Source organism: Tamandua tetradactyla, chromosome 7, assembly GCF_023851605.1.
Source record: "Tamandua tetradactyla isolate mTamTet1 chromosome 7, mTamTet1.pri, whole genome shotgun sequence".
NCBI classification, from domain to species: Eukaryota; Metazoa; Chordata; class Mammalia; order Pilosa; family Myrmecophagidae; genus Tamandua; species Tamandua tetradactyla.
The window spans coordinates 137,017,828-137,278,873 of record NC_135333.1 but is presented as its reverse complement, the minus strand read 5'-3'; the positions used below and the strand labels follow the sequence as shown (position 1 = coordinate 137,278,873).

Sequence of the window (261,046 nt, the reverse complement as noted above, 5' to 3'; positions counted from 1 at the left end):
TTTGGAGCGAAGTGTGAGTGGCTGTCCTGATCACCAACCCCATGCCCATGCCATTTAGGCTCCTACAGTAACCAGATCCTTTGGTTTCTGGCTCTCAACCTGCCCCTCGAGCTAGTGGGGTCCTGTGTGAATGGTCAAAGAAGGATATTATGCTTTCTCCTGTCATTTTCCTCACCCATGCTCCCATACCCCTCTTCCAATGATGGGCACAAAATTCTTCTCCTGCTCAAAGAAGACATGCCTTCAAACATTTCCTTCTGCAAGTAAATACCTGAAGGAGCTGCCAGCCTGCAAACAGCTCCTGTCTGAATAGAGTTTGGGCTCAGGTGGTACACCCTACAACAAACTAATTTATACAGGGCAGTCATTCTCATCCCTGACTTGTTCCCAGCTCATCTGTTTCTGAGAAGCAGGAAGTAAGGGACCATTATTTAAAACAACCTGATTTTCCATCACTTTAAACTGAGTCACTTGAGTCTTTAATTGTTCTTCGTTAAGATTCTGTCATTATTGCTGCTTTGCTTTTGTGAGTAAAACGAACTCCCCCATACACACAAAATCTTAAGCCAGTTTTTGAGTGATATTTTGACTGTTGCTTGTTATAATTTCAGTGCAATTATTTTATTATTAAGTATTCTGTGAAAAAATTGAAAGTTAGACTCCAGGCAAAGAGAACCACAGAATTATTTAAGGATTATAGACTTCCTTCCAAAGCAGTTATGCTAATTTACGAAGGTGCATCCCCAGGAAGACAATGAGAGTTTTTCTAGAAAAGGCTAGTTCCAGGTTTGGGTAAGCTGAGAATTCATGTCTTCTTGCCCTCTGGTGAATTTAAGACACACACGCACTAAAACACTATTCTATTTATTAATAGTCAGGTAATTTTTTTTTTAAGTTCCAAGGGCAAATTATAAATTTCCCGCTTCAAACCCAGATGATTAACTAATGGAAGATGGTATATCTGGTCCTGGAGAGGAGGACATCAGAGTTGCCGACAGGGCATGCTGGGACGTCACCCAGCCTAAGAATTACTTGGCAGCTTTTTTTGTTTTGTTTTGTTTTTAACTCAGCCTGGGAGGCTCATTCCTGTGCCTGTGCCAATCAGACATGCTTCAGTGCTTGCTTTTGGATCACTCGCTAGTATCGCTCATGGTACCACACATACCTAGTAATAACTTGAGTAAGGTTTCTGTCCCAATGTCCAAGAGACCCAGTAAAATTGGAAATTCTCCAGAGGCATGGGTGTGGCAGGATGTGGACTTATAAATTCGCCTCTCTTTAACTAAATACGTAATTTAGAAATCCCATATCAGATATGTTACTTCAGATGCTGCAGCCAAAAAAAATAACAATATCAGTTGTATTAAAATAACAGACCCTTTATCATGAATCTTGCCTCCCTTTTTCACGTTTGTCTTCCACTTGTATAACACATTTGTAGGCAAATGAATCTTCTCAAGGGAGTGTGAAAAATAGAAACTTTTGTTTTATAAAGTCAAGCCACACTTTAGCAGCTGATAATAACAGCTACTCTTTTATTAAGTGCCTGCATATTAGGTGATAGGCTCTAGGCCAGGTGTTTACATACTTTATCGCATTTCAGCTTGGAGCCACCCTTGAGATAATTGAGAAATGCTATTTCTCCTATTTCACAGATGAGGAGTCCAAGGCTCAGGAAGGTTAAGCAGATGGCAAAGTCACCCAGCAGTAAAGTGTGAATAGCGCACCCAGGCAAAGTTGTGTAAGTCGCTCACTCAACACAAAAGCACTTGGCCAAATGGGTAAATAGAGGCTGAAATCCACTTGTATTCCACTTACCAAGCCACTGCATCCTCCCGGAGGGGGGGCCCTTTGCTGATGTGAACTAAGGTACTGTATTGGCTAGTGGTCGTCCTGACACTAGACCCTGGAGTCAAGCCCCGTTGAGCTGGTTCCAGATTTGGTGTGCTTAACCTAGGCCATCCTGCCAGCCTCCTTTTCCTGCCTCCAAGCATCCCATATGGGTCACCAACAATTCTATTTTTTCCCTCCAAAGGCTGTCTTTGGAGGTGAGCACAGGGGAAAGGATAAGTCTACCCCAGAGAAGGTGTAGATAGGTGTCCACTTCGGGTGTCGTCAGGTTTTCTGTTTTAACGAGGGAGGGGTGGTGGTGTTTGAGAGCAGCACAAACCATTGTCCTGAAAATTGCTGGCAGCCTGACCCCTTGGAACTTTTCCTGGCCTGCTCTATGGAAGTCACCCACCTGTGGGAGTCAAGGGAGCGCTGGGTGAATGGCTGTAAAACGCCGTGGTGAGAGAGATCGCGTCAGCACGGTAAGCCCGGTAGACTGGAATTCTCTGGCTGGCTCTGCCACAGGCTGGTGTTTTGACCTTTGGCCAGTCACTTCACCTCAGTGTTGCTCCAACTCTCCATCTGAAAATGTGGACAGTGATGGTAGGTGTCCTTAAGTCCTTCAGGCAACAGCACTCAGAAGTAATTCTAGGAAGTGCTTCAAAATGGACAAATTTATCTTTTGTGTGTAAAGTCATTTGTGCAGCTTTTTCTTCTTGATTTCTCTTTTCCCTCAACATCCTTCTTTCCTAACTTTTCCATCGGGGACTAGGAAATGTGCACATAAAAACCAGTTAGCGCTATAGATGTTAGGGCTTAAAAACATTGGCTTTCCCCCAAACTCTTGTTTATTCCAAAGAAAAGGCAAAGCGTGCATAGAGGAGTGAATAACTATTGGGTGAATTTTAGGAGCAAATGAGGGTTTAAACTCTTCCCAGAGCCCTGTAAATCACAAAGATAAAAGCTAAGGATTGAACTGTCCTGGAAAAGCTTTGCAAATGACGGTTTAAAAAAGTCACATGTATATATCTACTTAGCAGAACGTTACATGGTCATTATAAATGTTTTTATTTGCAGCACCAGGGATAACTCCCAGATGGAATGTGATATGCAAAAAGCAAGGCCCAAAAACATATCAGCTACAATACAACTACATAAAAATTACATATATATACACAAAGCCTGGAAACTAATATAGAAAAATGAAAACAAATAGTTGGTTGAAGTGGTGGGATAGTAATCTTTAAATTTTTAGTTAACATCATAACAGTTTGAACTAGATTTAGAAATAATGAAAAGAAGAAATTTCATCATTTTTAAAGCATCTATACAAAATTGGCAACATGGATAATTAATATTCTTATTGCCATAATTTCAGGAGGGTAATATCTTTTACTTGGGAAAAGATGTTTTAAATTTTAACCTTTCAATAAAGCTCTTAATTTTTTTATATGCCAATATAAACACACTGTATCATCAAGCAAATGCTTGAGAATCTTTAGTTGAGATGTTATGACTATATTAGGAGAATTTACCAAAGTACATTAAAAATAATATAACAAATATAAAATAAAGTAAAATTATATATATATTTTCCTTGGAACCTATATATATTTTCCTTGAAACTTTTCCTTGGAACAAATCACAGTATGTTTCATATGTTCACCAAATAGATGAATCAGTCCTTTCTCAGAAATGTTCAGCTGTATCTAAAATCACCTTTAGTTTAATTGCCACCCTAAGGGTTTCTGAATGAACACTCACAAGGAACTTTTAGGAAGAGAATTATAAGTCATTCCCATTTCCCAAATAAGGGACAGGGCTTTTCCTTTAAATGTAATTTGGGCTCTAAGCTAAAATAAATAATGGACCAGCAATTTAAGACTTTGCTACCAGCTTTCTCTTTGATGGGCTTTAACGATTCATTCATATACACGTTGGGGAGCCTCTGATCGTCTCAAGCCTCCCGCCAGAAAGTTTGTTTTAAGGTTCAGTTCTACCTATCAGAGTGTTGGGCTCTGTTTAGGTTCACCAAAATTTAGAGCTCACTCCCTTCTCTGATCGACTTTGATTACTTTAATCACAAGGTCACAGAAGTCTCAGACAGAAGGAGGAGGTGGACATTTCAGATTGGAAAAGACAGAGCCCGGTCAAAGAGTTTTTCTTGTCCCTTTATTTCCTATTCAAGACAGAACTAAGCACATTCAGACACTTCCTCTGCTGCTGTCTGCCAAGACGAATTAATCTGGGAGTCTGGGCAGCAGAGGACTTCAGAGCTGACGCTGTTCACTTAATAAAAAAAAAAAAGACAAAGAAAGTTTTGTCCACAAATCAAAGCCAAGCTCAGTCATGGGGCCATAACCTATTCTGAGCCCTTCTGTTACCTCCCCTGGGTTAGAAACAGTGAACTAAGGGGATGTCCAATCATAGCCCCTTTCCTCTTTTGAGGCAGGCTCAATACCAACTTTTCTCATTTAAGATGTTCTCTATTCTTTATTAAAAACATTAAATAGCAAGCAAGCAAATTTTCTGGAAAGGAAAGAACTTCCCACAGGAATCCACAAAAATTGCATGTATTTTTTCCCCTATTTTTCAAATATTTAAATATTTTATGTACCCTCAGGGAAAGGGATTAACAGATCCTAATGTAACATGCTTAATTCTCTCTTCTTCTGGAGAAGGAATAATAACGGCTAACACTTATATAGCACCTACCATGTGCCGGCGGTGTAGTAAATACTCTATGTCTATTTGCTCACTTTATCCTTGTAATAACCTGCCGGCTTAGGTATTATTACTACCTCCATTATACAGATGAAGAAATTGAGGCACAGAGAAGGAAAGTACTTTACAGCTAGTACCTGGCAGAGCTAAGAACACAGCTTGGCTCTAGAGACCAAGCACTGAAGCAGGATGCCACAGGTTTCTGCCTTCTGCTGCAGTCTGACTGAGCTCTCCTCTAAGAGGCCCTTTATTTTTCATTAACAACAGACTAGACATTCTTGGATGGAAAAAGTCATCCTAAATTGTTTCAGTGGCTCCTGAATTATCTAAAGATAATGAATTTAATGGATTTTCAATTTAATGGATTTTTCTGCCTTATTCCCTTACTGTCCTTTTAATGCAATTTCATCTATTTACTACTGTTTCTGCCCTTGTCTGGATGTGATTTTAAGTTCTCTCACCTGTTATTTAGAAACCTATGAAATCAGTGTGGCTTAAAGTGGCTCAATCCCTTTTCTTGCCTCTCAGCCAGTTTTCAGATTGGCAATGGTTACTCTATATTTTAATTGCAGGTATGTTTAATTATGGCTGTGACAATGGGTAGGTGTGACATCCAGGAGAAAATAAATAAAATTGACTCAGTAAACATATTTCTACACCTACAGAAGGTATTTCCATAACTGGGGTAGACAAAATAAAGACTTTTGCTTAGAAGCTTAAGGGAAACAGGGGACAGAACAATAAATACATGGTGTGGTTGGTCAGCTTGTATCAAGGTTATTTACGGGGATTTCTCATTTGTTTGCATGTCCTTCCTCTAAGGCACACAGAGCTCTCTTTTGCAAGAGTATTGAGACTTGGAGATGTGACATGACCTGATTCAAGTGGGTCTGCCATGAGGAAGAGCTGGCTGTGCAACAAAGCTCCCAACTGCTAGGCCAGAGGAGTTTGCAATCTGGTTCTTTTTCTTTAAGTGTCATAAGGTTTCACCTAGTAATCCAGATTAGAAGATAAATATCTTCTTCCTATGGGAAGGAAATCTTTCTCATCACCTATGACAGTGCTGAGGAATGGGACACAATTCCTTTAAGAAGCAACAATCAGCTTGAGAAGAAAAATCATCTGCCTTACCTATGCTTATCAGTGACATCTGATAGGAATTTCAGGTACTGAGGAAGTGAAAGATAAATCTCAACTGGGTCCTATGTTGCAAATCTTTGCAGTCCCTCAAATATGCAATTTACGGAGTGCTTTCACATGAATACCTAATCTGTCTGGAAGGCCCCTCAGTTATATTTTATCATTTTTTACAGAACATTCTGTCTCTTGCTCACTCTCTATGTCCTCTCTCTTTCACTCTCTCTCCACACATACTCATCTATGCATATATATATATACACATATACTATACACACACACATAGACATACATATATTCATGTAATCATGTCTTTCTTACTGTAATTTTTCTTTTACTTTTGTACTTGGTTCACCCATTCTCCTCTCTTCTTGCAGGAGTCACCCTCCAAATATAATCGCATCATTTCCATGTCTGTATCCTTCCATAGTTTTAGCAATGCTCACATAATCCTTTATAAGTAAGGTCACAAATACACAAACATGATTGTACACGTACATTTTACATAGGAGCATGTCATTCTTTTTACAAAGATGGGCTCATATTGCATGCACTCTTTTGCATCTTGCCTTCTTCATCCAGCATTTCCTTGTAGAAATCCCTTTAAGTCAACTTGCTGTGTGTCATTCCATGTTTTTAGTTATTTGTAATATTTCATTGTGTAAACTGTACTATATTTTACTCAGCCATTCCCTCTTGATAGACATTTACATTGTTTCCATATTTTTGGTACCAAGAACAATGTTGCAACAAACATCCTTTTATTTATATTCTTATGCACTTTTGCTTTCATTTCTATAGGTTAGATTCCTAGAGGTGGGATTGTGGATCAAAGAGTACAGACATTTTTGGTAGATGTTACCTGATTGCTTTCTAAAGAGTCTTCACTGAGTCAATTTAAAATAAATCTTTGTATAAAATACTGTTGATAATAACTTTTACATTGGTTGCTTTAAAACGTTTTTCTAGATATTGTATTTGTCTATCAGTTTTGTCCATTACTTCTTAGAGCTTTTAATGTAATATAAACAAATGTCAGTATTTTCTGTTATAAAGTCTTGATTTTCCTCTTTCCTTCCCTCTCTGGCCTAATCCTTTTAACACTTACTGAACCTCCTAGAACTAGTTCACACTCAGAATTCATCTCCTGTGTGTCACCTTTCCTGACCCACCCTTCAACCTGTTCATCCCAGGCAGAGGTCATTCTCCCTTGCCTGTACAAACCTGCTTAGCACATCATATTGCATTTGTCTGAGTTTGTCCGCTGTATTGAACTGTGAGCTTCTAGAAACCGATTCTGTATGTTATTCACCTTTATTAAATTCAGTGCCAAGAACAGTGTTTTAATACCTAGCCACCCAACAAATATTTAGTCAATAAATCACATATTTAAGTGTTTTTATATAAATGCTTACCTTACACCTAGTTTGTAAAAATAGTGCTTCTAAAAATAAACTGAAACAAAAATATTAGGTTAATTCAATATTCCCGAATGAGATGGCAACAATTCTTATTTTGTGACGCTTAACAGATATTTTAGAAAAAGAGAGTACTATTTCATCCCACCACAAACTCTGGATTGTTACACAGAGGAAGATAAGTCAGATACTAAGTGTCTTTTTTTAGATATTAAGTCCTAAGCAAAACTGAAATGCCTGACTGTGTGATGTGCACAGATTTCACAATATAGAATGGTTGATACTAATAAAGTTCTTAGATAGCCACCACCTTCCAGATTACACTGGAAATTTTGCTACTTTATATTCAAAAAAGCATTATATTGGATAAAACTTCCTAGAGTATGTGTATAATGCGGGAATTGGTATGTTATCAGAACTTCTTACTTTCTTATTTTCACCTTTTGTCTGTTTCAATGATTATTAAGTTTAAGAATATAGATATTTTAAAAAGAATATAGATATTCAAAATCCAAGACTTGGCTTGCATAATTCTTTATCAAAAGCTTCTTTTTTCTTAACAGAACAAGAAAACTTAGAAACTTCTTAAATAAAAATATTAAAGAGGTGATTATCTTGAAGCCCAGTGTTGGGTCATGTTCCTATATTATTTACTGTTTGGATGACAACAGTAAAATTAAATTTATCTTAAGCTTTAAATTTATCTTAAATCAGCGTGTAATTCCTTACAATGATAGGTGCTCAATGAATATTTATTGGATGAGTAACTGATGAATTGTGGTAATTGACAACCTCATTTATAACTTTGCTACCTCATATATTTATAGTTATTATAATATACCCACGTAGGGATGAATCATGTTCCCCACCAAAGGTGTATTCAGGTCCCAACTCCTGATTCTGTGGGTGTGAACTCATTTGTAAATAGAACCCTTAAAGATGTTATTAGTTAAGGTGTGCCCAAAGCGAATGAGGGTGGGCCTTAATTCATTAAGACTGAAGTCCTTAAAGCAAAGGAAATTGGACACAGAAAGAGGAGCCATGAGAGAAGCAAGTAACTCTTAATCAATGAAACCTGGAAGAGAAAACAGAAGATGCTGCCATGTGCATTTCCATGAGATAAAAAAGCCAAGGAACCCCATAGATTGCATGCCAGCCAGAAGATACCAACCCTGGGAAGAAGCAAGCTTTCTACCCTCTGAAACCAGGAGTCAATAATTCCCATTATTAAGCTAACCCATTGTCCGATATTTGTTTTAGCAGCCAGGAAACTAGAGCAACCCATAATCCAACATTTTCTGGTTGATGACTAAAAGAAAAGAAAAAAATTAGTAATCCCTAAACTAATATTGCTGAAGGACTTTAAAAGGAAACCCATTTTTGATCACCTTCTTCTTGGCATATTAGCACAAAAACAGCTTCTAGTGATAAGCTTATGGCAGTATTTATTGTAAGCATTCATGTTAAATTTTTGTGGTGTTGTAAACATCTAAAGCATTTACGACATCTAAAGCATTTACAATCTAAGCATTTGTAAACAATCTAAAAAGTAGACTTGTCTCTAAAATCTGAATCAAGAATATGTGCCTCAGTCTACATGTTATAGGGTAAATGAGGAGCATACCAAGGAAGATGTGAAGTTTGCTACGGGCAGCAATTCTAAAAAACACAAAGTAATTTAGATCTTGTGGCACCACTAAAGGTATTTGGTGGCAAATACATTCAAGGTATTTGGAAGGCAAATTAGAGACTAGAATTCATTTATAGAGTCTTTTAAAACACTGTATCAATTTTTTAGCAATAAATTAAAATATAAAGTATTGCACAGTATTCCCTTAGGCCGACAGTCCACTCTCCAGCATCTGGGAAATTGGACACAGGAGGAAGCAGACTACTTCTAATTACGCTGTGGCTGTCAAAGACTGTTCAAATTCTCAAGGTATGAGGTGGAACAAGGGAGGATATTAAACCTAGTTAATTGTCTTCATGAAGCGCTCACAGATATTTAGCTTGAAAAATAAATGAAAACAGTTCCAGCTTTCTTCTTTTGCTCTTGGCATCGTTTTCCAAATACTTGGCCCTGATGGGAAATTGTTTTGTTGACAACCCTCCCTTCAGGGTTCTGTGACTCCTTCTTGAGTTCTAGAGAAAGAAAGAGATCCTACTGGTCTACCCTACAGTCAGGTCCCTCAACCACAGACATGGGCGTGAGGATGGAGAGAAGACAATCTGGTCCGAAGAGGCATCAGATCGATATGACATTTGATACAATGAATTTATAGGCAGTGGGAGTGCAAAGATTAATGCAGGAAGAGACAACCTTCTAGAACTCTCTCTTTACCTTCCAGGGTCTGTTCTCCATTCTCTTGAATCAGGGGCTTGCCTTTATTAAAACAAGATGGTCACACTAGCCTGCCACTCAAAGTCTTAACAGTTTTCAGAACGGTGAATTCAGAACATACCAAATTTGTTTCTTTTTGAGCGAGGAAACTCCAAGTTGGCTTATGAGCCTCCAAAAGACTTCCTAGTCTGGGGAAACTGTACCTCTTTCAAGGTCACCCTGAGGCAGCTTACCATAACTTAGTGGATGGAACAGGTGAAACAGCAAAACAGTCACTTGGACCAGTCAGTTTCCCTGATGCATGGTGATTATAATCTGCAGTGGGAACAGCATAACTCCAGAATCATTTAACCCATATTTAATCCTGAAAAGGTGAATCTAACCGGATCAAACTCTAGGAACCTTGCCTCATATTCAGCCATTCACAGGACTCACACGTACAGTCAGCACACATTTATTGAGCACCTATTTTGTGCCAGACTTCGTACAAAGATGTGAGAGGACAAACATGAGCAAAACATATGCTTTTTTTTTTTTTTTTTTTGCCTTCAGAGACCTCACAGCCTAAATGATGGAAGTAGGTATATACAACAGTGCATGCATAAGTGCTATGTGCCAGGGGATCACATAAGAGGGATATGCAGGAAGAGCTCAGCACCTTTCAGTGTGTCCTACCCATCCCCATTTCCCTGTTTCTTTCAGAGGATGTGCTTTTGTGATTGGACAATATTAGCATCCCTGCCTGTGAACCCAGGAAGCTGGCAAATAAGAAGTGCTGATCAATATTATTCCATGTTTTCCACATTTTGAGGAGCTTTAGCCTTTGTTGAAGTATCAGAAGTTTCCACGTTGGGAAAGTAAACAGGCCTTGTGCAAAAGGCTGAGAGAAGACAAACATATATAGCAAAACATATATGTTTTTTTGCCCTCTGAGTCAAATGTAACTCAACAAACCAAGGACGGCACCCACCATAGTGGCAGATGTTCATATTTGAAGAATTGGGCAGTCAAAAGGCCAGGAGATGAAGCCAAATGTGATGCTGTACTAACGTTAGACTCACAAAGTCCTCAGTCCTCACTTGTGCAGTTATCTAGCTTGTGCAGTTTCAACTCTGGCTTGCTTTTGATCACAAGTGAAAAAAGAGCCTCATGGGAATGTCAACTATCCATAGATGAGATCTTCCACTGGTTTTAGTCTTCATGAGTAATGATTAAAAGTAATGATTAAATATTGCTTAGTGGTCTGCTGTGTTCCACATAATGTCTTAGGTTGAGTTTCCTAGAAGCAGACCCTGAGATGAGAATTCAGGTGCAACTGATGGATTCAGAAAGTGTCCCCCGGACGAGGCCATGTAAGAGAGTAAGAGAAGCAAGACAGGGAGGGGAATAGTCCAAGTAAAGGATCATTTCAGGCCTGGGCCCAGCCTCTGCCTGATCCTGCAGGAGAAGAGCTCGGGAATGTAAATCAGACCTCAGTGTTTGCCTAACGAGAAGACAGGCTTTCATATGCCCACACCAGTCAGTCACTGGTGGGGGTTGGAGGCATGGAAAGTTTTCAGGGAGTTGGGGCTGGAGAATGGCTCCAATACCCAATAGCAAGCCTCAAAAAGAATTTTAGGTGCAGGCCATTTGGAAGTAAAAGCACTTGGAAGCCAAAGAAAAGGTGCACAGAACCCATACAGAGTCCAAGGGGGTCTGGACAGAGCACTGACAGTGTTGCTCCAAGTTCAATGTGCTGCATAGTCTTTCTCTCAGTAAGTGCCGCTTCTGATTGGCAGAAAGAAATGAAAAGAAACATATTAACATGTTTTTTAGTGGTATAAACCAAACATGTAATACCTTTTAGTGATAAACAGGTTCTTTAAGAAAAGAGGATTACAGTTTATTTTATTGAGCCACTGTAGCAGATTAGGTAAGAGGAAATTCAGTCTCCTAGTTCTGTTTATATCACTCATTGGCTGTGCAACCTTTGACAATATACATCAATGCTCTCTTATAAAGAATTTTACATAGCCAGTCAAGGAGGAAGGATCATAAAGAGTTCTGGAGCCAAAAACATACAGATAATATTGTGGGTAAGCTCCTGACTGCCCCAGAACAAAAGAATTTGGAGCTATGTGGTCAGGAAAATTAAAGGCAATTGCTGCCCCAACTTTGTTTACAGGATCTTATAATAAGGAAAATGGAGAGGGCTTCCAATTTCTGCTCCAATATGTAACGAGCTTGGAAGTCATCACTCATGTCCTCCCAATAAAAAAGCTGAACAAACTGAAAAACTACAAATTTCCAATCCATGAGAGAATTGAGTTCACAGGGGCAAGCCACCACCCTGGAAATAGGAGAGAGAGGTAGGTGCAGAGAATCACAGCTTACCTGGAACAGAAGACTGTTCTGTTCCTTTCAGGACTGGTAGGAGCTTACATTGTGATCGATGATGACCAGAGTTCTGTGTGGGCTACCTCGAGAGTTAAAAGCTCATTTAGGCTCAATCTTAGGGAGGCCCCACATTTTTGTGAATTTTACTCTCCCTTTCATGCATTTAGCACAGGTTATCGTTGTGAAAATTGAAGGAAAATTCCACCATGTCTCCAGCATGGGGAGGGGAACAGTAACCATTTTGAAATAGGCCCTGAATGTTCTATTCTCTCTAATAAAGGTCTGCCCTCACAGGAAATTATTTTATTAGAGTCTATCCAAAGTGGGTTTTTCCAGAGCCTAATCAATGGAGGGGAAAGGGGAATACCCAACTCCAGCCTCCTCGAGCCTTACGTAAGAGGGGAGGAGAGCCTTGAGATGCACTCATGCTAGTCACAGCCCAGGGCACAGACAGGCTTAGAAGACTGAGACCTAATCAGAGCCTTATAGGACATATCTCCTCCCTGACACCTTACCACTACATCGATAGGGTTCCTGCATAATAATAGAGTAAAAATTGGAAGAGCTATAAGGCTCAGACTTTATTTAAGAGGTCTCTAGGAACCCCAAAGACAACAGAGAGGACAGAAACGAGGACACCAGAGGAAATTTTAGCCTCTGATTTCTATGGCAAACAGGAAACACTATAAGACTATAGCCTAACTCTTAGTCAGATAACATAAAACCTTGCACGAAAAGACTATTTACCTCAGTTCTTTTTACCCAGTACATCATGTTTGGATTTCAGTAAAAAATTATAAGGCATACAAAAAGGCAAAAACAAGTCTGAAGAGATAAAGCAAACATCAGAACCAGACTCAGATATGGCAGAGATTTTTAAATTATCAGACCAAGAATTAAAACTAGCTATATTAATAGGGGGGGGGGTCTAATGGAAAAGAGTGGATAATGTGCAAAAAACAGGGATAATATATGCAGAGAAATGGAAACTCTAAGAAATAATCAAAAGGAAGTCCAGAAAGCAAAAACATGGCAACAGAAATGAAAAATGCCTTTGATGTGCCCGTTAGTAGATTGGATATGGCTGAGGAAAGAATTAGTGGACTTGAAGCTATATCAGTAGAAATGGAAAATGAAATGGAGAAAAGAATTTAAAAAATAGGACAGAATATCCAAGAATGTAGGACAATTGCAAAAGGTGTAACTTATACATAATGGGAATATAAGAGGAAAAGAAAGAGAGAAAGCAACAGAAGAAATATTTGAGTAATAATGGCTGAGAATTTTCCAAAATTAATGGTACATACCAAACTACAGATCCAGGAATATCAGAGAACATTGAGCAGAATAAAGTTTGTCAAGAGCTGCACTGAACTGCCAAGTGTTGAAGGTACCCGATTAAAACAACAATCAAGCCAGAATGAACGTAACAGTTAAGTCTTTAATCACTGAATGTGGTGGTATAAGCAAGAGGTTAATCTGGAGAAAAGTGTAGGCTCCCCCTGTTTCATTTTCCCCTATGGAATGGCACCACTGGGTAAGGGGCAGCTGGATCAGCGCAGACATGGTCCCGGCTCACTGCTGAAAGAGCCCCAAACCAAAGGGTCCTGCAGTTTTGTGGACCTGGAAGCTGGGGATGGGGGCATGAAGCTAGGAGTGGAAAAAGCACTAAGTACTAGGTCAGAGTAGAAAAGAGTCTTTGAGTTCTCCCTTTCCTTCTTTCCATAAGGAGGGCTCAGTAGAGACAACTGAGAAAGCCTTGGGTTAGGAATATAGGTATGGGTAAGAGTGTGATCTGCCAGGGAGCCTGAGTCCTTGACTGCAACTCCCTTCAGATACTGCAGTGCACTGACTGTATACCCAGTCTTTGTGGAGTGGACAGCTTTTCCCTTTGAGGCCTGACAGGTAAATCTTTGTAATTGCCTATGGTTGAAAAATCACACATAAGATCTGAGCCAAGAGTCAATTCCTCAAATATTAAAAAAAAAACTAAAACTAGTCATATCATATTCAAACTGCAAAAATTCAAAGACAAAGAGAAAATCTTGAAAGAAGCCAGAGTAAAGAAATAAAGAAAAAGGAAAGAAGAAGAACAAAAAATCTCAAAGGAAATTATTCAGGAGTAACATAACCCGTACACAGTTAATGCTCACTAAATGTTTATTGATTAAAGTTGGTGCCTAGAAATGCTGACACACATGCTATCACTAAAAAAGAAGGAGGAGGAGGAGGAGGAGAAAAAGAAGGAGGAGGAGGAGGAGGAGGAGGAGGTGGTGGAGGAGGAGGAGGAATAGAAAATGGCCAAAGAATAATTGATTGGGAATCCTGCAGTTGTTTGTGGATATTTGGTGATGGTGAGAAGGTGTTTGGTGGAAAACTCCATCAAATTGTCCATGAACCTGGCTATGCCCATAGCCTCCATCTCATGAACGTGAATATAAGTAGTTCATTCTGCATATATTGACCATGCCTTCTGCCATAGAATTCTCTACTCTAGTCCCAAATGGTTGCACCAGGGATCAGTTCTTGAGTAGGAGGCAAAGGGAAGTTAGGTCAGGTACCTGGAAAATAGCATTGTGTGAAACTCTGTCCATTGAAATTCTCCATATTGAATGATGACAAACTGAGCCTATCAGATGCAAGATGCACATAGAAGAGATTGGGAAGCAATGGATGGACAATTCTAAGGGGAGACAGGGTGCCTGGGACAACTAGAGCCACTATCATGTCCTAAACAATGAGAAACCTCTGGCTCAGTTTCCCTTAAGCCTGCTTCACATTCAAATGCTGGAGTTCTAAAGGATCATATGCCTCCTCAATTGGTTTCATATGCCTCCTTAATTCCAAGTGTTTTCTTAGAATAAATCCATGTCACCAAGAGATATCTCTTCAGGTCTCATCCTTGCAACCTTAAAGAGACAATCTATTACAAAATTCAATTGTAAGTATGTATTATGTGTGAAACTGAAAAACAGGAACCCATCAATGTAATAAATCAACTTTAAAAATATTGAAGGCAAGGGGTAAGGGATATGATAGGTATAATCTTTTTTTTCTTTCCTGTGTTCGTTTCATTTCTTTTTCAATTGTTTTTTTTTTCTTTTTCTGAATTAATGCAAATGTTCTAAGAAATGATGAATATGCAACTAGGTGATGATATTGTGAATTACTGATTATGTATGTTTTATTTGTTTCTTATTTTTTTAATAAATAAATAATTAATTAAAAAATATATATTATTATTCCTTCTACAAACCTTCCCTGTAGTTGAGTTCCTCCCTATCTCTTACATAAAATCTAGGACAGGACTCATAATTTTTATGGCCATTTTTAGGTAATAAAAGTTTCATCAGAAACAGTCTCTGCTTGGTAGTTTAATATTGCCAGGTCAGTGTGCTCAAAACAGACAAATAAAACCCCCCAAACTTCATTTAAAGTCAAAGGCTCTTCTTTTCCCTAGTAAGGCCTGTGGCAGGCAGGAAGCATGAAATGGAAACAGGGGTCAGTGTCTTCTCTCTTTACTCTCAAACTCCATCCTGCCCTTTAGCCAGATATGGGTTCTGACATCTCCATGGAAGGAAGGAAATAGGGCTGGAAAGGTCTGACTTGATGCTGGTTTCTCCAGCTTTGGAAGGTATTTAAAGCTGACTCTCTTGTGGTACTTTCATGGGTTCTTCAGAAACTCTCCTCCACCTCCAACAACCAGAGCAATGTATTTGCCAGCTGGCCACAAATGATTCCTCCCTCAGCCCAGGAGTATGGGGTGTACAACTTCAGCATCTCTCTGCTAAGGCCTTGTCAGATAACAGCTCCCTGTCTACCCACTGGTCCACTAGATACCCTGTTCCTGGGAGTAGTCACTTCCTACAGCATAGAACCTACTCTACCTCTAGAGGCTACTTGAGTGAGCCTATTGCTCTTTATATTCAGCAGGCATGGATCAGCCTCTGGTCATTACTCCCCCCAACTTTCAGGGGAGGTATGTCAATCTCTCCTTGAAGTCCTCCCTCTGGCCTTCCTAGGTGGGAGAAAAGCACTCCCAGGAAGAGCTCTAAGACTCATATCTACTTTTCTCTCTAAAAGAATCCTCCTTCTAATATCCAGGCTTCTGGCCACTTCAACCCTTTTATACCCAATTCTAAGGCACTTCCTTTGCAAATCCTGTATGAGTAGTCTGGAGTCTCACTTTGAAATGGAAGGATATTTGATATCTATTATCTTAAGACCTCAGCTAAAAATGAACCTGAAATAACTGAGAAATTGGGATTTAAGGTATGATGTTGATTACTGAATTATTGTCTAGATGTTCCATTTTGACTCTTAGTATATTAGAGCAGACAGAGGGAAATATCTGAAATCTTTGCATTGTAATCCAGCTGCCTTGGTCTCTGATAGTGATCATATAGCCTTTTATCTTGTGCCCTTGTGATTGTAGAAACCTTGTATCTAACTTTCGCTTGTACCTATTTATCCAATTTTTCAAATTTAGAGTCTTGTAATCACTAAAGACAGCCCCTAATATTTATTAATGAAGGATCTTGGTCAGCCCCCAGAACCACCCCAATTCCAAAGTTATCTTGATAACAAATAGGATCTAACCAAAATGAGCCCACCTGATGTGTGCAATAGCTTAGATTTCAACCTGTAAGTCTACGTCTCCTATACCTCATTATAATACTAAAAATAACACCTATAAGCATATATATTAAAGCACCATTTTCTTACATATGTTCTGTGATTAAGCATGCAATCAATTTACATATGCTCAATAATTGAATCACCTCTAATCGCATCATCTGGGGTTATCATGCTCATTATCCTAAAATTTGCCCATCTTTAATGCTGTAAAACTATCAGGATTACTGCAGTTTGGGAAGACAGATTTTTCAATAGGCCATCTAATCCCCTGCTTTGCCATTTTCTGTCTTTGAAACCTTGACCCAGGAATTGGTTATTTGAATGTACAGGCAAGAATCTACCACCTCCATCTGGTAACAATTTGGTAACACAGATGGGACAAAGGTCCAAAGAAACAAGGAGGACATCTGCCCAAGGCCCTGGGCCCTGGTAGAACTCAGAACCATGGAAATCAAGCCTTTTATGGCCACTAATGTTCTTTAGCCTAGTGGCTCAGCAACCCAGCTTCTCTCTTCTACTGGCACTCTACACCCTTTTGTTACCAGACAAAGGCCATAGATTCTTTTGCCCAACACAGTCAATAACCAATTTTTGAGACACTGGGGTTCAAAGAAAGAAAAAGTTATCACAAAGTATGTAGTAGGATAGCAATGCTGTCAGTCCAAAATCTGTCTCCCCAAACTGTAGTAATTCTGATAGTTTTATTAAAGAAAAAGATGGGCACAGTTTAGGGTAATGAGCACAGTGGCCCAGATGATGTAATTAGAGGATCTAATTATTGAGCATGTACAGACTGATTACATGCTTAGTCAGAGAAGGTATGTAAGAAAATGACAGAATGAGGTACAGGTGAATTGTAGGTTAAAATCTAAGCTACTGTGCATGTCAGACAGGCCCACTTTGGTTAACTCTAATCTTAGTTATCAAGATAACTTTGGACTTGGGGTGGGTTATTCCTGGCCTGACCCAAGACCCTTCATTAATAAACATTAAGAGCTGTCTTTGGTGATTACAAGACTCTGAAGTCAAAAAACTGGATAACTGGGTACAAATGAAGATTAGTCACAGGTTTTCACAATCACAGGGACAGAAGATAAGGGCTATACAATCATTATCAGAGATCAAGGCAGCTGGATTACAATTTAGAGATTTTGAGAATTTCCCTCTGTCTATCCTAATATACCAGAAATCCAAAAGGAATATCTATATAATAATTCAGTAATCATAATCATCCCTTAAATCCTGATTTCTTGGTTACACTTTGTCACCTTTCAAAGAGAGAAACTGTTTCATGTTTCAAGTGCAGACATCTGACTGGGTGAGTGGTACATCAAGGTAAAAGTGGATTGGGGAATTAATATGGTGGTTTAAGTCCCTTTGAATTTGGCTTTGAGGCCCATTCCTGTTTCCAGAATAATCCCCTTTACTCTGACTACTACACCTTTCTATTTTCTGGTTATCGTGCTATATGGCGTTTGAAGTCCTGATTTAAATTTATCTGTTGAGTATACTCCTGGAAAGTGAGTAATCCTATAATTAATTGGTATTTAATGAAATTAAGTAAGCCTGTTTAAGTGCTAGCTGGTGTGTTGCTTAGGTATAATAAGTGTTTAATTCCTGTTTAACCATTAATCGGTGTGTTACACATTTAATGTCTGTTTAATTGTTAGTTGGTGTGTTCAGTCTACATATTAACTGGTGTGTTATTTAAATCTAGTAAGTGTTAAGTGTTTGCTTAAATTTGTTAGTTGGTGTCTTACTGCTTTTGTATTTGTCAATTGTTCCTAATTGGTTACTATTTATGAAAAAGATAAACTTTGGCCTGTATTGAAAATTGGAAAGATTTTAGTTATTAGTCTATAAGAAAAAAAATTTATTTCTGTAACATAATCTGAGAAATGCCTGAAATGGCTCTATGGAAAGATACTACCATTACGGTTAAAGTTAAAAATAAATTTGTTCTTCAAAAAGGCAAAAATGGGATAGATCATGTATATTCTATCCTTTATTCATCCCGCTCAAAAGTATTTCTGTGTTTCCGTGTACTAACTTTCATTCGTCTGTCTGCCTGTTCAACGCATAGTCTCATAACTCTGGATGGTAATAAATTAACAAATCATTCTTACAGAATTTTATTTGAACTGCTCATAAGTAAATAAGCACCTTTGTATAAATATATGAATTAGTACTTCTGAAGAAAAAGAGAAAACTCTGAGCAGCAAGATTCAAAGCTTTTGTTTGTAATTAATGTAAACAAACCTGGACATTAGAAAGAAACTGCCTAGGAATTTCCCTAAAACCACAGAAAACAATTCCTCAAAGATTGCCTTTAGGAAAGGCAAAGACCTTTTCCAAATATCTTGGCACAGCTTTTAGTGAAATAAATTTAATAATTGGAAATATTTAAAAGAAGGGCATAGGAACTCTCAAAATTACACGGCCCTCACCTAAAACTTTCAACAAGCCAGGCTTCATTCTTTCTGTCCAGCCTATTCCTGCCCCCAGGCTAAGCACTGAAGGCAGCCATGAAAAAGATAGGGGTGTGGTTTAGAATTCTTCTGTGGGCAAATGGTGGTGTAGTCAGGTGTGGCATTTAGTTCATCCTCCCAGGCAGCTAGGACATAACCAGGAACTGTATGGAACAACTGTTGGGGACGTCAGTGACTGGACACATTGTACACTAGTCTAGATTGGGTGGAATGGCCAAGATCCCACACACAACTGTCTCCCCCAACCTGGAGGCCATGCCTCTTCCTGCAGCAGACTGGTTCCTGAGGGAAAAAGAAACAGAATCTACCAGGGCCAAGGAAGATAGCTCAACCAAGCTCCAACTGTAGAATTAACAAACTCAGACTGCTGAAAACAGTCCTTGAGCACAAATAAACCTGGAGTAAGCACTGAAGGAACCAGAATTTTCACTCTGGCAGAGAGGGTGAGGCGATGGAAAAACAACAGAGGCTTTTTGAATTGGACTACACAAAACACTGGAAAAGGCGACCCCAAGAAAAGGGGCACATAGAGTCAAGGGACACAAAGAGCCAGGTACCAACACTGGCTCTGACTGGCAAACATGGGGTGGCTGGGAAAAACTCTGAAAAGCTTTTCTCCCCCCCCCCCACCCCCTTTTTTTAACCTCTTAACAGCCCATTAGACAACTGTGGGCTTTCTCACTCAGCACTGCCCAGGCAAGGTGAATTTAGGCATGTCTGAGACAAAGTAACTAGTCAGTGAATGGGAAAATTCCCTAAAGGGCACATTTCCTACCACTGTAAGGGAAGTAGCTCAGCCAGGCTCCAATTATGTTTTAAACCCTGCAGAGAGGAGGCAGGGCTGACAGAAAAAAATAAAGTGAAATAGAATAAAAAGGGAGGATTTTGAAGTCAGTTGTGCTCAGAATAGTGGAATCTTGGGGGACTGACTCTGAAAAGGGATTTCTTTTAAAACTATTCTAAGTAGCTCAGTAGAAAAAACTTCAAGCACTCTCAATTGCCAGTGGGACCCAGGCAAGGGCTGAGTTAAGATAAGTCTGAGAGACAAACTAATAGTCAAGTGGGGGAGATAATTCCCTAAAGGGCATATCTTCCCCAAGAAAAAGGGGGTGAGGCCCAGCTCAAGTGATGGCCTTCCTTCAAGAAACTCAAGTCCCAGGGGCTGGAAAACAGAAGCAACCTAAATCCTCCTTCCACTTTAGCCTCTGTCTCAACCATGCCCCTGGCAGGGAGAGGCTGCTGAGAATTAAAAACACCACATCGCTTTATGCTTATGAGAAGCTCTGGGCTAACAAGTGCCACCTTGTGAGCTGGATAGTAAAAGCACAGAATCTAGAGGCTTCATAGAAAAGTCTGACAACCTGCTGGGTCTCACCCTCAGTGACACTTGATACTAATTACACCCTCCTCCTGAGACCTGGGCCAACCTGATCTGGGAAAATCTGACTGGGGTTGATCATATCTGAGGAGACCTTCTTTGAAAAACAAAGATTCCATATGGGCAAGATAAGAGCCAGAAAAATAAGAGCTGAAAAATTCTGATCAGTTAAACAGGAGCTTTACTAGAGGTCTAGAATAAGTTGAACAGAATGCTGAAGAATAGATAGAGAACAAAGCCAACCAATAAGAAAACCCTAGCTAAAAAAGTGAAAACAACCCCAGAATAAACTAATTAAGGAAATCAAATGCACAGACACCAGCAAAAAATAATGAGCCATACTAGGAAAATAGACAATATGATCCAGTCAAAGAAAAAAACCAACGTCTCAAATGAGATACAGGAGTTGAAACAACCAATTAAGGATGTTTGATCAGACATGCCAAATCACATCAAAGTTGCAAAGTTCTCTTGGGGGCCTGGAGAGAAAGAGGAAATATTCAACATCTCCATCTGAGGAATTCCTGATATTCTCGTTAGTAGTGGGGACAACCAATTCAATAGGCTGAGCCCTTGATCGTGGGGTTTGCCCCTATGAAACTTATTCCTACAAAGGAGAAACTAAGTCTACTTATAATTATGCCTAGGAGTTATCCCCAGAGAACCTCTTTTGTTGCTCAGATGTGGCCTCTCTCTCTAAGCCAACCTGGCAGGTGAACTCACTGTCCTCCCCCCTACAGGGAACATGACTCCCAGGGGTGTAAATCTCCCTCGTAACATGGGACAGAAATCTTTGGATGAGCTGGGACCTGGCCTCAAGGGATTAAGAAAGCCTTTTTGACCAAAAGGGGAGAAAGAGAAATTAAACAAACTAAGGTCTCAGTGGCTGAGAGATTTCAAACAGTTGAGAGGCTATCCTGGAGGTTATTCTTATGCATTATATAGATATCCCTCTTTAGTTTGTGGTGTATTGGAGTGGCTGGAGGGAAGTACCTGAAGCTGTTGAACTATATTCTAGTAGCCTTGATTCTTGAAGACAATTGTATAACTATATAGATTTTTACAATGTGACTGTGTGATTGTGAAAACCTTGTGTCTGATGCTCCTTTTATCCAGGTATGGACAGGTGAATAAAAAACAAGGATAAACAATAAATAAATAGTAGGGGGGATAAAGGATAAAAAAATTAAGCAGATTGAAATACTGGGGGTGGGCAATGCGAGGCAGGGGTAACTGGCATGGGATATATGAGTTTTTGCTTTTTCTTTCTTTTTCTGGAGTGATACAGATATTCTTAAAACAATCATTGTGATAAAAACACAACTATGTGATGATATTGTGAGCCACTGATTGTATAATGTGTATGTATGTGTGTGAAGATTTTGCAATAAAAATATTTTTTTTAAAAGAAGTTAATGCTGGGTGTTGTTTATAGGCAATTATCTATAAATACAGAAAAATTCTATTTTCTGTATCAAACTGCATTATTTTATTTGTTTAAAATGAAAAAGAAAAGAAAAAATCACATAAAATTTCAAATCAATGAGTTGAGGGAAGACATGGCAAAAGAAATGAAGGCTATAAAGAAAACATTGGCAAGCATAAAGAACTTGAATGTCGGAAAAAACAAATGGCAGAACTTATGGAAATGAAAGGCACAACAGAAGAGATGAAGAAAAAAACGGAGACCTATAACAGCAGATTGAAGAGGCAGAAGAAAGGATTAGTAAACTAGAAGACAGGACATCTGAAATCCTATACACAATAGAATTCTTTTTATTGGGCCTGTAGATTAGAGGTGGTAGGAATAGAAGAAATGCTGCAGAATAAGCAATGTTTGTTGTTCTAGTTTGCTAGCTGCCAGAATGCAACATACCAGAAATGGAATGGCTCTTCAAAAGGGGAATTTAATAAGTTGGTAGTTTACAGTTCTAAGGCCCTGAAAATGTTCCAATTAAAGCAAATCTATAAAAATGTCCAAATTAAGAAACCAACAAGAGATTACCTTCACTCAAGAAAAGTTGATGAAGTTCAGGGTTTCTCTCTCAACTGGAAGGCACATGGCACATGGCACACATGGCAATGTCTGCTAGCTTTCTCACCAGGCTTCTCATGTCATGATACTCTCTCAGGGGCAGTCTCTTTCCTCTCCAAAGGTCTCTGGCTGTGTGGGCTCTTGCAGTTCTTGTGACTCTCTCATCATTCTCTCCCAAATGCTTCCTCTTTTAAAGGATTCCAGTAAAGCAATCAAAACCCACCTGGAATGTGTTGTCACATCTTCCTCTAATCCAAGATTAATACCAACAATTGGGAGAGTCACATCTCCATAGAAATAATCTAATTAAATTTCCAACCTATAGCCCTGAATACGGATTAAAAGAAATATTGCTCCCACAAGATTTGATCAGGATTAAAGCATGGCTTTTCTAGGGTACATAAATCCTTTAAAACCAGCACATTTTTAAAAAAAAATTTCCAATAATACATTTGCAATGGTAACCATAGTAATCAAATCACTATTAAAATATGAATAGACTTGGATAGGATTCTAATTACCAAATTTCAGTAAGTAAAATGAAAGGTCTTTGAAAAATATGGAAAAGTTTTCCTGGGTTTAGGCTTGGGACAAATTAAAAATTGCAGTATGTTTTCCAGAACTTGATAGTCAATGTGCTTTTAAAATTCTAATTTTTTTTCCAAAGGAATATCCATTATTGACATTTTCTTTCACAGCATTTCCTTTAACATTAAAAAAACTGAAATCATATACATATGTAGGCTTGTATTCTTTCTCTGTTAACATTTTTTAAGAAGCAAATGTCCAATTTATTTAATGCATTTTTTCACAATTGACTTTTTTTTCTTTTTTGTGAAAAATAAAATATATTCAAAAAAGCAATAAATTTCAAAGCATACCACAACAATTAGTTGGAGGACAGATTTCAGAGTTTGTTGTAGGTCACAATTCCACAATTTTAGGTTTTTGCTACTTGCTGCTCCAAGGCACTGGAAACTAAAAGAAATATCAATATAATGATTCAGCAACCATACTCATTTGTTAAACCCTATCTTCTCTATATAACTCCACCATCACCTTTGATCTTTCTCTCACTCTTTAGGGATATTTGGGCTATGCCCATTCTAACTTTTTCCTGTTGGAAGAGGCTGTCGATAATATCAGATGGGGGATGTAACTTGTTGATGTTCTGGAGAGGCTGGCCCCTCTGCATTTCAAGACCTATCTGGATTAGGAACCCATCTAGAGGTTGTAGGATTCTGGAAAGTAATCCTAGGATCCTACAGATTAGGATCTAATATTACAAAGGAACCTTTGTAGAATCTCATATAAAGTCTTAAATGTTCTTTAGCACTGACAGGAATGGTTTTGGTTGGGGCTTGGCAAACTATGAGAGGTAGTAGTGTCTAGCTGATGCTTGCATAAGAATAACTTCCAGAATAGCCTCTCAACTCTATTTGAACTCTCTCAGCCACTGATACCTTATTTGTTACACTTCTTTCCCCCCCTTTGGTCAGGATGGAATTGTTGCTCCCATGATGCCAGGGTCAGACTCATCCCTGGAAGTCATATCCCACATTTCCAGGGAGACTTTTACCTCTGGATGCCATGACCCACATAAGTGGGAGAGTCACGATTTCAATTACAGAGTTAAGCTTAGAGAGAGGCCATGTATGAGAAATGAAAGAGGTCCTCTGGAAGTAACTCAGTCAAATCTACAGGCAGCCTTAACTTCTCCACTACATACATAAACTTCACAAGAGCAAACCTCAAGATCAGGGTTTGGCCTATTGCCTTGGCAGTCCCTAATATTTGACACAGTATCAGGGGGTTGGTTCCCTGGTGGTAAAACTTAATAGTTCCATATTTTTTTTCTCCCATCCCTCAAGGGGCCTTGCCAATAGTTTTTTATTATCTGCTTAACATACTCTGGATGTATCCAGGCATTATATTAAGCTCTACAGGATTACAGGTCCTCATTCCCATTCTGGACTTGCTGTGTTTGGGTTGTTTAAATGATCTATCCAGACAGCTTCTGGGTTATGTGCTCCAGAAAATTTAGGTTCTGAACAAAACAAGTCTTTCTTCCTTTGGTCTCGTAGAGTAGGTGAAGTTCTAAAATACAGACAATGTCTTCCTTCCCCTGTATTCTGAATTACCTTAACCCTGACCTGACCAGCTTCATTCTAATCTCCAAATAGCAGGTTATACACATATAGGACAGACTGTCAAAATTTAGAAATAACAATTACTCTTCCATATTCCACTGTGCCTAGTCTCCAGAATAAATGTGACTGTTATAAGAGCTTACATTCTAGGCCCCAATTTTCTTATAAGTATTTTCTAAATGAGACCATACAATATTTTCTCTTTTATTTCTACCTTATTTTGCCCCACAAAATGTCCCACAGGTTCATTCACAATGTTGCATGCTTCACAACTTCATTCCTTTCTGTGGCAGCACAATATTCAATCATATGTATATACCAATATTCACCGTTCTACTTCTCAATCAGTTCATCCTTCAGCCACCTCCATACATTGGGCATCATGTATAATGTCCAAAATCAAAAGTCCATTGACACTCTCAATTTTAGGCAATTTCATTGTTCCCAAGATAAAAATAACTGATAAACACATCCTCACCAAATAGAAAATCCAAAGCTCCCTATGCCAGTTTTAATCTATTATGTACCCCAGAAAAGCCATGTTTAATCATGATCATTTAATCCTGATCAAATCTTATGGGAGCAGCCATTTCCTTTAATCCTAATTTAATATTGTATGGCAAAAATTTTTGATTAAGTTATCTCCACAGAGATGAGACATGCCCAATTGCTGGTGTGGCCTTTTTACTAGATGGAGATATAACTCTGCCCATTCAGAGTGGGTCTTGATTAGTTTATTGGAACCCTTTAAAGGAGGAAACATTTTGGAGGAACCTCAGAATATTCAGAGCTGACAGAAATGACAGAGCCAACAGAGAGAGAGATGACAGAAACTTCAAAGCCAACCTGACACAGATACTGACACTTGGAGAACACAGACATAGATGTTTGGAGATTCTTGGAGCCCAGCAGATAGTACCATGAGATGTTAAGAAAGCCAGAACCTGGAGAGAACCAAGGGAAGCCAAGAGATGAAGGTCAGCCCTGGAGAAGCAAAGTGAGAAGCTCCCACAGGACCAGAGATGGAAAGCAGTGGAGCCCAGGAGCAAGGGACCAGCCTGTGCCAGTCATGTGACTTCCCCTAGACATGTGACTTCCCAGCTGCCAGAGGTGTTTCAGATCCATTGGCCTTCATTGAATTAAGGTATCGTTCACTGGATGCTTTAGTTTGGACATTTTTTGTAGGCTTAGAACTGTAAATTGTAACTTATTAAATTCCCTTTTTAAGAGCCATTCCATTTGTGGTATATCACATTCCAGCAACTTACAAACTAAAATACCTCCCCTTAACAATTGTCCCCCCCCCCATTATTTACCCCTGGTATTACTGTGGTACTGTTGATAATTTGTTGTTAAACATAGCCCATAGCATGCAATAGCAGTTTTCCCCCTGTATTATACACTCTTGAACAAGATTCATACCTTTGAAGTAGTTCATGAAAGAACTAATTTATATTGTAGTGTTAATCAATGGGATATATAGGTCTATACAACCCTTTCACTCAGGTTCACTTTCAATATGGCAATATTACTTACAGATCCACTAATGAAATGCCTTCACTTCTATCTATTTCCTTACATTTAAGTTGAACCTCATTAGCTAAACCTTCACCCATCTCTAGCTTCTGCGTATCTCTAGGTTCCTTATATTCTGTATTATAAGCCACTGACTTTACCTTTACCATGGTCATAAAAGTAAAATCATATAGGATCTATCCTTTTGTGTCTGGCTAATTTCACTCAGCATTATGTCCTCAAGGCTCATCCATTTTTTTCATGTGCTTCAGGACATCATTTCATCTTACTACTGCATAATATTCCATCATATGTATATACCACATTTTGTTAACCCACTCATCTATTTATGGGCATTTGGTTTGTTTCCATTTTTGGGGGGTTGTGAATAATGCTGGTATGAACATCAGTGTGCAAATGTATCTGTGTCACTGTTTTCAGGTCTTCTGGGTGTATACTGAGTATTGGTATTTCCAGGCCATAGGGCAACTCAATATTTAGTTTTTGAAGAACTTCTAGACCATCTACCACAGCAGCTGCACCATTATACATTCTCACCAGCAGTGCATAAGTATTCCAATTTCTCCACATCCTCTCCATCTCTTGTAGCTTCCTGTTTGTTTAATAGCAGCCATTCTTAGAGGTGTGAGGTGGTATCTCATTGTAGTCTTGATCTGCATTACCCGTGTAGATAATGAGCATCTCTTCATGTGCTTTTCCACCATCTGTATTTGCTCTTTGGAAAAATGTCTATTCATATCTTTAGCTCATTTTATAATTTGGTTGTTTGTTCTTTTGTTGTTGAGTTGTATGATTTCTTTATGTATATAGGATATCAAACCTTTATCCAATGTGTGATTTCCAAATATTTTCTCCCACCGAGTTAGCTGCCTCTTCACCTTTTTGACAAAGTCTTTTGAGGCACAAAAGCATTTGATTTGAGGCGCTCCTATTTACCTATTTTTTCTTTTGTTACTTGAGTTTTGGGTGTAAAGTTTAAAAAGCTACCTCTTACTACTAGGTCTTAAAGACATTTCCTTATATTTTATTCTAGGAGTTTTATGGAACTGGTTCTTATATTTAGGTGTTTGATCCACTTTGAGTTAATTTTTGTATAGGGTATAAGGTAAGGGTCCCTTTTCATTCTTTTGACTATTGATATCCAATTCTCCCATGCCCATTTATTGAAAAGACTATTTTGTCTCAGTTCAGAGGGTTTAGAGACCTTGTCGAAGATGAGTTGACTATAGATTTGGTGGTCTATTTCTGTACTTTCAATTCAATTCCACTAGTCAATACTTGTATCTTTGTGCCAGTACCGTGTTGTTTTGACCACTGTGACTTTATAGTAAGCTTTGAAATCAGATGGTTAATTCTCCCACTTCGTTCTTCTTTTTATTTTTAGATATTTGTGATCTCTTTCTCTTCCAAATGAATTTGGTAACAAGCTTTTCCAAGTCTTCAAAATAGGTAGTTGGAATTTTAACTGATACTGCATTGACTCTGTAGAACAATTTGGGTAGAATTGACATCTTAACTACATTGATCATTTCCATCCATGAGCATGGAATGTCTTTCCACCTATTTAGATCATCTTTGATTTCTTTTAGCAATGTATGTAATTTTCTGTGTACAGGTCCTTTATGAAATAGTTAAGTTCATTCAATCAACCTACTTGATTCTTTTAGTTGGTATGGAAATTTTTTTCTTGTCTCCTCAGTTAGGTAATTATTTGTATATAGAAACATTATTGATTTTTTCACATTGATCTTGTATCCCATTTCTTTGTTGAAATTTTTAACTCAAGTAGCTTTGTTGCAGATTTCTCAGAATTTTTGCATGGTGGTTCAACCCCACCTGGTCATGGTGTAAATTTCTTTTAATATGCCATTGGATTGGATTTGTAAGTCTTTTTTTTGAGAATTTTTTCACCTATATTCATTAGGGAGATTGGCCTGTAGTTTTCATTTCCTGTTGTATCTTTATCTGCTTTTGGCATTAGAGTGATGTTAGCTTCACAAAATGAGTTAGCTAATGTTCCTTTTTCCTCAGTTTTTGGAAGAGTTTGAGCAGGAACAGTGTTAGTTCTTTTTGGAATGTTTGGTAAAATTCCCTTGTGAAGCTATCTGGCCCTGGGCTTTTCTTTGTAGGAAGCTTTTTGATGACTGATTGAATCTCTTTATTTGTAATTGGTTTGTTGAGGTCTTCTTTTTCTTCTCAAGTCAATGTAGGCTGTTTGTGTGTTTCTAGGAATTTGTACATTTCATCTAAATTGTCTAGTCTGTTGGTGTATAGTTGTTCATAGTATCCTCCTATAATTTATTTTTTATATCTTCATGATAATGATCCCCTTCTTATTGTTCATTTTATTTATTGACAGTCTCTCTCTTTTTTGCCTTGTCAGCATTGCTAGGGGTGCATCAATTTTATTGATTTTCTCTGAGAACCAACTGTTCTAGTTTGCTAACTGCCAGAATGCAATATACCAGAAACAGAATAGCTTTTAAAAAGGGGAATTTAACAAGTTACTAGTTTACAGTTCTAAGGCCAAGAAAATGTCCCAATTAAAACAAGTCTATAGAAATGTCCAATCTAAGACATCCAGGGAAAGATACCTTGGTTTAAGAAGGCCGATAAAATTTAGAGTTTCTCTCCCGAGTGGAAGACACATGGCGAACACAGTCAGAGTTCCTCTCTCATCTGGAAGGGCACATGGCAAACATGGCATTATCTGCTAGCTTCTTCTCCTGGCTTCCTGTTTCATGAAGCTCCCCAGGAGGCATTTTCCTTCTTCATCTCCAAAGGGCGCTGGCTGGTGGACTCTGCTTCTCGTGGCTATGTCATTCTGCTCTGCTCTCTCTGAATTGCCTCATTCTCCAAAATGTTTCCTCTTTTATAAGACTCCAAAAACTAATCAAGACCTACCCAAATGGGTGGAGACACATTTCCTCCAATCCAGTTTAACAACCACGCTTAATTGGGTTACATCTCCAGGGAGATGATCTAATTACAATGTCAAGCATACAGTATTGAAAAAGGATTATTCTGCCTTTATGAAATGGGATTTTGATTAAAACATGGCTTTTCTAGGGTCCATACATACACCCTTTCAAACCAGCACATCAAATTTTAGTTTTATTGATTCTTTCTATTGTACTTTTGTTCTCCCATTCATTTAACTCTGCATTAATCTTTATTATTTCTCTTCTGTTTGCTTTGGGTGTTAGTTTGCTGTTCTTTCTCTAGTTCCTCCAAGTGAACAGTTAAGTCCTCAATTTTTGCTCTTTCTTCTTTTTTAACATAGGCATTTAGCACAATAAATTCCCCTCTCAGCACTGCCTTTGTCATATTCCATAAGTTCTGATCTGTCATATTTTCATTTGTCTTCAAAAAGTTACCAATTCCTCTAGCTATTTCTTCTTTGACCCACTGGTTGTTTAAAAGTGCATTATTTAATCTCCATATGTTTGTGAAAGTTCTCATTTTTTAGAGATTATTGATTTTCAGCTTAATTCCATTGTGATCAGAGAAAGTGCTCTGAATAATTTCAATCTTTTTAAATTTATAAAGACCTGGTTTGTACCCCAGCATATGATCTATCCTGGAGAATGTTCCATGTGCACTAGATTAAGAAGGTGTAACACCCTATAGATGCCTGTTACATCTAATTCATTTATCAAATTACTTAACTTCCCTATTTCCATGTTGATCTTCTGTCTGGTTATTCTATCTATAGAAGAGAGTGCTGTATTGAAGTCTCCTACTATTATTGTTAAGACATCTATCATTCCCTTCAGTTTTGCCAATGTTTGCCTCAAGTACATTGGAGCTCCTTAATTGGGAGCATAAGCACTTACGATTTGGTGAATTGTCCTTTTTATTAATATGTATTGTCTTTCTTTGTCTCTTATGATGTTCTTAGATTTAAAGTCTGTTTTGTCTGATATTAGTATAGCTACTCCTACTTTCTTTGGCTACAGCTTGCATGAAACATCTTTTTCCATCCTTTCACTTTCAATCTGCTTATATCTAAGATGCTTGGGTCTAAGATGAGTCTCTTGTAAGTAGCATATAACCAGATCCTATTTCTTAATCCATTCTGCCAGTCTGTAACTTTTAGTTGGTAAGTTTAGTCCATTAACATTCAAAATTATTACCATAAAGGCATTTCTTGACTCCCCTATCTTATCCCTTGGATTTTATTTGTCAGATATATATATATTCTTTCCCTTTTCATCCTTTAAGTTACTGTTCCTGGTACTCTTCAATTCTGTGCCCTCCTCCTAACCTCCCTCTCCTGTCTTTTTTTTTTTTTTTTAAAGCTGAAAGAATACCCTTTAGTATTTCTTTTAGGACCAGTCTCTTGTGGCAAATTTTCTCAACATTTATTTGTCTGTGAAAATTTTAATTTCTCCTTCACTTTTTTTTTTTTTTTTGCATGGGCAGGCTCTGGAAATTGAACCCAGGTCTCAGGCATGGCAGCTGAGAATTCTGCCACCGAGCCACCATTGCACCACCCTCTCCTTCACTTTCGAAGCACAATTTGGCTGGGTATAGAATTCTTGGCTGGAAATCTTTCTCTTTCAGGATCTTAAATATATCATACTGCTGCCTTCTTGCCTCCACAGTGCCTGTTGACTAGACTGAACTTAGTCTTATGTGGTTTCCCTTCTATGTAGTGGATCATTTTTCTCCTGCTGCTTTCAGGATTTTCTGCTTCTGTTCAACATTTGACTGGCTGTTTAGTATGTGTCTTGGAGCAGCCTTATTTTGATTTATTTTATTTGGAGTTCATTGTGCTTCTTTGACTTGTATATTTATGTCCTTTATAATGGTTGGGAAGTTTTCACCCATCATATCTTCAGCTAATCTTCCTAGCTCTTTATCTTCTCTTCTTTTTTCTGGGACACCAATGATTCTTTTATCTGTGTGCTTTATTTCATCCATCATTTTCCTAAGATCCAGTTCAAACATTTTCACCTTTTTTTTCCATTTGCTTTTTTGTGTGCTTGAAATCAATTGTCCTGTCCTCTAGTCCTTTCTTCTGCCTCTTCTCATCTACTGTTGTATGTCTCCAGGATTTGGTCTATGGCATCTTTAATCTCTGTGATATCTGCTATTTTTCTATTGATTTTTAAAATTCCTCTTTATATACTCTTCTAGTATCTTCATTTTTTTTTTTTTTTTTAACATGGGAAGGCACCGGGAATTGAACCGGGGTCCTCTGGCATGGCAGGCAAGCATTCTTGCCTGCTGAGCCACCGTGGCCCGTCCTTCTAGTGTCTTCTTGATCTCCTTTATGTCATTAGCCAACCCATTGATTTTATTTAGTAGAGTTGTATGAACATCTTTGATTAGTTGTTCCAAAATCTGTGTCTCTTCCAGGGTTTTAATTTTGTCATTAGGCTGGGCTGTGTCTGTCTGCATCTTCATATGCTTTGTGATTTTCTGTTGCATTCAAGATGTAATTATCTTGATAGGGTTACTTTGGAGGTTGATTTCCTTCAGTACTCTAAAGTTTGTATTTGTGGGATGGATGTGGGGCAAGATGTGAGGTGTGGGGCAGGGCACAGTAGTGAAGTGACAGGTTGAGGCACAGGGATTGGTGTGGGTCAAGCATGCTGCACTGATGCCAGGAGCATGGGGTGTGTGGTGTGAGGGAGTGGAGGTGGTGTCCGTGCAGTGTACAGCTCAGGAAAGCCTTACAGCACAGGAGCAAGGTATGGTGTGGAGAACACAGAGACAGGGTGCAGCAGGAGGTGGATCCAGAGGGGGCTGTGCAGATGTGTGGGGGCTGGTGTGCAGACAGGTTGAAGGTGGGCACATGGAGCTCAGAGGTCATGGGTATCAGGGTGCAGTGTTGGGGGTACAGAGGTCAGGGTGCAGGGTGGGTGGGGTGTGGGTGCATGTTTGTGCAGGGGGCGGGTTCCAGGGTGCCAGGATGCGGATGCATGCATGCCAGGGACGGGGTGCATGTCGTGGGGTGGGCAGGACTGAGAGGGGTGGTTCACAGTGTGTGAGCTGTGAGGGAGCCTGGACAAGGGTGTGCGCATGCACAGGATGGGAGCTGTGTGAAACAGATGCTCACGTGACCACCTGCTGGGTAGGGGGGGCGCATAGTGCTTTTGTGGGTGCCAGGGCAAAGGTGTACATATATGTGCAGGGTGGGTGGTGTGCGGAGGTCAAGGGGTCAAGTGTGAATGTGTGGGTGTCGGTTTGGGCAGGACATGGGTGTGCACGTGTGCAACTGGGTGGATGGGGCACTGGTGAGCACATCCACAGAGCTGGGAGATTAGGGCAGGGGTGCGCACACGTGTGGGGAGGGAGTTCAGGGTGCAGGGATCGAGAGGGAGGGACAGGGATGCATGCATGCCAGGGTGGGCAGGATGCAGGTGTGTGTGTGGGTGCACAGAGTTCGGGAGGGTATGGGGGTTTAAGTGTTGCATGCGCTTGGATCAGGTGAGGACCGAACGTGCGGGTAAGCAGTTGCACAGAGCTGGGGGTCATGGTGGGGGTTCACGCATGCACCGGGTGAGGTGGTGGAGTGCAGGGGTTGAGGGGGTGGGGGGTGGGTGCATGGGTGCCAGGGCAGGTAGCATGTGGTATGTATGTGGGTGGGTCTGGGGAGTGGGGCACATGTGTGCGTGAGTGCAGAGATCAGTGGAGGATAGGAGGGCTGCACAACTACGTGAGTTGGGGTGGGCATGGCATGCATGTACAGGTGAGTGCCTGCAGGGGAGGGGGAGGTTGGGGATAAGGGGCTGGCCATGGATGTGTGGGTCCTGGAGGTGCAGGGCAAGAATAAGCATTTGTATGGGAGAGGTGGACAGGGCTATGGGAGGCATGACACCTGCAGGGTGGGGCAGTGGGGATGCGCTGGTGGGTGGGTTCTGGGGCAGGTGCTTGGAGTGCCCGCAGCGGGGCTTTGGTGAGTGGGGCTCGGTAGTGGGGCAGGATCAAGTGTGTGGGGCATGGGCACTAGGGTGAGCAGCTGTTCAAGTTGGTGTGGCCTGTTCAAGAAACAGGGCTTGGCTTACTTCCCTAATAGCTAGTGAAGATGAACATCTTCTCATGTGACTTTTTTAGTCATTTGTTTTTCTTCTTTGGAAAAATGTCTACTCACGCTTTTTTGCCCTTATTTTTTACTTTATAATGAATTTATTTCTTGGTATGGTTTCCATTCTAAAGGATAGTTTTACAAGGATAAATACTTACAGTGTAATTGAAATTTATTTTAATGATGTAAATTTCCAGCATCATCTTTAAACATTTTTATTTGGAAATATAACATATATACAGAAAAGTGATAAATTTCAAAATCCAGTTTAACAAGTAGTTATGGAGCAAATTTCAAGGTATGGTGTGAGTTAGAGTTCCAGGTATTTCAAGTATTGCCTTCTAGTTGTTCTAATACACTAGAGACTAACAAGAAATATCAATATAATGATTCAGTAATCACAATCATTTGTTAAATCTTATCTTCTCTGTTACAACTCCTCCCCCTCATTTGATCCCTCTCCCAATCTTCAGAGATATTTGTTTTGGCCATTTTTTAATTGGGTTTTTTGTATTTTTATTATTGAGTTATAAGATTTCTTTGTATAATCTGGATATCAAACCCTTGTCAAGTACGTGATTTCCAAATATTTGCTCCCCTTCACTGTCTACTTTTGCACAGTAGTTTCAATTAAAGTTCTCCCTTATTGGGCAGCTTGCAACATATGTTGATAAGCCACTTAAAAATTTCAAAATGTGCAGTGATTCCAATCAATACTGGCCAGATCTAAACTCCAAGATAGACTTAACACAACTATTCAGAAAGTTAGACACCTAAGAAGCTAGCAGGAGAACAAGTTCCCAAGGCCTTCCATGCTGACTTAGGAAGATGCATCATCTTAAGGGTTAATTAGCCTCAAAACAAATCTGCAATGGGCCCATGTAGCATACATCACATAGAATAATCTGGTGACAGTTCATTTGTAACACCTATTACAGTGGCAACAACTCTGCCAACAACTAAAAGAAATTCCTGACCCAGATGCCAGATGTACCGAGTCAACTGGAATTCCCTGCCCCCTACATCTGCCACTGCAGGCTGCACAAACATGTACCTGTGGTTTCAGGTGGTGATTGAAATAATTTATACTGAGGGATGATTTGCACCAAATGCAGAAAAAATCCATCAGCCCATATAAAGTTGGCCATATAATTCTTCTGCCTTGGGAACAAAAAGGATTTTGTCTGTTTGTTGATCTATTCTTTACCTGATAGTGAAGGACATAATAGAAACTGGTTAAACTCTGTACTGCTTGCCTTTCAGATTACTTTTAGCAGATAATCTTGTCTTAGCTGGATGAAACATGACAGTAATGTGCAATTTTAGACTAAACACACACATGGTTAGAAACACAGGAAAAAGTCTGAAATTTCCAGTTGGAGTCTGACTGCAGTAAAGTTTGCAAAATACCAAACGCTCTGTTTTGTGGGATGTTCTGGGCTTCTCCAATTAAAAGCAGCTAATACCCATGTCTTGCCACATTTTCTACCCTTTTGCATCCTTCTCTACTGTCTATAGGGTAAAACTCCAAACTCCTTAGCCTCAGATACAAAGACCTTGAAATTCACTTTCCAGCTTCCTCTCCCATCCCATCCTCCCTAAAATCTATTATCCAATTTCATAGGATCATATGCCATTCACATTCTTTCCTACCTCCATACTATTAATGGGATATTTCTTCTATCCAGGATGCTCTTCCTACTTTTGCAATCTGTCAAATCCCAGTTTAAAGGTCAACTCTTAAGAAAGACTTAAACAAGGGTTGCTCCCTCCTCTGTGCTCCTTAGCACTTAATTTTTGTATATTATTTTGTCATATTGTATGGTGATTATTTGTTTACTCATCTGTTTCCTCTATTAGACTTGAGCTCATTCAGGGCAAAGACAAAATCTCATTCTTTATACTCACCCAGGCCCTAATAATGCCTGGAACATAGAATGTACTCAACAAATATATACTCACCAGTGTTGGTCGTTGAGGATCAACAATTTGCTGAGCAACCCTCCCTTTTCTGTCCCTCCCTTTTCTGTTTGCAAAGCAACCAGCACCAGACCTGGCTGGGTTTTGAGACCAATCGTGTTCTTACCCAGGAGGAGATGAAGATAGCCCTACTCAGGTAACACAGAATCAAATGGACCTTGATGTTCAATCTACTCTGACTTTATGCCCCAGTTATAGAACTTGAGCTTTAGCCTTTTCCCTGTAATCATATTCCCAAATCATCATTAGGTTCACATTTTACTCTTATGTCCAATTTTCTGTTTGGATAACATGTTCCATATATGCCAAAATGAGGTTCCTCTCTTTTCTAGGAAAAAGTACACTTTGATGATTCCCTATTAAGCACAATGCTATGAGCACCCATCCCTGCATTGCTTCTAGCCCTTGCCCTAAAGATGACACTGTTCAAGTGTCTGAACCATTCTGGGCATGGCTCATTTAGCAATGAGGGCTGACAACAGAGGCTTTGCCTGGAATCATAGGTAAAGGGAAATAATGTAGGATGCTTGTGATGGTTACAAATCAATTGCTGCAAATTTTTTTGACAGTCTTCCCATATAGAAGTGGGGTATAAGTCCACTCGCCTTGAATCTGGGTGGACTTGTGACTGAATGACTGCTTTGACCAACAGAGTATGTTGGAAGTGATGCTGTTTGATATCTGATGCTAGGTCAAAAAAAAAGCCATGCAACTTCTACCTTGATCACTGGAAGACTGTGCTTGGAGTCCTGAGCCACCATGTAAGAAGTTCCATTACCTTGTGGCTACTATGCTTGGGAGACCAAGTGTAGGCACTCCAGGTAACAGCCCAGCCTTCCAGTCTTCCCTGCCAAGGTGCCATTTTGGGCCCTCTAGACCAAACCATCTGTCAGCTAAACATCAACACGCGACCTCCATCAGTGTCATCTGAAACAGAAAAATCCCTCACCCAAGCCCTGTCAAAATTCCTGACCCATATAATCATGATATGATATAAAATGATTGCTGGTTTGAGCCACTAAGTTTTAGTGTTATTTGTCATGCAGCAATAGATAACAGGATAAGAACGGACATTGAAATGTCCTGATCCCTTTTATTGTTTGCCTCAGGAAAGATATTGAATTTCTATAGCATTATTTAGGGCATTGATGAATATATTTTTCTCTGATGTTTTTAGTGGAAACTTAAAAAGCAAACAAATATGATTTTTAAACTCAAAAGGGACTGTTGCCAGGGGATTTGTAAGTAGAAAAGTGTTCTCTTTCCTCATTGCTAACTTGCAGCCCATCTCTGGGAATGGGCACATAGATCTTAGCATGGCTTGCTTAAATACAACAGACAATAGTAACAGTATCTGTTAATCTCATCTGCGTCTTCAGAAAAGGAAAGACTATTATATGGCAGTGCCAGGAGGTGTCAGATGCCCCTAATCTCCCATAATATAAGCCCAATATCTAGTTTGTCTGAGGTTTTCATAGCACCTGATCTGCTTGTCCCTTTCTATTTTGCATTTTAGATATTTATCTCTCTAGTTAAGGTTTAATTATAAAGACCAATTATAGTTTAAGCAGGAAGAAATCTTTTTGTAGAATATTAAATAACTTACCAAATTGTTAGAAGGACTAAAGAAATAGAATCTAGGTTGAACCATACAGCAGAGCCATGACACCAAGGGATCTGATGCCTTTTCCATGATCAAAATGCCACTGGTTCTTGAATCACATCACCACTGCTGTAACTGAGAAGCCACCACAGTCAGGAAGTCTCTACAATCTGTTGACTGGCCCAGCTCTAGGATCATACCATCTTGACTGCAATTTGCACCAGAAGAATGGATGCCCTGGTTCCACCTCTGAACACCCACAGCCAGAGGTTCAAGGTTGCCAGCAGAAATGGGAGAAGAAGATGGTATGGCCTCTGACTTGCTTCCATTTTAAAATTTCCTGAAATTGTATATGATTTGTTGCATTTAAGTCACATCTAGAACCCAGCTATAATAGAAACCGGGAGCCTAGATGGGTGGGGGTTTTAGTTCCGGAGTCAGGTTTTGGTTTTAGCTTTCCAGCTGCTATGGTATACAGGGGCACACTAGAAAGAAAGTGGAATGAATGTTAAGTGCAAACTATTGCATTGTTACAATGTCTCTTTTCTCAACCATGAGCGATTTGGATTCACCTTAATATCTCATCCCCCAAATCATCTAGCAATTTACAGTTAATCAATTGTTTGGGATAAAGAAGGGGATGAGTGGGAAGAAGAAAAGAAAAGGGGGGAAGAATTCTCAAGTTCAGAATGTCTCTGGCAAGTTCCTACCAGGAAATGATGTCTTCAAGGGCAGGATGACGTCTTCTTAGTCTTAAAACTGCTTCTGTCCTAAATATTCTCCATTTGTCCTCCTGTTTCAAGATCTCTCTTCCCTTATCTCCACCCTGATTTGTCCCCCAGCAGCTGAATGCTATAGATGGCTTCTCCTGAATTCTTGTGCCCTCTGTCTTCTGGTTGGGCTTAGCCAGTGGGAGATACAGCAAAGAATAGATGGCAAGGAGAAGGGGGTCAGGTTATTAATTCCTACATTCCCTCTGTACCAGGCCATGGTTTGGCTGTTACCTTCCTCTGCCTAATGTCAGCACCCACATCAGGGCACCCATCAGATGGCCCCAATCTGCCAGCCACAGTTCTCAGTGGGTTCTGATAACTCTCTCTTGCCTCTTCAGGACAGGGAACTTAATAGCTTTTCATTGATGCTAGTTACAGAGTGCATGACCATTCTTTGTAAGTTCCTTGACCCTTGGTAAAGATGCCGGTTAATGAGTGTGCCATTGGTTTGCTGCCAGGACACAGACTTCAGTGTGATTGCCAAAGACAATCACCCCACATGCTCTACCACTTCTTGCACACCATCATACCTTGCAGATCCCATGCTCCACCTGTCTGGCCAAACTTTCTTCCTTTACCTGCAACTGGAGCTACCTGCTCAGGTCTGGTGCCCATGGTATTCAGAGCAACGGTGGCTCCACATAAAGTGTCTTGAGATCAAGAGAGCGGGATTTGGGAGAACAATTACCGCTGGATGTGAGGTTCTGGAAATTTAACTGCTTTGTTTCAGTTTTCTCACCTGCAAAAGAGAGTAACAACCACCTTTCAGGACTGGTGCAAAGATTAAATAAGGCTCTGTTTGTAAAATGGCTGAGTAAACTGTGGAGGGTTTTACAGATATTATCTACGACATAAGCATTTCTGAAGCATGGCACATTTTCCATTTGTCTTTACTAGTACATTTTCCCCTTCTGTTAATTAAGTTCATTATCATTAGCAAATTGATATCTCAACTAGTACTACAAATCCAGGTGATCTAAATCTTTGCTCCAGAGAAAAAAAGGCAAGGCAGAAGTGGCATGTAAAAAGTCATTTGCACTTCCAAATAGAAAACACTTCCCCAGGGGCCCTAAACTGCTTTCTCATTTATTAACTTGGGATGGAGAATTGGCAGAAAAAGTCACTACTGTAGTGACAATCAGCAGAGATTTTGGCCTTGGGTTGAAATAGACAGTTTAGAGTACTTGTAGGACAATGAAACCAGAGTGTGGTCAATCCACTGATTTCCACGGCATTTTGTGTCCCAGTTGTTCCACATCTCCCTCATATCTTGGACAGCTTTTAGGATTTCAGCTCAAAGAGTGGCCAGGACAGCTGAACAGCCTTATAGAGTTTTAATAGGTTTTGAATCCTGACTTTCCATTTTACCAGACAAAAGAAGCTTTTAAAATATTTCGGGGGCTCTAATTACAAGCAATAATGAAAGGCCTTCTAAAGAAAGAAAGCTTCATATAATTATAAAAGATTAAAGTTTTAAAGGAATGCACAGGACTAGAGAAAATGATTTAATTGTGTTGGAAAGGTTAAGACTTAATTATAAGATCCAGGTAAAATCCACCAAAATTCTCCAGGAGTCTGTTTGAAAAGAGAAGATCTACATGATGAGTTACTCCAACATATTTAAATATCCCGAATCTAAACTACATCATAGTTAAGTCCCAAATCAAGGCACATCTGAACTGGAAATTATTATACTAACAATTCTATAATGATAAGAAATTTCACCCTAGTGCCTAAGCAGAAATAGACTTAAGAGGCAAATAGAAAAGGTATCTGACCCCTGACACAGCTATTTAGGATACACACACATACATAACATGATAGTTAACACTATTTAATAACAGGTTGGGCACAAGCACCAACCCAGTAGAGCAGGCTTCACCGTGATCTACCATTAGAGTTGAACCAGAGCTTCCCCCTTGAGTACGGCTCTGCCTACATTCCATACAACAGCTGCCTGCTCACCATCTGAAGAACTTCTCAGCCCACAGCAAAAGAGTTCACTCTCCAGGGCATTCTACATTTTCCAAAAATAAAATCCAAATTCTTTTGTGTGTGTGTGTGTGTGTGTGTTTCTAAGAATGATGAATAAAATTAATAAATAATAAAATTAATAAATAAAATAAAATCGAGTACTTCCAATATATTAAGCATTATTCTAAGCTGTTTTGGAGATATGAACTTATTTAACAATCCTCAAATCAGGTCTATTATACTATTGTCATCTCCAGTTTAGAGTTAAAAGTGAAGCACAGGTAATTTAGGTAAATCTTTAAGGACCAAATGGTATGGAAGCTTATACTCTTAGCACATTTAAAAGTGAAAGAAGTTAAAAGTAGATAGACACTTATAAAGAAACATTTACCCAGGACCATACCTTAAGAGATTTCAATAAACATTACAGGAAACTCGTCTCTGACATGATCATATAACTTAAAAAACCTTGACCTAGCTTTGGCAGTGAAGGAAAGAATGTCTACACCTGACATAAAATGCTATGTCTTCATCTCATTATATTTTCTATCTTACTGTATTTTACATACTTAGAACAAATTAAGTAACCTCATGATTAACCTCACTCATACAAATTGCAATAAACGAATACTATATTAACTTGTATCTGTCAATTATTTTCTAATTTGATTAGAAAATCAAATACCTTCAAATATCTGGCAATAAATATGGGTGATTGCACTAGGGAGAATTTTTCTAGTCTTCACTAAAAATATGTTCACCTTAATCCTGAAGTTTAAACCAAGTTGACCCATAAATATATTACTTGGCCAGGACAAATAGAAACATTGCAGGCTACACATTCCAAATCTGTAGGCAATGGTTTTGTGTCCTCTTTGCCCCTGCTTTTGTTTTCTTTCTTTTTTTTCACTTCTTTTATTGTTAATATAACATATATATACAAAGCAAAGAAAGAAAAAAAGCAATAATTTTCAAAACACTCTTCAAAAAGTAGTTACAGGACAGATCCCAGAGTTTGTCATGGGCCACCAAACGATCCTCTCAGATTTTTCTTTCTAACTGCTCCAGAATATAGGAGGCTAAAAGGAATAAATATTTTTTTTATATCACAATTGACTTTTCTTCTTTTTTGTGAAAAATAATATATATACAAAAAAGCAGTAAATTTCAAAGCACAACACAACATTTAGTCATAGAACAGATTTCAGAGTTTGGTATGAGTTACAATTCCACAATTTTAGGTTTTTACTTCTAGATTCTCTAAGATATAGGAGACTAAACGAAATATCAATTGAATGATTTAACAATCCTATTTATCTGTTAAATACTACCTTTTCTGTAAAAATTCACCATTACCTTTGATCCTTCTATCCCACTCTTTAGGGGTATTTGGGTTATGGTCATTCCAACTTTTTCATGTTGGCAAGGGCTATCAATAATATGGGGTAGGGAGATGGACTTAGCTGATGCTCTGGAGAGGCTGGGCCTTCTAGGTTTTAGGACTTATCTGGTCTAGGAGGGTGAAGGGTGTGGGTTTCTGGAAAGTTACCTTAGTGCATGGAACCTTTGTAGAATCTTATATATTGCCCTAGGTGTTCTTTGTGATTGGCTGGAAGCTTACATAAGTGAGACATCCAGAGTATCCTCTTGATGTTATTTGAACTCTCCCAGCCACTAATACTTTATTAGATGTACTTCTTTTCCCCCTTTTGGTCAGGATGGGATTGTTAATCCCATGGTGCCAGTGCTGGACTCATCTTTGAGAGTCATCTCCCATGTCTCTAGGAAGACTTTCACCCCTGGATGTCATGTCCCATGTAGGGGTGGAGTGCAATGACTTCACTTGCAGAGTTGGGCTTAGAGAGACTGAGGCCACATCTGAGCAGCAAAAGAGAGCCTCCAGATGTAACTCTTAGGTATACCTATAGGTAGTCTAAGCTTCTCTGCTACCTACCTTAGCATCACAAGAACAAGCCTCAAGATCAAGGGCTTCGCCTATTGATTTGGGTGTCCTAATGTTTGACACAGGATCAGGGGATTCCCTGATGGTTAAGTTTAATGGTTCCATATTTTTTCTCCCATCCCTCAAGGGACTTTGCCAATACTTTTTGATTATCTGCTTAATATAGTCTAGGATTGTGTTAGTTACATTCAGTTGTCAACTTGGCCAGGTGAACATACCTAGTCTTGTCGCTGCGGACATAAGCCAATGGTACGTGAATCTCATCTGTTGCTAATTACATCTGCAGTCGGCTAGGAGGCAAGTCTGCTGCAATGAGTGATGTTTGACTTAATTGGTTGGTGCTTAAATGAGAGATCGCAATGTAGCACAGCCTAAGCAGCTCGGCATTCCTCATCTCAGCACTTGCAGCTCAGCCCAGGCCTTTGGAGATGCAGAAAGAAGTCACCCCAGGGAAAGTTGTTGGAACCCAGGGGCCTGGAGAGAAGACCAGCAGAGACCATCCTGTGCCTTCCACGTAAGAAAGACCCTCAGTGGAAAGTTAGCTGCCTTTCCTCTGAAGAACCAACAAAATAAATCCCCTTTTATTAAAAGCCAATCCGTCTCTGGTGTGTTGCATTCTGGCAGCTAGCAAACTAGAACAAGGATATATCCAGGCATTACATTAAGCTGTACAGGATTAAAGCCCTCATTCTTATTCTGGAGTCCCTGTATTTCAATAGTTCAATGAGTTCTCCAGACAGGTTGAGTTAGATTATTTGTTACAGAAAATTTAGGTTCCAGGCAAAACAAACCTTTTTTCCTTTGATCTCAAAGAATAGGTGCAGTCTAAAATATAGATACTGTCTTCCTTATCCCTGGTTCTAAATTACTTTAGTCCCGACCTGATCAGCTTCATTCTTATCTCTAAATACCAGGTTTTAGATATATAAAACAGCCTCTCAAAATCCAGAAATAATAATCACCCCTTTGGAATAAATGTGTCTGCTATAAGAGCTAACACTCTAGGTCCCCGTTTTCTTTTAAGCACACAATAATTGTTCGTTTGTTTCTGGCTTACTTTGCCTCACCAAATGTACCACATCATTGCATCCCTTATGACTTTGTTCCTTTTCGTAGCAGCACAATATTCTATCATATGTATACAACATCATTCACCAATCTACTTCTCAGTCAGTGCATCCTTCAGTCACCTGCATTCATTAGACAGCATGTATAATGCCAAAAGTCCACAATCCATCAACACTCTCAATTTTAGATAATTTCATTGTTCCCAAGGGAAAGATAACCAATAAAAAATCCAAATTCTTTAGGATCATTTTACTCTTTGCTATCTATCTTCTCCATTTCTTTATCAATGACAACTTTGCAGGATCTTCTTGGCAACTTGTAAGAAGGTGAACCTCTAAGCAAAAGGAGCATAGCTCCACATGAGAGATGCTGTCTTGAAGGAGGTAGCTGGCTACAGGGAGTCATGGCACCCATCTCTCGAGGTATGTGACTATCTCCGCCTTTGAAAGGGCAGTGGGGGGGGTGTGGGCCATCAGGCCTGTTGAGACAGTTCTTACCACCACAAGCCTGGTCCTGCTGGCCTCAATCCAGACCAGCCCAACAGAAATTCAAAAACAGAGCAGTACAGTCACTGAAGAGCCAGCGAATATGGCAGTGGGTAAGGGTTTTGGTATTGTTTTCACTTGAGTGGCTCTTCCATTGTGCCCTCATTCCACCTTTCATAGACCTGCAGCTGTAGTAACCAAACTGGATTGAAGTTATCCATCTCCTTACATGTCTATGTCCTTTTTAGGACAGGGACTTTGTCTCATTCTTTCCTATATCCCAAACACCTAATCTAGTGCCAGACACATGCTAGGTACTCAAAAAGGTTCATTGAGCCAAACAAAACTAGTCTTAGAGTGAAGTAAAGAAAAATATCATACTGTGATAAAACAGCACTCTTTCTGGATCCACTTTGTAATTTATGCATCAGAAGGGAATGGTTATTAATTAATTAAATTACAATGAATGTTTTACAATTAGACATTTCCAGTTGGAAAATGAACTTGGTTCCATGGACTAATGCTTTCAAAGCCTACTTTTGACATTTTATATAAGTATGAACCAAAATCAAGCCAGTGTTAAGCAAGTATCATTTAATTGCCTAGCATCTTGCTGTTGTCTTTAAAAACAGCAAAATAATCAATTTAGAGATTTTTTTGAAAAGTGATCCTGGAATAAAGTTTTCCACAAACAAAAGTTATACCTATTAATATAGTTTTAAATAGCAATGGCAATTATAGAAAACAAGTAATGCTCCCTTTACTTTAAAAAATAATTTTATTGATTTCATTTTTTACTATAAAAGAAATATTCATTGATACTAAAAATATATAGAAAAAGGTTAAGATCTGCCAATCCTAAAGAACACCCAGGACATTGTATAAAATTCTACAAAAGTACCATGCAGTAGGGTCACTTTGCAGAAACCTACAACCTTCAGATGGATCCAGATAAGTCCTGAAATACAGAGGGGCCAGCCTCTCCAGAACATCAGCTAGATCCATCCCTCATCCCATCTTACTGACAGCCCCTTCCAACACAAAAAAGTTGGAATGGGCATAGCCCAAATACTTCTAAAGAATAGGAGAAAGATGAAAGATGATGGTGGAGTTATGCAGAGAAGGTAGGGTTTAACAAATGAGTATGATTGCTGAATCATTATATTGTTATTTCTTTTGGTTTCCAGTACCTTAGAGCAGCTAGAAGTAAAAACCTGAAACTGTGGAATTGTAACCCATACCAAACTGAAATCTGTTCTAAAACTAATTGTTGTGATGTACTTTGAAATTTATTACTTTTTTGCATATAAGTTATTTTTCACACACAAAAAAGAAGGAATATAACAGAGAAGATAGAATTTAACAAATGAGTATGACTGCTGAATCATTATATTGATACTTCTTTTGAGCTCCAGTGTCTTGGAGTAGCTAGAAGAAAAACAAAAAATCATGGAACTGTAATCCATACCAAACTTTAAAATCTGTTCTATAACTACTTGTTAAAATGTACTTGGAAATTTTTTGAGTTTTTTGTATATATGTTGTATTTCACAATTTAAAAAAACATTAAATGAAAGAAAAAATACATAATCCTACAATCTATAAATAATCATTATAAGCAATTGGCTATTTCTTTAGTCTAATTTCTATGTACCTATATGTTTTTTGCATAGTTGAGATTCTATTATTTATTTAACTTCATATCTGGCTCTTTTTTTTTTTTTTTTACTAAGGGTGAGAACTTAATCTCATTAAAAAAATAACATAGTGATAGTGATACTCCTTTGGTCATGAGTACTTCTGGGCTTACCTTTTCTTATTGGTAAGTACCAAGTTGAATTTCTCATCCTTGTCACCAGTGTCATGCCATGGATAGAGATTGGCTGGGGTTAGCCTTATATCTAAATGGGCTTTATTTTTTATTATTCTGGCTTTCTCTCAAAAACACCCAACCAACCTTGGACTTTACAAAAGGGAAGAGGAAGACTCAGAGGAAAGCAACAGAAGTGATAAAAGGTACATCTGATGAAGGAAAGAACTAGAGTTGCTTTCCCTGAAAGCAGAGGAGATTAGTGAGCAAGGGTATCCTAGCAGACCCAGGAAATTATGTTTCGTTTGCCCTCCAGTACTCCGCTGGGTATCTTCAGCTGCTCCTGCTCCCATCCCCACTCCTCTCCAACGGTTCTGTTGGATAGGCCTGTGCGCACTATTCCACCAGCTCTCTTGCCCTCCGGCTTCCAGTTAAGTTTGGCGAATGGGGAGCCCTGATGGGAAATTGGTGAAAAGGAAGAGAAGGATGTTGGAGTATTTACTCTCCAGGTTCACCCTTGTGGAGTCACTGCAGGCTGGCTATGTCCTCACTGAAGGCCACAGCTGCTGTCAAGTGACACTTTTACAGGACTGCTCTCTGTCTCAGGCTTCTGATAACCACTCCCTCCCTTCATCCCTTCAGCCCAGGAACCCACGTGTGGAAGGCTGACAGTGCTCTACCATTACTAGTTCTGAGGTAATGCTACACTTTGCTCATCTCTTAAATGGTCCTCTTATGAAACGCTTGTCAAATTACCCGGCTTGAGGTGGCCTTCTGTTTCCTGCCATGACTGATAGAAATATTAAAAACATATATCCCTCTCCTAAGGCTAGAGTACATTATTCAATCTTCAACATCAAACTATTACCTATTTCCTTAGTAAGATTATTTGGGGATAATAAATGTATAAATAACTTATCTCCAGTTCCAGCAAATGACTACTGATGAGATGATGATGATGGTGGTGGTGGTGGTGGTGATAGCGATGGCGATGGTGGTGATGGTGATGGTGATAGTAAATACAGCAATAATCACTACCACATTCCTAGGCAATGCTAGGGCTAGTTGCTCTGTTCACATTGGGTTTGATCCTCAGCAAGGCGGCAGTTAGTATTCCCATTTTACTGAATCTATGCAAATCTGGAAATTTAGGTAACTTTTTCCAAGTACATATAACTCATACATGGATGCCCATTACCTCACGTTCTTTAAGTTGTAACTCAAATGAAACTTTCTCAGTCAGGCTTTTCCTGGCTACCCTAATCTTAACATTTCTTATCCCCTTTCCCTTCTTTATTTTTTTCTTCAGTACTTATCACCAGCTAGCATACTATATGTTTTTTCTCATTTGTCTTGCCTAATGTCCATCTCACTTTATTTGTGTGTAAGCTCCAGGAGGGGAGGGAGCTATGTTTTATCCTGCTTTATATCAGCACTTAAAACAATTCCTGGCACATAGTAGCTCAATAAGTATTTTGAATAAATGAATGGTAAAACTAGAATTCAGAGCAAGGTCAGTCTGACTGGAAGGTCTTTGATTTTTTTACAAACCCTGCTGGGTCTCCTTAGCAAGTCATAATCAGAGTAAATGGATAATAGCTTCAAAGAGTAAAGACAATAGTATCATCTTTGTACTAGACACACCCATTACGCAACCTGCTTTGCCTGCAATATAAGACAGCTAATGAAAGAAAACAAAATGTGTACACATATTTGCTTTCAAAAATATTTTTACTATCAAGACACCCAGACATACAGTAAAAACCATGTGGGTTCTGATAGAAATGAGTTGATATTCGAAATGCCAAAGAGAAGAACATTGAGCGATGGATTTCAGTGCTGACAGCAACTGCCCATGGTTTCACTGCAGACTCAGTGTAAGGGTTCATCAAGGGAAGGTAGAGACTGCACACATCAAGCTGAGCAAGCATGGCCAACCAGGGGGAGCCTGGGTCTGGAAGGGGCAGACATTCTGGAGTTTAATCTTGAATGCTGCTTTTTCCTTGCTCTTCAGGTGCTTTATTTCCTGTGACATTTATTTAGGAAAGGGGGAAGGAAATAGCAGTTGCTGAACAGATTGGTGGTAAGAAATAGTTGCAGCAGAAAAGCTGGAAAGCCCATGTTGTCCACCTATATACATACAAGGGAGATCAGTTTTACCAGTGACTAGGACATGGGCTGTAGCCTCAGACATACATGGATTCACGTTCCTGCTCCAACCTCACCACGGGTAAGTTGCTTTGCCTTTCTCAGCCTTTGTTTCCCCAGTGGTAAATAATACCACAATGGTATATACTTCATTGTTGTAAGGATTACAGGAGATAATCCTTGTTCCAGGCACATAAGAAGTACCCAATAGCTAAGTGCTCAAAACCAAAGTTACACTAGACTAATGGCTGGATACTACTTTTCCCCAGCACTAGATCCTTCATCATTACAGGGAAGGGCAATTTTGATAGAGGACCTCAGGAATGCCCCTGCATTGGCCCAGAGACCTCTGACATCTCCAGGTAGCAATTTTTCCTTCTGAAGGAAAGCAGGTAGAATTAAGAGATTGGGACTATTGCTTCTAGTTCTTAAGCATAGCACACTATAATTCTCTTGGTGTCCATTCCCCTAGGCTCTGTGTTGTTCAAAGTCTTCTTGGTTAGTTTTAACTGCCTGCTGTTTTACATTTCAGTTAGAAATAGGTTGAAACTTGCCCTTCAGTATTCCAAATGAAATAGGACAATTTTGAGCGACTGTCATGTCCTTGAAAGAGAATAATTTAGTCCTTGAAAGAGGATAATACAATGGATCACCTCCTGAGGAAATGTAGCCTGCCAGGCCCACTGGGCTTATTTGCCCAGCATGAGCACCACCTGTTTTTGTCTACCGCCAATAAGCTAGACTAGCCATATGAGGCTATTTACATTTAAATGTAAGTAAGTTAAACAAAATTAAAAAGTTCCTCAGTTGCATGAGCCACATTTCCAGTGCTCAGTAGCCACATGCAGCTATCAGATACCAGATTGGGCAGTGCAGAGATGGCATGGTTGAAGCAGTGAGGGTAAGACCTGAATACTGTTCAGTCTTGAATTTTGTGGCAAAATTAAGAGACCCTAAAATCCTTTTGGCTGGATTCTTAGTGTCCTCAAACTTCTATGTCATTGTAATGAAGAAAAACAAAGTATGATCTAGCCCATGGATGACGGCAAACACACCTGCAAGTTGCCAGATATTAAGACAAATGTTTCAAATCTCCTCCCCTCCCCCTCCGCAAATGTTGTTTCAGTGTTGAGCAGTCAGTCCAACACACACTCAGAATCCAAAAGAATGTTCACTCAGTTCCTTACTCCAGGTTCACACTTTATGTTCCAACAAAGCTGGAGGAGGTACTGGAGCGGCTTCTCCCTCCATAAGAACAGGGCAATGGTTCAAGAGGCTGGGACTACATCACATGACTTAGATCACCGCATAGTATCCTGGGACCCTCACCCTGACACTGCCCTGACCGCAAGCACAGTCCCTTAGTCATCTTTAACCCTTTCCATATCACTGCCTGTCTTGCCTCCTTTTACATTCAGCCTCCAACTTGCGTGGTCAGTCATTCTCAGCTACTTCTGTCTCTTCCGATGGATAGGGAATAAGGTAGAAGAGGCTGGAAGGTTCTTAATATCTTTCAGCTGGGAGCAGGGTGCTATCAGAGACCTGGAGGTAGTCTGACCACAGGGGCACAGGACAAAACCATTAAAAATCAATCAGAGGGTGGGCCACTGTGGCTCAGTAGGCAGAGTTTCACACCTGCCATGCTGGAGACAGGGTTCGATTCCTGGTGTCTGCCCATGTGAAAAAAAGAAAGAAAAACCAGTCAGAACTTATGCACTGAAGAAAAAAAAACAGAAATAAAACCTTCTGCTAGCATTTGCCAGTATCTTATTATGCTAAGAATTTCTGTCTCCTTTTCATGCTTGAGTTAAATTTTTAATAGCTCCCTTTTATTACTTTAGCCTCAGTAGTCATTGACCTTTAGTAAAGGAGGTAGGGGAGGCTTAAAAAGGCTTGTTCTACCACTTTAGCAGCCCTAACAAACCATAGGTTAACACGGGAGGGCTGCCTCCTTGGTACCAAATAAAATGAGTTTTCTGAATATAAGCATGGGAAAGTCTTAAAGTTTCCAGGCAAGCAAGAACTATCCCATTTCCAAATGAAATTTTCAAAGCAGGGTGATACTATTTTATTTTACTGTGATAAAATACACATAACATAATTTACAGCTTTAACCATTTTTTTAAATCATCACAATTGACTTTTTTATTCTTTTTTATGAAAAGTAACATATATACATAAAAGCAATAAATTTAAAAGCACAGTACCACAATTAGTTGTCGAACATGTTTCAGAGTTTGACATGGGTTACAATTCCACAATTGTAGGTTTTTACTTCTAGCTGCTCTAAGTTACTGGAGACTAAAAGAGATCAATTTAATGATTCAAAGCATTCATATTCATTTGTTAAATACTATCTATATTGTATAAAAGTTAGAATGGTCATAACTCCACCATCACATCTGATCTTTCCATCCCTCTCTTTAGGGGTGCTTGAGCTATGGCCATTCTAACTTTTTCATATTGGAAGTGTCTGCCACTAATATGGGGTAGGGAGATGGAACTATCTGATGTTCTGGAGAGCCTAGGCCCTCTAGGTTTCATGACTTAACCAGACCAGGGACCCATCTGGAGGTTGTAGGTTTCTGAAAAGTTACTCTAGTGCACAGAACCTTTGTGGAATCTTATATATTGCCCTAGGTATTCTGTAGGATTGGCTGGAACGGTCCTGGCTGGGGTTTGGCAGGTTGTGATAGGTAGCAAGGTCTAACTGAAACTTGCATAAGAGCAACTTCCAGAGTAGCTTCTCGACTCTATTTGAACTCTCTCAGCCGCTGATGCTTTAATTAGTTACACTTCTTTTCCCCCTTTTGGTCAGGATGGGATTGTTAATCCCACGGTGCCAGGGCCAGATTCATCCCTGGGAGTCATCTCCCACGTCACCAGGGAGTCTTTCACCCCTGGATGTCATGTCCCACGTAGAGGGGAGGGCAATGATTTCACTTCCAGAATTGGGCTTAGAGAGAGTGAGGCCACATCTGAACAACTAAAGTGGTTCTCCAAAAGTAACTCTTAGGCATATATAGGTATGGCTAAGCTTCCCTGTACCTACACGATCTTCACAAGAGTAAACCTCAGGATCGAGGGCATGGCCTATTGATTTTTATCAGGCGATTCCCTGATGGTAAAGTTTAATAGTTCCATATTCTTTCTCCCATCCCTCAAGGGACTTTGCCAATACTTTTTGGCTATTGACTTAATATATTCTAGGATGTATTCAGGCATTACAATAATCTATACAGGATTAAAGGACCTCTTTCTTATCCTGTGCTCCCTGTGTTTCAATTGATCAAATGAGCTATATGGATAGGTTGAGTTAGATTATGTGCTACACAAAATTTCAGTTCCACAAAATGTTAAAATAAATTGGGTAGAGGGAAATACTAGTGGTCAAGGAGAGGTAGGGGTAAGAGGTATGGTATGTATGAGTATTTTCCTTTTTCTTTTTATTTCTTTTTCTGGAGTGATGTTAATGTTCTGAGAAATGATCATGGTGATGAATATACAACTATGTGATGATATTATGAGCCACTGATTGCACACCAAGTAATGGAATGTTCGTATGTTAAGAATGTTCATTTATATGTTTATTGGTTTTATTAATGAAAATTTAAAAAAAGAAAAGAACAAAAAAAATTTCAGTTCCAGACCAAATAAACTTTTCTTCCTTTGGTCTCAAAGAGTATGTGTGGTTCTAAATTATAGACACTGTCTTTCTTAGCCCTGTGGTCTAAATTACTTTAGCCCAATCCTGATCAATTTCATTCTTATCTCTAAATATCAAGTTATATATATATATATAAAATAGCCTCTCAAAATCCAAGAATAATAATCATCACTCCAGATTTAATGTGTCTGCTATAAAAGCTTACAATCTAGGCCTCTGTTTTCTTATAAGCATTCCCTAAAGGAGACCATACCACTTTTGTTCTTTTGTTTCTGGTATGTTTTGCCTCATCAAATGTCCCACATGTTCATTCACATTGCTGCAAGCCTCACGAACTTTGTTCCTTTTTTGTAGCAGCACAGCCTTCATTCATAAGTATACACCATTGTTCACCAATCTACTTTTCAGTCAGTGCATCCTTCAGCCACCTGCATTTATCAGACATCATGTAGAGGGCCCAAAGTCCACAGTCCATCAAACATTCTCAATTTTAGATAATTTCATTGTTTCCAAGAGAAAGCAAACCAATAAACACAGCTTCACCAAATAGGAAATCTAAACCTCTTCTTAACTCTTGTCCCTCGCCATGTTATTTACCTCTGCTGTTGCTGGGGTAGTGCTGATGTTTTCCTTTTGAACATAGCCCATAGCATGCAATAGCAGTTTTCACCCTGTACCCAGGACTTAAACACTCTTTGTACACGAATCATATCTTTGAAGTAATTCTTACAAAAACTAATTCATATTTCTAGCGTTAATCAGTGGGACACGTAGATCTATACAACCCTTTTCAATCTTGTTCATCCTCAATATGGTAATATTACTTATAGACCCACTAGAGAACCACCTTCACTTCTATCTGTTCCCTTACACTGGAGTTCAATCTCACTAGCTAACCATTCACCCATCTCTGGCTGCCATGTATCTCTAAGTTTCCTATATTCTGTATTATAAGCCTCTGATTATACCTTCATGCTGGTCATAAAAGTGGAATCATGCAGCATCTATCCTTTTGTGTCTAGCTTATTTCACTCAGCATTATGTCCTCAAGGCTCATCCATCTTATCATCATTTTGTCTTACTGCTGCATAATCCATCGTATGTACATACCACATTTTGTTGAGCCACTCGTCTGTTGATGGGCATTTGGTTTGTTTCCATCTTTTGGCAATTGTGAATAATGCTACTATGAACATCAGTGTGCAAAAGTCTGTTAGTGTCATTGCTTTCAGCTCTTCTGAGTATATACCAAGTAGTGCTATTGCTGGGTCATAGAGCAACTCGATATTTAGTTTTCTAAGGAACCGCCAAATAGTCTTCCATAGTGGCTGCACCATTATACATTCCCACCAGCAGTGCATAAGTATCCCAATTTCTCCACATCCCCTCCAACAATTATAGTTTCCTGTTTGTTTACTAGGAATCATTCTTACAGGTGTGAGGTGGTATCTCATTGTAGTCTTGACCTGCATTTCCCTCATAGTCAATGAAAATGAGCCTCTCTTCATGTGCTTTTGAGCCATCTGTATTTTCTCTTCAGAAAAATGCCTATTCATGTCTTTAGCCCATATTATAATTGGGTTGTTTGTTCTTTTATTGTTGCTTTCTTTGTATATACAGGATATCAAACCTTTGTTCAATATGTGATTTCCAAATATTTTCTCTCATTGAGTTGGCTGCCTCTTCACCTTTTTGACAAAGTCTTTTGAGATGCAGAAGCATCTGATTTTGAGGAGTTCCCATTTATCTAATCTTTCTTTTGTTGCTTGTGCTTTGGGTGTAAAGTTTAGGAAGCTACCTCCTATTATTACGTCTTGAAGGTGTTTCCTTACATTTTCTTCCAGAAGCCTATGGTGCTAGTTCTTATATTTAAATGTATGATCCACTTTGAGTTAATTTTTGTGTAGTGTGTAAGATAGAGGTCCTTTTTCATTCTTTGGCTATTGATATCCAGTTCTTCCATGCCCAATTATTGAAAAGAGTATTTTGTCCCATTTCAGAGGACTTGGGGGCCTTGTCAAAAATGACTTGACCATAGATTTGGTTGTCTATTTCTGCATTCTCAATTTGATTCCATTGGTCAGTGCTTCAATTTTTGTGCCAGTGCCATGCTGTGGCTTTATAATAGATTTTAAAGTCAGGGAGTATTAATCCTCCCACTTCGTCCTGTTTTTCAGGATGCTTTTAGCTATTTGGGGTCTCTTTCCCTTCCAGATGAATTTGGTAATTAGCTTTGCCAAGTCTTCAAAGTAGGTTGCTGGATTTTTTATTGGTACTGTGTTGAATCTATAGATATGGCTCAGTGGTTTTTAAAGAATGCAAAAGCTTCTCTCCAAATGATGTCTTATCAGAAGCCCAGGATATAAAACAGATGAGATGGTGCTGTCCCTCTGCAGGTTGTGTGGTGGTTTTACAGGAAGCTAGGGATGGGGTTGCCACATGATCCTGCAACTTTCCTCAGTATATACCTTAAGGAATTTAATGTGGGGTTATGAATGGACATTTGCATACTGGTATTTATGGCAGCAGTATTTATGATTTGCAATAGATGGTAGTAGCCTAAGGGTACATCTACTGAGGAATGAAAGGGGGACCTGTGGGGTAAGCATACAATGGACTACTGAGCAGACTCAAGAATGAAGCTGTGAGGCATGCAACTAGGTGAATGAACCTTAAGGACAGTAAATTGAATAAAATGTCAGAAATAAAATGACAAATATTATCATGCCTCACTCATGTGGACTAACTATAATATACAAACTTGGGGAACTGAAGTCGAGAGCATGGGATATCAGGTTGGGGCCTACTATAAAGATTCCTAGATTGGAAGCTCTTATGGCAGTCACATCTATTCTGGAGTTGTAACTTTATTTTTAAATTCTGAGATGCTGAGCTATTTGTGTATAACCTAGTCATTCCCTGGAACTTCGGGTATTTGTGTGACACCTGACTCAGAGTTTGAGCTCTGAAGTTGTGAATGTCAGCATTACCTCTATAGCAACTCTTTAAAAAGTTGAAAAAGTGATCAGACTTCAAGTAGAGATATGAATTAAGCTGATCTGGATAGGACTAAGGTAAATCAGAATAAGCATAAAGAATGATACTGACTATTTTAAAACTTCAACTTCTGTGTGAGACCAAAGGAAGGAGTGTTTATTTGGTGCAGAATTTATATTTCGGGTAGCACGCTATCTAATTCAACTTGTGTGGTCAGTTTATTTGAACACCATAATTACATGGAATCTTGAATAAGACGTGAGATCTTGTTGGTTTGTCCAGGTTAGTGTGATGCCCTGTTACATCCCAGAGTAATTTGGGCAGAGAATGCAAAAGTATTTGCAAAGTCTCCTTGGGACTTTGGGGAGAAAAGAGGAAATATTCAATTTCCCCATCTGCAGGGTGGGACCCTTCAGGGCTAGACTCACTAATACCATCGTTAAAGACTTTGTTACGATCATTGACAAACTGGAAGAGGACATCAGCAGCACATGCCCAATAGCACAGCTGCCAGTAGACCCCAGGTCACTCTGAGGCTGGTGGTCCCTGCTAGTCAGTGTGGCTCTCTCATTGGGAGAGGTGGTTGCAAGAGCAAGGAAATGCGAAAGAGTACAGGGGCTCAGGTCCAGATGGCAAGGGATATGCTCCCCACACTCAACTGAGCAGGCCATCACTGTTACAGGCATTTCACAATCCAACATTAAGAGCGTATCAAACAGATCTGCATGGTCATGTTGGAGACTCTTTCCCAGTCTCCCCCAAACAGCGTGACCATCCTATGCCTGCCTGAACTGCCCAGTTCTCTGGTCACCTTTGCTGGTGATCGGGACAGGTATACAGCACAGGAAGTGGCAGTGTGAGCTTTCCCCGCCCATGTGCCTCAACCCTGACCCAGGGGGTCCACCTCTAGAGGCCTGTACCATTCAAGGACACTAGGCCATTCCACAGCCAGGTTTGGCCAAGTGCACCAGTTCGGCGAAGCGACAGTCTCATTTTCATATGACGCATGGCATTGAATCCAGATGTCCAGAGGTGAAAGGCTATTGGGCAGGTTTGGATGCATCTGCTCAGACTATTCTCATGAATTCATCACTGCAAATGATTTGATTGGCTGCACAATTGGGCATCAGGGCACCAACATCATTAAGATCCATTGATGTCTGGGGCACAGATCGAAACTGTGGACTCAGTGGAAGGATCTGTGATAGGCAGGTTACCATCACTGGATCTGCTGCCAGCATTAACTTGGCTCAATATCTAATCAATGCCAGGCTTTCCTCAGAGATGGGTGCCAGGGGGAGCAGCTAGAACAGTGCAGGTTCATCCATAATCCCTTTCTGGGGTTCACCACCACTCATGATCCATCTGTGCAGTTTCTGAACAGTCAGCGATTCCAGGTTTTAAATACTTTGTAAATTGTCAGTTTCTATACACTTTATCATCCACACATGATTTTTTAAATTAAAATGTTTTAATTCCTTTCTCTGTTTAGCTGTTAAAGCTGAGAAACATATTTAATTTTATAATCTTCTCCCTGTTTGTTTTGCTTTGTTTTGTTTTTTTGGCTCATGAATTTTTTTCTGTTTGTCATGGAAGTGTAAGAGTGGAATATTAATACATTTCAGTTTAGTCCTGCAATGCCAGGAAGTTTTTTTAAAAAATTAAAATATGGACTGGAAAAACAAACAAAAAACAACCAGATATGAATGAAGCTGCTCAGGCTGAAAAGGGGAAGGAAGGCCAGCTGGTCCCCCTGGATTCTCTTCCAGCACATGGTCTCAGCTTCACCACTCCAGATGGCCTCACTAGAAACCTCATATTGGACATTTCTGTGTCAAGGTAGTTTGTGTGTCTTTGGAGAGATTATGATATGTCACCTGCAAAAGTAGTTAACATTTTATTTTTAAATACATAGTATTTTAGTGAGAGGAGAAGAAAGTCAAAAGCAGCTACAGACCAACAGGGAAGAACAAGTAAGAAGAAAAATGTTCTTGAGAACTTTTTGATGTTCTTGGGGGGGTGACTCATATGCCTTAGAAAGATTGTTCAAGGGCTTTTCTGCTTTTCTTTATGTTTTAAATTACAACTGTAAAAACTCATTTCTTCCTTTGGCTTTCATTTTACAAATATTATTTCATTTAAAACTCTAGAAGAGTTCTATAATCACTTTTAATAGAGTTTTTACAACTTAAATATTCTCTTAAGCATTTAAAATTTTGTTTATAATTTTAACATATTTAATTTTTTAGTGCTTCAGTTTTCTGGTAACAAACCTTATGATCTATTTACATAATTCTTTTAAATATAATTATTTTTAAAAATTGTCCCCTAATGCTTATAATCTGAGTATAAGTATATCATTTCTCTGCAGTCTAAATCAATGAACTCAATTACTTTTTCTAAGTTGTAATCACAACTTGCCTGATACCTTAATATGCCAATTCTTAACACTGCAAAGACTTGAAACACTAAATATACACAGATTATTCTAAATTTAACATAAAAGTATAAATACTTTGGGTTTTGTTTACTTCATCATTTCTACATTTAATTATAACTCTTCCCATGGAGGAAACAATGATGTCAGTCCAACCCATAGTTGATGTTTCTGTCCCCATGCACTGAGGTTTCCCGCTGGACAGGGAGAGCTTCTGCCAGATCACAGGACTTGATCCTGTCACTTAATCCTAGTGGGACATGTGGAACCTGACCCCTATTAATAGTCATAACAGGATTCTATGACTTTCCAAAGGGGTGGGTCTCCTAGTCCCTGCCCCTGACTTTAAATCGCATCATTACTTAATTCCCTCTATTCCTAGATATCTGCAACTCCGCTAAAATTGCAAGTAACTCTTGCATTTCTTTGACTCATCTAAGATATTTAAATGTCATCTCATTTATTCTGCTGTTCTTGAGGTTAGTTTAACTGGTCCTAAATAAAATCATGGCTAACAAGTAAAGTAGAGTTTTAGGGACTGAAAATAATGAAACTTCAAGTGCTGTCAGTGCAACTGTGGAATTAAATATAATTGTATGGTAATTCCCTGAGCCCAAATACTTTCAGGGACATAACGCAATCACAGATGAAGGAAATAACTTAAAGGCTGGGTAACAGGCACTACTTAAGAGCGTTTAAATTTGGATGCATCATCAAGTAAAATTGTAAACTTAGACCTAAAGGGTAAGGAAAAACAATGTTTAATTCTGGATACACCATCAATTACCAGAAACTCAGTTTGTCAACACTGCTAAATATTTAACCACATAAATTTATAACTCTGTCATCTGAACCTGATTAAATTCAAACAGGAAAGTCCTCTGGGTTGTTATTAGTTAGAAAATTTGGATCACTATTTAGAGTGCAGAACATTCTGGTTTTTGCCATAAACGGATTTCATTTAAAAGAGCACATCTTATGTATTTAATTGTATCATTCATTTTCTTCATCTACTTATTTATATATTTTAGTGATATGAAATATCACTGCTGTAACCACACCCTTCCCCCCCAAAAAAATCAGTGGTTTAGCACAGTATAAATTTAATTTGCACTCATGTCACAGAATAGTCCAATGTAGGTTAAGAAGAGATGGGGTTTTCTTTCACACAGTCATTAAGGGATCCAGCTTTCTTACATCCAGTGTCCTCTACTGAATCCTCTGTGTTTTAGCCAGGAAACGGAAAGTGAGAGAGAAAATGGGGACCTTGGAAGGGATTTCCTGGGCTCTGCCTAGCAGCTGTCTTGCAGGCTTTCACTGGCATCCTATTGTCAAGAACTCAGTGCATGGCCCCACTGTGCCAGTTTGAAAGGATTAATGTGCCCTAGAAAGGCCATGTTTTAGTGCTAATCAATCTTGTGGGAGCAACCTATTAGAAGAAATAAGATTTCTTCTAATCCCTATTCAGTGCTATAGGTTGGAAATTTTGATTAGGTTATCTCCACGGAGATCTGACACACCTGATTGTGGGTATTACCTTTTGAATGGAGGGAGATGTGAAGCCACCCAAAACAGGTGGGTCTTGATTACTTTACTGGAATCCTTTCAAAGAGGAAGCATTTTGGAAAAGGCTTGAGAATCTAGAGAGCAGAGAATGATGACACAATGATGACAGCCATTAAGCAGAGAGCCCATGCCACCGGAGACCTTTGGAGTTGAAGAAAGAATACGTCCCCAGGGGAGCATCGTGAAATAAAAAGCCTGGAGAGAAAGCTAGCAGACCTCACCATGATGTGCCTTTCAGTTGAAAAAGAAACCCTGGACTTCATTGGCCTTTCTTGAGGGAAGGTCACCTCTTGTTGGTGCCTTAATTTGGATATTTTTATAGACTTGTTTTAGTTGGGACATTTTTTCAGCCTCAGATCTGTAAACTGGCAACTTATTAAATTCCCTTTTTTGCAAGCCATTCCATTTCTGTTATATTGCATTCTGGCAGCTCGCAAACTAGAACACTTCACCTACCTGATAGAGCACTTACTGGGCCCAGGAGGAAAACAGGAACAGTTTGGTGAACAACTAGCTAGTTTCTGTGCCACATCATATCATAGCTATAGCTTAATATTTTGTGTTTTGTTCAGTAATAGTTAAATCATATAGGCAAAATTATAATTGAAACACAAATTGGTGTGGGTGAAGAAAGGTTGACATAATTCTACCAAGCAGGAAGATCACATCACAGCAAGGAAAGTAAAGATGACAATATTTCCGTATCACTTACCTTCTGATGCACCACATTTTCAAAACTTTTTACAAGCTGGGTCTATCTACAATATGGAAGCACATGCTTGTCAGAGTAAACCGGCTTTTTTTTTTCTTGAGCTGATCTTGGTCTGATTTCTAAATAGAAATTGCTAGATTGCAGTGACTACTTGATAAGAGCTTATCTTTATATAATGCTCCACTTTATGAATTAGGAGCTTATTAAGCAGGGAAATAATTTAGTATGACTTGTGGTTTTAGGAATAACATCCTTGTAGCAGTGTGAAGACTAAGGAAGTGAGAGAGCTGAAGAAATGGAGGCTACTGTAGTAGTCCAGGCAAGAGACCCTGCAGCAACCCTGCAGGTTTGAATGGAGCCAAGGCGTGGGAACAAGGGAGTTGGGGAAGGTCGGTGGAGATCTTCAGGCATGGTGGAGAAGCCATTTTAAGGTTTCTAGGACACCATCACCATTCATTGAAATGGGGAGCCCTGGGGCAGAACCAGGTTGAAGGGATAAGATTTAGTTTTAAGCATGTTGATTTTCAGGTGTCAGTAGAATAGAGATTAGCTATGATAAACATAGTTTGGGGCCAGTAAGTACTGGTTTTGAGTCCCTGATGCACCACTTGCTACCTATGAGACTTTGGAAAAATTAACCTCTTTAAGCTTCAATTGCCTACCTCAAAGGAATGTTAGGAGAACCAAATATCTATTTCTTTCACTAGATTTTAACATTGATCAGGCTAAAAACCTCTATCTTACTCATTGTCATATTTCTGACATAAGGTAAATTCCCAATACAAGGTAGTTTTAATGACAGTTTAATAATAGCTGGCTATTATTATTATCATTATCCATATAATATGCTCAGCATGGAGCTAAAAATGAAAGCTTAGAATTTAGGGGTGATATTGCCCTTAAACCCAGGCAAGAAGGCCCACTGGGGTTTACAAAGCATGCTGTTCCTGATGTGGGCCAAGAACCTGTCAGTCTACAAACGGTTGACTATTGGACCAAACAAGATATGTACAGAAACTGAGAATAACCATTTAGAAATGTTTGTACCAATTTGAGTTTGGGGCATTATCTCATTCAACAGGGTTATTAACCAGTGAGTGTATGGATGAAAATGAGTGGTGAGTCACATGTGGTATAGACTGCACACTAGTTTTGGGCAATAGGATCACATTTCGAAGTGTGATATAATCCCAAAGTAAGCAAAATAAAACTAAATGAAAGCATTTATTTATTTTTGTAACTTGTTATTTCTATTATTTTAAATTTTGATCAAGACTGTTAGTAGTTTTTTAAATCTAAAATTTTAACCTTATCGCACATTTATTTTTTAACTCTAAATTACTGATGGTGAAACAAACTTCATAGGACTTCTTTTTCAAAAGACACACATTTCAAAATGTAAACTAAGTGATGACAACGAAAGTGATTCTGAAGAAATAGAGACCAAAAGCGTTCCTACTAATTTTACTCAAACGTATAATCCCTCATGTACTGAGTTCAATTTTGCAGCTATAATTGATGGTGAAGTGCTAATCCTACAGTGTGATCTTTGTAGTAATGTGTGCTGGTTAATGAAGCAATAAAACCATCGAAACTTAAGTAGCACTTACCTTCCAAATATAAAGATATAAGTGCAAAATCAAAAGGATTCTTGGAAAGAAAGAGTATTGAATTAAAACCTGACTGAAACAGATGTTCAATAATTCACATATAAGCAGTTTTCAGGCTTCTTTGGGGTTGCTAAGACCAAGGTGTATATCTCAATGCAATTGCTGAGAAATTAATGCAAAACTGCATCAAAGATGTTGGCTTAGAAATGTTGGATGATGGTGTGGCAAAGGAGGTAGCCCAAATGTCACTTTACAGTGGAAATATTGCTCAACATATCCAGGAACTGGCCATACATAGAAGAAATGCAACTAAAAAGTATTTTTCATTGCAGTCAGATGAATGCACAGGTATTGTTCATATGACCATTTGTTTAGTATATGCATTATTTAAACATGATCCTGATAGGAAGAAATCATTCTTTACTTTCAGCTTTATGGTCAATAAACACCACTAGCTGTGAGCTGTATAAATCTATGAAGGATTACATTGTCTATAACTGTGTTTGGAGTTTAGGATTTTGATAGCCCAGCCTCTGCAACTGGAAAACATTCTGGATTAGTTATCCAGTTTAAGTAACTTCTGCCAGAAATTAAATCTACGTATTGCTTCTTTCATCAAGGAAGTTTTGTTATAAAAGAAAAATCAGCTGGACTGGACTGTGTGCCTAGAAAAAACTGTGGAATCCATAAAGGTTAACACATTAAAATAAAAATTATTCTTATTATATGATAATGTGGAAATGGATTGCAAACAACTATCAATGATTACTGACCAAATGTGGTTATGGAGGGGAAATTTCCTATGGAAATTTCATTGCTTGTGCAAGAAAAGAAACAGTTTTGTTCCAATTCTTTAAAGATGTGAATTAGGTTCATGGGTATTGGTGATGGTAGCACAATACTTTGAATGTAATTAATATCACTGAATTCTATAGCTGAAGTGGGTCAAATGGGAATTTTGAGTTGTATATATGTTACCACAATAAAAAGTTAAAAAAAAAAAAAAAGAATATTCTGAGCTTATTGAAATGGTGCTGAAATAGCTTCTTCTATTCTGTCAACAAACTCCTGTGAGCCTGGTTTCTCTACTGTGAGTGCTATTAAAACAAAGCCTGGGACAGTTTAGATATACATTGTTCCCCGCAAGCAGAGTGTTATCCTCAATTCAACCGAGATTGAAGAGTTAACAAGCAAGCTCATTTGTCACATTAAAAAGTTTAAATGTTTCTATGAAGGGTGTTTGTTCAGAGTAGGTATGTAAGCATCTGAAACAGAGAATCTATTTCACTCATAAGTTTTTGTTTAGAGTTGACAATGGAACAACCACAAGGTATGAAAGAATTAGTGACTCTATATTAGTCGCCTAGATGCATACTTTAAGGACAATGTGTTCATTTTTGTGATTTTTTCTTCTTCCTTTTATGTTTGTTCTGATTATATTTATTGAAATGTGATTTTATATCTGCTGAGTCTAATAAAAAAATGTGCACATGTATTTTGTCCTTGTTTTTACTTAATTTTTTTACTAATCTTTTTTACTGTATTTAGCAGAAGTATTTATCAGTAACAGGCTGGAAAGGAAAAAAGAAAAATGTCTTTCACCCTTATAGTCTGAGAAGCACTACTTTAAAACATCAAAGCTGGTACAAGACATCCATGGGACCAAGGGCACATGCTAACCCGAGGCTTGTAGCCCTCCCCTTGAGTATAAATCTCATACTCAAGGTAGCCCAGCTCAAAAGATCCTAAGCATCCTTCCAGGGTCCATGCAAGCTTCTTTCTTGGAACCTCACTGCCAAGGATGGCCAGTGCTACCAGTGTGTAAAGACCTAGGTCTAGAGCATTTGTGGGGTTGTGGAGAGAGCTCCTATGTGAGCTCAAATGCATAGGCCCTTCACAGCGTGTGGTGGGGCTAGAGGTAAAAAAGAAGGAGGCAGGCCAGGGGCTAAAGGCCAGATCTCACGGATATCTCACCGTGTCCCAGCATGAACACCATGAGTTTAAGAATTCTAAATTTAAGTTAAGCCTCCAGACTGTTAAGGAGATATATTTATCAAGACCGGCCAGTAGAAACGATTTTATTTAACAGTTGACAGCTTCATTTATAAGTTAGTTTTAGAAATTTGGAACATGGGCCTCCATTTTGTTCTTTCACCCAGACCCACAAATGTTAGGGAAGGACATCTCTATGGGATATGTCAAAATTAGAGTCATAGACTTGGCAGTCAGCAGGGAGGTGATATTTGAGGCTGAGGGAGAGTCAGTAGCATGTAAAGAGGTCAAGTCCTGTAGTCAGACTGCCTGGTTTGTATCCCAGATCAGTTTTTACTAGCTGTCAAACTTTGAGCTGTTTCTCTGTACCTCAGTTTTCTTATCTGTGAAGTGGGGATATTTAATAGCACCTTCTTCATGGAACTATCACAAAATGAATCAATCCATGTAAGACCCTTAGAACTGGCTTGACACAGAGTAAGATCTCATTAAACCTTCAGTATTGGCCAAAGGAATGTCTGGTTGCTTTGGTTTGTTAATGCTGCCAGATATGGAATATACCAGAAATGCATTGGCTTTTATAAAGGGAATTTATTAAGTCACAAGTTTATAGTTCTAAGGCCATAAAAATATCCAAACTGACGGATCCAGAAAAAGATACCTTGACTCAGGAAAGGGCCAATGACGTTCAGGGTTTCTCTGTCAGCTGGGAAGGCACATGGCAATGTTTGCTAGATTTCTTTCCTGGCTTTTATTTCAAAATGGCTTCCTGCATCTCCAAATGTCTCTCTGTGTCAGCTCTGAAGCTTTTTTCCAAAATGATTCCCTCTTAAATGACTCCAGTAAGCAACCCGTCGTGAATGGGTGGAGACACATCTCCATGGAAACCACCTGATCCAAAGGTCCCACCATAAACAAAACTGAATCAAGAGTAAAGAACATTTTCAAACCAGCACACTGGTTTACTTTCCTAGGCTGCTTAAAGCAAATACCATAAAGTCCTTCGGCTTGAGCAATGGAAATTTATTAGCTTACAGCTTTGGGGCTGAGGAAATGCCCAAGTAAAGACATCAAGGGTAAGGCTTCCTTCTTAAAGAGTGCATACCAACAATCCTTAGCTCCTCTGCCACTTGGCAAGGCACATGACTGGTGTCTGCTGGTCTCTCCCTTCTCTTCTGGGTTTTGCTGATTTCAGCTTTTCCTACTGTGGCTTTCTCTCTCTTTGTCTGAATTTCATTTTCTTATAAAGGACTCCAGTGAAAGGATTAAGACTCATCCTGATTGAGGTGGGTCACACGTTAACTGAAGCAGCCTCATCAAAAGATTCTACCTACGATGGTTTCACACCCACAGGAACAGATTAAATTTAGGAGCACGTGTATTCTGGGATGCATACAGTTCAATCCACAGCAATGGCTAAATTATGTAGGGAAGGAATACAGAGCAAGAATAAGAGAGGCTGAGGGGATCCTTGGTAAGACAGTCCAGAGGTGCAGAGAGAGTAGAGAAAGTGTCCCCAGCACCTAGCATAGTGCCTGGCAGGTGGCAAGTGCTCAGTAAATGCAGATGGATACGAAAAGAGCCCTGGAAAGGAGACTGAGAAGGAGTGCCTAATACACTGCATGCAGCAGAAAGGTCAAACAGGCAGAGTACTTTTAAGAGGCCATTGGATTATTCATAGTCAGGAAATACCTAAAAGGAAGTTTCGATCTGGCAGGAAGTTAGATTCCAGTAAATTAGGGAAGAATGAATAGAGACTACTCTTTTTTTACTTTAGCTTACTAACTTTAGTAGAAACTACTCTTTTTCATGTAAGGAATGAGAGATAAAATAGTGATTTGAGGGGGGTGTAAGGTTGAAAGAAAGTTCTTTTATGTTAGAGAAGACATGGGTAGATTTGCTGAAAGAAAGAAACCCGTAGAGGGAAAGGAATGGTTAATGGAGCAAATACCCAGAAGGATGGGGGGAGAATCAAAAGAAAAGAACACAAGGGACAATCTCACAAAGAAGCACTTCACCTGAGGTGAAAGAAAAGAGGATAAAAGTGGATAAAAATAGAAATTTTGAGAAAGTTAAATTGAAGAAGTCCTTGAAATTCATGCAGATGACTTGGATTTGTAGAACAGCGATTAAGCATAGCTGACTAGTAGGGAACAAAGCATTTTGCCCATTGTGGCAGATACTGTAAATTGACTCACTGCACACTTATTCTAGCCCCTGTGTAATCTTGTCTTCCTAAGCTGTCGAGCAGTGGTTATAGCAAACTGCGGCCCATGGGCCAGATTCAGCCCACTGCCTATTTTTGTAAGGTCCATCAGCCAGGAATGGCTGAAAAAAAATCAAAGGGCAAATACCAGTTCATAACACATAAAGATTTCATGAAGGTCTGATTTCATTGTCCAGAAAAAAATGATTTATTGGAACACAGCCACACTCATTCTTTTATATATCATATGTGGCTGCTTTTGAGTAGTCGTGAGAAAGAACATGTTCCTACAAATGGTACAATATTTACTATCTGGTCCTTTACAGAAAATGTTTGCCGACTCATGCTACAGATAGAGGATGAAAAATTCTAAAACGCGTTTCTCATTATTCTGTTACAGTTAGGAAACAGGCAAGAGATCCAGTTTCTACAAATCAGATTTTAAAAAAAATTTATTTATTAATTTTGAAAAAGTAACAACAAACGAACTAAAACATTAACATGTGATCATTCCGTTCTACATATATAACCAGTAATTCACAATGTCATCACTTAGTTGCACATTCATCGTTTCTTAGAACATACAAATCAGATTTCATTCACACAGATTTGGGTGTGGAAATGACCTGCAAGAAGCAGCCACACCCCCAAGGGGATCAGATTTTCTGTGAGTAAACTGGTAAGACATCCGGCTCTTCCCAGGAAATGTTGGAGAGTCCCTGCGTCTGATTCCTAACGTCATAACTGCCAAATGGATGAAGATAACTGCAATGGTGCCCTACTAGAAAGGTTGTTTGGCAAGTTGGGGCATTTTTCTGACTGTATTTTTCCTGGCCTCATTGTTTCTGGTTGTATAGCATCCAAGCTTAGATCTGTGTCTGCCCTGTAGATTTCTAATACCTTTGATAAGTCTCTTTCTGCTTTGCAAGAACCTTGTCTAGCACATTCAATAAAGGCAATTATATTATATTCTATAATATTTCCTCAAAAGGTAGAGTAATATTCTATGAGAAACTCTTGATTCCAATTGTAACATGTCTACCAAATTATATTGCCTAATCAGGTTGCTTAATGTTCCAATATCTGTAAAACTGGTTTAATGGAACTTATGTATCACAAGGGAAATATATCAAAGGAATGGACATTTTGCTCAACTTAGACACACACAAAAAAGTAAGCAATAAAATGACTCTGTGTGAGAAAACATGGCTGAAATACATTTAATTATAAGAGTTTTCCTCCCCAAACACTTTGATTTCACTACAACTGAAAGAAAAAAAAAGGAAACATTCCTGAGAAAGAGCAAAGGAAATTAAGTTACAGGAATCTAACTTTCTAGAGCAGAAATCCTAAGAGAATCTCAAAAGAAGGATAATTATTTTTCATGGAAGTGAGGAGTTAGCACATCTTGGTGCTGATAAAAATGAATGGGTGGGAAAGAGGTAATGCTGTAGACTCAGAGGTAATAATGCAGAATTTTAATCTCAGTTGTTCCATTTATATGCTAAATTACTTCATTCAGAGCTGCTCCTTTTCTTCCAGCCAATGATTATTCTCTTAAGAAAACAAAGGACTCAAATTGGAATGCCTGCTTTATTGTTATTTATGCATGCTATATTCCCACACAGCTATGTGGGTGAGTAATAGTGATATCACCACAAAAAGAAAACTCCCTACATGAACTCGCTTCAAGAATGCACATGTTTTTCAGTCCCCTGTATCCCCCCCCACCGCCATATGATTCATCTCCCCATTATTAGAGATTTTTTTTACTTTTTGTTCCTAATTTGAACATACCGTTTTATCTAAAGAAACATATTTCTCTTCCATGTTTACCTCTCCCATAAAAAAAGGGAAAAGGTTCCAGATTTACCCCATCCAAGAAAAACTGGGAGCTAGAAAGGAATTGAAATTGGAATAAAATTAAAGCACACACATCCTAAAAACGGATAAGATGCTTCTCGCAGGAGAAATGCGCACAGATGAAGGGGCAAGACAGAAAGCAGGTGAACTAGTACTAAAATAAAGGTTGGCAGGGAAGATAAAAGTACCCTCAGTGAAAAGCACACTCTTGCAGAGGTAAGAATAGCTCTTGGATGTGACTGTGTGATTGTGACAATCTTGTGTCAGATGCTTCTTTTATCTACAGTATGGACAGATGGGTAAAAAATATGGTTATAAAAATAAACAAATAATAAGGGAAACAAAGGTTAAAATAAATTGAGTAGATTGAAACACTAGTCATCAGTGAAAGGGAGTGGTAAGGGGTATGACATGCATGAGTTTTTTTCTTTTTTCTTTCTTTTGCTGGAAGTGATGCAAATGTTCAAAAAAATAATCATGGTGATGAACACACAACCATGTGATGATATTGTGAGCCATGGATTGTAACCATGTCAAGAATGTTTGTATGTCAAGAATGCCTGTGTCTGTCTGTTCATTGTTTATAATAAAAATGTTAAAAATATATATGTGTTAGTATAAGTTTTTTGCCCCTTTACTAGAAAAAATACAATAATGCAATTAAGAAATATATCCTTCATTGTTCTGTAATGCTTATTGTCTTTTTAATTTTAGCTATTTTTAAAATACAGGACTGATTATATATATATAAAGTTCAATAAAATAAAATATTCACCAAAAAAAAAGAACAGCTCTTGGAGCCCACAGCCTCTGAACTGTGTCACTGGGCCTTCACCTGCCAAAGGTGAAAAGCCACAGGTGTAATCGCTTTTGCTACAACCAGCTAATCATAGGAAACACCAGATAGCTGAGGAATAGCCAACTGCTTGCTCTTCATTTTCTGCTTACAATGAGACAATTGTGAGTGCAGTCATTTGTGTGTGTAGTTTTGCAACAACAAATAATTGTGGCTAACAAGCGACCTGCATTATGAAAGAGAGTTGTAATTGGGGGGACCCCCTTTTAATAAGCTAGGGCTTAAAGCGTAAACAAGCATATAATTTGATTAGTGGAAAAGATTCATGATTTTTTAAATTACATTTTTATATTTTAACAAGTGCTTTCCCTAGCCTATTTGTGGGCCTCACTGCAGTGTTATTGGCATAGTGCAGTCATAATTAAAGTGTAAGTAAGAAATGCCACATCACAGATGAACCAACCACTTATCTTACCAGACCTCGCAATTCTATAGCCAACACAGAGGAGGAACAAGTACAAGGCCCAGAAATTGGAGGAGAAGAGTTCTTGCATCCTGCTTGGAATATAAAGCAATCCCCACCGGCAGAGTGCCTGCTGCATGGAAGGCGCACGATTTCCCAAATCAAAACTGTGTTGAATCCTCTCCATTCATGTGCCCACAACATTTAAAACGTGTCTTTATGTGAGCTGTCAGCACTTTGTGACTTTTTGTTTATTTGCCTATCTACCCCACTGCCTTTTGGGCAGTTGGTAAATGTCCAAGTCATTTTCATCTTTTTTTCTCCCCCTTAGTTTATTTCTGTCTTTGGTGGCAGAAAACCGACTCCAATCAACCTAAGTAGAATAAAACAAATCAAAATGGGGTGGAGCTGACCTGTCAACAGAAGTAGAGATCTTAGCAGCATTGTCTTTCTTTCTTCCCTCTCTTGGGTCTGCATCCTAAGCTGAGCGGGTCCCCTTACCCCTTTAACAGGTGGTGTCCTCCGTGCGGGAGGCGGTGTAGACTGGTGGCTTTTCCGCCAGACTGCTTAGGCTTGAATCTGGCTCCACCACTTACCTAGAATAAATTACTAAACCGCTCTGAGTCTCAGTTTCCTTCTCTGTAAAATGGAGATAATAACAATGATACCTACTTTATAGGATGGTTGTGTAGATTAAATGAGATAATAAACGCAAACAACTCACAATAGCACCTGGCACAGAATGTGTGCAACAGATGCACCCCACATCCGTGGTGTTTATCATTACTAAGGCAGCGGGGAGATGGGCATGGCTGCAGTCAGTCCTAGGTTTAGATCATCCTGACTGACCGCAGAGGAAAGAGAGTATTTATCTCCCAGCATCTGTGTAAACAATCTTAGGGAGGGACTCTGATTAGCTAAGTCTTACTGAGTGTTTACCATATATACATGTCAGGCACTAATGGGCGCTTTAAATGCATTAGCTCAGGGCATTTTCACCACGATTCTGTGATGTAAATGCCATTATTAGCCTCATTTTACAGATGAGGAAACCAACACTTAGAGAAGTTTAGTATAGGGACTCCAGGGTTGGCAAGTTTGGCAAACTTTTTCTGTAAAGAACCAGATATTTTAGGCTGGCCATTACGTCTCTTGTCACAACTATTCAACTCTGCTGTTGTAAACCAGAAAGTAGCCATAGTCGATAGGCAAACAAATGATGATGGCTTTGCTCAATAAAGATTTTTTCATGGATGCTGAAATTTGGGTTTCACATAATTTTCATGTAGCACAAGATATCCTTCTTTCGATTTCTTTTTTCTTATCATTTAAAAATATAAAAGCCATTTTTAGCTTGGGAGCTGTACAAAAAAAAAGCTGTGGAATGGATTCAGCTCTTGGCCCAGAGTCTGTGGATCCCTGGTTTAGTCACCTGCCCAAGGTCACACGGCTAAAAGTGGTGGACTCCAGTTTTAGGCCCAGGAGGTATGACTCTGGTGTCTGCACACTTAGCCATATTACATCATCCTCCCATTTTGCAAGAAAGCATTATTGTTGAAGGATTGAGTCAATAATACTGCAAGGACACCTTTAACACTTTGAAATAAGCAAAAGAGACTCCTGGGAATCCTTTCAATGGAATGTTGGAGCCTCCAGGGGTTATCTGACTAGGCTATTGTACAACTCTGTAAGTTAAAGAAAACTAATAGCAGTGGAAATAATTCTTCTCTGTAGACATGTAAATAAATTCTATCCGGTGGAGGAACAACCCTCCCCTTCCCTCGGTTTGAAAAAGCCAGTTTTATATCCATTTGTAAATTCACTTCAATATTTCTGATCTGTAAATACGCTTTTTCTTCGGATTCTCCTTTGATCCAGTTACAACATATGCCCGATTCCCTCAGTAAATTTCCACTATACTTTTTTATTCTGAACGAGATTTAGACTTTTACCTTTTATGAAAATTATCCTTTAGCAGTTCAGAGGTCTTCCAGGAAGATTCATTCACCAGAAATGGTATGCCTCACATGCAGCTTAAGTATTGACATATCTTTTCTTGACTTCCAGAGGTGAATCCAAAGTGGCAAAAGAACTTTGCTAATTCCCAGTTTTTCTGATTTTAATTTCTCTTTATTAATTTTGTGTTTTGTTTTCGATTTATGGCCACTAATTTGCTCACAACTGGTGGCAGTAAGGACTGAGAATGTGTTTTATGGTCTGAGCATTTTGGGATTTCTGTGAATGGACTATAGGATTATAGAGGTCTAGTCTCTGGTAGATGGTTTGTTGGTCTTTTAAGTGTTCGTTAGTATATCTATTGGTCTATTTTGAGCTCAAGTCAATATCAGAAGTTCAAGCCTTATGTCCTGCTCCTTCCCACTCATTTTTTTGGATGGGTGGGGGGGCATATGGTCCAGGAATTGAACCCGGGTCTCCCACATGGAAGGCGAGTATTCTATCACTGAACCACACGTGCACCCTTCCTTTCTACCCTTGATGGGCTACTGCACACCCTCCTAGGTTTGCCTTGCCAATCAGTCCATCTGCTGAGCCACTCAGACCATCACCTGAGGGACATCTAAGTCTGATGGAATTCTTTCTTTTCTTAGGATTTGCCTCCCAGTATGGAGCACTCCAAGAAAAAAGAATCCCATTTTCTTGGTCTCCCATAAACACTTTCTGTGGGGTTTAAGTCATTCTGAATAGTTGCCTCTTGAGCTTATCTAGAATTTTCTGTGATTACTAAATTTCTTTTCTGGTCTATCCAGTGGTTGTAGAAGTGTGCTTCTAGACCAGCATGGTATCATGATCCGGAAATTTCTTAGAAATGCATATTCTTGGGCCTACCCCCAACCTACTAAAACAGAAACTCTTGGTGTAGAGCCCAGCAATCTGTGCTTTAACAGGCCATCCCTGTGGTTCTGAAGCACGTTCAAGTCTGTAGAACCACCGGCCCACAGCCTCTTTACTAGAAGGTGGTGAGGTCGGACTCTGCTCCATGGTGCAGTCCTGAGCTGGTCACACAGATGACCGTGGACACTCTGTGTTATGGATTCAATCATGTCCCTCACAAAGACGCGTTCAAATCCAAACCCTTAGACCTGTGGATGTGAACTCATTTGTACATAAGAACTTTGAAGCCTTGTCAAGATGAGGCCAAACTGAGTCAGGGTGGGTCTTAATCCAGTATGATTGAAGGCTTCATAAACAGAGGAAATTTGGGCACAGGAGCAGCAGACAGAAGGAGACAGATGGCCATGTGATGAAGGCAGAGACTGAGTCACCACCAGATTGCCACAGTCTTCAGAGAAAGCATGGTCCTGCCAACACCTTGATCTTGGACTTCTGGCCTCAGAATCTGTGAAATGAATTCCTGCTGTGTAAGCCCGTTCCTGTTGGTATTTGTTAGAGCAGCCCTGACAAATTAAGACACTCTGGTCGGAAAACACCATCTGAAACCTTTTAGCCTTTCACTGGCTTCTCCTCCTGGCAGATTTTCCCACTTTTCCTGTTTAAAAGCGGTATCCTGACTAGACCTAAAAAGGACCACTAGGTCCTATTTCTGGCCTGAGGATGGTCTTAGCTCTTTCGGAGCAGAGATGATGCACATATAAGTCCTTCCTGAACCAGGCCTCTAGCTCTACACACATCCTGAAAGACCTCCTGGCTGTGTCCCCTCCCCTCTCTCAACACTGCAAAGTTGGAGTCCTTCACGACTGGTATGTTAGACTCTCAGACAAAACCGATCTAAAAGAACTAGTGTTTTAGACTCTTTATACTTTTCTGTGTTTTTTGGTTTCCGTACAATGTGCATAGATTCTGCTTGTAATCAGAGAGGGAAAAAGCTATTTTTATTTTAATAAACTGGAACAAGTTATGAGACTATTCCACTTTTATTAAATATATATATGCATAAAGAAGACACTGTCAGTGATGTTATTGATAGGTGATGTTAATGATTTCATGGCCTTTTCAAAAAAAATTTCCAATTTTTGTACCAAAATAAATAAATGAAAGCTTTAAAAGTTTTTTTCCAAAATGGTTCCCTCTTAAAGTAAATGAATTTTAAAACTGAACCATTATTCATAAAGTCCTTGCATTCCCTATATTTGTTGGTGCCTCGATAGTCCATAGTAAGGAAACTATGGATGAGAAACATTCAAGTCAGATGGATTTGTCCAAGATCCAGAAACACATAAAATAATCCTAAAACCTATATTATAGTTGCAAAAATGAAGGCCTAAAGAGGCTAAGGATCTGGACCCAAAGCTAGACCATGCAGCAATAACCCCTGGCATACAGTAGTTGCTCAGTAAATGAACCAAGTATTCTGAGTGGCCTCTATTACTCAGACATTATCTTCTATTATACTAGGCATGGATTTTGCTCTTCTCCTGGTCCAGTTTTGTGGGACTGTAGATAAAAACACCTCTCCCTCTCCTCTACCATGCAGGATTTTGCACCCTAGAGAAAGCTCAGAAAGGCCCAATTCTTGAAAGGAGTGGTGGAAACTACATGCCCTTTGTGGTCAGAGAGACTTTAAATTCACCTCTCCCATTTCCAATTCAAGCCTGCTGTTTATGGAGTATCTACTAAATTAAAAAAAAAAGCACTAGGAAGAGAAAGGAGAACCGGACTTTTGTCACTTCTATTCTCACGCTTACCACCCGGCTGTGTGGCTCACAGGGCCTCCGTTTTGTCCTTGTCAAATGGATGTGGCACTGACCTGGCAATGTTGCCCAAGCATAAAATGAGACATTTGTGCATGAAGTGCCCAGATGCTTGTAAACAATATCTATGATCATTATTGCTGTTGGATTGGAATTAAAGACAAATGACTGTCTGTGAAATGCTTTCTGAAGTCTATTCCCATTCAACAGAATTTGTGAGTCTCTCTCATGTACAAGGCACTGTGCCAGGCAGAAAGTTTAGGGTTAGGAAGATATGTGCAGATCAGTACCTATGCTCTTTGGACCCATTATGCATATATTTAGAGTGGTAATCATGTTTTCCTTGGCCACACCAGCCTAGCGATAAAAATAGTCAAACTTCTGTCCAAGAGCTCTATTTCTTACTTTTGCCCCCACGCATGCACCTCTTCCCAAATTCCTCCCAAGCTCAGTGTTTCATCTTTACTGGCCAATCATCCTCTCAGCCACAGCACCAAATTCCATTCTTACTTACACTGGCAAAAACAAACCTCCTGATACAGGTGAAGTCTCTACTTCCCTCTTCTGCAGCCTAGTTCTACCCCGTCATCTCTGTTCCTCTGTCAAAAACAAACAAACAAAAAACAGTCCAGAGAATCCCCAGTTCCCAAATCAATGCCTCATTGGAATAAAGCAAGTGAGAAGGGTCCCTTCCCTTTTTTTAACTATGTCAAGGAACCAAAGTAAACTTTCCATTCTCTTTCAATGGCTTATAAAGATGCTAATAAAATCATTCTTGCTTTTACCCTCCCTCTCCTAAGGGCCTTCTCAACAGTCTTTGAGGAAAAGAGTGGGGCCAGAGAACCTGTGAGCAGTACTACCCCTGTCCCAAGTTTATGACCCTCAGCTCCCCTTTCCCTACTTGCCTTCTTTTCCCTCAGAAGCCTCCTTGTTCCTCCTCATGGAGGGGCTGACCCTCTCATGGACAGAATCCCCACCAGACCCCAGGCATGCCCTGATAGGTCTGACTCCTGAGGCAAATATAACACAGGTTCAAACGCTGGGACCCCTACTGTACAGGTAACTAAAATGTGAATAGAACATAATCCGTACTCTGTTTGCAATTACATCTCTGATGTAATAAATTGTGAAAAATGCAAACATTTGGAGCCCATTTTTATTTGTTTCTAACTTTTTTTTTCAGAAAAAGATGATTAAACAGTCAAACAGAAACAAAAATTAAATTGGGATATGTTTTAGTTATCTAAGCTGCTCAAGCAAATACCATGAAATAGGACAGGTTAAACAATGGAAATTTATTGCCTCATGAGTTCAGGCTGGGAAAATATCGAAATCAAGTCACCCCCAAGGCAATGCTTCCTCCCTGAAGACTGATGTTCTGGGACTAGCTGCTGGTGATTCTTCCTCTTAGTTGTCACATGGGAAGATACATGGTGGCATCTCCGGGTCTCTTCCATCTCTTCTGGGTTCGACTGATGTTCAGCTTCTTGCTTCCTGTGGCTCTCTCTCTTTCTCTCTCTCTCTCACTCGCTGTCTCTCTCTCTCTCCCCCCCACCTTCAGAATTTCATTCCACTTATAAAGGACTAACAATAGGATGAAAACCCACCCCGACGGAGGTGGGCCATATTATACTGAAGTAACTTTGTCGAAAGGTTCTACTCACAGTGGGTTGACACCAAAGGGCATGGACTAGATTTAAGAGCATGTTTTTCTGGGGTAAATACAGCCACAAACAACCAAAGGGTAATTAAAAATATATTATTATGGGAAACTTCTGGGGAAGGTGGTGGAGTGGGGAGCTCTGGGACTCAGTCCTCCCAACAAAACAACTATTAAACTGGCAGGAACTGTTCAAAACAACTATTTTGAAACTCCAGAGGCCAGAAGAACATTGAACAGCATCCAGGAAAGAGTGGGAGGAAGAGGCTGGTAAATTACAGTAAAGAACTGTAAATTGGTCTCTCCACACCTTGGCTACTAGCACCCATTCCCCACTCTCATTGCACACTGCAGTACTTGGCTAGCTGCTGCTGACAGAAAGGGAAATAAAAACCCTCTTCCCCACAAACAGGGGTGTGCATGTTTGATGACTGATTGCGGCTTTAAATTAATGAATTTGGATCACTGGATCCTGGCTCTGAGACAGCTATTTTTTCAACCCACCCAGGACAATGGCAGTAGTGGCCATTATCTCAACCCTCCCCAAAGAGAGGTGGAGGCAGTAAGGCTTTAAATATTCAGGGCTTCCTCAGCGCTGCAGGAAAAAATTAACTGAAGGGCTGTATTTGCCAGGCAGGCCAGAAAAGCTCAGCTTTGGGAAGCCATAGGAGGAGTTTTTAACGCTCTTTCCTGACCCTCCTCCTCACAGGGGGCACTTAGGATCTGGTTTGCACTCCTTTCATAGATCTGTGGCCCTGTTTTGCTGAGAAAAACCAGATTGGAAAAGTCCTCCCTGGGGTGAACTTCTTCCAGCATTTTCCCTCAAAAGGAGTGTAAAAATGTTTAGAGACTGATAGTTTGAACCAACTATCAGTATCTGGCTTCAGAAACCAAAGAGAGAGACTGAAAGAGTGAGAGAGAAAGAGAGAAGGGGGGGGGTTGTCCCCAGAGAAACAGACTGGACAACAAAACTCCTGTAAATGGGGGAAACTTCAGAATAAACTAGCAAGCAAAAGCCCAAGAACAAAACATGGGTCCAGCAAGAGAGGGAACACCAGGCACAGTGCATCTGCCTTGGCAGACCTTTCTTAGAGGAGGGCTGAAGCTCAAAAAAATCTCTGTCTTGTCACCAGTTGGTTGCAAAACCAGTAAAAGACACTTCAGGGAGTAGAAACAGAATTAATATGCTAATATATTAAAACATACTATGTGCAAAAAGAACACAAAACAAGCATAGAAACAGGAAATGATGGCCCATCCAAAGGAAGAAGATAAAAATACAGAAAACACCAATGAAGACGATGAGCACATGGACACACTAAACAAAGCCTTTAAAAAAGTGATCTTAAAAGTGCTTAAGGAGATGAAGGAATGTACAGACAAATAACTAAAGGAAATCAGGAAAACAATGAATGAATAATATGAGAGTGTAGATAGAGATAGAAGTTTTAACAAGGAACCAAACAGAACTACTGGAGTTGAAGACCACAATAATTGAAATGAAAAATGCCCAAATGAGTTTCAAGAGCAGATTGGAGCTGGTAGAAGAAAGAATCAGTGAACTAGAAGAGAAGACACTTGAAATGAGTCAGGCTGAGGAGCAGGGAAAAAAAAAAGGAAATATTAAAAGTTAAAATAGTCTAAGACCTCTCTGGGACCACCATCAAGTCACACCAATATACTCATTATGGGAGCCCCAGAAGGAGAGGAAAAAGAGAAGGGGGCAGAAGGAATAGCTAAAGAAATAATGACAGAGAACTTCATAAACTTAGAAAAAGACCTGAATACGTACATCCAAAAAGCTCAGAAAACACCAAACAGAACCAACACAAAGAAAATATACCTTGTCTATACTGATTGTACTATCAAATGCAAAGTTCTGAAAGTTGCAAAAGAAAAAGCAATGCATCACATACAAGTGAGTCCTAATAAGATTGAATGCTGATTTCTCATCAGAAACCATGGAGGCAAGAAGGCAATGGGTTGATGCCCTCCCCACTACATGGGACATGGCATCCAGGGATGAAAGTCTCCCTGGCAGCATGGGAGATGACTCCCAGGGGTGAGCCTGGCCCTGGAACTGTGGGACCAACAATATGTATCCTGACATAAAAGGTGAAAAGAAGTGTAACAAATAAGGTATCAGTGGCTGACAGTGTTCAAATAAAGTTGAGAGGTTACACTGGAGGTCATGCTTACACGCTTCAGTTAGACACTGCTACCTATTATAACTTGCCAACCCCCAACCAAAACCATTCCTGCCCATCCTAAGGACACCTAGGGCATTATATGAAATTCTACAAAGTTTCCATGCACTAAGGTAACTTTCCAAAACCTACAACCTCCAGATGGGTCCCTGAACCAAGTAAGTCCTGAAATGCAGAGAGGCCAGCCCTTCCAGAACATCAGCTAGTTTCATCCCCCTATCCAATATTGTCCACAGGCCTTCCAACATGAGAAAGTTAGAATGGGCATAGCTTAAATACCCCTAAAGAGTGGGAGAAAGATCAAAGGTGATGGTGGAGTTATACAGAGAAGATAAGGTTTAATGAATGAGTATGAGTGCTGAATCATTATACTAATATATTCTTTAGCCTAAACAATACCTAAAGCAGCTAGGAATAAAAACCTAAAATTGTGGAATTGTAACCCATACCAAATTCTGAAATCTGTTCTACAACTAATCATTGTGATGTACTTTGAAATTTATTGCTTTGTATATATATGTTAAAGAGAAGGAGAAGTATAACAGAGAAATAGGATTTAACAAATTAATATGACTACTGAATCATTATATTGATATTTCTGTTTGTCTCCAGTGTCTTGGAGTAGCTAGAAGAAAAAATGAAAAATAGTGGAATTGTAACCCACACTAAACTTTAAAATTTGTTCTATAACTCCTTGTTAAAATATACTTGGAAATTTATTGCTTTTTTGTATATTTGTTAATTTCACAATAAAAAAGTTATATATTTTTAAAAAAGAAGGCAATGGGTTGAAATATTTAGTGCTGAAGGAAAAAACTGCCAGCCATGAATTTTATATCCAGCAGACTCCCTTTAAAAAATGGAGAGGAAGAAGATGGCGGCTTAGTAAGATGCGCGGATCTTAATTTCTCCTCCAGGACAGCTACTAGGGGAGTAGAAACGATACAGAACAGCTCCCAAAGCCACGACAGAGATAAAAAAGACAGCGTACCCCATCTGGGAACGGCTGGCTGGCTGAGAGAACCCGCTCTGGTGAGATCGCCGAGGGGCGCGGGCTTCACTGGGCAGGGTGGCAAGCGGCCGGAGTCACTCCCTTCCCCCTTCCCGGGCCGGCTGGGAGAATTGGACAGGCGGTCCCCTTAAACCGCAGCAGCTGGCTCCCACACCACGCGCAGCCCCCCAGACCGACTGAGAGAATTGGATCGGAAATCCCCAGGACGTGGAGAACGGCGAAGGGGGGGGGCCCTTCCAAACCCGTGACTCCCCGGGAACGTGCACTCTCCCGGGCGGGCCGCTGCGGCTGGCGCCCTCCCCCCACCAGGCCGACTAGGAAATTCGGACGGGCGCTTTCCCGGGCTGCGGCGGCAGCGATCCTCCCCGCGTTTGGACCCCGGGCCGGTTGGCACTCTTCCAAGCCGCTTCAGCTAGCGAACCTCCTGGACGGCGAGAGTTTTCCAAAGTTAAAGGACCCACAGCACCTTTTACTTGTGGGACACGCAGACAAATGTGTGCCACGGGCGCCACCTACTGGGCAGGATGAGAAAAACAGAACCCAGAGATTTCACAGAAAAATCTTACAACCTTGTTGGGTCTGACACCCAGGGAAATCTGACTAAATGCCCAGACACCAGCAGCAGAAGATAACTGTCCACGCTCAGAAGCTTGAGAATATGGCCCAGTCAAAGGAACAAACCAATAGTTCAAATGAGATACAAGAGCTGAGACAACTAATGCTGAATATACGAACAGAAATGGAAAACCTCTTCAAAAATGAAATCGATAAATTGAGGGAGGACATGAAGAAGACATGGGCTGAACAAAAAGAAGAAATAGAAAAACTGAAAAAACAAATCACAGAACTTATGGAAGTGAAGGATAAAGTAGAAAAGATGGAAAAAACAATGGATACCTACAATGATAGATTTAAAGAGACAGAAGATAGAATTAGTGATTTGGAGGATGGAACATCTGAATTCCAAAAACAAACAGAAACTATAGGGAAAAGAATGGAAAAATTTGAACAGGGTATCAGGGAACTCAAGGACAATATGAACCGCACAAATATATGTGTTGTGGGTGTCCCAGAAGGAGAAGAGAAGGGAAAAGGAGGAGAAAAACTAATGGAAGAAATTATCACTGAAAATTTCCCAACTCTTATGAAAGACCTAAAATTACAGATCCAAGAAGTGCAACACACCCCAAAGAGATTAGACCCAAATAGGCATTCTCCAAGACACTTACTGGTTAGAATGTCAGAGGTCAAAGAAAAAGAGAGGATCTTGAAAGCAGCAAGAGGAAAACAATCCATCACATACAAGGGAAACCCAATAAGACGATGTATAGATTTCTCAGCAGAAACCATGGACGCTAGAAGACAGTGGGATGATATATTTAAATTACTAAAAGAGAAGAACTGCCAACCAAGACTCCTATATCCAGCAAAATTATCCTTCAAAAATGAGGGAGAAATTAAAACATTCTCAGACAAAAAGTCACTGAGAGAATTTGTGACCAAGAGACCAGCTCTGCAAGAAATACTAAAGGGAGCACTAGAGTCAGATACAAAAAGACAGAAGAGAGAGGTATGGAGAAGAGTGTAGAAAGAAGGAAAATCAGATATGATATATATTATACAAAAGGCAAAACGGTAGAGGAAAATATTATCCAAACAGTAATAACACTAAATTTAATGGACTGAATTCCCCAATCAAAAGACATAGACTGGCAGAATGGATTAAAAAACAGGATCCTTCTATATGCCGTCTACAGGAAACACATCTTAGACCCAAAGATAAACATAGGTTGAAAGTGAAAGGTTGGGAAAAGATATTTCATGCAAATAACAACCAGAAAAGAGCAGGAGTGGCTACACTAATATCCAACAAATTAGACTTCAAATGTAAAGCAGTTAAAAGAGACAAAGAAGGACACTATATACTAATAAAAGGAACAATTCAACAAGAAGACATAACAATCATAAATATCTACGCACCGAACCAGAATGCCCCAAAATACGTGAGGAATACACTGCAATTACTGAAAAGGGAAATAGACACATATACCATAATAGTTGGAGACTTCAATTCGCCACTCTCATCAATGGACAGAACATCTAGACAGAGGATCAATAAAGAAATAGAGAATCTGAATATTACTATAAATGAGCTAGACTTAACAGACATTTATAGGACATTACATCTCACAACAGCAGGATACACCTTTTTCTCAAGTGCTCATGGATCATTCTCAAAGATAGACCATATGCTGGGTCACAAAGCAAGTCTTAACAAATTTAAAAAGATTGAAATCATACACAACACTTTCTCGGATCATAAAGGAATGAAGTTGGAAATCAATAATAGGTGGAGTGCCAGAAAATTCACAAATACGTGGAGGCTCAACAATACACTCCTAAACAGCGAGTGGGTCAAAGAAGAAATTGCAAGAGAAATTAGCAAATACCTCGAGGCGAATGAAAATGAAAACACAACATATCAAAACTTATGGGAAGCAGCAAAGGCAGTGCTAAGAGGGAAATTTATTGCCCTAAATGCCTATATCAGAAAAGAAGAAAAGGCAAAAATTCAGGAATTAACTATCCATTTGGAAGAACTGGAGAAAGAACAGCAAACTAATCCCAAAGCAGGCAAAAGGAAAGAAATAACAAAGATTAGAGCAGAAATAAATGAAATTGAAAACATGAAAACAATAGAGAAAATCAATAAGACCAGAAGTTGGTTCTATGAGAAAATCAATAAGATTGATGGGCCCTTATCAAGATTGACAAAAAGAAGAAGAGAGAGGATGCAAATAAATAGGATCAGAAATGGAAGAGGAGACATAACTACTGACCTCACAGAAATAAAGGAGGTAATAACAGGATACTATGAACAACTTTACGCTAATAAATACAACAATTTAGAGGAAATGGATGGGTTCCTGGAAAGACATGAACAGCCAACTTTGACTCAAGAAGACATAGATGACCTCAACAAACCAATCACAAGTAAAGAAATTGAATCAGTCATTCAAAAGCTTCCTAAAAAGAAAAGTCCAGGACCAGACGGCTTCACATGTGAATTCTATCAAACATTCCAGAAAGAATTAGTACCAACTCTCCTCAAACTCTTCAAAAAAATCGAAGCGGAGGGAAAACTACCTAATTCATTCTATGAAGCCAACATCACCCTCATACCAAAACCAGGCAAAGATATTACAAAAAAAGAAAACTACAGACCAATCTCTCTAATGAATATAGATGCAAAAATCCTCAATAAAATTCTAGCAAATCGTATCCAACAACACATTAAAAGAATTATACATCATGCCAAGTAGGATTCATCCCAGGTATGCAAGGATGGTTCAACATAAGAAAATCAATTAATGTAATACACCATATCAACAAATCAAAGCAGAAAAATCACATGATCATCTCAATTGATGCAGAGAAGGCATTTGACAAGATTCAACATCCTTTCCTGTTGAAAACACTTCAAAGGATAGGAATACAAGGGAACTTCCTTAAAATGATAGAGGGAATATATGAAAAACCCACAGCTAATATCATCCTCAATGGGGAAAAATTGAAAACTTTCCCCCTAAGATCAGGAACAAGACAAGGATGTCCACTATCACCACTATTATTCAACATTGTGTTGGAGGTTCTAGCCAGAGCAATTAGACAAGAAAAAGAAATACAAGGCATCAAAATAGGAAAGGAAGAAGTAAAACTATCACTGTTTGCAGACGATATGATACTGTATGTCGAAAACCCGGAAAAATCCACAACAAAACTACTACAGCTAATAAATGAGTACAGCAAAGTAGCAGGTTACAAGATCAACATTCAAAAATCTGTAGCATTTCTATACACTAGCAATGAACAAGCTGAGGGGGAAATCAAGAAACGAATCCCATTTACAATTGCAACTAAAAGAATAAAATACCTAGGAATAAATTTAACTAAAGAGACAAAAAAACCTATATAAAGAAAACTACAAAAAACTGTTAAGAGAAATCACAGAAGACCTAAATAGATGGAAGGGCATACCGTGTTCATGGATTGGAAGACTAAATATAGTTAAGATGTCAATCCTACCTAAATTGATTTACAGATTCAATGCAATACCAATCAAAATCCCAACAACTTATTTTTCAGAAACAGAAAAACCAATAAGCAAATTTATCTGGAAGGGCAGGGTGCCCCGAATTGCTAAAAACATCTTGAGGAAAAAAAACGAAGCTGGAGGTCTCGCGCTGCCTGACTTTAAGGCATATTATGAAGCCACAGTCGTCAAAACAGCATGGTATTGGCATAAAGATAGATATATCAACCAATGGAATCGAATAGAGTGCTCAGATATAGACCCTCTCATCTATGGACATTTGATCTTTGATAAGGCAGTCAAGCCAACTCACCTGGGACAGAACAGTCTCTTCAATAAATGGTGCCTAGAGATCTGGATATCCATATGCAAAAGAATGAAAGAAGACCCATGTCTCACACCCTATACAAAAGTTAACTCAAAATGGATCAAAGATCTAAACATTAGGTCTAAGACCATAAAACAGTTAGAGGAAAATGTAGGGAGATATCTTATGAATCTTACAATTGGAGGTGGTTTTATGGACCTTAAACCTAAAGCAAGAGCACTGAAGAAGGAAATAAATAAATGGGAGCTCCTCAAAATTAAACACTTTTGTGCATCAAAGAACTTCATCAAGAAAGTAGAAAGACAGCCTACACAATGGGAGACAATATTTGGAAATGACATATCAGATAAAGGTCTAGTATCCAGAATTTATAAAGAGATTGTTCAACTCAACAACAAAAAGACAGCCAACCCAATTACAAAATGGGAAAAAGACTTGAACAGACACCTATCAGAAGAGGAAATACAAATGGCCAAAAGGCACATGAAGAGATGCTCAATGTCCCTGGCCATTAGAGAAATGCAAATCAAAACCACAATGAGATATCATCTCACACCCACCAGAATGGCCATTATCAACAAAACAGAAAATGACAAGTGCTGGAGAGGATGTGGAGAAAGAGGCACACTTATCCACTGTTGGTGGGAATGTCAAATGGTGCAACCACTGTGGAAGGCAGTTTGGTGGTTCCTCAAAAACCTGAATATAGAATTGCCATACGACCCAGCAATACCATTGCTGGGAATCTACTCAAAAGACTTAAGGGCAAAGACACAAACGGACATTTGCACACCAATGTTTATAGCAGCATTATTTACAAGTGCAAAGAGATGGAAACAGCCAAAATTTCCATCAACAGAAGAGTGGCTAAACAAACTGTGGTATATACATACGATGGAATATTATGCAGCTTTAAGACAGGATAAACTTATGAAGCATGTAATAACATGGATGGACCTAGAGAACATTATGCTGAGTGAATCTAGCCAAAAACTAAAGGACAAATACTGTATGGTCCCACTGATGTGAACGGACATTCGAGAATAAATTTGGAATATGTCATTGGTAACAGAGTCCAGCAGGAGGTAGAAACAGGGTAAGATGATGGGCAATTGGAGCTGAAGAGATACAGACTGTGCAACAGGACTAGCTACAAAAACTCAAAAATGGACAGCACAATAATACCTAATTGTAAAGTAATCATGTTAAAACACTGAATGAAGCTGCATCTGAGCTATAGGTTTTTGTTTTGTTTTGTTTTGTTTTTACTATTATTACTTTTATTTTTTTCTCTATATTAACATTCTATATCTTTTTCGGTTGTGTTGCTAGTTCTTCTAAACCGATGCAAATATACTAAGAAACGATGATCATGCATCTATGTGATGATGTTAAGAATTACTGATTGCATATGTAGAATGGTATGATTTCTAAATGTTGGGTTAATTTCATTTTTTCCGTTAATTAAAAAAAAAAAAAGAGAAGAGGTAATTGGAGCTGAAGGGATACAGACTGTGCAACAGGACTGGATATAAAAACTCAGAAATGGACAGCACAATACTACCTAATTGTAATGCAATTATGTTAAAACATTGAATGAAGCTGCATGTGAGGTATAGGTTTTTTTTTTCTCTCTATTATCGTTTTAATTCTTATTCTGTTGTCTTTTTATTTCTTTTTCTAAATCGATGCAAATGTACTAAGAAATGATGAATATGCAACTATGTGATGATATTAAGAATTACTGATTGTACATGTAGAATGGAATGATTTCTAAATGTTTTGTTAATTTTTTTTAATTAATAAAAAAATTTAAAGAAAAGAAACAAAACAAAACAAAACAAACAAAAAAAATGGAGAAATTAAGACTTGCTCAGATAAATAAGAGCTGAGGGAATTCATTACCACTACTCCTGCCCTACAAACAGTGGTAATGGGAGCTCTTCACGCTGAAAGGAAAGGCCTCTGGACAGTGGTTCCATGCAGCATACAGAAATACAAAGCTGTACTAAAGGTAATCATTTGGGTAATTATAAATGCCGGTGTTATTAGTATTGTCAGCATTTTTGTATTGTTTGGTATGTAGCTCCACTTCTTACTTCCTTATGGTGCTAAAATGCAATTGCGTAAAAAGTAATGAAAAATCTAGGTTTTTGGGCATACAGTGTTCAAGGATATAAGTGGTAACAAGTACAAAAAGTGGTGGGTTGGGTGGACAGAGGAGTATAAAAAAAGTATATGTACATACTACTGAAGATAAGTTGGTATCAAACAAAACATAATTGTTATATATTTAGGAAGTTAAATTTTTTTTTCACAGTCACATTGCAAAAGCTGTATCATTATACTATCATCTTCAAGAAACATGGCTATTGGAACACAGCTCTACATTTTCAGGCAGTTCCCTTCAGCCTCTCCATTATATCTTAACTAACAAGGTAATTTAGGATGTTAAATTTTAACCCTACAGAAACAACAAGGAAAACAGAAGAAAAAAATATCCATATGGAAATGAGAAGGCACTAAATATGGTACAACACAAGAACACAAATAAATGTAAAAATAGGCTTTAATGGAAGTGATGATAAAAAGGTATAAGGCTTACAAAGGCTAACCAGCAAAATGTAAGAAAGATATTGTCAGTACTGACTATTAATGTAAATGACTTCAACTCTCCATTCAAAAGGCGAGATTGGCAGAATGGATTTAAAAAACATGACAAAACTGTATGCAGTCTCTTAGATACTCACTTTAAAGTCAAAGATATTAGTAGGATGAGGGTGAAAGGATGGAAAAAATATTCCATAAAAGTAGTAATCAAAAGAGAGCTTAAAAAAAAGGAGAGCTGAAGTGGCAATACTAATATCAGATAAAATACACTTTAAGTCAAAATCGTTTATGAGGACATTATATACTGATAGGGTATAATTTAACAGGAAGATGTAACAATTATAAATATATATATGCACCTAACAGTACAGACCTTAAATATATGAAGTAAATACTGACAGATTTGTAGGGGGAATTTGACAGTTCTATATTAATAACCACTCTCAATAATGGGTAGAACGTCTAGTCAGAAGACGAATAAGGAAGTACAGGACTTGAATGATACACTAAACCAAGAAGACCTAGAAGACATGTATAGAACCCTGCACACAGGGAAAACAGAGTACGTATTCTTGCCAAGTGCACATGGATTATTCTCTTGGATAGACCATATGTTGGTCTATCCTGGAGAATATACACTGTATGATTTCAATTGATATATTGAAATCATGCAATGTATATTCTCCAACTACAATGGAATGAAAATATAAATAAGAGAAGGAGAAATGGAAAATTCACAAATATGTGGAAATTAAACAACATAATCTAAAACCCCCAATGGATTAAAGGGGAAATCAGAAGCAAAAGTAAGAAATATCTTGAGGTGAATGAGAATGAAAATATAACAACCCAAAACATACAGGATGCAGTGAAGGCAATGCTGAAAGGGAAACTTATAGCTCTAAATGTTTACATTAAAAAAAGAAGAAAGACTTCAAATTGGAGGCCTAACCTCAAAACTGGAAGAACTAGAAAAAGAACAAACTAAACCTAAAGCAAGCAGAAGGAAGGAAATTACAAAGACCAAAGAAGAGATAAATGAAACAGAAAACAAAAAAGCAATAGAGAGAATAAAAAAAGAGTTGATTCTTTGAAAACATTAAGAAAATTGACAAATCTTTAGCTAGACTGACAAAGAGAAAAAGGGAGAGGATACAAATAACAAAAATCAGAAATGAAATCAGGGACATTACTACGGACCTCTATGAAACAAAAAGGACTATAAGTGGATCCTATGAAAACCGGCATGCTAATAAATTAGATAACCTAGATTAAATGGACAAATTCTTTGAAGCACACAGACTACCTACATTGTCTGAAGAAGAAATAGAAGATCTCAACAAACCAATTACTAGTAAAGAGAATGAATCAGTAATGAAAAAACCTCCCGACAAAGAAAAGTTCAGGCTAGACGGCTTCACAGTGGAATTCTATCAAACATTCCAAGAAGACTTCAATTCTGCACAAACTTGTCCAAAACACTGAAGAGGAGGAAATACTATCTAACTCATTTATGAGGTCAACATCACCCTAATAACAAGCCAGATTAAAGATACTGCAAGAAAAGAAAACCGCAGAACAATATCTCTTATTAACATAGATGAAGAAAATCCTCAACAAAGTACTAGCAAACCAAATCCAACAGCATTTTAAAAGAATTATATACCATGATCAAGTAGGATGCATCCCTTGTAGGCAGGGTTGGATCAACATAAGGAAACCAATTAATGTAATACACCACCTTAACAGAATGAATGGAAAAAACAAATGATCATCTCAGTATCAAATGCAGAAAAGGCATTTGACAAAATCCAGCAACCTTTCTTGATAAAAACACTTAGAGCACTAAGAGTAGAAGAAAACTTCATCAACATGATAAAGGGCATATATGAAAAGTCAACAGCTAACATTCTATTTAATGGTGAAAGACTGAAAGTTTCCCTCTAAGACCAGGAACGAGACAAGGATGCCCACTGTCACCACTGATATTCAACATTGTACTGGAAGTTCTTGCTGGAGCAATTCAGGAAGAAAAAGAAATAAAGGGCACCCAAATTGGAAAGGATGTAAAATTTTCTCTGTTTGCAGAAGGTTTGATCCTACATACAGAAAACCCTGTAAATGTACAACAAAGTTCTGAGAGCTAGGAAATGAATTCAGCAATACAGCAGGATACAAGATCAATATCCCAAAGCAGTAGTGTTTGTATACACAAGCAATGAACAATCAGAACAAGAAATTAGGAAAAAAAATTCCATTCACAAGAGCAACTGAAAGATATTTATTCAAATATCTAGGAATAAATCTAACTGAGGATATAAAAGGACCTGTACACAAAACTACAAACTATTGCTGAAAGTAATTAAAGAAAACTTAAATAAATGGAAGGATATTCCATGTTCATGGATTGAAAGACTAAATATCATTAAGATGTCAATACTACCCAAAACAATAAATTTATAAATTTATAAATTCAATGCTATCTTAATTAAACTTCCAACTTTCTTTGCAGAAGTGGAAAAGCCAATCATCAAATTTATATAGAAGGGCAAGGGGCCCCAAATAGCTAAAGCCATCTTGAAAAAGAAGAAGTAATTTTGAGAACTCCAACTTCCTGATCTTAAAACTTATTATAAAGACACAGTAATCTAAACAGCATGGTACTGGTACAGGACAGACATTCAGACCAATGGAATAGAATTGAGAGCTCATAAATCAACCCTCACATTTACGGCCAACTGACTTTTGCCAAGACCACTCAATTGGGAAAGAATAGTATTTTCAACAGACAGTACCAGGAAAACTGGATCTCCACTAGCAAAAAGAGAAAAAGGGGTAGCATCCCTATCCCACACCATATACAAAAATCAACTCAAAATGGATCAAAGACCTACAACAAAAGCCTAGAAGAAAACACAGGGAAGTATCTTCAGGACCTTGAATTAGGTAATGGTTTCTTAGATTTTACACCCAAAGCACAAGCAACCAAAGCAAAAATAGATGGATGGGACCCTCATTGTCCTAGCTTGCTAGCTGCCAGAATACAATATACCAGAAATGGAATGGCTTTGAAAAAGGGGAATTTAATAAGTTGCTAGTTTACAGTTTTAAGGCCAAGAAAATGTCCAAATTAAAACAAGTATATAGAAATGTCCAATCAAAGGCATCTAGGGAAAGAGACCTTGGTTCAAGGGCATATGAAGATCAGGGTTTCTCTCTCAAGTGAGAAGGCACATGGCGAACACAGTCAGGGCTTCTTTCTCATCTGGAAGGGCACATGGTGAACCTGACGTCATCTGCTAACTTTCTCTCCTGGCTTCCGTTTCATGAAGCTCCCCAGGAAGCATTTTCCTTCTTTAGGTCGCTGGCTGGTGGACTCTCTGCTTCTTGTGGCTATGTCATTCTACTCTCTCAGACTCTCTCGCATTCTCCAAAATGCTTCCTCTTCTATAGGATTCCAGTAGACTAATCAAGACCTACCCAAATGGGTAGAGACGTCTCCACCTAATCTATCTTAACAATGACTCTTGATTGAGTCACATCCCCAGGGAGATGATCTAATTACAGTTTCAAGCGTACAATGCGGATTAGGGATTAGAAGAAGCAGCTGCCTTTACAAAATGGGATTAGGATTAAAACATGGCTTTTCTAGGATATATACATCCTTTCAAACCAGCACACTCATGAAAACTTAAAACTTTTGTTTTAACCTCCCCATTGGGAGGTTTCAAGAAACCAGGGATAAAAGGGGCAAAGAGTATCTATCACAGCAGGCAGTGGAGCAAGTGGGGGGCTCTGGACAAATTCTAGAGATGGTGTTTAGCTATCACGATAGTCTCTCCTTCCCCTCAGGAAGAGAAAGTAGGTTGTATCCCATGTGTGAGCTCTGATGGATCAGTAGCTTCTTGATACACTAATTTGAGAAGGCTTCTAAGGCTGTATTTAAACTCAACAGGAAATTGAAACCTGCCTGTATCGTGGGACAGAAGTGGGGGGTGGCCTAAATGTCATTTATTACTAACGCTATCGTGATCCAGCCATAGAGTGTTCCCACCTCAAGATCAGCTGGCATTTCTTAAGCACTCTTGCTTCATGCCCCTTGATTTCTAAAAACCTGCATACTCATCTTTGTTATAGGCTTTATTTTATATACTTTAAATCTTCTCATGCTCTTATACATATTTATTTATTGGACAACTTGTTAAAAAGGTTCTCTAACTTTCTCCATTTATGGCACCCTTATTATCTTGTTAATTTTTTCAGTATCCTTGGGCTAAAAGGAAATACCTAACACTTCCATTTATTAAGAATTAGGTCCAACCAAGTTAATAAATATTTGTGTCCTAACAACTTAGTAACCATTTTTATGCATAAATAGAAAGAAAAGCAATAATTTTATTTCATTTTTAAATAACCGCAATGGCTTATTAAGGACTGGACGGGAAGGTCAAGGAATGGAGTTTGTCAATTACATAATGTTTTCCCCTGAGTCTACCATTGAGATCAGGTAGAAGATGCTCTACCTGGATTCTGTAAGTACCGGGGGCCTAGAGACAAGGAGAAGGCTATCTAAAGTTTAGTCAAGCTAAAGAGAAGTTAAGGCCATCTTGGGAAGTAACAACAGGTGAGAGATTTTATAACCTAGGCTGTTTTCCAGGATCACACAATGCAGGTGAAATTCAACATTGTTGATATCATCGAAAGGAATGTAGCACAATCTAATGCTGATACTACAAACTACTCAAGGTAAAAGTTTGCACAGCATTTAGCAGATGTCATGAACTGCTGTGTTTCCCTTAAAAATTTAAACTCTTCCAAGGCATCCCCATGAGTTTGCTATGGCACCCCACGGCATCCTGGAACACAGTTAGGGAACTATGGTCCATAAGCACAGCTCCCATTTCCTACTAATATCTGCATTCTCTTTTTAAAAGCTTGGAAAGCTCTTTTCCTATATTCTTATTTAAACATTTACTGACCATAGTCTCTCCATTAGTGGAGTGTGTTTGATGGGATGAGCACGAGAAGACATTTTGCCCATTTTAAGAACATTTCAATGAAAATTATTTTAAAAAGTGAAGAAAATGAGCTCAGGAAGTCTTATGAAATTAGACAAGAACCATGATCTTCCTAAGTCACCCAACATATGTCGAATTGTGTCAGAAAAAAAATTTCCTTTTAAATTATGGCCAACTTCTGTTGGTTGGCTTTTACTGGCATCTGGGATAGAATGGAACAGTAGAATGTTGGTGAACTACACTCTCAGGGTAAAGCTAAAGTTTTTTGTGCTTCTGTTTTTTTCTTAATCTTTGAAAACCAGGGAAGAAAGGAAAGACAGGACAAAGAGAAGACATAAAGAAAGATCACCATTCCCCTCACATACTCAGCTGTTTTTAAAAATTATGCATTTAGCATATATCTCATTCCCGTTGGCCAGAGGCAATAGTAAGGGTTCCATCAAATATTTTCTTGCAGGATGTTAAAGAATCAATGGGCTGGTCCGAGCCCAGGCTGAGAAGGATTGGGGATCTCTGGGCTTGTACTGAGCGCCTTCCCTCTGTCTAATTCTGCTCCAGCCTTGGTTAGGTGGTATTGTCCAGGCCTGCTCAAGTGTTTTCTTTCTTCTATTTTAAGGATCTTTATGTCCCAGGGTTTGGGTCCATCAGGATCAGAAGGTGAAGCAGAACGAGGGACTGCTCCAGTTGGGTGGAGTGCTTATGGCCTCGTCATTCAGCACACAGGGGGACTGCTGAACTTAACTCAGGAGGAACCTTCATTATCCAGGGGAATGGGGCCCCCATGGGTGGTTCCTTAACGACTCCGTGAATCATACAATCAGAAAAAGAAAAAACAAACAAGGAAGCAGTTCATGAAGTCTGCAAGTAATAGAGCACAGTTTCAGAAGCAGAAGTACATTTTTCCATTTGTCTCCAGATTCCTCAACTTAAGTTTCATTATATAGAAATCTGAGCTGGTGGTAAAAGGGGCAAAAATGAATTTATTGCAAGTTCTTGTTTCATAATCGGCATTTTCTTGGAAGCAGGGGTGAGATTTTGTTCTCCCCTGATGAAGCAGCTGTGCTGACACTTCAAGCAGCTGGCACTAGTGTCAGCATTCACGTCTAACACTGACGATTTCACAAGCTCAGTTAAACACCCTAAGCTCGCTCATGACATGGCAAAGAGGGAAGCACTCTGGAAGACAAACAGCCAGTGAAAAGAAGCAGCCCTTTGGCATACAGAAGAGAAAGCTTCCCTTTTTATAAACGCTATAAAAGGGAAGAAAAGAAAGGCATCATATTTTAAATCACTAATTAGCTATTTCATACTGCAGCCCAGCACTTTCTGCTGGACTGAGAACATATCAACACAATGGCTTTGTTTAATGATGTTTGGGAAGTTAAAAGCCCATAATGTGAAAAAATTGGACTCATCAGCACCATCATTAATGAATTAGAGCTGTGGTATTTAAACATTGAATGTGGTATTGTTACACGTTAAAGAAGCATCCTTTGGAACATTTCCCCAGAGCCCAGGCTGCCTCCAGATTTTGGGAATCAGGGGATTATTGAAGACGTGGAAATCAAAACAGCTGCACAAAACTGTCTCCTTTTACTTAAGAAAGCTGTCAATTTCCAAAGCCAAACTGTCAATTTCCAAAGCCAAACTGCCTTTTAAGGGCAGGTGAGAGGAATTGCTCGCTCTGAACCATCATTAAACCAGCCCAGCAATGAGGCACTTGGAAGGATCACAGCAATATTATTAGAGAAAGGAGAGAGGCAGACCTGAGGCAGAAAATGGAGTCTAGTTTAGACTTGTGTAAAAAAAAGTTAGTTTAGGAACAAGAGAAAACAGAAAAATATAGGTTCCATGCCTTTGAATTCCACCAAAGAAGAGAAGCAAGAAAGGCATGTATAGTACAACTATTATCTAACCCTACAGAACCATTTCTGATAGCTTGTGGAGGAAGCGGGAGGCCACAGCGGTTTCCATCCAGGCCAAATGGAAAGTGACACTGAACAGTTGCAACTGTTATAAGTGGGGTTGCATTCCAATCCGCTAGCTGTTTTCCCAGTAAGTGTATCATTATTAAATCTGGCAGGTCACCTACTAGTAATCAATTTCTACCCTGGTACAAATTATATTCATTAAACTGAAGCTTCTTTCAGCTTCAGCACTACTGGTTGCAAAAGCGCTAGCTATCATTTTAGGTTTATGTGCAGTTACAAGAATTAGAGCATTAACCAACAGCCCATCCGGGTCAGTGTGAGTCCTGTGCCTCCCCAGCTTGGATGCAAGGAAGTTCTATGAGAGGAGAAAGGGTACATGGCCCATAGTAGACTTCAGTTGAGAATTTGTTGAATGAAGGAAGCACATGATGAGCTAAATGGAATAATGCCCAGGAGAGAGCCCAGAGCTCATCCTCAAACAGCTCCACAAGGTCAGTGGTGCTATTCTCTCCATTTCACAAATGAGGAAACCCAGGCTTCAGGAGGTGAAGTAACTTGTCCACAACTCTCAATAACCAACATCAGTGAGGATCTAGAGTTAAAGCCTATGGGAGCTGGACTGCGATATGACCCTGGACAAATCATTAATTTCTCTTTATCTTGGTGTCCTCATTTGTAAAACCACACTTTCCAATTTTCTCTGCAAATATAATACTCTATTCATGGAGTGAGTTGTGTTACACAGGGCATCATGACAGCACAAATTCAGGGCACAACAGAAACTTTCAGCAAACAACCACTTTATTATCAACACAGAGTAAAGGGTCCAAAAGAGCAGGGGAAGAAATCTCACTGCGGCTGGTCCCTCAGGGAAGAAGTGCTTTGGGTAAGGATCTGAGGATGGCAGTTTCACATGTCCCACTTCACAGCAAAAAGGAGAGACAAATCTATATTGTGTGAGTGCAGTATTTATCCATCCTGGGGGAAGGAGGACCTGCCACTGAGAACTCCTGCTTTGATCAGCATCTAGAGCTGCTTGTCCCTGGTTTCTGGGTTTCAGTCTGGGTGGGCCATTTCATTAGACTTAAGATCTTCCCCAGGTTGTGGAAAGGAAAGCGGTGGAAACATTGTTGCACAACAGTAGGTGGGGGGGCCAGGTCTAGGAGATGGCCACTGAGTGTAGAATGTGCCCATGACCTCCCCAGCACTATAGAAAGTTATGAAATTTTCCACTGGGTTGCAGGACAGAGAATAAATCATGAGAAAAAAGTAGTTCAAGATTCCTAAAGCTCCAAAATAGAAGAATCTGCTGCATGTCTCTTGTCCCCTGGTTCAGGGAAACAATGAGTGAAAACCCTTGTCCCACGCATTAAAGCACTGATAGAACGAATCATCAGCAGTATCTGTATGTAGGTTTGATTTTCTTTCTTTCTTTTTGAGTGGTGAAGGATACCACATTAAGTTCACTGACGTAAGAGGGGATTTTACTACGTGGTTCTCATCCTAACTGCAAATCACATGCCTATCTAATCCCACCCTAGACCTAATAATCAGAACCTTCAAGTACATGGCCTGGGAATCTACATTTTAAAAGCTTCCTGTATTACTGATATGTAGCCTGGATGGAGAGCTCATCAGGATTGAGACAACTTTTAGGTGCCTTTATGTGAGTTTTTGTGCACAAAAAAAGGATAATTATGAAGTTTTATTGTTGTTGATTGTTTTTAAATTGTTTAATTTCTCAAAGCTACTAAATCATAACTTTAGTTATTTCTCAAGCTTTTAAGTTAAGCTCATACGTCTTATTTGTGTGCAGCTTATCCATCTCTCTTAACTATTACTATAAATTTGAATAATGTTTGAGTCAATTTACAAACTTGCTAACACATTTCCTATATTGTACGTCAGTATAATAGGTCCACATTTACTAACTTAAACTATTCCATCACCATTTTAAATACTTCAATTGTTGGCTTAAAATCTTCTCAAATTCTAAATAATTATCTTTAAAACATAAGTTAAAAGTATAAGTATACGCTTGACCTTGAGGCTTGCTCTTGTGAAGCTTATTTTTGCAGGAGAGAAGCTTAGCCTACCTATAAGTGTGTCTAAGAGTCACCTCTGGAGGACCTCTTTTGTTACTCAGATGTGACCTTTATCTCTCTAAGTCCAACTCTGAAAGTGAGACATTTGCCCTCCCCCCAGGCAGGACATGACATCCAGGGATGGAAGTTTCCCTGTCGGTGTGGGAGATGACCCCCAGGGATGAGCCTGGCCCTGCCACTGTGGGATCAACAATGCCATCCTGACCAAAAGGAGGAAAAGAAGTGTAATAAATAAGGTACCAGTGGCTGAGAGAGTTTAAATAGAGTCAAGAGGATACAAATGGATACATTTTTACATATGCTTCAGTTAGATATTACTGCCTACCATAACTTGCCAACCCCCAACCAAAACCATTCCAGCCAATCCTAAAGAATGTCTAGAGCATCATATAAGATTCTACAATGGTTGCATGCACTAGAGTAACTTTCCAAAACCTACAACCTCCAGATGAGTGCCTGGACCAGATAAGTTCTGAAATGCAGAGGGGCCAGCCCCTCCAAAACATCAGTTAGTTCCATGCCTCTATCCCATATTATCGACAGCCTCTTCCAACCTGAAAAAGTTAGAATGAACATAGCCCAAATATTCCTAAAGAGTGGGAGAAAGATCATAGGTGATGGTGGTGTTATACAGAGAAGGTCAGGTTTAACAAATGAGCATGAGTGCTGAATTGTTATGCTGAGATTTCTTTTAGCCTCCAGTACTTAAAGCAGCTAGGAATAAAAGCCTAAAATTGTGGAGTTGTAACCCATACCAAACTCTGAAATCTGTTCTACAATTAATTGCTGTGATGTACTTTGAAATTTATTGCTTTTATGTATATATGTTATTTAAAGAGAAGGGGGCGTATAACAGAGAAGATAGGATTTATTTAACAAATGAGTATGACTGCTGAATCATTTTATTGATATTTCCATTGGTCTCCAGTGCCTTGGAGCAGCTAGAAGAAGAAATGAAAAATTGTGGAACTGTAACCCATACCAAACTTTAAAATCTATTCTATAACTACTTGTTAAAATGTACTTGGAAATTTATTGATTTTTTTTTGGTATATATGTTATATTTCACAATTTAAGAAAAAACATTTAAAAAATGAAACAAGACAACAAAAAGTATAAGTACAGTGAAGCTTAAATTCTCTCAGATACATAAACTTTGTAAGATTTCAACTTGAAATCACAGGTCTAAATCAATTACTCTTATAGATCAAATTGTTACATATTTTATCAAAATCCTTCCTTAGCACAGAACACACTAATATCTTGGTTTTGATTCTTTTAAATTCCTCTATATCTAATTCTTAGTCTTCCTGGGATGGAAGGATTGGGTAGAGTGCGATGATCCTGGTCGACTGAAATTGGCCAGCTACTGAGGATGGCAATTACCACCCTAATTATTTGAGGTTTGTAATGATCCAGAGATTTTAACCAAACATAAGACCTGGAAATGCAGCATCCAGTGCAATTCTTTATAATCTTAGACTGTCTTTTTATAGACTTTGTGTCATGGATTTCAACATTGAAATAGTTCTGGTTTCCAAACTCAGGTTACTTAATTCTGCCTACTTAGAAGTCTGCAACTCCCACCCAGGCTATTCATGTGACTGGATGTTGCATTTCTTTCACTTGCAAAATATGTAGATGTTTTGGGGGTTGGATCTTATATTCCTTCATAGGAATAGAACCTTCATAGCTTTAGTACCTTACAACTTCTAGAGCTATTTAAGGATATCTCACATATCTTTGTCTTACAGTCAGAACTCAGGTCATTCTTCTGATAGCCTGGTTTGAGTGGACAAGTGTTGGATAACATGCCATAAGTGTACACTATATATTTGGAGTCTGCTCTGAGATCTCTACTTGGTAACTCCCATAATCCCTCTAGAAATTCAACAGCACAGTTCAGTGACTACTTACTATAAATCAATTCTAAGATAATCATTTTTTTTCACATTTTAACATTTCTGAAATCAGAATCGGTTTATGATCTCTGGCAGGGTCATAGTTTAATTTCAACATTTGTTTCCTTTTTGGTGGGACATAAAGTGATGATGTAATTATAGTTAGTGGTATCTTCGTTTCAGTGAAATATGGTATTGAGTACTTACCGTGTGCAGCATCTGGAATATAAAGAATAGTAATAGCAAGGAGAGGCAGCTACCTTCACAGTCTCTTAGGAGAGACAGATAAACAATAAACTTGAGGGTAGTGATCTCACAGTTTTCTTCAATCATAAGTCTTAAATGGGTCCTGTACTTAGGGTCTCACAAGATTGCCATCAAGGTGCTATATGGAAGCTGAACTGGGGAGAGATCCCCTTCCAAAATGCAGCAACTGCAAAATAGAATATAGTCTTCAAACTGATTGGGAGGAGTTGAATTCTGTGTCCTCCAAAAGAGATATGTGCAAGTCCTACTAGCCTGTCCTTGAATGTGAACTTATTTGGAAATAGTCATTTCAGATGGAATTACTTATATTAAAATGACGTCATACTGAGCAGGGGGGGCCCTTAATCCAGTATGCCCAGTGCCCTTATAAGAAGGGGCAAAGAGAAACCGCAGGGGGTTAGCTGGCCATGTAGCGACCGAGGCAGAGATTGGAGTGATGCATCTGTGAGCCAAGGGAAGCCGAGCACTGCCAGCAAACCACAAGGAACTGGGAACAGGCAGGGGGAGCACGGCCCAGCCGAACCCTTGAGCTTGGTCTTTTAGCCTCAATAACTGTGAGACAATGCCTTTCTGCTGTTTTAAGCCACTTAGTTGATGACAGCCCTAGGACACTGACCAAATCTGAAATTCTAAGGGAAAAAGCAAGAAAAGAAGGATCAGAAGATCAAGAAAGAGAAAGGAGGATGAAGGCAGGGATAAAGAGAGAGGGCGGGGGAGACAGCAGAGAGCAGCAGTAGGAGGCTGGCAGGGTTATTCCTCCAGGGCCATCCGCAGCGGAAGCTGGGCTGAGGCGGCACCCTCAGGTGATAAGCGCCACTGCAGTGAACCACAGCCAAGAGGAAATGCATCACTTCTCTGTTTCCCAACACCAGCTGGCAACAACCACTCTTGTCCTCTTCTTTGAGAAGCTTGGACAGAAGTATTACAGCCTTCTATGGAGAGTTCGACTTTCTTGATTATGATTTGATTTTGCGCTATTCCATAATGGTCTTGTACAGCTCATCACAACCCCACAGCCCCACAACCCCACAACCATAAAGTACTCTGTGCACGTACCTCGCTCTCCTCTTCTGTAAGAAGGTGGTCATTACTCAATCAAATGAAAACTTTCTAAAACAAAACTGAAAAATATTAGACAGTTTGGGGTTGGGAGTCATGGACTAGCAGTTGGGGTAGAGAGGGTTAGGAGTGAATCTATAGACTTTGGAAATACATTGCCAGAATTATGAGACTATCTTGTTGGGCCTTGATGGAGGGCAGGCACGTGGACGAAAGGCAATGACTCCTTGTCCGTTGCCCTGGACAATAGGTCAGTTGGAAAGGAGGGAAGGGAGACCGACAGGGACAAGAGGGATAGTTTCCTTGTTCTGGGTCTGGCCAACGCTCAGCCCAGGCTCAGTGCCGTGGGATTGCCTGGAGCGTTTCCGGGGGCAGGGCTCAGGCTGCTCCTGCTCCCAGGGAGGCAGTATGCAGGGAGGCAGGGAGCGCGCCCAGGAAATGGCCTCAGGATGGGTCCCCAGCCCTGCAGTAACTGTGAGTCATTACCTATTTCATCATCCGTACAGCCTGCTGTGCCCCAGATCAGGGAGGGGCCACGCACACACCTGGATCGGAATGGTGCTGAGAATGCAGGCTGCCCTTCCCTGAGGTCAGATGGCGGTATCAGCAGAGGACAACTCAGCTCAGTAGCAGCTGTGACGCTGCCTAACAGCCCCCTTAGCAAGGTACTTAGCTCGCAGGGTCTCAATCCCCCCGTGTCTAATATCCACCTCTCAATCATGTGCAAAGTGACAAGAATTTATATATTCATTCAATGTTTATTCATCTCTTCCCATGTTATTGTAACCACTCTGTGCCAAGCACAAAGCAATAGGGATATGGCAGCGAGCGAAACAGATCCTGCTCCTGCTACATTCTGTTGAGGAGAGGGGCAGACCGTAAACAAACCCTGTCAGCGCCCAAGATGGGGATTTAGGTGCACAAGATTTATTGAAGGAGAGCTCTTCAAGAAAAACCTGCAAGAGGGAACCTGGATGGGCAAGGGGGGCGGGGGGCGGGGGGAGCCAAGAAAGAATGTGCATCCCGTTTTGGCCTGACTATGGGGGCTCCAGTGCCCCTCACCCTTGCAGAGCTGTGCTTTGAGGCAAGAGGCTGAAGCTTTTATGGCCACTCCAAGGGAAGCGCTCTCAGCCAAGGGCAGTCTCTGGAGAAGGTGACAGGTGTAAAGAGGTTGTTGGCCCTGCCACAAAAGGTGGGGATGGGTTCACTGACTGGTAAAGGGGGTCTGGGCTGAGCATCAACTCCAGCTACCGCACATAGTTATAAGGAGAAAAAAAATCAGATAGCGATAAGCAAGTACTACAGCCCCGAATGAAAATTCAGACATCTGCGAGGAAGACTGAGTGATGAGTTTAGAGTCGGTGGTCAGGCAACAGGTACGAATTCCGATTTTGTGGAACATGAAGTTTATATAATTTGGGGAGCAGTTTTTAAGTAAAAGAATTTAAAAATCACAAATATAAAACTAGTACAATCTGAAAATTTATTCAAAATGGGACAAGAAATCAATAAATAACAATTTATAAGAGCTAAACTATACCTCAAACATCACAAAATCCAGAAAAAATAACACAATATTTTTATTAATTAACTCCCTGACACACTTCTATCTATATCTACATATTTTGACTACATACTTCTTATTTACTTCCTCATATAATAATGGTTAAGTAGTATACTTTTTTTTGTATGCTGTATGGCACGGTCACATTTCATTCTTTTTCCATGTGAGTAGCCCATTATTGTAGCACCATTTGTTGAATTTTATTTGTTTTTGTTGGTTTCTTTGTTTGTTTGAGAAGTCCATGGGCCCGGAATCGAACCTGGGTCTCCAGCATGGCAGGTGAGAATTCTATCACTGAATGATCCTCACCCGCCCCCCCAGTAATATACTTTTTTTTTAAAATTTTTTTATTAATCAAAAAAAAGAAAAGAAATTAACACAACATTTAGAAATCATTCCATTCTACACATGCACTCAGTAATTCTTAGTTTCATCACATAGATGTATGATCATCATTTCTTAGTACATTTGCATCGATTTAGGAAAAGAACTAGCAAAACAGCAGAAAAAGATATAGAATGTTAATATAGAGAAGAGAATTAAAATAATAATACTAATAAAAAAATATATATATAAAGGAAAAAGAAAAAAACAAAAACAAAAGATACAAACACACAAACAAACAAACAAAAAACCATATTTCAGGTGCAGCTTCATTCAGTGTTCCAACATAGTTACATTACACTTAGGTATTATTGTGCTGTCCATTTTTGAGTTTTAATGTACTTTTTATTAAAATAATTAAAACATGCTTCATTATTTCCCATAGAATGGTAAACCAAAACATAATAATAATTATTATTTTTGTTATTGACTTTTTCAAAAGTTTCTTTTAGCTTCACAATTTATTTGGTAAAATCCTGTAAATTTTCCAAATTATTGTCAAAGTTGGAAATGCCTTTCTCAAGTTTCTTTCATATAGGAGCTATAAGCTTTGAAAAACTGTTCCACAGACTAGCTTCTGCTCTATGCATTTCAAACCTACTCTCTTCCCATATTGACCACATCTTTTGGGACTGGGTGTCTTGTAGCTATGTGTGTATTGAGATGTTTTCATGTTGCAATAAGTGGTCAGCAGTAAATGATAAGAGTATTCCAGCAAACTAAGATTGCATCAGGATGTCTAGCAATTCACCATAACAAGGAAGTGACACAAACCACTTAAATATTTCCCTTAAACTCAAACAAAGTGAGCTCTAAATCAGTTTCCCTTAGCCAGGTACCAAAAATGCCTATAGCCACCCCAAAGCCACCTGACATGAGGGAAAGCATGACAGAGGGAGAATCAGAGTTAAAACAGAGAGTAGCCTTCAGTATTAACTGATTGTTATTAAAATGTTTTACTTTTTGCAACACTGATAGAAACCTATGGGCATGGAAATAAATCAGTAGGGTCCCTACCAGGACTTGGAAGGAGCTCATGCAAGCAAGGGACTCTTCACTAGTTTTACCTCTGTCATTGAGCGAGTCTCTAAGGTGATATATGAGCTGAAGACACTTAGTTGACAGTCAATAAATTATTATTATTAGAGTGAATCTACTGTAGTCTTTGAAGACAGAGATAACTGGCTCCATTGTGAGACTCAGACCAACTGATAAAAGGTCAAAGGAATACAGCAAATCCCCAGGAAAGCCTCTCTTAAAATACAAGTTGCCAGCATCAGAGAGCATCCTTAAATCACCCCATTTATGGTCTTTGGCCACCCCTGCATCCAGGCAATGAATGGTAACTGAGTGTGCAGTGTTAGCTGGACTCCACAAAGTACATTGTTTGGCTGGGACCTGCATCCTCCCTGGGAAAGGGAGCCTTTGTGCCTGCCAGGTGTTCTTAATCAGAGCTCTAGTCTCCTGCTATTGTAATTATTTGTTTACCTGCCTGTCTCCCTTACAAAAATGAGTGGCGCCAGGGCAGAGGCCCTGTCTTTTTTATGTCTGTATTCCCAGTGGTTAGCACACAGCCCAGCACACAGAGGCCCTCAATCCCAGTCTGTGAGATGAATACATAATTGCCCATCCAGGAATGTATGAAAATCATTCTACCAGTTCTTTACTTTACCTCAAATTCCCAAGGACAGGTAAGTTAATACTTGGCTCAATTTGGTCAGTAGTGTAATGCTTGAGCCTGAACAACTTAAAAATATTTCTGTTTTTTAGGTAATTTGCAGTAAGCATGAGTTAGTTTACATAAATAATTTTCACTGTTTGATAGAAAGCATTTGCAAAATAAAGGAGAAATAACACAATATGCAGCTTTTATTCTGGTTACTTTGCACTGAAATATGGAACACATTCTCTTTCTTATTTTTTGAGAAGACAAGTGAGCTGCTTGTCTAGAATCACTGTTGCCTTTGTTAATAAATAAAAGGTCCTTGTGTTTGCAAGGATTTCACATGATGCACTACTAAAAAAAAAAAGGCGTGCAAAGTTTTCCATAGCAAGTGTGCTCACCAAATTTGCCCAAACCACTTAATTATAGAGAATTCAGAAGGATAAACCACAGTTCTGTTCAGTGCTAATAGAAAGGCTGCAGGGTGTCTGGGTGTTTTCTGCTTTGGGTTTCCACTTTCCTCTCCAGCTTTCACAGATCCCGGAAAAAAAAACATTTTTAATTAAAGCTGAAAATTTGAAGCAGATTTCAAGGGACTAATAACATCAAACATCAGAGCTGAATTAATAACAGGGAGAAGATTTTGTCCTGTATTGAAACTACCAACAGTGTTTAACAAAAGCATTTTAAATCCTTTATAACATCTCTGAGATTCTCAAACACTGGGCTAAGTATAAGCCTCCCTAACTCCAAAGATTTCAAAGGAATTAAACAATACAAATGTATATTTTAAAAAACTAAAATCTTGAGAGATCCCGAAACTAGTAAATGGAGATTTGCTCTGGATGTTTGAAAAAGTTCTGCATCTATCAAATATCCATGTTTGTAAAGCAAGAAAAGCCTCGGTTTCATTTATGGATAAATCACAGGAGCTGAAAAACGGAATTTTATTAACTAAGAGTAATCCATGTGGCTTCAGATGATAGCATTTTAATATGTTACCCTATTGCTAAGGGTAATTTTGAGTGATAATAAAGGTTTTTGCCTAACTTTGTTCAAACATTTCTGCCCACTGTTCTTTATGTATGTGAAAATCCTGGCATCAGTTTCATTACTGGGCACAATTAAAGTGCAAATAAGCTATCAATCATTAACACCTTAGTGTGAATTGCCACATGAGCTATCAGGGATGTGAGGGAATGTAGGTGAGCTGGCTGCAGGGGGTCAGGAAAGATCAACACATGTAAAATGATATTCTAACTATGGCCAAGGCGACTGTCCTGGGAGACAGAGGTCCTCTCCCTGGGAAGAACCTGTGGGAAGAGACCACAACCTGCATCAGGCTCAAGTCACCCAAGTCATGCCATCTCTGAAGGCTTTTCAGGAGACGGCAGGTGACCTTCTCCAGGGCCCCTGTTCGCTTCTCTCTCACTGTTGCATAATGCCATGGTCTGACTCTGCATCCAGACAGTGGTCCAGTCCCCGATTATACATTTTAGCTGTACGACCTTAAGCAAGATAAATTTTGTGTTTGTGCATGTCTGCCCCATTAGAATGAAAACTTCCTGAGGCTGGGGATTTCATTTAGTTCACAGCCACATGAACAGGTCAGCATATTGTAGGGGTTCAATACTAATTTATTGAATGAATAAGTGAGTAGTGAAGTAGGTAACCTCTCTGGGCCTAGTTTTCTGTCTGTAAAAGGAAGATAATAATAGCATTCAGTATGGTATGTACACAGGTAGCAACCAGTGTCAGAATGCAGGAACAGTTTACCTGAAGGGATCCTTTATGTTCTTCCTATTTAGGGACAATAAGGTTGCAGGATGTGTAGTTGCTGACAAAAGGGCGAAAGATGAAGCGCAGGTGAGTCCTGTTATGTGTTGTTTAATCATGTTTACTTGGAAATTCACTCTTCTTTTTCAAGAAGATTTGGTCATGCAGATGTTCTTAGGTTATGCTTTGATTTTTGTTTTCATGGGCCAGTCATTTATATTTAATGAAATGAAAATCAGTTAAATAAAATGTAATAGAGGAAGGAAGAGGGATGCCAGCAAAACTTTTCAGCTACATTTTATAGTTTGCGTTCTCATTCTCATAACACCATTTGGAGAGGAAAATATTTTTAGAATTCAGTATGCTCAGTTTCAAAATGAGTATACAAACACTAGTATTTTTCTTATATACAGCCGTGATTAGTTGGGGGAAAATATTGGAAATATTTTCACTATAGCAAAATTAAATATTAAACAACAATGAAAAAACTTTATAAGAAATATAGAAAGCCTATAGGAAAAATCCTCTACAACTTTTCTCAGAGAAACAAAAGAAAATGATTCGATGAAGAGACAATTTATCTCTTAATTAGAATATTCATTATTGAGAAAAGATGTCAATTATCAGATTAATTTATAAATTTAACATTAAAAATTCCATATCATTTCCTTTCACTTATTCAAAATAACTTTAAACACTATCTGAAAGACTAAACTTATAAGAACAGCCAATATAATTTAGAAAACAGAAGAATATGGGTAGGAAAGCATTTGCCTTATCAATTGTTCAATACGACATTTGCTAAGACTACAATACTTAAAGTGCAATAAGAATGCCAGTAGTAACCCCCTAAATTTATTTTACAGCCTACTAAAGGTCACAATCTGCAGCCCGAAAAACACTGGTTCATAAATATCCCAAAATGAGAAATTGGCTTAAATATATTACAGTATAGTCGTAATGCAGGAAATATGCAACTATTAAAAATAATGTGATAGAACTCTATTTATTGGCGTGAAGAGTTGTTGGCAATATATTGGTAACTTAAAAAACTTACTAGAATCACTGCATTTTAAAAGAATAAAAAAATACATGCTTATATTTGCAGAAAAAAAATAGAATAATAAGTGCTAATATATTAACAATGGTTACTGCCTATCTGTACCTAGCTGCTGGGTTTATGGATGAGTGAAATCTAGTTTTCACTTACCTATAATGAATATGTATTATGTAATTCAAATAATACAAACTTTAAGCATTTTAAACTGCTGCATGATGCTTAAATTCCTTTCATTTCTATTTTCAGTCTAATTTTCAGAAAAACTAGATTTGGCCCTTAATCCATAATTATTTAATATTCATCACATGATCTTTTATCAAAAAAATTAAATACTTTTGCATTATCCCCGATTTTCTTTAGCATACACATTTGGAACAGTAGGCAATTCTCAACCAAAATAATTATATTTTCAGTTGCAAAATAGGAACCACTTCTTCCAATTCCTGCCACAGAACTTTTCTTTAAGAATAAAATAGCCTCTTATCTTTGCCTTTAGAGGTGAAATGATCATCATGAACTGCTGTGTTGTCTGCAAGTTTGAGTCTAGTTTCCCTGGTTGCTATTGTGCAGCACTCATGCCTCTTGTCATCTACATACTTGCCAGGCTGAGTGGTCCCAGCTATGATGCGGCTGGTAGATCTGGAAGTTTATTTATATCAGGGTCTGTTGAATAAGACAATCACTCATGAGGACATTTTCATGCCAGTACAAGCATACCAAGGACAACCTTTAAGGAGGAATGTCACAAACAGACAGCTTAAAGCCTGGAGTTGTGTGTTTTTGTTGGGAGGAGAGACACTAGTGAGATAAGATGATGCTTGCAGATTTCTGACATACTTTGTGGCCATGCCTGGTTAAGTTACCTAAGTCATCAGTTTTCTAGCCCCTAGATGCTGACCTGTATTATTTCCCATTTGTCTGCTTTTCAGAATTTAGTGTTCAAAATAATACCGTATTTCCCCAAAACACTTGCCTCAACTTCAACATATTCTAGAAAAGAATTGTTTGGTGAGTGTGAGGCCACTTTCATGCTGCCTTAAAATAATGACATTTCCAGGGGGTAAAAGTAGATTCTTGAATGAATTTCATAGCTCATGCCTCTTTTTCTAGACCTTTAAATCAAGAAATGTCACAATGTCGCTGTTTTCAGAATTCAGCTAGAAAACAAATTTTATATATCTACAAGTTGAAAGAACTACATGAGATTATTGTTTAAACATTATTATAAATACTATTATTTCTAACTTTATGAAGGAAAACATTTTCCAAATCTCAGAGTTTTGTCCTTCAGAAAGATTCACAGAAGTGGAATTACCAGTTAAAGAGAATAAACATTTTTAAGGCTACATTGTAAAGCTATTTTCTAAAAAGGCTGTGTCAATTTTCATTTCTACCAGCAATGTATGAATGGATATGTCTCTGTATTCTCATTTTCACTAGGCATCTCATTTAAAAAAAAAAAAAAGATAGATGTAAAAAATTTAATCTTTGCTATCCTAATGGATTAAAAAACGTTTTATTGTTGTTTTAATTTCTATTTCCAGTAAGGTTAAACACTTTTCCATATGTCTGTTAGGTATTTGTATTTCCTCTTTTGTGTATTGTTGCATATGCCTTTTGTCTGGACCATTTCCTTTTGAGTATTAATGAATATTACCTACCATGATGATTACTATAACACAATCTATTTTCACTCCTAGGGAATAAATTATTATATAATCTTGTATAAAAATTCAGAGTCTAAAATCTTCTCCCATCCAAAGTGCTACCTTGCATAAAATGAAGAAAAATGCTAAGATATTAAAGAAACATAATGCCCCATAAATTATTATAATCATTCAAAGCCAAAGTTATTTTTTCATCTATGTTTGAGGCTTTAAATATAAACACTTTTAATTTCCTTTTCCCCCTAAATGTGCTAAAGAAATAAAATTTAATATGTTGGGTCATTACTTTCAGAAATTTTATTTACACAGGATGAAATTCCTTTATGAGGAACATTGAATATACAAAATGGTTTCGAAAAAAAATTGGGTTATGTGACATCAGTGCACCCCAAAGACCTAAAAAAAAAAGTAAGCCCACTGAGCTGGAACTACTTCTTGGTCTATTTTCAGCCATCAACAGAGCTATCATGAAACATTTCAGGACATACTTGCCGTGCCAATCGTCACTTTGTTCAACAAGTCAAGTTCTTTATTAAGTAAAAGCACTTTAGATCAGGGTGCATCAGGATGGCATTTTTTAAAGGAAAATAGAATAGAAGTGAAGAAGAAAGGGAAAGATAAGAAAAGAGCATTGCATGTGTTAAAGGTAAGTGTTACATCATACGGATGTGCCAGGTCACTAGGTAAAATGCATCCCAACTATGAACTGTGGTCAAATACATTGAAATGAGTTTAAAAACCACTGGACTTCAAATAACAGCCAGTACTCTGTGCATTAGAAACAAAAACAAAATCAAACAAAAAAGCTTCTAAGTTAACTCTACTCTCACCCCAACAATTACTCTCTGTTTATATTACCCCTTAATAAATAAATTTATTTAAGGAGGATGATTCATCTGCTGCCACCATGTGCTAAACATCATTCTAGGCACGGAGGATTCAATGGTAATAAACAGATCTTTGCTCACATGGAGCTTCCTTTCTAGTGCAGAAAGATGGATGAAGTTGATATAGAATGTGAAGTGGTTCTCTAAGTGTCACCAAAAGAAGCGTAAAGGGAGGGCAATTGACTCAAGGTACGGTTTTAGATAGGCTGATAGTCAGAGAAGGCATCACTGAGATGTTATTTGAGCAGAAGTTCACTACTGAATCTTGTAAATGAACATAATTAATAATTACTGAGATTAAAAATATATAAACTATTTAATTCCCTATCATGATGCTTATCTTTTCATTCATTTGCATATTTAGTCATTTATGCAACAAATATTTATTTTGTGTCTATACCCTGGAGATTAAGCTAAAAAACAAGGCGAACTTAGTTCCTGCTCTAGAGAAGTACCCAATTACTGGGGGGACAGGTGGGGGGGGCACAAAAAAAAAGAAAGAAAGAAATGGCCAACTTTAATGTGATAATGATGGGGGGGATACAAGTTGTAATTCCCTTCTTGCAGGATTACAGAGGGCTGGAGGAAATGATGACTAAACTGAGTCATAGAGGGTGAAATTGAATTACTTAAGTTCCTGATTTTTTTTTACTCATCCTGTTTTACATTGTAGTGGAGACCATAGGCTATTTGTATGGTGTTTAATGAGAAACTCGAGTTATGACAGAAGTTCTTTTAAGTTCGCAAAGCACTAGTTTGGTTGTTACTCTTTGTTTAAAAAAATTAAAGGAGGTTAGAGAATATTTATATTCTTAAATATTTATTCACTAAATTTAAGTTAAATTTATAATTCTGTATCTTGAAATCATAAAATTCATGTTTTATGTCTTTCAGTAAGATAATAGGACACAGAGTATTCCTGTAATGTTCAGAGGTGTGTTTTTATAGTTCCAAGCTGTTGATTTAGACCTGGAGACTTGAACATCTGTACTGGGGAACTACTTTATTTAGAATGTCATTGTAGGGAATTGTGTTTGCTCAGTTGAAGTTATAAATTGTGTTTGTTATACAAGGTTAAACTTGGTGATAATTAACCAGGAAGATCTCACTAATGTTGTTTTAAATGAACTCAGTCAGTATAAAAGACTAGATTTCCTTGGCACAAGAAAAATATTTAAAGCTTTTTCCTCCTCATATAGTTTATATATAAATAAAAATATTTATGCTTTTTATAATAAAATAAAATAAAAATTTTAATTTTTTAAAATATTAAATAAAAATAGGTGAGGCTAAACTAATTAACCCTGACCCCAAACCTCATTCTTTCACAGATATCAGTACATAACGTAGAGCAGAAGAGTCTCGTGTTTCAGATCAAGGAACCCAAATAAAACAAAGGCCTAGAGACCAGAACAGCCAAGTTCACCTGAAGAACTGAAAGTAGTCCAGTGTGTGAAGCTTCTGGGTAAAGATGGCAGCATAAACTGATGTGTGTAATTTCACTTTCACCTCTGAACGTAACTCACTACTGCAATACCCTCCCCAACTTGCATTTAATAACCATCACCACCCAGTGTTTATTGAAAGCATTTATATTTCACTCATTTATTTGGTTTCTTTTCTGTCTCCACCATTAAAATGTATGCTCATCACGTTCAGTAATTTTGTTTATTTTCTTCACTAATGTCCTTGATTAAGAGTGGGCGACTCTTATTAACTTTAATCTTCACTTTAGGTCCAGGGTGAAATGGATGGGCCATTTGTTGACTCTCCTTCCCCCACAGTAGCATGTGTATTTGCCTATGGGTTGGTGAGAAATTTCCCAGAGAAGTCTTCCAATCTCCTGCCTGGAGGTGAAGGTCTGGGCAAACTGTCAGATTCTGGGAACTGAATGAGGAGAGAGGTCTGGGAGTTTTCACGTCACTGGCATTCAGTATGCAAATGCCATTCCTTCAACTGTTGCTACCTCTCAATTCAGAGATCTTTTTTTTTCTAACCGTCTCCGGTCTTCAAAGGGCTATAGCAGCAGCCACCCAGCTCTCTGGAGTAGGAAAGGGGATCGTTTGAAACACATACAGGTTAACAGAGCTCAGAACTCCAAAACACAAGAGGCTGACTGTCTGCCTGCCTGCCAGGAAGGGTGAAAAGGAAAATCACCTTTTCTGTCTGTCATTCGTAAATTTGATCCAACAGGAAATCAATGTAGAGTGTATTTTTATTTTAAATGATTAACATACACTCCACCACATTAACTAAAGCCAGTGAAACCCAGGGAAGCACACTGATTTAAGATCCATTAAGAGAGAAGAGGCGGGAGACGCTCTGCCAACCCAGGTGGGTACTTCTGATCTCTTGTCCCCGCTGCGTTGCCCTGTCGCCTGCACTGGCCACGGAGTGGAAATAGACTCAGTGACCTCTGAGGTTGTGACTGTGAACTTCACCCTGGAGGAGTGGGCTTTGCTAGATTCTTCTCAAAGGAAACTCCATAGATGTGATGCTGGAAAACTTCGGGAAATTTGCCTCAATGAGGAGGTTCAATTTCAAGTCAATGGTTCAGTTCCTTATGAGGATATTTTTAAGCAAAAGACATGCAAGGAGGAGATGATGGCAAAATTCACAAGAACTCATTCTAGTGCCTGTGCTTTACGAAAATATTTGGCAGACCGTAACATCGAAAATCGGCACAAAACCCTGGGAGACATTAACAAAGTCATATGGGGGACAGAGTCTGTAAAAATAATGAAAGTTATCAATGTGGAGAAACCTTGAGCCAGACACTAAATCTGCATCTGCAAAAGAAAACTCCTTCTGGAGTAGGTCTCTATGAATGCAGTGAGTGTGGAAATGCTTTCATACATCATTTCTCTCCAGCAGCACATCAAGTCTCTTACTGGACACAAACCAGATGGTTGTAAGGAAAGCGGGCCAGCTTGTATTTTCCTACCTAAGAACATACATGAGAACTCACCACAGAAAGAAAACCTACTTATATAAATGCTGTGGGAAAATCTTTCGTTATCACTATTGGTTCAGTCTTTAGAACATGTCAGGACTCACACTTCAGAAAAACTTACAAATCCCAGCAATCTGGGAATGTCGTCATTGAGTTCTCAAGTTTTACTAGACATGTGAGAACTTACAGTGGAGAGAAGACAGCTAAATGCAAGGAATGTGGGAAAGAGTTCACTTATCTGAGATCCTATAGAAAACACATGATTACACACGCCCAAGAGAATCGCTATGAATGTAAACTGTGCTAAAGCCTTCACTTCTGCCTCCTTTCAAAGACATGACAGGGTTCACACGAGGCAGAAATGCTATCATTGTAACAATGTGTAAAAACTTCAAGTATTCCCAATCTTTTCTAAAAAATGGGAAAATTCACACTGGAGAAAAACCTTTACATGTCAGTATTGTGGGAAAGCCTTCAGTTCACATGAGTCCATTAAAGGACATGAGAGAATGCATGCTGGAGAGAAAATTTATGAACGTAAACAGTGTGATAAGGCCTTCAGTTGTATCAGGTCAGTTCAAAAACACGAATGAATTCACACTGGAAAGAAGCACTATAAATGTAAGTATTGTGGGAAAGCCTGCCGGTCACTTGCAGGCTCAACAGTACATGTGAGAATGCACACTGGAGAGAATCCTTATGAATGCAAACAATGTGGCAAAGCCTTCTGATGTCACAAGTCATTAAAAGGACACTTGATGATTTACAATGGGTATAATGGGAAAAGCCTTCCATTTGCTCAGATACTTAAAAAAAAAAACACATGAGAATGCACACTGGAGACAAACACTATCAATATAAACAGTGTGGCAGGGTTTCACTTTTCCAGAATCCTTTGTAAGACATAGAAAGATTCACACTAGAGAGATGACTTATGAATGTAAGTATTGTGGCAAAGTCTTCCGTTGTTCTGAATCCTTTCAAGGACATGTTAGAACACATATGGGAGAAAAGCAGTGTAAATGTGAAAAATTGGGAAAGCTTTTAGCCAGTCTTCATCCTTTAAAAGCATGTGAGAATGCACAGGGAAGAGAAACCCTGAGAATGATGCAATATTAGGTGGCTCTTACCTGCACAAAAAAACAAGGATGTACAAACTGACTAGAAACCCTATAATGTGAAAAGTATGGAAAAGCCATCACTTTGTCCTCATCCTTACAAAACCATGTGGAAGATCACACTGAAGGGAGGTCCTGTAAATAATCTGACAATTACCCCATGCTAATTAACTCATGTGGAATCTTCAAAATAATTCACACCATATTTTCCTTACTAATAAGTGATTGTTGTGTATTTGTAAATAGTTTATCAAAGAGCATATTCTTATGTGAATCATTTTTCATATTTTCCTCTTTGACCCTTTGTTCTTGCTTCGGACTGGGATTTGGATGCTAGAGTTTGAATTAAGAAGTGAGACCTGTGGTATGACCATAAAGTCTAGAGTTAAAGAGGGCTCTTCTGGATTGTACTGCATCAACACAGATAATGTTGGGAAGTTCATTTTCCAGAATTCAGTTTTGTTTTGGATGCATGATAAACCACTCTAATTGTATGAGATTTAGACACAGTAGTTAGAAGGCCATTACTGAGGTTTTGGAACCACCAAACAGACAAGGCATGCATAGGTATGATGGTTAGATTCTGGTGTCGACTTGGCCAAGTGATGATGCCCAGTTGTTTGGGCAGGCAAGTATTGACTTGACCATTGCTGCAAGGATATTTCATGGCTGGTTGATAAACCAGAAGGCTGGTGTATTAAATCATCAATCAGTTGATTGCATCCATGGCTGATTACATCTACTATCAACTAAGGCATGTGTCCCACCAATCCAATCAGTTGAAGACCTTTAAGGAAGATGAGAGATTTTTAAATCTCTTTTTTAGCCAGTTTGCCTCTCCTGTGGAGTTTGTCCAGACGCTTCATCAGAGCACCAGCTTCACAGCCTGCCCTACAGATTTTGAACTCTTCCATTGCCAGTTTACACGAGACACCTTTAATAAATCTCATTTTTCCAGTTATCTCCTGCTGGTTCTGTTTCTCTAGAGAACCCTGACTAATATAGTAGGTAAATTGTGGACCAGCTCCCTGCCCATTTTCCTTGTTCTTTCCTGATTCTTGACCCCTCCTTTAAGAACATGCTCATAACAGCACCATCTTCTTGACTTCCATTTTCTGAGAGGTGTGGTATTCCACAGACATCTCCACATGCTCAATGTCAATGCTACATTTGAAGATTGCATGTTCCTGCGTGCCCCAGTGTGTCCATTGGGCCACTAATTCCAACTGTCATGTTTGAGAATGTTATCTAAATTTCGAGCACCTTTCTACTTGGAATGTATTTATGTCAGTCTAATTTGCACAGCAAGGACCAGGGTCTATTACTACTGCTAGCGGCTTTATCTTCTTAATTATACCATACCAGCCATAGTGGTGCAGTCAGAAAAATAAACCAGATGGGAATTCAATCCCCGTTTGTGTTGTGTGGTGACCATGCTGGCCCAGTCCTTCCATGGAAGGATAACACCCTCTGACAACTGGGGTGATTGTATGCAGTTCTTGTACCTTAAATAGAATGGAATCCCCCAGTATGTGTTCGATCATTATGTTTGATCTTATGTGATTAAAATCAATGCCCTTTTCTTAAAATAAAAAAAAAAGAGAGAGAAAAGAGCTCCAGCTGCTTTCATAAACATCTGTCCTATTTTTTAATGTACTTTTTAAGGCATACAAAATAAGAGGCCCATGGTAAGACATAAAGCATTTATCTAAAGCCTTAATCCATATTCACAATGGGAGAAGGGTTTTGGTTTAAAAGTTTGACATGTTACATTTGTACAACATTTTTGTAGCACTTCAATTATTATAGTAGTTACATGTCTGATGGCATTATGAAAAATTAGCATTGTTTGCATTTAGGGAAATATTTGTGAATTTGAGAAGGGTAGCCCATCATGCTTACTAACCCAAATTTCCCATACTTTTCTGGGGAGGAGAAAGGAATTCAAAAATAAACCCATTAACCTGAGGATTTGCTGGGGATGTTTCTCACACTTCTAACCTTTTCTCAGGCCTTGGTCCTAAAATCTCATTTGAAAAGATCCCATTTGGACTAGAAGTCTACCAGGTTACTTAGTCTGCTTCTTTCACTACTTAAAACCACAAGATCTTGGCTAAGGACACTTGCTATAAGGTGAAAGTATCCACAACTCAGCTGGTGAAAAGGACACAATGTCTTCTGGGAAAGCTCTTGAAAAACAGTAGATCTTAATGTTGCTGAGTTTCCCATCAGAGTAAGAGTTTGCATGATCCTCTACCCCCTGCACCACCCACTACACACCCAGGGAAGCAGAAGAGCTCAGAATATTTCTTATTAGCATTCCAGGTATTTGTTGTCAACTTCCCCATACTGGGAGTAAATTTGCATCCAAGTTAGCTCATCTCAAGATGTGGAAGTGGAAAGCTGATTACTTGTCCTATACCTTTCCATTTTGTGCTTCCAATTTCTGCCAGTTCCCTTCAACATGCAGTCTGGCTGGTCTCTCTTGGTTTCCATATATCAACTGGAAATTTAAGATACCTGTATTCAGTTATCTTAAGTCTGATACCTGTGTGCCTGATGTGAACCATTCCCTCTCATTCTTTCATGTCCTTCTACCCCAAATGAACACACTTTCTCTTCCTAAGGACAGGGCTTATTTATTTCCTTTGCACAAAGAAATCAAAGGCCTCGCACAATGACGGAGGTTACATGTATTTCTGATCAAAGAGGATGAGGTGGAGGAAAAGGGAAGCCGGAGAACTGATTGGAAAGCTGGGAGCTCTATAGCATAGCATATTCAGGATGTTTATGGAAGGTCCATGGATTTCCTCAGCTCTACCATGTGTGTATAATCATGCAAAACACATATGAGTTTATGTAAACTTGATCTAAAACAAAATGGAGCATTTCTCCATAAAGTCATATTAACAAGAAAAATGGTCTTCAACTCAAGCCCTTCTTTGCTGAACTTTACATTAGTCCTCCAGATTCTAAGCTACCATGCTACCAGTGAGTTGCAAAGAAAGGTCAAGATCACTTTTTCACCAACATTTCCCAATGGGGAACCTGGAACTCCCAGAGAGATGATGACATATTTCTCAAACAATAACATAGCACTTCCCTAAATGTCCTTTGTCTAAAGTTTACAGGAGTCTGTGGTACTGAGTAGTATAAATAAAGAAGGTGTTGTTTGGCTTGACTTGCTTTTGTTAACCCAGCAGCAAAACACAAATTTACTGTGGTGACATTGGAGAAATTTTATTCGGTAGAATTCCTTTTGAGGACAGCACTGCACTTGTTTGGTAGGATTGTCTTGAGAAGTCCTTTTGTGAGTACAAAACAAAAAAACTACATGCATTTTCATTCTTTTTCTCCTGTCTCTTCCTCTCCTTTTGGCACTTTTGTACCCCAACCATCCTTACCACATCCCCTGCATGTTCTACTTGGGAATGTCTAAATCAACCCAATAAGTTGACATTGGCAAACTTCCCTATTTTTACTAAAGTTCCTGGTATTGAGTTGTAGACTTTCTTAAATACCATTCACCTACCTGACTGAGTAGAGTAAAAAAATCAAGATAATAGGCAAGAAAGACGATGTTTTATTTGTTGATTTTTCTATACACTTTCTCACTGGGAACCTGAGCTCAGGAGATTCTGATTCCAAAAGTCTGCAGTCCAGGAGGCTGTAGCTTTTAAATGTTCCCCAGATATTTATGATGAGCAGTCAGGCATGGAAACTGCTAGACTAGAGGGGAAACATTACAATATTTGCTTGGACTAGTAAATATTTGGAGATATTTGGGACTAATATTCTGAAGGAGTTCTGAAACTCTTACCAAAAGAGTTTCCAGTCTAAATCAGAAGATTCTTGTCAGCAGGAACTTTTACACTAGAAAATTGTTGTAAATTTTTATTTTTTCTAATTTGAAGAACACAATAAATGTCTTGATTTTCTTTCTCATGCACTATAGGTAATCAGAACGCTGATAATTGAAAATATATGAATTTTTTAGCTTTTCTGTAGGTAGACAAAGGTAGGTTTAGAATGGTTAATTCACTTGAATAAGTCATACTAAGAGGATCTAAAAGGAGGACCTAGTTGGACCAGCTTCCTGGGCTTAAGACTTACGTAGTCACACAAGCTCACACTCTTGTTCTGATCCTCTGCTGTTGTAATCCTGAAATTCTTAATTTTTTAGCAAGGAGCTCCACATTTTCATTTTACACCAAGTCCCACAAATTATCTTTCTGGTCCAGGACTTAGGTCACTGATTCCAAAACATGGTGCTCTAGACTCTGCAGGCAGAAGGGTCACAGGAGTAAAGAAGAAGTATTGTCCTTTTTATTAAGTACTCAATGTGGCTATTTTATACAAAACGTTCATACTGATTTTGCCATGCCACACTGCAATACTAACAGTAGAATCTATAATCTAGAGATAAGCTGGAGTGTATCATATACACCCAAGCTTCAAGGAGAGATCCTCACAAAGATGCATATAATGTTCTCATAAATATTTACTAGTTTCAAATTATTGGATGTTGGTCATTCCATTTATCTTGGTGTTTCCTTGTGAATGAAGTCCATCCAGTGCCCACATCTTATTGAGAAAAATTTGTGAAGCTAATTCAGAAAGAAGAGTTAAGAATGCCAGAAATAAATGTTCCATCCTGAGCCAAAGAATGAGTCACTTGTGCATTCATACGTTATAGAAAATGTGGTTCCTTTTTCCAGTTTTACAAGGCCAACACCTATCAGAAATACTAATTCCTAATTTTACTGACTTAAACTAGGTCTCAAAAGCCATAAAAAGGCTGTTCATAGGAATGAACAAAGAATGTGTTTGTATCTTTATCTAAGAATTTTTGCTAGAATCCATTCCAAACCAACAGAGTAACATTTGCTTTTACATTTGTATGTTTTCATGAATTTTATAAACCCCGAAGCTAACTCACTTTTGCTTGTAGAGACATAAAATGATATTGGAAGAGAGGACTAGGGATATGGCAGAGCTGAAATGTTTGTGCCTTGTTTATTAAACATGTGCATCCTTTCTCACTGGAAATTGCCACAGTCTTTTTTTCTCAGTAGATACTGAGGCCCAGAGTCTGCGTTTCACTTCTTGCTTATCCCTTAAGGCATCTAGCACAATGCAAGCACAAGGAACATAACCCAGCAAATTCTCTTCAATTCTGGCTTCTCAGGGAATGATCCCCATTCCCTGCAAATTTCACCTCTATCCATCCTCATTGGTTAGTGCCTCCATGGAGCCAACTTTTCATGTTATCTCTTCCATATTTCCATGAAAACTTACATGTCCTGGGTCCCATTCTGATTTCCAAGATGAAAATCACTAAGCCAGGCTCATATTTTGATGAATTCATGTATTAAGGAGACCATGAGACCTCTCTCTATTTTCTTTTAAGTAATATTTTTTACAATAACCACAACATTTCAAGACAATGGCTAATGGAGAGACACAAAAGGTTAAAATTTTGGTAGGCAATTGGGACATAGAAATCCCTCTGAATCTTACAATTTAGGTCACTGCCTATGGACAGGACTGGCTCTTTCTAAAGGATATTCATTTATATTCCATCAGTAACCATATACGGAGCACTTACCCTGTGCCAGGGACTGCTACAAAGGCTGAGATATAATACTGACCAAGACCAGGTCCCTGTTACACTCTTGTGGGGGAGGAGGCATCGATAAACTAAAAATAAGAAACTATCCAATAATAATAAGTACCAAGTTGAAAATAAGACATGGTGATGTGAAAAGAAGTGACTTCATTGGCTGGGCCTACAGCCTAGAAGTCAAAGAAGGCCTGTCTAAGGAGGTGACATTGTAGTTGAAATCTGAATAATAAGAAGGAACTAGGCATGGGAAAATCTAGAAAAGAGCACATTAGGCACAGGGAACAGCTAAAGCAAAGGCCCTAAAGTGAAATGTAGCTCCATATGTTCAAGGGTATTGTGGCTAGATAGAGTATTTCCAAGACAGATGAGACCAAGAGGTAGCTGTGGGCCAGTTCATGAGAGGGTCTCAGAAGCCAGGAAGAGACTTTAAGTTTGAGTCTAAGCATGACTAGAAGCCACTGAAGTGTTTTAAGCAGGAGAATCAGATGGCTTGCATATTTTAAAACAAAACTCTAGCATCTGAGTTATGACTAGACTCTAAGTAGTTAGAGAGGAAGCAGGGAAGGCATAGTTTAGAGATGATGGTGGCAACGGTGGAGATGTCAGCAGCAGACAGAGTTCAGGATATTCTGGAGATAGAGTTAACAGAATTTATTGACTTGCATATGGGGTGGGAGGAGTGAGGAAAGAAAAGGGTCAAGAAAGACTCCTTGGTTTTGGTTTGAGTAACTGAATGCGTGGTGGTGCCATTTCTTGAGATGGAAAAGCTCTGGGTGAGATCGGGAGAAGAACAAATTTTGAGGAGAAAATCAAGAGTTCTATTTTTAAAAACTGTTAAGTTTGTGAGACATCTAAGTAGAAATGTCAAGTTGGGCATTTAGATATTAAGCCTGGAGGACAGAGGAGAAATCAGGGATAGAAATATAATTGTGAGTATAACTGCACAGATGGAATTAAAAACTATGAGGCTGCATGAGGTATCTAAAGAGAGAGGGGTCCCATCATTTAGAGGAGAAACAGAATAGGTAGCAAAGGAGATTGTGAAGACAGATCCATTGAGAAAGTGGAAAATCCAGACTGTATTTTAGACGCCATGAAAGGGAAACACTTTAAGAAGAGGGAGCATGAACTGTGCTGGATGCTGTTGAAAGGGTGCATAGGATGCAGACAAAAGTCCATGGCCATTGGCAGTCATTGGCACTCTTGACAGGGCAAGTTCAGAGGAGCGATGCGAATGAAGTGAGGGGATTGAAGAGATATATATCATAATCTTCCAGGCTGGGAAATACCCCCAAAGCTATGTCAGATTAGGAACAGACAATGCTCTTACAGGTTCTTTTATTTTTTCTAAACAGTGTGGCACGCAGAAAATACACAATGCAAAAAATGCTATGAAGTTTTCATTACCACCTACATAGCTCATAAACCTTGAAATACCATGAAAGAGATCTTAAATAAGCAGTATTAATAATTTTATATGTAGCTCTCCACGACATCATGAAAGAACAACTAATAAAAGCAATTGTAAAAATGCCTAACAAAAATAGAAAACCTGCCTGGGAATAATAACTCATGCTTGGTGAATTTCTATGTTGCAATCCTAACAAAGCTATCATACACATGGTATTGACTTCTGTGGTTAAGGCATCCATGGTATGATAAATCCCACAACTAGCAAATCAGTTGTCTAGAATTGTGACAAGGTATTGTTTCACTGTCACAAAACACTAAAGAAACTATCACATTCCATTTCATTCAATAAATGTTTTTTAATTGAGCAGCAAGTACACAGAGGGGGACTGTGTTTGCTGCTAAAGGAGACACAAAGATGAGTCACATGGGGTCCCTGCTTGGAAAAAGCCAAGACATTGGAGACCAAAAGAAATATCAATAAAGTGATTCAGTAGTCATACTCATTTGTTAAATCCTATCTTCTCTTTAAATAACATATATACATTAAAACAATAAATTTCAAAGTACATCACAACAATTAATTTTAGAACATTTCAGAGTTTGGTATGGGTTACAGCTCCACAATTTTAGGTTTTTATTTCTAGCTGCTCTAAGGTACTGGAGGCTAAAATAAACATCAATATAATGATTCAGCACTCACACTCATTTGTTAAACCCAACTTTCTCTGTATAACTCCACCATCACCTTTGATCTTTCTCCCACTCTTTAGGGGTATTTGGGCTATGCCCATTCTAACTTTTTCATGTTGGAAGGGGCTGTTGAAATATAGAATAGGGGGATGGAATTAATCGATGTTCTGGAAGGGCTGACCCCTCTGCATTTCAGGACTTATCTGAAATTCAGGACTTATCTGGTCCAGGGACCAATCTGGAGGTTGTAGGTTTCTGGAAAGTTACCCTAGTGCACAGAATATTTGTAGAATCTTATATAATGCCTTAGATATTCTTTAGGATTAAGCCAGTATTTCTTTCATATTTTACTTTTTTATTAATTTTTAAATTTAAAAAATATATATAACAACAAACAAACACAAACATTCTTAACATATGATCATTCTATTCTACACATATAATCAGTAATTCACAATATCATCACATAGTTGCATATTCATCATCATGATCATTTCTTGGAACATTTGCATTAATTCAGAAAAAGAAATAAAAAGAAAACAGAAAAAAAATTCATACATACCATACCCCTTAACCCTCCCTTTCATTGATCACTAGCATTTTAATTTAAATTTATTTTAACATTTGTCCTATTATTTATTTTTATTCCATATGTTTTACTCATCTGTTGATAAGGTAGATAAAAGGAGCATCAGACACAAGGTTTTCATAATCACACAGTCATATTGTGAAAGCTATAGCATTTTACCATCATCTTCAAGAAACATGGCTACTGGAACACAGCTCTACATTTTCAGGCAGTTCCCTCTAGCCTCTCCATTACTATCTATTTAATGTATAAGAATAACCTCCAGGATAACCTCTTCACTCTGGAATCTCTCAACCATTGACACTTTATTTTGTCCCATTTCACTTTCCCCCATTTGGTTGAGAAAGTTTTCTTAATCCCTTGATGCTGAGTCTCAGCTCATTCTAGGATTTCTGTCCCACATTGCCAGGAAGGTCCACATCCCTGGGAGTCATGTCCCATGTAGAGAGGGGGAGGGCAGTGAGTTTGCTTGTGGTGTTGGCTGGAGAGAGAGGCCACATCTGAGCAACAAAAGAGGTTCTCTTGGAGGTGACTCTTAGGCCTAATTTTATGTAGTAAGCCAGTGTTTCTTGAACTTATCTTCCCAAGTACTCCCAATGTCAGAACTGAGGGACCTCAGCCTCACTTATCTGGTTCTGAGGAAAGAGCAGTAAGCAAATGTCCTCAGCTGTGCCATTTCTTTGAAGGCTCATGTTTTATCTTAAAAAAACAAAAACAAAAACAATATGTGGTATTTGCATTCTGTTCTATATCTGTTGGATAAAATTTTAAAATAAGGTAGGTTTCTACCCCAGAAAACAATCCTTAAATAAGATTAATGCTCCAAGGAGATACACTCTGTTTATTGCTTGGATATGAAGCCCTCTGGCCCCCTGAGTAACTCGTGTGCAATGAGAGATACAGGCCCAGAAGAGGGGAAGTGAAACTCAGATTCAGCAAATATCACTCAGAGGACTCCAGCTTCCTCTCTCTCCTCACATGCTCCCCTCATTGGCCTTCCTAGGGGTATTCTATTACTCATGGCATCTGGCTCCTTTTTAAACTGCCCTTTTCCTTTTCCTCTTAAAAAGAAAGTCATATTTCCTTACAAAACTGCAGTGTTAATAGCTTTATATTTTGACTCTCAGTCTAGGAGTGCCCTCACAGCCTCAGTTAGGCCTCCCAACTCAGGCTGTGCTCAGCCCTCCTAGCTCTGCCCACGTTCCAGTCTCCATCCCTCCTCCCTATTCTAAATATAAGATCCACTGGCTGTCCGTGGCCAGCCTTTGGCATATGCAATATGAACTTTGCGCTAAGAATCAGCAGGCTCTCCCATACCTCTCAGGATTTGCATACATGGTATCCTCTCCCTAGAAGGCTGGATGACTCCTATCTGTCCTCAGGTCTCAGTTTAGATGCCACATCCTCTTGGAATCCTTCCTTGACTTACCCCACCTCACCACATGCTCACCACCAAGACTAAGTCAGTGCTCCCATCCTACTCTTTTCTCTCCCTATACAAATATTTAGTACACTGCACTTGCCACACTGTTGTAACTTGCCTGTACCTTTACCACTAGGAGTGATAAATGGTAAGGAATTTATTTTGAGGATTGAAACCAGTTAAATAATCTATGTAAGACTCCTGCTTCTGCAGCTGGTGCTGTGCAGGCTAGCAGTAGGAAGGAAAAATGGGCATGTAGTAGGGGAGAGAAAGGATAAATGGGAACCTGTGAGGACAAGCCAGAACTTTCCAGGACAGACTGGCACCCACACTGGTATCTCCCAACCTTCAAGCTTCCAACTTCCACGATGTGGACTTCTAGAAGCTCCCGGCACCGTTGTCAGGGGTGAACACACACCTGGCCCAGGGATCTCAGAAGCTACAGGAGGAGATGGGGCATCTGGAGAAGTCACAGGCCCAGCTACTTCTCCATGCCAACCAGGAGAGCCAACTTCAACGTGCAGCAGCTGCAACAGCTCTGGTACCCCCATTAACCTTCTGAGTATAAAAAAGAATATGACCTCTTCCTGGACCATGCACCTCCCCCACCCCCACCCTAAAAAAAGAATATGACCTCCATCCCATGCTTCCTTCCAAATATTAAGCAAAGCATCTCCTGTGGCCCAGTACTATGCAAGGAGAGGACTTCTTGGAAACATAGTCCCAGCTGTGTAAAATCAACACAATGTAAATCTACTGCACTACCTCTACTAGTTGGTTTACTGTTGCAAGTTACAAACTAAGATTTCTTAAAATCCAATGTTTACAACATCAATATAATATACAACATATATTATAAGAATATCCTCAATAACTATTTTTTTTGCCAACTATTTCCCATAGTTCAGAAGAGTGCAGGGGCTGTCTTATCCTATGTCCGTTTTTTCTGGGAAACCCTCCCCCCAAAAATTGCACTTTGAGTGGCTGCCCCTACTGAATTGACTCTCCCAAAGCTGTTCTGTGTCTTCCAGAACCAAATATGTTAGTTCTTGATTTAATCAGAGGAACATGACCTCACAGTGTTGCAAGTAGGAAACTGAATTATGAAAATCTAGAAGATTGTTAGGGGCACCCATCTCTTTCTATCCAATAGTTATTCACCTTCTTTGGTGTCTGCACCTCAGTTTCCCTCTGGGGAACAAGTCCTTTCTTTACTCCTAGTCCACCTGGTTTATGAGCTGCTGGTCCTGCCCTCGATCTTGGAGTGAGCCCACCAAAGAGGCTAAGCCAATGAGTTCTTTGCATTCCCTGGCTGCCCCAGCTGGTTCAGGGATAGGCATGTGATCATCCTGAAGCCAATCCAAGCCAACAAAATCCAACTCGGAATAAGGACTTGACTTATAGGGGAAGCAGACTCTTTCTTTCAGATCTTAAACTTGGAGAAGGGAGCCTATCTGAGAATAGATCTAAGATGGTAAAGGCAAAGTCAGGACATGAAATAAGAACAACAACAAAAAAAACAGGTCCTGTTGCCATCCTTTGAGCCCTTCGGCATGCCCCTCCTGAAGCCATCCTCCCCAAGGGCTTTTCAGTGGCTTTTCCCCAACTATTTCCTCCTGTGTGTGCACCAGCAAGGCTTCAATAATTCAATTTATTATGCTTTTCTTGAGCACATACTGCACAATCTCTACAATATTAGCAGCATTTACTGAATACCAGGTACTCTGTTGAGTGCTTTACATAGAAAATCTTATGTAACCCTCACAAGATCCTTATCAGATAGATGTTATTAGTTGTCCTCCTTTTCTAAAGGAGAAGACTGAAACTTAGAGGTGTTAAGGTCAGGTCCAAGACTCAGTCATACAGGCCGTAAGCAGTAAATACCCAAATAGAGGTCTAAACAACAAAGCCGTCATTGGTACGGCCAGCTCTTCATTTATTTGACTCCAGAGCCTACACTCTTAACCACCAGCGTGGCTCCTACTCTGTGCAAGATACTGTTAAATCATCAGGAGAATATAGAAAGTAATAAAGTTTATTTTCCACCCAGGGGGGAGTTACCATTTAGTGGAGGAAATCTATATACCCTGAAACAACTGGGGGGCAGCAAGTAAGGGGCCCTTTTACCTCTACCTCCATCCTGACCCTGGCTTCTGAGCAATGACCCCAAGATCAGGGCATTATATTTAACCAAAATACACATGCACACCGAAGACTTACTGGATTGTGGGGCAGCAATCAATGCTCCCTGAACCAAGGACATGGAATTCTAGCAAGATCTTTTTACTTCTGGAGCAATTCCAGGTTTCCCAGTCCTCAATGAATGACCCTTCCTAGCAATTCCACTTCCTACCAAGATGACCGGAACTTTACTGAGATATTTGTTCCCAACTCTGTTGCTAAACACAGTGAAACCAAACTTCAGTCAGGTTGGGATTGCCCTTCCTCAAATTTCAAACCCAATTCTGGAGTTCAAGAGAGAGGGTGAACAGGGTAGAATGACTTACTTTCTCCAAACACCAAGCCTGCCCAACTCCTTACATATGCTAAAAAGACAGCCATTAGAAATTAAATAATAGGTAATCTGGTAGGCTTGGTCAATAATCTATTGGCTTTTTATCTTGAATATCTTGGGCCCCATTTTTGTGTCAGTCTCTCACATAAAAATTCTCACTTCTTTTCAGGACCCCTAAATTAACCCATCAGGCACAAAAGTTTCACACTTTCAATGACTACTTCAAAAAATAAGTGATTATTAGTCTTTATCTGGTCCTATGTTCCAGCAATTATAGGCAGATAATAGCATCCAAGGTGTTTGGGACACAGATCAAGGGAACAATTTTAAAACTTAAGTTTCAATGTTTCTGTTGATTCTGGAAATATAATACTGAACTAACTCATCTGTTGTCTGAAGATGATTCCCAGTAGGAGTTAAAGGCCAGGCTCAGAAAGGCTAGGCTTTTGTTTGTGAGATTCTCCTTGGAGCATTCAGAGTTTACTTTGGGATAGGCAAAGAGCTATTTGGTTAACTGGAGAGTGAAGGTGCTAGAAATGAAAGAAAATATGACATTAATATAAATATATTAAAAAATGAAACCACTCATAATTTCAATGTTGTTTCTAATGTATATGTGTAAATGCAATAAAAACTATGTGAAAATGTAAAATAAAACATACTGTTCTCTCTGCTTGAACTATTTCTCCATCCCTCAGACTTCTGTTTAAACAGGCATATATCTTCAGGAAGCCTGCTCTGACCTCCACTCATGCCCACCCCCACGTGACTAGCATCTTGTTAGTCTATCATATATCTTGTAAGTCCCTTTTAATAATGCAAATCAAAATGGTGACTGAATGTTGTTTATCTTCATGGTTTCCCCAATAGAATATGAATGTCATTAGAGTGAGGACTGTGCCTTGCTTTTTCACTATGGTATTCACAGTGCTTAGCATATTATTAGATGTTCAATAAATAAGTATTGACAGGCTGGATGAATGAATTAATCAATCGTTCTAGTTTGCTAGCTGCCAGAATGCAATATACCAGAAACAGAGTGACTTTTAAAAGGGGGAATTTAATACATTGCTAGTTTACAGTTCTAAGGCCGAGAAAATATCCCAATTAAAATAAGTCTATAGAATTGTCCAATCAAAGGTATCTGGGGAAAGATACCTTGGTTCAAGAAGGCTGATGAAGTTCGGGGTTTCTCTCTCAAGTGAGAAGGCACATGGCAAACACAGTCACAGTTTCTGTCTTGGCTGGAAGGGCACATGGAGAGCAAGGCATCATCTGCTAGCTTTCTCTCCTGGCTTCCTATTTCATGAAGCTCCCCAGGAGGTGTTTTCTTTCTCCATCTCCAAGGTCGCTGACTGGTAGACTCTGCTTCTTGTGGCTATGTCGTTCTGCTCTGCTCTCTCTGAATCTCTTTCATTCTCCAAAATGTTTCCTCTTTTATAGGACTCCAGAAACTTATCAAGACCCACCCAAATGGGTGGAGACATGTTGTCACCTAATCCGGTTTAACAACCACTCTTGATTAAATCACATCTCCAGAGAGATGATCTGATTACAGTTTCAAACATGCAGTATTGAATAGGAATTATTCTGCCTTTATGAAATGGGATTTAGATTAAAACATGGCTTTTCTAGGGGACATACATCATTTCAAACCAGCACAATTATCAATTGATTTATTTTGGAGATGAGTATTTACTTGCGGTGTTGTCTGAGTGTTTTTATAATTTTATTTAATCTGAGTGTATTTATAATCTGATGTTTTGGAGGTCATTGTTGAATGGAAATGTTTTAGGCTGTTTTCAAAGGGAAAAGCAAATGACTGGTGGGGGGTGCAAGGGTAGTTCAGTGGTAGAATTCTCGCCTGCTATGCGGGACACCTGGGTTTGATTCCCCACCCATCACTTCCCAAAAACAAAGAAGCAAGGAAACAAATGAAAAACCAAACCAAACAATAAAAAATTCAACAAAGGGTGCTGCAACAAGGGAATACTCACACTGAAAAAGAATGAATGTGACCCCTGCGATACAGCATACAAAAATAAAAGGAAATGACTAATGAATTTATGAGTATTAGCTATCCTCTGACAGTACTTTTTTGTCATTACACTATATGTATATATATATACCTTTTTCTTTTTTCCTCTTCCCCCATGCTTTTCACTGCAGGTGTGGCATATAAACAAAGGTGGTGCGCCCTTTCTCAAATATACAGGTTTAAAACATTAGCCAAAAGGATAGTTAATTTTACATATTTAAAACAAAGCTAGAGAAGAAAATGAAATTCAATGATTGCACCATTTTCTAAAGAGATAAGAATGCAGTTTTCATAAACATATACGTCAGATGGTTTGATACCTACATAATCTAATGACTTGATAAATGCTGCTAAGTATTACTATCTTGGCTTTGGAAATTTGCCTTATTAGTCCCAGGAAGTTTTCTTGGAAATCTTATCATATCAATAAAGTATAGTAGGAAAAGTGAATATTATTTTTGTTCTCAAACACCATGCTTTTAGTAGAAAAGTTGCTGTTCTAATAATTGCACCCTAACAGTAAATTATCACTATTGATTCCACTATTGGGAGTACGTTGGAAGGAGCTGGGGTGTAAAAGACTGGAGACAGAAACTTAGACCATACATTGTATCCATTCCCTTTTGGTTCATTTTCACTAGGTGGCAATAATAATAACAATGAATTATTTGAGGGTGTGTGTGAGAGAGAGAAAGTATATATATGTGTGTTTGAGGCTTATGAGACATTGACTGTGTGCAAGACATTGTTCTACAATCTTTGGATACATTAACTGATTTAATATATGCAACACTATAAGATCCCTACACCTTATTAGATGAATACCATAATTAGCCCCATTTTACAGATAATGAAATAAAAGCACAGAATTTACAAAGTAAGTAACAGACCTGGGGTTTAAACTCAGGCAATCTGACTTCACAGACTTTGCTTTCGGCAATCTATTATACTGCTTATATCCTTCCTATAGTAATACTTATTGATTGGCAAGCAAATATTGACCTAGGAGGAGTGGGAGAAACAAAAACTATAGCATGTGTTAGTTGGGGTATCTTCCTAAACTAAATAAAATTTCATATTTGCTTAGATTTTTCCTGACAGTGATTCTCAAATGGTGTGTTACGGAATACTGGAGTATCCAATCAAACTTTAATACGAAAAAAAAAGTTGTTTTGCTTTTTCTTCACTGTCAGTAGACAAAATATTGAGCTATACATGGAATGTGGTACAAATTTCTGAAGATAAGACATGAGGCAGAAGTAAATGCAAAGTCAGATTCCAAGAAAAATCGTAGGATTTTAGAACACAGGATTCTCAAGTGGAGAATTTTGACTCCTCTGGAATATTAAGCACCTGAGGGCAGGGATTTGGCAAGTCTTACAGTGGTGTTTCCTAGGACCCACCATAGTGTCTGGTACAGGGTAAGCCATATATACTTGATGAATGAATGAGTGAATGAATGAATGAAAACAAGACTGTGGGGTCAGGTAGCAAATAGGTTTACTTCTACAGTGACACAGTACTGAAGAAGATCAAGGAAAGAATGAATGTTCTTAAAGTCATTCTGATATATTGCAATGCTGCATGTTCTTGATGATTTGAATAGCATTTTTTAGTCCTTTTATTTTTTTCTGTGTCATCAAAAATTCTAGGATTCAGAAGTTTATTGTGAACACAAATGTGTACACAATTCTTTGTGAATCTCCCAAAGGAATGCAACACATTTACAGCTGTATATCCTAGATGAGAGAAACACTCTGCTTGGTTTTTGATAGAGTTTGCCTAATAGAGAAGATAATCCCAATTCCCATGAAAATGCTTATGAAAAAGATGTACAACTAAAAACATAAAGTCTGTTAATTTAAAAAAAGGAACAATTAAAAAAAAAAAAAGATGTACAGGACAGCCCATAGAGCTTTTGTTTTAACATTGAGTGGTTGGCTTGAGCTGTGTTCTTTAAATCTCTAGGAACCCCACTGTTAAGGTATCACTCCACTGTAGTCTAGGGAAATGATAGAACCTTGGACCTTAATGAAACCCATTTTACTTTTCACTAACATTCTTTTCCTTGACTAAAAATCAAAATCTTTCCATCCAACAATATTGTGAAACCACTTTCTTCTTTTATTGTTATCAAGAATTAACAAATCCAGTTTGGTGAAGAAATAGATCTGATTTCCAGGCGCTGGTTTAGAGGAGGTAGTAAACCCAAGTGTAGTGCTGAGGGAAGAACCAGTAGAGTCAGGATTAAAATCAGACACCAGACCATCTCAGATATATGGCAAGCAGCGGGCAATGGAAAAATCATTGACCAGCATTAGCACAAGGCATCGTATTCTATGTGCAAAATTTCAAAAAAAATTTATTTTAAAAGAAAAAGAAAAAATAACTTTAAAAAAGATTCATATCTTATCAAGTGAGTTATTCCTGAGCTAAGAATAGAGCAAGCTAAGGGAGGCAGTCTGACATATAGTGAAGTAACAGGATTTAAGGTTGGGCAAGCCTAAATTTCATCCTACTGCAACTTTTTCTAGCTGTGTGACTATGGGCAAGTTATTTAATCTCTCTGAGTCCCATTTTCCTCATCTGTAAAAAGTGAAGCAATAATCTTTACCTTTTAGGGTTGTTAAAAGGATTACATGAGATATATATGTAAACCACTTTACACAGTCTGGTAGTTCGAAGCTGCTATGTACCCCCAGAAAATGCAATGTTCTTTTAATCCATTCCTGTGGGTGCAGACCTATTGTAGAGTTGGCCTTTGATTAGGTTATCTCCATTGAGACGTGACCCACCCCATTCAAGGAGGGTCTTAATCCCTTTACTGTTGTCATTTATAAGAGGATAAAGGACACATAGGAAAAGTCCAGAGAGCTCAGAGAAGCTCAACAGAAGCTGAGAGACCAGGACACACCCAGAGAAGGTGAGAGAGGAAGCCACTGCAGCCTGAAGTTGAAAGCAATAAAATCCAGGGGAGAAGGACCAGCAGACATTACCATGTGTCCTCCCATGTGACAGAGGTGTCCCGAATGCCAGCAACCTGTCTTCGGAGTCCAGGTATCATCCTGTTGATGCCTTGAGTTGGATGTTTTCACTGCCTAAAACTATAAATGTAAGTAATAATTCCCCACTGTAAAAGTCAACCCATTTCTGGTATATTGCGTTCTGGCAGGTTTAATAAAAGGAAGCACACAGCATCCGGTATATTCATTCGACAAGTATTTCTTAAGCAACTGCTAACATCAAATAATCTGGTCTGCCCTCAGCATACAAGGGTGAGGAAGACTGATAAGTTCTTGATCTTGTAGAGCGTGGAATCTAGTGTGGTACACTAGTAAGTAAACAGGCTACTTCTTTGTCAGGGCTGAGATTTTACCCTATTTGTAAGCCAATATGTTAGCCTGTTAATATTTCATGAATACTAGCAGAAGACATGAGACTCCAGGGTCAGAGACAGAGTCTTCATTCCTCATTGCCCAGCAGGCAGCATGAGCTTCATGTTTACACTGGTTCCCCTTGCTCCTCAAGTCCCATGGAGGCGACAGGAGGGGGACCAGGTGGATGCTGCAAATGTAATGGTTGTGCAGCTTAGCCAAGAAACATGGAGCTTAGGAATTCACCACTATATATAGCAAGCCTATTCTTCATCCTGGAGGAAGATGTTACCCCATCTCAAGGTATTCACTGTGAACAGAATGCTGAGAAATGGCTCAAGTAAAGAATGTTAGGGCTTCTGCTTTCTTGGCAGCTATGCCAAGAATATGCATGGACAGTCAGGGCCCATCATGAATTGCCTGTCCCAATAGTCTTCATCTGTAAAACAGATAATAATAATATCTAACCCTAAGGATGTTGTGAGGAGTAATTGAGATAATCTATACCAAACTTGGAAACTGAGGCTTTTAAAGAAGTTAGTAATACCTGGCACTGAAAGTGAGCACTAAGTGGTACACGGGTGATTCAGTAGTGGAATGCTCACTTTCCACGCAGGAGACCTGGGTTCGATTTCCAGACCATGCACCCCCAAAAAAGTGAGTAATAAGTATAAACTATTGTTATTGATAGTAGTAGCAGTAGAAGTAGTAAAAGGAATAGGCATTGAATAAACATTTGATGAATTGACAAGGTGGTGTGCAAGCAAAATAAGAAAAATACAATAATAGGTAACACTAAGATCTTACTGTGTGAGATACTATTTTAAGCACTTTTCCACATATTACTTAATAAATGTCTGAAGTAGGTACTGTGATTTTCTGGGTTTTATAGATGAGAAAACTGAAGCGCAAAGGGTTTTTTTTGCCCAAGGTCATACAATGATGGAACTGGGATTTGAACCTTGTGTAACTGTATCTGATATCAAGTACTCATTACATTGTCTCCCTCTAGGAGATGGATCTTTAGTAGGAAGACAAATGTCCTTTCCCCTTATTTTTTTTAGTGGACTGTCCTTGAGGTTCAGCCTTTCTTAACATTAGAGTGGGAAGCTCTGTTAAGGTTTCTCCTTTGCTGAAAAGAGTCAGAGGGCCACCTGACTGGCTTTCAGTAAGGTTTCATTTCTTTTAAAGACTAGGCCAATGGTTCCCTGATGTTGGAGTGATACAGGCAAGGAAAACTGCTACCCCACCCACTCAGTCCTCAAAATGGGAAAGAAACATCTGTTTTGCCAAAATTTAATCAAACCCAAACTTTACAAAACTACAACCATAACAGTCATTAAAACTCCCCACCCCTCTCATATACATACACATACACATTAACAATACCAAAAAGATAGGAAAGTCATGAACAGAATAAGGCACAGCCTCTTTTTTTAAGGACTATTGGGAACCTGGTTCCAATATACAGAAATATTAAATTGTTCTCTTCTTATTTCAATAACTGCTAAAAGCCTCAGTGCCTTGAAGCCTCTTACCTAAGTGAAAGGAGACCTCAGAGTGCCAAGTGTTCCAGCCCAGCCCCTTGGGGTTCCACTCTGGAGTTTGGAGGCCAATGCCCCAGCTAGGAATAAGGAGGATGTATTGCCTGGCCTGGTGCTTGGCATGTACACCTTCCAGGTGAACCTGTAATGGAATCCTGGGTTCCAGTGGAATAATATCTACACACAAATAGCACAGCTACATGAAAATAAACTTCAAAAGATTAAAAATACAAATGTAAAAAAAAAATCAAGAAACTAGAAAGAAAATAAAGACAAACAAATGTACAATTTAAAAGTAATGAACTTTATAAAAATACCTCAAAAAACTATGAATCAAGAAGGAAAAGACTAATAGACCACTGGAAAAATGAGCAAAAAATATGAACAGATCAATTTTCGAAAGAGGGACAACAGTCTAACATATACATGAAAAAAGTGTTCAATCACACTGATAATGAAGGCTATGCAAATTAAAATTATGAGTTCCCATTTTTCATCGATGAAATTTGAAAAGATTAAATAAAGAGAGCATAGCAATGGTAAGGAGTGAGAAAGGCATTCTCATTTATTGTTAACAAGGATTGTAAATTGGGATGACCTTTGGTAGGAAAAATTATCCAAAATTTGGGAGGCAAAAATATGATGGTATAACCTTCGCTTTCATGCTTAGATGACCTTAGATCTAAGGTCATCTAAGGATCAACTGACCCAAGGTCAATTGAACTTTGACTTACTAATTATTACAGATCAGCACATTTTACAACTCCGTAAATTTAGATTTTAACTTGGAGAAATTGATAAAATGCTAATATCTGTGTCTAAGGAAGATACAAGTAATTCTTGTCCTGTAAAAATGAAAATTATTTCTGCTCTGGAAAGAAGATAGTACCAAAGGTTATGGTTTATTGTCCTGTAGTATATTAATCCAGTTTATATCTAATGTAGAAAAAAAAATTTTCCCCACTAATATATACATTATTTCTCATATCTTTTTTTGAACCAGCTTTGTTCTACTGCTAGTTTTCTTAATGAATTAAATTTAAAAACTTGACCTGCATTTACTATCTATTTATAGGAAAATTATTTCTTAAAATTTTGAAAATTATATTTTTTATAGTTTATAGGAGTATAATTTGGTCATATATGTTAAAAGTCTTAAAAATGTATATGCTCTTTTACCAAGCAATTGCATGCCTAAAAATTTATCCTAAGGAGATATGAATGTTTATGGAAGAGCTATGTATAATACTGAAATATCAGAAACAATCAAAATGTGCAACATTAGGGAAATGATTACTACCTAAATGTGTTTCAAGAATAATTGTTTCTAGGTTAAGTAGAGTTTGTAAGTTTTAAAATGTTCTTCAATCCTGTACCTGTTTTTTTGTATCACTTTTGAAAGAAGAAAGAAAATTTGAAGGTCATGACGTATAGTTATACTGTTTCTGATTGCTGAGGTCGTTAACCCCAGGATGTAATATCCCCTCTGCTCCAGTCCCTGCTACTACCTCAGGGACTTTCAGAGTCCTTGAGCAAGACTAATCCAATACTCTAGCTTTTCACTTCCTTTATATTTCAGCTACCTCTTCTTCACTTATGTAATTCATTCCAAACCGTCTTCGTCCATCTCTGAAACATCTGTTTTTCTTCTTTGTTTTGCCTTTAGATTAAAATGCTTTTACCGTTTTTCTGATTTATAAAAAGTAACATATGCTTACTGAAAAAATTTTCAGAAAATATATAAAGATTAAGAAAATTAAAATATTGCAATCCAGGAATTACGACTCAGCATTTTTGTAAGTAATCTTTAAAACTTTTTTGCTATGAATATGCAGTTTTCTGTTTGTTTCCTTTACCAAAATGAGGGCCAACTATTTATTTTATTTTTATAATCTGCTTTTTGCCACTCAACAATTTATCTTTAAAAATCAATAAATACAGATCTACAGCATTATTTTAATGGCTGCAAAACAATTCATTGTATGGCTATAACATTCTTTATCTAGCCCAGAATGTCTCAACCTTGGCACCATGACATTTTGAACCAGATAATTCTTTGTTGAGGGAGGCTCAGTTGTACATTCTAGGATGCTTAGTAGTACCCTGTCTTCTACCCACTAAATGCCAATCGTGATCATGGAAAATGTCTCCTGAGAGCAATATTGCCCCTGGTTGAGAACCACTGATCTAAATAATCTGCTGTTGTGGGAATACTTAAATTTTATCTACTTTATCACCATTAAAAGCAATGGTACAGGGCGGGCCACAGTGGCTCAGCAGGCAGAGTTCTTGCCTGCCATGCTGGAGACCCGGGTTTGATTCCTGGTGCCTGCTCATGCAAAAAAAAAAAAAAAAAAAAACAATGGTGTATTCAAAGATATATATAACCTCAGCATAAATTGCGCACGTCTTCAAACTACATCCATAGCATAGACTTCCTGAATGGAAGACTGCATTTAAACTTTTCAAGGTCTATTCTCAGATTGCCTTTCAGAAAAGAAAAGTTGTGTCAATTTATACTGCCATTAAAATAGCAGGAATGTCATTTCACCACATCCTGCCCAATTCCGGTTACTGTCAATCATTTCAATCTTTCTCAACATAAGCAAAACAAAATATTAGTCCTTTTAATTTGAAATTTTTTTATTGCTAACCACATTGATAACTTTTAATATGTTTATTGGCCATCTGTACTACTGCTTTTGTGAACTGCTTATTAATGTCCATTGCCCATTCTTGATTTTGTAAGTTATTCATTCTTTCTTCCAGCTTGTCATCTTTCTGGTAACCTTTACACTGTTTTTGCCTGTTCAGAAGGTACACATTTTTATGTTGTCAACTCATCAGTTTTTTTATTATGGTTATACCTTTAGTGGTGTCATGTTTAGAATGATCACCTCTGAAATCATCTAACGCCTTACTCTCTTAAACCAGCCTTTTATCTTTCCATTATCTTCCACACTAATATTCACTAAATCATTTGACCTCTAGACCAATGCATCTCAAACTTGAATGTATACACAGATCAGCAGGTTTGGAGTGGGACCTGAGATTCTGAGTTTCAACAAGCTCCCAGGTCATGCTGATGCTGTCCCTGGACCACACTGTCACCAGGTCCTTGACCTTCAGACCCTCGATCCTTTGTACTAGATGCCTCCATTCTCTTACTGCTCTCTTCTGAATTTGCTTCCCTTCCTACCTAGGTGAACCACAAGGGCAACTATTTCAACTGTATCTCACAAGTACCCATCTCTCTGTTTTTCAGTAATAACAACCCTGAAAATCCCCACCCCAGTACTGATGAAGCCACCCATTTTCTCCAGTCACAGCACCACTAAAGGAAATCATCTAACTGCCACTTGCTTTTATTACAAATGTATGATTTCTAAAGTAAAATCAGCAAACCTTCAATTAGTTTCTAGTCAATTACTTTTCCCATTCTTTACAGTAATTTTGCCCAAATTTAACTATCTTCTCATGCCCCATTCTCCCTCTTCAGAGATCATTCGTCAGTGGGCAATGAATGGAGAAATGCTACAAAACCATCTTGTAGAAGTCACATCTAGGATAGTAACTGCTGTACACTTTTAAAAATCCCACAATCGAAACAAGTTACATTGGGTTCTACGACCCTGGCTCAGTGGCAGAATTCTCTCCTGCCATGCCCGAGACCCGGGTTTGATTCCGATGCCTGCCCACGCAAAAAAAAAAAAAAAAAAGATTTTTTTCTAAGTCTTAGTAAATTCTGCTTAAAGTCTTATGAATTAAACTAGATTTATTGATTCATTCATTTATTTAACAAACACCTGATACAGTTCTTACTATGTGCCTGCTAACTTTACTTGGGTACGTAACTATTATTTCCATTTTACACACTAGGAAACTAAGGCACAGCCAGTTGATAACAGCCACTAAATGTCCAAGTGAGGATTAGAAACCCAGGTCCACTGGCGCCCTGCTCTGCAGCCTCGGAGTTATAGATAGGCCTCAGGGATTCTTAAAAAATCAATTCTAGGAATGGTGTCGGGTATCTGTAATAAACTGGGGGCGAACGATCACTTTAACTCTTGAAGGTACGTTAGATTCGCTCAAGGTAGTTTTTTTTTTGTTTGTTTTGTTTTTTAATACTCTTTCCTGGACTTCACACAAAATTCTGTTCAGTGAATCTGGAGTGCCCCCCCGGGCATCAGGATGTCTAATCTGTTCATCGGGAATGTTCTCTCACATCAGTGGTTTTCAAATTTTTTGCATTCACCAGACCTTTGCGGAGACCTGACCGGGCCGCTAAAAAACATCGGCTGGTGTTTGTCAGTGCGTGTGTGTGCGTGTGTGCGGCGGGTGTCTTAGAGCGCGGTGGCCGTGCCACAGCCTGTCTCTCAGTGAAGTCCCTGTCCCGCCTGTGCAGACACAGTCCACCCCATTCTTCCGGCGGGAGAAAAGAGCGAGAGAGAACTGAAACTGGCCTAGGGAGTACTGGAGCGCAGCGTCAGAAGTACCTTACTCCGCTTTCTCCACGCGGTTTCCTATTTTAAATTTAACTCCGACGTACTTAAGTATCTTCCATCATAAAACAGCTGCCGGAAATTTTCCTTGGCTCTACCTTGACGGCATTTAAAATTTACACGCGCGCGCACACACGCTTTCTTCTTTCTTCAGCCCCACGCAACCGCAGAGGCGGCTGCGGCGCTGGTGCCCGGGCGCGCGGCTCCCGCGCGGGGCGCACCTGGGTGAGTCCGCGCCTGGCTCAGGGCGCCCGGGATTCGCGCCGCGCCCCGGGGCTCCGCGTGAGTCGGAGCACGCACGCCGGCACCGCCCAGACGGGAATTCGGTCAAGCCCTAAACGTCCCCAAACTCGCAGGAGCCGAAGACATCCCAAAAGAGCGTGTGCCCCCTCGGCGGAGCGCCCTGGCCTCCCTCAGCGCCCGCAGCGGTGGTCGAGGAGAGGACACACTTCCAACCTGGGACGTTGGCGACACCGAGACCGCGACCGACAGCTCGGACTTCCGGCCGCTCTCCGCTGCTCGCCCCCACAGGCCGCCGCGCCTCCGGGAACCCAGCTCCGCGCTGGCCACCGCTCACCTAGGTGCGAAGGAGGCGGAGACACCGGAGTTCGGTGGTTCGGCCCCGCCCGGCAGGGACCGGCGCGCGGCGCCTGAGTGGGCCGGTGCGACGTCAGTCAGGCTCCAGGGGTGGGGCCGGCGCGCGTCCGCCCCTTGGCCGGGCTATAACATGGGGCCCAGCGGGGCGGCCACTGGCGGGTTTGGATGCGCGCCGGGGCCGGGGTAAGGTTGAGGGCGCGCAAGGCGGGGCGCAGCTGCTGCAGCTGCTGCAGCTGCCGGGTGGCGGCGGGTGGCGGAGACGCTGGTCGGAAGAGAGGTGGGGCGGGATGTAGGGACCTTAGGCTGCGGGTCGCCGTTTGCATTGCTAACTCCCGAAGGTGTTGCTTCCAACTTTTACTACTTTAGGAATCTGGGAGCTTAAGTCTTATGGAGAATCTGACGCTCTAGTCCTTAGCCGGGCTCTCCCTCTACCCGTAACATCTCTCATCTCTTGTCAGCTTTATTATTCTTTCTATTCATATCTAGAGCATGGACTTCGCGCACCTCTGGCTAGGGCTGATGCTGCCCTTGGTAGCTGCGGTGGATTTCAGTTACCACCACCAGGAAGAAATGGAAGATTTTTTGAAGAATGTTGCCCAAAACTACAGTTCTATCACTCACTTACACAGTATTGGGAAATCTGTGAAAGGTAGGGTCCGTCTCCTCACACTTTCCAAAACCCCAGTCCTCCCCTCCATTCATTAAATATACCCCAGCTTCATGTCCTGTCTCCATGAAGGTACTCTGAGGGTCTCCAAGATGCTAAACCATCGTTGCCTTGCGTTGGGGTTGTTTTCTGCTTCTGTTTATTGTTTTGTTGTAATTCGTTCTGTTTAGTCGGGGGAGTAATAGGAAACCTGAATTTTACGAAATGTCTCCATTGTAATTCGCTGTCCTTGAGCCCTTTGCATTATTGGAGCTCTGTTGTCTTTGGGGATCCTGGATATATTCGTTAATTTGGAGTCTCTATTTTAGTTCCTTTTTAAGATAAACATCTCCCAAGGAAGTCCGCGTATCCGTCTCACGTTTCCCTTTTTGTTGGCTTCTTTAAGTATAACTGGACAGTTAATATCACTTCTTTCAAGTTTCCTAAAACTAATAAAGTGCAATTCTGTTGGTAATATTTCTATGCCATGTATAATTAGCTCTATGGCTTAAAGTTATGCAAAATTATCATTCCTACAAATTCCTTTTAATCTTAAATAATGCAATTCTATTGGTAAGATTTTTCATGTTTAGCCCTATTGCTTAAAGTTGTGTAAAAAAAAAAGAGGGCTCTAATACTGATTAAAGTCTGCTTTAAAAATGTAAAGATCACCAAATGTTGAGTTCTATCGCTAGGATTGGAACCCAGGTCACTTTGTTTCCAGGCTTAGAAGTTTTGGGGACAAGCCAAAATAATTTTATCAGTTATTTTTATTTCTTAATCCACTTTGATAATATTGACATCCCAAAGAGATTACCAGAAAACTTAATGCTTAAATAAAAAAATTTTGTAAAGTATGCAGTTTGCATCTCAATTCTTTTAAAGATGTGTTCAAACTCTACCTGGATTTTAGCTCTGAGCTTTTAAGCAAATTGGGAGTCTCTTAATTACCATATTTTTAAACACTTTCCAAAAAAATATTAAGGTATGAGTTTTTATATTCCAGAAAAAGTATTATATAAATATACTCGTGCAATTCAAACTAAAAATCCTGGCCACGTGTGTAATGGTACCTTTGCTTTTAATCAACACTTAAGAGTTAGTACCAGAATTACTCTATATTGCTCTATAATCCAAAATTATGGAGGCTGGACATATGAGAAATCATATCCTGAATCAGTATATGTATTCTTACTTTTGAAATCATTTTCGCCTGGGGCTAGAGTAGAGCAATTAAGAAAGATCTAAGAATACTTAATTATATTAATAAAGGAAACATAGAACACAACTATCTTGAGTTATTGTTCAGTCATGATTTAAACCACAAGATGATGATGTTGTTAATTTTAAGTACTAAATAATTTGGTGAGTTTTTATGTTTTCAAGCATAAGGCGTTTGTGAGAGAAAGCTGGGGACTCTCTTTCCTAATGTGAACCTGCTATTCTGATCTATCTAGCATGTTATCAAGCCACACTACATAATGAAAGCCAGCAGGTTTAATGGTTTTTTGCTTTGTATGCACTCTTGTGGTTGGTTAAAGGATTGAAGAGTTATCATGTAAAAATAAAAGTTAACACTAGTGGTCAAATATTTGTGTTGCATATGTTGCTCTGAATAGTTACTTGGATTAAGAAAAATTCCAAATCTGCCACTAGATTGCACACGGTATGTTAACCTGTAGTCACTAGTATCTCTGTGTGACTAGTGATGGTGTTTCTTTGTTGATCCTGTTTTTCACTATGTAGGCAATTCATCCTTCCCTCTGATTTGGTTAGCAACAAAGGATTTACCATATGTGTTATTTATTTTTCCTTTTTTATTATTAGCATGGGTTGCCTTACCCAAAAGGTAAGCAATATTTCATTTTGTAAATGCATATCACATACATTTTCATTGTTGTAATCAGGAATTATATACTGATATAATAGGCCATCATATGTTTTATATGATAGTAAAAGATGTATTTTCTTTTTCCATGTATATTCATTATATATTTCCATTAATTGACAAAGTCAACAGATGTGTTTGTATGTTATCTTCTGGATTATGTCATTTTGCTCTCCTTGGAGCATCTGTATAGTTTCTGATTATCTGTTATCAGCAGTGATGCTATAAAACCATTGATAAATGCCATAATTACCTTCTATTAAAATTGGCGAATTTTTTCAACTTTTATTTTTCAAATTTTGAAACCCACACAAAAATTGAACACATGTATACTTCTCACCTAGATTCAGCAATTGCAGGTTGACCATATATCACTTGAAGCTTTTGGAGGAAAATGCCATTACCTAGTGTCTTAAAGAAAATTGTAGATGGAAAAAAAAGAACCAATTTAAAAAAACAGAAGGATTGACAGCTGAGTTGAGAAAAATCAGAAAAAGCGCACTGTTTATTCATTCATTCATTCCTCTACTAGTTAAGGGAGTATTTTCCTTTTTTGCTCCTAATACCTTTGTCTAGTAGGATGCCTGGAACATAATCGATCATCTGTATCTGTTTATTGAATTGATTGAACATTTGCTGAGTGAAAGCCATGTGGAGGCAAGCAAAGCTATTTGTTCCATCAGGGAGTCTCCTTTCCAAAAATGAATGTGTTTATTGTGGATTTCCAAGGCTTGGCTTTCCTTCTCACCCACCCATTCCATCAAAAAAAAAATTAATGAAGTTTCTGCCATCTCTGTTTTAAGAATCTTTTCCTTCTCTCTCTGCTAAGTGTAGCTTTCGTTTTATCTGGAAAAGAAAAGAGGTAGATAAGAATAGTAAATAATATCTGTTTTCAAATACTTTCCATTTATTAGATACTTTAATAGATTATTTTAATCTCAACTCAAAGTAGGCACCATCCTCATTAACAGAATAGATTTAATGAGGCATAAAGAGGTTAATTACCTCACAGATCATACAGGTAGTAAGTTTTAGAAGAAGGATTTAAACTCAGGTCTGCTCATCTCCCAGAGGCTTACATGGAGATTGGAATCCTTAGTGAAGGATTTTAGAGTCATAGTTTGGATACATTTGATCTGAAATTTAGCTCTGCCAAAGATCTAAAGCAGCGCTGTCCAATACAGTTGCCAGTAGCTACATATGACTTATTAAGCTTTTGAAATGTGACTACTCCAAACTGAAATGTGCTAAAGGTGACTTTAAAGACTTAATACCAAAAAAAACAAAAACAAAAACTAAAATATATCATTAATAATGTTTCAATATCTATTAGATGTTGAAATAATATTTTTTATATACTGGGTTAAATAAAATATATTTTTAAATTAATTTCAACTGTTTCTTTTTACTTTTGTAATGTAGCTACTAGAACATTTGAAATTGTGCATTTGATTTGCATTATATTTTTATTGGGCTGTGTTGATCTAGAGACCAGTTTGTTTTTAGTAAGTTTTTCTGAGCACAAAAGGAATTCAAAGTCATTTAGAAAATTTGGAAGATAAAACAAAGCACCAAGAAAATTAAAATCTCACCACCCAAATGAAACATTTAGTAGATTGTAATTATACTATGTACACTGTTTTATGCCTTTCTCCCATACTGAGCCAAATATATATTTGCTGATGCAAACATGATATTTCTAAAACTTGATTTGTAATGTCTGCTTTATGTTCTATTAATGAATGAACCATTGTTTATTTGACCTATACTCCCACTGATGGCTCTTCAGTTTGTTTCTAAACTTTTCCTATTGCAAACAATGCTACAGTGAACATCCTGGTACCTAAGACAGCAAAGTTGTTACAATACAGGTTTTTGAACCATAGTGCCCAAATTCTTGGTTATTAGAAGGATGCCTGACATGTAATTAAGTGCTACTGTTACTATTATTATTAGGGATACCTTTCCAAAAAGGAAAGTACTAAGTTGAGCAGTTTTAAATATTTGATACATATGGCCAAATCGCCTTCCAAAAAGAGTGTACTGATTTATAATCCTACAAGAAATGTATGCTTAACAACAAAGAAACAAAACATCTCTTCTACTAAAAGCATATACAAGTCAAGAAGCAATATTGGGATTACTGGCTTGAAAAGTTACTATGGTAACTATTTCTCATTCTCATTTTTAAAGTATTAGAAAGACTTTCTTTCTCTAAGAACTGTCACCTTCACATTCATTAAACAGATATTTGTTGAATTCCTCTGCCAGGAGTCTTCATACTGTTTCAGATGCTCAGAAGTCTCTCTAGGGGCTTAGGCGTATTCACGTACTGTATTCACGTGCACAGGTCTACTGCACTTGACCGGGTAGATGTTAGCTAGTGATTTACTTTCAGAAAAGTACCTTGTAAATACAATTTTGCCACAAAACTTGTTTTTCTATCACATTCTGCTTATTTCCTAATAATCAGAAAGCCAGTTTGTTTGAGATGTATAAAATGCTCATTGTAATGCAAATATTTATATATTGAGGACTAAATATTAAGAAATATTTAGCAAACTTTTCCCCTCTTTAACTTGAATGCAAAGTCCTTTTCTGAGACATCTAATATCAACCTTGTTTTATAACTATTCATATTTTCTTAAATACACTGCATCCTGTATCATCCAAGAAAAGGTCTGTATTAAGTGCTTTTCATATACTGAAGGATCTATGGAATTTCTTGGAAACTTTTTGCATTCACAGTTTCATCTAAAGCAGTTGGAATTCTATCTTTTGGTGTAGTGTTAGAATGTTTTGTTTCTATGTCATAAGTCTTTGGTTATGAGGCAAAAGGAGACAGCTGAGATTGGTTTGCACAATTATAAGGTACCCACCTACCAAGCCACTGATTTCTGAGAGGTGTAAACAGTGGTTCTCATCTAAAGCAGTACCGCCCCCTAGGGGGAATTTTGAAAATATTGGGGGGAAAGTTTAGAACATAACATAATAGTCATTGGGAGGAGGAGCTACAGCCATTTAGTGGGCTTGGGTCAAGAATGCTACCTGTGAGCAATGCACTGAATAGTCATACACAATGAAGAATTGGCCTCCACAATTTTCTAATGTCCTCCATGGATGAAAGACCAGCTGATAATGATCTGAGCCTAAAATCAAACTCTGCTTTATTTGCAAATACAAAATACTTTTTCCCGCCGTTTTAATATATACTGAAACTTCCAGGATTGCAATTATGTGGAAATTGAGGGAAAATTACATTTTATTTTGCTATAAACTTAATCAAGAGAGGTATGATATATAGAAAGTCTTAATACCAGTGACCACATACCTGAATCAGTCTGCATTTATAAATTATGTGTTCAAGGTGGCTCTTGAGAATAGATATGAGCATCTGACTTCTTTCTTAAGACGTTTACTGGAGTGGTGCCCAAGTTTTACATATTGAAACCATATTTTATTAGAAATATTTTCCTCTATTTCTCCTTTATATATAGTTTATGGATATTTTTTAAATTGTGTATGTACGTCTATTTTCTATGAATTTTCTGCCAGCATAGTAAAGGAGAAGTTACAAATTTTTGGACATGTAAAAAGCAGCATAGTATGAAAGGATTGTGAATATTGGTCTAAAATCATGGACTTGGAGAGCTGATAAGGCCCCACTCCAGGTTTACATAGCCAGCATCCAAAAGGTGCTTAGTTTCTTTCTTAATCAGTGAACATGTGTGTCCAGAGATAACACTGGTGACAGCAGTATCTAGAGTTAAAAAATACCTTCCATCAGCCCTGTTTCTTCCTTTCATGTGTATATACTTAGCGTGCTCCTTTTTCTAAGACTACAGAGTAAGAAAGTAAGATAAAAAGAATCTCAAAGTGAAATTAAAAAAAATTATATCAAACACCAACATGTGTTTGGGTTAGGGAAAGGAGAACAAATCTAATCTTTCTGTCTAGTGATTTTAGACACTCGACATTCCTCCTAGCTCCCTAGCAATTAAGTGTAATAGAGTAGTTTGCTGAGAGGTGAGTAACTCCTAATTTGAGTTTGTATTAAAATAAAACTAACCCAAGTTGCAAATAAAAATGTTTTCTCATCTCTGTTTCCTGAGGACCATTGCAGGTCCTACGTTTTAAAAGTAAAAACATTCTGCTCTGTGACCCTTCACAGATTTGCCTTCCTCAAACTCCACTGGAGGGCTCAGTTTCCACTGCATGAAAAAGATGTCGCTGTTTCAGACAAATTGCTTACAGGCTTGGCTCCACAGACTTAGTGCCGGCTTTACCCAACGCTGAACGTAAAGGCCTTGGTGGTGGTAGTGCTTACGCACATGAAAGGTTAACCTGTCTTCCACCGAAAAGAATTCAGTAGAAGAAACCAATTACATAACCCTCTGTTTGTTTCAACTAGTTGCTTAGACAGTTTTTTTATTTGTCTGATAGGAATCTCCATGAAGATGCTAGAACCACACTTAAAAGATCCAGTCACAGCTGAGGCAATAACCAAAGTCATAACCAAGACTCCTTTCCAACAAAGTGCACAGGGATGTATGTACGAGTATGGACAGGAGGAATTTAGCATCGCATTGCATTTTTAGAGCAGGAACAGATGTCGGAGAGCATTTGATCATTTTTTTGGTTAATTGAGACAGTTCAAGACGTTCCCTCCTCCAGGAAGCCTTTTTTCTGCTATCCTTGGCAGGGTTAGACTCTCCATGCACTCTTCTTCTGAGCACCTACTTTGTTGCACCTGGAGGGAAGGGCAAGGCTTTGTTCACCTTTGTATCTTAGACCTTAATATGTGCTATTACTTGACAAGAGCTTTTCCATGCTTAATAAATAAAACATATGAATGTAAATATACTTTGACATAATGTATAGTATATTATAATATAAAGTATAGGATGTAAGTATATAGTATGTATATTTTTATATAGCTACATTATATTTTATGTATGTAATTCGGTCTCTCAAAAATGATACTATTTTCCTACAATAACCTTTTTTGCTAAATAGTTTTAAAGTAGGTAATACAAAAACTTGGAGAGGTAGAATTGGAGGACTTTGTTATACCACAGCTCAAGATAAGTCACTGGAATATAGGAGGAAGCTTTGGAGAATTTAGTACCTGTCAGGCATAAAGAGCATAACTGACCAAACACGTGTTAACGGAAGAGAAAGTACATATAGGTGATGCCCCTGCCTCATCTCCAGCTGCCTCTCCACCCCCATCCCTCTCGTTAAGAAATTAAGAATTCTAAGTAAATATCCTTGTTTATACATAAAGGGTCTAGGAACAATTCAAGTGTCTAGTCAGAAAATATTTTAAAAAAAGAGAAAAGATCATGTAAAAAGGACTTTTTCCCCCCACAAGTTAAGCAGAGGGTCAAAATCCCCAAAGGATAGAAATGAGACTAGTGTGGGTGAAGCATATGAGCAGGCTAAAGTTGTATTTCATGAAGTTGGGGAGCTGTGTGGTGGACAAATCATAGAGGGTCTTAAAAGCCAGCTCAGACATGGAGAGATTGAATCATGTTCTAAGAATAATGGCAAACTGTTGAAGGGTTTTAAGCCAAGGAAGAATGTAATCTGATGTACGTTTGAAGATCACCTTGGTTGATGAGTAGAGAATTAATTAGAAAGAGGCAAGAATGAAAGCAGGAAGGATAGACCAATAATAATAATCTAGGCAAACAACAGTGGTGACTTGGATTAAGATGCTATATTAGAAGTGGAGGGAAATGGAAGGATTAGAGATTTATTTTGGAAATAGAACCCATCGTACTTGCTAATGGATTGGGGTTGCACGAGGATGAAGAAAAAAGAAGAATCATGGTTCTTAAGTTTTATGCTTGGATAACTGAGTATGTGGGATGTCATTGATGAAGATGGGGAAACTGGAAGAGGACAGGTTTATATAATGTTTGTTTTATTTGAAATTGAAATACTTAGTAGACATCCATTGAGGATGTCAAGAAGGCAGTAGGCAGTAGGTCAGGTGAGAGGTCTGCCAGTAGAAATAAACTTGGGAGTCATCAACATATGGAAACTCATGGGACTAATAACATAATCTAATGAGAAAATAGAGATAAAGGAGGCCTGAACAGAGTTATAGGACACCTTAACATTTAGAGGCTAGTAGGATAGAGAAGCCAACAACATGGATGGAAAGAATATGAGATAGGAGGAAGATCAGGAGTGGAGTTCCAGAAACAAGAAAGGGGAGTGGCTCGAGGAGGGCGTGGTTTCTGGGAACCACAACCACCATCTAGTGATTCACTGGATGGACTCATGACTCAACATAAAGTTATACTCACAGCTGAGACTTATTGCAGCAAAGGAAGGCGTGCAGAAAGAGCAGGATAAAGGTGTGCATAGACGAAGGCTGGAGAGGTCAGAAGACTTGCCTGTCCTTCCTCCACAGTGATTGTGTGAATGCATGTTTCTTTCCATCTGTGAATTGCAAATAAAAGTTCTTATACCAGGAGCTGGTCACGTAAGTATGTGATCAGCCATGGAGTGGACCCCAAAGTCACGTAACTATGTAATAAGCCACGGAGTGGACCCCAAACTGCATACCTGGTGCACATCAGGAATCTTCACGTTAACGTTAAACAGTGCTGACAGGGGCTTGGTACATCCTGACTCACTGCCTCCAGGAACAAAATAACATGACCAATTAGTGAACATTTCAGGAGTTTAGAGCTCAGAGGCTCAGGGTTTGGTCAAGGTCACTGTCATAACTGCAGGTGTTCCTAGATATAATCAAGAAGTGAGTGAAACAGCCAGTCTGCGTTAACTCTTTCCTCACAGAGCTGTGGTTAGCTGCATCAAATTCTGTTCTAAGTCAACACTGAGCACCATAAAGTTAAGTAAGATGTGAAATTCTATCTCTGGACAGAGTCATTCAATTTATTCAGCAAGCATTTATTGCATGTCTGATACAGTTTGTGACACGTGCTAGCACTAGGAATATAGAGGTAAAGAAGTTGGACATGACCTTTGCCCTTATGGAATTGACAGTCTGAGGGGTGAGTGTGGGAGGAAAAAGACTTCCAGTTAATACAGATGTGATTAACTCTCTGAGAATCCATGGCAGAGGGTCTTACTGTAGCTGAGTCCTGAAGATAAACAGGAATCAGCCAGGGAAAGGGGGGAAGACAAGGCAATAAATTGCATGCTCAGGTGCCTGGAGAAGGGGCATTTTGACCGTAAGGAGCACTGTAGCTGCAGAGGAGAGTGAAGGGGAGAGATGAAGAGGTCAGGTGGACAGGGTCAGCACAGGGAGAGCCTTGAACATCATGTTAAAGACTTTGCTGTATGTAAGGGGAGCCAGGATCTTCCTAAGGCTTCATGCTTGATAGGAAAATGACAAATGTTCAAGAAGAATTATTTTCCTGATTGGAGAATTTGTGGTAATTTTACAACTCATTTGCATTATAATAGAAATTCCCTTAAAGAAAGAAATATGGCAGAACAGCCATCCCTGGAAATTAAAAAAAAAAAAGTGAGAAAATACAAATACACAAGTTCGTAAATCAGAACACCGACAAAATGTAATATTAAATGTGTAAAAATAATAGTTCCTAAGAATGTTCAGTGTGAAGAGTTTTTATTTAAATGCCATAATTGGCTCAACTTGTTCACTTAATATTGAAGATCATTTAATTTTACATATAGAACTTATTAGAAATGCTGCATTAGTGTAATACACATAGTCTCTACTCTTTTGTCTGCACAAATCATACAAGAAGGAATGTTTTTTTCATCAGCAATTTTGGAGACCAATTCTGTGAATGCCAAACTTACACAAAAATGCATAAACATTAATTATTCAAAATTTCAAGAGAAATGCCCGAGTATCTAGGAATGGGTATTTTAGATTTAAAATTAATTTTTGAATATTATTGTTATTATGGATTATAACCATTTATATTTGGAGGCAACATGTAGCAGCACTGAGAAGCAACCCAGTCCTGGTCTCATTTTCTAGGTAAGCCCTTCAAGATGAGCAGAGAGGATGGGAAAAAGAAAAAAGCAACTGTTGTTTATTGAGTGCATCATATGTGCCAGAACTATGCTAGGCTCTTAGGCTATATAAGGACTCTGAGATAAATTATTTCTACATTCCCGTTTTATAGACAAGAGCAAATAGACTTTACAGATGAAGGCATTGATGGCCCAAAATTATATCCTGGTAACTGATAGGGTTGGGACATTAATCCAAAATTCTCAACAAATATGTATAGAGCTCCTACTGTACACCACAACCTATGTGCCAGAATATAAAGAAAACCTCCACCTTCCCCTTAGGAACTAGGACTGGGCTTCACACCCAATCACCACAGGTGATGCTATCATATGATGCTACCATAGCATTGTAAAAATGCTATTTACAAATAGCATTTATCCCACTATTGAGATGTATTCAAAGGCCTGGCCTTGAGGGTGCCTGGTGAGGTTGAGAAAGACTTATTAGGGGAGCTGATGCCTGCACAAAGCTTCCAATGTTATCAGGCAGACAGGTGAAGGGATAGGAATTCCAGCTAGAATGAACCTTATGCCGAGACAATATGGGAAAGTACAGGACTTGCTAATGTAGCAGGAGCACTCAAGTGAACTAAGGTGCGTGATGGGATTGTGTTGTAAGGAGTAGTTGGGAGTCTCGTATGCTAAGGAGGAGGGGTTTTCCTTGTATATCTGATCAAGGATAAAGACTTAACACTATTTCTAAGGCATTTTACATTGAAGTTCTTAGTCTGGACTTCCTGGAAAATCCGAAGTTTTAGAAGGCTGTCATTGTGTTTAAAAAAAAAAAAAGATTATTCAAAGAACAGTGATAAATAGGGAAAATATTTTGACTCACGTAACTTTTCACTAAAATTGGCAATATTTGTAGCCCACATGGGAACTCTGTTTCCATGGGACATTCTGTTCTCTGTCATTGGGAAACTATGTAAAAAAGGAAGAAGAAAAAAGGGTATTTTGGGATGAATAACAAACGTTGTATTAATTATTGAATGCTTACTGAGTATCAGCTGGTTTTCTGTATTACTTTAAATCCTTCACATCAGTCCTGTTTTACAGACGGGGAAACTGAGGCTCAGGGAAAAAGTGACTTGCCCAAGACAGCTTAGCTAGTAAGTGGCAGAGCTGAGAATTCAAACCCAGATTTGTAAGGATTCAAGTCCCAGTTCTTCCAGTTTTCAAATAGGTCTCCAGAGCCTGGAGGGTTCTAAGGGGATGACTTGGGCTTCTTCAGTTGATGAGCAGACAGGCGATAGCTTGGGGCCTCATTTCTTAGAGCAGCTCAGCCTTAACTTTTTTACGTTGGGTTTTCACATGAGCTTTTATTGGAATAAAGGTTCCACTACCAGGAATGGGTAGCATGAGAAACACCGCATTGCCCATGATGCCTTTACAAATATAAATTAGGATACGCCATAAACAAAGCAGTGCGTTAGACTCTCTGGAGGAGTGCCAGGGGGCACTGTCCTTGGCAGCGTGTGTACACATGAAAACTGATCAAGATAACTGTATCAGAAAATACTGAATATATTCTCTATATCACACTAAATGCCAGGAGCTAGTATATATAACAGGGCATCTTGGCTGGTCATTTGTGTATTGCTTTAGACAAAAGATACCCCCCACCCCCCACCCCACATCCTTAATATGCTCTGGGGCAGAGTTTTCCTAAATATCTCAATGCTCAGAAACATTTAACCGTCTCTAGTGCTTTGCCTGGGCTCAGGAGCCTCCCTCTCAACTGAAATTCAGACTTAGGCAGATTTCACTGATGGACCAGGTGGAATGAGAATAAGATGCATAGGGGCTAGAGTCTGGCCATCTGGATGGAATGTAGGAGCCCTGGGGCATGAGTATGCAAAAGACAAAAAGAAATCTGATGGTAGGCCAGAGCCTACTCCGCACCCTGCGTGTAGGGGAGAAGATGACGGTATAGGAGGGGGAGCACTCGCGCCTGCCTGGACCTCAGCTCCTCCTGCACATATTGGGAAGGAGATGGCTGCACCGTACACAGAACTATACCGTTTTAGGTCCAATCTCACCATTGAGGTCCTACTTGCTAGCAAGGAAAAGCTTTTCACTGCGTGCGAGAGCTGGAGAGAGAAGTGAGTTAAGGAAGGAAAACAAAACAACGCTTTAATTGGGTAAATTAACAGACTCCAAGCTGGCCAAAACACTGAGCAATCCAAGCTATATTTCCTGTAAGGGACACATTATGAGATTGTCTAAAGGTACATATGATCTAGTGAGAAACCATTCAATTTTGAGCTGGAAACTCTATAGAATTAGTGTAAGCTTGTGGAGTGGAGAGCTGCCTGGTATGAGAAGGTAATTACAATCAAGGTTTAATAATGTCTTTTCTTACAGCTTCTTTCTCTCTCTTTTTTTTTTTCCTCTGATCAAAAACCTGCTACAGAACAATCACACATAAAATACAGGATTCCCATATACCACTCTATTATTAACATCTTGCATTGGTATGCTACAGTTGTTACAACTAATGAAAGCACATTTTAGTACTCATACCATTAACTATGGGTTCACTGCTTAACTTTGGGTTCACTGTTTGTATTGTGTGCAGTTCCATGGATATTTTTTTTTTTTAGATTTTAATTCTAATGCCATATATATACAATCTAACATTTCCCCCTTTTAACCACATTCAAATATATGGCCCTTCTTTTATATAATGTTTATAACAAATATACATATATAAAATTTGGCATTCATTTTTAAATAAGTTTTTAAATTAGGCAGCAGGATTAAAATAGAATGTTTAGCAAAGTAATCTTAATTTTTAAGGATTTGGTAAGAAAGAGATCTTGGTATTGAAGTAGGAGAACTATCAGCATAGGAAAAAATACCCTATGTATGCTCACACACAGAAAGGCACTGATATTTGTTAACAATGATAGAACAGTTTAATGGTGGTTAAGAGCACAGATTGCTAGGTTCAAATCCGGGTTCTGCTGTTTGTTGTGAATTTGAGTGGTTTCTTACCCTCTCTGTGCCTGTGTCCTCTTTTGTAAATTGGAAATAACAGTATACATCTCATAGGTTGTTGATAGGGTTAAATAAATTAATAGTTGTATATTAATGTATATGCTATTGTTATTGCTATTATTTAAATTGTATTTGGCAAATTTTAAGCAGGGCATTGACACACTTTGGTGTTTAATACTCGAAGTTGCCATTTGTCCAGGGGATCTTTGATGTCAGACAAAGGCTAGGCAGTATTTGTGCTTTATCTCAGTTAATCCTTACAACACCCTATGGGGTAATTACCAGTTTACAGCTTTTGAGACTGTCTTGTGAGTGATAAAGTAAGTTGCCCAGGGCAACAAAGCAAATTCACTGTAGATTCAAGATTATGATAGATGATGATAGATTCTACAAGTTCAGACTGGCCTTGTACCTGCCCTCGAATGCCAGCATACCTGTGACCTGGGCTGTAAAGTTGTATCATCCAGACCAAACCTCCATTCTATAGAAGAAGAACCCAAGGCTGTAAAATTGAGTGAATTGCCAGCGATCACCCCTAATCAGGCTGTGGAGTCCAAATGAAACAACCAGGTCTAATACTGAGGCTGTGTTTTCTGCTATTCCACAATGTCTCTCTCTATAGGATCCAGCTGCTTGTGGTATGATTGACAAAAAAGACTCAGGATAAGGTGTCAATTATCAGATTACTGATTCAATTGGGATCTGGTATATGTATGCATATGCTCAGACACTGGTAACATCATCCTTTGCTTTAATGTCTTATGATTATATGGTTGGCATTGTAAATGGACATAGAAAAGTAAAACTTGGTTTTGTTTTTTCACTTAGCATTTATTTTGAAAATCTTCAACCCCTTTGCATGGTTTAAAATTCATGTTTAATAATAGTACAATTTGAAAATGGACAAAAGATATGAACAGACATTTTTCAGAAGAGGAAATACAAATGGCTACAAGGCATATATGAAAAGATGTTCAACTTCACTGGCTATTAGGGGAATGCAAATCAAAACCACAATGAGATATCATCTCACACCCACTAGAATGGCCAATATCAGAAAAAAAACAACAACAACAGGAAGCTACAAGTGCTGGAGAGGATGTGGAGAAAGAGGCACACTTACTCACTGTTGGTGGGAATGTAAAATGGTGCAACCGCTCTGGAAGACAGTTTGACAGTTCCTCAAGAAGCTAAGTATAGAATTGCCATATGATCCAGCAATCCTATTACTATGTGTATATTTAGAGGAACTGAAGGCAAAGATACAAATGAACACTTGCACACATTCCTATCCTATATAAATGTTTGCAGAGAATATATATATGAAGGTATAGGTTTTCAGCATTACTTATAATAATAAGAACTTAAACTGTCTCACCCTGCCTGCTTTCTGTAAAGTTGAAGAGTGGATTGCTGCCCTGAACTAGTGTTTGGTGCTTTATTTTCCAGATTCTGAGGACTGCCTAACCTAAGAAGGAGTTCCTTTACAATTTGGAACTATATCATTTAAAGATAAATTTCACTCAAATACGCTGTATATATTCCAAACCCATTAGAAATAAATTGAAGCCAGCGTCTAACATAATGCCTTACACATGGTAGGTGCTCAATAAATATTTGTTGAGTGAAAAAAAAAAAACAAACTTAAACTGATACATTCATCTACAGGGAATTGATTAGATTATGCTATGACAATTCAGTGGAACATTATGCAACCTTTATAAAAGAATGAGGTTGATTTGTATGCTTTGGCATATAGAGATGTCCAGAATATATTGTGAAGTAAAAAAAAGAAAGTATATGTCCAAACTTTTTTCTATACATTTACGTATTTGTACATATGTGTTTACAGTTTTGTTTTATGAGTTATCAGTTCATGCGTATTGATGCAAAGACTTGCCCTTTTCACATATGCATGTTGAAGAATGGGACATACCTCTTTGTTTCTAATTGCTTCATAGTAATTCTGTGGTGTCTTAGTTTGCCCGTCTGCTGTGACAAATACCACACTGTGGGTTGGCTTAAACAACATGAAATTAGAGTTTGGCAGAACTTGCTTTCTCTGAGCAGCTGTAGTGTTCTGATGCTGGTTGCCAGCAATGCTTGGAGCTCTCTGGTTTGTATGTCCATCTCCCATCACATGATGACGTCCTCTCCTTTCTTTCTTCTGCAACTTCTGGATTCACTTTAGAAGGCCTCCAGTACTATAGATTAATACCCATTCTGATTTAGTCGGCCCCACCTCAACTAAAAATAACATCCTCAAAAGCTCCTATTTATAATGGGTTTACACCCACAGGAGCACAGATTAGGATTAATCACATGTTTATTGGGGTTCATAATACAACCTACCACACGACATGATTTTTTTTATCGTTTATTTAATCACTTCCATACTGGTGGGTATTTAGGTCATTTGCAGTTTTTAGATATTTCAAACAATGTTGCAATTTACCCTTGAATAGCACAATAATTTCCCAAGGCGGGAGTTGCTAAATCAAAAGGTATGTGAATTTTAGCACTTGGGTAGATATTGATTAATTACCCTCCAATAAGTATCATTTATACTCCCAACACCACATGAGTACACATTTCCCCACATCTTAACCAACACTTCAAAATTTTTCCCATCCAATGGGTAAAAAAAAAATCTCCATTTTAAATGGCATTTCCTGGTTGCTAATCAGAATGAGCATGTTTTCATATATATTCAAAATGGAGGTACTGTTCTTGATGGTGAAGACAGCAATGAACAAACAAAAATCCCTGCCCCATGAAACATTCAAAGCTCACTGGCCTTTTATATTTCCTCGTGCCTTTTGCCAGCTTTTCTGCTTATTTGTAGGCCTTCCTAGATAAATATTCTGGATATTCTTTGTTACATATTGTTCTAGTTTGCTAGTTGCTGGAATGCAATATACCAGAAATGGAATGGCTTTTAAAAAGGGGAATTTAATAAGTTGCTAGTTTACAGTTCTAAGGCCGAGAAAACGTCCCAATTAAAACAAGTCTATAGAAATGTCCAATCAAAGGTATCCATCCAGGGAAAGATACCTTGGGTCAAGAAGGCCAATAAAGTTCAGGGCTGCTCTCTAGTGAGAAGGCACATGGTGAACACAGTCACAGTTTTTCTCTCATCTGGAAAGGCACATGGTGAACGCAGTCAGGGTCCTCTCTCATATGAGAAGGGCACATGGTGAACCTGGCATCATCTGGTAGCTTTCCCTCCTGGCTTCCTTTTACATGGAGCTCCCCAGGAGGTGTTTTCCTTCTTCATCTCCAAAGGTCGCTGGCTGATGGACTCTGCTTCTTGTGGCTATGTCGTTCTGCTCTCTCAGAATCTCTCATTCTCCAAAATGTTTCCTCTTTTATAGGACTTCAGAAAACCAATCAAGACCCACCCAAATGGGTGGAGACACATCTCCCTTAATCCAGTTTAACAACCACTCTTGATTGAGTTACATCTTCAGGGAGATGATCTAATTATATACAGTATTGCATAAGGATTATTCTAGCCTTTATGAAATGGGATTTAGATTAAAATATGGCTTTTCTAGGGGACATAGTTCCTTTCAAACCAGCATACAATTGTAGCAAATATTTTTACCTGTTCTATGGCTCATCATTTCAACTTTGTTTATAGTTTAAAATTTTTATGAGGTTATAGTCATGAATCTTTTTCTTTATGCTTTTGTGTTTATGTTTTGTTTAAAAAGGCCTTTACCCCAAGGTCATAAATATAGTCTATGCTTTTTTCAATATTTTTTATAGTTTTGGTTTTTACATTTAACACCTAAATCCATCTGGAATTTATTTTTTGAATAAGGTGGTGTGTGGATAGATTTCATTTTATGTAGCATTTTTTTTTCTTACAGTATATATTTTTGGGTATTTAAAATTCAGAAAGTATGTAGGGCTGGGTTCCTGGCCCATGCACTTACCAAACATACAAACAAGCAAGCAAATAAATCAACAAAAAGAACCAAACAACCAAAAAATTCAACAAATAGTGCTGCAATAAGGGGATACTCACATGGAAAAAGAATGAAATATGACCCCCGCCATTCAGCATATAAAAAAAATTTTTTTAAGTATGTATAATATTTGTAAGCAGAAAGAGCCGTGAATATTTTAGAAAACACACTCAGAAGTGGATGTCCAGGGGAGAAAAGGAAAATTGAAAGGGAAAGGTGACTGTGGTCAGTGGAATAACAGATCCAGTCCTAAAAGGTCAAGATAGAGCCTGAGAGGCCTACTAAAATGTGTAGGCACGTTAATCAAGACTTTAGATTCAAAAAAGAAAATGTAGTGTCGGTAGCAGATGTATGGGGAACAGATGAACAAGCCCTCAGTAAATAATTCTCGAAAGGGGGTAAGAGTAGGAACTACAGCAGGCTAAGCCACCCCAAATCACTGCAGTATCATTCTCCTTTGACATTAGACCCATATGATCCTTTTTATGTTACACTGATGAGTTTAGAAATACCAATTCATCTATCAGACACATGTGGTGCTTGCTATGTTCTGGACCCTATTCTAAGTGCTTATCACGACCTCCTTTTTATAGCCCCAGGTGAGAAAACTGGGACTCCAAAGAATTAAGTCAGGTGCCCATAGTTACACAGGAAGTGTCAGAGTTGTGGTTTGGACCCAGGTAGTCTGGCTTCAGATTCCAGGCTCTTAACCTCTATGCTAATGTTGCCTCTAAATTTGCTATTTCAGCACATGGAGCAGTTAGGAAAGATTTAGACTCTGATTTAGCTCTGCTCATGAGGCAGAGCTGAAAAATCTGTTGGGAAAAGATACTTAAAATGCTGATACGATTATCAGACCACCTCCAAAGGACTCTTTTTAAAGTTGGAAAATAAATTTGCTGCTCCAGCCCCTGCACTCTAGACCTGCCCTTGACTTCAGTTACATTGTGAGTTCAGTAGTTCCTGGAAAGTTTAGCCTGTGGCAAAAGAGTACCTTGAGATGTGTTGTGGCATATCCATGAGGGGACAAGCTCTGCTTCTGCTCCTTTCCGGAAGGCAGTGGTCCTCAATTTAGCATACATCACACAATGGAGAGTGCACAGTACTGAGAATGGATCATCTATGTTGACAGCAGTATGGGTGAATCCTCCATAGGGGACAGTGCCTGGAAGTGAGCACAAAGGGCATTGTAGGGTGCTGGCTACACAAGTGTGTGTTCAGTTTATAAAAATCCACAGTGAGCTGTATAGTGTGCAATTTTCTGTATGCTTATTATATTTCACTGAAGTTGGTTTTTTTAATGATGTGTATTAATGTCACCTGAGGTATTTATGAAAAGTGCAAATTCCTGAACTCATACCTGGATGTTCCTGTTCTGGGGTGTGGCCAGGAATTTACAATTTTAGCAAATACCCCAGGTGCTTCCACTGCAGGTAGTCCTGAGACTATACTTATAAGATTACAGTGATGCTGCCAGCCTGGTCTGCTGTTGATCTGTTTAACTCTGGACATCAGTAGGACTATATAAGCAGAGCAAAAGGGATTTTTTGAGAATGACTGCACTCGCATTATAGAATGTATCTTACATGCATCACTCATGAAAAAAAATCACAAAAATGTAGAAACACTATATAAAATGTGACAAAATTTCTCGGGTTCCCTTTCATGCCTGACAAGAGAGCAGTTTTCACAACTTTCCTGTATTTTAGTGCAAAGAGGATAAATTCCAGATGGGGCTCTATTGTATCAAAGTTTATCTCTATTAGAGAGCAGCCATCTACCTCTGACAGTGTCACCATCCATGTCCTCTACCCCTTTTTCTTCTGCTCGGCAGAAGCTGCTGGTTAAAACTGCTCCCCAGCTCTCCCACTGAGCCTTATCATACCACTTCATTCAGTCTTACACGAGTGTTAAGTGGAGAGGGTGCCTTGAACAATATACTGTCCTTGGTCTTTAAGAGCTCACCTAATTCTGAGTGATGGTTGGGCATGTCTTGAACTATTGCCCTGTTTGTAATTTTGTTGCTGAGCAGGGCTGACTTGTTGAGCAATGAGGAAACCCTGGCAAACTTGTTGTTTGCCCTCCTCTAAGAATCTACCTCATTCTTTCGGCTCAACCACTGATTAAAAGTGGTAAAGTGAAGTAGGTGATAGCTTGAATAAGGTACCTATCTACAGATTCTTAAACTCAATTAAGGTAAATAGAGGCACATTGTCAGATAGGATGTACTGCAAGTGATGAGTGCAGAGCTGTGATTGTTCCAGCAGATACGATATGAACTGGGGCTACATTGACCCACTGTGAGAAAGAATCCAATATAGTCAAAAAGGATTCTCTGTCATGGTTCCTTACTGTTATTTGGACTTTACATTAAGCTTTCTGTGCCACAGCCCAGGGAAACGTGGTGTCTTGCAAGAGGCCTGATGTGTATCATACTCTTCTGTGCATCAAATTAATTCTCGAACTTTGGACATGGCTTCCAGCCAATTTTTTCTTAAGAATAGTTTGCCAGTGAGCAAATGTGCTATATGATGAAACCACCTCATGTCCTTTTTTTAAATTTCCAGTGCATAAATGGTTAATTAAATATATACAGACTAACAAAGATCAAGCTAAGAGCTGTTTAATGGGCGGGTAACCATGGCGGCTTATTAACAGCTGCATTTCCTCATGTTCCTACTGAAATGGGCATTTCTCAATCCACATCATAAGGTAGGAGCTCATCTGAGATACAAGGTAATTATATAATTTGACACAGCTGAAGAGTTGGACCTGGGAAACTTTCTTATCTTTAAAATGTCCTATGAAGGTGGCCTGTGGAATCTTGAGTCTGCTTGGGCAGATAGCTCAGAACCTGAATGGCCCATGTTGCTTCTTTAGACATAATGAGCAAAAAGGTATGGGTATGAGGTAGCATTATAAGGCTACAGTCTTCAGATTGGGAAGGTCTTCCAAACGGACTTTTGAGCAGCCAATTATAAATGGTTATCATATAGCTTCTTAAACTTCTTCATGACAAATATCTGCCATCAATTTGTTAAAGGATACATTGAAAGGAACCTTGAAGGCTACACACGTATGGTCCTGCACTGATGGCTCACTGGATAGAGTCAGGGCTTCTCCTGAGTCCGGGTTCACAGACCGGTGGACTTTCAGTCTCTTCTTTCTTATGAGAACACCTCCTAAGAATGACATCCTCCTGCCTAACCAGAACACACCATTATTAAACTGAGAAAAAGAATAACTCCATAACATTGTAACCAAGTTAAAAATTAACAAATGATTATGATTACTAAATCGTTACAGAGATGCTTTCTTTACTTTCTAGTATGTTAAAGAATAGCCAAAAGTCATTACCTAACATTACTGAAACTCACTGAACTCAGCCCGTGTTTATACTTACTGTTGTGATGGTTATTCTAGCCTAGTCTTGGCCCTTGTTTGCTATTATAATAACTATTCCAGTTTCCCTTGTTTGAATCCATGAAACCCTCAAACCCCTTAGACTCAGGGAGACAGATGGGTAAGGCTGCTAGGCCATCTGATCTCCTGATTTGCACTTAGCAATAAACTCTTTCTCTCTTTGAAACCCCCGTGTCTCAGGAATTGGTTGAGTGCATCGGGCAGAGAACCCCACACTTTTGTTTGGTAACAATTTAAAACAATATACTCCGTATTTGAAGTTCTCCAGAAATCCCAAGAATGTCTTTTGTGAGTTTTCTTTCCTCTCCTAGATCCCAGTCAAGGGTTACACAGTGCATTTGCTGTTATATGTAATTTCTTAACCTGGAATAATCCCCCTGCCTTTTGTTGATGTTGACTGATTCACATTGAACCAATTTTTGGTCATTGATTGTTTCCTAATGAACCAACTCCCCAAGCTCTTGGGTTGCCCTCTTACAATGAGAAAGAATCTCTTCATGGCAGAACCAGACTGGTAATTCTTAACATAGTTTCCAGCCTCATTAGCCTTGAGATCCTTGAGAACTGTGTGATGCCTCAATTGCTTTGGCAGCAGGCCTTGGGAGAAATTATTGTGAAAGACGTGTTAATGGTTAATGGTTCAATACAACTAGCATGGGTGACTTGCTTCCTGCACTGCTCTCATGGCAACGGGCATGTGCTGATTCTAAGCTCAGTACTGTCCTCAGGCATTTTATCCTGAGACTTCTGAGTGAGAATCAGTCCTTGAACTTAGTCATTAAACTCACCTGATAAATGTTTGTGACAGTTTTATGCTAATGGATTTTGAAGGACATGTTCTCACAGGATAGCCCTTCCACTTTCTGAATCCAAATTCAGAAACTTAAAACTTATTCTTTAAAACTTAAATGAGTATTAGTCTACTGAACTGGTCTGCAGACCTTTGAGAATATACATTTCTGTTGACTGTTGGCATAAGGTCTCTACCCATATGTCATGGACAGTGTTTATGTTAGAATTTTTTCCGTAATTGCTCTGATACTCTGCCATCTGCTATGACCTGTGGCCTGTCATCAGAAAATTCCACACCTGAGACCCTCAAACAAATGTGTGCTTCTCTTGTCCCTGACACTATTTTTAAAAGCTTATGAGGATTAAATGAGATAGTGCTGCAACCCCATGACATGTAAGTACCATTAACCCTATAACATAGATGAGAAAACTGATTCACTCAGAGAGATTAAGCAACTTGCCCAATATCACAGGGCTGGTAAGTGGCAGAGCTGGGTTTCAAACCCTTATTACAGAACTTGCATGTCTCATTGTTATATAAGGCGAAACTAAAGGAATACTGCATATCATCTAAGAAATCTCAAAATGCTATTTTGAGGCCAATGGTGTGCCACTCATATATTAGTCTTGTTTTTCCTCCTAAGCCCTTGACCCCTTTGAGAAATTTAAACCTCAGAACAGTGTTACTATGAGAAGTCCACCTTTATTAATCCCATACATCCATCAGACGTCCCTGTTTTAGGTCAAGTTTAGTCCTTGAAGGGACCTCATTTTGGCAACTTGGGGGCTTCTCCTGCTCTCTGGAGCTCAGCCTCCTACTATCAGGCCAGATGGACTAGACTCTGACTTGCTTCACTTTAGAATGAAAGTCCTTTAGGTGCTAACTCAGAGACAAGGAAGACTGACAGAAACTATTCCCCAAGTAGCTTTTGGGGAAACTAGTAAATCAGTTGCGTTTATTCCTGCCACTAAAAGATGAGTTTTTCTTGTAGCAATCCATAGGCAAGAAACTTATCTTTTTTGACATCAAGCGGCTCTGAATTAACCTCTTCATAATTTATAGCTGTATGACACCTACAGGAACCCATAAGAAATAAAAACACCCATGGGGAAAAGAGAAGCAAAGTATCAGTCCTGAACCAGGATACCCTTGATATGCCATAAAAGGGAGACATTGAATGGACAATAAACCTGTAGTTCTATGTTTACAAATAACATTTAAAAAAAATCTCTGTAAGTATTTATTTGTACTTTTTAAGTTAATACTCATCTTAGCTATTATTATTACTGAACTGCTCTTTAAAAAGATGATCTGATTGTGTTTGGCCTCTCTCCTGAGGGGCCAAAAAGGGAAGTTCTCAGCTATTTATAGTGTGAGGCCTCTAGAGGTTTTCACTCTGGGGATTTAGAAACAACTTTCCTGTCCCTACATGAAAAAAAGAACTAAAGGAAAGCTAGAGAAATTATAATGGTTATGGCATGAGTAGAATTATGGTTGGTTTTTAAAACTCTGCTTTTAAAGCTTCTTTTAAGTTTATAATTTATAGTTTAAAAGTTAAAATTTTTAGAAGAAGAAGAACAGATTTATTAGCCTCTGACCTGGAATTAAGTGGGAAAAATAGAAAAGGTGGGGTTGTAAGAAGAGGAAGGCAGAGGAATTAATTGCCTATGGTTCTTCCTGTTTTGGTTTATGATTTGTGATTAATGAGACAAGATGCTTTGCTTCTCTGGGAATCCTATTTTGATATCAAAGGAGAAAAAGAACATTTATCCCACCACATCTTCAGATTTTTCTTTTCCTGTATTTGCTTTAAAAAGGAAATATGTCTAAGCAATCAGAAAAATTCTTGATTTAGAAAAGAAAACTTCCCTTTTCTCCTGTTCAGCAAGAAATTAAATGAAATTTAAAATCTACATTCATTGATTATCATTCCAAAACATTAGTACCATAGGGACAAACGCATATGAAAATGAAACCCCATCTCCCTTATAATGTCTCAAGACCCTACACTAAAGCCAGGTATTTGCTTTAGATCTCGGCAACCTCTTGGCTGGAGGTACTCCGAGAAGATCAGTCTACTCTGGAACTGATCTAGAAAACTGGGTCCTTTTCAGAGACCACTCAAGATGGTAGACATTATAGGCCAGCTGCATATTTTTTCTTCAATACTGGAAAACATCTTCATCTACCTTCTGGACCAGGGGTGACCCTGATGCTGGGCAAAATATGGGTATGCTGCCCAATGCACTCGGTGATCAATCCTGAGACACCAGGATTTCAAAGAGAAAAAGCATGTATTGCAATGCACAAAGCAAGAACAGAAGGTTAGAAACCTCAGATATATCTCTCCAAACTGCAGTCACTTTGAGAGTTTTATAGTATCAAACAAAGGCAGAAAGACTTAGGATAATGAGAGGAAGATGATGAAGTTAGAGATAGTCTAATTGTTGAGCACGTGCAGATTGTTTACATGCTTAGGTACAGAACATATGTAAGAGAATGGAGGCTTTAACATGACGATAGGCATGATTTTCTGTACTACAATGAGGGATAGGTCATCTGTAGTTTAAGGTTTAAGCTACTGCACATCTCAGGCAGGCCAATTCTGGTTCGTTTTGCCTAGTAAGATAGCCTAGGAATTGGAGTGGTTTAATTCTGAGCTGATTCAAGTTCCTTCCTTAGTAAACATTAAGGGGCTGTCCACATGGTTATAAGACTTCAAAGTTATAAAACAAGATGAGGTACAGGCACAGTCAGCCAGGAGGTATTTTGAGGCTTTATGGTTACAAAGTAAAGATTATACATTTACACAATAAAGCACCATCATCAAAGCAACAGTATTACAGTTCAATGGGTTATAACAGTTGCAAATATTTGCTTCTGGCTACTTCAAAAGATTAATAGCCATCAAGACTTCAGGTCAATGATTTATATTAGTTATACTTGCCCTCTGGCTACATCAAAAAGTTAACATACATCTGGATTACAGTTCAGTGAGTTTCACTCAAAGTTTGGCTATTCTACAATATACTGAAAGTAAGAAAGCATTCATATAATAATTCAGTGACTATAATAATGTTAACTCTTAATACTTGGTTATAACCCTGGATCCAACAGGACTTTTTCAGATTTGTTCATTTATCAAATCATTCATCCATTTGGGATTCATTTCTCAATCACCATCTATGTATCAGACACTATACTAGATTAGTAAGCACAGAGATACACAATCTCTTGCCAACAGGACAACCTATGATTTTAATAAGTGTTATGAGAGGGGATGGACAGGTACTGTGAAAGTTCAAAAGGGAGAGTCTAATACAAGGTGGTAAGGGATGGGGCTGAGGGAGGAGAAGGGTAAGAAAGGTTGAGCTTGAAAAGGCAAATGGGAGTTGGCCATTATGATAAAATGGGCTAAGGACTATCATACAGAAGAAGGAGCATGCATTTGAGGGGTGAAGGCAGATGACTGGCTCCTTTGGAAACTGCATGTAATTAAGAATGGCCAGAGCCTGTTGTGTGGGACTGTGGTGGGACGCTAAAGGCAGGAAGAGGCCATCACAAAAGGCCTGGATTTTATCTTGATTCCGCAGAAAGACATTGTAGAACATACAGTAGAGCAATGTGATTCAATTCACATTTTATTAATTCCCCCCAAATAAAGGAAAGTTTACCAAATATCCAGCTTCCCTTAGGACTTCATTTTTGTTGAAAGTGAGAGCAGAAATAGAAATTTAGAAATTAGTCTAAGTAGAAAATTGGAAAATTTTCTGGACAGTGTAATAAATTAGTGAGTTAAAGTTTGTACCAGGATTTAGAAATGAAACTGGCTGCCTTGGGAAGCTGCACTTAATCCAACAAGGCTTGGGGTGCAGGCCATACTGCTGGCTGTTGCTTTTCAGCTTGAGCTAAACTTGTGGTTTAGCCAAAGCCTCTGCTGTCCAGTTTGAGAGTCCTAGTGTCAGGCAGGCTTTTCCAGCAGCTGAGTGGACTACTGCTTTGTCTACAGCTGTGTTTTATGCATCCTTTAAGGATATCCTCTCCTCATTTTGCTTGAGATTGCCCACTATAGCTCACCACATGACGATTACTTAGACTTTTTTGTTGTCCTTTCTTTCCCTATTCATGTAAAACACTGCACTACTAGAATACAGAGCACTGCATGAGTTTTCGAGTCATTTCTGTGCACATTCAAATGCTATTGATGGTGCAGACAGATATAATGAGATTTTTCCCTTTTAAAAATTCCATGAGATAAGCTTTACCAGTGGAGTCTCACTCTAGTGTTCCTATTAAATACCGCTTTCAATGCACTTTAATATTGATTTATTGGCAGTCCACTATCAATTAATAGGCAGTATTAATATACATAACAGCTGCTGGTCCTAGAAAAATGAAACTGTACAGCATGTTCAGAAGCTGGTAATTTGGACTGAATGGTAAGACAAACACATAAGAACATTAACAGAAGCTAATGTATAATTTGTAGCGGAGTTGTTTTAAAGCAAAATTTTTAAACTTTCCTTAACTCTGGGTCACTTCCACAAAATCTTACGGTTCTGGGAATGTCTGCCAGAAAAAAGAAAACGCTATGTCACTAATAATTATAGTGAACATTCAGTTTAAGGAAAGATAATTTTGAACTGGGTTGGCTGTAGAGGGGACATCAGACAATGTAGGCTAGATTATGATTCAAAAATAAAAGACACTGAAAATCTCAATGGTGCTATTAGTTTAAAAATGGAAAATAACAAATGCTTGTGAGAATGTGGAGTAATAGGAGCCTTATACATTGTTGGTGGAAACAGTATCACCACTGTGAAAAACATTTTGTCATTTCCTCAAAAAGTTAAGAATAGAACTACCACGTGACCTGGCAATCCCACTTGTAGTTATATATCCAAAAGAATTAGAAGCAAGGGACTCAGACAGCTATTTGTACGCCATTGTTCATAGTAGTAGCATTATTCACAATAGCCAAAAGGTGAAAGCAACCCAAATACCTATCAGCAGATGAGTGGATAAAAATGTGGTATATACATACAACGGAATGTTATTGAATCCTAAAAAGGAATGAAATTCTGATGCATACTGCTACATGGATGAACTTGAAGACATCACACTGAGTGAAATTAGTCAGACACAATGGAGCAGACGTTGTATAATTCCATACATATAAGATAGCTATAAGATGCAAATTCATAGAGACAGGTTAAAAGTTGATGGATCATATGGAAAAGAATGAAAGATGACCCACACTGCACAGCATACAAAAAAAAGTTGGTGACTCTGAATATCTGCTTGGGGGGTATGTTGGAGTTTTCTTTATGGGTTTTGTATTATTTTTGTAATTGTCCTATAAGTTTGAAATTATTAAAAAATAAAAAGTTTTGTTTTTAATCTCAGTGGTTTTAACAATAAAATAAAAGTTTGTATCTCACTCACAGTCTGTCCAGTATCCGTTGGTTGTGACAATGTTTTCCATCATCTTCTCTCCAGAACCCAAGCTGACAGAGCAGCCTCTATCAGAACTTTGCCTGTCTCACATCAGAGAGAAAAGAGGATGAGCATGCATTGGCTCTTAAAACTTCTTTCTGGAGTGACACATGTCTTTTCTACCTTATTTCCTTGGCCAAAGCATGTCACGAGAGCAACCTGAGTTCATCAGGGCTCCGATGAACTGATCACTAGTAATACAGTCTACCATAGAGGTCTTTAACTAGGAATGTGACCTAAGCCTTGTGGATGGCTGTGATTTACCATGGTAGACACAGTAGGGGAAGAGATGAAAGAATTGACAGCTCAGGTGATGCTGACAACACCATTTGAAACCCTCAGAAAACTAGCTGAAAGGCAGGATGTTTTGTAATGGCAAAGCTTGTGATGCCCTTTTATAAAAATATTCTGAAGAGAGAGAAATCAAGGTGAGTCATATAGTCTGGGAAACCTTTTTTTTTATTTTTCCTTTATTAGCGGATTTGTGGGTTTATAGAACAATGATGTATAAAACACAGGATCCACCTGTACCACCCCATCACCAAAACCCTACATTGGAGTGAAACATTTGTTACAATTGATGGTAGCATATTTTTATAACTGAAGTATTAATTAAAATCCACGGTTTAACTGAGGGATCACTGTTTGGGTAGTGTAGATCCTCGGATATTTAAAAAAATTTTATTCTGTTTCTATAGATACAATTTAATATTTCCACTTTTGAACGTATTCAATGTTTTTAATGGCATTTACATTGTTTGGCTACCATCACCATCATTCATTACCAAAACGTTTCCATTATTCCAAATAGGAATCCTGTACATTTTAAGCCTTAACTCCCCTTTGCCTATCCCTTCCCTATCTTGGTAATCTATATTCTAGATTCTGACTGTACGAGTTTGCTCATTCTAATTGTTTCAAATCAATGAGATCATATAATATTTTTCCTTTTATGTCTGTCTTATTTCACTCAACATGATGTCTTCAAGGTTTAGCCACGTTGTTGCATGTATCAGGATTTCATTCCTTTTTTATGGGTGAATAATATTCCATTGTATGTGTATAATACCTTTTACTTATCCATTTATTGGTTGATGGACACTTGGTTTTGCTTCCATCTTTTGCAATTGAAAATAATGCACCATGAAAATATTTTTCAAGGCCCTGCTTTCAATTCTTTTGGCTTTATACCTAGATGTATCATTGCTGGGTCATTTGGTAATTCTATTTGTAATCTTTCTGATGAACTGTGAAACTGTCTTCCACAGTGGCTACACCATTTTATATTGCCAGCAACAATGCATGAGCGTTCCTAATTCCTCTGCATCCTCTCCAACACTTGTTAATGTCCATTTTTTCTTAAATAGGTGATATTCTAATAGACATGAAATGGTATCTCATTGTGGTATTGGTTTGCATTTCCCTGATGGCTAATGATATTGAGCATCTTTACGTGTCCTTTCTGTCCATTTGTATACCATCATTGGAGAGATGTCTGGTCAAGTCTTTCACCCATTTTAAATTGAGTTGTTTGCCTTTTGTTCTTAAGTTGAAGGATTTTGGTCCTTTATAGAGTATATGGTTTCTAAGTATTTTCTCCCATTGTGTAGGTTGTCTTTTTTACTTTCATGATAAAGTCCTTTGAGGAGCAGTTTTTTGTTGTTGTTGTTGAGGTCCCATTTATCCATTTCTTCACTGGTTGCTTGTGCTTTGAATGTAAAGTCTTAGAAACCATTGCCTAACAATGGTCCTGAAGATGCCTCCCTGAATATTCTTCTAGGAGTTTAATAGCTCTTGTATTTAGGTCTTTGATCCATTTTGAGTTGAATTTTGTATATGGTGTGAGGGAGACATCCTCCTTTTTTATTTTGCAAATAGAGACCCAGTTTTCCCAGCATCATTTGTTGAAGAGACTATTCTTGCCCAATTGAATGGTCTTTCCCACATTGTCAAAAACCTGTTGGCCATAAGAGTGAGGGTTGTATTCTGAGCTCTCTATACAATTCTATTGGTCCATATGTCTGTCCTTGTCCCAGTACCATGCTATTTTGATTATTGTGGCTTTGTAATAAGTTTTAAGATCAAGAAGCATGACTCCTCCAACTTCATTCTTCATATTCAAGATGGTTTTAGCCAAGAAATATTTTTTTTCTTTTTACATGGGCAGGCAGTGGGAAACGAACTTGGGTCTCCCACATAGCAGGTAAGAACTCTGCCTGCTGAGCCACTGTGGTCCGCCCTGTCCATATAAATTTGATGATTGTCTTTCCCAGTTCTGCAAAGAAGGTTGTTGAAATTTTTTTTAGAATTGCACTAAATCTCATAATTGCTTTGGATAATATTGATATCTTAAAGATATTTAGTCTTCCATAAACACAGAATATCTTTCCATTTATCTAAGTCATCTTTAGTTTCTTTTAGCAATGTTTTGTAGTGTTCTGTGTACAAATTATTTTACCTCCTTGGGTAAATTTATTCCTAGCTATTTCATTCTTTTAGTTACTATTTTGAATGAAATTTTTTTTTCTTGATTTCTTGTTCTGATTGTTCATTGCTTTGTGTGTAGGGACACTACTGATTTTGAGATATTGATCTTGTACCCCACCAGTTTGCTGAACTCATTTATTAGCTCTAGGAAATTTTTTGTGCATTTACAGGGCTTTCTGTATGTTGGATCAAACCATCTGCAAATAGAGAAAGATTTACTTCTTCATTTCCAATTTTGATGCCTTTTATTTCTTTTGCTTCACTAATTACTCTGTAAAGAACTTCTGGTACAATGTATGAATAGCAGTTGACACAATGGGCATCCTTGTCTTCTTCCCAATTTTAGAAGGAAAGCTTTCAGTCATTCACCATTGAGTATGATGTTAGCTGTGGGTTTTTCATATAATCCCTTTATCATGTTGAGGAAGTTTCCTTTTACTCCTGGTGTTTTAAGTGTTTTTATGGAGAAAAGATGCTGTAATTTGTGAAATGCCTTTTCTGCATCAATTTAGATGATCATGTGTGTGTGCTCTTTTTTCATATTATTTTTCTAATAGTAAACCATCTTGCGTACCAGCGATAAATCCCACTTGATCATGGTGTATAATTCTTTGAATATGCTGTTGGATTTGGATTTCGTTGTGGATTTCCACATCTTTATTCATGAGAGATACTGGTCTGTGGGTTTCCCTTTTTGTGGTATCTTTATCCAGCTTTGGTACGAGGGTGATGTTGGCCTTGTAGAATGAGTTAGGGTGTTCCCTCCCCTTCAGTTTTTTGGAAGTGTTTGAGCAGAAGTTAAGGCTTCTGAGAATGTTTGTTAGAATTATCCTGTGGAAGCATCTAGTTTGGGATTTTCTATGCTAGTATTTGGTTTGTTGAGATCTTCTATTTCTTCTTGAGCCAGGTTGTTTGTGTATTTCTGAGAATTTGTTTATTTCATCTAGGTTATCTTATTTATTGGCATACAGATGTTCATGGTATCCACTTATATACCCTTTTATTTCAGTGGGGTCAGTAATAACGTCCCCAATTTCATTTCTGATTCCTATTTGTATCCTCTCTCTTTTTTCTTTGTCAATCTAGCTAAAGATTTGTCAATTTTGTTGATCATTTCAAAGAACTAACTTTTGCTTTTGTTAATTCTCTCTGTTGTCTTTTTGTTTGTTTGTTTTCTATTTCACTTATCTCTATTCTAAATCTTTGTTATTTTTTTCCTTCTGCTGGGTTTGGGTTTAGTTTGCTCTTCTTTTGCTAAGTCTTCCAGTTTTCAGGTTAAGTCTCTGATTTGATGTCTTTCTGCTTTTATAAAGTAAGTATTTAGAGCTACAAATTTCCCTCTCAGCTCTGCTTTTACTGCATCCCATAAGTTTTGGTATGTTGTATTTTCATTTTCATTTGCTTCAAAATATTTCCTAATTTCAGTTGTGATTTCCTCTTTAACCCAGTGATTAAGAGTGTGCTGTTTGATTTCCACATATTCATGATTTTTCCCTTTCTTCCTCTGTTATTGATTCCTAGCTTTATTCCATTGTAGTCAGAGAATATACATTGTATGATTTCGATATTTTTGAATTTATTGAGACTTGTTTTGTGACCCAACATATGATCTATCCTGGTCAATGATCATATGCACTCAAGGAGAATGGGTATTCTGTTTTTGTTGGGTGCGGTGATTGATTTTACTGCTAGGTCTAATTGTAACAATTATAATTGTTTTATCTTCCAGTTAAATTGTACCCTTTACCGGTATAATGAACATCTTTGTCCCTCATAACTGTTTTTTAAACATTTTTTTATTGTGAAATATAACATCTATACAAAAAGCAATAAATTTCAGAGTATATTTTAACTAACAGGCATAGAACAGATTTCAAAGTTTGGTTTGGGTTACGGTTTCACAAGTTTCAGTTTTTCCTTCTAGCTGCTCCAAGACACTGGAGACTAAAAGAAATACCAATATGATGATTCAGCAGTCAAACACACTTTGTAAAATCCTATCTTCTCTGTTATAACTCCTTCTTCTCCTTTGATCCTTCTCCCAGTGTTTAGGGATATTTAGACTAAGCCCATTCTAACTTTTTCATGTTGAAAAGGGCTGTCAACAGTATGGCATAGGGAAATGTAAATAGTTGATGTTCTTGGAGAGGCTATCACCTCTGGTTTCAGGACTTATCTGGCCTAGGAACCAATGGAGGTTTTAGCTCTGGAAAGTAAACTTAATGCTTGAAACTTTTGTGATATCCAAGATAGATCCCTAGGTATTCTTTAGGGTTAACAGGAATGATTGGTTGGGGGTTGGCAATCCATGACAATTAAAAATATTTAGCTGAAGCTTGTATAAGTGTAGCCTCCAGAATAGCTTCTCAACTCTATTTAAGCTCTCTTAGCCGCTGATACTTTACTGTGTTACATTTCTTTTCCCCCTCATGGTTAGGAAGGCATTGTCTATCCCATGGTGCCAGGGCCAGGCTCATCCTTGAGAGTCATGTCCCACATTGCCAGGGAGACTTTCACCCCTGGATGTCATATGCCACGTGTATGGGGAGGGTATTGGTTTTCCTTGCAGATTTGAACCTAGAGAGAGGGAGAATATATCTGAGCAACAAAAAAGATTTTCTGGAAGTAACTCTGAGGCATAATTATAGGTAGGCTTATTTCTGCTACAGAAATAAAGTTTATAAGAGCAAGCCTCAAGATCAAATGCATGGCCTATTAACTTGGGAGTCCCTAAGTTTGAGATTGTATCAGGGCTTTTCAGATGGCAAAGTTTGCTAATTCCATATCCTCATAATTATTTTTTATTTAAAGTCTATTTTATCCAATATTAGTATAACCACCCCAGCTCTCTTTTGGCTACTATCTGCATGGTATATATTTTTCACTCCTTTCACCATTAGCCTACTTTTATTTCTGACTTTAAGGCGAGTCTCTTGCTGACAGCATATAGTTTGGTCATGCTTTTTTTTTAAATCCATTCTGCCAATCTCTGCCTTTTGACTAGAGAGTTTAATCCATTTACATTTAAAATCATGACTAAGAATACAGGTCTTTCTTCTGCCATTTTTCTAGTTAGCCTTTCTAAGTCATATACTCTTTTGTCCCTTAATTCCATTAAAGCCCACTTTTAAAATTTGCTTTCTTATGTTGTACCATGTTAAGTACCTTCTCATTTCTATCTGGATATATTTCCATCAATTTTCCTTCTGGTTACCATAGAGTTAAAATTTAATATTCCAAATATATAGCAATTATATTTGGTTTGATACCAACTTATCTTCAATAGCATGCACATATACTTTTCCTATACCCCTCTGTCTTCCCACTATTTTTTGTTCTTGTTACCACTTACATCTGTGTACCTTGTATGTCCCAAAACCTAGATTTATCATTACTTTTTATGCATTTGCATTTTAGCATCTGTAGGAAGTAAGAAGTAGTGTTACATACCAAACAATACAATAGAATAATAGTGACATTTGTAATTACCCAAATGGTTATTTTTACCACAGGTGTTTATTTCTTTATGCTGCTTTGAACCACTGTCTAGTATACTTTCATTTCAACCTGAAGAGCTCCCTTTAGCATTGCTTGTAAGGCAGGTCTAGTAATGACGTACTCCATCCTCTCTCATTTATCTGATAATATCTTAATCTCTCCCTCATTTTTGAAAGAATGTCTTGCCAGATATACAATTCTTGGCTGGCATTTGTTTTCTTTTAGCACTCTAAGTATGGAAACCCACTGCTTTCTTGCCTCCATAGTTTCTGATGAGAAATCGTCACTCAATCTTATTGGGAGCCCCTTGTAAGTAACATGCTACTTTTCTCTTTCAGCTTTTAGAACTCTCTCTTTGTATTTTGTATTTGATAATATAATCAATATATGACAGGGTTTATTTTTCTTCATGCTTGTCCCGTTTTGTGTTTTATGAGCTTCTTGAATGTGCATATTCATGCCTTTTGCTGTTTGAGAAGTTCTCTGTTATTATTTCATTGACTATTCTTTCTGCCCTTTTCTTTCTTCTCCTTCTGAGACTCCCATAACACCTTTATTGATGGACTTGATGGTGTCCCATAACTGTTATTGTTGCTTTTAATATTTATTTTTTCTTTCTACTCCTCTAGCCTGAATCATTTCAAGTGACTTGTCTTCAAGTTCATGGATGCTTTCTTCTGCCAGCTCCAATCTGCTCTTGAAACCCTTTTGGGCATGTTTCATTTCAGTTATTGTGGTCATCAACTCCAGTAGTTCTGTCTGGTTCCCTTATAAATTTCTCTCTCTTTACGTAGACTCTTACATTGTTTATTCATTGTTTTCCTGATGTCCTGTGGTTCTTCCTCTGTACTTCCCTTCATCTCTCTGAGCATTTATTAAGATCTTTTTTTTAAAGGGTTTGTTCAGTATGTCCACATTCTCGTCTTCATCACTGGTGTTTTCTTTATTTTTATCTTCCTCCTTTGCATGGGCCATCATTTCCTGTTTCCTTATTTGTCTTGCACTCTTGTTGCACATTGTACATTTTGATATTTGATCTTGTCGATAAGACAGAGGTTTTCTTGAGCTACTGCCCTCCTCTCAGGAAGGGCTGCCCAAGGTGAATGCACCAGTGCATGGTGTTCCCTTTCTTACTGAGCCTCTGTGTTGTCTTGGGCTTTTGTTTGTTAATTGTTTTGTAGTTCCCCTGTTTGCAGGAGTTTGATTCTCCCCTTGTTTCCCAGGAGACAGACCTCCCCCTCCTGGGGTATCTGAAGCTGGCAGGCCATCCAGACTGTTTACCTCTGTGGTTTTTTAAACTCCTTTCATTGTCTCATGCTGCTTTTCCCTAGAGAGAAAATTCTGGGGAGAGGCTCACCCCAAGGAGGACTTTCCCAATTTTGTCTTTCTTGTTAAAATAGGGCCAGGGTCCCACAAGGGTGGTGCAGCTCCAAAGTGCCCTGTGGAAAGGGTCAGGAAGGGCTTCAGAAACTTCTGTGGTTACTCAGAGCTGAGCTTTCCTGGCCTACCTAGCAAATGCAGCCCTTGACCTCACTGTCCTCCACAGCCCTGAGGACTTCCTGTGTCTTTAAATCTCCACTCCTTCCCCACTGCTGTCCAGGGCAGGGTTGAAGTAACGACTGCCACTGCCTTGGTTAGGGTAAATTGAAACAATATCTCCCCTCAGAACTGGGATCCAGTGATCTAAATCAAGAATCAAAAGCCATGATCAATGATCAGCTATGCGCACCCGTATTCTTGGGGAGAAGGACTTTTCTGTTCTTTCTAGCCAGGGACTGGACCCCATGGCAGCTGCGGTGAGAGTGGGAATGGGCACTGTTAGCTGCCCGCCAAGAGAACAGTTGACAGGTCTTTACTATGAGTTATCAGCTCTTCCTTCTGCCCTTCCCTGTATGTTGTACAGTGTCCTTCTGGCCTCTGGAGTTTCAGAATATCTGTTTCAGACAGTTCCTATCCAGTAATAGTTGTTTTGGTAGAAGGGCTGAGTCCTGGAGCTCTCTATTCTACCATCTTATAACCCTGGGAAAACTTTTTAGAGTTAGGTTTTTTAGAATGCATAGGCTTTTAAAAGGCAGAAAATCCAGTGAGGCCTTTTTCAGCTAAGGACAACATGAATAAAAATGGGGAGGTGGGCTTGGCAAAGGAATCCAGAAAGGAGCCTGACTGGTGGGACCAGGTGTGTTAACAGACTGTGGGAAATATGGGTGTAGGTTAGGTAGCGAAGGACCCTAAAAGTGTGCAAGAGGAATTTGGTTTTAATATGCCAGTATGTACTAAGAAAAAGTAGTCCTACAGGTAGGTGTACCAATAACTTTGGAAATGGTATAATAGATACTTAATGAGCATATCTACCATATACTCAGCACTGTTAGGTGCCAAGAATATAGCGGTAAACACAACAGGCAGTGTCCATGTGGTTACATTCTATTGAAACAAATATTGAACAAAGTAAAAAAATTAAAACATAATCTCGGCGCGAGCTTTCAAGATGGCGGTGGCTGACTACCTGAACGAGGGGCTGAGGTGAAGACCCCTACGAAGTAAAAGAGGCCAGAAATCGCCCACACCCCAATTCTAGCAGTCCCGGGAATTCAGCAGAAGTGTTGCCTTTTTTTTTTCTTTTTTTTTTTTTGATGAACAAGTAAACAATACAGATTTTAAACATGGGACGGAGATCTACGTCATCCACCAAGAGTGGAAAATTTATGAACCCCACAGACCAGGCCCGAAAGGAAGCTCGGAAGAGAGAATTAAAGAAGAACAAAAAACAGCGCATGATGGTATGAGCTGCAGTTTTGAAGATGAAGGATCCCAAACAGATTATCCGAGACATGGAGAAATTAGACGAAATGGAATTTAACCCTGTGCAACAGCCCCAGTTAAATGAGAAGGTGCTGAAAGACAAACGTAAAAAGCTGCGTGAAACCTTTGAACGTATTCTACGACTCTATGAAAAAGAGAATCCAGATATTTACGAAGAATTGAGAAAGCTAGAAGTAGAATATGAACAAAAGAGGGCTCAACTTAGTCAATATTTTGATGCTGTCAAGAATGCTCAGCACATGGAAGTTGAGAGTATTCCTTTGCCAGATATGCCTCATGCTCCTTCCAACATCTTGATCCAGGACATTCCACTTCCTGGTGCCCAGCCACCTTCTATCCTTAAAAAGACTTCAGCCTATGGACCTCCAACTCGGGCAGTTTCTATACTTCCTCTTCTTGGACATGGTGTTCCACGTTTGCCCCCTGGTAGAAAACCTCCTGGTCCTCCCCCTGGTCCACCTCCTCCTCAAGTCTTGCAGATATATGGCCGTAAAGTAGGCTTTGCCCTAGATCTTCCTCCTCGTAGGCGAGATGAAGATATGTTATATAGTCCTGAACTTGCTCAGCGAGGGCATGATGATGATATTCCCAGCACCAGTGAGGATGATGGCTACCCTGAGGACATGGATCAAGATAAACATGATGACAGCACTGATGACAGTGATACTGACAGGTCAGATGGAGAAAGTGAGGTAGATGAATTTGTGCACCAACACTGAAGAAAAAAAGTCAGGTCTGAGTGTACGATTTGCAGATATGCCTGGAAAATCAAGAAAAAAAAAGAAGAACATAAAGGAACTGACTCCTCTTCAAGCCATGATGCTTCGAATGGCAGGTCAGGAAATCCCAGAGGAGGGACGAGAAGTAGAGGAATTTTCAGAGGATGATGATGAAGATGATTCTGATGATTCTGAAACAGAAAAGCAGTCACAAAAACAGCATAAAGAAGAATCTCTTTCAGATGGTACATCTGCAGCTTCTTCACAGCAGCAGGCTCCTCCACAGTCTGTTCCTCCTTCTCAGATACAAGCACCTCCCATGCCAGGACCACCTCCTCTTGGACCACCACCAGCACCACCTTTACGGCCACCTGGACCACCTACAGGCCTTTCTCCTGGGCCACCTCCATTCCTGAGACCACCTGGAATGCCAGGACTCCGAGGGCCTTTACCCCGACTTTTACCTCCAGGACCCCCACCAGGCCGACCACCTGGCCCTCCCCCAGGCCCACCTCCAGGTTTGCCCCCCGGCCCTCCTCCTCGGGGACCTCCCCCAAGGCTACCTCCCCCTGCACCTCCAGGTATCCCTCCACCTCGTCCTGGCATGATGCGCCCACCTTTGGTGCCTCCTCTTGGACCTGCCCCACCTGGGCTTTTCCCACCAGCTCCCTTGCCAAACCCAGGGGTTTTAAGTGCCCCACCCAATTTGATTCAGCGACCCAAGGCGGATGATACAAGTGCAGCCACCATTGAGAAGAAAGTCCCAGCAGCCATCAGTGCCAAGCCACAGATCACTAACCCCAAGGTGGAGATTACTAGATCTGTGCCCACTGCACTGAGGGTATGTCGGGAGAACAAAGGGGCTACTGCTGCTCCCCAAAGAAAGTCAGAGGATGATTCTGCTGTACCTCTTGCCAAAGCAGCCCCCAAATCTGGTCCTTCTGTTCTTGTCTCAGTACAAACTAAGGATGATGTGTATGAAGCTTTCATGAAAGAAATGGAAGGGTTACTGTGACAGCTTTTCATTCTATTAACAGGTTTCTGTTCACATCAGTGGTTCATGGAGAAAGAAGCTCTTATTGATTAGGTGAAAGAGCTACTTCCACTGTCAAGGTATATTTTAATTTCAGTGCAAAGAATATCCTAAAGTTTAGCCTTGGTCAAAATTTACTGCATATACGAAGGGGTATTTCACTCAGAATATATTGATTATTGAAGCAGTGCTGCTAACATCCATTCCCTTTCATATCACCATTTCCATCCCTTTTCTTTCCCTTCTCCAATTCTTTTGAAACGTCATCAGGGGATCTCAGTTACTTAATCTGTTTTTACTCTCTTGTATGTTGTTGGCACTGGAGTAGAGATTTCTGAGGAACCAGTTTATTTCACCCCATCTTGGCTTTTGTGTTTGAGTTATTTTAAATATTTTATTGTAAATATTTTGTAATATTTTACTTGTAGTGAAATGGATCACAATGTCATTTCCTAATACAAAGCAGAATTTGTGGGAAGAAAATGTACAATTCTTTGATTAAAAATATTTCCCACTGACTTAAACATTGAGTGTTTCATGGAAAAATGAATAAATGTTCTACACCAACAACAACAAAAAAACATAATCTCAATGAATGAAAAATGTATGAAGGAAAATTGCACAAGATTAGAGAATGACCAGGGTATATATAGTAGTGGTGGTGCAGCCACAGGGGAGGGAGAGGGGTGATGACAAGATACATGTGAAGACTGATGAATGTGAGATTGTCCTGGGCAACAACCAGGCCTCACTCTCACCCTGTACTATTCAGTAGCACAGTTGGAGCTCCACTGAATAAAGCCTCCTTGCCCAAGCCCGGCCTGTGGAGAAGAAGCCATAATTTCTGAGGCAAAAGAAGAGGGCCACTGAAACCCACCTCTACAGCTAGTCTGTGGACTAGATGGAAAAACGTGCAGATGGACAAGGTTTTCAGAACCAGCACAGATTCCCATACAGAAGCTTTGAGTCCCATGGCCTCCACCCCATGATTTCATGTTTCTTTGATTTTGGTTTTCAATTGATTTTTCTTTGACTTTTCCACCTCTTAGGTGGCTAGGAATGTTTAAGAAGAGAGGTGAAAAGGCAGAGATGTTTATTTGGTTCAAGATTTATATTTTGGGCCGTATATTAACTAATTTAACTTGTATGGTCAGTTTACTTGAACACCATAATTACATGAAATCTTGAGTAGGGCGTGAGATCTTGTTGGTTTTTACAGGTTAGTGTAATGCTCCGAAATATCCCGGAGTAATTTGGGCAGAGAATAAAAGGGTATTTGCAAAGTCCCCTTGTTTGACTGGGGAGAAAGGAGGAAATATTCAACTTCCCCATCTGGGGAATTCCTGATATTCTCACAAGCAGTGGGGACAGCCAATGCAATAGGCTGAGCCCTCAATCTTAGGGTTTGCCCCTATGGAACTTATTCCTGCAAAGAAGAAGCTAAGCCTACTTATAATTGTGCCTAAGAGTCACTCCCAGAGAACTCCTTTTGTTGTTCAAATGTGGCCTCCCTATCTCTAAGCCAGCTTGGCAGGTGAAGTTGCTGCCCTTCCTGCTACGTGGTACATGACACCCAGGGGGGTAAATCTCCCTGGCAACATGGGACCCAACTCCCAGGGATGAGCTGGGACCCAGCATCATGGGAATGAGAGAGGCTTCTTGACCAAAAGGGTGAAGAGAGAAATAGGACAAAATAATGTGTCAGTGGCTGAGAGATTTAAGGGTCGAGAGGATATCTTGGAGGTTATTCTTATGCATTATATAGAAATCCCTTTTTAGTTACTGTTGTATTGAAGTGACCAGAGATAAGTACCTGAAACTGTTGAACAGTGTTCCAGTAGCCTTGATTCTTGAAGAATCTTGTGTAACTATATAGTTTTTATAGTGTGACTGTGTGAGTGTGAAAATGATGTGTCTGATGCTCCTTTTATCCAGAGTATGGACAGATAAGTAAAAAAAGAAAGAGTAAAAAGCAAATAAATAATAGGGGGAGGTAAAGGGTAAAAATTGGGTAGTTGAAATAATGTGGGTCAATGAGGGTGTAAGGTGTATGGGATGTATGAGTTCTTTTATTTTTTTTCTTTCTATTTCTTTTTCTGGAGTGATGCAAATATCCTAAAAATGATCATAGTGAAGAATACACAACTATGTGATAATATTGTGAGCCATTGATTATATAATGTGGTTGGACTGTAGGTGTGTGGATATTTCTCAATAAAAATATTTTTAACAAGAACAGAGGAAAGACTCTGGCTATACTACCTAGCTCTCTCCCTTGTTAACCTGGTTCTCAAACTTTGCTGTGGACTGGAATCACTTGGGGAGCTTATTAAAACAAATTGCTGGCTTCCACCTCTGGAGTTTCTGATTCACTACATCTGGGTGGAGCCCAAGACTGTGCATTTCTAACAAGTTCCCAGGTGATGCTGATGCTGCTGGCTCCAGGATGATATTTTGAGAACCACTGCCTTATTAGGTTACCTAAGATGCAGTTTCTTCATGTGTGAAGGGGTAATGCTAGCACCTACCATTTATGTTATTAGAGTTAAATGAATGGGTCTATGTAAAATGCTGTAGCTATGTCTGTGCATCTACAGCCAATCTGGACATGAGTGCCCTGCTTTTTTTTGTCCTTGTCATGTTTGTTGTTTTTGTTTGTTTGAGATTTATTTTGTTTTGCTTTGTTTTTGTAATGATCCACTTAATAGAAACCTCTTTTCCTCCACTTCAGATCTAGAGGGCATGTAAACTTTGGATGTTGGGTACTTAAGCTGACCTGAATAATGTGCTATTTTCAACTCTTCTAGGGACTTGTCCATTATTTAACATACAGCTTTATGTACTACATGTGATAAGCTCCATGTTGTGTGTGGTTGGGGCAATATATACAAGTGAAATTGAAAGCTTGGTATTGGATCTTTGGATAATTCTTAGGAAAGGTAGAAGGAACTCACATTGTTGAGAACCCACTATGGGTTACAACCTTACAACCACCTTGCCAAGAATGTTGTTATTCCCACTTTATGTTTGAGGAAATTGAAACTCGGTGTATTAGGGAAGTTCTTTCAAGCTTTTACTTAGCTCAAAGGTAATTGTAAGAAGGCACAGAGAAATAAAGAAGCCCAGAACCCAGCTAGCCAATCCATCTTTCTGGGTCCCAGGGCCTCATTGGATCAGCCTAGGCAACAAGCCTCTTGAAAAACTGGAATGGACTTCATCGTCACTGCAGGTCTGCTCCAGTGCCTGGGCTGCCAGTCTCTGCTTCTCTCTGGGTGTGTTCCACTGAAACTCTCCAAGTAGAGATAATCTGATAAGATTGTTATGTCACAGCCACAATGGAATGTCTCTACTGGACAGCCTTTGATGCAGCACTCCTTCCTGGGTCGGTCAGTCATAGGGGAGCGGTCTTGTTTCAGATGCAAATCATAGCAACTGGATGCTGAAAGCACAGCCTGGAACCTTTTCCTCCAGAAAGGAATAGACATTGGGCATGGCAAGGGGTAGCCTAGGGTTCTGAGAAGAGCACAGATTTGAGAATCAGAAAGGTCCAGGTTTAAATCCTGGTTCTGCCACTTAATCTTCAGTTTCCTCAACTATAAATTGTGGCTATCACCCAAGAGGCAGAGGTGTTGGGAAGGTCAAATAAAAAGTGCTTAGCGTACTGCCTGGCACACAGCATCTGGACTTAATAAATGGTAGGATTTGGTGTTGGGGAAGTTTTAACAACAACAACAACAAAAACTTAGGAAGATGGGGAAAAAATATTCAATCTTATCATCCTGTGACTTAGCCCTTAAACACTGACAATGTGCCATTTTCAACTCTTGTAAAGACTCATCCATTGTTTAATTTAGGGCTCCATAAGCAATAGAGATATCTCTTTCCATGGTATTTTTAAACGAGTGGTCTGTTTTACATGGTTGTAGTCATACAATTTTGCATTCTGATTTTTTTCACTTTATAAAATATTTAAAATAATATTGTGTACAAATTTTGTACATAATTTTAACAGGTATGATTTAGTGTCCACAAAATTTCTTATTGTTTTGAACCTAAAAGTTAGAGAATCGGTTGGATAAATGGTAGTACATTCATATAACAAAATATTAAGCAGCTATTTCAAAAGATGTAGTAGAAGTGTATTTGTTAACAGAGAAACATGTTCATGATTATATGTGAAATGAGATGGTTTTACCTAAAGATTAACTGCCTCCCAAATCTGGGTGTTTTCTGCCTCATTCTCAGCAGTTTTCAAACTTTAGTGGCCTCAGAATCACCAAGGGGGCTTGTAAAATACACTTTTCAGGCTTTACCCCTAGAGGCTGATTTAAGAGACTGGGGTCCTCAAACTGACACTTTAACATCCCAGGTGACTCTGATGCAGGAATGACATCCCAACTTTTACCTGTTGAAGCTATATTTCTTTTTCTAAGCTTCTACTACTTTCTCCTGAACCCCTTTAGTACTTTGTAGCACTTGTGCTCTGCTTTCTTGTTTCATAGATCTTTGTGAATCCTTCTAAATTGCAAAACTTTTCCTGATCTTCTAAATCCAGGTGAGCACTCATGTCAGCCCCAGGACCTGAATTTATGTCAAACTTGAAGTGAATTACTGAAAACAGATACTCAGGTATCTGAAATCCAAGTTTCATTTACTTTGTAATGAAGAGAAAGAGGCTGAGCATTCAGAAGTCTTTAACACGCCTGTTATTAGCAAGAACTTTGGGGAATAAAGATAATCTTTCCAACCTTGATAGAAAAAATATGTTTAAATTACCTTTCACTTGGCAACCAGATTGTAAAAAGTAAATAGTTTGTCCTTTGTGCATTTACTCTAGTCTAGGCCTGACACGACTAGTGTTGGGTGGGGTGGGTGGTTAAAACCCTTCCAGAGGCTTTCATTCCAGACAGATTATATGTATATCTTCTGCAGCTATCGATTGGTTTTCATTCTCAGATTTTGTGGCTTTGAGATCATGCAAGGTAAGTTTCTCATTGTACAGTAAATTTAGATGCCATTTGTCCCTAAATTGGGATTGAGTTACCCCCCAAAATGCCTCTTCACTTAGGTATTATTGCTTTGATTTTCCTCCTTCCTTAAACCAAATAATATTGAATATTCATATCGAGTTAGGTTTTTTGTTGTCTTATGCTGTCCGTTATGTAACAGATTAGCTGTTGCAGACATTGAGTTATAAATCACAATTGACAGATACTATGTTAAAAGGATATTGAATTTTTCCCTTGACTGTGAGGGTACTTGTACTATATTTTGTACAGACCTATGGTTATTCTTGTTTTAAAAGCACTAAGTTATAGAAAAGAATTCCCGAGCCTAAAGAGCCAGGTTTAACAGCTCACTCAGGAAAAGCTCTTTCCTACATCCTGTGAAAATATTAACTTTGAGGAATTGAAGCTCCTGATGAGCTGAGAATGTATACCTTCAGGAATGGAGTATTCTTTAAACAAATGGTTCTGGTGAGATGGATTATAGTTGTTCATGTGGCAAACTCGGAATCATTCTTTAGAACCCTTCATCTGTAAAGCTTTTCATAATCCCTCTTCTTGGAAGAGTTAATTTCTCCTTTTACATTACATCCACAACAGTACCTTATACACATTTCTACTATTATATATATCATACTTTAATGTAATGATTGTTTGCATGTTGTTTATTTTCACTAGGTCAGAAACTCATTGGGCATAGAGAGTGAGACTTATTGTACAGTCTGATCCCCTAGTTCAGTGTCTGGATATTGAAGGTACTCAATAACTGGATGTATGAATGAATGAAGGAGAATTCTTTAATGAACAGGTAGCATCATTCAGATAAACTGCATTTTGTGGGTTTTTTCTGATAATTCCTATAGTTGCTATCTTTAAAGCATCACCCTGTCATGGCAAGTTGCCCTAAAATATTGTTATACTAAATTATGAATAAATGTTGAAAAAGACAAGTCAGGTATATGCTTCTCCCTGGATCCCTCTTGGCACTGAGTGTTCACCAGTGTAATCACCAGGATCCTAATTTTAGAAACTAGGTCTGAAATTCTGCAGAAATCTGCACAACATTAACCCATTAGTTGCTGGTAAATTCCTTTCCTGGGCTCACAAACTCTATATAAAGCTGAGATACCACAGGTGTTTGGACTATGTTAATGTACATGATATATATCAAACATACCCAAATTCCTAATTTTAAACTATTTATTAAAAAAAAAAAAAAAAAAAAAAAAAAGAAGCCAGGCAATTTTAGAATTGAAAGGACCTCGATTTTAGGAAACCAAGTCTCAAGAAGTGGGTGGTTTTCCTTGCTGTAAGGAAGCTTGAATTAAAGTCAAATAGGTTGGGGTTGAATTCTTGTCTCTGGGGCTCAAATCATAGCCTCTTACTGGCTGTGTGATCATACAGCAGTTTACTTAGTATTTTTGGAGATTGGTTTTCTCATCTGTATGTCTTGGTTAATAATCCAACTCAGTGGGTCATGACAAGGGATTACCTGAGCTAACACAAACCAAGCTTGCAGTCTGCACATAGCGTGTCCTCAGTGAACATTAGTCTCTGCCCTTCCTTGCCAAATCAGTCTGTGTTAGAGCTAAGACTGAAGAGTTTTCCTTCTGGCATTATTAGGATGGGTTGTGGTTCTCAGTTTACTTGCCAGGGCTCACCGACCTCAAGATGGGAACAAAAGGGCACTGACACAAATGCCTTTGAATAAAGCTTCAAGGGTTATTACTTTCAAAACAACCTCCCTCTGGGCTGCATGTTTTATTGCTGTTGCTTTTATTTTCTTGCACCTTGAGTTGTGGCAACCTCTCTGTCAATCATCAACTATAACTTAACTTTGTATAAGTGTGTGAATTGGGAGGATCATTTCTATAAGGCGCTAGGATCTCATAGGAAAAATGTATAAACATTTTGGAAAAATAAGCTCTATAAAGCAGGCATCCATATAGGAAAGGAAGAAGTAAAATTTTCATTATTTGCAGATGACATGATTCTATACTTGGAAATCCCTGAGAAATCTACAACAGAGCTACTTGAGCTAATAAATTCAGCAAAGTGGCAGTATATAAGATTAATGTACAAAAATCAGGAATGTTTCCATATACAAGCAATGACTTTCTCTGAGGAGACAATTAAGGAAAAAATTCCATTCAGAATAGCGACCAAAGAATCAGATATCTAGGAATAAACCTGATCAGAGATATCAAGGATTTGCACACAGAAAACTACGAAACATTGCTAAAAGAAATAAAAAATGATCTAAATAGAAGGAAAGACATTCCATGCTCATGGATTGAATGTCATTAAGATGTGAATTCTACCCAAACTGATCTATAGATTCAATGCAATACCAATCAAAATCCCTACAACCTAGTTTGAAGACTTGGAAAAGCTAGTTATCCAATTTATTTGGAAGGGAAAGATACCCTGAATAGCTAAAGATATCATAAAAAAGAAGAACAAAGCAGACGGACTAACACTTTCTGACTTTAAAGCTTACTGTAAAGCCACAGTGGTCAAAACAGCATGGTACTGGCACAAAGATACAAGTATCAACCAATGGAATCTAATTGAGAGTGCAGAGATCAAGCACCAAATCTATGGATAATTGATCTTCTAGAAGGCCCCCAGAATCCACTGAAGTGGGATAGAATAGTCTTTTCAATAAATGGGCGTGAGAGAATAAGATATCACTAGCCAAACAAATGCAAAAGGACCCTTACCTTACCCTATACAAAAGTTAATTCAAAATGGATTAAAGACCTAAATATAAGAGCCAGTACCATAAAAACTTCTAGAAGAAAATATAGGGAAACAGCCTCAAGACCTAGTAATAGGAGGTAGATTCTTAAAACCTTACACCTAAGGCACAAGCAGCGAAAAAAAATAAATAAATAAATGGGAACTTCTTAAAATCAAAAGCTTTTTTGCCTCAAAGGACTTTATGAAGAGGCAACCAACTCAATGGGAGAAAATATTTGGAAATCACATATCAGATAAAGGCTTGATATCCTGTGTACATAAATAAATTATATAGTTCAACAACAAAAGAACAAACAACCCAATGATAAAATGGACAGAGGAGATGAATGGACATTTTTCCATACAGCAAATACAAATGGCTAAAAAGCACATGAAGACATACTCATTTTTATTAGCTTCAAGGGAAATGCAAATCAAGATGACAAAGTGATATCACTTCACACCTATAAGAATGGCTGCTATTAAACAAACAGACAACTACAAATGTTGGAGAGGATGTTGAGAAATTGGAAAACTTACTCACTGTTGGTGGGAATGTATAATGGTGCAACCACTGTGAAAAACAGTTTGGCGGCTCCTTAGTAAACTAAATATTGAGTTGCCCTATGACCCGGCAATACCAATAGGCAGTATACACCCAGCAGAGCTGAAAGCAGTGACACAACAGACATTTTAACACTGATGTTCATAGTGGCTCTATTCACAATTGTCAGAAGATGGAAACAATCCAAGTGTCCATCAACAGATGAATGGATAAACAAAATGTGATCTATACATAGGATAGAACATTATGCAGCAGTAAGATGAAATGAGGTCCCAAAGCATAAGACAATGTGGATGAATCTTGAGGACATAATGCTGAGTGAAATAAGTCAGACACAAAAGGACTGATACTGTATGATTTCATTATTATGACTCTGATAAAGGTAGTCTCAGAGGTTATACTGTAGAATATAGCAGATCTAAAGGTACACAGAAGCTAGAGACAGAGGAAAGGCTATCCAATGAGGTTGAACTTAAATGCAAGGGAATGGATACAAGGTGATGGTAACAACTTAGTGGGGTTATAAGTAACATTACCAGATTGAAGGTGAATATGATTGAAAGGGGATGTATTGTGCCATGCATCACACTGATTAATTCTACAATTATAAATAAGTTCTCACATGAACTATTTCAAAAGTTTGATGTTGGACAAAGAGTCAATAGTAGAGGGGTATAGGGAAAAAAACTAAAAATGTATGCTATGGCCAATAGTTAACAGGAAGACATCAACAGTGCCACAACACTAGCAGGGGCAACTAATTGGGGGCAAGGGACAAGTGATAATAGGTAGTTTTGATTTGATATTGGATTACACTGTATTTGTCAGTTCTTTGTCACTATGCACCAATGAAATTGTCTAAAATTGAGAGTGCTGCTTGATTGTACAACCAACTGAGGCTATTGTAAGACATGGTTTCTTTATTTTGGACATTATCCATGATGCCCAATAGATGGAGAGAGCCCAAAGGAGTACAATGATTAAGAAACAGAATGGAGAACTGTGATACATTTATATGATGGAATATGGTGCGGCTACAAAAAGGAAGGACATCGAGAGGCACATAACAAACAATAAAGTGGGGACAATATGCTGTGCAAAATAAGCCAGAGATAAAAGAATAAATATGCTAAGGTCTCTTTCAGAAAATACTTAAAAGAACATTGGAGCCTAGATTGCAAACTCTTACAGCCACCACACTTAGTCTGAAGTTGTAAGTGTATGTTTTGGTTTGTTAAGCTGCTGGAATGCAATATACCAGAAATAGAATGGCTTTTAAAAGGGGAATTTATTAGATGGTAATTAATATTTTAAAATGTCACCTTATGTGTGAGACTAAAGCAAAAAATGTTTATGTGGTACAAAATTTATATTTTGACTACTGCATTTCCTGATATAACTCATGTAGATAGTTTGATTGAATACCATAAGTACTTGGAATCTCAGGTAGGACATGAGATTTTGTTGGTTTGTCCAAAGTGATGCCCTGATGAATCCCAGAGTGATTCAATCAGTGAGTGGAAAAGTATTTGCAAAGCCCCCTTCAGGGAATGGTGAGAACGGGGAGAAATTCAACTTCCCCAAGTTGAATTCTTAATATTCTCACAAGCAGTGTGGACAACCAAAGCTATAGGCTGGACCCCCAGTCTTGGGGTTTGTTTATGTGAAATTTAACCCCACAAAGGATAGGTCAAGCCTACTTAAAATTTAGGCCTAAGAGTCACCCCCAAGAGAACCTCTTTTGTTGCTCAGATGTAGCCTCTGTCTCCAGCCAACACAACAGACAAACTCACCACCCTCCCCCTGTCTACATGGGTCATGACTCCCAGGGGTGTGGACCTTCCTGGCAATGTGGGACAGAAATCCTAGAATAAGCTGAGACTCAGCATCAAGAATTGAGAAAAACCCTAGAATGAGCTGGGACTTAGCATCAAGGGATTGAGAAAACCTTCTTGACCAAAAGGGGGAAGAGAGAAATGAGACAAAGTGTCAATGGCTGAGAGATTCCAAACAGAGTCGAGAGGTTATCCTGGAGGTTACTCGTACGCAGTAAGTAGATATCACCTTGTTATTCAAGATGTAATGGAGAGGCTGGAGGGAACTGCCTGAAAATGTAGAGCTGTGTTCCAGTAGTCATGTTTCTTGAGAATGATTGAATAATGATATAGCTTTCACAGTGTGACTGTGTGACTGTGAAAACCTTGTGTCTGATGCTCCTTTTATCTACCTTGTCAACAAACGAGTAGAACATATGGAATAAAAATAAATAATGGGGGAACAAATGCTAAAATAAATTTAGTTTGAAATGCTAGTGATCAGTGAAAGCAAGGGGTAAGGGGTATGGTAGGTATAATCTTTTCTTTTTCTTTTCTGTCTTTGTTTTATTTCTTTTTCTATTGTCTTTATTTCTTTATCTGAATTGATGCAAATGTTCTAAGAAATGATGAATAAGTGATGATATTGTGAATTAGAATGAAATGATGAATAAGTGATGATATTGTGAATTACTGATTATATATGTTAATGTTTTATTTGGTTTTTAAATTTTTTTTATTAATAAATAAATTTTTTTAAAAATAGGGAATTTATTAAGTTGCAAGTTTACAGTTCTAAGGCCATAGAAATGTCCAAACTAAAACATCCAGAGAAAGACACTTTAACTCCAGAGAAAGGGCCGATGATATTCAGGGTTTCTCTCAGCTGGGAAGGCACATAGGAATGTCTGCTAGGTCTGCTAGCTTTCTCTCCTCATTTCATAAGGCTTCCCCAGGGGCATTTTCTTTCTTTATCTCCAAAGGTCTCTGGCTGTATGGGCTCGCTTGACTCTGAAGCTTTTTCAAAATGGTTCCCTCTTAAAGGGCCCCAGTAAGCAACCCCACCTTGAAAGGGTGGATACACATCTCCATGTAAACCACCTAATTAAAAGGCACCACCCACAACTGGGTGGTTCACATCTCCACAGAAACAATCAAAAGATCTCATCCAGCAATATAGAATGAGGATTAAAGAACATGGCTTTTCTGGGGTGTACAACAGTTTAAAACCAGCACAGTGTATTTCTAGATTCTGAGACACTGAGCTATATGTGTATCAACTGGTATTTCCCTAGAACTTTGAGTAACTCTGTGATACCTAAGACCCAGAACTGGAGTGCTGCAACCCTTAAAGTTATCATAGCTATATATAATAACAGTTAAAGTACCCAAAAAAGAGACCAGTCTTCAATTAGAGATAAAAACAAAACCAATCTGGCTGGGACTAAGGGAAATCAGAATACAGGTTAAAAAACGATAGTGTATGAGCTCTAGACCGTCACCTACTATATAAGACCAAAGGCAGAAGTGTTTGTTATGTCCAGAACATAAATCTTCTGTAACACATAATCTGAATCAACCTGTCTGGATAGCTCATTTAAACAACTTAAACTCCTGGAGTCCAGAAAGGGAACAAGGCCTTGTAATTCTGTATAGCTTAATGTAATATCTGGATACATCTCAGTTTATGGTAGGCTGATAATTAAAATATATTGGTAGAGTCCCTTGAGGGTCTGAAGAAAAAAATATATATATGTGGAACTATTACATTGTTCTGTCTGGGAAACCCCAGGTACCCTCTCAACCACTGGGGACTCCCAAGATAATAGGCCAAGCCCTTGATTTTAAGGCTTGCCCTTATGAAACTTATTTCTGTAGTGGAGAAGCTAAGACTACCTATAATGAGGATTGAGTTGCTTCTGAGAACTCAGTCTGACCTTCTTTTGTTGTTCAGATGCGGCCTCTCTCTCTCTCTTTAAACCCAACTCTGCAAGGAAAATTATTACCCTCCCCCCTATGGACATGCAAGGTTGAAAGTCTCTCTGGCAATGTGGGCATGACTCCCAGGGATGAGTCTGGCCCTGGCACCATAGAGCGACAACACCTTCCTGCAAAAAGGGAGGAAAGAAGTGTACTAAAATAAGGCATCAGTGGCTAAGAGAGACCAAACAGAGTCAAGAGGCTATTCTGGAGGCTACTCTTGTGCAAGCTTCAGTTAGATAGTTTAGTTAGATAGCTTTAATTTCCGTGGTTTGCTAAGCCCCAACCAACATCACTCCTATTAGTTCTTAAAGAATACCTAGAGCTCTGAGATTGTACAGAAGTTTCATGCACTAAGTTTGCTTTCCTGGAACCTGTAATTTCCAGAGAGTTCCTAGGCCAGAAAAATCCTGAAACCCAGAGGGACCATCCTTTCCAAGATTATCAATTAATTGCATACCCCTATCCTTTAGTGTTGACACCCTTCTCAACTTGAAAAAAGTCAGCACGGCACAATTTATATTTTGACTAGTGCATTTCCTAATATAACTTATGTAGATAGCTTAATTGAACACCATAAATACATGGAACCTTGAGTAGGACATGAGATTTTGTTAGTTTGTCCAGAGTGATGCCCTGATGAATCCCAGAGTGATTTAATCAGTGAGTGGAAAAGTGTTTGCAAAGTCCGCTTTGGAGAATTGTGAGAATGGGGGGGAAATTCAACTTCCCCAAGTTGAATTCTTGAGATTCTCAAAAGCAATGTGGACAACCAAAGCTATAGGCTGAGCCCCCAGTCTTGGGGGTTGTTCATATGAAACTTAACCCCACAAAGGATAGGTCAAGCCTACTTAAAATTAGGCCTAAGAGTCACCCCCAAGAGAACCTCTTTTGTTGCTCAGATGTGGCCTCTCTCTCCAGCCAACACAACAAGCAAACTCACCACCTTCCCCCTGTCTACATGGGTCATGACTCCCAGGGGTGTGGACCTTCCTGGCAATGTGGGACAGAAATCCTAGAATGAGCTGAGACTCAGCATCAAGGGATTGAGAAAAACCCTAGAATGAGCTGGGACTTAGCATCAAGGGATTGAGAAAACCTTCTTGACCAAAAGCGGGAAGAGTGAAATGAGACAGTGTCAATGGCTGAGAGATTCCAAACAGAGTCCAGAGGTTATCCTGGAAGGTATTCTTACGCATTAAATAGATATCACCTTGTTATTCAAGATGTAATGGAGAGGCTGGAGGGAGCTGCCTGAGAATATAGAGCTGTGTTCCAGTAGCCAAGTTTCTTGAAGATGATTGTATAATGATATTGCTTTCACAATGTGACTGTGTGATTGTGAAAACCTTGTGTCTTATGCTCCTTTTATCTACCTTATCAACAGATGAGTAGAACATATGGAATAAAAATAAATAATAGGGGGAACAAATGTTAAAATAAATTTAATTTGAAATGCCAGTGTAAATGAAAGGGAGGGTTAAGGGGTATGGTATGTATAAATTTTTTTTCTGTTTTCATTTTATTTCTTTTTCTGAATAGATGCAAATGCTCCAAGAAGTGATCATGATGATGAATATGCAACTATGCGATGATATTGTGAATTGCTGATTATATATGTAGAACGAAATGATCAAAATAGGAATGTTTGCATTTGTTTGGTGTTTTTTGGTATTTAAAAAAATAAAGTAAAAAATAAAAAAAGTCAGTACAGGCATTGCCTAAGTATCCCTGTGAACTGGGAGAAGAATCGAAGGAGAAGAAGGAGTTAGTTAGAACACAGAATATAGGATTTAACAGATGAATGCGACTGCTGAATCACTATATTGGTGTTTCTTTTAGCCTCCAGTATTTGGGAGCAGCTGGAGGGGAAAATCTGAAGTAGTGGAATTATAACCCATAACAAACTCTTAAAATCTGTTCTGTAACTACATTGTGAAGTGTACTTTGAAAAGTATATCTTTTTCTTTCTTTTCTTTGTGTATACATTTCGCAATAAAAATGTCTTTTAAAAAAGATCTACATAGCATAATAAGTTTCCAATTTTTAAAAAATCTAAAATAAGTTAAATATTTGTGCTAAACTGAAAGATTTTGGCTGGCATTGAACCAAGAGCATTTTAAGCATGGAGGTGTTAGTCATAGAAACATAAGCCACCATGAAATGTTAAAGTAATCAGGTGGAAGAAATAACGTAGTTTGTTTCTGATTCTCATTTCCTAGGGTTCATTTGTCATTTTAAAAGACAACTTTTTTTTTTTTTTTATCTTTTTCTTTGCTGTAAAGGAAGAAACCTGTGGGTTCTCGTTGTGGGGCGGTTTCCAAAGGAACACAGAATTGGAATTCCGGAGTTTAAATACGTGGCAAATATGCATGGAGATGAGGTATGTATGGGACATGAATTTCTGAAATGTCACCAGAGAAAATTTTCCCTTGAGTCTTTTACACACTATGTAAATCATAAAGAGGAAGCGTGGAGAAGCCTTCCAGGATCAATTGTCGCAAAGAAGCAAGGCTCTGAAAGTGGTACTGTCCATCAACCAGTGCTGTGAGGATAACTGGAGCTTTTTTGTATGTGGTGTGGGAAGAACTGCAGTTCCCACCCTCTGAACTCCTGCTAGCAAAGTCCCTGGGCTCCCCCTGGAGGTTGAAATTTCCCACCTCCTGGTAAAGTATCATATTTTATTTTTTTATAAAAATAAAATAAAATATTATATTTGAAGTCAAACAATCATAAGATCCCAAACTGCTATCCAAACTACAAAGATCTGACTTTTAGGATGCTTTTGTCACTTTGTCTTCACCTTATACTCACTGTTTTCAATATCTAAGCTTATACAATCAAACTTAGGGTTCCCTCCTACCTACTGTTCAACACTCTTAAACTCCTTAATAGTATCTGGCCTTTTTTCAACTTTAGTAAGAATAAACTCTATTTTTATTTTATTATTTTACATTTTGAAAAATACCTTTTACCTACCTTAATTGCCCAGCCATTGTTGCTGGGCAGCAGAATACTCTATTTCTTACAGTACATCCTCAGAAATTTTATAATATGACGACTACAGTATTTTTTGTTTACCAGGATTCCATACAACTGGGTAATCAAGTGGGAAAGAAAGATAAGCTACCAGGTATCACAGTAAAGAAAATTTACATAGGGGAATGTTGAACGCCCTGTAAAACACACTTAACTTGAAGGAATGTCAAAGTAAATGCATATCTCATTAAGTGAAACCTGCTGACTTGTTAAAACACTTCTGAATTTGCAGTAGTGTGGGTGGTATGCTCTAATCAAATACTAGACTTCCTGTCCTGGCCGAACCCTCCCAGGCTCCAGAGGAGCAGGACCTGCACCATTTGATATACAAACAGCCTGCCGTTTCCAAGCATGCTGCCACAGCTGGCCTTCCAATAAAAGGTACTTCTTACAGATGGAGCTAAGAGGCAAACACTTGCTTCTAAGACAGGGGTAGGTCCTTGAACCTGATTTGTAGTCGGGTGGAGGCTCAAGCCCCCTGTGGCATTTTTTTGAGCTTACTGAGGAATGTGACCAAAGTTGTTTTTAATAAAACAACTGTTCATTACAGACAACAACCCAGGCTTTCTTTCCCTTTTGCTATCTAGTCTATTGATCAAGGCCCCTTGGAATCCATTTTTAATAAGAGACATATGGCCCTCACTGGCTTCAGTAGTTTATTTATTGAATTCCTGGCATTTCAGCATTTGCAGCCTGTGACACAGAAATTAATCCTCTGGACTGAAACTTCCAAAAATAAGCAAGAGTCCTTCCTCTCACCCACCCCAAATTTGCTTATTCCTTCCATGCACTCTCCCAAATATTTAACATCTTGCTCTCTGGGTGGCTAGTGTATCAGATCAAGTCAGGCTCTCTGGTTCACTATGACTCTTGGAGGAATTATGAGAATGGCAATTAGGCAGAAGAAGAAAAGCCCCAGTGTATTTTGGAACGGGAATCTGAGGCACTGCTATGCCCAGTGTGTCCCAGATGGTGGCGGCACCTGGGAGTCCTGTGAGGCCATTGTGAAATTTATTATTTGGAATTTGAGATCTTGGATACCTGCCCTCCTATTGCCATTGGGAGCCAGGGAAAGCGATGGCCTGACCTCGAAGCAGAGAAGTCAGTCTGACAGAGGCTCTACCCACCTTACTCATCCCTGTTCCTACCTCGGATCTTCTAGAATTGAAAGAGCATTTTCCACTAAAAAGCAATATAGCTGTTATTTTAGGGCAGTGGTACTTAACCTTCTTTAGATGTATTCCATGCTCTTCTAATATAAGCTTTGAACCCTGATCTCAAGGATTATGGGTCTTCATGGAGTGCATGGACATCACGGTGACGAATCCCACCCTGGAGAGGTGGGGGAAATGGAGACTCATGGGCTCTCAATTTTAGTGAATCAGAATTTTAAACCTGAAAGAGCCCCTTAAATCCATTTCCCATTTTAAAAATAAAGACACTGAGGTCCAAAGAAGTTGTGACTTTTCTGAACCCAGAGAAGAAGGCCAGGGTTTAGAAGGTGGAAAGATGTGGAATGGTATGTGATGTAGCGTTATATTCCAAAGCGGGCAGAAAAAAAGTCAGTTAGGAAGGTGACATGTATGCGCTAATGTTGGGCATTTACCTTCTTTTAGTAAGTTTAGCAAACTAGATTGTCCTCTAGTACTGGAGTTGAACAGATGGGTCCATTTGATTGTGGGTCAGGCTAATTAGCGTGCTACACTCGGGAATGCAAAAAGCAAAGTGTGGGTAACAATATCAACTTAAAATGGTCCATTTGCACGCAAGTTTTGTTACAAAAAAGGGACGTTAAACCCATTCCTTCGTTTGTACTAACTTCACTTATTCTTTTATTCTGTACAAAGGCAACTATTACTCTAAGGACAAGGCCAATTAAATAGCGACCAGAAAATGCAATTGTATTGTGGATATTTTTCTTGTGTCTTCAATGACCTGTTGTCTGTTGGTTCAAATCCTTTCTGCAACACAACCTGAGCACTGAGCTTTGCCCAACTATAGATTCTGTCTTCCCTTTCTCATTGCTGTCTTTGGAATGCTCCATTTTTATCATTTCAGCTTTTTTTTTTTAACCACTATCAACTTTATTAGCCGCAATATGCATTATTTGTAATTATATATTATAAATCACATTTAACTTGTATTAACAAAAACTTTAATTCTGAAGTGTTTATTCAAGAATTACATAATTCCAAACATCTTCCAAAATACAGTTTCCTAGATTGCTACAAAAGAAAGCAAATTCAATAAGAAATTTAAATCATTAAATATGTTTCACTAATATATACATACACAATGCCAAGCAATTAATATTTAGTCCTGGAATGCATACTATGTTTTATGTTATTCCTCATTAAAGGCTCAATCCAGCACTTTATATATGCTATGTACAACAGGCAAAGTTCAGTGTCCTTAAGAGTTTGAAAGCTGCCTCAATTTATAGCTGTGGTAGTTTGTGTACAGGGGTGTCAAATTTGAAGTCTGTAGGAAATAGATCTGGGGCTCGTGGATTGATTAATCTGTAGGATTGTCTGATTGTAACATCAGCAACACCAGCAATATCTCCAATTTCTTTTTGGGTCCTCTTCTCAGCTGAAGCCTGTGAGGCCATGTAAATAGCTGCTGCTGCCACAGATATTGGGCTCCTTCCAGGAACCAAGTCCAGTTCCACAGCTTTACGGGTTATGTGCATAGCTGCCATCTGCACTTGTTTAGGAAGACAAAGATGTGAACCGAATCTGGACATGAACTCCCCAGTTGTGATCAAATCCACACTGGTTTCTAAAGCTTTCAAAATCAGTTTGAAACACCGACCAATTTCTTTCTTAGAAATGCGTGATACAGCACATATTTCTTTAAATGTCCTAGGAGCTCCTTCTTGTCTACAGGCAATATAAAGACAAGCAGAAGCTATGGCATCATTAGCTCTTCCCTTTAGGCTCTTCTGTTCATACACTTGCTTGAATAAATTATTTGTTCGGTCAACTATATTTCGAGGGAGGTTGATTCTGTCTGCCATAGTAGTAATTTCCTTGAATGCATTCATCATTGCCCGATCAGAACTACTCATTGTTCTCCAGTTTTGGTACTTCGAATTGCCAAATTCATCAAAACTGGCAGCTTCCGTACCTTTGCCAATCATGGTAGACAAATCTCCATCACTTAGAAGAGGATTCTGAGAATCTCCAACTCGAGATGGATCCTTTGTTGCTTTGTCATTGCTGAAAGTTCTCCATTCGGATCCCACATCAATAACCTGGTCACCTACAACCAGACCACATTCAGGACAGATCATATCACCAGCTCTGTAATCCTCCACTAAAATTGCATCAGGAAGATTTGGACATGTAACTCTTGGAAGAGCATCCAAACGGCTGGTAGATGCCATCTTCACGGCCACCGCGGCTCCAGTAACAACAACAACCGAACAGAGAACAGGAAGAGATTGTCATCATTTCAGCTTTTAGGTATAGATTGGACAATATCCAATTTCTCCAGCACCAGTTGATGAAAAGACTTGGACACATCCATCATGTGAAAGGATGACAAGTGCTTAGAGACAGTAACAGTTATGGGAAAAGCCATTCTGAGTTTCCTTACTCTCCGTGTCCACTTCCTCCTCCCCACTTCTGTCTCTTTGATTGCAGGAGAGTCAAACTAGGTAGTTGGCAGAGAACCCATGATGAGCCTTTGTCACCTGATATTTGTGCCATTTTCATCATGGATGGGAAAACATTTCTGGGTCTACCTTTCTCGTTTTAATAAGGCCAACAGATGGCTGTTCTCATTCATTCAGGCCCCGGTTTGGCATGTTGAATTGTAGAAGTCCCAATTCTGTATTTAATTTATGCAAGCTTCTGATAGGCAGCACTTGACACACCTGAAGCTTAATAACTCTTTTTAATTAGAAGGGATGATGCCAGCACACCCGCCTGTGGTTCTCTACCATCCCTTACTCCACGAATATTCACATGGTTTGGAAGTTGGGTCTTTGTCTCCCTCACTTTGGATAATTAATTACTTCTTTTTGGAATCAAAATAGCTAATCTTTATTCCAGGTGAAATGTCCAATTCATTTTAAGCATATATTAAATTCATCAAATAAAGTCTCCAGAATTTTTCAGCTCCCTTTTTGGTGAGTCTCGGCCAGCGTGACAAATATCCTGAGTCTGGAATAAGCAGAATTCTTTTTTTTTTTTTTTTAACATGGGCAGGCACCAGGAATTGAACCCGGGTCCTCTGGCATAGCAGGGAAGCATTCTTGCCTGCTGAGCCACCGTGGCCTGCCCTGAAATAAGCAGAATTCTTGACCTCTACTCTTGCCCTAGTAAAATTTCTTCAGTGTCTCATTGACAGTCCTTTAAATAAAATCACTTCATTATCTGTGCATCTCCCCACACTCAGCACCTTAAGTCCTCATGTTGTCAGAAAGATCTTCCTCAGAATAGTCTTGTCCTTATGATGGATTTGTCAGCAGTAATTTTTTCAACAGTTATTCATTGAGTACATGGTATACCAGGAACTGGGCAAGGTAGCAGTGGTACACTGGAAACGAAGCTGAAGCTGGACAGTATCCTTGCCTCAAGGCCCAGTCGGTGCCAGTTCGGGAGTTGTAATGCAGGGTGGTCCCTAGGAGGGGAGCACCCGTGTGGGGCCTTATGGGGCACGCCAGCAGGTCATCAAACCCAGACTTGGGAGACCAGGAAAAGTGTGATGGGTAATGTAATATTAGGCTAGTTTGAAGAAGAAAGATTTAGCTAGGTAATCAGATAAACTTAGTTTGTAACACACCATTGTGGAGCCCCAAGAACTTAGAGACTTTATTTTTCCTTCTGCAGCTACCATGCAGTGTAGCATTTCATAAATAGATCCCATTGTTAAGATAGGTGAAGTATTCGTTCTTTCTCTCTCTCTCTCACACACACACACAAAATACTTATGTTGTTGGTTGTTTACTTAAATTTTTGTCCCATTTTTTCAGAATTTTTTTTTTGAGAATGTTTATAAGCATTCATAATCTAGCTGGCAAATTACAACTTGACTGAAATGAACTGTACCTGATAAAGAATTTATTTCCTACCTTCTAGGTTGTTGCCATTTTAACTCCAGATGAATTATCAGGGGAAAAACTCCAGCAGCTGATGTGTTTATCAAGCCTTTCAGTCTATTTACTAGGAGTTCTTTTTATGAAGTCTCCATGCTCACAGTAATTTTTAATAGAGAGAATGTTTGTTAGAACATATTAAATAAAAGGCTATTTAATTTGCCGGAGTCTTAAGTTTTGACCAGATTCTTTTTAAAAATTTGGGCTCTCCAAGGTTTCATATTCAGAAACTTATTTTTATACAAAGACAGGTCTGTTACTAAGACATGAGTCACTTATATCAATGTTGGGAAGAATTCATTTGAATAACATTTGGCATAAATCTGCTATCACAGTGGCAGCAAAATATGGCCCAAAAACAACAAAAAAGGATTTTTTAAAACTACCTTTGAAATTCCTGTCTGTGTACCTTAGCGGTTGTTTAATTAACTGACTCTTAGTTGGTTATTTTTCATATTTTTAAGATTTGTTGTGAACTATTGAGCCAAACAGAAAATATCATGCCATGGGCTTGTTTCCTTGAAAGAATCAGGATTTTACTGTTTTTGTAAAAAAAAAAAAAAAAAATGACATAGTTTTCCTTTAATTAAAAAAGTGGTGCTAGAGGGGGGTGCAAGGGTAGTTCAATGGTAGAATTCTCATCTGCCATGCGGGAAACCCAGGTTCAACTTCCGACCGTGCACTTCCCAAGACAAACAAGCAAAGAAAGAAAGAAAAAACAAACAAACAAATGGTGCAGCAATAACAGGACACTCACATGGGAAAATAATGAAATGTGACCCTGGGCATATAGCATACAAAAAAAAATGATGCTAGAAAAATGAGAGAAAATAAAAATCATTCAGAATAATACCCTCACCCAGAAATAGCAATCGTTAATATTTGCCAGATATCATTCTAGAAATCCCTCTCTCTCTATTTCTGTAGTCAGAGAACAAAAGAAATTATAAGAATACAAAATAGTGTGTATGTCCTATGTTTAAATACGTAAGAAATTTTATTTTATTTTCACAGAAAATAAAACTGAGGTTAAACTAAAAAGAGTTGGTAAATTTGATAAATAGTTTTTCAAACTAAGAAATCAATTATAAGAGGCTATGTCTAAGGTTAAGAAAAAAGACAAAAACTTTGAAGTTATAGTCATTAAAAAATGTATTTAACTTTTGATAGTATCTTATGACCCCTGGCACTTTGAAAATTCTTCGCCCCTTTTCTTGCCTCTCCCCTGACGCCACTCCCTTGGTTAATTATAAACCTTTACTTTTAACATTGGCTCTGTACCCCCGCTACCACAGCTACTTGACCCAGCTCTATAACCAACTGAATTCCAACTCAACGCCAGCCTCTTAAGCTTGGGTTCTCCATTCTTGTTTGTTTTCATTCGCTTTTGGTTGGATGAATTTCCTTGCCCACTCTGGCCTGGAGTTCTGCATTCTAGAGAGGATGTGGTGAAGATATTTAAATGAAATTCACATTTAGAACCCCTTGGGGATTCTGACAGAGCTCTTCCTCTGTGCTTGAGACTCAGCTCTGCTGCAGGGTTTTTCTGAAGCTTCTCTCTAATTGAACAATCTTACAGTCTCTAACCTGCATTTAGAAATTTAATGAGCTACAAATGATTCCTGGTCCACTTCCCTCTCCTTTGCCTTTAATTTTGCCTTCCCCTCATCTCCAGTTCCCTTCCAGAAAAGCTCCTTAAAGCAACCACCCTGAAATGTTTAAAAATCACTTATCGTAAGTTCCCAAATGGAAGCTCCTCTGTGGCTGGCTTTAGAGCAGCCAGTAAAGTAGTCCACTGATTGTGCTTTCCGAAGTCAAAGCATATTATGTGTTAGAATTGGGAACTCTCTATGTGGCATGCTTGGCTTTTTGTTTATTAGTTTGTGGGGACTTTTTCACACGCGATTTTGACTGTAAAAACAAAAATCAGGGTATGGCAAGATGAGGCTAGAAATGAGGATGAAAAAATCAGACAGATTTAAATATATTTCCGCTCTAAATGTTATGGTTACCTATGGCTGCATAATTCACATATTTCAAATTTTCTTAGTTCCAATTTCAATATTTCTGTGATACAAATTCGTACGACTTATAAAGTGTGGTCTCTCTATTTTCCACAAATTGGGATAAAATAAGGAACTGCCACTTAAGGATTGCTCATCCTTTGTCCAAAATGGTGAATTCCTGCGGTGGAGTTGGAATTGGAAGTTCTTCTGAGGCTCCACTAAATCTTGACATGCTCAGTGCCTAATAGTGCCTCTGAGCGCTGTCCTTATTTAATCACCTGCTGCCCCTGACTTCCCATTTACTAATTCCTCAACAACATCTGGTCTTGTGTAAGAAGTAAAAATACCTGACTTAGACACCAGTTCCATGAACCTAGAATTATAGGGAGAAATTAACATAGTCTAACCAAATCTTTCTGTATTATAGCTGAAATGTAAAAATGTGAATTGCTGGTTTTTTTTTAATAAAAAAAAGAAATACATTTCCCTTGTGAGAATTGAGATCTCTCAAAGACCTTCAGTTTCCCAGTCATGGATGATACATAAAATAATTTTAGGTGGATGCGAATTTTTTTAATTGTTTAATATTTTGAATATTTAGTATTTTACCTAATATTTTAATGTATATTAGAAACACCTAGCAAAGCGGCAGTGACACTTTCATTTTTAATGTAAGTAAAAAGTGACCCAGTTTAAAGCAAATTGTAAATGATAGGCTAGGTAATATGCAGATGTGACAAAAAATCGTGAGGATGTTGTGCAAATGACTAGTTTCAGGAACAAGAAAATGTGGAAATCTGAAATATACAGATAAGACAAAAATTCCACAGCTGTGCAGAAGACAGAAGTTTTGGAAATAAGAGAATGTGGGAATCAGAAACCCTCCTTAAATTATGTTTATTGCGAACTTAGATTTTTCTCTGGTAAAACCTACATATTCTGATGCCGTGGTGTTTAGACTGTCATCCACCAAAATGTACTTAGGGATGGCTTTCCTGAGCATCCTGCCTTCCCAGCCACCCCACCTCTTTCTCCACCACTCCAGAAGGTATTTTGGAAGGCAAGCAAATGAGAAACAATCTAATATGAATAAAACTTTACTCCACTCTTAGTTCATTTAGAAAAGACTAAGTTATTTACAAATGAGCTCTTTAACTTTTACTAGCTAAATCGTTTTCAGCATCTCTCATGATTGCCACTTGATAGCATCAGTGCGCTGGAGAAAGTGGTCTCACAAATTGCTTCCGGGCTAAAATATGTGTAGAGGCCCCTCAGAGGGGGTTGTGCTTTGGGGACTGTTTTCCTAATACCTCTGACCAATAATAGCCTCTGTTCTCTTTAACCCATACAGACTGTTGGACGGGAACTGTTGCTCCATTTGATTGATTATCTAGTAACAAATGAAGGAAAAGACCCTGAAATCACAAATCTAATCAATAGTACCCGGATACACATCATGCCTTCAATGAACCCAGATGGATTCGAAGCTGTCAAAAAGCCTGACTGTTTCTTCTCAAATGGAAGGTAAGAAAGACCTGTTTAAATATAACAAGAGGGCCCCCGTCAGTCAGTACTCCTTGGTCCTGTCAGGAGGAGCTGGGTAATGGCCTGTGCCCTATCATTACCTTGCCCCCAAATTCTCCAAGGCTGCCTGTTGCTTTTTGGATAAAATGTAAAACCTCAAATAAGGCTGTTCTGGTTCTGGGCCCGTCTTACCTCTCCAACTTCATTTCCCACTCTCCTTCACTCACCATGCTTCAGCCGCCCTCATTTCCTTTTGTTTCTAGGTACTTTCTCACCTCAGGGCTTCTGCATGTGCCATTTTCCATCCCTTACCCCCTCCCACTACTTCATGTCCTCCCCTGATATCATATATTAGCATCTCCTCATTTCTCTAGTACTTTTCCTTCATAGCACAATTATTCATATCTAACTTCTTGTCTCTTTCCCCACTAAACTGTAAATCCATTGTGTTTGTCATTTTTAAATCCCCAGTACTTAGCCTAGAGCCTAAGCTCTCAATAATTATCAGCTGATTTATTAAAACAGTAGTTCAATATGCAACTATGTGATGATATTGTGAATTACTGATTACATATGTACAATGGAATGATCATATGTTAAGAATGTGTTTCTTTCTTGTCATTTTTTTTAATTTAAAAATTAATTAAAAAAAAACAGTAGTTCAAGAACCAAACACAAAGAGTGGCTCTTGTGACATTTCTGATTTAAACGGGATTTATTTTGTTTCATTCCAGCTGCTCAGGGTAGCTTGGAATTTCTCAGATGTCTAGTGTGCATTCATAGTTATGCAGTTCAAAGTTTTGTTTGCTTTACCAAAAATAAATAAGTAAAATCTTGCCGATTGATTCTCTTTAAGTTTTTCCTAGCATATTTAAACATGACCGCTTTGCTTTTCAGGAGTATATTTGTCAAAGTAGCACATTCCTGTTGCTTCAGTTATCAATTGCTGCATAACAAACCACCCAAAATTTGGTGACTTAAACAACAACCTTTTTATTTACTCTCAATTCTGTAGATCAGGACTGTAGGCAGGACAGAGTAGGGATGGCTAATCTTTGTTCCACAATGCCTGGGGCTCAGCTGGGTCTACCTGGGACAACTGGGCTGTGCTTTATATCTGGAATCTCTGTTCTGGCTGTCAGCTGCTCTCCTCATTTCTCCATGAGGGCTCTCTATATGGCTAGCATTGGAGTCTCAGTTTTCCAAAAGGGAGTTTTCCAAGAAGAAGAACCCCAAAGGGTAAGCTCTTTTGAAGCCTGTTTGCATCACACCAGCTAATGTTCCACTGGTCAGAACAAGTCACAGCCCACCAAGTCAGCTGAGGCAGGGGGCTGCACAAGGCATGAACACCAAGGTGTATGGGTCATTGGAGGCCACCAAGATAACTGCCCACCCACCTGTATTCCCATATGAAAAAAACACCTAGAGCCCAAACCAAGGGTCTACATGTTGTACAAATTAGCTCAATACCATCACGTTCCACCAATAAACCCTAAAAATTCTTTCTTTTAAAGGGAAAATTTTAATGAATATGACCTGAATAGAAATTTCCCCGATGCTTTTGAATTTAATAATGTATCAAGGCAACCTGAAACTGAAGCAATCATGAAGTGGTTGAAAACAGAGACCTTTGTCCTCTCTGCAAACCTCCACGGTGGTGCCTTGGTGGCCAGTTACCCATTCGATAATGGTGTTCCAGGTAAGCAGAAGGCATGGCCCAGCTCCGGCTCACTGCGTGCAGAGAACTGCAAACTTTCTGCTTCTGGATAGGGAAAAACTCTTCTCCCCATATCCACCCCACCCCCCTCTCCCCACTTAACTTCCTGGCATGGATGGAGCCTGATTTTCCCAACCCTGAGCCATCCTTCCTGTAACTTATAAACAATAGATAAACATTAACTTATAAGTAACAGGATTAACTTGCCTTCATCAGTGACATACTAAAATCAGGGTTTGGATTATCTCACAAGAAGCAATGTGGCTCAAAGAAAATAAAACCAGAACAATTTATCTTTCTTTACTAATCATGCAAACAATAATTTCTGACTCCTCTAAAATTCTGTGGGTGGAGGAACCTTAAATGCATGTTACTTAGTGAAAGAAGTCGATCTGAAGAGGCTCATGCTATATGATTCCAACTATATGATTTTCTGGAAAAGGCAATACTATAGGGACAGTGAAAAAATCAGTGGTTGCCATGGGTTCATAGGGAGGATGGAGGAATAATTGGAGGACAGGGGATTTCCAGGGCTGTGAACCCATTTCATATGATACTGTAATGATGCGCTCATGACTCTGTGCATTTGTCAAAATCCATGGAACTGCACAATACAAAGAGTGCACCCTAATATAACCTATGGACTTTTTTTAATAATAATAATGTATACATTGGAACAAACATACCACACAAATGCAAGGTGTTACTAGTAAAGGAAAAATGAGCAAGGAAAAGAAGGGGGATGTTGGAACACTCTGTACTATCTGCTCAATTTTCTGCAAACCTGAAACTAAAAAATGAAGTTTATTAATTAGTTTTTTTGAAACAACACAAAAACCTCTATGGGATGAGATAAAGTACTAAAGACTTAAAATATTACAGTGATTTCATGTAACTCCTATAGTACCTAAGGAAAGTTTATTGACCTTCGGAATTTAACGAGAGTGACTAAGAATGATATTTAATTTTTCAACTGATTTAGGAAGAGACTGGATATGAATGTGACTTATTTTGTTTGTAGTATTGCATTGTGTGTGTTTGCTGAAAGCTAGAAAGAATGGAGGGGAATTCAAGAAAGTGGGTAGAGGACTTCTCTGCAGGGAAGTTAGAGCACTAGCGTTGATGTGTTGACCTGCCCGTGTGTGTGTTTCCTCTTACTGTAAAGTCAATTGAAAGATCTTGGTTTGTTTTTCAAATCTAGCAACTGGGACTTTACATTCACGCAGCTTAACCCCTGATGATGATGTTTTTCAATATCTCGCAAATACTTATGCTTCAAGAAATCCCAACATGAAGAAAGGAGATCAGTGTAAAAATAAAATGAATTTTCCAAATGGAGTTACAAATGGATTCTCTTGGTATCCACTTGTAGGTGAGTTTCGCTTTTCATTCGTTTTTCTTTATTGCCTTCATCCAAAGGAGGCAGCTGGTTTACATTAAGCTGGCAATTGTCCAAAGATTTTTAGGCACAGCACAGTCCTTTCCATCATGTCTCCATCAGCTAATATCACAAGAGCAGTGAAGGTGACTGATAGTTTGAGAGATGCTCAGACATGTTCCTTACTGCCATGCATCTCCTCCGTGCATTCACATGCTTAGTCGGCATCCACCTACTATGAGCCAGGAACTGTGCCAGGAAAAATGAATAAGACACAGACCTTACCTTCACATTTAATAGGGGAGCCAGACATACAAACAAATAATTGTGACAGCAATGTAATTAGACTAAAAATAGAGATTTAGCAAAGGTTACAATGTACAGCAAGGGTATAAAGCCAGAATACTATTGGAGGTGGGGAAAACCATGGAGAAATTTAACACTCGTGCCCCATCTCCCAGGGGCAGCTGCTACATGGATCTAGCTAATTACTGCTACGTAGCAGTGGGTTCCCAATATTGCTAGATCTTCTTATTTCTAAAAGAAGCTGGATTTGTACATGATTTTAAAGCTGCTTTGCAGGCTAAACAAAAAAACACTTCAGGCTGGATTCAGCGGGAGGGGTCCTCCAATTTCACACCCTTGAAATGGGGTGGCCAGGTAAGGGAGGGGGTGAGGAGACTGCATAAGAGAGGAAAGGAGAATATTCTTGTCGGAAGGAATAACATAAGCAGAAGCCCAGGAATATAAGAGACCTCATCCTAGGCTGGGAACTGAAAAATAATAGGTGGGTCTTAGGGTGGTCGGATGAGAGGGAGACAGCTGCTGGGCTGTGGGTTTCTGTTAACCCCATGGAAATCACCTTCTGCATTGGCCCTGACCTTCCCAACACAAGCTGCAGCCTACATTTTTTGCTGGCAAGTCACTTCCAAAAGCACCTTCCCCACTTGTCACTTTGGCAACATAGAGTAGCAAGCAGTCTTGCACAAGCTGGCACTTTTGTATTCAGGCAGCTCTGTGCCAGCTTTCAGGCAATGTGAATAAGCACAGAGCACGACTGTAGGAAGCAGGGCCAACTAGATGCCACAACAGCCCCAACATCTTGCTTGTCCGAGGTACAGCCCCCCCAACCCTCACCTTGGGCCTCCAGCTTAATCCCTGCTCTTCATCCTTCCTAGCAAGGGAAGGACCTCCTCCTGCTCAGTGGCAGCGCTGCCCTTCGTGACCTCTGTCTCCATCTGTAACTTTCAGAACAAAGCCAGATGTGTGAGACATTAGCTAGGAACCTACAGTTGCTGCTGAGAATTGTTCCCACAAGTACCTGTAGGTGAAACGTGTGTTTTCTCAGAGAAAGGCAGGCAGAGCCAGCTCCCTGGGGGCGCATAGAATGAAGACTTGTGGTGCAGCCTGCATGTTTGGTGAGCCAGACCGCTTGCCTTAGGCACAGCTGCACACTTCACTGCACTTGGCGTTCTCAGTGCTGGCTGTTCTGTTGGGAGCCATGATGCACACCTGTACCTGTTTTGCCATTTATATTCTTCCAATCTGAGACACAGCCGTCTAGTCAAGAACCTTTTGTTTTGTTTTGTTTCTCTCTTCTTCCACCCCCCACCCCTATTTCTTGGGGAAAATGAGATAAGAAAGAAATACAAAACCTAGAAGGTACGTAAAGGAAGTAGAAAGGACAAGAGAAATTCTTCCTGGCCGGAATCTGGGTCTACATAGGTATTACTTAATATTTAAATAATATTATGATTTAATAGTTTGACCATTTTCTTAAGTGTGAATTTGTTTTTTTTTTTACTTCAGCACTTCCAAAACACTCTGATGGAATGAAAAATATATATTTTCTTGTGCAGAGATCAAACCATAACAAATTAAAATCTGACAAATTTTCTCCTTCAGTGTTACTCTATTTCATCACATCTGAGATTCACTGATTATAAAGCACAGTGTACCACTGAGAAAGAAAATAACACATATTCAGTTAAACTAATGGCACAGTGATTTTTTCAGTCATGAAATTTAAGACACATCCCACTTCAGAGGTATTAAAATATGACACAATTTGCATTTTGGAAAATATGAAATACGACTGCAACCCTTTGGAAATCGGACCTCCGGAGATAAGCAGTGGAAAGCAAGCATGAGTGATGCTCGCCTGAACGGGGGGAGCCTATGCATTTTACCTCCCAAAAGTCAACCCTAGCCCCTGTCTTTATCCCAGAAGCAGTTTGGTGTAACAGGTAAGAGCACAGGAGCCAGAGCAAGATGGCCGGTGCCCAATCGCTGCCAGCTAATAGCTGGGGTCTCTGGGTGTGTTGCTTAACATCGATGATTACATTCCCTCATCTGTAAAATTGGGGTCATAATTGTTGTTGGATTAAATGAGTTGATACAAAATACTTTAGATAGTACCTAGCTCTTAGCAAGCACTCAGTAAATGCTGGCCATCATTATGCCACCAAAATTAGTATACTTAGTTTTGTTTCTAACTTTTTATTTTCAAGTCATTTCACACTTAAACCACCACTGCAAAAATGAAACAAAACCCATACAGAGAACTCCAATCTGCTCCCTACCCAGATGCCCAGATTTACCAACTTTTAACATTTTCACACATTTATTATATCATTGCATCTATTTTCTGAACACTTGAGAGTAGGCTGCATACATCATGCTCCTCGAACACTTAATATTTCCATGTATATTTCCGAAGAACAGGGATATTCATTTATGTAACTTCATAAGTACAGTTATCAAGTTCAAGAAATTTAACATTAATATAAATATACTAGTTTTCTATAATAAATTTATTAATAAATAGTTTGTAGGAATAGTTTTCAAGGCTTCTCATTCTAGTCTATATCTGTTTAAAATGCAATTTAGGGGAGACATGTAATTTGAAGAATCCTTTTTGTAATGTAAAAAACAGAAAAAGAACCCTTCCCGTACCCCTCGCTACTTTTGATGTACAGTTGAACTTTGGTCAGTTCTGATCCAGTCTCCCATCTGGGAATGTTTACGGTTGCCTGGTTATGCTTGGTTGATAAAATGTCTAGCCCTGATTTTATATGCTAATATGTCAAATTCATCTTTACTTGTTTACATGTGCTTTCCTTGCAACTGTCTAATTTATTCTTCCCCAAGGTACGTGGTCCTTGGCTTCATTCCAATTCAGACCTTAACAGTAATTAAACTTGTGTTTAGGAGGAATGCAAGACTACAACTACGTCTGGGGCCAGTGTTTTGAAATTACGTTGGAGCTGTCATGCTGTAAATATCCTCGTGAGGAGAAGCTTCCACTCTTCTGGAATGAGAACAAAGCCTCATTAATTGAATATATAAAACAGGTGCACCTAGGTTTGTAAGATTTTTTTTTTATTAATTCCTTATCAGTACAAAGCACAGCATCTGAAAAAACCTGTGGGCTGAAAAAATGCAAGCCTCCATGTACATTTTCAGTTCCAAATAGAACTAACATTAAGAATTCTCTTTGCATGAATATGTGCAGTGTGTGAGAAATGCAGGGCCCATTAATTCAGATAAGAGAACGCATGATGCATGTTGCTTTAAGGGTTATATATATCCAGAGTATACTCAGTTTACATGTTGAATGCCCTGGAAATCAGGCAGAAGACCAGGAAAACAAATTATTACTATTTTATCACCTCCCATTTAGAGAAAAGCCAAGTTTGCATGTTACTTGCCATACAAGATCACAGATCCAGAGAACATTTGTACATGCCTTTTTTTGCATTTCATTACAGAAGTAGAGTGGTGACCTACTGGCATTAGCTTCATCCCACCCCCACCCACCCACCCCCAACTCTGCAAATGAGCTGAGGCCGGGAATCTTCCCGGGTTGTTTTCTAAAGGCTGTCTAGCCTTGATCACAGATGGTCAAACTAAATGTGGCAGAAGCGTGGTGGTTCTCTAACACATGAAGCAAACTCACCTGGAGGGCTTGTTAAAACACAAATTGCCGACACATTTCCCGGGTTTCTGCTCTAGTGGGTCTTGAATTAGAGAAGTTGTAGGTGTACAGAAAAACCATGTAGAAAATATGGACTCCCCATTACACACCCCGCACTCACTCAGCTTTCCCTTTTATTAATACTTTGCATTTGTGTGGTACCTTGGCATATTATTATAATTATACTATCGACTGTTATCCATAGTTTACAAGTTCCCAGGTGACGCTGATGCACCTGGTTCAGGGACTCAGTTTGAAAACCATTGCGCTAGACAAACACGCTACCTGTGATGCTCATGGGATCACAGACAATTCGAGTTTACTTGAGCAGTAGGTGTCTCTTTGAGCAGGGTCCAGAAGGCTTTTCTGCATTGAGTTAAAGTTATCTTTCTTCGTTCGGAATGGTTTAGGGAAAGAAACACATCAGAAATTGGCACAATAGTTCTGCTACCAGGTCAGGCTAAGACAGTGGGAGAGGTGTGTGTGTGTGTGTATGTTTTAAGGTTTACATAATTCCTGGTTTTCTGCATGCTTCATACAGAGCTCTCCACCTAGTAAGGACATGATGGAGAAGAGTGAGTGAGGGACGAGTCAGAAGTCCAGGGGTAGAGACCTGAGTACATAGATAATTAGGAGCTTCCCTAAAATGGATTCCCTACCCTCTTCCATACCTGCTACACTTGGCCCATTCCCGGCCCTGAATGGAAGTATACAGAGATTACTGGTGAATTCACAGGTTGTACCTGACTGGCTAAGTCATCACAGGTTGATTCCCTATGATAGGGAATGTTACAAAATGTCACCTTTCTTTTTCACCAACATCTTCATAAAGTTTAAGCCTATTATTATGACCTTCTCCTTCCTCATTATGTTATCAACCTTTGTTTTTGACTCTTCCATTGTTTAGTTTTCTGATATTTCTTTCTCCACTAGATCTTCCTCATGAAACACATATGATTTAGCCATTCTACTCTAATTTCTGTCTGTATTGATCCTGTAGCACGCTACTCTGCCTGTTCTTTTCTGAAATTCATCTGTTGTCAACCACAACACAGGAGTGCAGTGAACATGAAATACACTGTATGTAATTGCACTATTTTTCAGAATTTCAGTTGAGTTCAGCACTGAATTCGTCAGTAAAGGACCTTTGTAAACTGTTAAATACCATACAGATGGCAGCATAACGATTGTTATTTACTTGGACAACATAAAGTATGCTTTATACTAGGCTTTATAAAGAACACTTATCATCTACCTGTCCCTATAAGCTGATGGGAACAACACATTTTAAAATGTATATATATATATATATAAGCGTATCAACACTGCCCTCTTGTGGTTCACGACGGAGGCACCTTGTTAGTTTAATAACGAAAACGTATTTCAAAACACTGACACAATGTGCTTATTATTACTGGATAGAAAGGCTCTCTCCACGTTGGTGTTCACGGAGGAGCCAAAGAATATTTTTGTTTGTAGATAATGAAAGTAAACACTTCTTTATCGGTATTTCTGTAGTTAAGGAAAATATTGAAATTGTCACACTGTGTGGCATTCACTGATGGGGTTTCACCACTCGCTAGGATGCCTCTTGAGTCTCTTGAGATTTTTACTCATCCAGTGTTTTTGGCCTGCATCTACCTGGGAAGAAAAGGTTTCCTGCTATAATGAAAGAACCTGACCAAGAGAACAGGAACCTGGTGAGGGCCTGAACTGTTTATTTTCTGGCTTTGTGTGAAACCTTGAGCAAGCCCCTCCCTTGAATCTTCGTTTTAGTGAAAGTTGGGAATGTTACCATGCACTCTGCCTCATGCCTCTTATTGTGAGGCTCCAGTGGGGGTTTTCTTTCATTTAAAGCTCAGGCACCTTGGTGCTGTTCAGTCGTGCTTAGAGGATTTACTAGACTTGGGTTTTCCCCTCCCGGAGAGAAGTGAAGTTGTGCTGCTGCTTCCCTGACTCCACTGCACTCCTCAGCACAGATCTGAACAGGCAGTCCCCAGGCACTGTCCCAGTTCCAGCCCTGCATCAGAGCCAACCAATACAGCGTTCCAGTTCTTGTCCAGTAAGGACTGTTCACTCATGAAATACCTTTCCAAGGCAGGGAGAGCTTTGCATTTCTCATCTCCAGATGTGGACTCATATGTTATGTCTTCTCCTTTAACTATTATCTTGAGCTTTTTTCAAAACTTTTGTATTTTGTTCCCCTGATGCAATAGTGCTGGCTTTCTTTGCACCTGTTTGGATATAACAGTTCATTTTCATTGTTTTGATTTCAACACATAAACCATATCTTCTGGTAAAACAATTCTTACTGAAAGGTTTGGTAATGTCTGGACAGACTGTTGTATTGTCAAGACATAAAAGAGCTGAAGAAAGCTTTTAATTTGGCAGGTAGTATGGTATGTTTGTTTGTTTGTTTTTTCATATCTAAGCATGTGTTTGTTCAGTAAGAGAGCGATATTAAGATAGTCCAGGCTTCCACATTCTTGAAGACCTGCCTTTAAATTTGGGTGGGGGTTTTGGAGGATGGTAAGTAAGAGTCAAACTGGAGGCTTTTACACGTCTTCAAATCCAAATTATTCCGCCTTTTCCCATATTTGAGTGTAGGCACATTATAGATTAACTGCAATATTTGTTCAATTGTGACATATACTGATTTGTGGGTATTGTGTGGGTACCAAAGGCAGTCCATAAACACGGTTGGTGCAACTGACACAAAAAAATCAAGTCTGTTCCATTAAAGTAGACTAGAAGTAAAGTAACTAATCTAGCCAAGAAGAAATTTGCTACATTTTTTTAAGGTACCATGATATTTTTTTCCTTGGTGTCTTCAGTCAGCCACTCATTACTAGCATCCTGCATCCTTTTTCAGAGTTATCTTAGATGATAAAAAAAATGTGTGTAAATTCTGTTTCAAAGATAGTTGCATTTTTTATGAGTTTGGATTTTGTTATGTTTGATTTGGTTTGGAGGAAGTCAGGGAAAAACACAAAAGAAGCCAAGAGACATGCCACTGCCACACAGGGATCTTGCTCAAATTCATGTATTTCTAAGTGGCGGGAAGACCATAAGCTAGATCAGAGCCCCAGAGAAGGAAGAAGTATATATTAGCTTCCTCATTCATACTTTCCTACCACTGTGGAGCAAGTTTTGAATAAGATTCCAGAAACTTATCTAATATTTCTATCTCAAGTCCAAACTATATAGCCACAGTCTTTCTATTCCTTCATATAGTTTTTCATATCCAAATAAGGTGAAAGAAAAGAAAGGGAGTAATATTTGTTGAGCCTCCTGTTCTGTGCTATGTGCATTTAATTTTCACAACCAGGACTCCTGGGCAGTGGTTACTTTTGTCCCCATTTTAGAGTTGATAAAATTGAGACTTGGGAATTTTAATGACTTAGAAATTGGGATTCAAATTGAGACCTGTTTGACTGAGTTCTTTCTCTTACACCGACCCGTAATGATAGTATATGCTGTTATCTAATGTATCAAAGTACCTTCTTAAGACAGGACAATACAAATACCTCTTCAGGGAATAATGCCACCAAAATCTAATGAACAAACACATAATCGGGTTACCAAACCATTACCATTACTACCCAAAGATCAAAATGATACATAAAATGGAACTTTAAAAAAAAAGAGGTAATAAAAGGACAAATTACATGAAAATAGAGATTTTATTTAGTTGGCCTGTATTGAGAAGATGAAAAGGATACATGCATTTAATAAATCCTTGTCTGGAGTTAGAGTAAGAAGAGCCAGTTATTAGGTTAGAAAGTAAAAGATAGCTTGGGTCAGAGAGAAGTTTGCTTAATGCCTGAGATAAAGATTTTGTGGCTAAATGTCAAAACTTTTTTCATTTTAACCTTTTCTGGAGGAAACCATTTAAAATATACCTCCTATTTTTCTGCCTTAGTAAATCATTATTGAGCATAACTGTTTTTGGGACAGCTTGAGGGCATCTTATCATTGTGTCCTCTTCTTTCTCATTTAAGTCACTGAGCTTAAGATAAGCATGACTTGCCATGAAAAACAAAAAAATGGAATATAAAATTTAGGATTTAAGATGAGACTCTTACAGTATGAGTAGCCTTTTCTTTCTTTCTTTTTTATATTTTTATTGAGAAATAACCACACACCTACAATCCAACCATATTATATAATCAATGGCTCATAATATCATCATATAGTTGTGTATTATTCACCATGATCATTTTTAGAACTTTCGTATCACTCTAGAAAAAGAAATAAGAAGGAAAAAAAAAGAACTCATACATCCCCTACTCTTTACCTCTCCCTCTCATTGACCCACAGTATTTCAATCTACCCAGTTTTTACCCTTTATCTCCCCCTATTATTTATTTATTTATTATCCTTATTTATTTATTTTATTATTCATCTGTCCATACCCGGGATAAAAGGAGCATCAGACATAAGGTTTTCACTCTCTCACAGTCATATTATAAAAGCTGTGTTGTTATACAATCATCTTCAAGAATCAAGGTTACTGGAACACAGCTCTACAGTTTCAGGTACTTCCCTTTAGCCACTCCAATACACCAGAAACTAAAAAGGGATATGTATGTTACCTCCAGGATAACCTCTCAACTCTGTTTGAAATCTCTCAGCCACTGAGATTTATTTTGTCTTTCTCTCTTCCCGCTTTTGGTCAAGAAGACTTTCTCATTCCCATGATACCAGGTCCTGGATCATCCCCAGGAATCAGGTCCCACGTTGCCAGGGAGATTTACACCCCTGGGAGTCATGTCCCATGTAAGGGGGAGGGCAGTGAGTTCACCTGTCAAGTTGTCTTAGAGAAAAAGGTTACATCTGAGCCACAAAAGAGGGTCTCTGGAGGGTGACCCTTAGGGTACCCTTTTCTTAATTGTACTTCTGAAATTTTGAGGAGGGTGGGCAGGAGTATGGTGTCACAGTTTTAGTGTGGGCCCTGGAGCCCTGGGTTTACAGCCAGGCTTTGCCACTTAGTTGGTCACATGAGCTGGAGAAGATAATTTTAATAATCCAAAGCCTCAGTTTCTTCATCTGTAAAATGGTGGTGATAATACTGCCTACCTCATAGCATTGACGTGAGAAGTAGCATAGAACCTGGAATATTCTAAGTGCTTAATAAATGTTGGCTACTGTAATTAATAATTGATTCCATGCTTCCAAGCAATGTTGTGATTTGTAATTTTGCTTCCTGTGTGATTTGTCTGACCATGAGACAAACTACTTAGTCTCTTGCATAGATAAGTATTTTCTTGCAAATTCAAAACTGATATTTTTGGGGTTTGTTTTGTTTAGCATTTTATGGAATCCACCTATAGCAGTGTTGTCAGTCATGGAGTAAACAACTTAGAAATGAGAGGAATGGTTCCTAGATTGTCATTCCTGTTATCTTATTTGGATAATATGGGCTGTGAATGGAATATTCAACAACCAAAAATATTTAAACTATAAAGCAGATCTTGACTGTATTTGAAGTTACATCAAAAATAAGATTACTTTCCCTTCACTAACACTTTATTAAAACAGCTAATAAAAATTGGGCATATTTAAAAAAGTAATTACAAGAAAGTTTTTTCATGTGCCATAAAATTTATTTATATTTAACTTTTTGTCTTGTAGGTATAAAAGGTCAAGTTTTTGATCAGAATGGAAATCCACTACCCAATGTAATTGTGGAAGTCCAAGACAGACAACATATCTGCCCTTATAGAACCAACAAATTTGGAGAATATTATCTCCTCCTCTTGCCTGGGTCCTATACGATAAATGTAAGTATGTAATCCTAGTTATTGTTATTAAAATATTATAGAACTTACAATAAATACTCACCCAGAAGTAATCTAAAATAAGTCTGGAAGGAACAAGAGTAGTTACATCAGGGCAAAAAGGGTCGGAATAGAGGAGGGTAATAGGAACAGACTGGAAATATTCATGTTTCTTTTTCCCAACTGGCAATTAGTTTTTTAAAAAATAGAGTCCAAATCCTATTTCTTGTAAAACCTTTCATAATAAAAAGGCAACCGCCCTTATTAGTAATAAGAATAATTAAGCAATGTAGCAAAATAATTCTAAGCTTCATGAAATACCATTTTTAGTACCTGTTCTAGTTTGGTAGCTGCCAGAATGCAATATACCAGAAACGGAATGGCTTTTAAAAAGGGGAATTTAATAAGTCGCTATTGTACAGTTCTAAGGCTGAGAAATTGTCCCAATTAAAACAAGTCTATGGAAATGTCCAATCAAAGGCATCCAGGGAAAGATACCTTGGTTCAAGAAGGCCGATGAAGTTCTGGGTCTCTCTCTCAAATGAGAAGTCCACATGGTGAACACAGTCAGGGTTTCTCTCTCATCTGGAAGGGCACATGGCAAACACGGCATCATCTGCTAGCTTTCTCTCCTGGCTTCCTGTTTCATGAAGCTCCCTGGGAGGCGTTTTACTTCTTCATCTCCAAAGGTCACTGGCTGGTAGACTCTCTGCTTCTCGTGGCTATGTCATTCTCTGCCCTCTCAGAATCTCCAGCTTTCTCCAAAATGTTTCCTCTTTTATAGGATTCCGGAAACTAATGAAGACCCACCCAACCCAGCTTAACAACCACTCTTGATTAAATCACATCTCCGTGGAGATGATCTAATTACAGTTTCAAACGTCCAATACTGAGTAGGGATTAGAAGAAACAGCTGCCTTTACAAAATGGGATTACAATTAAAACATTGCTTCTCTAGGGTACATACATCCTTTCAAACCAGCATAGTACTCATTCCATGAAACATAATTTCTCTTATTTACAAAAAAAGAAAAGGATTGAGACAAGTTCCTTAGAACTCATTATAAATGAAATCCTCTGTAGTAAGCAAGTAATAGACATATTTTTCAGCCCTTTCAGAAGCAAAAGGTAGTGAAGTTTTCCAATTGATGCAAGTAAAACTCCAGCTTTTAATTCTATTATGATACATGGTAAAATGAGTCATTTCTTCCTAGGAGAAGGAGGCCTGGACTATTTTGAGCCTGAGTAGGCTTTTGTGAATGAACTAACTAATAAGTAAAGTACCTGATTTAGTGGTCAGATCTTTCTCTATGATACGACTTTTAAAAATTTATGATTCTTCACAGCAGTGCCCCTGAGTTGGGCTCATCATTTGCTAATCCTCTTCTTGGGAATCTTGCTCCTACTGAGCAAATGGATGGAGCTTGAAAGATTCAGTTCACATTGAATTCTTGCCTAAGAAGGCCCTTTATTTTTTTGCTTATGAACTGTGATATTTCCTTCTTTCTGTATCTGATTTTGATATTGCATTTCATTTGGATGGGAATTCAGAGTATGTTGGGAACATATGGATTTTAATGAATGCAGTGAAATGACTATGTTGTCAGAGACCATGTTAATTTCTGTACCTGCTCAGAGCAGGCAAATACATGTTGATACCTAAAGGAATTTGGCATGATTTGCTAATTTTAAATCTTAAATTTCCTAGGTTGTGGCGAGGGGGTGTTTCTTTGTAGAATCTCATCTGTTGCCTTCTTTTTACCCCTTTGGAAAAAAACAGCTAGTCTGTTGGTCTTCAAATGCATGCACATATAAGAATTTATATATAATGCATGCAAATATAAGAATTTATCCTAGAATAAGGGTTTTCCCTATGGTGAATCAAAATTATTTTTATGCAGTCCCATAAATAATCCCTTATAGAATAAATGTATAAATTATTAATTCTCCATTAGGTAGGCTAATGCTGTACATGTAGACTATAGCTATTAGCTCTAGGACAAGACTAGAAGGCAAGACTTTGGAAGCGGAAATGAGTGGCTAAAAAGACCAATTAATAGTTATATAAATGTTGCGCCCCATTTGTTTCCCTATAACCTATAATAAAAACATTTCTCAGTGGACATGTCCTAAAAGTTAATTTAGTATTTGTCTTGTTTGTTCTGAGCATTTCCCCCCATACACAAAAAAATCTGAAGATTCAGACACCCATAAGCAAGATGAGGTAAAAATCAAAGCTTTTTAAAGACTCAGCAGTGTTATACATTTAGATCAATTCCAATGAAATTTAAATAAATTTGGGGAATAATTCTACCTATAAATAATCTTAATCCACTGAGGATACTAGGTACAGACTTAGGACAAAGAGAAACAGTCAACCCTTTACCTTTCCTCTCAGGTCAGTTTCCAACCTTGAAAATGATGGTAGCAAAGTCAGTCTATGTTTCCTTCTCCTGTCTTACATCCCAGATAAGGGACTGCTCTTTATTTCATTCTGCAGTTGTTGGCAGCAGCATTAACAACTTAGGTCCTTATCAATAGGCTTTGGGTAACTCATTCAGCAAGCAGAACCCAATCTGTTATAGCCCGGGAGGGCTGACAGATTGTTACATGCAACATGCATTTCACAAGGCCACATTTTAGTGGTGGATATCAGCATTTTCATTGTTGGCACCAAGAGGCATCTGAAACCACTCAGATAATTGTTTCTTGTTTCCCCTCAGGTTACAGTCCCTGGACACGATCCGCAGCTCACAAAGGTGATTATTCCAGAGAAATCCCAGAACTTCAGTGCTCTTAAAAAGGATATTCTACTTCCATTCCAAGGGCAATTGGATTCCATCCCAGTATCAAATCCTTCATGCCCTGTGATTCCTCTATACAGAAATTTGCCCAGCCATTCAGCTGCAACAAAGCCTAGTTTGTTCTTATTTTTGGTGACTCTTTTGCACATATTTTTCAAATAAAGCAAAATGTGAAACTCAACCCCCATCACCACTGGAATCAGGGATTACTCAAGTCAGGTTACTGCAACTCTAACTCCCTTTGTGGGACATGGACTGGATGAGTACCAGTCTTTCCTAAGATGAGAGATGGATGGTTCCAAATCTTGCAACAAGCAATGTGGTGTGATAACCAAAGGAATGATTCAGTCTTCATGATGAATGGAAGATACCTACCCATCAAGTCCATCCACTTGTACCTAAACTAATCTTTAAGCAGCCTAGAAAATTGTCAGAATTCAAACTTGAAAAACAAAAAAGAGCAGTTCCTACAAGGCAAAAAAAGGAGCCCGTTTTATATGTAGAGAGCCAGATAAATACAAGCAATTGGGTGAACATTTGTTGATCACCTGCTGTCTACAAGACTTTGCCCTGAGTGCTATATGTGAAGAAGTGCCATATAGAATCAGTTCTCAGCAGAGAAATGATTTCACAGGACTGGGAATTTTTAGTTTGTGAATGGTGTAAGGGAATGTGAGAGAAAATAAGCAACTATGTTTCAGTGGCCCCCAAAACTGAACCTGGGGATGGTGAGAAGGCTGTGTCTATGGAGTCCCAAAGCAACAGGTTAGCTGTATCCCTGCTTTCCTGCACCAGGTTGCCACAGAAATCCTGTTATACTGTCCATTTCCAAACATGTAAATCCAGCCTCTTGCCTGAGCTTCACTCATGTCTGACTGCTCACCTGGATGTAGCCACCTGGATATGACCCAGAGTTACCCCACGCACATCATGTTGAAAATTGAAAAGGCTCTTCTTCCTAGAGTGCTTTTCCTTCTATATCCCAACTGATGGCTGGGAGTCATCCTGGATACTTTGTCCTCTTTCTTCATCCCATGTACTCAATCATCACTAAAGATTGATGTTCATTATAAATTTGGATTGAGTCTACCCTTTCCTCTCCTCATTTGCACCAATGCAACAGCCTTCCTGGTCTCTTGCTCCCAGTTGTCCCAAGTCCATCCTTCACAGTGCTGAGATCAGGGGTCTCTACTTAAAACAAAAATCAAGTCAGTTTATAGTTGCTACACATGGAACATGCTGCTTGTGTCCTCTCTGGGGACACAATGCCATTCTCATCCACTCCACTTTCCTTTGCACACCTCCTTTAAAACTCAGTTCAGGTATCAATTCTCCCAGGAAACCCTTGCCAACTATTCTCCCATTCCATTCCATCCCCTCCAGGTAAATCTGGGGATAAGGGCCCTTCTTCTTTGTTCCCCCAAATAAATGGTTTGTCTTCATTATTGAATTTACAATGCTGCATCATGATCATCTACTTCCATGTATGCCTTCTCTAAAAGAGAATGAGTTCTTTGAGGCCAGAATCTATTTGTTTTTCAAAAATTCATTTTTATACCATCAGAGTCTAGCATATGGTGGGTATTGAATGAATGAATGAACAAAAGATTCCAAACACCTGCTCTGCTCAGCCCCTCCCAGAAACTATAGTGGAGCTATTAGTCATTTTATGAAACTAAATCCTATGCTTTGGCAATCTCTAGCTCACTAGTAACCCTGACAGAGAGTATTTTCATACATGTATCAAGAAATAAATACAAACACAATGCTTTTACTAGACCTTGCATTTTTTCTAAAGTTCATAAAGGTCTTATATTACCTGTTAACAGCATTATAAGTTGCTCAATTTCATTGAAAAACAAAATTTTACCATTGGTACTCAATGTGAAGCAACTGTCTCTCCACTATACTGCGTTAGCTTAAGATATTATAAAAAAATGAATGGGGAGAAACATCAAACAGAAAAACAATAGCAGCTCTGTTAAGCACATATCTTAAGTGCAGTATATTACTCATGGAAAGTGAGTTGTCTCAGTTGTTGTTTTAAATGGAAACTTGAGACTAAACAGTATTGGGCTTGGTGAATGTTCAAGACCTTGAAAGGAATGGGGAGATACATGGGCATTTAGGCACTCCCCTATCTATCTTTCATGCACAAAAGCATACTCTTTATTGTAAACAGAATTTTTTAGCCCTTTTAAAAGTCAATTCTTATGAAATCTGGAAATAACGTGGATAGCTGATCATTTTTATTTAAATTAGCATTAATTTATTATGTACATGAAGATATTATTAATATATTACAGAAAGCAATTTTGGTAATAGCACACATAAAATTATCTAATACTAAACTGGATTTATCAGTAAGTCCTAAACTGGGTTTTCTGATAGAAAAAAATGCTATCTTAGAAAAACAGCAATTTTTGAAGGGATATGAACCAACTGAATTAGTTTATGAGACTTCATGTCACTTTTTTTACTGAGACGATATTTTCAAAATCAGAAATTTATATCAGAATCAATTAAAACCATTTAAAGGAAAAAAAAAACCGAAGTAATCTTCAAATATAAACCAAACCTGCATTTAATTCAGCACAGATATGGTAGTGTATAAGGCTCACAGTGAGGGATTAGTATGGTGGGCTCCCAGGTCTGCCCTCCATGGATCAAGTGAGGTGTCTATGAGGCACTCACCATGGCATTCTGACCAGAGTCAGGCCAGACCCCTGAACCTACCAGCATATGACCTTACCTAGTGTTCCCACTGCTGGTGGCATGCACCTCAGGCTCTGAAGTCTGGGTGTAAGTATTCCCATAGACACCAATATGATAAATGTTTTCAAGATGGGAGAAAAGAAGATAACATGCTGGAATAAAACAGAAATTAGAAGGCAGAGCACCCGGGTCCAGGTCCTCCACACATTGTTTCCTTATCTGTAAAACGAAGGCCTCTACTTCACTGACTGTTACTTTGGTAGAATCGGTGGTATAAAGTACAAACTGTGGTGCCATTTTTGGTGCTTGCCTAGGTAGAAGAAAGATAATCAACACTCAGATGGCATAAATATTTTTAAACGAATTTTATAATAAACTTTATTGAAGACCAAATCTTTTGCCTCATATGTAAACAAAATTGGCCTGAAAGCTGAAACATTAGTTGGCTAGAATAATTTTAAATATTTAAAGAAACTTTCATGAAGTTTTTCTCGTGTACCTTTTCAAACTGTGAAGTTAATAAATATTACCTGCCAGTAGGTCAAATTGGTTACTAGGTGGTAAAATTACCTGCATTTAAACTTGACTTCCATAACTCAACAACTGGATTACCCTTTCATGAATGAATCTAAATGGTAGGAAACTTTTAGAGAAATGTTAAGTCTCTGCAGATAAGTGTCAGTATTGATTTTGGTGCTTTCTTTATCCCATTCAGACTTGAGCTGTTGGTGTATCAGCAATGATAAAAGCCTCTTCTCAATATTTTTGAAAGTTCAGAGATCAATCTTGTGCATTGTTCCAAAAGCAAATTTGCATTTGCCACCTATTTGTTTCTAAAAATGCTGTAAAAATTATCTGATGCTCAGTTGGCAATATCTTTTTCTAGTGGATCCAGAAAAATGAGCATAGCATATTTTTACTGCAAAAGGGTGAGCTGCTCATTGAGAATTCTGGCTCTTATTCTATATTGTACCAATATAATTGATGTTTATGTTGTGTGACAGATCCCTCATATATTCCCCATGACTTTAAATGGGGTAAGAGGGAGAAAAATGAGAATGACCAGATTGCTTAAAGAGCACTAAAAGCGTATCATACCTAAAACAGAAGTTTGGGGAAAGGGTCCAATTTTAGTATAGAAGACTTCACATTATATCACTAATAAGCAAATATTTTACTGTATTGCTCATAAACCATTTTCATATTTTACCATATGAAATACCCCACAGCCTTTTATAGATGTTTTATACTGATTTTATAAGCTTTCTTGGTGGCTTTCTTTTGTACTATTAAGAATTTATTAAAATTCAAAAATTGTCTAAGACTGTAAAGTTTATTGGGTAGGGGCCATGACTACCTCTGAGTTTAGTATATTTCTTCTTCTCAATAAAGAATATTCATGTAAATAATTAATGCTGTTTCTTTCAATTACATTCTCAGAAAAAAAAAACTTATACAAGTGTAGCAAACTCTATATACTAGAGAGAATTTATTACTATCAACTAAGTGCCTGGGGAAAACCCAATGAATAACCTTCATGAGGCAATATTGCAACAAACTCTTCAAAGCCCAGAAATTCCTTTCAGAATTTTTATATGATACATTCCAAATTTATTTATACCATGGGGCAGTTATGTTCTACAGACAAGATGCTGAGTACAAAGTGTGATTACTTGTTAAAGAATGGGGGAGATTCACGGTGGACATTAATGCATTAAGGCCTCTGAAAACTCATTCTATTACTCGGAACTAACATTCCTACATTTCCAAGACACGTTGTGGGAAATGGTGAAATAAAGAGAAGCCTCCCGCCTCCTGGGAGCATTTCTCTCAGTACTGTTTGGGGTCTAACTACTGTTCAGGGGCTATCTTCAGTCTTCCCAGTGTGGTGCTTCCACCTCGTGGTTAAAAAGTTGCTTAACTAGGAAGAAATTTGGTCTTTTCATTTGCTTCTTACAAAAATAAGAAAAAAATATCTGTGAGAAAAGATGGAGAAAGTTTTTTTTATAGAGGGATGTCTTGTTTTTAGGAAAGCTTTCCAAATTCTGACACCATCTCTTATCTTTTTGCAAACGGGGATATCAATTTCTAGGACCTCTGTCTTAGAATATTTCCTCTTTTTTTGCCATTTAAGTCATCAATTGCAGGAACAATATTTTCACAGGACACTTTCTAAAAAAAAATCATTTTTCTCTTCTAAGTGAGGGAAAATTGTATAACTTTCATTGCCAATCCACATCCTTTCCTGAACACCTACTGTTTACACAATGTATACTAGGCACTTTGGGAAGAAGAGGACACACAAAGATATTATTTTAACTTGCCTGAAGATTATAATCTGCTTGTTGAGAAAAGAATAAGGCAACATTTCTGTGAACATAAATGTGAACAGAGTATCTCAGTGTTGAGACAATGTGGAAACAAAGACAGGATTAATTCAAGAAAAGGTATCTAAGCTAGGTTTGGGGAGTACTTATGGTCATGGACGGATGCAAAAGGAATATTATTAAACCACAGCCACTTATTTAAAAGTATCTACCATCTGCCAGATCCCATTCTAAGCTCTATACATTTATCTGTGATTTGAATTTAACCCTTCCCACTGTGCTATCATGAAAATAAAACCAAGTCATGTGAGTCAGGAAGCTTACAAACTTTGTTGCAGCGAAAAATGTTTGAGAAGAGAATGGTAAAAAAGAAAGCACCCATTTCATAGAGCTCTAAATAAGAGCCTAAAATGGTCAGGCAAATCGTCTGAGATATTATCCAACTAGCAACAGAATCATTTAAAAGGTTTTTTTTTTGTTCTTCATACTCACAAAAGGGAAGTGACGTGAAGGCATCTGTAAATTATTTATGAATGAACCAAAAATAAGGGAGACCAAAGGTATTTAACTCAATTTATGAAGATGTTACTGTGACCTAGGCAAAGACCCAGTACATGATGGCTGGTGGCCTGGAAAGGTACAAACCAAAATATACACAAATAGTAATCATAAAACGTGCCCCTGAGAAAAAATGAAATACATCTAGCAGGGCAGTAATGGGGGGAAAAACAAATAGCCTTTAAATATATCATTTCAAATGCATTACCTGTTATAAAACATTAATTCCTGAACACCTGGGAAGTCTCCTGCCTGCTTCGCTTTATTGTTCTTATTATATTTCCTGTTGCTTTTTATTAGTCACATTCTGTTGACAGTGAGTTTTCCAAAGTTAATTATTCAACATTTCTGAGCACTTTCTACAGCTGGTACTTTCAGATCTTTTTAAAGCATTTGTAATTGTCAAAAATTCCATATTATATATAATTGAAAGCTGACTATGTGATAGACAATATAACCACACCTTTAAACTGGCTTTTTTAAGAAGGAAGAGTTTTCGTAAATATTTCGTCAAAACCCAATTTAGAATTCAAACAACCTGAAAATACACCTAAAACTTGTCACAATACAAGGCAACTTGCATTTGTAATTATGAACCTACAGACCTATACACTAAACACTTATCTTTAAACCCTTAGTAAAAACAAAAATAAAATCTTAACTAAGTGATGCGAAGAGCTAATCCATATCTGGTTATGGGGCCCAAGGGCTCCTGCTTTAAAATCAGCTTCAAGACTCAGGTCCCAAAGCTTTAAATCAATATATTCTTGTTGAGAGCCTACATATATGCATGACAAAGAAAAGGTTCCTGGTCTCTTGGAATTTAGTTCATAAACGACACAGAGAAGTAAACAGGCAATTACAACAGGGTCACTGATGCTGACAAGTTGCAGGGTGGCTAGCCCTAGCTCCCCTTCCTGACCCTTAGAAGCTATATCCCTTCTAAGTGGTTCACCATCACGTGCTGAGGAACCACGGAAGCCAGCATGCAGTATGGTGGCACAAGTAGGTTAGAGACAAAACATTTCCTGGCCCTATTTAACTGCAACATCATTCTCTCAAGTTCAACGCCTTAGAGCTCCCAACTGCAATCAACCTACCCAGTGATATGTGTACTTCCAAAGTGGACAGGCATGGCTATTACAAAAAAAGATTCAGACTTGTGCCTTTGATTATCCAAACAGATGATATTCAAATATAATTTCTATTTTTAATATAACTCTCATTAATATGGAATAATTACGTGCTCATAATATTTAATAATGTTTTTCAAACAATTTTTAGCATTTAATAAGTTGTTTATTTGTAAATCAATAAATATGAACACTAAGCCTAAAAATTTAGACAATCAAGGCTACATTAGTAATCCATAGGCATTTAGAATGAGATTCCATTTACACATATTTGTTTTGTAAACAGCAAAATCACTGCATACATGCACTCTGAATGTACATTAAATTATCTTATACTACTAATTCTCCTTAGAAAGGAGGTATTTCATTTAGTTCTGGGTGAATTATGAATTCCAAATTAATCAAAGTTCACTGTATTTAAGAATAGCTCTAGCTCAAGTACAGATACTTTCAGCCATTTGTTTTCTACTTACATATGTATACATGGGTAAGTTATGTGTGCATGTTTCTCGTTTGTTTGAAGTCTATAACAATCTACTAGTAACAGACACACAAAGTTGCTGTGTAAAATTTTAACTCAGTTCTATTCCACTCAATAGTTCAGCTGATTTTATTATCCTCAACCTGTTGTATCTAAGAGAAAAACACTGGGAACTTAAATCAAACGTCAATTCCACTTGTCTAAAGGTTTGGTTATTGCCACTATTTTGCTGAAGGTTCATATGTAAATATAAATCAATAAGCTAATAATCTACACAGTTTGAGAGATGGTTTAGAATCCTATGACACTGACATTCTTGAAGGAAAATAATGCATAATTTCTGGATAATTTAGAGAAATGTCGACCTTTCCAACTATTATTAAATGAACAGTTCTTTTATCTAATCTCTGAATTTATCTATCTGAATTCACTGGTTTCTAAATCTGGCCTTAAACAAAGATCTAAAACCAAGGCAACTAAAATGGACTGTGTAACCCAGCCCAAAAAGTACTTCTAAGTGTCTTAATTGATTTTCACTTAAGAGAAACAATCGATTCCCACTAAATTCTTAAATTATGTATCAGGCTGGACCCCCATCTCCCCTCTAAAGACAACTCCACATTCTACTACAGTGCTTAAAAAAAAAGTTGTCTTGTAGGTAAATGAAGGCTGTTCTCAAGAGACTTCTCTATGGACAGCATCATCACTACCTATCTCCTACTATACCAAAGAGGCTAGAAAATAAGTAGTCCATTTCTACTTCTATAGCACCAAATAATACGGATTGTGTTATCCAGGTAAATTTACATTCACCAAATGTAAATACCCAGTTTCTTTTTCATCTATGAAGAATATTTTAAGAGGCTCTGAAAGACCAAAGAAACTAAGGATCAGAAGGTTCAAGAGTACTTAAAATTTAAATATCAAACCTTTCACAGAAAACTTTATCTCCTTACAAGAAACATACTAAATAAGTTATATTTAAATGTCTTACTTATATTTAAAAAAAAAAAGCAGATACCTCTCATTTAAGAGAAAATGGAAATTATTTAAAATAAGGGGTAGGAATAAAGGAGCTTTATATCCAATTCAAATTACATTAAAACCCAAATATAAAATACAAACAAAAGTAAATTTTCTTAAAAGGAAATGAATATTCACTAACTCCATGCCCTCCTCAAGTAGGTAAATTAACACTAAAAAGGAGAAACCCACATGGACCAAGATATTTTCTCACTTTGACATATGTAAAAAAATAAAAATAAATTTCATGTTGCCAAAATAACTGCCTAGATGTTTAGGGTTATATAGTTAGAAATATATAATTCTACTTTAATAGACAAGTCATCTAGGGGAAATAAGTTAGCACAATCATTTGAATTGGTTGCCTACATACTGGACAGGGCTTATTTCGTTTTTTTAGCTTCTTTGCACATGTAAAACATGCCATAAGATGTCCCGTTTTGCCATGGACAATGCAACCATTTTTAGGTCGACCTTGGCAAATCACACAAGGTTCAATGGCATTAAGGGGAAAACTAGATTCCACACTTTCTTCTTTATCTTGTGTTTCTTCCTTCTCAAACTCTCTGACATCTTCTTGACTGCTATAAATGATGCTACTAGAAGTTGATGGCTGAGAATGGTCCTCACTTTCTTGGGACTGGGAGGCTTGTGTGATTTTATCATCATTTTCTTCGACACTTGGCTCTTTAGAATCATTCACTGTCATTTTTTTGCAATCAGGAACATCAAAGCCCTCTTCTACATGTACTGAGTTTTCTAGTTTGGCTCGCTCAGATATTTTCCCTTTATCCTTTCCTTTGTCTTCAGGAAGCCAGTTCTCACGAAGGGCCCAACATCTGTTGCAATGCGGTGGAAGGGGTGGATTCATTTCATTGCATGAAGTACATTTCCAATAGTCCTTCGATGAAATAAAACAGAGTTAATTTCTGCAACCCTTTAACAATTACTCATAGCAATGTTAGCTAACAACTTCAATGGGTCTAAGCTCTATTTTCAACATTTCATGTTTTATATAAAACACTTGATGTGCAGCAGCCTCTCAAGTTTGAGACTCTAAGTTCACCTGTTTTTTGTTTTTTTTTTTTCAGCTATACCATGCTAGAAAATCCTAAAACTAAAAATGTTTTCATTGTAGTATGCATCATGTACCTATAAAGCTATCTGTTCAGGGACATAGATAAATACGGTTAGTTCGGTCAGTTGAAGCAAATGCTTTCACTCTGTCATAAGTCCTATATCCACTCCCTTAGCACCTCAACCCTGGATACTGTGTCTCGAGTTTACCCAATCAATCTGGTTGAAACCTGCCCACTAAAGAAAGGCCAAACCCTCAAAATCTGCTAAACAATAATATTCTGTTAGAAGTGCTCTAAACCAGAGCTCTATTAAATATTCCCCAATTCCATATACATGGTAAATGCTAAAATAATCTTCTCAGCGATCTTTGCCAGCATGCAATCCTTGATCACTATCCAAAATTTATACTCTTTATCTGTTCCTTATCTGAACTTCTCTTGCAAACTTTTCTACCATGCAATTTGGACAACAAACTGCCCCATATTCCAAGCCTCTTTACTAACATATTCTTTTATCTCCTTGCCTTACCTGAAGCATGGTGGCCTGAGGACACTATACATGTAAAATCTGCCATATGATATCCTTATCTTGCCCTGAATAATGTAGACATTTTTAGATTGTCAGATAAGTGACATAAGACCTTAGCAGTGAAAGTAGAGACTGTTCATTGTCCCACATTGGTTCTTCAAAGTTATCAAAGAATTTCCTACTAGTTGATAAAACTGAAGATGACCTGACAATATGGAAGGGAAAAGTGCCTCAAAGGGACCTTATGGCAAGATCTATGTCAGAAGGCAGTGCAATGGTGGCTCAGTGGCAGAATTCCTGCCTGCCATGCTGGAGACCTGGGTTCATTTCCTGGTGCCTGCCTATGTGAAAAAAAATAAAAATAAAAATATCTAGAAAGCTAGCTACACAATAAAACTAAAGAATCAATTTATTTAAAAAGAAAAAGATCTATGTCAGAAACATTTTCCTCAGTTTGAACTCAACTGAATCAACTGGTTTCTTAAGTTTTCTAATACAGCAAAAAATTTGAGGAAGATTTTGCAATTTCACCTTTTTTGCCATATGTTACACTGCTTTCAACTCAAAAGAGAAAATGGGAATTATTGTCTATTCAAATATAATAAAAAGCAGGGCAGGCCACGGTGGCTCAGCAGGTAAGAATGCTTGCCTGCCAAGCCCGAGGACCCGGGTTTGATTCCCGGTGCCTGCCCATGTAAAAAATAAATAAATAAAAATAAATAAATAAAACAAATATAATAAAAAGCAGTACTAATTAAGAAAATTAAAGCAATAATACTCAATTGAAAAAAATTTCCAATTCCTCAAGAATCCAATGAAACATAAAACACAAAGGTTTACATCCTAATTTCTTTGATGGCAAATCCTACCTCATTCTCTAATACATTTAGAGAATTTAAATGTTTACATTTGACAAGATTAGCAATATGTTGGTAATTGTAAAGCTAGATGATGAGTACACTGGAAATAGATTATATTAAGCCCTATGGTGCACAAACTTGAAATTTTCCATAATAAAGTTCTTAAAAAGTTAAAACCCAATACATACAACTAAAAACTATAGCAACAGATTCCAACACACACCAAAAACCATAACTGCCTTAAATCATTAAGACTTTATAAAAAGTACCTCAGTTGGGCTTGTAATTCTGTATAGCTTGATGTAATACATCCCTTGAGGAACAGAAGAAAAAATATGAAACTTTTAAACTTTCCCACCTGGGAAACCCCTGATACCCTTTCAAAATTAGGGACTCCTCAATAGGCCAGGCCCTTGATCTTGAGTCTTGCTCTTGCAAAGCTTATACATATATAGCAGAGAAGCTTAACCTACCTATAGGTATGCCTAAGAATTAGTTCTGGAGGACCACTTTTGTTGCTCAGATGTGGCCTCACTCTAAGACCAATTCTACATGTGAAATCATTGCCCTCTCCCCTATATGGGACATGACATCCAGGGGTAAAAGTCTCCCTGGTGATGTGGGAGATGACTCTCAGGGATGAGTCTGGCCCTGGCACCATGGGATCAACAATTCCACCCTGACCAAAAGAGGGAAAAGAAGTGTCAAAGAAGGTATCAGTGGCTAAGAGTCAAACAAGAGTCAAGAGGCTGCTCTGGAGGTCACTCTTATGCAAACTTCATTAGACATTGCTACCTATCATAACTTGCCAAACCCCAACTAAAACCATTCTAGCCAATCCTAAAAAACACCTAGAACAATATATGAGATTCTACAGCGGTTCCATGCAGTAGGGTAACTTTCCAGAAACCTGCAACCTCCAGGTGAGTCACTGGAGCAGATAAGTCCTGAAACCTAGAGGGGCCAACCTTTCCGGAACATCAGCTAGCTCCATCTCCCTACTGCTTATTATTGACAGCCTTTCCAACATGAAAAAGTTAGAATGGACATAACTCCAAATACCCCTAAAGAGTGTGAGAAGATCAAAGGTGCTGGTGGCGTTATACAGAAAAAGTAGGATTTAACAAATGAGTACGATTGTTCAATCACTACACTGATATTTATTTTAGTCTCTAGTATCTTAGAACAGCTAGAAATAAAAACCTAAATTTGTAGAATTGTAACCCATACCAAACTCTGAAATCTGTTCTACAGCTGTTGTGTTGTGCTTTGAAATTTACTGCTTTTTTATTTGTTATTTTTCACAAAAAAAGAAAAAAAAAGTCAATTGAGATGATAAAAAAATATTTATTTCTTCTAGCCTCCAATGTTCTGGAGAGCCAGAAGGAAAAATCTGAGACGATGGTTTAGTAGCCCATCACAAACTCTGGGATCTGTCTTGTAACTACCTGTTGAAAAGTGCTTTGAAAACTATTGCTTTTTTATTTCTTTGCTTTGTATATGTTATATTATACAATAAAAAAAAATTAGGGACTCCCAAGTTAATAGGGCAAACTCTTGATTTTTTTTTCAAGAAATGTAGTTTTATTTTTACTTGATTTCTTCCTCTTTCATTATACTGATTTCTTACAATACAGGCACTGTGTTTATCTCTATATTCTCAGAAGCTCAGTGAATGTGTGCAAAATAAAAGTGCATCAATGAATGATAATGTTCAAAATAATCCATGAAAAAATATTTTCCTATATACCACTCTATTATTAATTAACACCTTGCATTAGTGTAGCACTTTGTTGTAATTCATGAAAGAACACTTCTATATTCTATTATTAGCTTGATAGTTCATCATTTACAACTGGGCTATTTGTGACATACAGCCTTATGCTCTTTTTTTATTGAGAAATCTTCACACACATACAGTCCATACATGGTATATAATCAATGGCTCACAATATCATCACATAGTGGTATATTCATCATCATGATCATTTTTTAGAACATTTACATTACTCTAGAAAAAGAAACAAAAAGAAAAAAGTAAAAACTCATACATCCTAGGCCCTTTATCCCTCCCTCTCATTGACCACTAGTATTTCATCTACCCAAATTTTTATGCTTTATCCCCTTCTATTATTTATTTATTTTTTATCCTTACTTTTTTATACTCATCTGTCCTTACCCTAGATAAAATAAGCATCAGATACAAGGTTTTCACAATCATACTGTCACACGGTAAAAGCCATATAGTTATACAATCATCTTCAAGAATCAAGCAAGCCCTTGATATTTTTTTTTTTGCCTTAATCAACAGGAATTTATTGGCTTATAGCATTATCACTGGCTGGAAATCCTTGGGTTCCTTGGCTTTCCATCACATAGCAATGTCCTCTCCTTTCTCTTCTGAATTCCCACTTACTTTTGGCTGCTGGCTCCTCCCACAGGCTTTCTCTTTACAAGGACTTCAGTAATAGGATTAAGACCCATCCTGACTCAACTGGCCACACTTTTACTAAAAATAACATCTTCGATAGGTCCTATTTACAATGTGTTTACATCCACAGGAATAAGATTAAAACAAAGAATATTTTTTTTCCTGGATTAACATAATTCAGTCTATCACAGTCTGCTCTCTGGTTCCCCCAAAGAAATGGTTCTCCCAAATACAGGAGATACTCATTTCATCACATCATCCTAAAAGCCTTAAGTCAATTTAGAACAACTCAGAATTCAAAGTCTCATCAAAATCAATTTTGAGTGTGGTCATGCTGAGGTAAAATTCTCCTCTCTCTATGGACCTAAGAAACTTAGAAAATAAGTTATCTGCTTCCAAAATACAACAGTGCTCTAGGTATAAGATAAACATGCCCATTCCAGAAGAGAGAAATTGGAAGAAAACAGGGGTCCATGGGTCCCAAGCAAGTCCAAAACCCAGGAGAGCAAAATCCCCTTAGGTTTCAAAGTCTGAGATCCTGCAGCTTGATGCTTTATCCTATGGGTCTACTTGAGTGGTAGTGCCACCTCATTCAAGAGCTTGCATGGTGGCTAGGCTATACCTGAATGCTGAGGACTAGGCCCTACGTTCTCAGAGCAGTGGAGTCGCGATCTCATTCAGCCCCAAAACTGGGGTGTTTAAGGCCCTTGATTTGAGGCGTGCTCTTACGAAATTCATTTCTATAGCAGAGCAGCTAAGCCTACATAAAATCATGCCAAAGAGTTACTTAAAGAAAATCTCTTTTGTTGCTCAGAGTGGACTCCCTCTCTAAGCCCAACTCTGCAAGGAAAATCATTATCCTCCCTCTTTGTGGGACATGACATCCACGGGTGAAAATCTCCCTGGCAACATGAGACATGACTCTCAGGGATGAGCTTGGTCCTGCCACAATGGGATCAACAATATCTTTCTGACCAAAAGAGGGAAAAGAAATGTAACAAAATAAGGCATCAGTGGCTAAGAAAGTTCAGATAGTCGAAAGGCTATTCTGGAGACTACTCTTGTCCAAGCTTCAGCTGGAAAATGCTAATTGTCATGGTTTACCAAACCTTAATCGACATCATTCCTGTTAAGCCTAAAGAACACCCAGGGCTGTATCTGAGATTCTACAAAAGTTTCACATACTAAGTTTACTTTCCAGAAACCTATAACCTCCAGATGTTTCCTAGACCAGATAAAGTCTGAAATCCAGAGGGACTGGCATCTCCAAGAATATCAGCCAGTTCCATACCCCTATCCCATATTATCCACACCCCTTTTCAATGTGAAAAAGTCTGAATGGGCATAGCTCAAATAGCCTAAATAGCCCTAAAGATCAGGAGAAGGATCAAAGGAGAAGGAGGGGTTATAACACAGAAGTTAGAATTTAACAAGTATTGACTGCTGAACCATCGTATCGATGTTTCTTTTAGTCTCCACTGTCTTGGAGCAGCTAGAAGGAAAAACTTGAAATTGTGGAACTGTAATCCATAACAAACACTGAAATCTTTCTACAACTACTTGTTAAAATGCACTTGGAAATGTATTGCTTTTTTTGCATATACGTTATATTTCACAATAAAAAATGTAAAAGAAAATAAACATTTTAAAAATTTCCTCATTCAGCTGCTCCTAAAAGATCCTTAAAAATAAACCAAGATATATGACTCATTTCTTAATATCTGGATTTTATTTCAATTTCTGTATTATTGTCACACTAAACCTGTTAGTTTGATTTTTTTAATATGATTTTACTGAGATATATTCTCACACCACATAAGCCATCCAAAGTAGCTGTGGATTTTGAATAAGAAAAATTATGTTACTGTGCTGGTTTGAAAGGATTTATGTCCCCTAGAAAAGCCATGTTTTAATCAAAATCCCATTTCATAAAAGGCAGAATAATCCCTATTCAACACTGTATGTTTGAAGCTATAGTTAGATCATCTCCCTGGAGATTTGATTTAATCAAGAGTGGTTGTTAAACTGGATTAGGTAATGACATGTCTACACCGATTTGGGTGGGTCTTGATAAGTTTCTGGAGTCCTATAAAAGAGGAAACATTTTAGAGAAAGAGAGAGATTCGGAGAGAGCAGAGAATGCTGCAGCACCACAAAGCAGAGAGTCCACGAACCAGCGACCTTTAGGGATGAAGAAGGAAAACGCCTCCTGGGGAGCTTCATGAAACGGGAAGCCAGGAGAGAAAGCTAGCAGATGACGCTGTACTCACCATGTGCCTTCCAGCCAAGAGAGAAGCCCTGACTGTGTTCGCCCATGTGCCTTCTCACTTGAGAGAGAACCCCTGAACTTCACTGGCCTTCTTATCATTCCCTGGATGGATGCCTTTGATTGGACATTTCTACAGACTTCTTTTAATTAGGACATTTTCTCGGCCTTAGAACTGTAAACTAGCAACTTATTAAATTCCCCTTTTTAAAAGCCATTCCATTTCTGGTATACTGCATTCTGGCAGCTAGCAAACTTGAACAGCTACTTATAGTATAGATTAAATATCAAATTGAGGTTTTCCAATTTGAGAATTCTATCAATTTTTGAATCCATAAGAGCTCAAAACAAAACTGCAGTTCAGTTTTCCTTTCGTACATTAGCGAGTATTATAATGTAGTATAAAAGGAGGGATGTGTCAAGCATACTTCTAATTTCTTTGGGATCACTATGGCTTTCTAACTGTGATCTTTGTGATATAAAGAAGCAACCTGATTTACTGCACAGAGCAAATACTTTAGTCCAGAGAATTCTGGAATAAAAAATCCTGGAGTTGAAAAAAAAATTACCTCATTTCCATTAGTAAACTAGATACATTTTTCTAATCTTGATCTCAGTGTTATTTTTCATTGCTTGAAAAAGTACATATATACTTACAGCTAAGGAAATTTCAGGATCTTCTTCAAATGAATCTGTATCACTCTCCCCTGCCTTATACACAGTGACTCGATACACCTAAGAAGACAAAATTCATTAGCATCAATTCATTACCTTTTTTCCTTCAACCAAGGTTTCTTAGTAAGTTATAAACAATGTGCATTATTATATTTGAGAAATTCTGATACAAAGATCAAAATGAATAAGTATGAAGAGGGTGAAATAGAAGAGAGTGAAATCCTTACTCATCACAGTAAGAAGCCAATAATCAGAATGTTTAAAATAAATAAAGATTCAGGGTCTTCCAAATGGAATAGCTCGAGTTCAGCCCTGCTCCATGGGAAAGTTAAGAGAAGGGACAGAAGGGCGACTGAGATGGAGATTTAAGAGTGCAACTGACCTGGGGGAACCTTCTGCACCACAGGCAGCCCTGGTTGCAGAGGTCGAGGAACTTTAAATGCAAAGACATCATAAGAGACAAAGAAGGACACTATATACTAATACAGGGTCAATTCACCAAGAAGATATAACAATCATAAATGTTTATGCTCCCAATCAAGTAGCACCAGAGCACATAAGACAGACATTGACAGAACCAAAGGGAGTGACAGATGTTTCAATAACAGTAGGAGACTTCAATACACCACTCTCCTCTATAGACAGAACAACCACACAGAAGATCAACAAGGAAATAGAGAAGTTAAACAACACAATAAATGAATTAGACCTAACAGACATATATAGGTCATTGCACACCAAAACAAGAGCATATACATTCTTCTCTAGTGCTCATGGAACATTCTCCAGGATAGATCATATGCTGGGCACAAAACAGGTTTTATAAATTTAAAAACATTGAAATTATTCAAAGCACTTTCTCTGATTACAATGGGATGAAACTGGATCTCAATAATCACCAAAGAACAAGAACATTCATTAAATAACACATTCTTAAACCACCAGTGGGTCAAAGAAGAAATAGCTAGAGAAATCAGAAACTAACTGGACACAAATGAAACTGAGAATACAACTTATCAGAACTTATGGAATGCAGCAAAGGCTGTGCTGAGAGGGAAATTTATTGCCCTAAATGCCTATATTAAAAAACAAGAAAGAGGGTGCACGGGTAGTTCAGTGGTTAGAATTTCTTTCATGTGAGAGACCCGGGTTTGATTCCCAGACCATGCACCAAACCCCCCACAGCGCCAAAACAAACAAACAAACAAAAAAGTAAAAGCAAAAATCAAGGACTTAACAGCACACCTGGAAGAACTTGAGAAAGAACAGCAAACAAACCCCAAAGCAAATAGAAGAAGAGAAATAACTAAGATTTAAGCACACATAAATAATGGGAGAACCAAAGAACAATAGAAAGAATCAATAAAACCAAATTGGCTGAGAAAATCAATAAAATTGATAGACCACCAGCAAGACTGACAAAAGAAGAGAAAGCATGCAATTAAACAAAATCAGAAATGAGAAGGGGTACATAACCACAGACCCTGAAGAAATAAAAGAAATCATAAGAGGATACTATGAACAACTATATGCCAACAAACTAGACAACTTAGATGAAACGGACAAATTCCTGGAAACACAAACAAGATATACTGACTCAGGAAGAAACAGAAGATCTCAAAAACCATTCACAAATAAAGAGATTCAATCAGTCATCGAAAATCTTCCTACAAAGAAAAACCCAGAGCCAGGTGGCTTCACAGGGGAATTTTATCAAACATTCCAAGAAGAACTAACACCACTTCTGCTCAAACTTTTCCAAAAAATTGAAGAAAAAGGAATTCTACCTTACTCATTTTTGAAGCTAATATCATATTATGATACTTAGAGAGAAGAACAAAGCCATCAGGTTGGGGTTGAAGTGATCCAGACACAGGGGTAAAGAAGACAGTGTTCATATTTTAGAACCACACAGTCTTTGAGAAAAAAGAAATAAAGCTTTATTTGGTCTGGAACTGAAGTTTTCTGCAGCACATAATCTAATTCAACCTATCTGTACAGCTCATTTGAACAAATGAAATTCAGGGAGCCCAGAAGAAAGAAGTTCTTTAACCCTGAATAAATTATTGTAATGCCTAGATACATCCTAGAGTATATTAAGCAGAAAATCAAAGAGTATTGGCAGGAAAAAGAAAAGCTGATGAGGGCCAAGATGGCGGCTTAGCGAGGTGTGGGATTTAGTTCGTCCTCCAGAGCAGCTAATAAATAGCTAGAAACAGTACAGAACAACTGCTGGGGCCATGTCAGAGACCGGACAAACAGCGTACCCCAGTCTGGACAAGTTGGACCGGCTGCAAGCCCCACAAGAACTGTAGTTTCCCAAGCCGCAGAGGCTGGCGCCCCTCCCCCACAGGCTGCTTCCATGAGGGGAAAAGAAAGGGATTTTACCAACAGCCGGGGCTGAGGGCAACCAAAATTCCATTGCGGAATTAATTAACAAATTCTGACAACTGAAAATAGGCCCCCAGCTCAGCTGAACCTCTAGTAAAAGTGGAGGTCACTGGTTTTTGCCCTGATGCAGAGGGGGCAGGGCTAACGAAAAAAAAAAGAAAAAAAAAACAAAAAACAAAACAGAAACAGAGGATTCTTTGGATTTGAAAAGGTCTGGGCCTTGAAGGAAAAGAAGGGGCACATAGGACCTGGAGATACACAGAGCAACTTACCAACTTAAGCTCTTGATTGCCAAACCTGAGGAATGGGGGTCTTACTCTGGAAAGGATTTTTCTCTTTCGTTTTGATGGCTGTTTCTACGGCTTGGCTGCTCTTTGGATACAGTTGCAAGGCTTTTTCTGGCTCCACTGCCCCAGGCAGTCTGGAGCCTGTGCCTTCCCCAGGAGAGGGGTGGGGCCCAGCTCAGGTGGAATCCCTCCCTCATGGAGTTCAGACCCCAGGGTCTGGAAAGCTTAAGGATTAAAGTCAGCCTACAACCTCTCCTCTGTCTCATCCACGCCCCAGCAGGGAGAGTCTGCTGAAGTTAAAGGTACCGCATCACCTTATGCTGGCGGGACCTCCAGGCAGACAAAAACCACATCTGGGCAGGATAGGAAAATGGAGAGCACACTTCTTAGGAAAGCCTTTCATCTGCTGGGTCTCACCATCAGAGAAAACTTACGCAGGTGACTCTTTCTTCCTGAGAGGAGGCCAGTTTGGTCTGGGAAAATCTGGCTGGGGTCTATAATACTTAAGTAGACCCAACAAAGTGGGTGGGGGAGAGAAGGCACCATACAGGCAGGGCAGGAAACAAGAAAACAAGAAATGAAAAATCCTAATCTGTTAAATAAAACCTAAGCCAGAGGTCCAGAATTAGCTGAACTGAATGCCAAAGAACAGACAGACAACAAAGTCATCCAGCAAGAAAATCCTAGGTAAAAAAAGTGAAAACAATCTCCGGAACAAACTAGTTAAGGTAATTAAATCCCCAGACACCAGCAAAAAATAACAAATCATACTAGGAAAATTGAAGATATGGCCCAGTCAAAGGAACAAACCAACAATTCAAATGAGATACAGGAGTTGAAACAATCAATTCAGAATGTTCGAACAGACATGGAAAACCTCATAAAAAATCAAATCAGTGAATTGAGGGAGGATATAAAGAAGGCAAGGAATGAACAAAAAGAAGAAATCAAAGTCTGAAAAAACAAGTCACAGGACTTACGGGAATGAAAGGCACAGTAGAAGAGATGAAAAAAATAATGGAAACCTACAATGTCAGATTTCAAGAGGCAGAAGATAGGATTAGTGAACTGGAGGATGAGACATCTGAAATCTGACAAGCAAAAGAAAATAAAGGGAAAAGAATGGAAAATACGAGCAGGGACACAGGGAATTGAATGACAACATGAAGCGCACAAACATACATGTTGTGGGTGTTCCAGAAGAAGAGAAGGGATTAAGAGGAGAAAAACTAACGGAGGAAATCATCACTGAAAATTTCCCAACTCTTATGAAAGACTTAAAATTACAGATCAAATAAGTGCAGCATACCCCAAACAGAATAGATCCTACAGATGTACACCAAGACATGTACTAATCAAAATGTCAGATGTCAAAGAGAAAGAGAGAATCTTGAAAGTAGCAAGAGAAAAGCAATCCATCACATACAAGGGAAGCCCAATAAGACTATGCGTAGATTTCTCAGCAGAAACCATGGAGGCAAGAAGACAGTGGGATGATATATTGACATTACTAAAAGAGAAAAACTGCCAACCAAGAATTCAATATCCAGCAAAACTGTCATTCAAAATGAAGGAGAAATTAAAACATTTTCAGACAAAAAAATCACTGTTGAGAATTTGTGACCAACAGACTGGCTCCACAAGAAATACTAAAGAGAACACTAGTGACAGATATGAAAAGACAGGAGAGAAAGGCATGGAGAAGAGTGTACAAATGAAGACTATCAGTAAAGGTAAAAAGAAGGAAAATTAGATATGACATATAAAATCCAAAACGAAAAATGGAAAAAGAAAGTACTGCCCATACAATAATAACACTAAATGTTAACAGATTAAACTCCCCAATCAAAACACAGACTGGCAGAGGTAATTAAAAAACAAGACCCATCTATATGCTGTCTACAGGAAACAAATCTTAGACCCAAGGATAAACATAAGTTGAAAGTGAAAGGTTGGGAAAAGATATTTCATGCAAATAACAATGAGAAAAGAGCAGGAGTAGCTACAGTAATATTCAACAAATTAGACTTCAAATGTAAAACAGTTAAAAGAGACAAAGAAGGACACTATGTATTAATAAAAGGAACAATTCAATAAGAAGACATACCAATCATAAATATTTATGCACCGAGCCAGAATGCTCCAAAATACAAGAAGCAAATACCAAAAAGAGAAATAGACACATCTACCATAATAGTTGGAGACTTCAATTCCCCAATCTCATCAATGGACAGAACATCTAGACAGAGGATCAATAAAGAAACAGAATTTCAATAATACAATAAATGAGCTAGACTTAACAGACATTTATAGAACATTATACCCCACAACAGCAGGATGTACCTTTTTCCCAAGTGCTCATGGATCATTCTCAAGGATAAATGATATGCTGGGTCACATAGCTAGTCTCAAGAAATTTAAAAAGATTGAAATCATACAAAACACTTTCTCAGATCATAAAGGAATGAGGTTGGAAATCAATACTAGGCAGAAGGTCAGAAAATTCACAAACATACAGAGGTTCAACACCACACTCTTAAACAACCAGTGGGTCAAGGAAGAAATTACAAGAGAAATCAGTAAATATCTTGAGGCAAATGAAAGTGAAAACACAACATATCAAAATTTATGGGATGCAGCAAAGGCAGTGCTAAGAGGGAAATTTATTGCCCTAAATGCCTATTCCAAAAAAGAAGAAAGAGCAAAAATGTAAGAATTAACTGTTCACTTGGAAGAACTAGAGAAAGAACAGCAAAATGACCCCAAAGCAACCAAAAGGAAAGAAATAATGAAGACTAGAGATGAAACTGAGCACATGATAACAGTTGAGAAAATCAACAAAACCAGAAGTTGGTTCTATGAGAAAATCAATAAGATTGATGGACCCTTAGTGAAGTTGACAAAAAGAAGATGAGTGAGGATGCAAATAAATAAAATTAGAAATGGAAGAGGAGACATAACCACCGACCCCACAGAAATAAAGGAGGTAAGGAGAGGATACTATGAACAACTTCATGTTAATAAACTAGACAATATAGATGAAATGGACAACTTCCTAGATAGGCATGAACAACCAACACTGAATCGAGAAGAAATAGATGATCTCAACAAACAAATCACAAGTAAAGAAATTGAATTAGTCAATAAGAAGTTCCCAAAAAAGAAAAGTCCAGGAGCAGATAACTACACATGTGAATTCTACCAAACATTTAAGAAAGAATTAGTGAGAATGCTGCTGAAACTCTTCCAAAAAATTGAAGAGGAGGGAAGGCTACCTAACTCATCCTATGAAGCCAACATCACCCTCAGACCAAAGCCAGACAAAGATATTACAAGAAAATAAAAATACAGATCAATCTCTCTTATGACTACAGATGCAAAATCCTCAACAAAATTCTTGCAAATTGAATTTTTTATAATTAAAAGAATTATACACCATGACCAAGCAAGATTCATCCCAGGTATGCAAGGATGGTTCACCATAGGAAAATCAATAATGTAATACACCATATCAACAAATCAAAGCAGAAAAACCACATGCTCATCTCGATTAATGCAGAAAAGGCATTTGACAAATTTCAACATCTTTTCTTGTTGAAAACACTTCAAAAGACAGGAGTAGAAGGGAACTTCCTTAACATGAAAAAGGGAATATATGAAAAACCCACAGCTAACATCATCTCAATGGGGAAAAACTGAAAACCTTCCCGCTAAGATCAGGAACAACACAAGGATGTCCACTATCACCATTGCTATTCAACATTGTATTGGAAGTTCTAGCCAGAGCAATGAGACAAGAAAAAGAAATACGAGGCATCAAAGTTGGAAACAAAGAAGCAAACTCTCACCATTTGCAGATGATATGATACTATATGTGAAAAAAACCAAAAATCCACAGCTAAAATACTAGAACTAATAAATGAGTGCAGCAAAGTGGCAGTTACAAGATCAGCACTCAAAATTCTGTAGTGTTTCTATACACTAGTAATGAACAATCTGAGGGGGGAGATCAAGAAAAATTTTCATTTACAATTGCAACCAAAAGAATAAAATATTTAAGAATACATTAACTAAGGATACAAAAGAACTATAGAAAGGAAACTACAAGAAATTGCTAAAAGAAATCACAGAAGACATAAATAAATGGAAGGGCATACTGTGTTCATGGATAGAAGATTAAACATAGTTAAGGTGTCAAATCTACCTAAATTGATTTACAGATTCAATACAATACCAATTAAAATCCCTAAAACTTAATTTTCAGAAATAGAAAAACCAATGATCAAATTTATCTGGAAGGGCAGGGTTCCCCGAATAGGTAAAAACATCCTGAGAAAGAAAAATGAAGTCAGTGGTCTCATGCTACCTGACTTTAAGGCATATTATGAAGCTACAGTGGTCAAAATGTCATGGTAGTGGCACAAAGATAGGTATAATGACCAAAAGAATCGAATAGAGTGTTCAGATATAGACCCTCTCATCTATGGACAATTGATCTTTGATAAGGCAGTCAAGCCAACTCACCTGGGACAGAACAGTCTCTTCAATAAATGGTGCCTAGAGAACTGGATATCCACATGCAAAAGAATGAAAGAGGATCCATATCTCACACAGTATACAAAAATTAACCCAAAATGGATCAAAGACCTAAACATTAGATTTAAGTCCATAAAACTGTTAGAAGAAAATGTAGGGAAATATCTTATAAAGCTTATAATAGGAGGTGTTTTCATAGATCTTATACCCAAAGCACAAGCAATGAAGAAAGAAAGAAGGAAATGGGAACTCCTCAAAATTAAACACTTGTCAAGTTCATCAAAGAACTTTGTCAAGAAAGTAAAAAGACAGCCTACACAAAGGGAGATAATTTTTGGAGACAATATATCAGGTAAAGGTCTAGTATCCAGAATATATAAAGAGATTGTTCAACTCAACAACAAGAAGACAGACAACCCAATTACAAAATGGGCAAAGGACATCAACAGACACTTCTCAGAAGAGGAAATAAAAATGGCCAAAAGGCACATGAAAAGATGCCCAACTCCCTGGCTATTAGGAAAACGCAAATCAAAACCACAATGAGATGTCATTGTGGGCATTATTGATAATGGCCATTATCAATAAAACAGAAAGAACAAGTGCTGGAGAAGATGTGGAGAAAGAGGCACACTTATCCAATATTGGTGGGAATGTCAAATGGTACAACCACTGTGGAAGGCAGTTTGGTGGTTCCTCAGGAAGCTAAGTGTAAAACTGCCAGATGACTGGCAATACCATTGCTAGGTATCTACTGAGAGGAGATGAGGGCAAGACAAAAAAGAATATTTGCACACCAATGTTTATAGCAGCATTATTTACAATTGTGAAGAGATGGAAACCGCCCAAATGTCCATCAACAGATGAGTGGCTAAACAAGCTGTGATATATGCATATGACGGAATATTATGCAGCTCTAAGACAGAATAAAGTTATGAAGTATGCAACAACATGGATGGACCTTAAGGACATTATGCTGAGTGAGATTAGCCAGAAACAAAAGAACGAATACTGGATAGTCTCACTGATATAAACTAACATTAATGAATGAACTTGAATAATTTCAGTTAAGAACAGAGGCATCAGGAGTTAGAAATAGGGTAGATATTGGGTAACTGGAACTGAAGGGAGACAGATTGGTGCAACAGGACTGATTGTAAAAATTCAGAAATGGATAGTACAATACTACCTAACTGTAACACAATAATGTTAGAACAATGGATGAAACTGAACCTGAGAATGATAGAGAGAGGAGGCCTGGGGGCACAAATGAAATCAGAAGGAAAAATAAATGATAAAGACTGAGATGGCATAATCTAGGAATGCCTAGAGTGTATAATGATAGTGACTAAATGTACAAATTTTAAAATGTCCTGCATGAGGAAAAACAAAGGAATGTCAATAATGCAGGATGTTGAAAATTGATGGTAATTAGTATTTTAAAACTAACTTCTGCGTAAGACTAAAGCAAAAAATGTTTATTTGGTACAAAATTTATATTTGAACTAGTGCATTTCCTAATTTAACTTATGTGGATAGCTTAATTGAACACCATAAGTACATGGAACCTTGAGTAGGGCATGAGATTTTGTAGGTTTGTCCAGATTGATGCCTCAATAAATCCCAGAAGGATTTGAACAGTGAATAAAAAAGTATTTGCAAAGTCCCCTTGGGGAATGGTGAGAAAGGGGGAAAATTCAACTTCCCCAAGTGCAGAATTCTTGATATTCTCACCAGTAGTGGGGACAATCCCGCATCAGGCTGAGCCCCCAATCTTGGGGTTTGTTCATATGAAACTTAACCCCACAAAGGATAAGCTAAGCCTACTTAAATTAGGCCTAAGAGTCACCCCCAAGAGAACCTCTTTAGTTGCTCAGATGTGGCCTCTCTCTCTCAGCCAAAACAACAGGCAAACTCACTGCCCTCCCCCTCTCTATGTGGGACATGACTCCCAGGGATGTGGACCTTCCTGGCAACATGGAACAGAAATCCTAGAATGAGCTGGAACTCAGCACCAAGGGATTGAGAAAACCTTGACCAAAAGGGGGAAGAGCGAAATGAGACAAAATAAAGTGTCAATGGCTGAGAGATTACAAACAGAGTCGAGAAGTTATCCTGGAGGTTATTCTTACACATTAAATAGATATCACCTTTTTAGTTAAACCATAACAGAGAGGCTGGAGGGAACTGCCTGAAAACATAGAGTTGTGTTCTAGCAGACATGTTTCTTGAAGATGATTGTATAATGACATAGCTTTCACAATGTGACTGTGTGATTAGGAAAATCCTGCATCTGATGCATCTTTTATCTACCTTACGGACAGATGAGTAAAAAACATGGATTAAAAATAAATTAATAATAGGGGAACAAATGCTAAAATAAATTTAGTAGATTGAAATGCTAGTGATCAATGAAAGGGAGGGGTAAGGGGTATGGTATGCATGAATTTTTTTCTGTTTTCTGTTTATTTCTTTTTCTGAATTGATACAAACGTTCTAAGAAATGATCATGATGATAAATATACAACTATGTGATAGGAAAAAAAGAATGTTTATATTGTAGTTGATTGGTTTTAGTAATTAAAATTAAAAAAAAAATAAGTATTAGCAAAGTTCCTTGAGGGATAAGAGAAAAAATATGGAACTATTAAACCTTACCATTAGGGAATCCCCTGATACTGTGTCAAAGTTCAGACCCAAATCAATAGGCCATACCCTCGTCCCCGGGGCTTACTTACTTTCGTGAAGCTTATGTAGGTAGCAGAGAGCTTAGACTACCTATAGGTAGGTCCAGAATTACTGCTGGAGGACCTCTTTTGTTGCTCAGATGTGACCTCACTCTCTCTAAGCCCAACTCTACAAGCGAAATCCTTGCCCTCCCCCCTATATGGGATATGACATCCAGGGGTCAGAGTCTCCCCTGGCAATGCAAGAGATGACCCCCAGGCATGAATCTGGCCCTGGCACTGTGGGAGCAACAATTCCATCCTGACCAAAAGGGGTAAAAGAAATGTATTAAATGAGGTATCAATGGCTGAGAGAGTTTATAAATAGAGTCGAGAGGCTATTCTAGATGTTGGTCTTACACAAGTTTCAGTTAGACCTTGCTACCTATCATAACCTGTCAAGCCCCAACCAGAACCATTCCAGCCAATCCTAAAGAAAACCTAGGGCAATACAAAGGATTCCACAAGGGTTCCATGCACTAGAGTAACTTTCCAGAAACTTACAACCTCCAGATGGGTCTCTGTTCCATATAAGTTCTGAAACCTGGAGGGCCCATCCTCCAGAATATCAAATAGTTCCATCGCCCTACCCCATATTAGCAAGAGACCCTTCCAATATGAAAAACTTAGAATGGTCATAGCCCAAACATTCCTAAGGAGAGGGAAGGAAAGATCAAAGGTGATGGTGGAGTTATACAGTGAAGACAGGACTTAACAAATGAATATGAATGCTGAATCATTAAACTGATATCTCTTTTAGTCTCCAATATTTCAGAGCAGCTAGAAGTAAAAATCTAAAATTGTGGAATTGTAACCCATGTTAAACTCTGAAATACGTTCTACAGCTAATTGTGGTACTGCGCTTTGAAATTTATTGTTTTGTATATATGTTATTTTCCACAAAAAAAGTCAATTGTGATGATAAAAAAAATACTTAAGCCCTCTAGCCTCCTATATTCCGGAGCAGGTAGAAGGAAAAATCTGAGAGGATCATATGGCCCATGACAAACTCTGGGATCTGTCCTGCAACTACTTGTTGAAGAGTACTTTGAAAACTATTGCTTCTTTATTTCTTTGCTTTGTATATATGTTGTACTATACAATAAAAAAGTTTAAAAATATACACAAAAAATAAAGATTCATAAAAAGCACTTTGAAATATATATATTGATTTTATATAATATACATAGGACAGTATTAATTAACAACAGAAATAGCTAGAAATATTGAAAGCAGCCAACTCCAAGAAACAATCTGGGGGTACTACTTGATTTTGTGTAAATGCTTTAATTTTATAAAAAGCAAATTAATTTTTAAGGGAGGGGGAGGAGATTTTTTTTTTTAATGAACAGGGAATTATAAGAATGCACATTAACATCTTTGGAATTCTTGGCATTAATTATGAGAACATAAAACAGAAAGAACACAAAAGCCTATGTCTGCAAACCAAAATTCTTGTTTGTACAAATCAAGAGACAAGGATTTAAGTGAAATTAATAAATGATTACTTCAATCTTAAAAGCTAATGAACATGGAAAATGTTTAACAATTTTTTAATTGTTAAAGGAAAAACAAATCTACCTCATCATCTTCATCTGAGGGTTCTGGTCCTTCTTCACTAAGGCTATAATCTTCTGAATCGAGAGATTCAACTTCAAATTCTACACTGAACTGATCTGAAACTGAATCCTGATCCATCCAATCACCAGAATGTTCACTTATGCCAGCATCAAGATCCTAAGAAAAAAAGAAAAAAGTGACATTTATTTCATCTTGGCTTTTAACAGCTTCCTAACTTATCTCTGCCCTTCTATTTCTTCCTCAAATCTTGCACACTGGCACTAGATTAAGAGTCTAGGTTATTACTACAACAGTTTCCTGTTCAAAACCCCATTACATAAAGAAAATGGCCAAAGCCCCTTGACATTCAAGGTACATTTAGTATGCCTATATTAAAAGTTTCATCTTATCTCCAACTAGACATGTCCCGGCCTATGTAGATTGTTCCTGGCCTATGTAGATTGCTTCGTAAACCAATCTTAGCACTTCAACTTCCAGACTTTATCTCTGTGACCGGTATGTTTCCAAAGATACCCACTATATGCTTCAGCAAAGCTTCCATCAAGGCAATGGCTCTTCTGCCTTTAGTTACTACTAATGGTGTTACTGAGCATTACATATTCTCATACATAAATTAAGCGAAACATAATTTTTGCACACGTTTCCCATTTTAATTATAAGCACTTCAAGAGTTAAGACCATGTCTTAATCATCTTTATATCATACAGATTTGTAGAATGCTAGTTATAACACAATAATGAGATTTTTAATTTCTTGTGAAGAGCTTTCAGACAATTTTGAAAATTTAAAATTCCATTATCTGCTTATCTGATTCCTTATCTTTGGACTTTAATAGCATAAGAAGGTAATAAGACCTCCGGTCTCAAATCTTTGCTGTCAGTGGGTAAAGTTAAACACATGTACAAAGCAGAAGAGCCTAAAGCTGCTAGAACTGAAAAAGTTCACTGGTATAGCTGTCAGGATAGACATTCTTATTCCACTATTTCATCTATAAAGGGGATTTGGATTAAACAATCATCTACAAAAACAAAACAAGTATATTATCTTACAACGACTGAGGGCCCCCAACACTCAAGAGAACATTTTTTAGAATGATAAAGTTTTAGCTAATGTTCAAAAAAGAATGGCTCAGAAACTTTAAAACAATGTATTTTCACAAAGCATGACACTGGCTTGACTTGGAAAGACCTTAGATTTTGTAATGAGAAATTCAATTTATGACAATTAGTGTGAAAATCCTAGACAAGTTACTTAATCCCTAAGTCCCCAAGTCTTAGTTTTCCTACCTGTAAAAAGAAGTTTAAGGCTGCTAAGATGATAAAATAATAGTATGATGTGAAGGGCCTAATTCTGAACTTAGACTACAGTACCTTAAGTTCCCAATTTATTACACCCAAAAGAAAGAAAAGATGGAATGGGAATGTACTTTCTTTTAACTCTACTGAAACACCAATAGGCTATGCCTTTCCTTCATAAATTGGTAAATGAAAACACTAAATGATGGCTATAACATTCTCATACAAGGTAAACAAAAGTGAAAAAAAAATTGGCTCTACTGAAAGCTTTCAAAACTAGAAACTAAACCTGAAAAACCACAGATTTTTAACAGACAGGATTTTTATGAAAGGACAGGACAGGACTAACAAAGAGAAAAAAGAAAGACCCTGTAACTTATTTTAATAATAAGGTGGTATCCCAGATACAAAGCAAGAACAAGGACTATAAACATCACTTAGCTAGAATTCTGATGTAATTTAATAAAGACTATCAGTTAAATGGGGTGTAGTGTTTCTATTTTTTAAAACCATTTATAAGAAATAAAATAAACCAAACATGAAAGTTTGTGTACATGTCAACTTTTCCTTAACTGGATTTGATTTTCCAGATCACATATATTCATAATCTGTTTTGCTGATAGTAGTATAATCTAATTTGAAAATAATAAAATACTATTTATTCTCTCACATGCCCCACCTTCTGCTGTGAAGCCTGGTCAGAGGCTCAACAGAACAAAGTGAATACAAATTAACAGTGCTAACTTTAAAGCATAAACTTGGCTAATGATATAGGTATCATATAGTTATTCAACTAAATAAGCCTTTCCTACGTCAAGGGCTTCATAGGTACTATCCTCTGAGCATTCTACCTAAAACACTATTCCCTCCACTCTTCAGATGTAGCTCCTTTCACCCTTCAACCATCTTTCTTTCAATGTACAAGTTTCCTCCTCAGAAAGGTCCTCCATGTCCACCCTGTCTGAAGTCAGTATTTCCCCCAGCTATACTTTTACCACTTTTCTTCCATCATGATATGTTCTCAAAACCCCATTTTTTTTATAGCACTTATTAAAATTTTTAATTATGTTTAATTGTTTATGGTCTCTCTCCCCATGAGAGCAGGGATCATGCCCCTACCTTGATTACCACTGCATCTCCAGGGCCAAATATGGAACCTGGCATAGAAAAGGAACTTAAATATTTACTGAATGATGAACTTGCTCAGACCGAGCTGGAGTTCGTAATACCACACAGTGGCATACATGAGTAATAATTTCATTAAGTGATAACTCTAGGAGATGCTTCTATATCTGTACACTCACCCCTTTGAAAGAGAAAAACGTAAAAAAACAAACAAAAAAACCAGACAGTAACAAGAGCATATAAAAAGAATAGATCACTATCATGATTTGCTTGGTCTCTTAATTCTAGTGAACTATAAACTAATTCCTAATATTCAGAATAATGACCAAGAGACACTGCCATACCACAAAGAAAAGCTCAAGTTGAACAATATTTTAAAGACAAATGTTTATTTAACTATAAGGAAACAAACATCTCATTTGTCAAATTCTTATTAACAAAGTATTTACCAAATTCTTTCAATGATATCTCTCAGGAATTTTACTCCTGGCTAAATCTTTCAAATTTTGTATAATCAGAAAGTACTGGTACTCTCCTATCACTCATGCAGTAATACCCAACATTTTACAACATTAGTAAATAGATCTTACCTGATGTCTAGACCCTAAAAGACAAAACTAAGCTCCAAATATGATGATTTAGATGCTAATGGCTATAATAAAAAGATATTTTTACTCTAAATATTCAAGACAAATTTCCCTTAGAATTCTAAAATATTTAATTGAGTCAAATATTCATTTTGTTCCCTCATTTCTTTAAGCAAAACTTCCAAATTCTCAGATATCATTGTACTCCAATTTATTTCCATTTACTACTGGTGAAGTAACCCACAAAGGTTCTCCAATAAACAGGATGACATTAATAACTATGAATATCGGTACTTATTTTACCAATGCACCCCAATGCAACTAATAACTCCACTATCTTCCACCCTTCTCCCCAAACCTAGGATTGGGGGTAGGGGAGATCTTTATTGTAGTTTTATTCAAAAGGAAAATTTACCCTTACGTTTAGCAACGATCTCTTATCATATATATGTATTCTATCTGTTAATTAGATAGAACTAGCAGATTAACTGACATCTGCTTATTAAGATTACCATAATTATCTAATTCTGGAAATTTTAAGAAGTCTTGCTTTAAGATTTTAAATAAAGTTTTACTGTATTTAAAATGAGATTACCAGATTTGATGGAGTCTCTGTTGATTCACTGCTATTGCTTCTTTCACAACATAGCTCCCTTATGACACACAGAGCAAGGCTCTCATCAAAGGAAAGGGAAATGCTATCAGATTTGTGGCGCTTTCTTTGTCGTTCACCAGCTAATTCATCTGAATTTTCTTCTGAATATGTAAGGAAAAAAAGTTAATCTTAGAAATTGTGCTGTCTTGAGCACCTACTTGTAGTGAACTTTCGTTTGAATGAAATTAAAGAAAGAAAAATAATAATTACTAAAATTTCAAAAGCCACTGAACAACACTGGTGTTCAAAAGTCAACACTGTGTCACTGGATCTGAGCACTACAACAGAGCAATGCATTTTAGAAAAGCATTTTAATCTTCTTTTTAGAACTTTATCTCCATAAGTCACAATCAATTAAATCCAGCAAGAGTTTTTCTTAACCAACCAATCTCAGAATTCTGTCAAGATCAAACTTCAGAATTTAAGATTTCATCCTTTTATTTTCTGAAAAGAACCAAAAATGTTTCATTTATTTAGAAGGTATTCCTGATATTACAATTTCTTCAGTGCCCTCTACTTTCAACAGGAATCAAAACTGCTGAAAGCTGTCCATTTTATTTTAAATAATAAATTATCTCTGACTTAAAAAGTCAGAATGTTAACCAAATCTGTCAGGAACATAAATTAGAACCCTTCCTTACAACAGACATTAAAAATAAATCTCAGGTGGCCAAACATGAAGAAATAATTTAAACAACAATAAGAGAATATTAACATACTGGGGTGGAGACTTAAAACATAACACTACAATGCTCTCAGAAAAAAAGACTGTCAAGATTATACTATGTGGTTCAGGTTTACATGGCAAAATAAAAATATCACAAACAAAAATTAAAATACAAACGTCAGACTAAAAGAAGGATCTGCAACATATAAGATAGAAAATGGTTAATATCCAACTTATATAAAATCAAGTAAGGGACAGATAAACTTGATTTAAAAAAAAAGTCAAGGATATGAAGAGCAAATTTCTAGAAGAAATACAAACAACCAATAAACATATGAAAAGTGATTATGTACTTCCTTGTGATCGAGGAAATGCAAATTAAAATTTGAGACAGCATTTTAAAATGAAAGATTATCCAGTATCAGGGAGGATTTTAGAGAAAGGTCATTTTTATACTCTGTTGGTAAAGAGTGTAAAATAGTGGAACACTTTAAGGACAACTTCTCTATCCCGGGTAACTATTTAAGGGTACATGTGCAAGGATATTTTTGCAGACCTATATGTAAAAAATCTAATAGGGATATGGGAATAAATGAAATATTCACATGTCTGAAATAGGTATGACTCTCACAGCTTTGCTCACTCTATTTCTCTCTCGACCTACCTAATTAGAAGTCATCTCTTCTTCCTGTGAATTCCCAAAACACTCATTCCTATACTGTAAGTAAATTTTGTTTATATCCACAACTAGATCACAAATTCTTCATATAAAAGTTCTTAATCATTTTTGTATTCCCTATAAGAAAAGGTAATCTTGGTTGAATGTACTGGAACCAAACCATGCTAATGATCCATATTTTTACCTCCATTAAAAAATAATATTTGGACAGGCCACAGCGGCTCAGCAGGCAGAGTTCTCGCCTGCCATGCCAGAGACCCAGGTTCGTTTTCTGATGCCTACCATGCAAAAAAATAATAATAATAATAATAATATTTGCAGCTTTTTTCTGATTACTAAAGCAATAGATTATTAATTTAGAAATCTAAACAGAAAAATAAAAAACAAAATCTAAATCATCTTTAATGCTACTGTTAAGAGGCAACTGCTATTAACATTTTAGTGTAATAACTTTCCAGTTTTCATTTATTTAATAATTTATTTTTTTTTAATAATATTTGAATTACATGGTATGTACAACTTGGGGGCGTTTTTTTTCTCAATGAAATCAAGAACCCTCTCCTTGGCCATATTATTTTTAATGGCTGCAGAAGTGTCCATCACATACATTCATATTCTATTCATCATAATTAAACCATTTAATCCACAAACTTGAACACCTGCTTTATATCTGACACAGTGCTCAGGCATACAATAGTGAACAGAAGTCAGTCATCGTCCCTCCTCCAGAAGAAACTTTCATTCAAACAGCATGGCATGGGAAATGTAGCTGCAATGAGTGCTAAGAAGGAAACAGAGAACTAAGGAAAAGAATAACAAGGGACCTATTTTTCCTGGGTGGTTAAAGACGGCCTCTCTGAGATCATAGTTAAGCAAAACAGAAAAATGAGGAACAAGCCTTGCACGGTTGAAGTAGAAGAGTTCCAAGCAGGAAAAAAAAACCTGTGTGTGCAAAGGTCTTAAAGCACTAAAATGTCTAACTTGTCCGAGTAATCAAAAAACTAAAGTGACTGAAAGAGTACAGGAAAGGAAAAATGAAAAAGACCAGATTAATGACATATTAGGGCCTTGAAGGCCAAGGTATAAAAAGTGTGGATTTTATTTGGAGGCCAAATGCAAGCCACCAAAGGAGCAATGTGGGAGAGTGACATAATCCAAATTGCCTTTTACAATTTCTTTCTATGTAAAGAAACAGAAAGAGCAAGAACAGAAACAGAGAAAATAAGGAGGCTATTGCAATCTCCAGACAAGAGGCAACCATGGAACAAAGTAAGAACATTTTCTATTGTCATATATGGTATGTTTTCAATGATAACAATACTATAATGAGTATCTCTATATGTAAATCTTTGAATTTCTGATTAGATTCCTAGGATAGATTCATAGAAGTGGACTTCTTGTGCATAATTTGTTGTTACTACCCTTTTGTGCTGTTAGAATTTTTAGTGTTATTCTAATTAATCTGGGGGAACTTTCTATATAATCAGGAATTAACTGTCAAATGCCACATGAATATCTTCAAATATGCTGTAATCTTTCTCATCTATTTTTTAAATTCCTTTGCAATTCATTTTTGATTAGGTACAGATTAACTTTATTTTGCCAAATAACTAACGATTTGTTCCAGTTCCATGTATTAAAATGAGACATCCTCTGTCCTTCCTGCCCTCTGCCCTCACGTACAAGATTTCATTCTGGGTTTATATATTCTATCTCATCTCAAACAGTTTTTGTTCTTACAGAACAATCTGTAAGATCAGGCAAAAGAGCTCTATCTCCTTTTATTTCTCTATAAAAATATTCCCAGCTATTATGTCTTCTTCATTTCTACGATGCTATTACTACTTTCTCTATTTTAACTCATTGGTATGTTTCATCCTTCATTAAAAACAATTTAAAAATTTGACTGTTAAGGTGACTGAGAATAATGGTTAAAGTTTATACCTTTGTCCACTATTATCTTGAGTAGCTAAGAGCTGGCTATCCTTCAGTGAGGCACAGCAACCAGAAAAATGTTGCCAAAAAAGCAATCTTTAAAACCAAATAAAACACAAAAACAAGAATGAAAGAAACTCAGAAATTTGTCTAAACCAAAAAAAAGCAGAACAATTTAACATAAGAAGCACTAACTTCATAAGAGAAAGAACAGCAAAAAGCTAAAAATTCATACAAACCTGTCTCACTAATTGCTCTCCTTCTAGATGAGATAGTTGGTCTAGAAATCAAATTTGAAGATGAAGGTTTCTCTTCCTGCAGCTCTTGCACAGGGTCCTAGGCATTCAAGAAAGATCATAGAAAAACTAAATCTAACAACAGGAAGCTAAGAATTCTTTGTTATAGATAATCTCAAATTTTCAAGAAACATACTAAAATGTGATTGAAGATTACCTTTTGATCACTGCCATCTTCAAGGTGACACCTGTTTTCACTCACAGATGTGCCTGAAGGTGATGGTTCTGATAGAAAATAAACACATAATCACAAACTAAGAAAGTAATATTTAATGGATATTAGCCCAGGACAAACTTCTTACATAATTTAACCTTTCAACAAAAATTAAATAAGTACATTTTATTTATTTTTTTTGGCATGGGAAGGCTCCAGGAATTGAACCTGGGTCTCTGGCATGGCAGGCGAATGAGTAATTTTTAATAATTAAATGCGTGAGACAGGAGATGTAAGTAATTTAATTCTAAAATAAAAGAAAGATACATAAAAGAATAACTATAAAAGTGTAATAAATATATTAAAAGAAGTATATAAATAAAGAAAGTAGTGGAGAAGACAGAGCAATGATTATTTGGTAGGGACAGGGAGGGCATGAGGAGCAAAGAAGCAGCAAATATTTGATATGAGAATACATGGAATTAAGGCTGGGAAAGTGCAAGGAAACATGGTGTGAAAAAGCAACCAGAAGTGAATTAACAGTGCCTGCTGCACGGAACTATAAGTAGTTCATTACTATAGGAATGTAAGCAGGGTCAGCTTATAACGGCTCCTATGAGTCTTGCTAAACCGCACAAGTATGTCTATGAGCAGCGTGATGCTGTCATTCCCACATCACTGCATTCTTCCCAACTGGTACTCCAGAATCATGACTGAGGCAGCATTCAGCCACTCACTAACAAAAAGGTTTAGTTCAAGAGATAAAATTTAATTGCTATCTCACAGCAATTAAATTTGTTATCTAGAGAACAAAAAGGGACTCCTAAATGGTAATTTTAAAAAGAGGAGTGCCTTATTACTGTGGCAAAATAGAAGAAAAAGAGAGGCAGGGAAATCAGTTATTACAGACAATTGCAATAGTATAACAGAAAAAGTATTAAAGACTAAACTAAGACATGGAAAAAGATCAATTTCAGAGAAATTAAAAATGTAGAAATCAATAAGACCTGATGTCTGACATGCCAGGCAAAGGAAAAAGAAAGTCAAGAATTCCAAGATTCCATCTTGGGTGAACAAATAAGTGGCAAAATAGAGAAGTTTCAGAAAGGGGAACAGATATGCATGGGAAGATAATGAACTAAAGTTCAAAATAAATCTTAACGTGATACTGCAAAGATATTTAACTTTACATATCATAAATCAACATAAGAACCTTAGTGTTATGTTGCTTTATTTCATATATACAAACATATTGTGATACACCCATACAATGTATTATTATTCAGCCATGAAAAGGAATGAAGAATACTTTCTCAGGTGGATGAACCTCAAAATCAATATACTAAATGAAATAAACAAAAGTTTACATGCTGTATGATTCCCCTTATGTGAAATGTCCATAATAGGCAAATCCATAGAGACAAAAAAGTGATGTCAAAGGCTGGAAAAACGTTTTGGAACTAAACATAAGTGATGGTTGCACAATATTGTGAATATACTAAATGCCACTGAATGGTATGCTTTAAAATGGTACATTTTATATTAAGTGAATTTCAACTCAATTAAAAAAATCATTCTTTTATTATAATCCAATATATAATTAAAGCAACTGTATAAAGAGAACCATAATTGTAAAATAACTACATGTATATAAAATTGTAAAAATGTATTTAAGATATTAAGTTTATGGTATTAACTTACCCTGCTGATTGACTACTACCAAGTTTCTGTAGATCATTGTATATATTTTCCTTGTAGGGAGAAAAAAATAATCAAGAAATGCAAATTTTAAAATAAAAATTTATTTAAATGGATTTAACCAGACTTTTAAACATATATTAATATAAACTACTACAAATACTCAAAATCAAATTAAAAATCACTGCATTCAAACTGTATCACCAGCACGTTTCTAGTCCCTAAAAAGCAACATAATAATGAGTATTACTATGATTACATATAGCGACTTTAATAGTCACTGAGGTCTCTCTAGTACAAAGAAATTTCACATTTTCTAAAACATGCTTCACTTGAACTTTACCGAAAAACCCCAGGGTTGGGACATGCATGAAGGAGGTAGGTTAGAATAATTATTTCCAAACAGAAAAGAAATTTTCTAGATTTGTACTTAAAAGTAGACTGCATAAGAAAATAGTGGGTTATGCAAAACCCACTATATAAGAACTTGATCATACTCTTGACGTCCATCAATTTTGGTTCAATTCATCTAAGGGTTCCTCTCTCTTGCTTTTATAATTTATTAGACAAAAAAGCAATATTCATCCATTCAGTAAATAAAAACAGCATCTACTATGTAGGAGGTACGGCTTTTGACACTGGAGAAAGCAAAAAACGATCCAGAAAAAAATATCTGCCTTCATGCACCTTATATCCTAGTAGGGAGACCACGTATTCTAGTATTTCTATACCTTTTGAGTACCTATATCTTTTTTTTTTTAATTAATGATTTTAGAAAATATTTATTGATCAAAAGATATCATTTTTAATTCTCTAGGTTAAGAGGAAAATGCCAAACCCAACTATCTCCCTTCACTGTTGGAAATGGTGACACAGTTTCTTAAACTCATGAAAAACAATATACCTAACCATGTTCTTATTTTAACTCAATAATTTTCCCAATACTCAATCTCTCAACATATTAGAATTCAAGTCAAAGATAATTTTAAGATTAGGCTTTCAGTATCAGAAACTACACACCTTCAAACATTATCATAAGATAGAATATTCAAATGTTACAAATATAACATACAATTATTTCATAAACTTATAAAATTAAAGCTAAATGAAAAATATCCTAAGGCCAATTACAAACCGATGATATCCCAAGGCCAATTATAAAATGATGATATATAAGTGAATATTAAAGAGAAGTGGTTCGCCAGCAGAAAGATATTTCCTCATATAATGTTAAATTAAAAAGTGGGTTATAAAAATGTTCACAACTACATTAAATGGTACATAATACAAAAAAGGGATGGTAAAAATACCCTTCCATGACCACTTTTTCCCACTCTTCTCGGCTTTGTCTTTCTCTGAAGTTCAATAATGAGTACATTATGTTTATAATAATGAAGTTATCTGAAAGTTTAAAAAGTCTCATTTAATTACCATCTTTTTAGTTTTTATATTATTGAGCATTAATTACTAGTAAAATGCAATTGTTTCAGGTGAAAAGTATCTATTACATTTATTAAGATACACATTCTAAGGCTCAACACAGATCAACTGTGCTAAAAAAAATGGGGCAAGGAATTTCTATTAAACAGAAAAAGTCTTGAGTTCCCAGAAATGTCATCCAGATATTCAGCTCATCAAATGCCATAAAAGTATATGACAAAAAAAAAGTATCCCCAAAGTAAGGCTCAAATTTAAGTCTTTACCACATGGTGGTATAAAATCCAATTTAATAATAATAATTTATAATATATAGTAATTGTAGAGAATATACGAAGTTCTCTATGTGCCAAATATTGTATTTTTACAATCTCTTTATAACTTGCCCCACAGGGTATTTTTATTAACTCTATTTTACAAATGAGGCAATGAGAGTTTAAAGAGGTTAAGTTGGTTTCAAACCCAGGTTTATAAGATTCCAAAGCTAACATTCTCAAGAAATGCTATATTGCTAAGAAATTAAATTTCAGCCTCATTTATCTATAACAATTCTTCTCTGACAAAAAGAAGTAAGGGTGGATATGAACCAAATTGCTTGCCCATCTCGCTTTTCACAATGGACTAAACTGAAGAATTTACCTGTGCTCTTTCACAGAGAAGCTTGGCACTCCAAACAAATCCCCTAGAAGATCATTTGAACAATATACAATATGTTGTTGCTTCTCATCATATAATCGTTTAGCCATAATATACTGGCCAAGATAAAATATAACCTGAAATAAAAATATGATTTTTGAGCATTAAAGAAAACCAAAAGTTAGTTTCAAACACATTTAATATTACCTCTTATCTGGAGATGATTAAAAATCTAGTAAATACATCCACAACCAGGTAGAATAACTTTCAACACTCTAATAGAAAACTGTTTTTAAACCTTTTAATTTCAATACAATGGAAGCAGAAATACTGCTTCTCTGATTTACTTAACTAAACCTTAAAATACAGAGGTTCTTTTCCTGCAGACTTTTGCTCTGCCCAAAACCTAGGTACTATTTATTTAGGAAGGAGGGGAAAGGCAGTAAAATGCAAAATAGTTGATAGGAATAAAAAGTTGCAGAATCAAATAAACTTCAAAAAAAAAAAACCAACTAAAATATGGCAGTGTCCAAACCATACAATATATAGTCACAAACACCATAAACCTCATGGTCCTCTGAGGTGATTGCAAAGGAGGAAAATAAACAATTACAATTACCCAACAGTTTAGGAGAATTCAGTGAATGAAATGAGCCCTTAAGATACTAACATAATCTATAATAAAATAATTATTTAATATAATATATATAATAACCCTGAATCATTAATATTCTGTGTACTTCATTAAGACAAAGAAGTAGGCAATGCATTTTTAAAGCATCTACATACAAACCTCTAAACCACCTAAATTTGCATAGCATTTTATAGTTTACAATGTAGTTTTGCAAGTATTGTCTCCTCTATCTGACACTTCATAGAACTGTTACAGCCATATTAGAAATGAAGAAATGAAAGGTGAGAAATTAAATAATTTGCCTAAAGACACAGAGCTAAGAGTTGGGATTTTATCCCAGATCTTCTGACTCCTAGTCCAGTATGCTTCCTACTCCCATATACCCCAGAACAAAGATCCTAGAACCTAAGGTTGCATCATACAATATATACATTACCGTTATGTGGCTTACTATAAGTATTCTAAATACTAATGAAGGACTTGATCAATTTTCTTATTTTTATATACTACTAAATTCATACATTTTTCTTTCCTTAACTAATTACATAATAATGAAATCAAACAACAGCCCTAAAAACACCATTTAACTGGACACTTTTTTGGCAGGCACTCTGGACTTAACTGGTTTAAGCAGGATTTTGACCTAAGAAAATTTTCCTGTGTGACTGCAGATTGGAAAGATGCTTGCCAGAGAGTGGGAAAGTAAGAAAGAGATCCTTTCTTCTACCAAACATCCATTAAGGAAGTTGATAAAAACATGGTTGAAAAGGAAAAAAGTATGGAATCTCTTCATGCCCCACTATCCTGATGAAGGTAGAGCACCTTACTGTTTTAAGAAATCTGAGTCCCAAAAACTAAGTGGGGAAGATGAAAAACAGGCACATTTCACTCACAAAGAAATTTTGTCTAGGATGGCCCAATCTCTCACTGAAAATCATGTTTCTGTGTACAAAGTTAAAACTAAATAAACACACTGAAATGTTATATTCATATAATAGAACGTATGTCCTTCAAACAGCTCATCTCTACCCCAGAAAGATTGGTATACTATACTCACATATCTCTAGTGGAGAGGTTTAGAACACCTGGGATCCAAGGACCACCCCCCAAGAAGTGCTTGGATAGAGTGGAGACCTTTAATTTGGAGAGGGATAAAAAAATGTTTCTATCTTTATTTTCATTGACTTCTAATTGAAATTTAGTTTTTCCTTCAATTACAAATGTAGGAAACAAACTACAATGGTATTAACAATACCTGTGATTTTGTCACCAGTAAAAGCTACAAGTGTTTTCACAATATACTATGCTTATTGCAAACATCTCAAAATATCATTTATATGCCTCACTACTTCAAAATTTTATTTATTAGTTTGGATGCTAAATCTTATTATTTAGTGTGTTAATGAAAAAAGACATATGTATCAAACTTAATATTTTAACAACTTCATCTGATTTAACTTTTGTTTCCTTTGAAATTCTATGTATTTTATTCCATACATTTAAAACCCCCTAAGAAGGGGTTCATAGGTTTTCTCAGTCTGTCAAATGGGTATACAGCATGAAACTGTTAAGAGCCCCTCCAGGGTTTCCCTTGGTCTGAGTTACTAGCTAAGAACTGAAGTTCAATTATAATTAGATTCTTCCAGTTTCAAAATACAGTCCAAATTACCACAATATTTAGTATTGCTAACTACTATACGTACAGAAAATCCCTCCATAACCAATATTCCCCCCAATGGTCATAAAAACTTAAAGTATGGCTATACACAACTAGGAAGACATCAGTTATCTCTTTATCTCTAAGTAGCTTACCTCTTTCATTGTGTAAGTGTCTTTTTGTGCACCAACAGACTTTAACAACTTCAAGAGCAATGGCTTTGGTCTAACCTATAAAGAATAAACAGATACTATTATACTTCCAAAATTAATCCAGAACTATGAGTTCCTCAGCAAACATGTCCATAAAGAAGTTCAAAGGTAAGAGACGCTATGTTTAACTATTTCACAAAGTTAGACCTCAAAAAAAAAATCATGTTTCTACTAAATGTAATTAATAGACTACATAAACTTAATACCATAAACCATTAAGGGTATGGGGAAAAAATGCTGAAGGGGATCTACTATTAGGTAAATATCATGGAAGACTCAAATATCATCAGACGCAATAAAAGACAGTAGCCATCCCAAGGCAGTGAACCTTATTCTTTTTCTTCCAGCCATTGCTATCATCTGCTTACAGCCTTAAAAATGCAAACAACAATCAATGGACTACTCAAATTAGATTCTTATGAAGTAGTTGCAAATCAAAGAGAATATATCTTTGGAATAGGATGCGACCTTTTACCAATCTTTTCTTTCTACAGATAAGGCTCCTAAAGGTTAATTAGATTAGTTAAGTTTTCTTACCTAAGCTGATGTGGTTGAGGGAAAATCTAAAATTGGAACTCCCATTCATCAAACAAACCACCTATCATTTTTTTCCTTACCATATCAATACTGCCTCTTTCTAGATCTACATTTACATATCTATGTGGCAAACATCTATTGGGCTTCTACCACAAACTAGAAAATGCTAGGTATGAGCTGGGGGGTTAAGGGTGAGTGAGTGTGACAAGACACATGATTCATACCAGAAGCCAATCAACTAGATCAGAGGCCAACGAACTTTTTCAATGGCCAAACAGAAAATTTATTAAGCACTGTGAGCCAGATAGTTTGTCACAACTACTCAAGTCCTCCCATTGTAGCACTAAAGCACTGACAATATGCAAAATAATGGGTATGGCTACATTCCACTAAAACTTTCTTTACAAAAATAAGCAGTGGGCCAGAGTTAATCCACAGGGTGTAGTTTGCCTGACCCTAATCTAGAGGCTTTACAAGTGCTATTGAGAAAATAAATGTTTTTTTAATTTTATTAAAAAAATGTGTAATGTGTTTTACTCTCTCCCCCTAAACCTTGCTGCATCCAAATCTGCAAAACTCAAGTATCTTTACAGCTTGCCACCCTCACGAAGACTGGTGCCTCTAAACCTGATGCTTCTAAACCTCTCTAGATTCTCTAACTTTGAGGTCTAACATCATTTCAGTTTGGAACCTAATTCTCAAATTAAGTGTAAGAAAATTGCCTGTTTCCAACTTGCCAACAGAACAAACATAACTGAAAAACTAAAAAATACACAATAAATAAGGAATTTCATTATTAATTGTCCTGATAACACATCTTTTATTATGTGCTTACATATGCACTTTACTTTCTAGGCTATTTAAAGAATGAATTTCCTCAGAAGCTAAAAATTATTTTCGTCTCCTAAAACTGTATATGTTATATCAACTTCAAGTTACATGAAATAACTTCAAAGTAAAAATCTGCAATGGAAACCCACCAGTTTTTTATTAAGGCTAAAAGACATGCATTAAGAAGAAAACTACTATAAAAGACAAACACCATTCTTAATCTTACATTTAAGAAAAATAAATTCCAGATGAAAAGGTAGATAAAAAACAGAAAAAACTAGAAGAAAATACAAAAATATATTTGCATGATCTTGTGACAGTAGGTCTTCCAAAGCGTGCTATGAAATTCAAAAGCCATAAAGGGAAAAAAATCAAATATGTAAAAGTTTTCAATGGTGAAAGCATAAGCAAAGTTAAATGCAACATTTGTAACAGATAAAAGGTAAACACTTAAATAGTTAAGAAAAACACATAAAATCTAAAAAAATAAACAGGTAAATCAGGCAAATCCCAGAAAAAACACAAGTGTTAAAACAAATGAAAAGATGTACAGCCTCACCAGCAATTTAGTAAATACAAATTTAAATAACCCAAAAAAGGGAGAAAAAAAATTAAAGATTTGATAATACTCAGTTTTAGGATTGAGAACTGTTACACTTTTTGGTGAGCAGCACCCATCAAGTATGTACCGTTTAGAATCCAGGAATTCTATTTCTATAAAATCTTTTTTACAAAAATATTCACATAATATTTGTGTTATGGCACATATACAAAGCAGCACGATAACACTCCAAAATTAGAGGCAGTTTAAATATCTAACAGTAAAAGTACAAATAGGACAATAACATAGATTTGAATACAAGTAAATATATTTGTGGGAAGGCATATAGTAAAAGGATCACATTACAAAGACTGAAATTTTCAGTTTTTATATATTTCTAAAATGTAGAAAAGCTTTACATCAAGAACTAATTACTTCTGAGATTTAAAAAAAAATTTGAAAAATTACAGAGAAAATAGAAAAAAAAATCGGTCACATAAACTTAACCTCAGCATCCATGCTTTACTTATTGGGTAAAGAGTTAACAAAACACTGATTCTTAAACTTTGCAACTATGCCTTAGACAGCAAAATCTGAACTATGTACATCAAATTTAATTTTAAAAGCTACGTTATAATTGGAGTCTGTGGAATTCAGTTGATTACCCCATGATTTTTCTTTTTTTTTAATTATACTGGAGACAAAAATACCAACCAGGGTCTCTTGCTCCGAAGCAGGAATCTGTGAGGTGCTTACAGCACCATCAGTAGATACAGACATGTTGGTATTGCACATTTGCCTATAAGTAGGGGAAAAAAATGATAAAAATGAAATAATTTAACATCTGTAAAAGACAAAAGCAAAATAATGTAAAAGGAGCTAAATAATGCCTTGATTAAAACTAAAGCCATTAGCAAGTCGACCCTTACCTGATTAAATGAGTGCTGTACGTGTGACCACAGGTATAACTGCCAGTGAATATAGTTGGGAAAGGGTAAGGTTTAAATAGCCCCAGCTGGAGACAAGTCAGGGCTTAGCTCCTTTTACAGCAGACTCGGAACGTGTCCGAACTTGACCAGCCCAAAAAGGAAAGCTGAGTCAACCTGCCCTCTGAACCAGCCCAATCTCGCCCAGACTGTGCCGCGTTCCAACAGGCGAGCGAACGGGCACCTGTCATTCATTACTCTGACCCCAGCCAGAAGGCATCCCACCGCTCCGCAGCCCCCCGCCCACGTGACCCTTACCCTGGCCGCCGGGGGAAGACCCCCCGCCCAGCTAGAAGCGCGGACCCGAAACCCCGCCTACTTCTCGGACAGCGACAACCTCTTCTAGTTCTTAGAAAACTTCCACAACCACGTGCCCTGCGCCCCTCACCACATATAGCACAAAGGCTGTGCCCCGGAATGTCAGCGGGTGAGGCGACAGAGAGCGAGATAGGAGACTCAAGGCACAGACCAGACTCAGCGCTAACCAGGCGTTTCCAAAACAACCCTGCTCCTTACCATGCGGGGTTTTTCGCGCCTGAATCTGGGGTCTCTCGAGGCTCCGTACTGTTCACGGGGCGCGCGGAAGCCCGAAGCGCTGGGCCTCGGCAGCCATTCCACTCGCGGGGCCCAGACCACTCGCGAGCTCAAACGCGCTAGGTCCGGAGACTGAGGGTCCTGGCGTCCAAAGCGTCGAAACCTCGGTCAGAGGGCTTGGAGCTGCCTCCCTGGCTTGGCTGCTTGCTACATCCCACTTCCAGTCATCCAGGGCCGCACCAGCCCCAAACGGAGCCAAGCTCGTACAGTTCGCCCCCCGCGACGCGCGCCCCCTACCGCCCGAGAGGAGCGCGCCGGAAGCCGCGGCCCAACCGGGCGTTTGCGCGCACGCGCACCCAGGCCCCGCCACCTAAGCCAATTGGGTAAGGGGAGTGGCAGGCGCGCGTCCAGACCCGGCTGCCACTGTTAGGGCGGCTGTCCAGTGCGCGCGCGTCCAACCCAGCCGCCCGGGAGAATGGGCTGCCGGTTTGGAGGACTGGAGCTGTACGGTCCGAGGTCCGAGGGCTCTCGGTGTGCGCTACAGGCCCAGCCACGGCTGGAGCTCCCTCGGGTGCAGCGTGGCCCCACCGTTGCCTGCCGCCGCCCGCCCCCGCCCACCTGGGATTTCTTTATCCGTTGTGTGCGTATTTTGCTTTCAGATGGTTACACCTGCCAACTGCGGTGGAAACTGCAGGCAAAAGCAAATCTGTCACAGCTTCCGAAAATAAAAACCCATTAACAGCTGTATGATATATTAAGCCTATATCGCCAGCCGCTGGAGTTGTATACGAATGACGGTTATTTCAAGACTTTTTTTTTTAAGCAAGCTTCAAAATTGCCCATAATGCAGGCTGTACACGGGTGTGTAGAAATGTCCTACTTGGACAAGTTCAACACTGGTAGTTTCCGTCGGAGAATGGAGGATAAGGGGATGGTTGCTTTTCACTTGAGACCTTAGAATGTGTGGGTTTGCCTATATAATAGACTCGTTCATTAATATTAAAATGTATGTTTGTGTATACTGGACACTCAAATCACGGATATAGTGAAAGACTCGTTTTTTATACAACCTCAAAACTGAAGAAGGGTATAAAAAATTGAATGGGTTCCATCCAAAAAACTCAATGCTGCAAAGAACAGCTTCTCTGACCAGAAAGTGGTGATTACTTGTGAGCAAGTTTCTTTTTTAAATAAAATTAGATACTTCCTTTTTCGCCCTCCTTAGTCTATTAGAAGGGTAACATTCCTTAAAATTAGAGTTCACTCAATTATAACTTATTTGCCACAGTATTAACAAAGGAACTTGCTGTAGCTTTTTAAAAATCTCATCTTTATCAGACCAAATATAGTAAGGTTTCCAGTTGTGAAACCTCGTGTTTGACACTAGAGGAAGGAAACCCTGGAAGGTTGGAAAAAACGTAAGCGTAGAACAATAAATGATACAAGTGAATGAACAAGTATGTGTTGTAGGCTTAGACACATTTTGTGCCTTGTGGGATGGTAGGATTTAAATAAAAACAGAGGAGAATATTCCAGGCACAAGGAAAATACTATTTTAAAAAGTCCAAAAGTGAAAAACATGAGTCGTTTAAGAAACAAATCAACTTGACTTGCATCAAAGTGAAGAAAAAGAAATTTTAAGCACTTGGTGGCTCCTTAAATGCCAAGCAAGGGAATTTGGGCTTTGGATAAGGTGAGCAGTGGACAGACACTGGGAGTGTGTAAACAGATGACTTCAAATTGTTATTTAACAGGACCACCGTGAGCAGATTCAGGCTTCAAGTAGTTGAGCCAGCGCTCTTCAGGACCGTTTTCCCCTTTCTCGTCCACTCTGTGTGATTTGAAAACTTCTCTTGGCAGAATTATTACAGCAGAAACGAAGGAAAGAACTGATAGTATTAGGCCTTTTCTAATGGAACATAAATGAGGGAAAAGATTATAGGATTTAGAGTACTGGAGAGAAAGAAATAGGGATAAGGCCAGGATTCAGTCTTCCAAGGAATTGTTGAAAACATGTTGTCTGTACCAATCACTTCCCGATGCTTCAAGTGATGAACCAGATAACCATACTCTGTGCTGTTATGAAACCTAGGAGGTTGAGTTTCAACTTCCAGTCAGAGAGAATGATGATAATAATAACAAAAAAATAAGTAAACCTAGGAAGGATGAAAAGTTGGGTTGTTCAGTGGTAGAAATGAAACTGAGGAACTGAGAAGCAGAACTGTCCGGCTGGTGCAAGCAGCTCAACGTGGAAGCCTGGAGCCCTCAGGAGTGCACTGACAGCGAGACAGGGACTAGGAAGTAAGCCAAGCCGTGTTCCTTGAACGCACTAACCACACCAGCACAGCCCCGTGATACCGCCGTTCACCCCACACCCCAAGCACCTGAACCCTGACACCTGCCCACACTCCGTGTACTCCATGCACCCCTGACCCCCACCCCCACCCCAAGTGCAGTGCAAGCCACCTTTCCGGCACCTCTCCCAAGCACTACCTTCTCCTCTTTGCTCCCTGTAGGCTGTCGCCAGTGCTTAAAGGCTGCAGGTGCTAACTTTCATACCTTGGCTACACCCGCCACCGCCCATAGTGTCGCACAGCCTCACCCTGCCCCACCCAGCTCTGCGTGTCAATTTATAGCACCCCTAGACCCGCGCATGCGCTAGGTCCCCAGTCGCAACCCTCAGTTCTAGAAACGTAAGTTTATGGCCCTCAGGCTTGCGCATGCGTATGGCCCTCAGTCACGCTTCCCAGCACTGAGAAAGTGCTAACCTGCACAGCCAGGCATAAAGCCGGCATGCTGCCATAGCTCTGCGCATGCACACAAAGGGCCCCACGCCCTAGACCAGTGCACCCCAGAGCTACACACCCCAGACCTATGCATCCACATAACGACATCCTTCTTGGCCACTGGGTGCCCACATTCACAGGTACAAGCATAATATCCCCAACCTGCACCTATACCTGCACTGCAATGCATCATCACTCAGCTGTGCCCCGCCCTATACCCTGCACCCTGCTACACATCCACACCTCAAACACAAGGCTTTAGACTAGTGAAGGAAATCAACTCCCAAAGTAAATCAATCAAAATATTTACATGAGATGAAAACAACAGATCACTAAGCATATCACAGTGCAGACTGATATAGCCCAGCCTAATGACAAAATTAAAACACCAGAGGAGACACAGATGTTGGAACAATAAATAAAAAATGTTCATATAACTCTACTTAATAAAATAAGTGGGATGGCTAATGACATAAAGGAGATTAAGAAGACAGAAGAGCATAAAGAGGAATTTGAAAGAATAAATAAAAAAATAGCAGATATCACAGAGATTAAAGACTCTGTTGACCAAATAAAAAACATACTAGAGGCACAAAACAGCAGATTTGAGGAGATAGAAGAAAGAATACACAATATAGAGGACAGGATAACTGATTCCGAACACTCAAAACAGCAAATGGCAAAAAAGATGGAAAAATCTGAATTGGATCTGAGGGAAATGATAGACAAAACAAAGTGTACAAATATAAGAATCATTGGTGTACTAGAAGAAGAGACGTGTAAAGGTCTAGGATATAATGGGGGAAAAACCTCCCAACCCTTATAAAGGACATAAATATACAAGTCAAAGAAGCCCAATGAATTCCAAACAGAATAAATCCCAACAGGCTTTCCCCAAGACACATACTAATCAATCTGTCAAATATTGAAGAGAACCAGAAAATTCTGAAAGCAGCAAGAGAGAAACCATATACTACATATAAGGGAAATCACATACAACTGAGTTCAGACTACTCAACTAGTACTATGGAGGCGAGAGGGCAGTGGTATGATATATTTAAGATCCTGAAAGAGAAAGACTTCTAGCCAATAATTCTGTACACAGCCAAATTGTCCTTCAAAACTGAGGGGGAGATTAAAGTTTTCACAGACAAAATAAGTCCTGAAAGAAGTTGTAAATAAGAGACCAGTCCTTACAAGAAATACTAAAAGGATTTCTGCCAGTTGAAAAAAAAAAAAAGACAGGAGAGGGAGATCTGGAGGAGGGCACAGAACTGAAGAGTACCATTAAGGGTAACTTAAAGGATAAAAACACAAAGAAGTAAAAGAATATATAGTCTGCCAAATAAAATTAAAAGATAAGACAGTAGATTCAAAAATGCCTTTTCAGTAATAACTTTGAATGTTAACGGACTAAACATACCAATTAAAAGACACAGATTGGCAGAATAGATTAAGAAACACAATCCAGCTATATGCTACTTACAAGAGACTCATCTTATACACAAGGATACTAATGATTGAAAGTGAAAGGATGGAAAAAGAGTTTCCATGCAAGCTGTAACCAGAAGAAAGCAGGAGTAGCTACAAAAATATTGGACAAAATAGACTTTAAATGCAAAGACATTATAAATTCAGCAAGAGGGTGGGATATAAAATTAATGTGCAAAGATCAGAAACGTTTCTATACACAAGCAATGACCTAACTGAGGAGTTAGTTAAGGTAAAAATTCCATTCAAAATAGCAACTAAAAGAATCAAGTACTTAGGAATGAACTTAATTAGGGACGTAAAGAATGTGTACACAGAAAACTACATAACTTTGTTAAAAGAAATCAAAGAAGATCTAAACAGGTGGAAAGACATTCCCTGCTCATGGCTAGGAAGGCTAAATATAGTTAAGATATCAATGCTACTCAAATTGATCTACAGATGCAACACAGTACCAATCAAATTTCCAACAACTTACTTTGAAGACTTAGAAAAGTTAGTTACCAAATTCATCTGGAAGGGAAAGAGACCCGGAATAGCTAAAACATCCTATAAAAGAAGACTGAAGTGAGAGGATTAACATTCCCTGACTTTAAAACCTATTATAAAGTCACACTGGTCAAAACAGCATAGTACTGGCACAAAGATAGAAGCACTGACAAATGGAATCAAATCAAGAGTGCAGAAATAGACCACCAAATCTATGGTCAACCGATTTTTGACAAGGCCCTCAAATCCTCTGAACTGGAACAAAATCATCTTTTCAATAAATGGGCATGGAAGAACTGGACATCAACAACCAAAAGAATGAAAGAAGACCCCTATCTTCCACCCTACACAAAATTAACTCAAAGTAGATCAAACATCTAAATATGAGAACTAGCACCATAAAGCTTCTAGAATAAAATGTAGGGGAACATCTTCAAGTCCTAGTAATAGAAGGTAGCTTCCTAAACTTTACACCCAAAGTACAAGCAGCAGAAGAAAAAATAGATAAATGGGAACTCCTTAAAATCAAATGTTTCTATACCCCAAAAGATTTGTCAACTCAATGGGAGAAAATGTTTGGAAATCACATATTGGACAAAGGTTTGATATCCTCTATACACAAATAAATCATACAACTCAACAACAAAAGAACAAACAACCCAATTATAAAATAGGCTAAAGATATGAATAGGCATTTTTCCGAAGATCCAATACAGATGGCTCAAAAGCACATGAAAAGATGTCCATTTTCCTTGGCTATATGTGAAATGCAGATCAAGACTACAATGAGATAACACCTCACACCTATAAGAATGGCTGGGGCTATTAAACAAACAAGAAACTATAAATGTTGGAGAGGATGTGGAGAAATTGGGACACTTATGCACTGCTGGTG

At 38.3% G+C, this 261,046-nt stretch overlaps 2 protein-coding genes and 2 pseudogenes across 7 annotated transcripts; 2 read left to right on the top strand and 2 right to left on the bottom strand.

The window, feature by feature from the left end:
- The first annotated feature begins 133,581 nt into the window (after positions 1–133,581).
- On the top strand, positions 133,582–212,141 carry CPM (carboxypeptidase M). 4 transcript variants are annotated; one of them, XM_077111368.1, is made up of 9 exons: positions 133,582–133,628; positions 133,932–134,094; positions 185,649–185,746; positions 194,864–195,036; positions 196,551–196,735; positions 197,955–198,125; positions 201,342–201,494; positions 207,742–207,890; positions 210,611–212,141. In XM_077111368.1, the coding sequence occupies exons 1-9, from the start codon at positions 133,611–133,613 to the stop codon at positions 210,851–210,853; spliced, it is 1,353 nt and encodes a 450-aa protein (XP_076967483.1). In that variant the 5' UTR covers positions 133,582–133,610; the 3' UTR covers positions 210,854–212,141. The 4 variants fall into 4 exon arrangements, with proteins under 4 accessions (XP_076967483.1, XP_076967487.1, XP_076967486.1 ...); XM_077111371.1 differs by lacking the exons at positions 133,582–133,628; positions 133,932–134,094 and adding exons at positions 174,890–174,951; positions 176,189–176,238; XM_077111372.1 differs by lacking the exons at positions 133,582–133,628; positions 133,932–134,094 and adding an exon at positions 174,840–174,951.
- LOC143642679 (WW domain-binding protein 11 pseudogene) lies at positions 167,437–176,239 on the top strand (annotated as a pseudogene). The gene is made up of 2 exons (XR_013155792.1): positions 167,437–174,951; positions 176,189–176,239. The product of XR_013155792.1 is annotated as a WW domain-binding protein 11 pseudogene (transcript).
- Positions 188,792–189,845, bottom strand: LOC143642682 (transcription initiation factor IIB pseudogene; annotated as a pseudogene).
- Positions 212,142–213,537: 1,396 nt separating the features above from the next.
- MDM2 (MDM2 proto-oncogene) lies at positions 213,538–255,701 on the bottom strand. 2 transcript variants are annotated; one of them, XM_077111367.1, is made up of 11 exons: positions 254,795–255,051; positions 254,580–254,664; positions 251,900–251,974; positions 249,457–249,590; positions 247,384–247,433; positions 245,686–245,753; positions 245,472–245,568; positions 241,892–242,052; positions 238,290–238,445; positions 226,751–226,828; positions 213,538–219,829 (listed from the first exon to the last, which is right to left on the bottom strand). In XM_077111367.1, exons 2-11 carry the CDS (start codon positions 254,658–254,660, stop codon positions 219,254–219,256), a joined length of 1,476 nt encoding a protein of 491 aa, XP_076967482.1. In that variant the 5' UTR covers positions 254,661–254,664; positions 254,795–255,051; the 3' UTR covers positions 213,538–219,253. The 2 variants fall into 2 exon arrangements, with proteins under 2 accessions (XP_076967482.1, XP_076967481.1); XM_077111366.1 differs by lacking the exon at positions 254,795–255,051 and adding an exon at positions 255,368–255,701 and having other exon boundaries at positions 213,539–219,829.
- Positions 255,702–261,046: the final 5,345 nt, after the last annotated feature.

Bases quoted from the DNA above. Each gene is read 5' to 3' on its own strand.
- MDM2 (XM_077111366.1), bottom strand. From the start codon at position 254,660: ATGTGCAATACCAACATGTCTGTATCTACTGATGGTGCTGTAAGCACC. The intron at 245,569-245,685 runs GTAATCTTCAAT...TTGAATGCCTAG, and splicing joins AAGATGGCAGTGATCAAAAG to GACCCTGTGCAAGAGCTGCA. The intron at 238,446-241,891 runs GTAATCTCATTT...TTTTTTTCTTAG, and splicing joins CAGAGACTCCATCAAATCTG to GATCTTGATGCTGGCATAAG.
- CPM (XM_077111368.1), top strand. The intron at 134,095-185,648 runs GTAGGGTCCGTC...TTTGCTGTAAAG, and splicing joins TATTGGGAAATCTGTGAAAG to GAAGAAACCTGTGGGTTCTC. The intron at 196,736-197,954 runs GTAAGCAGAAGG...TTTCAAATCTAG, and splicing joins ATTCGATAATGGTGTTCCAG to CAACTGGGACTTTACATTCA.